At 45.1% G+C, this 288358-nt stretch overlaps 2 protein-coding genes across 3 annotated transcripts in view; one reads left to right on the forward strand and one right to left on the reverse strand.

Moving 5' to 3' along the window:
• The first annotated feature begins 6843 nt into the window (after positions 1 to 6843).
• Positions 6844 to 231095, forward strand: LOC144505017 (glutamate receptor 1-like). The gene is made up of 17 exons (XM_078230666.1): positions 6844 to 6925; positions 7135 to 7278; positions 100850 to 101089; positions 105879 to 106063; positions 108451 to 108504; positions 112806 to 112967; positions 114202 to 114369; positions 115427 to 115531; positions 116074 to 116184; positions 123568 to 123774; positions 127374 to 127744; positions 213709 to 213907; positions 215892 to 216139; positions 220946 to 221060; positions 227652 to 227823; positions 229220 to 229239; positions 231063 to 231095. Exons 1-17 carry the CDS (start codon positions 6844 to 6846, stop codon positions 231093 to 231095), a joined length of 2616 nt encoding a protein of 871 aa, XP_078086792.1.
• A 46468-nt stretch (positions 231096 to 277563) lies between these two features.
• Positions 277564 to 288358, reverse strand: part of LOC144505018 (LON peptidase N-terminal domain and RING finger protein 1-like) — a 19928-nt gene continuing 9133 nt past the window's right edge. For both annotated transcript variants that reach the window (XM_078230668.1, XM_078230667.1), the window contains 3 exons: positions 285811 to 285973; positions 283705 to 283854; positions 277564 to 282077 (listed from right to left, as the gene is read on the reverse strand). In XM_078230668.1, coding sequence (XP_078086794.1) covers positions 281931 to 282077; positions 283705 to 283854; positions 285811 to 285973 — 460 coding nt within the window. In that variant the 3' untranslated portion in view covers positions 277564 to 281930. The remainder of the gene's footprint in view (positions 282078 to 283704; positions 283855 to 285810; positions 285974 to 288358) is intronic.

The raw sequence follows: 288358 nt of genomic DNA on the forward strand, positions 1-288358 counted from the left end.
GGGCGAGAGGCAGACAATGGGAAGGTCCATTCATAGAATCATAGAATTCCTGCAGCGCAGAAGGAGGCCATTCGAATCTGCACCGACCACAATCCCACCCACCCCCTATCCCTGTAGCCCCACATATTTACCTTGCTAGGCCCCCTGACACGAAGAGGCAATTTACTATGGTCCATCAATCTAACCCGCACATCGTTAGACTGTGGGAGGAAATCGGAGCACCCGGAAGAAACCCACACAGACACAGGGAGAATGTGCAAACTCCACATAGACAGTGACCCAAGCCAGGAATTGAACCCTGGTGTCTGGCGCTGTGAGGCAGCAGTGCCAACCACTGTGCCATTGTGCCACCCTTTGACCTCGCGGCAGAATTTTACGGTTTTGGGATGAGCGAGACCAGAAAATCCCACCGTGGGGTTAGAGGGATAGACTGGAGGAATGGGCGGGGCTCCACAGGGAACTGACACAGATTCAAAGGACCGATGGACTCCCTCTCTGCCATGAATGATTCTCTATTAAATCGAATATATTTGCACCCTCCCGGTTTCCACCATTCCTCCTCATTGAAAACAGCTTTCTGCCTTTAGTGTCAGCACTTTGAGTTGCATAATTGTTCCTTACTGCATTCAACTGTCTCAGTGAGGGAGTGCTGCTCGGGCTGCAGTGGAGAGTGACAGTTGCTGTCTCAGTGAGGGAGTGCTGCTCGGGCTGCAGTAGAGTGTGACAGTTGGTGTCTCACTGTGGGAGTGCTGCTCGGGCTGCAGTAGAGTGTGACAGTTGGTGTCTCACTGTGGGAGTGCTGCTCGGGCTGCAGTAGAGTAATTAATTTATTTAATTATTTTTCAGTTCAATTAGTGAAAAAAATCGGAGGTTTTTTTTTCTAAACAGGAAATAGGCCCAGCAGCAGCCTGGGAAGATTTTGGAGGGTTTAAAAGTAGGCCGCACCTTTGAGCGGGCAGCGTCGTTAGCGGGCAGTGGAGTGAGCAGGGGACAGAGTGAGAGCTAAAAGGGCTTTGACTCACAGGGCTTCGGCGAGGAAGGTTGTTTGTTTGTTTTTCTTCGGTTACACCCCCTTTTTGTTTTATCCCCAAAACTAAAAAGGACATGGCTGGTATGAGTGGGAGGCCAGTATACTGCATTCGGTGTGGGATGTGGGAGTTCCTGGAGACAACTTGCCTCCCGGAAGTCCATATCTGTGCCAGATGTGTGGAACTGCATCTCCTGAAGGATCGTGTAAGGGAGCTGGAGCTGAGGCTCGATGAACTCAGTTTAGTTAGGGAAAATGAGAGAGTCATAGATAAAAGTTATAGTCAGGTAGTGACACCAGGGTCTCGGAAGGAAGACACGTGGGTCACGGTTAGGAGGGGTAATAGTCAGAAGGGTGATGTGCCAGAAAGCACCCCAGTGGCAGTCTCCCATAAGAGAAAGGGATGGGCAACAGATGGGAGAAGGGAAGGGAGTGAGCAGTCTGTGGAGGGATCCCCTGTGGTTGTCCCCCTCCACAATAGGTATATTGTTTTGGATTCTGTGGAGGGGGATGACCCTCCAGGGGTAAGCCACGAGGACCAGATCGCCTCCACGGGGACAGGCTCAGGGGTCCGGAAGGGAAAGAAGGGGTTTAGGAGAGCGATAGTTGTGGGGGACGCAATAGTTAGAGGCACGGACAGGCGCTTCTGTGGGACTGAACGAGAATCCAGGATGGTAGCCTGCCTCCCTGGTGCCGGGGTACTGGATGTCTCCGAGAGGGTAGGAAGCATATTTAAAAAGGAAGGTAGTCAAACGGATGTGATTGTACACATTGGGGGAAATGATGTAGGTAGGAAGAGCAGGGGGGTCATACGAGAGAAATTCAGGGAGTTGGGTGCTAGGCTAAAAAGTAAGACCTCCAGTGTAGCAATCTCTGGACTGCTCCCGGTGCCTTGTGCAAGTGAGGCTCGGAACAGGGAGATTCTACAGTTGAACGCGTGGCTAAAGGACTGGTGCAAGAGGGAGGGTTTTAAATTCATAGATAACTGGGAAATCTTCAAGTCAGGATGGCAACTGTACAGAAAGGATGGGTTACACCTTAACTGGAAGGGAGCAAATATCCTGGCTGGGAGTTTTGCTCGAGTGTTTCGGCAGGATTTAAACTAGTGTGGCAGGGGGGTGGGGAACAAAACAGGAGGTCAGTAAATACTGAGGCTGGGGTCGAGCTGGGGGCCAGGGCAAGGCTAGCTAAGAAGAGGAGCACTCTGGAGGAGGAGGACCTGACTGGGCCTGGAGGTCTGGAGTGCATCTGCTTCAATGCGAGGAGTGTAACGGGTAAAACAGACGAACTTAGGGCCTTAATGCTTGTGCGGAATTTGGATGTGGTTGCGGTGACCGAAACTTGGTTAAAAGAAGGACAGGACTGGCAGCTGAATATTCCGGGGTATCAGTGTTTTAGGCGAGACAGAGGAGGGGCTAAAAAAGGTGGGGGAGTAGCGATATTAGTTAAGGAGCATATTACCGCGGTGCAGAGGGTAGACAACTTAGAGGGGTCATGTACTGAGTCGCTGTGGGTGGAACTCAGAAACAGGAAGGGTGCAGTCACTATGCTGGGGGTGTACTACAGACCACCCAATAGCCCACGGGAAGTGGAGGAAAGGATATGTCAGGAGATTCTGGATAGGTGCAGAAAACATAGGGTTGTTGTAGTGGGGGACTTTAATTTCCCTGGCACAGACTGGAAAGTGCTTAGAGCTGGGGGACCGGACGGGGAGGAATTTGTAAAATGCGTACTGGAAGGTTCTTTGGAACAGTATGTAGATAGCCCGACTAGAGAGGGGGCTATACTGGACCTAGTTCTGGGAAATGAGCCCGGTCAGGTCGTCAAAGTTTCGGTAGGGGAACATGTGGCAAATAGTGACCACAACTCTGTTAACTTTAGGATAGTAATGGACAAGGATGAGTGCTGTCCTACGGGCAGGGTGCTAAATTGGGGGAAGGCTGACTATAGCCGGATTAGGCAGGAATTGGTGGATGTTGATTGGGAGAGGATGTTCGAGGGTAAGTCCGCGTCTGGCATGTGGGAGTCTTTTAAGGAACTATTGATAAGGCTGCAGGATAGGCATGTGCCTGTAAAAAGGAAAGATAGGAAAGGTAGGATTCGAGAGCCGTGGATAACCAGGGAAATTGAGGATCTGATTAAAATGAAAAGGGAGGCGTACGTTAAGTCCAGGCAACTGAAAACAGATGGAGCTCTGGAGGAATACAGAGAGAGTAGGAAAGATCTCAAACGGGGAGTTAGAAGGGCAAAAAGAGGGCACGAGATGTTCTTGGCAGGCAGGATTAAGGAGAATCCTAAGGCATTCTATTCATACGTTAGGAACAAAAGAGTTGTCAGGGAGAAAATCGGACCTCTCAGGGACAAAGGAGGGGAATTATGCTTAGAACCCAAGGGAATAGGGGAGATCCTAAATGAATACTTTGCATCGGTATTCACGAAGGAGAGGGGCGTGTTAACCGGGAGTGTCTCGGAGGGAGGTGTTGACCCGTTAGAGAAAATCTCCATTACGAGAGAGGAAGTGTTAGGTTTTTTAGGGAACATTAAAACTGACAAAGCCCCAGGGCCTGATGGCATCTATCCTCGACTGCTCAGGGAGACGAGAGAGGAAATTGCTGGGCCTCTGACGGAAATCTTTGTCGCTTCTTTGGACACGGGTGAGGTCCCTGAGGATTGGAGGATAGCGAATGTGGTCCCGTTGTTTAAGAAGGGTAGCAGGGATAACCCAGGAAATTATAGGCCGGTGAGCTTGACGTCCGTGGTAGGGAAGTTGTTGGAGAGGATTCTTAGAGACAGGATGTATGTGCATTTAGAACGGAACAATCTCATTAGTGACAGACAGCATGGTTTTGTAAGAGGGAGGTCGTGCCTTACAAATTTGGTGGAGTTTTTTGAGGAAGTGACAAAAACGGTTGATGAAGGAAGGGCCGTGGATGTCGTCTATATGGATTTCAGTAAGGCATTTGACAAAGTCCCACATGGCAGGTTGGTTAAGAAGGTTAAGGCTCATGGGATACAAGGAGAAGTGGCTCGATGGGTGGAGAACTGGCTTGGCCATAGGAGACAGAGGGTAGTGGTCGAAGGGTCTTTTTCCGGCTGGAGGTCTGTGACCAGTGGTGTTCCGCAGGGCTCTGTACTGGGACCTCTGCTATTTGTGATATATATAAATGATTTGGAAGAAGGTGTAACTGGTGTAATCAGCAAGTTTGCAGATGACACAAAGATGGCTGGAATTGCGGATAGCGAAGAGCATTGTCGGGCAATACAGCAGGATATAGATAGGCTGGAAAATTGGGCGGAGAGGTGGCAGATGGAATTTAATCCGGATAAATGCGAAGTGATGCATTTTGGAAGAAATAATGTAGGGAGGAGTTATGCAATAAATGGCAGAGTCATCAGGAGTATAGAAACACAGAGGGACCTAGGTGTGCAAGTCCACAAATCCTTGAAGGTGGCAACACAGGTGGAGAAGGTGGTGAAGAAGGCATATGGTATGCTTGCCTTTATAGGACGGGGTATAGAGTATAAAAGCTGGAGTCTGATGATGCAGCTGTATAGAACGCTGGTTAGGCCGCATTTGGAGTACTGCGTCCAGTTCTGGTCGCCGCACTACCAGAAGGACGTGGAGGCATTGGAGAGAGTGCAGAGAAGGTTTACCAGGATGTTGCCTGGTATGGAGGGTCTTAGCTATGAGGAGAGATTGGGTAGACTGGGGTTGTTCTCCTTGGAAAGACGGAGAATGAGGGGAGATCTAATAGAGGTATACAAGATTATGAAGGGTATAGATAGGGTGAACAGTGGGAAGCTTTTTCCCAGGTCGGAGGTGACGATCACGAGGGGTCACGGGCTCAAGCTGAGAGGGGCGAAGTATAACTCAGACGTCAGAGGGACGTTTTTTACACAGAGGGTGGTGGGGGCCTGGAATGCGCTGCCAAGTAGGGTGGTGGAGGCAGGCACGCTGACATCGTTTAAGACTTACCTGGATGGTCACATGAGCAGCCTGGGAATGGAGGGATACAAACGATTGGTCTAGTTGGACCAAGGAGCGGCACAGGCTTGGAGGGCCGAAGGCCTGTTTCCTGTGCTGTACTGTTCTTTGTTCATTCCACAAATGAATGAGGCAATCATAGAATCCCTTCAGTGCAGAAGAGGGCCATTCGGCCCATCAAATCTGCACCGACCACAATCCCACCCAGGCCCTATTCCCATAATCCCACATATTTACCATGCTAATCCCCCTGACACTAGGGTCAATTTACCATGGCCAATCAAACTGAGGTGTGGCTTTTGCCACCAAATAAACCTGTTGGGCTTTAACCTGGTGTTGTTAAACTTCTTACAATCAAACTAACCCACACATCTTTGGACTGTGGGAGGAAATCGGAGCACCCGGAGGAAACTCAAGCAGACACAGGGAGAATGTGAAAACTCCACACAATGACCCGAGGCCGGAATCAAACCCAGGTCCCTGGCGCTGTGAGGCAGCAGTGCTAACTACTATGCCACCATGCCACCCACGGTGAACACAGATTACTCAGTGGGGTTTAGAGGTTGTGAAAGCAGATCTGGATGTCAACTGAGGTGAGCCAGAATGAGGGAATCCCATGTACTGATGACCAATGCCCACTATATCCTCTGTGTGAGCATGAAGAGTGGATTGATGTCTCTTTCATTGTGTGAATCTTTCTGTCCCCATCATGGCCCCCACTCCTCTCTCTCTCTCCCTGCTGAATTGACTGATGGAATGTGTAACATTTGAACGCACTGGGCTTTTCCACTCATTCACTAGTCAGCTCTCTACATAAAGGGGAGGGGGGTTCTAAATTGTTACCACGGTTACATTAACCTGTCTTCAAAACCCTGCCACCCAGTTACATCATTCAGTTCTGTTGTGAGAAGATTCACTGTTTTACAGGCACCAGCACTGGAGTCTGCACTGATTAAACAATGCTCAGCTCGCCACACACACTCTCCCGTGGCAAATACCTGCACAGAGATTGTTTGTTTTCATATATGTAGAAATAAAACAGCTCTATTTAATCCCCGGGTCCCCCCTTCTCCCCCCAGTCGCTGGGGGAACGCTCCTTCTCGGAGTAAATTGATAATCTAGTCATGTTGCACATGTCTCTGAGCCTGATCGCGATTTGCCTGTCCAAAGCTGCAACAGTAAACAGGACCGCTCCGAGCTGGGGCCGCTCCGAGCTGGGGCCACTCCGCCAGAAGGCTCACTCAGCTCCGCCTGTGATTGCTGCTGCTTGCCTGGTTGCTCCACCTTCTGGAGCGATCAATGTGTTATCCTCTCCGCGCTGGGGACGTGTTTGTGAGGCAGCTCCGCGCTGGGGACGGTTGTGCCTCTGTGCTTGTGAGTGAGCAGCAGCTCCGCGCTGGGGCCACACTCTCCCTCTCTCTCTCTCTCCCTCTGGCTCCGCGCTGGGGACGTTGTGCTTGTGTGAGTGAGCGGCAGCTCCGCGCTGAGGCCACTCTCTCTCTCTCTCTGGCTCCGCGCTGGGGACGTTGTGTCTGTGTTTGTATGTGAGTGAGCAGCAGCTCCGCGCTGGCGGCCACACGCTGGCTCAGCGCTGGGGACGTTGTGCCTGTGTGCGGCGCGGTGTGTGTGCAGCCAGCGAGCGGCAGCTCCGCGCTGTGGACACTCTCTCCCCCAGCTCCGCGCTGGGGACACTCTCTCCTCAGCTCCGCGCTGGGGACGCACTGGCTAAGCGAAGCTCCATCCTCCTGTGATCCAAAGCGGCGCTGAGCAGAGTAAGTGCAGAGTCGGCGGGCACAAGGAGACAAGCCAGGCTCCCGATGCAAAAGGCAAAATGCAGCCATCCATCCTCACCATTCTGTGCTCGGGATTGTTGGGATGTGTTTTGGGAGCTTTCCCCAGCAGCTTGCAAATCGGTAAGGAGTTGCAGACACTGTCTGCATTCTTGCACACTCTCATTCATTCATCACATCCACATCTTGCTGTTTTAACCAGCTCGATATGCTCTCAATGTGCAATGTGTATTCTGGCTTCGCTGGAACTGGGGCTTTTCTTTTTTTAAATGAAATTACAATTCTCTCTGCTGAGTTTAATTCCCAATCAATCTCCTCTCCCTCTCTCCAAGGTGCTCTCTTTCCCAAGCAGCAGTCCCAGGAATATTCCGCCTTCCGATTCGGATTATCGTTCTACAACACGGACACTATGTACAAACTCATCACCCAGACCGAGAACGTGGACATTAGTAACAGTTTCGCCGTCACCAACGCCTGTGAGTGGGGAGGGAGGGAGAGTGGAGGGAGGGAGGGAGAGTGGAGTGAGAGAGGAAGAGTGGAGTGAGGGAAGGAGGGAGAGGGAGTGGGGAGGGAGAGTGGAGGGAGGGAGGGAGAGTGGAGGGAGAGTGGAGGGAGGGAGGGAGAGTGGAGGGAGGGAGGGAGAGTGGAGTGAGGAGGGAGAGGGAGTGGGGAGGGAGAGTAGAGGGAGGGAGGGAGAGTGGAGTGAGGGAGGGAGAGTGGGGTGAGGAGGGAGGGAGAGTGGAGTGAGGAGGGAGAGTTTGGAGGGAGAGTGGGAATGGAGGGAGGGAGAGGAATGGAGAGTGGGGAGGGAGGGAGGGAGGGTGGGGAGGGAGGGAGAGTGGGGAGGAAGGGAGAGGGAGGGAGAGTGGAGGGAGGGAGGGAGAGTGGAGGGAGGGAGGGAGAGTGGAGTGAGGAGGGAGAGTTTGGAGGGAGAGTGGGAATGGAGAGAGGGAGAGGGAGGGAGAGTGGGGAGGGAGGGAGAGTGGGGCGGAAGGGAGAGGGAGGGAGAGTGGAGGGAGGGAGGGAGGGAGAGTGGAGTGAGGAGGGTGGGTGGAGTGAGGAGGGAAGGAGGGAGTGGGGAGGGAGAGTGGAGTGAGGAGGGAGGGAGAGTGGGGAAGGAGGGATAGTGGAGTGAGAGAGTGGGGAGTGAGGAGGGAGGGTGGGTGAAGTGAGATGGGAGAGTGGGAAGGGAGGGAGGGGGGGGAATCGATCCCGGGACTGGGTGCTGAGGGATCTTAAAGGGACAGAGGGAGGGGACGGAAAGCCTCTTGGGGAGGTGGGGGGGGGGGGGAGAATTGCTGTTTCCCCCCTTGGCATTGGAGTGCTCAGGGCCTCCGAGAGACTGGTGCTGAGGGTGAGAGAGATACAGACACATCCTCCGCTCGGTATTTTAGATTTGATTGGATTTATTGTCACATGTATGAACATAGTGAAAAGTATTGTTCCTTGAGCGGTATACAGACAAAACATACCGTTCATAGATTACATATGGGAGAAGGAAAGGAGAGGGTGCACAATGTGATGTTACAGTCACAGCCAGTGTGTAGAGAATCTCAGCAGTACCGGACTGCCTCTATTCTGAAGAGGCAAAACCCTTTGTTTAAAACAAGCATCCTGCCTGGAATTTGGGCTGTATCATTAGCAGACTGATTTACCAGACTGGGATGTTTGAATTTGTTTGAAGTAAATGCATTGATGCTTGTTATTTGTTGAAGTTAAGATGTTGGGAGTTTTCCCCACTCTCTCATTGCTCTGGGTGACAATCCCCTTGTCATTCCGGGCATTGGAAGGAGCTTTTCCCTTTCAGGGTGTCTCATGGAGATGGAGTCAGTATGATCATTCTCAAACGGGGCGGCGTGACACCCTGGGGTGTGTTTGACACACGGGCAAGTGTGTGCCACTCGAGGGTGGTTTGAACACCCTCTGTTGTCGAGAATCCTCCGGAGGATCCCAGTTAAACAAGCAACAGTAATATCTCACAGTTGCAGCAACTCTCCCTCTTCCGCCTTCAATAGGGGGTTTTGACTTAAGCTGACTTCTGTAACAAAAAAATAAAGTAAATGCTGGTGACTGGCAAGTCGGGGAGGGACGGGCAAGGTTTTGAAGGTGTGAGTTGTGTTTGAGCTATTGAGGGCAGTTTGGAGACAGCAGCAAGTAGCAATGACTGGAAGACAGCGCTGAGCCCACACCTTGTTGTCATTATCACTGTTAAAGCAATGTTAGATGCTCAGGGTTAATGTGAGTGGCGCACCGTGTTGTGAGTAGAGATGGTGTGGGATTAGAGTTTGGGATTAGGACATAGCGGTGAGATTTTTCTGTGCTTGACTCTTACCCCGAGCTCCACTCTGTGTGTGGTGGAAATTAGAATCGGAGTTTCTAAACTAAGATTTTCGATCAAAGCTCCCCCCCCCCCCTCTCTCGCTAGCTCTCAAACACCTCATAGCATTTAATCATCCGTCTTCCAATTTACTCTCATTCTGTTGCTTCTTTTAAAATTAGTTGCTGTGTTGAAACATTTATTTTTAATTTTGTTCCCTGCGAAATATTTCTCCCTGTAACTCCTGCCCGCCCCCCCCCCCCCCCCCCGCCCCCCGCCCCAACACACTTTTTTGTGTTCCTGCCTGCCCTGAATCAGACATGTAGTGAATCTGGGAGCGATCCATCCCTCTCCCCACATTCCCCGGGCACAGTCTGCACCATCTCACTCTGCTTTGGGAGCTGTGAGCAGAGCGCTGCGGCTTCCCCTCATTGTACATTAATACTGTCTAACAGATCCAAACATACACACACCACATACACATGCACACTCAGCACACTCGTTAGTACACACACGAGCATTCACACGGATGCACCAAGTACACGCTGTCAGCCTTTCCCAGCTCTACACATTCTCACACTCACTGACAGAAGATTCAATTACGTCATTCTCAGGGAATGACGGCTTCATTGTCATCCCTGGGTCGCCAATTTAGCTTCGCGGACTGACAAGGAAATTTGAGAAATGTTACTGACTTCGAGGCTGATGGAAAATGAAATTGTGAATCAGTTGTGGTTTGTTAATTTAGCAGCGTGTCCAAGTGGCTCCATCAGTTTTCCCTGTTGGAGTTAGACAGTGCTCAGTACTGGACAGGATAATCAAACAGTATGATATCCCCAAACACAGCACATTGCCCTGCTCAGTGTTCCCAGAAAGTGACAGAGCCTCTCTCTGTGTGGCTCCTGGTGATAAATCGTCATTTCCCCAACTGGTGATTAATCTGACCACAAAATGTGCTGTGAATATCTGACATCGAGCACACACTGATTATTCATTGGATCCTGGGGATATCTGCAGTTAGTTTAAATGTCCTGGGACATTATTTCGAGCCTACACAATAACACTGCAGCTCCCAGTGCTTTCATTTTTTATTCTGATGCTACTCAGAATATCTACCTCATGAGTCGGCACCAGCTGTGGAGATAACAGTTTCTGCACAATTGACTCCAATCGAGGTCCAATAGTTCTTTTTACCAGCGAACAGATTGTGGAGAATATTGTTATTACACATCCTTCCGAACGATCAGACGTTTTCTAGTTGCGACGAGTTGAGATCTTCCTTAATTGAAATTGTGTATCTGATAGTGGACAATATTCTCACTGGGTTACTGACATTGTACTCACAGGGTTATTGGACACTGTACACACTGGGTTATTGGACAGTGTACACACTGGGTTATTGGACATTGTATTCACTGGGTTATTGGACATTGTACTCACTGGGTTGTTGGACACTGTACACACTGGGTTATTGGACATTGTATTCACTGGGTTATTGGACATTGTACTCACTGGGTTATTAGACATTGTACTCACTGGGTTATTGGACACTGTACACACTGGGTTATTGGACGTTGTATTCACTGAATTATCGGACATTTCACTCACTGGGTTATTGGACATTGTAATCACTGGGTTATTGGACATTGTACTCACTGGGTTATCGGACATTGTACTCACTGGGTTATTGGAAATTATACTCACTGGGTTACTGGACATTGTACTCACTGGGTTATTGGACGTTGTATTCACTGAATTATCGGACATTTCACTCACTGGGTTATTGGACATTGTAATCACTGGGTTATTGGGCATTGTATTCACTGGGTTATTGGACATTGTAATCACTGGGTTATTGGGCATTGTATTCACTGGGTTATTGGACATTGTATTCACTGGGTTATCGGACATTGTATTCACTGGGTTATTGGACAGTGTACTCACTGGGTTATTGGACATTGTACACACTGGGTTATTGGACACTGTACACACTGGGTTATTGGACAGTGTACTCACTGGGTTATTGGACATTGTACACACTGGGTTATTGGACATTGTATTCACTGGGTTATTGGACATTGTACTCACTGGGTTATTGGACACTGTACACACTGGGTTATTGGACATTGTACTCACTGGGTTACTGGACATTGTACTCACTGGGTTACTGGACATTGTACTCACTGGGTTACTGGACGTTGTATTCACTGGTTTATTGGACATTGTCCCCACTGTGTTATTGGAAATTATACTCACCAGGTTATTGGACGTTGTATTCACTGAATTATCGGACATTTCACTCACTGGGCTATTGGACATTGTAATCACTGGGTTATTGGACATTGTATTCACTGGGTTATCGGACATTGTATTCACTGGGTTATCGGACATTGTACTCACTGGGTTATTGGACACTGTACTCACTGGGTTACTGACACTGCACACACTGGGTTATTGGACATTGTATTTATTGGTTGATTGGACATTTTCCTCACTGGGTTATTGGACATTGTACACACTGGGTTATTGGACAGTGTACACACTGGGTTATTGGACAGTGTACACACTGGGTTATTGGACACTGTACACACTGGGTTATTGGACAGTGTACTCACTGGGTTATTGGACACTGTACACACTGGGTTATTGGACAGTGTACTCACTGGGTTATTGGACAGTGTACTCACTGGGTTATTGGACACTGTACACACTGGGTTATTGGACAGTGTATTCACTGGGTTATTGGACACTGTACTCACTGGGTTATTGGACATTGTATTCACTGGGTTATTGGACATTGTACTCACTGGGTTATTGGACACTGTACACACTGGGTTATTGGACATTGTACTCACTGGGTTACTGGACATTGTACTCACTGGGTTATTGGACGTTGTATTCACTGAATTATCGGACATTTCACTCACTGGGTTATTGGACATTGTAATCACTGGGTTATTGGACATTGTATTCACTGGGTTATCGGACATTGTACTCACTGGGTTATTGGACACTGTACTCACTGGGCTACTGACACTGCACACACTGGGTTATTGGACATTGTATTTATTGGTTGATTGGACATTTTCCTCACTGGGTTATTGGACATTGTACACACTGGGTTATTGGACACTGTACACACTGGGTTATTGGACAGTGTACTCACTGGGTTATTGGACATTGTACTCACTGGGTTATTGGACACTGTACACACTGGGTTATTGGACAGTGTATTCACTGGGTTATTGGACATTGTACTCACTGGGTTATTGGACACTGTACTCACTGGGTTATTGGACATTGTACTCACTGGGTTATTGGACGTTGTATTCACTGGGTTATAGAAACATAGAAAAACTACAGCACAAACAGGCCCTTCGGCCCCACAAGTTGTGCTAAACACATCCCTACCTTCTAGACCTACCTATAACCCTCCATCCTATTAAGTCCCATGTACTCATCCAGGAGTCTCTTAAAAGACCCTATTGCGTTCGCCTCCACCACCACTGACGGCAGCCAATTCCACTTGCCCACCACCCTCTTTGTGAAAAACATACCCCTAACATCTCCCCTGTACCTACCCCCCAGCACCTTAAACCTGTGTCCTCTCGTAGCAGACATTTCCACCCTGGGAAAAAGCCTCTGAGAGTCCACCCGATCTATGCCTCTCAACATCTTATACACCTCTATTAGGTCTCCTCTCATCCTTCGTCTCTCCAAGGAGAAAAGACCGAGCTCCCTCAGCCTATCCTCATAAGGCATGCCACTCAATCCAGGCAACATCCTTGTAAATCTCCTCTGCACCCTTTCAATCTTTTCCACATCCTTCCTATAGTGAGGCGACCAGAACTGAGCACAGTACTCCAAGTGGGGTCTGACGAGGGTCTTGTATAGCTGCATCATTATCCCCGGACTCCTAAACTCAATCCCTCGATTGACAAAGGCCAGCACACCATACGCCTTCTTAAACACCTCCTCCATCTGCGGGGCCGATTTTAGAGTCCTATGGACCCGGACCCCAAGGTCCTTCTGATCCTCTACAGTACTAAGAGTCTTTCCCTTTATATTGTACTCCTTCATCCCATTTGACCTACCAAAATGGACCACGACGCATTTATCTGGGTTGAAGTCCATTTGCCACTTGTCCGCCCAGTCTTGCATCCTATCTATGTCCCTCTGTAACTTCTGACACCCCTCCAGACTATCCACAACCCCACCAACCTTCGTGTCGTCGGCAAACTTACCAACCCATCCCTCCGCTTCCTCATCCAGGTCATTTATGAAAATGACAAACAGCAAGGGTCCCAGAACAGATCCCTGGGGCACACCACTGGTGACCGACCTCCATTTAGAAAAAGACCCATCTATACCCACTCTCTGCCTCCTTTGGGCAAGCCAGTTCTGGATCCACCGGGCAGCAGCCCCTTGGATCCCATGCCCTCTCACTTTTTCTAGAAGCCTTGCATGGGGGACCTTATCGAACGTCTTGCTAAAATCCATATAAACCACATCTACCGCCTTCCCTTCGTCAATGTGTTTAGTCACATTTTCGAAGAACTCCACCAGGCTCGTAAGGCACGATCTGCCCTTGACAAAGCCATGCTGAGTATTCTTGAGCATACTAAACCTCTCTAAATGCTCGTAAATCTTGTCCCTCAGGATCTTCTCCATCAGCTTACCAACCACTGAGGTTAGACTCACCGGTCGGTAATTACCTGGGCTATCCCTATTCCCCTTCTTGAAAATAGGAACCACATCCGCAATCCTCCAATCCTCCGGCACCTCTCCCGTCTCCATCGACGACGCAAAGATCATCGCCAGAGGCTCTGCAATCTCTTCCCTCGCCTCCCACAGAAACCTGGGGTACATCCCATCCGGACCAGGCGACTTATCTATCTTACTGCCATTTAAAGATTCCAGCACAACCTCTTTCTTAAAGTCCACATACTCAATCCTTTCAGTCCTTATTGGACAGTGTACTCACTGGGTTACTGGACATTGTATTCACTGGGTTATTGGACATTCTATTCACTGGGTTACTGGACATTGTACACACTGGGTTATTGGACATTGTACTCACTGGGTTACTGGACATTGTACACACTGGGTTATTGGACATTGTACTCACTGGGTTATTGGACATTGTATTCACTGGGTTATTGGATATTGTACACACTGGGTTATTGGACATTGTACTCACTGGGTTATTGGACATTGTACACACTGGGTTATTGGACATTGTATTCACTGGGTTATTGGACATTGTACACACTGGGTTATTGGACATTGTATTCACTAGGTTATTGGACATTGTACTCACTGGGTTATTGGACATTGTATTCACTGGGTTACTGGACATTGTGTTCACTGGGTTACTGACACTGTACACACTGGGTTATATGACATTGTACTCACTGGGTTACTGGAGATGGCAATCACTGGGATACTGGACATTGTACACACTGGGTTATTGGACATTGTATTCACTGGGTTATTGGACATTGTACACACTGGGTTATTGGACATTGTATTCACTGGGTTATTGGATATTGTACACACTGGGTTATTGGACATTGTACTCACTGGGTTATTGGACATTGTACACACTGGGTTATTGGACATTGTACACACTGGGTTATTGGACATTGTACACACTGGGTTATTGGACATTGTACTCACTGGGTTATTGGACATTGTACACACTGGGTTATTGGACATTGTACTCACTGGGTTATTGGACACTGTACACACTGGGTTATTGGACATTGTACACACTGGGTTATTGGACATTGTATTCACTAGGTTATTGGACATTGTACTCACTGGGTTATTGGACATTGTATTCACTGGGTTATTGGACATTGTATTCACTGGGTTACTGGACATTGTGTTCACTGGGTTACTGACACTGTACACACTGGGTTATATGACATTGTACTCACTGGGTTACTGGAGATGGCAATCACTGGGATACTGGACATTGTACACACTGGGTTATTGGACATTGTATTCACTGGGTTATTGGATATTGTACACACTGGGTTATTGGACATTGTACTCACTGGGTTATTGGACATTGTACACACTGGGTTATTGGACATTGTATTCACTGGGTTATTGGACATTGTACACACTGGGTTATTGGACATTGTATTCACTAGGTTATTGGACATTGTACTCACTGGGTTATTGGACATTGTATTCACTGGGTTATTGGACACTGTACTCACTGGGTTATTGGACATTGTATTCACTGGGTTATTGGACATTGTATTCACTGGGTTACTGGACATTGTGTTCACTGGGTTACTGACACTGTACACACTGGGTTATATGACATTGTACTCACTGGGTTACTGGAGATGGCAATCACTGGGATACTGGACATTGTACTCACTGGGTTAGTGGACATTGTATCCACTGGGTTACTGGAGATGGCACTCACTGGGTTACTGGACATTGTATCCACTGGGTTACTGACATTGTATTCACTGGGTTATTGGACATTGTGTTCACTGGGTTACTGACACTGTACACACTGGGTTATTGGACATTTGTACTCACTGGGTTACTGGACATTGTATTCACTGGGTTATTGGGCATTGCACTCACTGGGTTATTGGGCATTGCACTCACTGGGTTATTGGACATTGTATTCACTGGGTTATTGGACATTGTACTCACTGGGTTATTGGACATTGTACTCACTGGGTTATTGGACATTGTACTCACTGGGTTATTGGACATTGTATTCACTGGGTTATTGGATATTGTACACACTGGGTTATTGGACATTGTACTCACTGGGTTATTGGACATTGTACACACTGGGTTATTGGACATTGTATTCACTGGGTTATTGGACATTGTACACACTGGGTTATTGGACATTGTATTCACTAGGTTATTGGACATTGTACTCACTGGGTTATTGGACATTGTATTCACTGGGTTACTGGACATTGTGTTCACTGGGTTACTGACACTGTACACACTGGGTTATATGACATTGTACTCACTGGGTTACTGGAGATGGCAATCACTGGGATACTGGACATTGTACACACTGGGTTATTGGACATTGTATTCACTGGGTTATTGGACATTGTACACACTGGGTTATTGGACATTGTATTCACTGGGTTATTGGATATTGTACACACTGGGTTATTGGACATTGTACTCACTGGGTTATTGGACATTGTACACACTGGGTTATTGGACATTGTACACACTGGGTTATTGGACATTGTACACACTGGGTTATTGGACATTGTACTCACTGGGTTATTGGACATTGTACACACTGGGTTATTGGACATTGTACTCACTGGGTTATTGGACACTGTACACACTGGGTTATTGGACATTGTACACACTGGGTTATTGGACATTGTATTCACTAGGTTATTGGACATTGTACTCACTGGGTTATTGGACATTGTATTCACTGGGTTATTGGACATTGTATTCACTGGGTTACTGGACATTGTGTTCACTGGGTTACTGACACTGTACACACTGGGTTATATGACATTGTACTCACTGGGTTACTGGAGATGGCAATCACTGGGATACTGGACATTGTACACACTGGGTTATTGGACATTGTATTCACTGGGTTATTGGATATTGTACACACTGGGTTATTGGACATTGTACTCACTGGGTTATTGGACATTGTACACACTGGGTTATTGGACATTGTATTCACTGGGTTATTGGACATTGTACACACTGGGTTATTGGACATTGTATTCACTAGGTTATTGGACATTGTACTCACTGGGTTATTGGACATTGTATTCACTGGGTTATTGGACACTGTACTCACTGGGTTATTGGACATTGTATTCACTGGGTTATTGGACATTGTATTCACTGGGTTACTGGACATTGTGTTCACTGGGTTACTGACACTGTACACACTGGGTTATATGACATTGTACTCACTGGGTTACTGGAGATGGCAATCACTGGGATACTGGACATTGTACTCACTGGGTTAGTGGACATTGTATCCACTGGGTTACTGGAGATGGCACTCACTGGGTTACTGGACATTGTATCCACTGGGTTACTGACATTGTATTCACTGGGTTATTGGACATTGTGTTCACTGGGTTACTGACACTGTACACACTGGGTTATTGGACATTTGTACTCACTGGGTTACTGGACATTGTATTCACTGGGTTATTGGGCATTGCACTCACTGGGTTATTGGGCATTGCACTCACTGGGTTATTGGACATTGTATTCACTGGGTTATTGGACATTGTACTCACTGGGTTATTGGACATTGTACTCACTGGGTTATTGGACATTGTACTCACTGGGTTATTGGATATTGTATTCACTGGGTTATTGGGCATTGTATTCACTGGGTTATTGGACATTGCACTCACTGGATGATTGGACGTTTTATCCACTGGGTTATTGCACATTGTGCTCACTGGGTTATTAGACATTGTACTCACTGGGTTACTGGAGATGGCACTCACTGGGTTACTGGACATTGCACTCACTGGGTTAGTGGACATTGTATCCACTGGGTTATTGAACATTGTACTCACTGGGTTACTGGAGATGGCACTCACTGGGTTACTGGACATTGTAGTCACTGGGTTAGTGGACATTGTATCCACTGGGTTCCTGACATTGTATTCACTGGGTTATTGGACACTGTACTCACTGGTTTATTGGACATTGTATTCACTGGGATTATGTACTCACAGGGACTTGGACATTGTACTCCCTGGGTTACAAGACATAGCGCATCATGTGCCATTGGAAATGTTACTCACGGAGTTATGGTACATTGTAGTCATGTGTCTATAGGGCACTGTACTCATTGGTTATTGGCGATAGTTTTATTAAGTTCTTTCTTTTACAAAACTGGTCTGTTCGGTAATTTCCACTAGTTGCTGCACTGCTGCTTCTGAATTTTGGGCAATTTTGTTTTTTCAGTTTTATTTGACAACCCACCAGAAAAAAACACAAAGCTGGCTGATGGTGAGCAGCAATAGCGCAGCTACTGTGTGTGTCCTTGCTTATAAATTGGATGTTACATTTCTGTTTAGAGACAATTGGATGTGGCAGTGGTGTGGGAAGAATGACGGTCAGGGTTGTCTGTCTGCTCTAGGCTGCATTGTCTGTGGGGCAGCATTGAGGGAGTGCTGCACTGTCAGAGAGGCAGTACTGAGGGAGTGCTGCACTGTCAGAAGATCAGTACTGAGAGAGAGTGTGCACTGTCTGACGGGCAGGACTGAGGGAGTGCTGCACTGTCAGAGGGTCAGTACTGAGGGAGTGCTGCACTGTCAGAGGGTCAGTACTGAGGGAGTGCTGCACTGTCAGAGGGTCAGTACTGAGGGAGTGCTGCACTGTCAGAGGGGCAATACTGAGGTAGTGCTGCACTGTCAGAGGGTCAGTACTGAGGGAGTGCTGCACTGTCAGAGGGGCAGTACTGAGGGAGTGCTGCACTGTCAGCGGGGCAGTACTGAGGTCGTGCTGCACTGTCAGAGGGTCAGTACTGAGGGAGTGCTGTACTGTCAGAGGGGCAGTACTGAGGTAGTGCTGCACTGTCAGAGGGGCAGGACTGAGGGAGTGCTGCACTGTCAGAGGATCAGTACTGAGGGAATGCTGCACTTTCTGATGGGCAGGACTGAGGGAACAATGCACTGTTGAAGGGGCAGTATTGTGGGAGTGCTGCAATGTTGAAGGGCAGACTGGGTGTGTGAGGAGGATTCATGATTCAGTTAGAGTGTAAGAGTTCTTGGGGTAGGTTGGAGAATGTTGGAGGGGTGGAGGCAGGGTGAAGCATTAGAGGGATCGGGGTTGGATGTGGGAAGGGTTGGAGATCAGGGGGCTGTTGAAGTGTTGGGAGATCAAGGACTGTTGGAGTGGTGGTGGGTAGTTTGGGGGTTGTTGGAGGTGGGGGATGGGTTAGGAGGTCTTGGGTGGGTGGGGGTAGTTTCAGTGGTCTTGAAAGTTGGAGTAGTTTGGCATTGTTGGGGGTGGATAGGGGGCTCCTGGAAAGGTGGGCAACAGCTTGGGTTTGTTGTTGTTAAAGGGCTGAGGGGATGTAGGTTGACTGCTCCAAAGGGGTGATTGGTAGGTTGGGGCATTGTAGGGGGTGGCAGTAATTTGTGTACTCTTGGAGGGTGAGGGTAACTTGAAGGTGTTGATGAGGTAGAGGAGATTGGGTTGGAGGGGTGGGGCTTGTTTGGGGATTTTTGAGAAGTGGGGGATGATTGGGGGCTATTGAAGGGGTGTGGGTGGCAGGGGTGGGGTGTGGGCGGCACTATTTTGTCGCTGTTTGAATTTCTTATTTATTAATTACATTTTTCCATTTTAAGCTGTAAATTCAAAATGTACAACACAATTCATTTGACAGTTCCGGGGGAAAGAGCTCTTGGATTAAGGTCGGACTCAATTTATGTACAGTGTACCATTCTTTCCGAAAACTTCAGATCAGCATTTCAATCCACTGTACGTTTTTCCTAAGTTGCTGGTCGATGTCTGATTGGCAACTCCTGGGGATAATGTCATTTGCACTAAAGGACTATTTGCCATTTATGATATGTAGTTGTTCAGTGCCAGAGAAGTCAGAATGGTGAGGTTGTATTAGCTACAGAGTTGAATAGTTCTGTAAATGTAGCGATTGCGTTGTAGCCACTTTCCTAACATCAGTTGATTGCTCTGTGATTAATTATCATTGGGGAGTCAACAATGGAGATCCATTTTATTCATTGCTGCAGTCACTCTGCCTAGTGCATGCAGATGTAGTGAAAGAGAGTCAGCAGCTACATTTATGCAGCACCTTTCATGATGTCTCAATCACTTTACAGTCAATTAAATAGGTTTGGGTTCTAGGCTGGACTTCTCTGGCTATTCCTTCCGGCAGCGCACCTCCGCCCGTGAGTTTCCCGCCAGTATGGAGCGACATCAATGGGAATTCCCATTGATAGCGGCGATACCAGAGAATCCTGCTGCCTTCAAACAACCCACCACCTCCTGCCGGTGGGAAACACATGGCTGGCACTGGTATAATGCAAGCAATGTTATCAAATGTTGGAACAGGCTCGCGGGGTGGAATGGATTTCTCCTGCTACTAATTTGGATGTTTGTTATCATTCTGGATGAGTGAGATGAGCTGGGCTGAATGGATTTTGTCAGCCACAATTATCTTGTGAACAGAGGATGGAATCATTGCTGGTGTTCAGTTTCTTTTCCTGCTCATGGAAGTTTACTGGCTTTATGGGGTGAAATTGCCAGGACAGAGTGCATAATTAACGTATTGTGAACCAGTATCCTGTTTTATCTTGCACATGATTCTCAAGAGCCTTTTCCATTGACTTCAGTCTTGTCCCTTTGTCTAGGTACCCATTATCGCACTCTGCCTTTATGCTTTTAATAAGTTTTACTGAGGTATTGAAATATTGTGATGACACTGTGTTATATGGTAGATAGTGAAAATATATTGTATTGAGAACCAGAATTCAGCAAAACTTTTAGACTGGCCAATCAAGAAAACACAGATACCATTCAGTATTTACCTCTTAAAAGTCGTGTCACACAGAGACACCTGAAAACTCCAATGCTTCTCACTGATGGAAAAGATCTAAGTTATTCAATCACTCCATTTTGTTGCTCAGGAGTCACTTGATCTTTCTGTGAGATTGTTGGTAAAATAGAATCCAATTACACCCATTCTATGAAAATAATTATATTGAATAATATCATGCACCCAAGCAGGAGAAGGTCTGCTAATTCTTCAAAAGAATGGAAAAAACCTTGTACAAATGTTCTGTGTTGCAAGTATGGAATCTTTCCCACAAATATAAATTTACTGTCATGGAGGTCATATGGTGGAGTGTGTAGTACATGTAACTCAGGGTTGAGGTAATTATCAAAATCAGTGTTATTGTCTGCACAGTGTTATGAATAACTAACAGGATATTGTTCTGTCAAAGTAGCAATATTGCATGACACTGATAAAGTAAAGTAATACTCTTTGGTTTGTTTAATAGGCACAGTGGGACAGAGAGTGCAGACAAACTAACGCTGCTCTTAGGTATATTATGAAGTCAGACTAGACCGCAACGATTTTCCATTTTGGCATTAGTGTGAGGATAAGATTATTTTGCAAGTAACATTCTGTGATTGGTAAATCTTGAAAAAGGGAAAGGTTTCATGCCTGATTGAAGTGAAGCAATCGTGGACAATGTACTCAGTGGGTAACTGGACATTGTCCTCACTGGGTTATTGGACGTTGTAATTACTGGGTTATTGGACATTGTACGCACTGGGTTATTGGACATTGTACGCACTGGGTTATTGGACATTGTATTCACTGGGTTATTGGACATTGTCCTCACTGGGTTATTGGACGTTGTAATTACTGGGTTATTGGACATTGTACGCACTGGGTTATTGGACATTGTACGCACTGGGTTATTGGACATTGTATTCACTGGGTTATTGGACATTGTAATCACTGGGTTATTGGACATTGAACTCACTGGGTTATTGGATATTGTATTCACTGGGTTATTGGACATTGTATTCACTGGGTCATTGGACATTGTATTCACTGGGTTATTGAAGATTGTAATCACTGGGTTATTGGCAGTAACAGGCAGATTGGAAATTGTCCTCACAAGGTTCTTTGAGGTTTTTCCACTAGTTTACTGGACCGTGTGCTCAGGCGTTTTGTGAGCCATTTTTTTCAGAAGAATATTGAATGCCCTATTGAAAAAAATACTGGGTTTGGAGCTTAACGGGGTATGGGCATTGTATTCAAAAATTCATCAGAGATTGAACTCACTGGAATATTGAAACTTTTGCTTACATTATGTACTGATCTCACATGCTTATTGGTCATTGTCTCAGGGTCATGTTGTCCTAGGTTAATGAACATTGTACTCACATGATTATTATAAACCGTCCTCACAGGGTCATTAGGAATTACACGCTGATATCAGTCATCATAATCGTGGATTGTTAAATATTGTATCACTGTATTCTAGTACCTTGTATTCTGAGTTCAGTGCACACTGATCACACACAATTTATCGACAAGAGGCTTACAGAACATTGCTCTTACAGGATTACTCATCTTTTACTCACCGGCCATTGTTCACGATGCTGTGAGTTCATTATCCTCACAGGTTTGTAGAACATTGCACTGAAAGGATTACTGGACAGTTTTTCAGAAGTTTATTGAGCATTGCACTGTTTTTAAAAATATTTTATCAATGTTATTAGACAGTGGCCGAGCAATCCAGATGCCCAGGCCAATGCCAGGGGACATGGATTCAAATTCCACCATAGCAGGTGGTGGAATTTATATGCAATTAATTGGTAAATTCAATTAACTAAATATTTGGAAGTGAAAGCTAGTTTCAGTCATGATGCCACCTAACTATCATCAATTGTCACATAAACCCATCTGGTTCACTAATGTTTGGTAGCAATAATAGGAAGATAGATTATTATTTGAATGGGTGTAAATTGAGAGAGGTGGATACTCAACGAGACCTTGGAATCCTCATGCATCAGTCACTGAAAGTAAGCATTCAGGTACAGCAGGTAGTAAAGAAGGCAAATGGTGTGTTGGCCTTCGTTGTGAGAGGATTTCAGTATAGGGATAAGGATATATTTCTGCAAATGTATAGGGTGTTGGTGAGGCCACACCTGGAGTATTGTGTACAGTTTTGGTGTCCTTATCTGAGGAAGGATAGAGGGAGTACAGCAAATGTTTACCAGGCTGATTCCTGGGATGGCAGGTCTGCCACATGAGGAGAGACTAAGTCAGTTAGGATTATTTTCGCTGGAGTTTAGAAGAGTGCGAGGGGATCTCATAGAAATTTATAAAATTCTAACAGGGTTCGACAGGGTAGATTCAGAAAGAATGTTCCCGATCGTGGGGGAGTCCAGAACTAGGGGTCATAGTTTGAGGATAAGGTGTAAACCTTTTAGAACTGAGGTGAGGAGCAATTTCTTCACCAAGAGAATGGTGAACGTGTAGAATTCACGACCACAGAAAGTAGTTGAGGCCAAAACGTTGTGTGATTCCAAGAAGAAATTAGATGTAGCTTTTGGGGCTAAAGGGATCAAGGATATGGGCGGAAGGGGGGATCAGGGCATTGAATTCGATGAGCAGCCATGATCAAAATGAATGGTGGAGCAGGCTTGAAGGGCCGAATAGCCTACTCCTACTTCATAGAATCATAGAATCATAGAAACCCTACAGTGCAGAAGGAGGCCATTCGGCCCATTGAGTCTGCACCGACCACAATCTCACCCAGGCCCTACCCCCACATATTTACCCGCTAATCCCTCTAACCTACACATCCCAGGACTCTAAGGGGCAATTTTTAACCTGGCCAATCAACCTAACCCGTACATCTTTATAGTTTCTATCTTTCTGTCTCCTTGAGGGAAGGAGATCTGCTGTCCTTACCTGGTCTGGCCTACATGTGACTCCAGATCCACAGCATTTTGATTGGCCTCTGAAATGATTTAGCAAGCCACTCAGATTTACCAAACCACCATAGAATAGTCAAAAAAGAAATAAAACTGAATGGATCACCTGGCACTGACTTGAATGACAGTCCTGTCAACCCTGCAACGTCCTCCTTCCTAATATCAGGGGGCTTGCGCCTAAATTGTCTCACGGACTTGTCAAGCAACAGCCTGAAAGGGTCATACTGACGGAATCATACCTGACGGTCAGTACCCAGGCACCACTCCTGGGTATGTCCTTGTCCTACTGGCAGGACTGGACCAGCACAGGTGGCAGCACAGTGGTTTACAGTTGAGAGAGTGCCACCCTGGCAGTCCTCAACATTGGCATCAGACCCCACAAAGTCTCATGGCATCAGGTCAAACATGGGCAAGGATACCTCCAGCTGACTACCACCAGCTGCTCGTCCTCACCTGATAAATCAGTGCTCTTCTATGTTTACACCACTTGGAGGAATCTCTGAAGGTGGCAAAGCACAGAATGTTCTCTGGCTGGGGGAATTTCAGTACCCCCTCATGAAGACTTTCACAGTAACTCGGGATTTTCACAGTAACTTCATTGCAGTGTGACTGTTAGCCTACTTGTGACGCTAATAAATAAACTTTAAAGAGTATCTAGCTAGCACCAATACAGACCAAGCTGGCTGAGTCCCCAGTCTGTCAGACTGGGGCTGTGGCAGATGATGAGGGGGTGGCTTCACAGTGCCAGGGACCCGGGTTCAATTCCCGGCTTGGGTCACTGTCTGTGCGGAGTCTGCACATTCTCCCCGTGTCTGCGTGGGTTTCCTCCGGGTGCTCCAGTTTCCTCCCACAGTCCAAAGATGTGCGGGTTATGTGGATTGGCCGTGTTAAATTGCCCCTTAGTGTCAGGGGTTTGGCGAGGATAAATGCATGGGGTTATGGGGATAGAGTCTGGGTGAGATTGTGGTCAGTGCAGACTCATTGGGCCGAATAGCCTCCTTCTGCACTGTAGAATTCTATGATTCTATGATTCGATGACCAACAGGAGGAATAAACCTACGAGACATTATTGTCACCAATATACCTGTCACAGATGCATCTTTTAATGACATTGTAGGTCAAAGTGACCATCGCACAGGCCTGGTGCAGACAAAATCCCGTCATTCCATTGTGGATACCCTTCAGTGTGTTGTTTCACACTATCACTGTGCTAAATATGATAAATTTCAAGCAGATCTATATACAAACATACAAATTAGGAACAGAAGTAGGCCACTTAGCCCCTTGAGCCTACTCTATCATTCAGTAAGGTCATAACTGATCTGATTTTAACCTCAATTCCACACCCCCATCTATCCTCGATAACCTTTCACTCCCTTGCTTATCAAGAATCTATTTACCTCTGCCTTAAAAATATTCAAAGACTCTACTCGTGCTGCCTTTTGAGGAAGAGAGTCCAAAGATTCACAACTCTCTGAAAGAAGAAAAAATCTTGTCTTAAATGGGTGAAACCCCTTATTTTTAAACATCTAGATTCTCCCACATGAGGGACCACACCGACCCTGTCAAGATCCCTCAGGATCTTAGATATTTCAATCAAGTTGTCTCTTACTCTTCTAAACTCCAATGGATACAAGCCTAGGCTGTCCAACCTTTCCCCATAAGCCAACTCACTCATTCCTGGTATTAGTCTAATACGGTGCTCCCCAACCAGTGTGCTGCGCCACACTGGTGTGTCGTGAAGACCCCCCCCGCCAAGAAAAAAGATTTATAATTATGTAAAATTCATGTAATTAAACTAAAACCAACCTTTGTCTTCAGCTCTGTTGTCGACATCTCCGATCTTTGGCCTCCTGCGCGTGCGCCGGCTGGAAAAGAACCACATGTGTGCGGTTTAGATTTTTTTACATTGGTGAGGCCTATGTGCATGACAAACAGGACTTTGAACTGAAGATAAAGGTGCCATGGACCAGCACAAAAAGTGAAAATTCAGAAACCCCGGGAGACAGGGAGAGGTTAAACAAATACGGGAGAGAGGACAGGGTGATGTTAAAAACTAAGTTCCCTGTAAGGGAGGAAGACAGAGAAAATAGGAGGAGTGCCTCAAAAATAAATTTATAGCTTAGAAGTGTGCCATGACGTATAAAAGGTTGGGAACCTGTGGCCTCGTAAACCTTCTCTGAATTGCTTCTAAAGCTTTTATTTTTCCTTAAATAAGGACACCAAAACTCTACTCACCTTTTGCAATTTATGCACTAGCACACCCAGATCCCTCTGCACCTGAGCTCTACAATCTCTCACCATTTAGATAAGATTCTTCCAGCCAACATGGACAATTTCACATTTTCCCACATTATCTCCATTTACCAGATCTTTGTACACCCACTTAAATATCCATATCATTTTATGGCTCCTTACATCATCTTCACAACTTACTTTCCTATCTATCTTTGTGTCATCAGCAAATTTAGCGACCATCCCTTCTGTCTCTTCATCCAAGTCATTTATATAAATGGTAAAATGTAGAAGCCCCAGTACTGACCTCTGTGGCACACCAATCATTACATCTTACCAACCCATTTATTCCTGCACTCTGTTTCCTGTTAACCACCCAATCTTCACAGAATCACATAATTGTTACAGCGAAGAGGAGGCCATTTGGCCCATCGTGTCTGCACCAGCTTTCAAAGGAGCATTCTGACATTGTTCCATTCTCTTGCCTTTTCCCCGTACCCCTGCATATTGTTTCTATTCAAATAATCATCTAAAGCCCTCTTAAATCTGCCTCCACTATACTTGCAGGCAGTGTATTCCAGACTTAAACCATTCAATGTGCAAAATGTTTTTTTCTCACATTGTATTTGCTTCTTTTACACAGCACTTTAGATCTGTGCCCTCTTGCTCTTGATCCTTAATGAGCAGGAACAGTTTCTCTTTATCTACTCTGTCCAGCCCCATCATGATTTTGAGCATCTCTGTTAAATCTCCTTTTAGCCTTCTCCTCTCCAAGGAGAACCTCTCCAATCTATCCTCACAACTGAAGTTTCTCATCCCTGGAACCATTCTTGTAAACCTCTTCTGTGCTCTCTCCAATGCGTTCACATCCTCCCTATAATGTGACTCCCAGAACTGTACGCATTATTCCAGCTGTGGTTTAACTAGTGTCTTGTACAAGTTCAGCATAACCTCCATGCTCTTGTACTCTATGCCCTATTAATAAAGCCCGAATACTTTATGCTTTATTAACTGCTCTCTCCACCTCTCCTGCTACCTCCAATGATCTATGCACATATATACCCAGGTCCCTTTGCTCCTGCACCCCTTTTAGAACCTTTACCCCTTATTTTATGTTGTCCCTCCATATTCCTCCTATCAAAATGCATCACCTCACTCCTCTCCACATTGAACTTCATTTTCAAACATTGAAATTGTCCCCTGCACGCCAAGATCTAGATCATTAATAGATCAGGAAAAGCAAGGGTCCCAACACTGACCCTGGGAAACACCATTATCCATTGACCATTACTCTCTACTTCTTATTATTTCGCCAATTTTGTATCCATGTTGCTACTGTCCCTTTGATTCCATGAGCAATAACTTTTCTCACAAGTTTGTTGTGTGGCACTATATCAGATGCCTCCTGAAAGCCCAAGTACACCACTTCAACAGCATTACCCTCATCAACCCTTTTTGTTACCTCCTCAAAAAACCCCAGTGAGTTGGTTAAACGTGATTTCTCTTTTAGAAGTCCATGCTGGCTCTTCGTAATCAACCTACACTGCTTCATGTGACTCCTAATTCTATCCCAAATAATTATTTCCAGAAGCTTGCCCACCCCTGATGTTAAACTGACTGGCCTGTAATTATTGGGCTTTCCTTACAACCTTTATTGAACAAGGATGTAACATTTGGAATACCGCCATTCAGTGACTGATCTGATACAATAATCCTTAACTCCACTTTCCCCCATATCCCCATAACCCCTGATTCCCTTACTGCTTAAAAATATGTCTATCTCAGCTTTGGACACACTTAATGACCCAACCTCATCAGCCCTCTGTGATTAAGAATTCCACAGATTCACCACCCTCTGAGAGAAGAAATTCCTCCTCATCTCTGTTTTAAATGGGCGACCTGTTACTCTGAGATTATGCCCTCTGGCCCTAGACTCCCCCACAAGTGGAAACAACCTCTCAACAATAACTGTATCAAACCCCTGAGAATCCTACATGTCTCAATAAGGTTGCCTCTCATTTCTCTAAACCCCAATGAATACAGGCCCAGACTATACAACCTTTCCTCATAAGAAAATTCCTCCCTACCCAGGATCAACCCAGTGAACCTTCTCTGGATGCTTCCAATGTCAGTATATCTTTTCTTAGATAAGGGGATCAAAATTGGGACTAGCTTAGTGGTAAACAAAAAGGATGGCATGGACAAGTTGGGCCAAAGGGCCTGTTTCCATGCTGTAAACCTCTATGACTCTAAAACTGTTCACAGTATTCCAGTCGTGAACCTGACAATATTCTGGCAATAGTACTAAAGACCTGTGCTCCAGAACTTGCCAGGCCTGAGCCAAGCTGTTCCAGTGCAGCTACAACACTGACATCTACCTGGCAATGTGGAAAATTGCCCAGCTATGTCCTGTCCACAAAAAGCAGGACAAAATTAATTAAACCAATTATCACTCCATCAGTCCATTTTTGAACATGGCAAAGTGATGGGGGGTGTTGTTGACAATGCTATCAAATAGCATGTAGCAATAACCTTCGCACTGATGCTCAGTTTGGGTTCTGCCAGGGCTACGCATCTCCAAACTCTTTACAGCCTTGGTCCAAACATGGACAAAAAGGCTGGACTGAAGTTGTGAGGTGCGAATAATTGCTCCTAAATCAAGACCGCATTTGATCAAGTGTGGCCTCAAAGAGCCCTGGCAAACTGGAGTCAATGGGAATCAGGAGGAAAACTTTCCACCAGTTGGGGTCATACTTCACACTAAGGAAGGTGGTTGTGGTGTTTGAAGGTCAATCATCTCAGCTTCAGGACATCACTGCAGGAGTTCCTCAGGGTAATATTCTGGGCCCAACCATCTTCAGCTGCTTCATCAATGGCCTTCCCTCCATCATAAGGTCAGAAGTGGGGAGGTTCACTGATGGCTGCATAATTTTGGTACCATCCACAACTCCTCCAGATTCTGAAGCAGGTCATGTCCATATGATAAGCAAGACCTGACCCGCATTGGGCAGATCAGTGGAAAGTAACATTCACAACACACAAGAGCCAGGCAATGACCATCTCTAAGAGAAGAGAATCTAATCATCACTCATAGTCATTCAATGGCATTACCATCGCTGAATCCCCCACTATCAACAACCTAGGGTTACCATTGACCAGAAACTGAACTGGACTAGCCAAATAAGTACTGTTGTTACCAGAGCAAGTCAGAGGCTAGGAATCCTCTGGCAAGTAACTCACCTCCTGACTTCTGAAATCACAAGGCACCAGGCAGGAGTGTGATTGAATACTTCCATTTTCCCGGATGAGTGCAGCTCCAACAACATTCAAGAAGCTCAGCACCTTCCAGGACAAAGCAGTCCATTTTGTCGACATGCTATCCACCAATTTAAATATTCACTCCTTCCCTCACCAATGCACATTGGCAGCAGTGTGTGCTATATTTAAGATGCTCTGCAGCAATTCACCAAGGCTCCTTCAGCAGTTCCTTCCAAACCAATGACCTCTGTCACCTGGAAGGATGAGGGCAGCAGACACAAAGGAACATAACAACCTTCATCAATAACCTCCCTTCTACCATAAGGTCAGAAGTGGAGAAGTTCCAAGCCAGGCTCCATACTAACTTGGAAATATATCACTGTTCCTTCACTGTCACTGAATCAAACTCCTGGAATTCCCTCCCTAACAGCACTGAGTGTGTACATGCACCAGATGGACCACAGCAGTTCAAGAAGGCAATTCATCAGCACATTCTCAAGGTAGTTAATGATGGGCAACAAATGATGGCCTCTGAAGCGATGCCCAAATCCCATGAAAGAATAGAAAAAACCTCAGTGCTACTGTTCATTTTCAATCATAAGAGATTGATTTAATCACTGGGTTATTGGAAATTCTACTCAGAGTGTTATCAGATATTTTACTTACGGGATTAATGGAGTATGTGCTGATAGGGAAATTTCTATTCACAGATTGATTGGGCATTGTACTCAAAGATTATTGGATATTGTACATCTCGAATGATTGGAACATGCAGTTTCGAGGTTGTTGGACATTTAACTCAAATTGGTCCTTAACTCAAAGGACATTTATTCCCAGTCTTACTGGACATTCTTTCACAAGTTTGTTTGACTTTGTACTAAGAAAGTTGTGGGAAATTGTATTGGAAGAGTTAATGCAGCCTCAGTGCTTTGGAACACTGAACTCAGAGCATTCTTCCACATTTAACTCAACACTATTGGATATTCTACATATCAGGTTATTGGAAATTTTGTTTACCATGATATTTGACATCGTACCCATAAGGTTATTGGATATTGTCCTCAGTTGTATTGTGCCAACCTAAGTTAGAACAAACAGAAGGGCAATTTTTTTTTCAGACAGTAATTTGCTCCATTTGGAACCAACTCTGTGAACGTTGTTATTTTATTAGTTCTGTCAAATTAATAAACAACACCATCTCTTACAAAGAGTATCCAATTAAAAAAGTGGATTGAAAGGATGTTTCTGTACATTGCTGATTTATATCAGTTGTTAATAGACCAAACAATTATCCAGGCAGAGCTGGGGAATGTTACTGATGTTATTGACAGCTGCAGTCAATGCTTAATCTCCGCATGTTGGAAAAACTTCAACACCCCTGACTATCCGGTGGTGGTTCGTCTCCCCCTCCCCTCCATCCTTCTTCCTCACTTCCATTTTCCCACTTCTCCATTCCCAATCCCCATCTACAACTCCTCCCCCCCCCCCCTGCCCCGCCCCCCCTACTTTCAGGGCAACCGCCTGAACCATCTGTACCTCTGTTCTGCTATTCACACATTCTGATCACTTAATGGACACTTTTAGCACCTTTCTCAGCCTTCTTAAGACCATAAGACATAGGAGCAGAATTAGGCCACTCGGCCCATTGAGTCTGCTCCACCATTCAATCATGGCTGATATTTTTCTCATCCCCATTCTCCTGCCTTTTCCCCATAACCCCCGATCTCCTTATTAATCAAGAACCTATCTATCTCTGTCTTAAAGACACTCAATGACCTGGCCTCCACAGCCTTCTGCGGCAAAGAGTTCCACAGATTCACCACTCTCTGGCTGAAAGTTTCAAAGGATAGTCCCTTTAGTCTAAACTCCAATGAGTACAGACCCAGAGTCCTCAACCGTTCCTCATACGACAAGCTCTTCATACCAGGGATCATTCTTGTGAACATCCTCTGGATGAACATCCTCATAGATAGGATGTAAAGCTGGGCTGAAAAATGGCAAATGGAGTTTAACCCTGATAAATGTGAGGTGATTCATTTTGGTAGGACTAATTTAAATGTGGATTACAGGGTCAAAGGTAGGGTTCTGAAGACTGTGGAGGAACAGAGAGATCTTGGGGTCTATATCCACAGATCTCTAAAGGTTGCGACTCAAGTGGATAGAGCTGTGAAGAAGGCCTATAGTGTGTTAGCTTTTATTAACAGGGGGTTGGAGTTTAAGAGCCGTGGGGTTATGCTGCAACTGTACAGGACCTTGGTGAGATCACATTTGGAATATTGTGTGCAGTTCTTGTCACCTCACTATAAGAAGGATGTGGAAGTGCTGGAAAGAGTGCAGAGGTTATTTACCAGGATACTGCCTGGTTTGGAGGGTAGGTCTTATGAGGAAAGGTTGAGAGAGCTAGGGCTGTTCTCTCTGGAGCGGAGGAGGCTGAGGGGAGACTTAATAGAGGTTTATAAAATGATGAAGGGGATAGATAGAGTGAACGTTCAAAGACTATTACCTCGGGTGGATGGAGCTATTACAAGGGGGCATAACTATAGGGTTCATGGTGGGAGATATAGGAAGGATATCAGAGGTAGGTTCTTTACGCAGAGAGTGGTTGGGGTGTGGAATGGACTGCCTGCAGTGATAGTGGAGTCAGACACTTTAGGAACATTTAAGCGGTTATTGGATAGGCACATGGAGCACACCAGGACGATAGGGAGTGGGATAGCTTGATCTTGGTTTCAGATAAAGCTCGGCACAACATCATGAGCCGAAGGGCCTGTTCTGTGCTGTACTGTTCTATGTTCTATGTTCTATGGATCCTTTCCAAGGCTAGCACACCCTTCCTTAGATATGGGGCCCAAAACTGCCCACCATACTCCAGATGGGGTCTGACCAGAGCCTTATACAGCCTCAGAAGTACATCCCTGCTCTTGTATTCTAGCCCTCTTGATGTGAATGCTAACATTGCCTTCCTAACTGCCAACTGAACCGGCACGTTAACCCTAAGAGAATCCTGAACAATGACTCCCAAGTCCCTTTGTGTTTCTGATTCCCTAAGCATTTTCCCATTTAGAAAATACTCTATGCCTCCATTCCTCCTTCCAATGTGCATAACCTCACACTTTTCCACATTGTATTCCATCTGCCACTTTTTACATTCCCTTTGTCTAATTACAGCACCAACGCCGCCCCCCTCCCCACCCCAGTATGAATCTCTCCTCATTTTCTTCGCTCTTAGCTCTGAGCTAGAAGAGCCATCCAGACTCGAAACGTTGGCTCTATTCTCTCTCCACAGATGCTGTCAGACCTGCTGAAATTTTCCAGCATTTTCTGTTTTTGTTTCAGATTCCAGCACCTGCAGTATTTTGCTTTTATCCAGTGGTGGGTGTACTTCCAATTTCCCTGACCAGTCTAAATCCCTCAATCGAAATCATGAACAGTTAGATTATATGCTCGGTATCACACTGGTATCTGTGATGGTTTGTTGTGCTTCGATGCGCAGCCAGGGTTCCTACAATGCAGTGATGATTACACATCTAAACTTCTTCATTGGCTGGAGAGCCTATTCCATTCTGCTGAGGATGATCAAGGTGCTCTGTAAATGCATCTTATATTTGTTCCCCCTTTCCTTCCTATTTCGTCATTGCGTCCTTGAATACATTGTCTGAAGGGGTGGGTGGAAGCAGATTCAACCGTAACATTCTAACAGGAATCCGATAAATATTTGAAGGGAGAAATTTCAACAGCTGTGGGGAAAATACAGAAGGGAGTGCAGCTAAATAGATCGCTGTCTATCAGCTTATGATCCCTTGTTTCTCTTCCCCTCTCTCCATCTCCATATCTTGCTTTCTGTTCCTTCTTTATTTAGGTGGTATTAACACTGGAACTATTCCTTATCAGTCTTAATAACAAAGCAGATTTCTAATTTTTAAAAATGTACACATAACGTATTCTGAAAAGAATTGTTGAGTGGCTCAAATTCATAGCTGCTCACCAGACAGTAACAAGCAATTTCCTTTAACTGCAAAGCGCCTTTCATTGCTGCTGGTTGAGTTGTTTTTATGCGGCATTGCTGAGGGTCCTTTTTGTAACTATATTTATCACATTCAAGGTTTTAATTTTCAATAATTGTCCCTCAGTTGCTGCTAAAATGATACAGCAATCTCCAGTTCCTCCATCCCCTTCGGCATTCCATTGATACTCATGTTTTTCCCTTCAGGAATTCTCAGTATGCTGAAATCCAGACTCCCCTCACCATCTCCGACTCAAAGTCCATCTTTCCCGGGAATCAAAGATAATGATGGGCAGCCTAGGCTAGTGAGTGACCCCCCCCCCCCTTCATCTCAATGGGCCACAAGACCATAAGACCATAAGACATAGGAGCAGAATTAGGCCACTCGGCCCATCGAGTCTGCTCCGCCATTCAATCATGGCTGATATTTTTCTCATCCCCATTTTCCTGCCTTTTCCCCATAACCCCTGATCCCTTTATTAATCAAGAACCTATCTATCTCTGTCTTAAAGACACTCAATGACCTGGCCTCCACAGCCTTCTGCAGCAAAGAGTTCCACAGATTCACCACTCTCTGGCTGAAGAAATTCCTTTGCATCTCTGTTTTAAAGGATCGTCCCTTTAGCCAGATGTTGTGCCCGCTGGTTCTAGTTTTTCCTACTAGTGAAAACATCCTCTCCACGTCCACTCTATCCAGGTCTCGCAGTATCCTGTAAGTTTCAATAAGATCCCCCCTAATCCTTCTAAACACCAACGAGTACAGGCCCAGAGTCCTCAACCGTTTCTGATATGACAAGCTCTTCATTCCAGGGATCATTCTTGTGAATCTTCTCTGGACTCTTTCCGAGGCCAGGACATCCTTCCTTAGATATGGGGCCCAAAACTGCTCACAATACTCCAAATGGGGTCTGACCAGCGCCTTATACAGTCTCAAGATTGAAATCGGGCTTGCTCACTAACCGTGACCCCATGAATAAGATTAAAAACATTTAATCCAGGCTGAATATTTCATTGCGCGTTATAGAAAATGTTTAATCATTCATATATGAACAGAACTGCCATCAGATTCAATGGCAAAAACAAAAGAAATATTTACACTTTGGACACAGAGGGAGCGCACGGCTCTCACAGATAGTCAGCACACACCTCACTTCACTTTCCCCGGCTTTGTGTGCTAATCACATCAGTCCCATCAGTAGAAAACTGATGTGGTTGGAAATTAGCGGAATGTGGCAACCTACTCATGGGCAGTGGGCAGCAAAATGTCTTGTGGGCCGCACTCGGAACCCAGAAAGGCTGCATGTGCACCCCCCCCCCCCCCCCCCCAAGTCCCGACCCCCAGGGCCTACCAGGATCTGCGGACAACTCCTCCTCCCTCACTCTTCTCTTCTTCCGACAGTTTGACTCACTCCCACCTGATACGTTTTCATTTAATTTGTTTTCTGTCCTGCTCCTTCCAATCACAGCAACGTCTCCTCAATTTTAAAGTCATGAAATGTGGAGCTTCCGAGACGGTAATTATATTTTGAAGTATGTGCAGATGTGTCCGTGTATTGCAGCTGGTGCTCTGTTGGAATCAAGTCTTTGAGTAATCAGTTTGTCAGAATATGGCACACAGGAACAGTGTGAAGCTTTCTGAAGCAGTTTTCCAAGTCTTACTGCTCAACTTCAGAAATGTGTAAATTGTACTTAGAACCACAAAACAAAGAGAGGGCGAAAGAGGTAGAGAGGCAGGTGGATAGACAGACTGTCTATCTCAGTATCTACCCATCTACTTATCTATCTCTCTGCCTGTCTATCTGCCTAGCCCCTCTCTCTATGTCAGACCATCCGCCGAACAGTCCAACTATTTCTCTGTCCATCGAGCTTGCTGTCTGCTTGTCTTCATGTGGATAATGTTCGGACTATTTGGAATGCCAAAAACAAAGAGTAAGAAGCTCGTATTCACATCATATCTTTGGCTGTGGCACACTTTGGGGTTTGCCAATGAAATGCATTCAACGGGCTGTGACGTCAGCAAATATGGCTGCCTATTCATGCACAGCAAGATCCCAATAACAGAAATGAGCTAAATGACCAGAAGACATGTTTTAAGCAGCAGTGTGTGAGGAATAATTGTTGGCCAAGACATGAGGGTATCCCTTGCTCTTCGTCAAATAGTGAGAAAGGATTCTTACATCCATCCCATCAGGGTGATGTTATTCATATCCGATGCACCTACAGCAGTGGTAGCACAGTAGTTAGCATTGCCGCCTCACAGTGCCGGGGACCCGGGTTCGATTCTGGCCTTTGGTGACTGTGTGTGACTGTCTGTGACAGTCCTACCAGTTTAGCTGGAAGTAAATATCCCATGGCAGAATCCAGGGAGAGGCAGGGACATGCTCCCATGTATCCCAGCTCAATAGGTTGCAGTCTTGCCTCTGAGCCTGAAGGTTCTGGGCTCAAGTTCCACTCTAGATATTTGAGCTGGAGGTCACAGTATAATTCTGTGAGGGTATTGCTCTGTTGGAGAGGAAATAGAATACTGAGGGAGTGCTGCACTGTCAGAGGGTCAGTACTGAGGGAGTGCTGCACTGTCAGAGGGTCAACACTGAGTGAGTGCTGCACTGTCAGAGGGTCAGTACTGAGGGAGTGCTGTACTGTCAGAGGGTCAGTACTGAGGGAGTGCCGCACTGTCAGAGGGTCAGTACTGAGGGAGTGCCGCACTGTCAGAGGGTCAGTACTGAGGGAGTGCCGCACTATCAGAGGGACAGTACTGAGGGAGTGCTGCACTGTCAGAGGGTCAGTGCTGAGAGAGTGCTGCACTGTCAGAGGGACAGTACTGAGGGAGTGCTGCATTGACAGAGGGTCAGTACTGAGGGAGTGCCGCGCTGTCAGAGGGACAGTACTGAGGGAGTGCTGCACTACCAGAGGGACAGTATTGAGGGAGCGCTGCATTGACAGAGGGTCAGTACTGAGGGAGTGCTGCACTGTCAGAGGGTCAGTACTGAGGGAGTGCTGCACTGTCAGAGGGGCAATACTGAGGGAGTGCTGCACTGTCAGAGGGTCAGTACTGAGGGAGTGCTGCACTGTCACAGGATCATTACTGAGGGAGTGTTGCACTGTCAGAGGGTCAGTACTGAGGGAGTGCTGCACTGTCAGAGGGTCAGCAATGAGTGAACAACGCACTGTTGAAGGGACAGTATTGTGGGAGTGCTCCAATGTTGAAGATGCTGTCTTTTGACAAGACCTTTTAACCTGAGGCTCCCCTCTTGTGGATGTAAAAGATTCCATGTCATTAGTTTGAAGAAGGCCAGGGAAACCCCCCAATGTCCTCAACTAGCATCGCTGAAGTACTGGATCTTTATCACACTGCTGTTTGTGTGATGTTGATGTGTTCTAATTGGCTGCTCTGGTCTCGAAATTACAGTGGAGACCAAGCTTCAGAATCATTCATTAGCATTTGTGATTTGTGTACAATCTCTTTCTCCCTTTGTGTTCAGATGTTATCAATTCCTGTAACGAGTTCATTGTAAATGGCAACAGAGTTTATGGAAAACAAATTAAATTTCATATTAAAAAATAAGTGGATCCATATTTTGGGATTAAAGCTGCAACGTGAAGTCCTCAGTCACTGATTTTTTATGAACTAAGTGTATTTGGGGCTGTGGGAAATGACAGATGAATAATGTTGAGCTATGATTGATTTAATGTTGGATTCGGCTCCAGGTGAAGAATGACCTCAACCTGTTTCTGAGTCTGTAAAAAAGAGTTGGAAAGTGTAATCATCTTACTGAGGCCAGGCTTCTGTCACCATTACCCTTCATTTACAAAGTGCCGCTCAGCGGCTGCAGTGTACAGATCAGTCCCAAAGTCTTTGGACTGCCCTCCTGAGTGGAGGCAGCTGGTTTTAAACCCCCCCCTGCTCCTTCCCTATTGCGCGGGCCTCCACTCACCTAATAGGGGATCTCGTATTTTACAAGGCCCACAGGGAGATCTATTGATGGTCACCCCCATAGCCATCGTAACATCCTCCCCCCTCAAGTCCGTTTCTTCCCCGCCACAGGAGGGCCTTTTCTGCCACTTCGCAATCGTCCTGGGGTCGATTGGAGGCAGGACCTGATAAGGGGGTGCGAAGCAGATCGGAAACCTTCGCTTCCAAAGGGAGCATTGTAAAGCCACTGATGCCAGTTCTTTCTGAGGTCTTGCTTCAGTTAGGGCGCTAGTCTGTTTGGCTTCCAATTCAGACTCTGTCTTTCCATCTCCCGGAGAGGCAGGTGTGGGGTTGACTTAATTTGAGGCTTGACCCTGGCAGTGGTCGTTCCCCATGGCTGGGAGTGAGGTCCTCACTGGCTGGGGCTTTCTAATTCTGCGGTGGTCCAGGTGTTTCCTGACAACTTTGCCCTGCATTTGAACCTTATAAAACTCAGGCACTGATTTTTCCTTTATGTTTTTGGGGTCCCAACTGAGACTCTCCCCGAATTTCCTCACATGGACGGATTCGCTGGTTTTGAACGTTCTTTCTGTCATTGCAGAATCATCCAGTTCTTCTTCTGGTTTCTCTTGTTAGGCTCCAGCCTAAAATGTTTGATTCCACTGGAAAATACAAAAGTCTGAAACTCAGTGCTTGCAAAAGCAGCGTCATTGTCAGAGACCAGACCTCAAGTACCCTGTGTGCAGAACCTTTATCGTAGTTTCTCAATCGTAGCATGGGAAGTGGTGGAGCCCATGCAATGTATAACTACCCATTTGGAATGCATGTTGACAATAATTAAGAGTATGGAGCCCAAAAAAGGCCCAGTGAAGTCTACATGCGCTCGCACCCAGGGCCCACCAGGCCATTCCCACGGATGTACGGAGGCTGAAAGGGAGGGGGTGCTGGGGATAGGGGATTTTTTGATTCTCTTTGCACACTCAAACTGTCTGACCAAGTCGATGATGTCTACATCAAGCCAGGCCACCATATTTCACTCCTGGCTCGCATTTTCATCTTCAAAACGCCAGGGTGCCACAGTGTAATTCCATAAATATCGGACATCGCCCTGGCGGGGGACAACTACGCGGGAACTCCAGAGGATGATGCCATCCTCAACACTGAGCTCATTTTTCCTTGTCAAGTAGTGTTTCATCTCATCTGAGGGCTGCCCTCTGAATGCCCTGTGTGATATTTTTAAAAATTTAGATAAGGCTGGGTCCTTCTGCATCCAGGTCTTGATTTGATTGCAAACACTGACAAGATGTCCAGACAATTGTGAGTCATCACCTCTGCCACAGTTGGTAACAAAACTGGGCTTGTGGGCAATGGCAGATGACTCAGTGCATCGGCGTTAGCTATACAGATACGGGGTGGTGCTCTAGAAAGTATTTATAGAAACATAGAAACTAGAAGCAGGAGGAGGCCATTCGGCCCTTCGCATCTGTTCCGCCATTCATGTTGATCATGGTTGATCATCGAATTCAATATCCTGATCCCCCCTTCCTCCCACATCCCTTGATCTCTTTAGCCCCAAGAGCTATATCTAAATTCTTCTTGAAGTCAGACAATGTTTTTGTCTCAACCACATTCTATTGTAGTGAATTTCACACATTCACCCCCCTCTGGGTGAAGAAATTTCTCCTCACCTCGGTTCTAAAAGGTTTATCCCTTATCCTCAAATTATGACCCCCTAGTTCTGGACTCCTCCACCATTGGGAACATTCTTTCTGAATCTACCCTGCCTAACCCTGTTAGAATTTTATAAGTTTCTGTGAGACCCCCCTCACTCTTCTAAACTCCAGTGAATATAATCCTAACCAACTTAGTCTCTCCTCATATGACAGACCTGCCATCCCAGGAATCAGCCTGGTAAACCTTCGCTGTACTCCCTCTATAGCAAGCACATCCTTCCTCAGATAAGGACACCAAAACTGCACACAATACTCCAAGTGTGGCCTCACCAACACCCTGTACAATTGCAGCAAAACATCCCTATCCCTATAGTCAAATCCTCTCGCGATGAAGGCCAACATACCATTTGCCTTCTTTACTACCTGTTGTACCTGCACGCTTACTTTCAGTGACTGATGCACGAGGAGTCCAAGATCTTGTTGAGTATCCAGCTCTCTCAATTCACACCCATTCAAGTAATAATCTTTCAGATAATAATTCATAAGGTACCAGTAACAAAGCCCAATGCTGACTCAAGGGGGGTATTGCCTTGCCTTCTTTAAAAAGACCCAGCAATGGTTTATGATCAGCCACTATGATGAAGCGTCAACCGTAGATGCATTGATGGAATTTTTTAACACTGAAGACAGCTGCGAACCCCTCTTTCTTGATCTGGGAATCCCTCCACTCAGCCTTCAAGACGGTCCTCGATGCATACACAGAAGATATGCGATTACCGCCCCAACTCTGTAAGGGGAGGCATCACATTTCAAGATAAGGCCCTTATTGGGTTCAACATGAGACAGTAAATTAGAGGACAAAAGTTTATCTTTAACGCTGTTGAAAGCTTCCAGCTGTGCCCCCTCTCCCAGCCCCCACCAAGACCACCTTTAATGTTTCCATAGTAGGGTATACAAGGGGGCCAGTATAGAAACTAAATTCAGAATAAATGTCCCGTAATAATTCACTAACCCCAGGAAGGATTTCAATTCCATGGGGTTCTTTGGAGTTGGCGCTTCCTTAATGGCCCTCACCTTGTCCTCCACCGGAAGAAGGCCCTTGCCATCGACCCTATAACCCAAGTAGGTCACGGCATTTGCTTGAAAGACATATTTTACCCATTTCAGGTGTACCCTGACCTCCGGGAATCGCTGTAAGACCTCTTCCGGATTTGCTAGATGTTCGCATTCCGAAGTTCCAAACATCGTTCAGGTACATTGTTCCCTGAGGTAACTCTTGGAGTATGTTCCATGACCTGTTAAAAAATGGCACCTGCAGACAAGACCCCAAAAGATAGGCAAGCATGCTTGTGTAGACCTTTGTGAGTATTCATTGTCAGATACTTTCTGGAAGACTTGTCTAATTCAAGTTAGAGATGCGTATGGTTCATGTCAAACTTGGAGAAAGCTTGGCCACCAGTTAACCTGGCGTACAGGTTTCAATCCTGGGCATGGGGTATCTGTCAAGTTTAGAAACCCTATTGACAGTGAGCTTATAGTCAGTCTCCTTAAAGTCAGACCACCTTTTCCAGTTTAAGGTGCAGCCCACTCCATGAATTATTTGGTTCTTATTATGCCCAGCTTTTCCAGACGTTCCAGTTCTGACTCTACTTTTTCCGATAGGGAGTATGGAACTGGTCTCACTCGAAGATACTGAGGCGTAGAAACCCTACAGTGCAGAAGGAGGCCATTCAGCCCATCGAGTCTGCACCAACCACAATCCCATCCAGGACCCACTCCCATAACGCCCCACATCTACCCTGCTAATCCCCCTGACACTAGGGTTAATTTAGCACAGCCAATCAACCTAACCCGCACATCTTTGGACTTTGGACTGTGGGAGGAAATTGGAGCACCCGGAGGAAACCCACACCGACACGGGGAGAACGTGCAGACTCTGCACAGAGAGTGACCGAAGTTGGAATTGAATCAAGCCCCTGGCACTGTGAGGCAGCAGTGCTAACCACTGTGCCACTGTAGCATCAGAGTCAATATAGATCTTAGCTTTGGCACCCGTCATTTTTCCAAGCGCTTCCTGGAAAACCTCGGGATACTTAGTAATGACTTTGTACCGTTTCCACCATGTCCAGCCTGAAGATCTCCAGCAGTTCAGTCTGATCTCTCCCCATAAGGCTGGGCCCTTGTCCCTGTACAATGATGAGTGGAAGTTGATCTGATTGCTGCCTATAGATCACTAGGGTCACCATCGTGCTCGTTATCTCTGATGGTTACCCCGTGTAGGTGGCCAGCCTGGATTTTGTGTTTCTTAAGTTCAGGGGCAGAATACCAGGCCAGAAGTGATCATAAATCTGCTCCCCGACAACAGAGACCGCAACCCCCATATCCATTTCCATTTATAATAGGTGACCATTTACTAACAACTCCACCATTATGGGGACAACCTCTGTCATGGAGATGCTGTTTAATTGCATTGTCTCTGTTCTTGGTTGTGGGCCTTTCTGCGTGGTACGTTCCATTCTGGCCTTGGCCTTTTTTCAAAATAGCACGTGTTTTGACTGTCCCTATATTTTTGTCTCGTTTGTGTTCTTCTGCAGCACTTGCAATAGTCCAGTGCCTGGTATCTATGATCTTCTGGAACATGCCCCCTCGGAGTCTGAAAGCTGTCCCTGCCCTTTCTTGGCTGCCTGGTGATGTGACATGGGTTCCACCATTGTAAGAAAATCTGTGATATTTTGCTGATATTATCGGTCTCGGTTGAGGAATAAACGTTACATGAGGTCCCTCCCCTCAATCAGAGGACACTGCTGTCTGACAGCCCCTGTCATTCCCAAGCTCCTTTCTCTGCATTCTCCAATGATAGAGCTATCTCAATGGCCTTCTTTAGATCCACATTGGGTTCTGCCAAAAAATTATTTTGGACTATCACACTGTTACTTCCACAGACCAGTCTATCCCGCAGCATGTCATTCAGGGGTGACCCAAATTCATTGTGCTCTGTCAATTTTCACAACCTGGTCAGAAAGGTAGTGACAGATTCGCCAGGTTTGCCCTGTCATGTAAATGCAATATCACTCGATTATTGTGGAGAATAGTCTTTAACCAAGTCCACCAATTCATGAAAGGTTTTGGATTCAGGGGCATTTGGGTAGGTCAGGCTTTTTATTACACTGAAGGTCAGGACCCCGCATACCGTCAACAGGATCATTTTCTGCTTCTCGCCCTCTTCAATATTGTTGACCCCAAAAAAGTAACGCATGCGCTCTGCGCATTGGGCTCAGTCTTCTATGCTTGCATCGTAGGCTTCAAGTTTACCAAAATGGGGCATTTCTTACCAGAGGATCACTTGTCTCGACAGTAAAGATGCTCTAGAGGGAAGGAAAAAAAACATTTAGCACCCCCCGTGGCCACCAGAACAGAATGAATGAGTAGAATCACATTGAATGTGGCCACATAGAGTTGGGCGGTCGTTGCACGGGCAAGTTGTTTTGAGAAACCAAGTAGAAGAGTGAAATCCAGACAGGAAAAGAGGGTTGAGGGGAACTGAATGAAGTACACTTTGAATGACATCCCCTCTCTTAGGCAAGTCCCTCGGGATTAAGAATGATTTGCTTCCACTCAGGTTTGCTGGGTTCTGAGTTGGCTGACGAGACCAATGTGTAATCTTCAGACTCTGCCATACATGGAGCAGGTGCTTGAATCGTCGTGTGAATGGGTTGTTTGGAGGTTTGTGCACTTTCTCTGGTGCCTTGACTTCACCTGACGGCGCTGAAGGTGAATGAGACTTGGGGGAGAATTTTCCCGTTCCGCCCGCCACTGAAATCGTAGCGAGGGCGGCGGTGGGGGCGGGGGGTGCGGTGGGGGGGGGGGGGGGGGGGGCGGGGGGTGGGATGTGGAGGAGGTGGACCATAAAAAGGTCTGTTGACCTGGGGTGGGAATTTCCAGTTTTGGGGTAAGCGCGGCTCAAAAGTCCTACCCTTGATGTGAGGTAAGGCGTGGGGAGCAGAGTTTTGGATGACCTGGGGTTACAGAGAATAGAATGTCAGAGGACAGCCAGGTGTTCATTGGAAAGTCCAGAGGTGAGAAAGGCATGGACCAGGCTTCAGTCGCTTCAGGCTTCAGTTTGCGCAGAGCTGAGGCATGTGTGCAGTCGGGCAATGTTACACAAGCTGAAGCATGCCTGTTGGTCATGGCATGGATACGTGGGTCAAGTACAACACTAGTTCACCATCAGACAGGTGCCAGGCAAATGGCTGGAGCATCAGGGAACGGGACTTATGTTGAAGACTGAAGCCATTAACTTTGGCTTTATTTTGCATTATTTAGAGGACGTTTCTGCTCATCCAGTACTGGATGTTTCAGTGCTCCTGCTAACTAGTGCTGCATACAAATCCATATGACCTATCTGTACATGAGGTGACTGTTCTCAGAGCCTTTCTGAACATAGGAACAGGAAGAGCCCATTTCGCCCCTCAAGCCTGTTTATCATTCAGTGCAAACACCATTTTTTGTTTAGTCATTCATGGGATATGGGCGTCACTGGCTGGCCAGCAGTTATTTCCCATCCCTAGTTGCCCTTGGAAGGCAATTGAGAGTCAGCCACATTGCTGTGGCTCTGGATCACATGTAGGCCAGATCAGGTAAGGACGGCAGATTTCCTTCCCTCAAGGTTTTTCCAACAATTGACATGGGTCAAACACATCGGTCACACTCGTCCACAACTCACACTCACACACTCACTCACACTCCACACACACACACTCACAAACACTCACTCTCACACACACACACACTCATACACACTCACTCACACTCCACACACACACACACACACACTTCCACACACACACTCACATTCACATTCACATGCACTCACACACACACACACACAAGGGCACACACACACAGACACACACACACACACAAGGTCTCACACACGCACACACAAGGGCCCACACTCACACGTGCACACACAAATTCACACACTCACACATGGGTCACACACTCATCACAAACACACGGGTCATCGGTAGATTCTTAATTCCAGATATTTTTTATCAAATTCAAATTCCATCATCTGCCGTGGTGGGATTTGAACCCGGGGTCCCCAGAACATTAGCTGAGTTCTTGAATTAATAATCTAGCGATAATGCCACCAGGCCATCGCCTTCCCCCACTGATCTGCAATCAAACTTCATATGCCTGTCTTTACCTCATATTGCAACCGACAGTAACAAAAATCTCTCAGTCTCAGAATTAGCATCAATAATTGATCTGGTTTCTGTTTGTGAAACACGGTTTCACATTATTTCACCTTTTTCAGGTTGAAGTGTTTCCTAATTGCCCTCCTGAAAGTCTCTTTTGATTAGGACCTTTTGATTATATCTCCAAGTACCTTGGCTTCCCAACCAGTAGAAATCTTTATCTACCCTATCCCTTAACATTTTGATATCTTAATTCAGATCAACCCTTAACTTTCTGAAAATCAGGGAATTTGATCCAATTTGTGGAACTTCATTGTGTAATTTTACATTGAGAATCCCAGTATCATTCTGGTAAATTTATACCACTCTCCCTTCAAGGACAATCTATCCTTTGGAAGGTGTGGTGAACTGCTCACAGTACTCCAGGTGTGGTCCAACCTGAGCTTTGTGAAGCTGCAACATGACCTCTATCCCTCTTTGTATTCCAATTCAGCCGGTATAAAGGCCAGCATTTTGGGTTATTCTCAGTGCCTATTGTTACTGGCTCCCCTCTATTCAAACTCCTCGGTTGGCCGCAACAAAAGGTTTTAAGTTTCTTTTTCATGAGGATATGCCTTTTCCAAATTTAATATCATGTTTAACTATTAAAGCTCTGAGCATTAAGGAACCAATCAAACCAGGTTTTCTTCAGTTAAAGAAAAAGTGAATTTATTAACACTAAACCTGAGAAAATAATAGCACACAGCACAGCCCACAGCACACACTTACACTCACACACACACACACACTCACACACACACTTACACTCACACACACTCACACACACTTACACTCACACACACTCACACACACACACACTCACACACACACACACACTTACACCCACACACACTCACACACACACACACTCACACACACTCACACACATTCATACACACACACCCTCACACACACACTCACACACACTCACACACACACACTCATACACACACACTCACAAACACTCACACACACTCATACACACACTCATACACACACTCACAAACACTCACACTCACACACACTCATACACACACACTCACAATAACTCACACACACTCATACACACACTCATACACACACTCACAAACACTCACACTCACACACACTCATACACACACACTCACAATAACTCACACACACTCATACACACACTCACAATAACTCACACACACTCATACACACACTCACAAACACTCACACTCACTCATACACACACACTCACAAACACTCACACACACACACTCACGCTCACACACTCATACACACACACACTCACACACACACTCGCACACACACTCACACTCACTCATACACACACTCACACTCGTCCACAACTCACACTCACACACTCCACACACACACACTCACAAACACTCACTCTCACACACTCACTCACACTCCACACACACACACACTTCCACACACACACTCACACACACACACTCACATTCACATGCACACACACACACAAGGGCACACACACAGACACACACAAGGTCTCACACACACACGGGCACACACACTCACACGTGCACACACAAATTCACACACTCACACATGGGCACACACACACTCACACACACACTCATACACTCACTCACACTCCACACACACACACACACACACACACACACACACTCACATTCACATGCACAAGGTCTCACACACGCACACACAAGGGCACACACACAAACACTCACACAAATTCACACACCCACACATGGGCACACACACACTCACACACACACACACATTCACACACACACACTCACACTCACACACACACACACATTCACACACACACATTCACACACACAAATTCACACACACACACACATAGGCACACACACATAATCATATCAGATTTAAGGAGATTTAAAGTCAAATAAAAGAAGATATGGTGAAATGTCCCTTGACACATATTGGTAGAGTTGCTGATAGTGCTGAGGATTGTCAGAGGATACAACAGGATATAGATAGATTGGAGACTTGGGCACAGAAATGGCAAATGGAGTTTAATCCGGACAAATGTGAGGTGATGCATTTTGGAGGATCAAATTTAGGTGTGAATTAAACTGTAAATGGCAGAACCCTTACGAACATTAACATACAGAGGGATCTGGGGGTGCGGGTCCATAGGTCCCTAAAAGTGACAACACAGATGGCCAAGGTGATTAAGAAACACGGCATGCTTGCCTTCATCATCCGGGGAATTGAGTACAAAAGTTGGGTAATCAGATTGCAGCTATATAAAACCTTGGTTAGGCCACATTTGGAGTATTGTGTGTAGTTCTGGTCACCACACTACCAGAAGGATGTGGAAGTTTTGGAGAGAGTACAAAGAAGATTCACCAGGATGTTGCCTGGTCTCGAGGGTGTTGGCTATGAGGAGAGGTTGAATAAACTAGGATCGTTGTCACCGGAAAGACAGAGGCTGAGGGGAGACTTGATAGAGGTCTACAAAATTATGAGGCAGAGCCAGGGTGGATAGTGTCAATTACAAGGGGGCACAGGTTCAAGGTGCGAGGGTGAAAGTTCAAGTGGGATGTGCGGGGGAAGTTTTTCATGCAGAGAGTGGTGGGTGCCTGGAACACGCTACCAGGATGTGGTGGAAGCAGGCACATTAGCAACATTTAAGAGGCATCTGGATGGGTACATGAACAGGGAGGGAATAGGGGGATACGGACCGAGTAAGTACAGAAGGTTTTTTTTGTAGTTTAGTTAGGGCATCATGATTGGTGCAGGCTTGGAGGGTCGAAGGGCCTGTTCCTGTGCTGTACCTTTCTTTGTTCTTTGCAGTGTAAATTTTAAATGTTGCAGCCGATTTAGTTTAGCTTGTTATTGGATGCAGTCAGACACAGAAGGTGCTGCAATTATTATGAGACTTTGGTCTACTGATAGATTTCTGACAGTTGTAATCTTGAACTGGGTGACACACAGTTTTTCCAAAAGAGAATGAAGGAAAGGGATCAGCTTTAGCCTGTTACCTCTGCTGAAAGCTTTCTTGACACTATCTGTGCCACTTGCAATCTTCCTGCAGCGGCTGCAAACTCATTTTGAAGTACTTCACCCATTGTGTAGTTCCAAGGATTTGGGTAGGTTTGTCTTCTGTCTCCATAGAATCTCTACAATGCAGAATGAGGCCATTTGGCCCATCAAGTCTGTCCCAACCACAATCCTACCCAGGCCCTATTCCCGTAACCCCACATATTCCTAATCCCTCTGACACTAAAGTCAATTTAGCATGGCCAATCAATCTCACCTGCACATCTTTGGACTGTGGGAGGAAACCGGAGCACCCGGAGGAAACCCACACAGACACGGGGAGAATGTGCAGACTCCACACAGACAGCGACCCAAGGCCGGAATCGAACCCGGCTTCCTGGCGCTGTGAGGCAGCAGTGCTAACCGCTGTGCCACTGTCTTTGGAAGCCATTGTGTCAATATCCAACAGTTTGCTTTTTAATGTTTTATCATAGAAACCTTCGAGAAATAATAGTGTAAAAGTCACCAGGAGGTGGGGTTTCTCACGCTCCCCAGGAGGTTTGAGATTCCGCTTCTTTTCCTCCCACTTGGGTGGAATGCTGGCTGGCAGTCATTCCATTGGATATAGTTTCTTAAACCCCAGTCAGAAAGTTAAAGGTATTGGATATTGTATCTTTTCTTGCTTTTAATAAAGTTCTTTTTAAATATTTACACGTATAGAATCATACAGTACAGAAGAGGCCATACGGCCCATCAAATCTGCTCCAACTCTCTCAGATTATTCTACCTAGGCCCTCTCCCCCGCCCAATCCCTGTAACCCCACACATTTACCGTGGTTAATCCATCTAACTTACACATCTTGGGACACTAAGGGGCAATTAAGCATGACCAGTCCATGTAACCTGCACATCTGTGGAACAACCTGCAAACTGTGGAACTCATTACCACAGGAAGTAGTTGATGCCGAAACATTGAATGTATTCAAGAGGTGGCTAGATATAGCACTTGGGATGAATGGGAACAAAAGTTATGGGGAAAAAAGCAGGATTAGGCTATTGGGGCGGCAAGGTGGTACAGTGGTTAGCATTGCTGCCTCACAGTGCCAGGGACCCAGGTTCTATTCCCGGCTTGGGCCACTGTGGAGTTTTCACATTCTCCCCGTATCTGCGTGGGTGTGCTCCGGTTTCCTCCCATAGTCCAAAGATGTGCTGTTAGGGTGCATTGGCCATGCTAAATTCCCCCTCAGTGTACCCGAACAGGCACCGGAGTGTAGCAACTAGGGGACTTTCACAGTAACTTCATTACAGTGAGCCTACTTGTGACTAATGAATAAACTTTACTTTGAGTTGACGATCAGCCATGATCGTAATGAATGGCAGAACAGGCTGGAAGGGCCAAATGGCCACCTCCTGCTCCTATCTTCTGTTTCTATCTTTGGACAGATGTGGAGTGAAATCAGATTGATATCACTCACGTACAAGTTACATTATTGTGATACCTCCCTGTTGCAAGGATTGAAATGCAAGTTGCAATGAGCATTTCATTGCAGGTGTCCAAATATTAAGAGAATTAAAGAAAATACATGCACGCCCATTCACACTCTCAATCGAATTGGATCCATTCTGCCCCATTGTGGCTCTGATATCCGGATGGCCCCAAACTGTGTTAAACCCTGGATAACATGTTCTTACAATAGGTTTTCCTTTTCAGGTGGTTGCTAACAAACAAAACCTCTCTTCATTTGAAAAGATTGGACTGGCATCTGGGTTCCGACGTTGTTTTATATTTTTTGGTGATAAGCATGACAGGTAGTGTTGTCAGTATCCTTGTACCTGCTCCTGGCTGTAACTCCGGATTAAGTATCATCGAAGGGATTTGGTTGGTTTACCTGGCTGTTTGCTCCCAGGTTACTGGTAGCAGCCAGGCTGCTCCCTGTAGGGATGTTCTGTGCTTCTCACTGGCCCTCTGTTTATGCTGTTTAGCACAAAGGCTTTTAACACGCAATCTTTTCAGATTGTTAGCCTGGTCTGCTCAGATTAGATTTGATTCCTCACTGTCCACCTGCAGATTTAGTAGCTCAAATCCAGACACTTTTACAAATCTGATAAAAGCAAATTACTGCGGATGCTGGAATCTGAAAACAAAAGAGAAAAATGATGGAAAATCTCAGCAGGTCTGGCAGCATCTGTAAGGAGAGAAAAGAGCCGACGTTTCGAGTCCAGATGACCCTTTGTCAGAGCGAGGGGCAGCACTGCGGGGGTCCCGGGCTGGCCAGCAAACCGCAGTCTGACAGTTCAGGGCCACTGCGTCAGCGTAGAGTTATGGAACTGTCAGACTCTGGTGTGAATAACCCCGTTCCCACCCTGAGCTTTTAATGATATTCACGATTGTGACCTCTGCATTGCACAGAGTGTGGGAGATTCGAGTCTGAACTCCCACTGAAAAAAACAATCATGAGTTACACCATTTTCCCCGCCAATTCAGCACTTAGAATTTTTTGGGGCGAATTGGGCCCTGATTTCTAGGTCAGTGATAGGCTGCATTGATTTTTCCCTTTTGTGGGATTTCTGGGTTTTTTTGTGTCTGTCACTTCATATCTTGGGGACTTTCCACCTGGTTGATGTTTATGCTGTTTAGCCTTGGTGTGTTTTGTCTTGCTTATCAGCGGTTAACATGCATTAACCACTGTTGCCCTTATGATCTCCACAAGCATTACTGCTTTGGGGTAGGTTATTTTCTCTTCCTCTCATGTTTAGTGATGGGACATTCCCCTGACCTGTCCCATGTCCCCTGGGACATCCCCGAATGGATGTTAAGCTTCTGCTGTCTTCCCTTTGGCTCTGAAACTAAGAGGGACATCCACCCTCACTCTTTCCTGATCTATTTGGGAACTCCCCTGACCCCCATTTAAAGCTGCCATGTGTTATAACACAGAGGTTAATCCCCTTTACCTCATGTCGTAATCTGCATAATTATTTGGGAAGGTGTTATCTGTTCTTAATTAATGTTAGAAAGTCATTAATATTAAGGCCCGGCACTCGCTTTAAGTAAATAAGTAACAAGGTATTTTATTTAAATAACCAGGAACTTTAATTAAACAAGTAATGTATTAACTAAGGTACGTTTCGACTGAAATGCTGTTTGAATAATACAAGGAACATTCATTACAAGGCTGAGAAGTCAGGGTTTCAATTCTCTAACCACTTTTGTGTCAAACCAAAACAGTAATCACAGAATTTTTGAGTCACTCTCAAAATATATATATACCCAGGTCTGATAGTGTTCGGAAGTTTTGGAGTTCTTTGGTAGTTGTCCACTGTCTGTAAGGTCTTTCTGACTCGGTATCCTTCTGTTAGATAGCTGGATAATTCTCTTAAGAGATATTTAAACTGGCAGGGGTGGAGAGCTGCTCGAGGGATGAATGCTGGCCTTTTGACTGGCTGCTTTGGCCTCTGGAGATGTTCTTCCAAAGATGTTCTCCTGTGAAGTGGTTGTTGCTTTGGCCTTTATACCTGCTATGACCTTGCAATTTTCTTACACCATGATTGGTTTGATGCTGTCACCACGACCAAATTCAAATCTGATAGGCTTTTAATAGTTGAGTGTTTTCTTTAAACTCGTACGCTGTTAGCTGAATGTCTTCTTTAAAATCATAGGCTAACAAAAATGCAAAAAACCTGCAGAGCTGGTTACCAAGGCAACCCTGATGCTTTTGATTCTTTTGCAACCTGGAGTCTGTGTACTCTGCACTTTAGCACAGAACTCAAAACCAGCTTTTAAAGGGACCACTGTTTTCTTTCCCTCGAGCATTTTTTACAATTCTTCCATATCTTTATAAACATTCTTTATATCTTTACAAACTCAACTTCACAACACATGGAGGCGGCTACTAAAGGGATGTTTATAGGATTGGTTTGATTGGGACATTTCCTATATATTGTTATACTATAACATGTTTTTTTTAATTTTGTTCGTAATTGGTAAAAGTTTCTTCCTGTTTAATCTTTCCAGGTCTTTCATGGACTTATTTTACTTCTGTTGGCCTGACGTTGACCCCTTTTTAAAAATTCGAGTGGCTGTTGGTTAGCTACTCGAACTTACACAGATTCTACCCTGACTCGTTTGGCTTCCACTGGCTTAGCTTCAGCCTTCTTAAGTCTAAGTGGTTCTTCCTTAGCCATTTGAATACTCACAGGTTCTATCACCCAGCCCAACACCTCACCTTGCAGGATGTCCAAACCTCTCTCAGTTCCCTGTACTCCTATTCCTGTTGATTCTCTCCAGCCTTCTCAGCCTTTCTGAGCTATCCCTGACCTATCGGCAATGCTATTCTCCATCCTGCATCAGCTGCCTCAATATTCCCAGAAAAGGTGTTATAGTGCAGGTCAGAAACTCCAAAGTGTTTTATGAAGTCCACCTGGATCAAAGTTTTACAATTTGAATTTGGCGAGGGTGAGCATGAGGTATTTCACTTCAGGGATGATTCAAATGACCCACTAGGGAGCTTTTAGTAAACAAAGTTTATTTAAGAATACAGTTAACATGTATAGAAAGCAAATTAACAATAACTTTTACCAATTACGAACAAAATTTAAAAAAACATGTTATAGTATAACAATATATAGGAAATGTCCCAATCAAACCAATCCCATAAACATCCCTTTTCACAGGTGTGACACAGCAAAGACTAGTGTTCACGTGATACTGGAATTTAGTCCTTTGATTGAATGCTTCAATTCTCTTGAGGCGCACACAGACAAGCTTGGAGTCAGAACAGCTTCAGTCGTTTGGTTAGAGAATTGAAACCCTGACTTCTCAGCCTTGTAACTTCTAGCCAGGTCCTTGCCAAGGAGCAGGCCGAGCCTGCCCCCAGGCAAACTGGAGGAGACTCCCACAGTCACCAGTCCTGACACATCGCACTCCAGGTGGATCCGGTACAAAGGTAATATGGCCATAGTCACAGATGACCAGAAGCTGCTCTCCCTTTGAGGGGGAGAGCTGACTGGTGGTGATTTAACCTGAGGATCACCACACCTCAGGTAAGGGGCAGGTTGAGAAAGCAGGGCTTTCATGAATAACCTCAGCCGGTACGGGAATTGAACCCATGCTGTTGACATCGCTCTGCATCACTAACCAGCCGTCCAGCCAACTGAGCTAACCAACTCCCTTTATATATTATGTCCCAATATCCTTTACCAAATCTTTAGTGCTTACTTCACTGTCTGGTTGGAAACTCATGCTTTTTCCCAGCAGTAGAGTTTGGGTGGCCCCTCTATCCCTTAGTATCACAGTAAAGTTACTCGCCTCACTCTGGGGAAATGTGCCCATTCTTCCTTCTGATACAAAATTCTTGAAACTCTCAGAGAGATTTTTAAACTCCATCGCACTCACAGCAGTGCACCCACAGGGATATGCCATCGCAGTTGAAGCTTTAGCCTGGTCTGCTATGCTCACTGTCTGATTGCTATTTTCTGTGTGGGGTTTGTGTTCTCCAACTTCCCGTAACCTCCAGCAATCAGCGCCGAGGTGTCGTATCTTGCAGCAGTTAAATCACACAAGCTTCCTGTCCTCAATCCTCTTCTCAGCACCTTCCCTTCGCCCGCCTTCCATCTTTCTCTGTTGGTTGGGGGTAACGAGGGAAGGGTTTCCTTTGGGATGAGGGACTGTGGATAAGCTCACAATCGTCGATCTGGGTTTCTGTCTGCCCGGCCTCTGTTACTCGTGGTTCCTCTATGTGAGCAGTTATCAGGAAGGGTATGGAGTTTTGAACTCCTCGAGGAGAATCATTGCATAATGGTTTTCATTGGTGGCCTTAATTTTAAGCAGCCCGACCCATCGGTCAAAAGTGAGCAGCTGAAGCCATTCAAATTGCAGCTACGTCTGGCTTGGGCATTTCCTGATGATGTGGAATTACTGAATGAGCACCTTCGGCACTAAGTGTTACACTGTTAAAATAGCCCCTTTTCCTGCCTCATAGCTCAATAAATAACTGAGCCTTGTGAACTTTTCCTGTCAGCTTACTCTGAAACAGCAAGGTCTAATGTTGGCCTGGCCATTTTAACTGCTGTGCTAAACTTTCAAAAGAAGTAAAGGAAGACCTCCATCTCTTCATCAAATGTGCGGATTAAATGGACAAACCTGAGTACCTCAGCCCCTTAGTCTGAGCTTTTCTTTTATTCATTCATGGGACACGGACGTCACTGGCTGGCCAGCATTTATTGCCCATTCCTAATTGCCCAAGGGCAGTTGCTGTGGTTCTGGCGTCACATGGAGGCCAGGCCAGGTGAGGGTGGCAGATTTCCTTCCCTAAAGGACATCAGTGAACCAGATGGGTTTTCCCGACAATCGACAATGGTTTCATGGTCATCAGTAAGTTCTGAATTCCAGATATTTTTTATTGAATTCAAATTCCACCATCTGCCGTGGCAGGATTCGAACCCAGGAATCCAGAATATTAGCTGAGCTTCTGGATTAATTGTCTAGCGATAATACCACTAGAGGTGGTTCCCTTACCAGGGGGTGTTCATAGAATCATAGAATCCCTGCAGTGCAGAAGGCCATTCGGCCCATCAAGCCTGCACTAACAAAAATCCCACCCAGCCTCTATCCCCGTAATCCCTGCTAATCCCCCTGACACTAAAAGGAAATTTGGCATGGCCAATCTAGTAACGCGCACATCTTTGGACAGTGGGAGGGAAGTGGAGCACCTGGAGGAAACCCACGCAGACACGGGGAGAATGTGCAAACTCCACACACAGAGTGATCCGAGGCCGGGATTGAACCTGGGACCCTGGTGCTATGAGACAGCAGTGCTAACCACTGTGCCACCATGCCACCCCAACCATTGTGCCACCGTGCCATGGTGGGTCCAGCAGGACCCTTCCTTCTTAGCTTAAGCTGTTGCAATTTAAATTACCTTTCCTTTCATTTTCCCCAGAATTCTCCCTCCTTCCATTCTGCCTCTCTCTTTTTCTCTCTTTTCCCTCTCCTCTGTCTTTTTCTTTTATTCCTCAGATTCCAATTTCCACCCTCCAATCTTAATTGTTCTGCTGCTAAGTTATCTGTTTCAATGCCCTCAATTTTCACCTCTCGATCTTTCTCCACCAATGTTTAAATCTCAGTTTGCGAGGCCTTCAGAAAGAATGCCACCTCTAAGTGCCGAGCTGCACCGTTTAATTTTTCCGAGCACAATGTCCTTCGCTTCTTGCCAGTTTCCTCACCAAAGCATTAAGAGCGGATATGGACATTTTAGCACTTCATTATTCCAGAGCCAAGTGAACCTTTTGCAGTTTTTAAATTGCTTTTGAAGGAAGAATTAACTTTACCCACTCCAGTTTATTCATCATTCTGTGGAAACAAATTGCAGACACGAGCTCCTTATTTCGTTCTGACCAGGTGAGAAAGGATGAACTGGCTCCTCTGTGCTCAACCACCCTACTTGGTCACAACAAAGGTTTTAAGTTTCCTTTTAAAAAGACCTTTTCCGAGTCAGAATGTATTTAACTATTTGAGCTGTGAGTGATGGGAGCCAATCAAACCAGGTTTTCTTGAGTTAAAGAAAGGGCAAAATTTTAACCACTAAACAAAGACAAAAATAAAAAAGAAACAATATCAACACACACACATACACACACATATGTGCATGCATGCACGCACGCACACGCGTGCACACACATACACGCACACATGCACACACATACACACGCAAGCACACACGCACACACTCAATCACTCACACACACACGCACACATATGCACGCATGCATGAACGCAAGCACGCACATGCACACATACGCACGCACGCACACACTCACACACATGCAATCACTCACACACACACACACACACACACGCATGTGCACGCACACACACGTGCACGTGCACGCACACAAACATATATGTGCACACACACATGCATGCAAGCACGCGCACACACACACACACACACAGAGCAGAGATAAGGGGAGTGAGGGTCCAGGTACATGACAAGGTAAAACATTACACAGTTAAGTTTCCTTTGATTGCCCTTGAGGCATAGTTTTTAAGTGTTGTAACTGACTTGGGTGAGCTGGTGGGATGTAGAAGATATTGCAATTATTACAAGATCTTGGTTCACTGCTGGGTTTCTGATGATTGACTTCTCAAACTGGTGACCCACACCTTTTTCTCCAAAAGGAAGATCAACCTGTTATCTCTGATAACTTTCCTGACATCACCCGTGCCAATTGCAATCTCCCCGCAGTGGCTGCCGCAGGGCCTCGCTATACTTCGCCCATTGTGTATTCCCAAGGAGTTTTGGGTGAGTCTGCCTGTGGCAGCCATTGTTTCAGTACCCAGTGCTTTGTAGTTTAATGTCTCCTCAGTAACTTTTGAAAAACAATAGTGTAAAAGCTAACAGGAGATGGAGTCTTTCACAATCCCCAGGAGGTTTGAGAGTCCGTTCCTTTTCCTTCCCCTTGGGTGGGATGCAAGTTGTTTTTTCTGCTGGCTGACAACCTTAATGGGATTACAGTTTCTTACAATCCAGCCAGAAAGATAAAGGCATTAGAAATTGTATCTTTTCTTGATTTGAATAAAGTCCTTTCTGAACAGTTCAGTGTGGATTTAGTTCACTGGTGCAGTTACAGATTGATATCACTGATCCACAATCACATCACAATGACACTGTTTAATTTCACATGTACACGGAAACCCAAGTCCCTCTTGACTGTTTCTTCCCTTTTCATGGGGTAGATGAGTCTTGCACAGTTAACAAGGAGCCTCACTCGACACAATTATGGGATTGGGATGGGTTGCACCATGAGGCAGTTCCATCCGAGTTACCCTCACTATCCTGAGTCATTCCCAGGTCAGGCTGAGTAAGGATAGCAGATTCACTGTCCTGAAGGTGACGATGTGGCAGCTTTCCGGATTGCTCACAAGGCTCCAGCTCACAAACTGGCATTGAATTCTATATTGTAACTTGTCAGCTGGGGCTTGCATTCACTGAGCGTGAAATTCCGCTCTGTAACGGTGTTGGTGTTACACAAGGTTGAAACTTCAAAAACACTAGTTGGGTCGCTTTGGGTCACTGAGAACATAAGAAACGGGAGCAGGGGTGTCGCTGATTTTGGACCTCAGCTCCACTTGCCCACCTACAGAATCACAGAATTGTTACAGCTCAGAAGGAGGCCATTTGGCCCATCATGTCTGCACCAGCTCTTCAAATGAGCATTATGATTTAGTGCCATTGCCCTGCCTTTTTCCTGGTACCTCTGCACATTGTTTCTATTGCAATAATCAAAGAAGTAGGTGGGAGTGGGGAAATTTCTCGGATCCCTTTGCTTTAGACCGGTTGTCTGTGATCAGTTATTCAGACTCCTACTCTCCTAAAAGCTCATAAGTTCATAAGTTCATAAGATACAGAAGCAGAATTAGGCCATTCAGCCCATCGAGTCTGCTCTGCCATTCGATCATGGCTGATATGCTCCTCATCCCCATTTTCCTGCCTTCCCCCCATAGCCCTTCAACCCATTACCCATTAAAAATCTGTCTAACTCCTCCTTAAATTTACTCACTGTTCCAGCATCCAGCGCACTTTGGGGTAGCGAATTCCACAGATTCACAACTATTTGGGAGAATTAGTTTCTCCTCAACTCTGCGACCCCTTATCCTAAGACTATGACCTCTCGTCCTAGAATGCCCCACAAGAGGAAGCATCTGCTCCACGTCTACTTTATCCCGACCTTTTGTCATCTTGTATACCTCAATTTGATCTCCCCTCATTCTTCTAAATTCCAGAGAGTATGGGCCTAAACTGTTCGATCTCTCTTCATATGACAAACCCCTCATCTCTGGAATCAATCCAGTGAACCTCCTCTGAACTGCCTTCAATGCCACTACATCTTTCCTCAAATAAGGGGACCAAAACTATGCACAATACTCCAGGTGCAGCCTCACCAATGCCTTGCATAGTTGCAACGATACTTCCTTACCTTCATATTCTATTTCTTTACTATAAATGGCAACATCCCATTTGCTTTCTTTATTATCTGCTGTACCTGCATGCTAGTTTTCTGTGATTCATGAATGAGGACACCCTCGTGTGATGTGGGCTCATACACACATTAAAGTTCCCCACCTTTCTAGCTCTCTACTGCAGGCCGTCACTTCACTTTCTTGACCTTTTGAAATGAAAGGCACCAAAAAAAAAATTCTAAGCAACTTTGGCCAACAATTTGCACTAATCCAGACAAAATTGATCTATTCACTTGTTCATTGCCTGTATTGGGGGTTGCTTTGCCTGTGCAGTGCTGACCCAGTGGCTGCAGCAAGGTAGGGGGAATGCTGCTACATTTTCCCACTCGGAGACTGCAGATGGCCTTGCAGGGTGTCCTTGGGTATCTTAGACTGCACCACCTGGACATGGGCGACAGCCATCTGGGCTGGCAGGCAGACAGGCAGCAGGACGGGCACTGGCAGAGGCAGAGTGGTGGGAACATGATTGCTTTCCTATTCCTCAGCGAGAACAGCAGGTTCATGCTTCACGGAGTCACTGTCATTCTCCCAGAGCGGCGTTTGAGCGAGCACAGATTGTTGCACTGCTCTGCGAGCGTGCAAACCATTCTGAGCACTGAGAGCAGGGCTACGATTGCAAACCTTCCGGTCGGAGCTTCAACCACAACATCCTGGTGAATTCTGCCTGCGTTACTGGGGCAACATAGCCACCAGCTGGTGCATCTTACCTGGATCCAAAAGTGCTGTCATGGAGTTAGTCACACCTCCATTCTGGAGAGGTTGTAAAATCTGCAAAACCTCCTGTGGAAACTGGACCTGGTTTCCTCCATAATCCTCATCCATGACAACCCGCTCAATGGCAAGTCTGCTAAAGCACCAAGCCTCCCGGGAGCACGGACCACAACTGGCTTCTGTACCTTGTACTATTGAAGTCCTCAGCTGGGAGCTCTGCAGGGGTATATATCTCTGACCTCACTCTCCTGGCAGGATGGCAGATTTGCTACTGTTTTTGCCCTGTCTTGACTACAACCCGTTCATGCCCAATAATTTACCACGCACTTATCCTGTATCTATACCACTCACTAACATATCTGCAGTGCCAGTATCTGAGCTGGTGAATGACATAGAATCATAGGATCTACAGGGTACAAGGAGGCCATTTGGCCCATCGAGCCTGCACCGACAACAATTCCCATCTCCCATCCCCGTAACCACACATATTTACCCTCCTAATTCCCCTGACACTAAGGGACAATTTGTCATGGTCAACCAACCTAACCCGCACATCTTTGGAGTGTGGGAGGAAGAAACCGGAGCAACGAGGGGACACCCATACAGACACGGGGAGAATGTGCAAACTCTACACAGACAGTGACCCGAGGCCAGAATCGAGCCCGGGTCCCTGGCGCTGTGAGGCCGCAGTGCTCACCACTGTGCCACCGTCCACTGCTACATGTCAGACCAAGTGACACTACTGCTTCACCAGACGTCTGCAGTTGCCTATCCCTTCAGATCAGGCTGCAATTATTGTTCCGGCAGCAAATCTTGGATAGCTGAAATCAAAAGTACAGAATGGGAGGCGGGAGGGAGAGGGTGGGAAGCACAAGGTCAATGGCTGCACCATTTGCCGCTTGCAGTTCCTGGCAGAGAATAGGATTTGGGCAAAGTCTGATTTGAGAAAGTGCACATGACGGGAACATACTGGGCTGCATTTTCCAGGCTCGACATGGGCGGAAATTGTCACAGGTGGGATGGGAAAATTCAGGGAGCCGTTAAAAGTCAACAGCTTTCTAAATTTTCCTGTCCCGCCCGCGACTCTGCCGCTTGGTGTTGGGGCTGGAAAATGACATCCTCTGTTATTGTGATTATTCTCCGCGATACCAGATGTAGCAGCCTCAGTCACTGCCAGCCCGATAAGGGACAACACTGCCTCCTCCACAGGACTCAGGGGATCCAGGTATGCCTATACTCCAGTAGTTCTCTTGCTGTAGCTATGTGTGACCTTGTCCTGTGAGAGAGAGAGAGAGAGAGAGAGAGAGGGAAGCATGTCAGTGAGTGTGTTGCAATGTGTCTGCCATGGCTAAATGACTGGAATTGCGCAGAAGGTGCGAGAAGTGGGTGTAAAACATTGGTAAAAGTGAGAGGTGGAGTATCTGAATGTCAGGTATGTGTCCTCATTTCGGACCGGTGTATCTGGGTTTGTGGTGCATTGAGTAGGTATGAAAGACTGGTGGTGTGATGGGTTGAAGATGCCATTTGAAGATGTGCTCACTGACCTTGACCCCTGTGTGAGTTCATTGCACTTTTTCATAGAGTTCCTACAGTGCAGAAGGAGGCCATTCGGCCCATCGAGCCTGCATTCCCAACAATCCCACCCAGGCTTTATCCCTGTAACGCCATTTACCCTGCTAGTTCTCCTGACACTAAGGGACAGCTTAGCATGGCCAATCCACCTAACGTGCACATCTTTGGATTGTGGGAAGAAACCAGAGCACCCGGAGGAAACCCACGCAGACACTGGGAGAATGTGCAAACTCCGCACAGACAGTGACCCGAGGCCAGAATTGAACCCAATTGAACCCAACCTATTCTTTCTACATTAGTAGCACAGTTCCATAGCCATTCAGTTAAAGTTTAAGTTTATTTATTAGTTGCAAGTAGGCTTACATTAACACTGCAATGAAGTTACTGCGGAAATTTCCAAGTCGCCACACTCCGGCACCTGTTCGGGTACACCGAGGGAGAATTTAGCATGGCCAATGCACCTAACCAGCATGTCTTTCGGATTGTGGGAGGAAACCGGAGCACTCGGAGGAAACCCACACAGATACTGGGAGAAAGTGCAGACTCCGCACCGACAGCAACCCAAGCCGGGAATCGAACCCGTTGTGAGGCAGCAGTGCTAGCCACTGTGCCACCGTGCCACCCCTGGTGCTGTGCTGACCACTGTTCCCCTGTACTGCCCACTGTAGGTCCTTGGGACCAGACTCGGAGAATCGACCTCTGTGGCCACCTGCTCCCTCCTTTAGAAGGTCTGCCTTGAACAATAACAGAAGATGCTGAAAAATCTCAGCAGGTCTGACATAATCTGTGGAGAGAGAATAGAGCCAACGTTTCGAAACTTTGGCTCTGTTCTCTCTCCACAGATACTGTTAGATCTGCTGAGATTTTCCAGTATTTTCTGTTTTTGTTTCAGATTCCAGCATCTTCAGTATTTTGCCTTTGTGCCTTGAAGAATTCCAGGCACCAAGTGGAAATACCATCTCTTCCCTCCTTGTCACATCCAACGCCAATACCTCCTGTGCCACATCCAAGAACATAGGAGCCCATTACCAGTCCTACTGACACTGTCTCACCAACCACTGTAGCCTGATTGCACCTCCTCATTACGAAGGGTAGTTTGCCTTGAAGAAGTGTAGGCTAGTTGTACATCAGACTAACAACACACACTGCTGGGCCTCTTGCTGAGCGCAAAGCCAGCCAGCTGCACGCTTGATGCTGGTCTGAATGCTTCGATCATATTGATGAGTGCACAACCTAAACTTTGCACTGCCTGCCTCAATGGAAACTAGTGAGGGGTAACTGTGCACCATAATCCCTGCAGCTGAAAATGGGCCTTAATACATTTTTAACCTATTATCTCTACATTAGTAGCCCAGTTCCATAGCCATCCAGTTAAAGTTTAAGTTTATTAGTCACAAGTAGGCTTACTTTAACACTGCAATGAAGCTACTATGAAAATCCCCTCGTCGCCATAGTCCGGCGCCTGTTTGGGTACATTGAGGGAGAATTTAGCATGGCCAATACACCTAACCAGCATGTCTTTTGGACTGTGGGAGGAAACCAGAGCACCCGGAGGAAACCCACGCAGACACGGGGAGAATGTGCAGACTCCACACCGGGAGTGACCCAAGCCGGGAATCGAACCTAGGCCCCTGGCACTGGGAGGGAACAGTGCTAAGCACTGGGAGGGAACAGTGCTAACCGCTGTGCCACCGTGCCGCCCCTGTATAGAGCAGGGCATTTCTGGCTTATGCTTGCATCCTTTCACTTTCTGGGCTTCTAGTGGGGGCCTCCCAGATCCTGCTGCAATACCCAAAGCAATGGTCAACTAATTCAGCAAAGAGACTTGCCTTGCTAACAAAAATGACATGGAAGCTTGATGAGTGAATCCACGATTGGAATTCTATGACCAGCTGTAGCCAGTGCTTTGCAAAGAAACAACACAAAAACTATCACTAAAAATCCCATTGTGAATCTATTCTTTTAATGACAGCGTACTTAGGTTACAGTCTGTATCCAGGGCAAGCTCACAACTTAGCCGAGTCAATGAACTCACTTTCACGTTAGTTGTGGCAGGATTGGATTACAAGATCAGAATCAGAAGATAGTAGGCTACAGTCGGAGGAGGTACCTTTCTGCATACCGACTGTGTAACCTTCACATCCGAGCTTTGAAACCCGCACTTCTGGACCAAGCGACCGTTATCGGACAGAGACCGCACCTGGTCCTTGAGGACCTTGCCACCTTCACATCTGATCTATGAAACTCTGATGTAACTGGAAAATGAGATCACATCTGGACTGCAAGAGCCTCACATCTGGATTGTAATTTTCATAACTGCATGGTAACCCTTCACACCTGGACCCCACAACCTGCACATCTGAACTGAAGGATTGTCAAAATTGGGATGTCTTCACATCTGGACCATGAATTTCTTTCCATTTGAACCTAATGCAATTGGCTGAGTAGCAGGATGAGCCTGGCTCTATGGTAAATAGCAAACAATGAGATGTGACTGGGGAATGATATAAAGGAGCCATGCCTGAAGGAGCTGGATCTGCAGAAGAGCTGGAACTAACGCTAGGACTGGGACTTAGCATGAACAAGTAGGAAATGGAAGACTGTCACCACTACATCTCAAGTTCTGTCACCTATAATGAAGTAGACACAGATGTGATTAGTAATCACCACTGTGTTAGTAGACACAAAACCAGTTTGTTATTAACAAGTCACTGATGACAGTTAAAACTAAGGTCGTTATTGGCAACTGCTAGACCAGTTGCCCCAGATTCTGTGACTCCCTACTTTATTTTAGTCTTTCACAGGATGTTGGCATTGCTGGCTAGGTCAGCATTTGTTGCCCATCTCCAATTGTCCTTGAGAAGATGATGGTGAGCTGCCTTCTTGAGCTTCTGCAGTCCCTAAGGTGTAGGTACACCCATATTGCTGTTAGGAAGGAAGTTCCAAGATTTTGATCCAGTGATAGTGAAGGAACAGCGATTTATTTCCAAGTCAGGATGGTGTGTGGTTTGGAGGAAAACTTACAGGTGGTGGTGTGCCTTTGCATCTGCTGCCCTTGTCTTTCTAGAACCAGTGGTAGATGTTGTGTGTTTGGAACTGCTTTTAGAGACGCCATGGGGAGTTGCTGCAGTGCATCTTGTAGATGGTACACACTTCTGCCACTGTGCGTCGGTGGTGGAGAGAGTGAATGTTGTGGATTCGGTGCAAATCAAGCAGGTTGCCTTGTCCTGGATGGTGTCAAGCTTCTTGAGCATTGTTGGAGCTTTTTTATTCATTTGTGGGGCATAGGTGTTGCTGGCTGGCCAGCATTTATTGCCCATCCCCAGTTACCCAAGGACAGTTGAGTGTCAACCACATTGCTTGGCTCTGGAGTCACATGTAGGCCAGACCAGGTAAGGACGGCAGATTTCCTTCCCTTAAGGACATTAGTGAACCAGATGGGTTTTTCTGACAATCAACAATGGTTTCATGGTCATCAGGAGATTCTTAATTCCAGATTTTTTTTATTGAATTCAAATTCCACTTTCTGCCGTGGCAGGATTTGAACCCAGGTCCCCAGAACATTGGTTGAGTTTCTGGATTAATAGTCTCGCGATAATACCACTAGGCGATCACCTTCCCCTACGCTGTACTCAATCAGGCAAATGCAGAGTATTCCGTCGCAATCCTGACTTGTGCCTTGTGGACAGTCTTTGGGGAGTCAGGAGGCTTCTGAATTCCTAGTCTCTGACCTGTTCTTGTAGCCACAGTATTTATTTGGCTGGTTCAGTTCAGTCCCTGATCAATGGGAACTCTCAGGATGTTGATTGTTACTGATGCCAAATTCACCAAATTTCAATATTGGCAACCAATTCACTGGCTATGACAGGGGCAAAAGGTTGACCAGTTCCCACACTGTTTCTCTGACTCTGGTTCGGTAGTGGATTGTTTGACATGGATATCACCTTGGGCACTTCTGTTCAATAATTGGATTCAACAGTTTTACAACAGAAAAAAAGCACAGATAATACAGAAAGAATTTTAATGCAAATTTTATGAGCTGAGTATGACATCTGGAATCTGATAGATTAAAAGCTTTGCAGTGCTCCAGTTTCCTTCAATTAAATTGCTAAGTGATTTGAGCTGTCACTCAGTGCTGGGCTCAAGTTCAGCTGACCCCATAGTGCACACCTCACAAAATAAAGTCTTGGATAAAACTTTGAGAATTATTGCATTGGTCCAGGGTCAGGACAAGAGTTTCACTCCCACAGACTGTAGTTAAGGCCAAAAGGTTGTGTGATTTCAAGAAGAAATTAGATATAGCTCTTGGGGCTAAAGGGATCAAGGGATATGGGGGCGGAGGGGGGATCAGGATATTGAATTTGATGATCAACCATGATCAAAATGAATGGTGGAGCAGGCTTGAAGGGCCAAATGGGCTACTCCTGCTTCTAGTTTCTATGTTTCTATTCCAGTGATACTGTTACATTCAGACACCACTGGGAGTAATGAGAAGATGGACTCCATACACACACAAGCCAACATGGCCTCTCTGTATCCATCACTACCTCCTCATTCCTGCCACTCACCCTCAAATCAACATCACCCTCTCTGTATCACCCCACCCCCCCGAACCCCCATGTTACTCAATCCCAAACTAACATTGACCTCACTGCAATCATCCTTCCTGAACCCATCCACCCCAAATTATAGACCATAGAACCCCTGCACTGCAGAATGAAGCCATTTGGCCCATCGAGGTTGCACCGACTCTTAACCAGGATTACCCCATAACCCCACGTTTTTAAAGTTAAAGTTTATTTCTTAGTCACAAGTAAGGCTTACACTAATACTGCAATGAAGTTACTGTGAAATTCCCGTAGTCGCCACACTCCGGCACCTGTTCGGGTCAATGCACCTAACTAGCACATCTTTCAGATTGTGGGAGGAAACCGGAGCACCCGGAGGAAACCCACACAGACACAGGGAGAATGTGCAAACTCCACACAGACAGTGACACAAACTGGGAATCGAACCCGGGTACCTGGCGCTGTGAGGCAGCAGTGCTAACCACTGTGCCACCGTGCCGTGCGAATCCCCTACATATCTTTGGACACTAAGGGGCAATTTAGCATGGCCAATCCACCTAACTTGCACAGCTTTGGACTATGGGAGGAAACCGGAGCACCCGGAGGAAACCCACGTAGACACGGGGAGAACGTGCAAGCCACACAGTGACCCAAGCTGGGAATTGAACCTGGGTCCGTGGTGCTGTGAGGCAGCAGTGCCGCCCTCTTTACAATCCAGACTCACCTTCAAACCAACATGAGGAAGCATTGATTCTTCTCTGCTGCTCACTCACATCGGTACTTCACTGACTGTGAAGTGCTTTGTGCTATTCTGAGGTCATACAAGATATATGGAAAGGCAAGTTCTTTCTTTCTTCCAGGCTTTGAGCTTTGATGTGATTAAAATGGTTTCCATGACTCACTCACTGTTACGTTAGCGGAAGAATGAAGGATGGACCTGAGGAATTGAATCGCAGTGAGAGTGAAGACAGGAGTGTGGTTGAGTGCCTCCGGCATTGAACCCCAGTGAGCATCAGGACAAGGGAGGTAACTCTTAAGTTATGAAGAGAGGTTGGGTAGGCTTGGGTTGTTTTCATTGGAGCAGAGAAGACTGAGGGGCGACCTGATCGAGGTGTACAAGATTATGAGGGGCATGAACAGAGTGGATAAGAATAAGGTTAAGATTCCTCTCAGTGGAAGAGTCAGTCTTGTGGTGATATAGGTTCAAGCTGAGAGGTAAGAGGTTTAGGGGGGATATGGGGAAAAACGTTTTTACCCAGACGATGGTGACAGTCTGGAATGTGCTGCCTGGGAGGGTGGTAGAAGCAGGTTGCCTCACATCCTTTAGAAAGTATCCGGATGAGCACTTGGCACATCATAACATTTAGATTTATGGGCCAAGTGCTGGCAGATGGGATTAGGTGGGAGTTCAGATGTTTCTAATCTGTTGGTGTGGACTCGATGGCCTGAAGGGCCTCTTCTGCGCTGTATAATTCTATGATTCTATGAGAGTCAGTACCTGTGGAACTGAACAAGCAAGAGGCCAATGGATCTATAAGAGACAATGCCTTCAAAAGGGAAAAAGGAAAATGCAATGATACAGAAATGCAAATTGCAAATGAAAAAAAAATCATTGTGTTTAAGAACATCATTTTCCCCATAAATAATACATGATGGTGTGATTTTATTTTCTTCCAAGTGTTTGAAGCAAACCAGTTCTATCATTGCCAATTTTTACAGCCTCATTATTTTGATGAAATATACAAACTGCAAATAATGAGATTGTGTAGTTTGAAGATTAACAAAGCGGAGGCCAATTTATGGTGGGTTTTGTTATCCGGGAAGGTTTGATTGGCGGCTGCAGGGAGTTCATTGATAAGGTGATTTGATTGACAGCTTACCCTGTTGCAATGCAGAAATCAATGAGGACCATTATGATCGCATCACTGGGAAATGTTTGGGTTAGAACCCTACAGAAATTAACTCTATCTGCAGAGGCAAAGCTGATTTTAAAACGTGTCTGTGGTTATTGGGAGTTCAATGGTGCTCAGAGTCAGTCCTAACCTTCAGGAAATGCGACAGATTCCAGCTGTGGGTGCGATTGCCAACTCTGCTTGGAAATATTACCGGAGGTTCTCTCATGTAACATGCCACTTTCAACTGCCCTGCCTCCGCAGTCCTACCATTGGTCACTCGAGGGGAGGTGATGGCCTAGTGGTATTATCACTAGAGTATTAATCCAGAAACTCAGCCAATGTTCTGGGGACCCGGGTTCGAGTCCCACCACGGCAGATGGTGAAATTTGAAATCAATAAAAAATATCTGGAATTAAGAATCTACTGATGATCGTGAAACCATTGTCGATTGTCGGAAAAACCCATCTGGTTCACTAATGTCCTTCAGGGAGGGAAATCTGCTGTCCTTACCCAGTCTAGCCTGTATGTGACTCCAGAGCCACAGCAATGTGGTTGACTTTCAACTGCCCTCCAAAGGTAACTGGGGATGGGCAATAAATGCTGGCCAGCCAGCGACGCCCATGTCCCATGAATGAATAAAAAAAAACATCCAACCACATAATGCCCCGCCCCACACCCCTGCCATTGGAGGCCACCTTCTGACATTGGCCACCTGAAACTTCCATCCCCATGGCATCTCCCCACCCCCACTCTTGCCATTGGTTGTCTGACTTGCCAATCCTCACAGTGCCCTCCATCTCCACTCTCACTACAAAATTGGTCAATTGGAAAGCGAGCGGAATCCTTGCTACCTGTTCAGATGCTGACGCAGAATAGTATTTTCCCTATCGGCAATGTATAATGAAATATTCCAAGCCAATTAAAACAAAACACTTCCTCCGCTGCTCACATTATTCTCTTGAGTTTTGCTTTCCAGCGGCGTCTTTGAAATTAGCTTTTAATTCCTGGAGAATCATCTGCAATTCTTAGTCCTACTGGGAGTCAAACCTTTAGACTCAGAGGTTGCTATGGGAGGTTGGCAAGGGATGACCTTCAAGCGAGCGTTGAAGCTGATCGCACATTTCATCACTTGTGAAATGAGTCAAATATGAGCAGATTCTTTAGACGCCTCCTCCTCCGGGCGGCACGGTGGCACAGTGGTTAGCACTGCTGCCTTACAGCACCAGGGACCCAGGTTCGATTCCCAAATTGGGTCACTGTCTGTGCTGAGTCTGCATGTTCTCCCCGTGTCTGTGTGTCTTTCCTCCAGGTGCACTGGTTTCCTCCCGCAATCCGAAAGATAGAACATAGAACAGTACAGCACAGAACAGGCCCTTCGGCCCACGATGTTGTGCCGAGCTTTATCTGAAACCAAGATCAAGCTATCCCACTCCCTATCATCCTGGTGTGCTCCATGTGCCTATCCAATAACCGCTTAAATGTTCCTAAAGTGTCTGGCTCCACTATCATTGCAGGCAGTCCATTCCACACCCCAACCACTCTCTGCGTAAAGAACCTACCTCTGATATCCTTCCTGTATCTCCCACCACGAACCCTATAGTTATGCCCCCTTGTAATAGCTCCATCCACCCGAGGAAATAGTCTTTGAACGTTCACTCTATCTATCCCCTTCATCATTTTATAAACCTCTATTAAGTCTCCCCTCAGCCTCCTCCGCTCCAGAGAGAACAGCCCTAGCTCCCTCAACCTTTCCTCATAAGACCTACCCTCCAAACCAGGCAGCATCCTGGTAAATCTCCTCTGCACTCTTTCCAGCGCTTCCACATCCTTCTTATAGTGTTGTGACCAGAACTGCACACAATATTCCAAATGTGGTCTCACCAAGGTCCTTTACAGTTGCAGCATAACTCCACGGCTCTTAAACTCCAACTCCCTGTTAATAAAAGCCAACACACTATAGGCCTTCTTCACAGCTCTATCCACTTGAGTCGCAACTTTTAGAGATCTGTGGATATGAACCCCAAGATCTCTCTGTTCCTCCACAGTCTTCAGAACCCTACCTTTGACCCTGTAATCCACATTTAAACTAGTCCTACCAAAATGAATCGCCTCACATTTATGATGTGCTGGTTAGGTGTACTGGCCACGCTAAATTCTCCCTCGGTGTACCCGGACAGGCACCAGAGTGTGGTAACTAGGGGATTTTCACAGAAACTTCACTGCAGTGTTAATATAAGCCTACTTGTGATACTAAGAAATAAACTTTAAATTAAAAAACTCCAATCATTCAATTTTCTCAATTGCCCACCAGATAATGCAGTGCACTGGGGCAAGGGATTGATGAATGGGGGAGGGGAGGGGGGGTGGGATAATGTCACTGGAGTCGCCATCCCAAGGCCCAGGTTAATGTTCTAGGGATAAAAACAGAAACATACTGGAAAAACTCAGCAGGTCTGGCAACATCTGTGGAGAGCGAAAACGGAGCTAACATTTCGAGTCCGAATGACTCTTCTCCAAAGTCATAAGGAAGAATCATATTGAACGCGAAACGTTCTGTTTCTCTACAGATGCTGACAGGCCTGTTGTGCATTTTCTGTTTTCATTTTAGATTTCCAGCATCTGCAATATTTTCATAGAATCCTACATTGCTAGTCCCCCTGCTACTAAGGGGCAATTTAGCACGGCCAATCCATCTAACCCGCACATTTTTGGAGTGTGGGAGGAAACCGGAGCACCCGGAGGAAACCCACGCAGACACAAGGGGAACGTGCAAACTCCACACAGACAATGACCCAAGCCGGGAATTGAACCTGGATCCCTGACGATATGAGGCAGTAGTGCTAACCACTGTGTCACCTCTTTGCTTTTTGTTTTAATGTTCTGGGGACATGGGTTCAAATTCCAGTCAATCAAACAAAATTAATAGATCTAGGATGTAAAACTAGGCAGAAATGGTGCCTGGAACAAATAGCATTGATTGTTGTAACAACCTATCTGGTTCACTAATGACTTTTAGGGAAGGAAATCTGCCATCCTTCCGCGGTCTGGCCTACATATGGCTCCACAACATTGTGATTATAGCCTAGCCGCTCCATTCAAGGGTAATTAGGAATGGACAACAAATGCCGGCCTTGCTTTCTATCAAAAAATAAGCCCCTCAAGCCTGTGCTGCCATTCATTGAGATCTTGATTGTCATGTACCTCAACTCTATCTATTCACTTCAAATCTCTTAACCAACAAAAAATCTCAAAATAGAAATCTCCAATGAGCTCCTATCAGACACAGGGATTCAGGCTCTTTTTGCATTAATTCATGGAAGTTTGGCTAAGGCAGGATTCATTGCCCATCCCTAATTGCCCTTGTTCAGAGGTACTAAAGAGTCAACCACATTTCTGTGGATCTCGAATCACATGTAAGCGCCACTTGTGAACCAGATGGGTTTTGCGACAATCAAAAATAGATTCATGGTCATCATTGGACTTTTAGTCCCCGATTTCTATTCAATTTCCAGCATCTGCTGTGGTGGGATTTGAACCCAAATTCCTTGACCAATACCATGGGTCTCAGCATTACCAGTCCATTGGAAATAAGAGACTACAAGAGGAGCAGAATTAGCCATTCAGCCCATCGAGTCTGCTCCACCATTCAATCATGGCTGATATGATTCTCACCCCCATTCTCCTGCCTTCTCCCCATAACCTCTGATCCCGTTATCACCACACTACCACCTCACCTTCCTCTATGGTTGAAGGAGTGCTTCCTGATTTCACTCCGAGAATCATAGAATACCTGCAGTGCAGCAGGAGGTCCTTTGGCCCATTGAGCCGGCACCGACGACAATCCCATCCAGGCCCTATTCCCGTAACCTCATGTATTTAGCCTGCTAATCTTCCTGACACTAACTGGCAATTTAGCATGGCCAATCAACCTAACCTTTGGAGTGTGGGAGAAAATTGGAGCACCTGGAGGAAACCCACGCAGACACAGGGAGGATGTGCAAACTCCGCACAGACAGTGACCTGAGGCCGGAATTGAACCCGGCTCCCTGGCGCTGTGAGACGCTGTCAGTCGCTGAACTGTCTAACTCCAATTTTAAGATTGTGGCCTTGTTCTGAACCCCCCGATTGGGGTAACAGTTTCTTTCTACCGACGGTATCAAGTATTTTTATCATTTTAAACACTGCCCACAACTGAATGCAGTTATTCCAGCTTTGTGTCTGCGCAAGGCGGAGCATCACTTCCTCCTATTTCCCATCTATTTATTATTGCCCCTCAGTGACATAATGCAAAGACGCAGGTTCCACACATATGCTGGTGACACCCAGCTCCTCCTCACCATAACCTCTCATGACCCTTCACTGTCTCCAAACTATCAGACTGCTTGTCTGACATCCAAAACTGGAAGGTGAGGAAATTTCCCCCAATTAAATACGCAGAAGACCGACGCCATTGTCTTCAGTCACTGCCACAAACTCCACGGCCGGAAGTTTACCGTCCAATCCACCACGGGAATCGGAATGGGCGTGAGGCGGACAATGGAAAGGTCTGTTGACCTCAGGTGGGATTTTACGGTTTCGGGATGAGTGAGGCTCTAAGGTTGAAGTAGACTGTTATATTTGACCCTGAGAAGAACTTCGAACACCACTTGTGGGATTTTACGATCCTGTTGTACCTTCACTATTGCTCAACATTGAAATGATTTCAGTTTATTCTGTCTGCTCCAAAATAGGTGCTCTTCAACCAAGCTACCCTCCCAACCCAACTACCCTCCCAACCCAACTACCCTCCCAACCCAACTACCCTCCCAACCCAACTACCCTCCCAACCCAACTACTCTCCCAACCCAACTACCCGCCCAACCCAACCACCCTCCCAACCCAACTACCCTCCCAACACAACTACCCTCCCAACCCAACTACTCTCCCAACCCAACTACCCTCCCAACCCAACTACCCTCCCAACCCAACTACCCTCTCAACCCAACTACCCTCCCAATCCAACTACCCTCCCAACCCAATACTTGCCCAACTTGACCTCCCCTCCCCACCAGAACAAATCTGAATGCCCACCTATCACTGAGTTAGACCAGGGATTAACCTGGATAACATTCCCTGGATAAACTATCCAGGTTAATCCTGGCCCCATTCTCTGACAGCAAGCTCACAGTTGAAGACATTTGCGCGGAATCAAGGGCAGCGCAAATCAACCTGAGGAAATTTGAAGTTTCCTGCACAATTTCAGCGCAGTGTGTATCAGAACTTACACAGCATCCTCATACAGGACAGCAACTTACACCCAGGCTATGCTGCTCTGAACAGCAGATTCCTTAGGCCAATCTCTTGTGTGAACCTGTGTTAAATCCTTTCTGGAAGTCTATATAGATAACATTCAGGGATATTCCCCACCTTAGAGTCTCAGAAAATGCTGCTCTGCTGACCCTGAGAATTGATATGTCCAGCCCCTCCTGGGTAGGAACCCACAAAGAGGAAGCCATCTTCACAAGTAGACCCTGGCTCGAAGTATTAGTGTCACTATCACAGTCTGTATGGTATAACTGAACATGGCTGAGTGGATAAGCTGTGAAAATATCAATGTTTAGTGATCAATGAGCTTCTGGGATTTTGATGCTATCTGAAGGCATAGCATGTACAGCGTGAATCATGATCTGACACTGAGAGGATTGGGCCTAAGAAGTATAATTCCCAATCTTATTTGTGGGTAAGATGTTAATATTCCATTCCTTTGCCTGCTACTTAACAGAGATATTTGGACATTTTGCTGTTAACTACTAATAGCAAACACCAAAATCCATCTGCTTGTGTCCTATACCTGGCTGAATGTCGAGAGGGCTAGAATACAAGAGCAGGGATGTATTTCTGAGTCTGTATAAGGCTCTGGTCAGACCCCATTTGGAGTACTTTGAGCAGTTTTGGGTCCCATATCTAAAGAAGGATGTGCTGGCTTCGGAAAGAGTCCAGAGGAGGTTCACAAGAATGATCCCTGGAATGAAGAACTTGTCATATGAGGAATGGTTGAGGACTCTGGGTCTGTACTCGTTGAAGTTTAGAAGGATTGAAACTTACAGGACACTGCAAGGCCTGGATTGAGTGGATGTGGAGAGGATGTTTCCACTAGGAGGAAAAACTAGAACCAGAGGGCACAACCTCGGGCTGAAGGGACGATCCTTTAAAACAGAGATGAGGAGGAATTTCTTCAGCCAGAGAGTGATGAATCTGTGGACTCTTTGCCGCAGAAGGCTGTGGAAGCCAGGTCATTGAGTGTCTTTAAGACAGAGATAGATAGGTTCCTGATTAATAAGGGGATCAGGGGTTATGGGGAAAAGGCAGGAGAATGGGGATGAGAAAAATATCAGCCATGATTGAATGACGGAGCAGACTCGATGGGCCGAGTGGCCTATTTCTGCTCCTATGTCTTATGGTCTTGTGGAATACCACAGGGAGATGTGAATTATGCCGAGGAATAATCTTACATCACAGAAGGAGGCCATTTGGCCCATTTTTGTCTGTGCTGGCTCTTTGGTGGAGCTGTCTAACTTGTCAGCTCTTTCCCCAAAGGGTTGAAATTCTCTCCTTTCAAGAACTTGTCTGATTCCCTTTTGAAAGCTGCTCATCACTCTGCCTCCATCACCCTTTCCGTCAATACATCTCAGATCATAGCTTGCTGCATTTTTTAAAATTCTCCTCATTTCACCTCTGGCCCTTTTGTCAATTACCTTAAATCTGTGTCCCCCTGGTTACTGACCGTCCTGTCAGTGGAATCAGTTTCTCCTTATTTACTCTATCAAAACCCAATCACTTTCTGTCTGGGTGAGCAGTCAGGGAAATTGCTGGATGTCATTCTGAAGTATAGAGCTATAATTCAATATCTCCACCACATTCCCTCATCTGAATAAACAAGTCAACACCTCCAGTGAAAGAACAGGTAAGGAATTTGCCATGATTTATGTTCCGTTCTCATGTATTTTTCTTTCAGTAATAGACAAAGGCACCCACACGTGTGTGTGCACACATACACTCAGACACGTGTGTGTACACACATGCACACAGCAGTCACACATACATTAATGCATACACATGTTCAAGCACACAGACACATACAGATTTGCATGTTGTGATGTTAGTGTACCTTTAATGGCTATGGGTAAAGGGTTATGATGAACGGGTGGGTAAGTGGAGCTGAGTCCAAGAAAAGATCAGCCATGATCTTATTGAATGGTGGAGCAGGTTCAATGGGCCAGATGGCCTATTCCTGCTCCTAATTCTTATGCTCTTATTAAGAGTTTTTTAAAAATCATGTTGTCTGTAGCTCAGAGCCTTAGCTGATGTCACTGACACCAGGTTGTCTACTAGGAGTCCTTTTATTGTTCCTGAAGAGTTTAAATTGAGGTTGTTTATTTTTACTTTGGGGATTAGTTTTATGACCCTGCATTGTCAGGAGGAAGAATGTTTACAGGTCAGGTGACCAGGAGCTCTTTCATTTTCAGTTCTGAGTTGCGGGTTTTAGTTTCAGAAGGGACATCAAGCTGGAAAGAAGTCTCTCTCTCTCTCTCTCTCTCTCCCTGGTTTTGGGAAATTCTGCTGGTTAGCTGAAAGTCCTTCCTGCAGTAGAAAATCTGCTGTTGGTGGCTTGAGCAGAGTCTCTCCCTGATGTTCTGGGAAGCTGTTCTGACTTCAAACTGTTCTGAGCGTATTAATAGAACAGCGGCACTCATCCAAAGGACTCAGTTCCAATATCACATGAGCATTAGTCTTTGCTGAGTCAAACCTGTGGAAGAGTTTTTTTTTACAGGATTGGTTTAATTGGAACATTTTAGAGATATTTGTTAAGTGTTATACATTATTGTAGTTGTTTTGTTTGTAATTGATAACAGTGATTGCTAATATTCTTTCTATTATGTTAACTATATTCGTAAATAAACTTTGTTGGATAAAAGCTCCCTAGTGGGTCATTTGAATCATACCTGAGGTGAAACATATCGTGCTTACATTAGCCAAATTCTAGACGCAAAACTTATGATCCAGACGGGTTCCATAAACCACGTTGGAGTTTCTGACCTGAACCATAACAACATGCACACAGCCACATACAAAAATGCACAAACACACATGCATGAACACAAATACATGCACATACAGATACACGCAGAAGCAGGCATATACACATGCTGTCTCACACTCTCTCATATTGTCCCTCATCTTGCATTCCATTCTCCTTCACACTTTCTTACACTGCCTCGCACTCTCACACTGTCTTGCTAACACTGTCTATCATATTGTTTCACACTGTTTTGCTCACACTCTCTCTCTGTCACATCTGTCTCTCACACTCTCTTTCACACACTGTTTTGTCACACTGCCTCGCACTGTCTCTTGCACTGTCTTGCTCACACTGTCTATCACACTGTCTCATTCACCCACTTTCTCACGCACTATTTTGCTCACTCTCTCACACACCTGTCTCTTACACTCTCTTTCACACTGCCTCACACTCTCTCTCATGGCCGCGCTCACCCCAAAGCCAGAAAATCTCACCCGTGGGACCTTCGCATGGTCCGTGTCATACCCGCCACAATTCCCATGGCGGGCAGGATGGTAAAATTCCACCCACAGTCTCACTCATACCTGTTTCTCACATTCCCTCTCACACCATTGCTTATGATGACTCATATTTTTCTCAGACTCTCAGTCTCATTCTCTCTCACACTCAGTCTCACCTACTCACTCACAATGCCTCATCTGATATCACACTGTCTCTCTGTCTCTCAGAGCCTCTTTCTCTGTCTCAATCTTGCAGTGTGTATGATCCCTTTCATGAATATTCCGCAGAGTGAGGGAGAGCGGATGTGGGTTAAATTCTGCATTGTGAAAGACTTTTGTTGCTTTAACAGCACCACCGTGTGGTGTGATCATTCAGTCACTGTTTATGATTATAATATTCCCATTCGAAACATAACATAATCGAGTCACAGAATCCCTGCAGTGCAGAATGAGGCCATTCGGCCCATCGAACCTGCACCGACCACAATCCCACCCAGGCCCTACCCCCATAACCCCACTTATTTACTCTGCTAACCCCTTGACAATAAGCAGCAATTAAGCATGGTCAATCAACCTGACCCACACATCTCTGGAGTGTGGGAGGAAACCGGAGCACCCGGAGGAAACACACGCAGACACGGGGAGAATGGGCAGACTCCACACAGACAGTGACCCAAGGCCAGAATTGAACCCGGGACCTTGGCACTGTGAGGCAGCTGTGCTAACCACTGTGCCACCCACTATTACCCCAGTGTTATTTTTTTAATCATTCCTGTCATCTACCATTTGATCCTTGTAAAATGATTGGTTTTAATCAGAAAGCAGTTTGGTTTCGCAAAGTAAGCTCTGTGATTGGACAACGATGTAGCTCCTGCCTCGGGATTTACTTTCTGTCTTAATCCCAGGTGACCTGCAGGGTATCTGTTCCCTGGATCAGTCAGTATTGATCTTGACTTAGTTACAGAGAGGTCAACAAAGATTCTCTCCTGCAGAGGACTGCTCTGCATCTACCTGGGATAATGTCAGCTGGGTCAGTGCTCCTAGTAGTGCAGGCTGGGCAGGAGCCTCCAGTGCAGGCCATGCCAGGTCAGAGCCTTTAGTACAGGCCAGACCAGAGCCTCCAGTGCAGGCCAGGCCAGGTCAGAGCCTTCAGTGCAGGCCAGACTGGGTCGGAGCCTTCAGTGCAGGCCAGGCCGGGCCAGAGCCTCCAGTGCAGGCCAGGCCAAGTCAGAGCGTTCAGTGCAGGTGAGCCAGAGCCTCCAGTTCAGGCCAGGCCGGGCCAGAGCCTCCAGTGCAGGCCAGGCCTGAACCTCCAGTGCAGACCAAGCCGGGTCAGAATGTCAGCCTGTGTTAAGTGGCCTTTGGTGATCAATATCCAGTGCAGATATCCACTCCATCTGACGAAGGGGCAGCGCTCTGAAAGCTAATGGCATTTGCTACCAAATAAACCTGTTGGACTTTAACCTGGTGTTGTTAAAACTCTTACTGTGTTCACCCCAGTCCAACGCCGGCATCTCCACATCCTGTTGTAAATGCAGAGGATGCTGGAAATACTCAGCAGGTCAGGCAGCATCAGTGGAGAGGGAAGCAGAGTTAACGTTTCAGCTCTATATCATGGTGCAGGGGGTGGGGGGATTCTCCCATCCCGCTGCATTGATTATTTAGCCCAGTGGACTGGGAGATTTAGGCGGTGTCGGATTAGCGTGATCTGTGCTGGGTGTCTGGCCCCGAGCGCGTCTCCCAGCGCCGGATTTCCAGCGCCGTCAGCTCCGTGCTGGAAGGAGGGGCAGAGCTGCATTATATACAGAGCCCATCATTTACATCTCATTTGAATGTAATTAGCTGGCTCTGGACTGAAATCTCCGGGCCCACTAGCCTCTCCCCCTCCGGTCAGGAGTATTTCACTCCAGCGAGGGTTACTATAGTTCTCCACTTGCAGGGAGCTAGCAGCCCGATCCCGCTGGAGTGAAGGAGGGGCAATCGGGGTTCCCCCAGAGGATCGGGCCCCTCGCACTGCCCAAGGGACAGAGTGCCAATGCCCAGGGCACCGAGGCACTGCCCACCAGGCACTGGGGATCGTGGGGCCGACCAGAGATTGAGCTGGCCAGCAATCAGGAGGCCGGCAGACAGGGGCCACTGCGCATGTGCTGATCTCGGCACTGACAGATCGGTGCAGGCGCAGTGGACCGCTCAGCGCTGTGCTGCCGGCCTCTCCAGCGAGGATAGGCCCTGCCCCCTGACTTTTAGCGGGAAGTGCACAGAGTGTGGGAGATTCTCTTCTGAACTCCCAGTGAAAATCCAGCACTGGAATTCGACACTTTGAATTGTTTTGGGAGAATCGCCCCCTATCTCTCTCCACAGATGCTGCCTGACCTGCTGGATATTTCCAGTATTTCCTGGTTTTATTTCAGTTTCTGCAGATATTTATTCTTGTTTTTGTTCATGGAGTTTGCCAGATTTGTGATCATCTAGGATTGAGACTGCCTAGATTGTAACAAGTTAGCTTGTGCAGTTTGCCTGGTGTCTCTGAGCCGGTTTTAATCTTGATACCTTAAGCCCTGAACTTGGTTTGGTGTGAAATTTGATGTCGGGGCATTCCCTATCAAGGTCAAGTGTTGGTCTTGTTGTAAAGCTCGGGTTCCTGTGTCCTGAAGCTGTTGCAGGTGTCAGAAATCAAGTAACTAAGTGGTGCCACCGACTCTAATTCTGCAGCGGCCTTTACAGTGCTACTTTACAGAAATGTGACATGATGAATAAGGTGAAAATTGCACCAATTCCAATCCACTCACATCGCAAACCCACAGAAAGTAGAAGGCAAGGATAAACAGGGAGTCCTCACGAGGTGGGATGTAGAAAGTGACCACAGTTTCACCCAATTGTTAAAGTGAATTGGATAATTACTTGACAGGGGAAAATCTGCCGGGCTTTGGGGAAGGAGCAGTAGGGAGTGGGTCTAAATTGGTGAGTCTGATGATGAGGCCCTTTCTCTGTGCTGGAGAATTCTATGACTGGGGACTGCTCTCAGCACCTCCTGGAATTTGACCCACAGCAGAACTTGAGTTAGGTAGTGATTCTGATAAACCTGGAACCACAGTCTTAGACCTGAACAGAACAATCTATGCAGGTACGAGGGCAAACTGACTATGGTCGATTGGAAATCGAGATTAAAAGATATGTCGGTTGATAAACAATGACGGGCATTAAATAATTCCTTAGTAAAACACAGGGATTATGGCATTCTCCTAAAGAATAGAAACCACATGGGAAAAATGGTGCAAATGGCTAAGGGAAGGTTACAGATAGTGTAAGATTAAAGGGAGAGGTTTATAAGCAGGAGTCGTAACCCCGAGGAGGCAAAGGATTTCAGAATTCACTAGAGGAAATAATGACCAAGGGAGAGAACATAGAATATGAGAGGGAACTATATAGAGCAAGAGACATAAAAAGAGGTTAGAAAAGCTTCTACAGTGTGTGAAAAGGAATCGATTGGCCAAAGTAAACGCTGGCAGAGAAAGGAGGAATTATAAAGGGACACAAGGATTATAGTAGACATATCGAACAAAGTCTTTGGGTGGAATTTTCTGGAAGCGCTCGCCCCAAGTCCGGGAAATCCCACTCAAGGTCAACGAACCTTTGCATGGCCCGTGTCTCGCCCGCCACAATTCCCACACCACGATGGGCAAGTTCTGCCATTTACCTATAATTATGGTAGAAAACACACAAAACATTGCAAAAATGGTGGGAATTCAAAGGCCTAATGAGAATGATGAACTTAAAGAAATGGAACTGGAGCCAACAAATCCCCTGGACCTGATGACCTGCATCCTAAGATCTTACAGGTGGCTGCGGAGATGGTGAATGCATTGGCTCTGATATTCCAGAATTCCCCAGATTCCAGAATGTTCCCCATGGAAGCCAGTAGATATAACCCTACTGTTAGAAAAGAGGAATCGGGAAAGCAAAGAACCACAGGCGAGTTAGCCTGACATTGATAGTAGTGGAATCTGCCAGGAACAATTAGAGAGATGTGGCAACAGGACACTGAGAAAATCGTAAGGATTTATCAAAGGGAACTTGTCTTAAAGCTTTTTGAGGTTATAACTAGTAAGCTGGCGCAAGTCAGGAGTGCAATGAAATACTTGCCTGGATGAGTGCAGCTCCAACAACACTCAAGAAGCTCGACACCATCCAGGACAAAACAGCCCCGCTTGATTGCCAACCCTTCCACAAACATGAATTCACCCACCATTGGCAAACAGTGGCAGCGGTCTGTGCCATCTACAAGATGCACTGCAGGAACTCACAAAGGCTCCTTAGGCAACACTTTCCAAACCCACAACCGCTACCATCTGAAAGGACAAGGGCAGCAGACACATAGGAGCACCACCACCTGGAGGTTCCCCTCCAAGTCACTCACCATCCTGACTTGGAAATATGTCAGCCATTCCTTCCCCGTCACTGAGTGAAACTGCTGGAATTTCCTCCCCAACAGCGCCGTGGGTGTACCTACACACAATGCGGTTCAAGAAAGCAGCTCACCACCACCTTGTCAAGGGCAAGTAGGGATTGGCAATAAATGCAGGTCTAGCCAGTGAGGCCCACATCCTGTCTATGAATATTATCAGGGAAACAGTAGAAGTGGTATATTTGGATTTTCTAAAAGCTTACCACACGAGAGGTCATGACACTAGTTTAGGGATTGTGGGATTAGGGAACTCGTGAGAAACAGTTAGATCTCATGGAATAAAGGGGCCTGTAACAGCTTTGATACAAAATTAGCTGAGTGACAAGAAACAGAATCCGCACAGACATGGGGAGAATGTGCAACCTCTACACAGACAGATTGGTGCCAATAGCGTGGGGTTTGATTCCCGTTCTGGCTGGGGTGGATTCGGAACTTGCCTAGCCATGGTGGAGCTCGTGGCACTGTGGGTTGGACCTGCCTTTAGATAGAGAGCTGGAGAAGATACTGGGCATCTTTTCATCTCTGCGTTAGTAAGCTTTCTGTCCATGATAAAGACACAGGTGTGTATCCAGTCCAACCCATGCTGTTTATTCGCTGGATGATTGATTTGGGGCCTGAGGGCAGCCCGCGGCACAGTGGTTAGCACTGCTGCCTCACAGCACCAGGGACCCGGGTTCAATTCTGGCCTCGGGTCACTGTCAGTGCAGAGTCCGCACATTCTCCTATGTCTGTGCAGGTTTCCTCCAGGTGCTCCGGTTTCCTCCCACAGTCCAAAGGTGTTCAGATTAGGTGGATTGGCCATGCCAAATTGCCTATTAGTGTCCAAAGAGGTTAGAGGTATTAGCAAAGGTGGATGCGCGGGATTACAGGGATAGGACGGAGGGAAGGGCCTGGGTGGGGTGCTCTGTAGGAGAGTCAGTGCACTGTCGAATGGCCTCCTTCTGCATTGTAGAGATTCTATGAGATTCTACGGGATTGTTTTTCAGACTGGAAGAAGGTTTATATGGAGCTCCCCAGGGGTCAGTGTTAGGATCCCACTTTTCCCAATATATATTAATGACCAAGACCCCGGTGTACAGGGCACAGTTTCAAAATTTTCAAATGATATGAAAGTTGGCATTATTCATGTGGTAGCATGGCCCCTTTAATGAGTGGTCCTTCACAGGCCACGTGACCGGGCCAGAACCAATAGAGCATGAACGCATGAACATGGGCCAGTCGGAAGCGAGGGCTGGATGGTTCAGTTGGAATCAGGGCGTTGTTGAGAGTAGACCTGTGTGGTTGTGCTGTTAAACTCCTCATTGTCCATAGTTCTCCCCAGTCAATAAATCTCTTAGTTTGTAACTAGCCACATCGAGTCGCCTTGAGTTACTACAATTATAATGTGTAGAATTTCAAAAGGACATAGACAGGTTGGAATGGGCAGACAGGTAGCAGATGAAATTTAATGTGGTAAAATAGGAAGTGAATCATTTTGATATGAAGAACACAGAGAGACAATATCAAATAAAGGGTACATTTCTAAAGAGGGGTGCAGGATCAGAGGGGCGCAGGATCAGAGGGGCCCGGGTGTATATGTGCATAAGGCATTGAAGATGGCAGCACAGGCTGAAGGAGAATGTGAATAAAGCACATGGTATGCTGGGCTTTATCAACAGGGGCAAAAGCAAGGAAGTCATATTCAACCTGTAAACACTGGTTCAGCCTCAACTGGAGTATTGTGTCCACACTTTAGGATATGGAGGCATTAGAGAGGCTGCAGAAAAGGTTCATGAGGATGATTCCAGGGAAGAGGAATTTCGGTTAGGTAAAAAGAGTGGAAAAATTGGGACCGTTCTCCTTAGAGAAGAGAAGATTAAAAGGAGATTTGATAGAGGTGTTCAAAATGGTGAGGGCCGAAACAGAATAAGAAGAAACTGTACCCACTGGGGGCAGGATTGAGAGCCAGAGGGCACAGATTTAAAGTATTTGACAGAAGAAGCAATGGCGACAGGAGGAAAAACGTCTCCAGGCAGCGAGTGGTTAGGATTTGGAATGCGCTGTCTGGGAATGCGGTGGAGGCTGGTTCAACTGAGACATTCAGCAGGTAAATGGATCATTACCTGAAAAGGGAAAAAAATTGCAGGGCTACGGGGAAAAGGCAGGGGAGTGGCACTGGCTGGATTTGTCTTTCAGAGAGCCAGCACAGACTTGACTGGCCCAATGGCCTCCCGTGCTGTAACTATTCCAGAGTACTGTGGTATATTACCATGTATCGGGGATTGCTTAATGGATTGAAAACAAAGAGTAGGAATGAACAATTATTTTTCTTGCTGGCAGGCTGCAACTAGCACATTTCTGTGAACTTCAGTGCTCGTTCCTCACTTTGCAACCTGTGTTAGTGATTTAGATGGAGGGGATGGTAGGCGATTGGCGGGGGGGGGGGGGGGCGGTGGGGGGGGTAAAGTGGAGTTGGGGGGGAGCAGAATCAATTTGCTGATGGTACAAAGTTAGGTATGGAAAATTAGCTGTGAGGAAGATATAAAGAGGTTGCAAAAAGATCTCGACAATCTAAGTGATTGGGCTAGAGTGTGGCAAAGGGAGTAAGTGTGAAGTTATCCGCTCTGTCAGGAAAAATAGAGGAACAGAATTTTTTTAAATGAAAGATTGGGAAATGTTATTGTTCAAAGCAAACCAGATTTCCTTGGGAAACTTGGGAGAGAGGAAAAAGTAGGATACTATAGGCTAGTTCGCTTGACCTCTGTGATGGGGAAGTTGCTGGAATCAATCATTAAGGAAGAGATGAATGAGCATTTGGAAAGACAAAGCTCATTCCACCATTGTCAGCATGCCTTTATGAAGGGAAAGTCATGCTTGACAAACTTGCTTGAGTTCTTTGAGGACGTAACCAGCAAGGTGGATAGTGGGGAGCCGATGGATGTGGCTTATCGAGACTTCCAGAAGGCACTTGACAAGGTGCCGCATAAAAGACTGAACCAGAAGTTGAGATCGCAGGGGATTGGAGGCAGAGTACTAGATTGGATTGAGGATTGGCTGACTAACAGAAAGCAGGGGGTCGGGATAAATGGGTCCTTCTCTGGCTGGTAAAATGTAACCAGTGGGGTGCCACAGGGGTCAGTCCTCGGACCTGAACTGTTTACAATCTATACAAATGATCTGCAAGCAGGGAAAGAGTGTAACATAACAAAATTTGTGGATGATACTAAAATAGGTCAGAAAGCAGGCAGAGGATATAAAGATTCTAACGATAGATAAAAGATAGGCCAGGAGAATGGGCCAAAATTTGGCAGATGGAGTTTAATGTGGATAAGTGTGAGGTTGTCCATTTTGGCAGAAATGATGGAAAGGCAAATTATTACTTAAATGGAAAGCAGATTCAAAATGCGACCGGGAGGGGGATCTGGGTGTCTATGTTCATGAATCGCAGAAAGTCAGTCTGCAGGTGCAGCACACAATAAAAAAGGCAAATGTAAATTTGCATTTATTGCAAAAGGACTAGTGTATAAAATAGAGAAGTGTTGTTGCAGTTGTATAGGATGTTGGTGAGACCACATCTGGAGTACTGTGTCCAGTTTGGTCTTGTTATTTGAGGAAGGATGTGGTGATGTTGGAGGCAGTTCAAAGGAGGTTCACTAGATTGATTCCGGGGATGAAATGGTTGACGTATGAGGAGAGATTAAACAATTTGGGTTTGTATTTTCTAGAGTTTAGAAGGATGAGAGGGGATCTGATCGAGGTATATAAAATTGTAAAAGGGATTGATAAAGTAAATGTAGACCAAATGTTTCCTCTTATGGGGCAATCTCGAACAAGAGGTCACAGGTATAGTGTTGTGAGGCGGTGGATTTAAAACTGGGATGAGGAGGAACTACTTCACGCAGAGGGTGGTGAATTTGTGGAACTCGCTGCCCCATAGCGCGGTGGAGTCTGAATCGTTGAATAGTTTCAAGAGGGAGACAGATATATTTTGAATGAAAAAAGGGAAAGAGGGATCTGGGAACCAGGTGGGGAAGTGGATTTGAGACCAGGGAGAGATCAGCCATGATCTGATTGAACGGGCTCAAAGGGCTGAATTTGCCTACTTCATAGAATCATAGAATCTACGGCATGAAGACAGGTCCTTTGGCCCAAACTGGTCCATGCCGACCATAAAGCCCATCTAAGCTAACCCCATTTGCCTTTATTTGGCCCGTATCCCTCTAAACCTTTCCTATCCATGTATCTGTCCAAATGCCTTTTAAATGTTGTCAATGTCACTGCCTCAACCACTTCCTCCAGCATATTCCACATATGTATTCCACATACGTACCACCCTCTGTGTAAAAATGTTGCTCCTCGGGTTTCCATGAATTCTTTCCCCTCTTAACTTAAACCTATGCCCTCTAGTTCTCAATTCCCCAACTCTGGGTAAAAGACTGAGTGCATTCACCCTATCCATGCCTCTCATGATCTTATATAAGATCTATAAGGTCACCCCTCAGACTCGTACGCTCCAAAGAAAAAAGCCTTAGCATGTCCGATCTCTCCCGATAACTCAGCCCCTTGAGTCCTGGCAACATCCTTGTAAATCTCTTCTGCACTGCCTCCAGTTTAATAACATCTTTCCTGCTCCTGCTTCTGCTCCTAATTCCTATGTTCCTATGTATAAGGCCTTGGTGAGACCACAGCTGATGTATGATGTACAGTTTTGGTTTCCTTATCTAAGACAGGATATACTTGCCTTATGAGGGAGTGCCACAAAGGTTTATTAGACTGATTATTGGGTTGAGAGGATTGTCCCTTGAGGAGAGATTGAGTAGACTAGGCCTGTATTCTCTGGAGTTTTAACTGAGAATAGAAGATTAAGGATGGATGTTTCCCCTGGCTGGAGAGTCTAGAATCATGAATCATCGTGATGAGGAAACATTTCTTCACTCAGAAGGATGTGAATCTTTGAAATTCTTTATCTCAGAGGGTTGTAGATGATTGGTCGTTGAGATTATTCAAAGCAGGACTGGTAGATTTTTGAGTACTGAGGGAATAATGGAGTATGGGGATAATTTAGGAGGCTGGAGTTAAAGTCAAAGCTCAGTCATGATCTTGTTGAATGGCGGAGCAAGCTTGAGCAGCTGAGTAACCCTCTTCTGCTCCTGTTATTTATGTTCTGATGTGCCAGGTGAAGGGTTGAGAGCAGTTCAGCTTTGAAACTGAATCAGAGGCAGTTATCACTTGTTCTCTCCTACCTCTGAAATGTGACTCACCCAATGCCACCTCCTGAAGTTCATTCCCCCCCTCCCAGGTGTGAGTACCTGCGCTGGCGGGTGGCAGATCTAAGGCAGGTTCCCATGTGTTACTGGTGTGATCGTGACATGAGCTGTGCCAACAGTCTGTTTCTCAGGGATATTAAAAGACAGGAACCAATGTTCAGTTATGTGGAGAGATGTGAGAAGTTGGTTGTGTTCTCCTTCAGACAGACAGCTGAGAGGAGATACAGTTACAAGCGCTGCAGTGTGTGAGAATGGGTTTGCCCTGGTAACTGGAGCACATCTGAAAAATGGAATTCACTCTGACAAGAATTCATACTGATTACTGCATTTTGCTCTGTTAACTGGGAAAGTAGCATATCTGCATTTCCAAATGGATTAAGCTAGTGGGGAACAAGACGGCAAATGAATCATAGAATCCTACAGTGCAGAAGGAGACCATTCGGCCCATCGAGCCTGCACTGACCACAATCCCACCCAGCCCCTATCCCCGTAGCTCCACTTATTGACCCTGCTAATCTCCCTAACACTGAGGGACAATTTAGCATCACCAATCAACCTAACCTGCACATCTTGGGACTGAAGGAAGAAACTGGAGCACCCACGCAGACACAGGGAGAACGTGCAGACTCTGCACAGACAGTGACCCAAGCTGGGAATCGAACCCAGGTCTCTGGCGCTGTGAGGCAGCAGTGCGGCACGGTAGCACAGTGGTTAGCACTGCTGCTTCACAGCTCCAGGGTCCCGGGTTCGATTCCCGACTCGGATCACTGTCTGTGTGGAGTTTGCACATTCTCCTCGTGTCTGCGTGGGTTTCCTCCGGGTGCTCCGGTTTCCTCCCACGGTCCAAAGATGTGCGGGTTAGGTTGATTGGCCAGGTTAAAAATTGCCCCTTAGAGTCCTGAGATTCGTAGATTAGAGGGATTAGCAGGTAAATATGTGGGGGTAGGGCCTGGGTGGGATTGTGGTCGGTGCAGACTCGATGGGCCGAATGGCCTCCTTCTGCACTGTAGGGATTCTATGATTCTATGATTCTATGCCAACCACTGTGCCACCGTGCCACCCCTCAGTGTAATGTGGGGAAATGCGACGATATTCACTTTGGCCGTAATGAAACCATGGGTGGAATTTTCCCATCCCATCTGTCACGGGAATCGTAGTAGGTGGGACAGAAAACTCAGTGGGCTATGTAAAGGTCCGTTGACCTCGGGCGGGAATTTCTGGTCTTGGAATGCACAGGCCGGGAAATCCCACTCTTTATCTTGAATAACTTGTTTAGTTTTGGTCTCTATAATTAAGGAAGGGTAGACTTGACTGGTGTTGGTGAATGTTCACTAGATTGGTTTCCAGGATGAGACAATTGTCCTATGATGGGAGGCTGAGTAAATTGGGCCTAGTCCCTGGAATTTAGAAGAATAAGAGATGAAATTATTGAAGATTCTGAAAGGAGATGACAGGATAGACACTGAGAGATTGTTTTCCCGGGCTAGGGAATCTAGAACACGGGGGCACAGTCTCTGGATAAGAGGCTGATTGTTTACAACTTAGCTGAAGGACATTTCTTCACTCAAAAGAGTTTTGAAACTTTGGAATTGTCTGTCCCAGAGTGTTGTAGATGCTGCATTGTTGAATGCATTCAAGGCTGGGGTAGACACTTGTTTGGTCTCTCAGGGAATCATGGGATATGGGAGCTGGGGAGAAAGTGGAGTTGAATTGAAAGATCAGCCATGATTGTATTGAATAGTGGAGCAGGCTTGACCAGCTGTATGGTCAACTCCTGTTTCAATCTCAAACAAAAACAGAAAGTGCAGGAAAATCTTAGCCGGTCTGACAGCATCTGTGGAGAGAGAATAGAGCCAACGTTTTGAGTCTGGATGACCCTCATCAGAGCTGAAGACAAAAGAAATTAGAAAGAGATTGGCTTCTATCTGGCTTCTATCTCTTGGGTTCCTGTGACACGTCCTGGTCACTGGGATTTGATTTGATTTGATTTATTATTTTCACATGTATTAGTATACAGTGAAAAGTATTGTTTCTTGCACGCTATTCAGACAAGGCATACCATTCAGAGAGAAGGAAAGGAGTGAGTGCAGAATATAGTGTCACAGTCATAGCTAGGGTGTAGAGAAAGATCAACTCAGTGCGAGGTCGGTCCATTCAAAGGTCTGATGGCAGCCAGGAAGAAGCTGTTCTTGAGACGGTTGGTACCTGACCTCAGACTTTTGTATCTTTTTCCTAATGGAAGAAGTGAAAGAGAGAATGTCCGGGGTGCGTGGGGTTTACTCTAATAATTGGGTTCGACCACACGACAGAGGTGCATTCTGATAACTGGGATTCACTCTGCAAATGAGGTTCACGTTGGTGTACATTCTGATAATTGGGGGTTTACTCAAGTTGCCACAATTTACATGAAGTTGTTCTCTGGAGAATGTTTCATTCAGTTTCCAGCTATTATGTTATTCCAGCACCGCGCAATCTTGTGTCATTTGTTTTGTTTTCTCTTTGCTAATGTTAAACAGGTATTAAAGGTTTTATTTGCAGCCCTGAAGAACTCACTCCCAGTGTGATTTCACAAATGATGCATTCAGTGCAAGAAATGCTAGAAAATTGGCCTTTGTTTAAGTAACTGGGAGTAAAACTGATTCAAGACTTTGGTTAATAATGAATATGATGTATGTCAGGAATCCAAGCATGTTCTATGAGGAGACCTAGGCCATTAGCCCAGCAGCAGTTCTGATTGAAGTCATGGTGAGAGATGGATCATGATAGTGGGGTTGAAAAGGAACAAGGCTTTGCCAGAGATTTCCAGAGGGTGAGAGGTTTGATGGCGGAGCAGGGGTATGGGTTCTACAGTAAATCAGTAAAGGCTGAAAGGTAGGGCTGGAAGGGAGAGTTCCAGAGGCTGTGAAGAGACTGGAGAATTAACATCGGTTCTTGAATCAGTTTGTAAGCGGCATGTGGAAAAGAGGAAAGTACTTGCATTTAGATAGCACCTTTCACAACCACTAGACGTCCTAAAGTTCTTGACAGCTTTGGAGGCGCAGTCAGTATTGTATTGCAGGAAAAGGAATAATCTGTGCACAGCAAGATTCCAAAAGCAGCAGTGAGCATGCAGAGCATCTATTTGTACTGATGTTGTTTGTGGAATAAATATTGGGCAGCCATCATAAAATAGTACAACAAGGAGGAGGCCATTCTGCTCATCAAATCTGAACTGGCCCTTTAAGAGCAATCTAGTTAGTCTCACTTCTCTGATCTTTCCCAATATTCAAGAGCCCCTCATGATTCACCTCCCCCCTTCATCGGGTTCGTGAAAAAGCAATAAATAGCTCATGTGGGCAATTAGTGTCCTCTTAAAGGCCTCATATTGCCATCGTTGGTATTCACCCTGTGGTGGGCAGGGGCCTAGATTGCAGGGACCACAGAAAGCAAACCCCGGCCAGGTTTGCTGACAGGCTACAGGGAGAATCCATTGTTCAAAGGTGCTTAACGTCTGAGCGAGAGACGTGACATTGAGAAAATGGGGGTGGCTGGGCAGGTGGGGTTATGCAACGAAGAGCCATCCTCCTGTTCTTGCTGTAGAACCACCCCCTCCCCTCTTCTGTGACCCTCTCCTCACCACCCCATCTCTGCCACTCCACGCTCACCCTCGCTGATCCTGCTCCTCTCCAAAATAGCGGCTGTGAGTTATTTTACACCAAAGGACAGATGTAGATAGTTTAACCGTGTAGCATTTCTGCAGAACAGCAGTGGAAGTGTCCGCCTACATTATTAGTCCACACCTCTGGTGTGAATCTCAATCACACAACCCTTTGATTCAATGGTCAAATTTACTTGTTGGATTCGAAAATCTAAAAAAAGTGTATTTTTGTTTTCTTTGCTTTTTCCTGGGACGTGGGTGTCACTGGCAAGGCCAGCGTTTGTTGCCCATCCGGAATTGCTCTTGACCTGTGTGAGTTTCTCAGCCATTTCAGAGAGCAGTCAAGAGTCAACCACATTTGTTGTGCGTCTGGAGTCACATGTAGGCCAGACCAGGTAAGGACAGCAGATTTCCTTCCCTAAAGGACATTAATGAACTAGATGGGTTCAGGGCTAAGTGGTGCTCAGTGTTCTTGCTGGGTTGGATCAGGCCTATATTCACCCTTACTATTGATGGTAGTTGTCATGCTCACCATTACTGACTTTATATTTCAGACTTTATAGATTGAAGTTAAACTCCATCAGCTGCCATGATGGGATTTGAACCCATGACCTCAGAGCCTGGACCACAGGATCACCAGTCCAGTGACATTACCATTGCACCACCATCGCTGCCAGTAATATTGCAGTTAATGAAGGGTACATTAAGGTGTGAGTGCTACCCACAGGGCTGTGGCTGAGAATTACAGAATTGTTATGGTGCACAAGGAGACCATTCAGCCCATCGTGTCTGAACCAGCTCTCCAAATGAGCAATTCTGAGAGATGGAGTGAAGATGAGTTCAAGGTGAGGGGCAGGAAATTTAGGGGGGAAATGTGAGCGAACGTTTTTACCCAGAGGGTGGTGACGGTCTGGAATGCGCTGCCTGGGAGGGTGGTGGAGGCGGGTTGCCTCACAAGCTTTAAAAAGTATCTGGATGAGCACTTGGCACATCATAACATTCAGGGCTATGGGCCAAGTGCTGGCAGATGGGATTAGGTGGGAGTTCAGGTGTTAGTGCAGACTCAATGGGCTGAAGGGCCTCTTCTGCGCTGTATGATTCTATGATTCTAAGATGGAGAAAATTTCATGAAGGATCAAAACTGAGTCAAGTGGGAGACCAACACTGATAACAGAATCATATCGAAAGGCAGAAATAATGGAAGAAACATTCAGGAAATGTGCGGTAGAAAGTAACAGGATTTTGAGGAGATTAGACTGGGAATTCAGTGCCGTTATCTCAGTCTGATGTTCACGATAACTCAGCAGTCCATCAAACATGATCACCACTTGTTTTATTTATGTGAGCTCTACCACCTCACCCCCCAGCCTCCCCCTCCCTCCGTGTTGTTTTCCTTTCTGCCACTGTTAGATTTATTTAATAATTTATACATAGCATTTCATCTAATTGAAGTACTCCCTTATATTGACAGCAGCTTCACAGAACCTGACCCTCATTAGTGCTGTCAGCGGGGATTCCCGGCTGCTGATATCTCCCATTGTGCGAAATACTGAGCCGCACACAGTGGGGTTTCTCTCTCGCTCATACCCAGAGTGCACATGCGGAATGTGGAAATTGCTGCCTCTGTGTCTAACGATGGATGTCATGTGAATATTGGATTGGGATTTGTTGCAAATTGGCCTCTGAGGATCCAATCACCTGGGGAGCTGAAGCAAATCCTTCCAGTCTTTGCTGGCTTGCATATCCTGATTCTCTTTCTGCACCAAACAGAATAATGTATCTTTTTATTTTCCTCATGCCTTTGGTAAATTTGATTTTTCTCCCTATCAAACCAGCCTGGCTGATGGAGAAGCCATTGGACGAGCCGTTGCCTCACGTGTTGGTGAACACTATCCAGCTGTGCCAGTTGCATTGCACAAAGCTCAAAATTAAATTTATCTCAAAAGTGATCTTTAACATCACTCCCCGCCTGGGTAAAAGTGGAGACAGTCAACGAGTTCAAAAGTAAACTGGATGAGGAATTCAGAGAAATAAACTGGCAGGGTTACAGGGACAGAACGGTGAATGGAACTGATTAGATTGCTCTGCAGAGAGCTGACACAGACTCGATGGGCCGAATGGCCTCATTCTCTGCTGTAATGACTATCGGCGGGATTCCTCCCCCCCCCAACCACCTCCTTCCCTCTCCCACAGCGTGTTTTGCGGTGACGGAGGCGTTCCATCATTGGCAGGCAGTGGGATCTTTTGGTCCTCCTTCGGTTAACATTGTTCACACCCTCCACCACGCGGCAACCATGGTGGGGGGGGGGGGGGGGGGGGGGGGGTTGCCATCAGTGAGACTAGAAGGTCCCGCTAGCAGAAACAGCTGGAAAATCTCACCCAGTGAGTATGGACTCTCAATGCTGAGAGGACTCAGGGCTAAGTGGTGCTTAGCTTTCCTGTTGGGTGGGGCTTCCTGTCAGCATTGTCCTTCCACCAGATAGCCAGGCTGATATTCAAGCATACTATTCTAGACCACTTTAAATCCTCTTACTCATGTAAATCCATCGACCATCGTCTCCGTTAGGAGGACAGGCCAGGTATAACTCCTGTGAAATTGGTCTCTGCTGCCTTTTGTTTAGCAAAGCTCAGTTAGGGTCAAAGTGTTCAGTGGGAAATCTGTATAAAATCATTCATATCCTTCTGCCCCCTCAGGTAACAAATAACACAATACCAAGAATATAATCCCACAGCAGCACGGTGGCACAGTGGTTAGCACTGCTGCCTCACAGCGCCAGGAACCCGGGTTTGCTTCCCAGCTTGGGCCACTGTCTGTGCGGAGTTCTCCCCGTGTCTGCGTGAGTTTCCTCCGGGTGCTCCGGTTGCTTCCCACAGTCCGAAAGATGTGCTGGTTAGGTGCATTGGCCGTGCTAAGTTCTCCCTCAGTGTACCCGAACAGACACTGGAGTGTGACGACTAGGGGATTTTCACAGTAACTTCATTGCAGTGTTAATGTAAGCCTACCTGTGACCAATAAATAAAATTTTAAAACTTTAATGCACTCCCACCTCAAAAAAATAAACCCAGTAATATAATCCCATCCCAAAAACACAATCCTATCACAGTAAGATAAACTCATCATGTAAATACTATCCGGTTCTAAAAGCACAATCCCATCCCAACATTGTATGACTCAATCAATATCATATCATCCCAAAAATATAATCCTCTCCCAAAAAAACACAAAGCCACATTAAAAATATAATTCCATCTCAATAAAATGTTCCAGAAAGCCATTTGGTACAGTTTAGAACTGCAGCCAATCGTTACATATTTTTATATTGATTTATAGAGTTACACATTACAAACATACATCTCCGAACCCAACTTATGTTTGTATCTATTTGTAAGGATGCAAGTGTATCACCAATTAATGTCCAATAACTGCACACAGTTAAACACAATGAATATACATTTAACATAATCTAATCCCATTCCAATAATGCAATCCCTTTCCGATAACAATCCAATCCCAGAAACGCCAGGGTAACAAGAAAGTGTTCACATTGATACAGCACTTTTCACAACAGCCAATCACCTGCTTTTGGAATGTAGTCACTGTTGTAACGTAGCAACCACAACAGCCAATTACCACACAGTAAGATCCTGTAAATTGCAGTGTGGTAATGGCCAGATTATTTGCTTTTCCGTGAGGTTTGTTGAGGGATAAATATTGTCCAGGACACCAGAAAGAACTCTTCTTTATGTAGCGTCATCAGGTCTTTGAGGGCAGAAGGGACCTTGGTTTCAACTGAAAGGTGGCATCTCCAACAGTGCAGCATTCCCTCAGTGCGGCATTGGGAATGTCAGACTAGATTCTCTGCACAAGTCTCTGGAGTGAACTTGACCTCGGCCCTTCAATCTCCTTCCGCGGTCCATGTACATCCCACCCAATCACGCACCTGAATCTGATGAAGGAAAGTCCTGTGTAAAACGTTCTTGAACTCAGAAGCAAAGCCTCAGAATATTCATCCACTCTCAAATCTCCAACACCTCACCTTGACTACATAGAAGACTCATTCAGCCTCTGAAGAGGCGAGCCACAACCTGGTTAAAACCCTGGTATCTTTGTAATGCACCTGCAACACAGGTTGTTAGCTAAGGTTGCCACTGATTCTGCGACTGATTTGATTACATTGTTGAGGAACCAGACACCAGCGACAGAATCCAAACCCAAAAGAAGTTTTAACCCAACTTCGGTAACTTTTGATCCCTCTCTGTGTTTCATAGAATAGGATCTCCACAGTGCAGAGGAGGCCTGGATAGAGTGGTCATGGGGAAGATGTTTCCATTAGTCAGAGAGACTGGGATCTGAGGGCACAGCCTCAGAGTAAAGGACAACACTTTAGAACCGAGATGAGGTGGAATTTCTTCAGCTAGAAGGTGGTAAATCTGTGGAACTCATTGCCACAGAAAGCTGGGGAGGCCAGGTCATTGAGTATATTTAATGCAGAGATAGATAGATTCCTGATTGGTAAGAGGATCAAAGCTTACGGGGAAAAGGCAGGAAAATGGGGCTGAGAAATTATCAGCCATGATTGAATGGCGGAGCAGACTTGACAGGCCAAATAGCCTAATTCTGCACCGATATCTTACGGTGTCATTTGGCCCATTGAGTCTGCACCGACTCTCTGACAGAGCATCTTACTCAGGCCCGATCCCCATAACCCCACGTATTTACCCTACTAATTTCCCCTAACCTACACATCTCTGGATGCCAAGGGACAACTTAGCATGGCCAATCCACCTAAGCCGTATATCTTTGGGCTGTGGGAGGAAACCGGAGCACCCGGAGGAAACCCACGCAGACACGGGGAGAACGCTCAAACTCCACACAGACACCCAAGGCTAGAAGTGGCCAACTGGTGAAGTGGTTGGTGATTGTTGAAGCTATGCAGTGACTGACGGGCTGTTGCATGCTGCATACTAAAGAGCAGAGAGTGAAATGTAAGATCACATTCCCAGCTGTCAGGGACCCTGGACACAGGAACAAAGCTTCAAATGATGCATCAGAAATGCAAGCGAGAGAAGAATGACAAACAAGAGTTGTTCACTGGAGCCAAGTCGCAGCAATTCAGGCAGTAATTCATGCAAAGCTAAGTGGTCAGAGACAGGACACAGGACTCAATCTGGTGAGGATGCTCAATCAGAATGCGACAAAACATTCTGTTGCAGAGAATTTTTATCTCTGCTTCTACTTGCTTTATCGGAACACTGCCTCACTTGATGTCGACAGAATGGCTTAATGGGTAAAGTGCTTTATCTCTGAGTCAGAGGGTGATGGACTCCAGACCCCACACTCCACATACAAACCTATAACTTAGGCTGAAACTGCCAGTGTGTTACTGAGGGTGTGCTGCACTGTCAGAGGGGCAATACTGAAGGAGTGCTACACTGTCAGAGGGTCAATGCTGAGGGAGTGCTGCACTGTCAGAGGGTCAATGCTGAGGGAGTGCTGCACTGTCAGAGGGGCAATACTGAAGGAGTGCTACACTGTCAGAGGGTCAATACTGAGGGAGTGCTGCACTGTCAGAGAGTCAATACTGAGGGAGTGCTGCACTGTCAGAGGGTCAGTACTGAGGGAGTGCTGCACTGTCAGAGGGGCAGTACTGAGGGAGTGTTGCACTGTCAGAGGGTCAGTGCTGGGGGAGTGCTGCCCTGTCAGACGGTCAGTACTGAGGGAGTGCCACACTATCAGAAGGACAGTACTGGGGAAGTGCTGCACTGTCAGAGGGTCAGTACTGAGAGAGTGCTGCACTTTCAGAGGGGCAGCACTGAGGGAAGGGCAGGCCTGTGGGAATGCTATACTGTTGAAACACATATCAAGAAAATCCTCTATCATCAGAGGGACAGTACTGGTGGAGTGCTGGACTGACTGAGGGACATACATACTGTCTTTTAAATGAGATATTAAACCAATGTTATCGCTAGCCTAAATGACCCCACTCGCCTGACGAAGAACAGGATCTTTCCCCAGAAGAACAGACTATGTGGCTATTACTGCATTGCTGTGTGACCCCATTGTGCACAACTTGTTTGCCAAGTTTTTTCCCATTGGAACAGTGATTATACTTCATTAATGATTTGATTGGCTGGAATGTACTTTGGGTAATTTTGTCTTTGTGATTGGCACTATCAGTGGACAAGTTTAAGAGGAGCTGAAATGATCAAATTGAACCCAAACTCCTGACCGTGAACCTTTCTCCAGTCCTTGAGCAACAGAATTTTATCCAAAATGAACACCGGAAATACGATAAATACTCAGCAGTCAGGCAGTGTCTGTGGAGATCGAAACTGTTAATGGCCTGGAATGTTCTCACGGAGGTGGTGACCCTGTGTCCTTACTGCCGCCTTGTTAAGTGTCGAAGGTCGTGGTTTCCACCCCTGTCAGGGAGGATGTTCTCGTCCCCAGAGCTGCCAGCCAATCAGAGAGCCAGCAGGTCATCTGCCTCAGCAGCACCACTCTGGACAGTGGCCACTGCCGGTACTGCAGCTAGACCCCCATGTGGAGCAGCATGGAAGCCAACTGCAAGGTAGATGGGGCAGTTAGTCAGGCAGGTGGGAACAAGCAGGGAAAAGGGGTCACCATGGCGGGATACCTCTTTTGGGTCGAAGATACTCAAATAGGAGGGATCCTTCATGAGTCCACAGCCAGACCGACCACAAATTAACTGGTGGCCTAGCCACATCACTCCCTGCCACTGGTAAAATACTAGGGTGGTGGGAGGGGGTCCACTCAGTTCCCCCACTTAAGGGCCTTGGCCTAAGGTTGGGAAGGCCACCCAGTTCCTTCCCTTCCGCTGGTGGAGGCTGGTAGCAATGGGCACAGACCCTTTCCATACCACCTGATTTTATGCCCTGCCTGCCACCCAGATCACTCCCCGGAGGTAAGGGACATAAACATTCTGGCCAGTGTTTTAGGCAGATGAAATTTCATCAGAACTGGAAAATATTAGCGCTGTGCTTGGCTTTTCCACAAACCCAGAGGGCGAGGAGAGGGAAGAAGACGGGGAAAGTCTGTGATCGGTTGGGAGGCAGGAGAGGTTAAATGAAGGATAGAACGATTGGCAATCTCTGTCACCTGAAGAGAATTAATCTGAAGTGATTGAACTTGATGTTGATTGGAGAAGGCGAAATGGCCGGTTGACACATGAAACACAGTTCCTCAAACTCCTGTTGAGCTGTTTAGGAGGATCAACCCTGTTGGACTTTAACCTGGTGTTGTTAAACTTCTTACTTGGAGGATCAGAGCAGAGAGCTCCGAGTGGGAATGGGATTGGGAGTTAGTATTAAAGAACAGAGCTCTGGGTGGGAATGGGATTGGGAGTTAGATTAAAGAACAGAGAGCTCCGAGTCGGAATGGGATTGGGAGTTAGTATTAAAGAACAGAAAACTCTGAATGGGAATGGGATTGGGAGTTAGTGTTAAAAAACAGGGAGCTCCGAGTGGGAATGGGAATTAGTGTTAAAGAACAGAGAGCTCTGAGTGGGAATGAGAATGGAAGTTAGTATTAAAGCTCAGAGTTCCGAGTGGGAATGGGAATGGGAGTTAATATTAAAGAACAGAGTGCTCCAAGTGGGAATGGGATTGGAAGTTAGAATTAAAGAACACGTTCATGCTTGCAAACTGAATGGAGTTGTTCAGCCAAGCAATCAATTAATCCGTGCTTGGGAAATGCCTCAGGTTAAGTTTGCGACACAGTGAAAAGGTTGACATTTTAAGGGAAATTTGATGTGAATGGACTCACTCAATTGAGCTTGTTAAACATTGGTAAAATGGTTAATGTGCCTTTGACCTGAACCTCTGTCAAATCCTTGCCCCAGTCCCAATCATCACAAAGGCATGAGGAGATTAGTTGGAACCTGTGCCTGCTCACAGTAGAGGCAGTATTACAGTATCCACCCTTCCACGGTTAAAGTTGAGGGATCCAACATTAACTCCCAGCCTGTTTGAGAACAGTTCGCAGGAGGTTATGCCCAAAGCTCAGAGTGAAGTACTGGTTGAAAACTATTTAGCACTCGATGGGAACAGAGTTGAAGTCGAGAATCACATAGACTCGAATGATTAACATGGCTTTTATCTTTCATCTTACACATGAATAAACTCAGAGTAGTTTTTAGGACACTTACAAGCTTGTGATAATATAGCAGCTGGTTTCAATTTGATTGGGCATGCTTCAGTCTCAGCTGGACCTGGGTTCAACTGCAGAGTAAAGAAGTTCATAGAATCATAAACTTGCTCCATACTGTGGTCAGGCCACAACTGGAGTGCTGCCTGTAATCCTACTTCCCAAAAAATAAACTGAGGTGCTGGAAAGGCTGCCAAAAATACTTACAAAGGATGATACCAGAAATTTTTCAGGAGAGAATGAATAGCCTCGGCCTTTTCTCTTGAAGGACTGAGGGGGGTGACCAAATAGAGGACTTTAAAATTATGGAAGGTTTTGACAGCAGAGACCTTTGATAGAGAATGTTTCCTACTGTGGAGAAGAACAAAACTACAAGACATCAATATCAGATCGTCAGCAAGAATTGAAATGGAAAATTCAGTAGAAACATCTTGGCCTAGACTGGTGAGAATGTGGAACTAACACAGGAAGTGGATGAAATTAATAGCTTAATGCAATTTTTCAGAAATGTATTCATTTACGGGATGTGGGTGTCACTGGAAGCCAGCATTTATGACCCATCCCTAATTGGCCTTGAGAAGGATCTAGTGGGGGAGACAACTTAAGCTTATGAGGGGGGATGGGAATAGAGGGTTACGATGATGGAGTCAGATGAAGAAAGATGGGAGGAAATTCCAGTGAAGTATAAACAGCAGTATGGACTGTTTCTGTTCTGTTACTTAGATTCTAGGAATCAGTTTACGATGATTTTAGTTCATCACTCAATTGTTAGGTGTGTACTGGATAAAAAATACTCCAGTTAAGAGGATTGGGTCAGATGATATGTGTGAAAATGTCTGGTATTAACGCAAAGGTTCAGAGTGTTTACATGGGACGAAATCTCAGTGTCAGCTTGAAACTGGACTACATCATTTTCATAGAATCAGTACAGAAGGAGGCCATTCAGTCCATCAAGTCTGTACCAACTCTCTGACAGAGTACCTTACCCAGGTCCACTCCTCTGACCTATTCCTGTAACCCCACAGATTTCCTATGGCTAATCCATCTAACTGAAACCTTTTGCGATGAAGGGACAATTTAGCGTGGCCAATCCACCTCACCTGCACATCTTTGGAATGTGGCAGGGAACTGCAGCACCCGGAGGAAACCCACGCATACGCTGGGAGAACTTGCAAACTCCACATAGACAGTGACCAGAGGCCGGAATTAAACCCGTGTCCCTGGCGCTGTGAGGCAGTAGTGCTAACCACTGTGCCACCATGCCGTTTTAATCCATCCCTGTTTAATCTTGAGGGTTAGAGTACAAAGAGGCATTAAGGTTCTGGTTAGATTGCATCTGAAGTCGATATGCTCAGCTCGAGGCAGTGATTCTCCGGAAGGATACATCGGCCCCACAGCAAAGATCCACCAGGATGAGGCACAGGCTAAAAGGGTTAAACTATCAGGACAGGTAACATAGACTAAGTTTGTACTCCCTCAAGTTTAGAAGATTGAGGGGAAATCGAACGAGGTGTTTAAGGTGATTGAAGGAGTTGATGGGGTAGATAGAGGGAAATCATTTCCTCTGGTTGGGGGAGTCCAGGACCCTGGGGCGTTCTGTTCCAGAGTGTGTGGCGGGGTGGTTGGGGGGGCAGGTTGGGGAGAAGAGTCCTCATGAAATAAAAAGAATGAAGTTGCATTTATTTGACCCTTTTCACAATTCGCAGCCAATGAAGTACTTTAGTCACGATTATAATGTGGGAATCAGGGAAAACCAGGTTTCCCATGGGGAGATTCCACTCACAACAAAATAAATGACAAGCCATCTAATTCCGTGATATTGACTGTGGGATAAATGACCAGAAGGTCATTAGAAGGAAGGCAATGGCCTAGTGGTATTATCACTAAACTATCAATTCAGAAACTCAGCTAATATCCTGAGGACCCGGGTTCGAAACCTGCCATGGCAGATGGTGGAATTTGAATTCAATAAAAAAATATCTGGAATTAATAATTTACCGATGACCATGAAACCATTGTCGATTGTTGTAAAAACCCATCTGGTTCACTAATGTCCTTTAGGGAAGGAAATCTGCCGTCCTTACCTGATCTGGCCTACATGTGACTCCAGAGCCACAGCAATGTGGTTGACTCTCAACTGCCCTCCAAGGGCAACTAGGGATGGGCAATAAATGCTGGCCAGCCAGCAATGCCCATGTCCCACGAGTGAGTAAAAAAAACTGGCACCAAGGCACTGGGGAGATTGTGGGATTAAAATTGGCAGCTAATATCTTTTTTCTCTTTTTTGGCTAGTGCAGAGCGATGGGCTGAATGGCCTCTTTCTGCACTCTAACCTCTCTGTGGTTCTATAGGAGAACTCCATCGCTCCATTTCGAAATAATGCCATGGAATTTTTTGAGAGGGCCTCAGTAAAACATCCCTTCTTGAAGATCCATAAGCAGAGTCCAGAAATACTGGACATGTCAGGAGGGTGCAAGAGAATTTAGTGAATCACAGTTTGAGCTACTATGTACAGATCTGGCCACCAAGGAAATGTATACTTCCGGAAATGGGGTGCAACAAGAGTTCACTGGGTTGATTCTGGGAATGAGAGGATTGGTTTCTGAGGAAATTTGAGTAGAATGGGAGTTTGGAAGAATGAGAGGTCATCCCATTGTGAAAGAATGGGAGATTCATTTGAAGAAGCACTATTCAGCCTTATCTTCATTCCGAAGGGGCAGGGAGCACTGAGGGGTCACTATCTGCCCAATGACACTGGGCGCAATCTTCCCGTCCTGCCCACTACGATTCCTGTGGCGGGCGGGACAGAAAATTCGGTGAACCATGCTAAACCTACCTCGCACTAAGTTGATCTTTCTCTACACCCTAGCTATGACTGTAACACTACATTCTGCACTCTCTCCTTTCCTTCTCTATGAACGGTATGCTTTGTCTATATAGTGTGCAAGGAACAATACTTTTCATTGCATACTAATACACGTGACAATAACAACTCAAATCAAATCAAATCAAAGGTGGGAATTTCCAGTCTTGGGGTGAGCGCAGCCAGAAACTCCCGTCCACTGTGTCCCTCTTTGCTATCATGAAAGAACATTGTGCAAACCAAGCGAGTAGTGAACCGCATTATTGTCTGCCCCCAAGGAATCGATGTCAAAAGTGAACAAATTTCACCCTGTAAGGTTCAGAGTAGACTTGGCAGGATAGATGCTGAGGCCAGTTAGGACTTAGCTAAGGAGACATTGCCTTGCAAACCAGGTTGTGAATCTTTGGAATTCTCTAAACCAGAGAGCAGAGAATGGTTAGTTGTTGAGTGTATTCAGGGCCATGATCATATTGAAGGGCTCGAGGGGCTGAATGGCCTACTCCTGCTCCTAGTTCTCATGTTCTTATCAGGTGAGCATATACATCGTGGGAGGTTATGGGCTGGAGAGGGTTACAGAAAGAGGGTGAGCTGAGGCTATGAAGGCATTTAAAAGCAAGGATGATGATTCTAAAATCGAAATGTTGCTTAAGAGGCTACCAATGTAGGTCAGCAAACACAGGGGTCATGTGGGAACAGCACTGGGAGCAAGTAAAGAAAGGGGGCAGCAAGGTTTTGGGTTCGAGTTTTTTTATTCTTTCATGGGATGCAGGTGTCACCGGAAAAGTCAGCATTTGTTTCCCATCCCTAATTGCCCTTGAAGTGTGTGGCTTGCTCAGCCATTACAGAGGGCAGTTAAGAATCAGCTGTGGCTCTGGAATTGCATGTAGGCCAGACCAGGTAAGGACGGCAGATTTCCTTCCCTAAAGGACATTAGTGAACCAGATGGGGTTTTTTTACAACATTCGGTGATCGTTTCATGGTCACCATTACTGAGACTAGCTTTATATTCCTGATTTGTTAATTGATGTTCCACCAGCTGCCATTGGCACCCAGGTTCCCTGACCATTAGCTTAGGCCTCTGGATTACTGGCACAGTAACATTGCCACCATGCCCCCAACTCTCCACAGATTTACTGAGGGAAGAATGTAAGCGAGGCTCACGAGGAATAACCAATTCTAAAGATAACAAAGACATAGATGAGGGTTTGAGCAGCAAATGTGCAGGGTCGGAGTACGGAGATATTATGGAGGAGATGATTGGTGGTCTTAGTCATGGCACAGTTATGTGGTGAGAAACTCATCTTGGAATCAAGTATCATGTCAAGATTGTGAACAGTCTGATTCAGCGACAGGTATTTGCCAGAAAAGAGGAATGGAATGGGTTGGTAGGGAGACAATGGGGGGGATTTTCCAGCCACGGTCACCCCGAAACCAAACTATCCCGCCCGAGGTCAACGGACCTTCCCATGGTCCGCCCCTTGCCCGCTACAATTCCCGTGGCGGGCGGAATGGAAAGATTCGTCCCAGTGGCTTCAATCGTCCCAATATTTAATTGGAGGAACTTCCTGCCAGTGTCCAACTGGAGAGCAGAGAAGCAGGCCGATCACCGTGGGTGGCACAGTGGTTAGCACTGCTGCCTCACAGCGCCAGGGACCCGGGTTCAATTCCTGGCTCGGGTCACTGTCTGTGCGGAGTCTGCATTTCCTCCCCGTGTCTGCGTGGGTTTCCTCCGGATGCTCCGGTTTCCTCCCACAGTCTGAAAGATGTGCTGGTTAGGTGCATTGGCCGTGCTAAATCCTCCCTCGGTGTACCCGAACAGGCACTGGAGTGTGGCGACCAGGGGATTTTCACAGTAACGTTATTGTGGTGTTAACGTAAGCCGACTTGTGATACTAATAAATAAACTTTAACTTAACTTTATTTAATTTGAGGAACTTCCTGTCCCATGTTGTATTGGAGAGCAGACAAGCAATCTGATCATTTAGCAGCAGCAGGGAGTTGCAGTTCAAAGTTTGACTCATTGCTTACTCATTAGGTTTTGATTGTCGGACCCAGATTGCTGTGACAAGGATCCCAGCGGAAATGTTTATCCCTCAGATGCTGACTGACTCCACATTCCCGCTGCTGATGTTTAACACCTTCTTATTTCCAAATAGATTTGTACTTTCCCAGACCAAGCCTCTGATTTGCTGTGAGCGGCAGAATGTCATTTGGCGTTTTCTCTTTCAGTCTGCTCGCTGTTTGCTCGCGGGGTCTACGCGATCTTTGGATTCTACGACAGGAAGACGGTAAACACACTCACCTCGTTTTGCGGAGCTCTGCACCTCTCGTTCATCACTCCCAGCTTCCCCGTCGATACCTCCAACCAGTTTGTCATTCAGATGAGACCTGACCTTCAGAATGCCCTGCTCAGCCTCATCGAACATTACAAATGGCAGAAGTTTGTGTATATTTACGATGCTGATCGCGGTAAATAAACTTTCATCCCATCCTACATAGAAGCATTATACAACCCTCGCGGTAGCCATTACTCTAATCACAGTAAGCATTACAACATCTCTGTGAATATTACCGATCACTCATGAATACCTCGGGGCTTTCCCGATTCAGGAATCGCGAGTGAGAATCACTTTTTTTTTAAGATGAGAAGGGAGAAACTAGGAAAATACAGGCCCTTCTGTTTTTAATGTTGGTTCTGAGGAAATGATGAGAGTCCATCCTCTTACACTGAGTGACTGAGAACCTGAATACATATTAGCTATGTGGGCACAGAGGCATAATGGTTAGCACTGCTGCCTCACAGCGCCAGGGACCCGGGTTCAATTCCAGCTCGGGTCACTGTCTGTGTGGAGTTTGCATGTTCTCCCTGTGTCTGCGTGGGTTTCCTCCGGGTGCTCCGGTTTCCTCCCACAGTCCAAAGATGTGCGGGTTAGGTGGATTGGCCATGCTAAATTGCTCCTAGTGTCAAGGGGATTAGTCGGGTAAATATGTGGGTTAACGGGAAGAGAGCCTAAGTGGGATTGTGGTCGGTGCAGACTCGATGGGCTGAATGGCCTCCTTCTGCACTGTAGGATTCTATGATTCTATAGTCTGCCAATCAAAGAGAGTCAGTGTGGATTTGTTAAAGGTGCGTCATGTCTGACTAAAAAGGAGATATTTGCAGGGCTACGGGGAGTGGGAGTAATTGGATAGCTCTCTCAGAGAGAGATGTGACAGGCACATTGTCCTCCTGTCATGCTGTATGGTCCTATGATTGAATGATTTTATGACTAACAGAGCAGAATTTTATTTAACAGTCTTCCCAACTCGCAATGAGACCTTCAAAGACTGGTGTACATACAGCCCCAAGTCTCTCTGTTCCAGCATCTCCTTTGAAATTGTTCTGTTTAAATTTATACCTCCTCTCATTCTTCCTAACAAAATCTATCACTTCACACTTCCCTGTGTTAAATGTTTTCTGCCTCGTGTCTGTCCATTGCACCAGTCTGTCTATGTCTCCCCGCTGAAGTCTGTTACTATCCTCCTCTGTGTTTACTACACTGAGTTTCATTTCATCTGCAAACTTGTTATTCTTCCCTGTGCACCCAGTCTGTCATTGTACATATCAAAAAGAGCAGCAATCCCAATACTGATCCCTGGGGAACACCACTGCATCTTTCCCTCCAGTCAGAGGGACAACTGTTCACTGCTGCTCTCTGTTTTCCGTCTCTTAGCCAATTTTGTATCCCAGTTTTATCTGTGTCTTTAATACCAAGGGTTTTTTTATTTTAAAAAGTCTATTATATGGCAATTTATCAAACTTTCTTTAAAGTCCATATGCCAATATCAAAGACGTGTGCTAAATTGCCCCTTAGTGTCCAAAGGTGTGTAGGTGAGATGGATTGACTATGTTAAATTTCCCCTTTTGTCCAAAGATGTGCAGGTTAGATGGATTGGCCATGCTAAATTGCCCCTTGGTGTCCAAAGATGTGCAAGTTACATGGATTGGCCATGCTAAATTGCCCCTTAGTATCCAAAGATGTGTATGCTGTGTGGATTGGCCATAGTAAATTGCCCCTTAGTGTCCAAAGATGTGCAGGTTAGGTAGGGGATTGGCCATGCTGAATTGCTTCTTAGTGTCCAAAGATGTGTAGATTAGATGGACTGGCCATGCTAAGTTGCCCCTTAGTGGCTATCATAGGATCTCTATAGTACAGAAGGAGGCCATTCTGTCCATCAAGTCTGCACCGACATTTCCCCAGGCTTACCCCATAACCCCAAGTATTTCTCCCACGAATCTCCTGAACCTATATATCTTGGGACATGATTTAGCATGACCAATCCACCTAACCTGCACATCTTTGGAGTGTGGGAGGAAACTGGAGCACCCAGAGGAAACCCACGCAGATACAAGGAGAACATGTAAATGCCACACAGTCACCCAAGGCTAGAATCAAACCTGGGTCTCTGGCACCCTGAAATAGCAGTGCTAACCACTGTGCCACCGTACTGCCCAAAGAAGTGCAGATTAGATTGATTGGCCATGCTAAATTGCCCCTGAATGTCCCAAGCTGTGTAGGTTTGATGGATTAGCCATGGGATATGTATGGGCTTACAGGGATAGACACAGTAAGAAGTCTCACAACACCAGGTTAACACCAACACCAGACTTACAGGGATAGTGCAGGGGTGAGGGCCTAGATAAAATATTCTGTCAAGAGTCAGTGCAGATTCAGTGGGCTGAATGGCCTCTTCTGCACTGCAGGGACTCTATGATCCTATGAACTGCACTTCCCTCATCAACTCCATTACTTCATCCAAGAACCGAATCAAGTTCCTCAAACACAATTTGCTTTTAACATCTTGTTCCAACCAGCCCCAGGTGAGGTTTCCCAAAGGTTGCTGATCCGGGCAACACTCCTCTTTTTTTACCGTCTGCCTGGGATAACCCCAAAATTATTCCAGACCTGGGTGTGGAGGGGTACAAAGAACAAAGAACAAACAAAGAACAAAGAACAGTACAGCACAGGAAACAGGCCCTTCGGCCCTCCAAGCCTGTGCCGCTCCATGGTCCAACTAGACCAATCGTTTGTATCCCTCCATTCCCAGGCTGCTCATGTGACTATCCAGGTAAGTCTTAAACGATGTCAGCGTGCCTGCCTCCACCACCCTACTTGGCAGCGCATTCCAGGCCCCCACCACCCTCTGTGTAAAAAACGTCCCTCTGATGTCTGAGTTATACTTCGCCCCTCTCAGCTTGAGCCCGTGACCCCTCGTGATCGTCACCTCCGACCTGGGAAAAAGCTTCCCACTGTTCACCCTATCTATACCCTTCATAATCTTGTATACCTCTATTAGATCTCCCCTCATTCTCTGTCTTTCCAAGGAGAACAACCCCAGTCTACCCAATCCCTCCTCATAGCTAAGACCCTCCATACCAGGCAACATCCTGGTAAACCTTCTCTGCACTCTCTCCAATGCCTCCACGTCCTTCTGGTAGTGCGACGACCAGAACTGGACGCAGTACTCCAAATGTGGCCTAACCAGCGTTCTATACAGCTGCATCATCAGACTCCAGCTTTTATACTCTATACCCCGTCCTATAAAGGCAAGCATACCATATGCCTTCTTCACCACCTTCTCCACCTGTGTTGCCACCTTCAAGGATTTGTGGACTTGCACACCTAGGTCCCTCTGTGTTTCTATACTCCTGATGACTCTGCCATTTATTGTATAACTCCTCCCTACATTATTTCTTCCAAAATGCATCACTTCGCATTTATCCGGATTAAATTCCATCTGCCACCTCTCCGCCCAATTTTCCAGCCTATCTATATCCTGCTGTATTGCCCGACAATGCTCTTCGCTATCCGCAATTCCAGCCATCTTCGTGTCATCCGCAAACTTGCTGATTACACCAGTTACACCTTCTTCCAAATCATTTATATATATCACCTTCTTCCAAATCATTTATATGTATCACAATTGGCTCCTTGTCTTTGTTCAACACATCCTCTGCTGGAGGCAACAAGATTTAATCTAACAAGGTTCCCTTTCTCTTGGATAGCTGTTCCAGACCCAATGGTTACATATAAAAAGCTGCCAATTTACCCAGGCTGAGTTAAGATGAAGTAAGCTTATTAACTATTAAAAAGGGAAGGAGAAATGGTAAAACACATGCATTTACGTTCATACAGATTTAGAAGTAAGAACTGTGTTCGATAGTAAGTAAATATAAATAAAGGTTATCTGGAAAGTACTGAAGTTGCGAGGAGTAGATGATGAAGCGTTGCGGTCATTACAAATTGATTCCAGAACAGTTGACTTCTGCAGTCAAATAGTTGATTCTTTGGTTCAGGTGTTCTGTGGTTTGGTAGAGAAATCTCAGTTCTTTTTTTCCAACTGTAATCCTTTTGCTGGCTGGTTAGTTTCACAGTCAGAGAGAGAGTTTTAGATATTCCTGGTTATTTTTGTAGAGTCCTGCTTCAGGTCACTGTATCACACACCCTTTAGTGTGGGAAATTTGCAGCTGCTTATCCTCACAGCACACACACATATGCACGCACGTGTACACACACACATACATGCGCGCACACACACACATTTGCTTGTGCGCACACACGCACACACATATGCACGCGGTGCACACACACACACATATGCACGCACGCGTGCACACACACACGTGCGCACAGACACATGCACACACACACACATGCGCACACACGCACACACACACAGAGCAGATTTTTAAACCCCCTCCTTTGTATATTCCAAGAGGAAACTAGAATACGCTAGTCAGTCTAGGCAATTACGCTCAGGGTGTTCAAGGTGGAATGACAATTAGTCTTTGGATGCTTTTGGAAATACCTTGTCTGGATACACAGGGAGAAGTTCCATTGTCCCTTAGAGAAACACCATACAGCCATTGCTGCCAGTGATTAACTGCACGTTCATGACCCACCCTCGGGGTTTGTGCCCATTTTAAAATATAAAACTCAGGTCTTTATAAAGTTCAGTATTTCTGTGTGTAATTCCATGGTTTTTTCTGCATCTTTGTAACAATCTTTATTATTCCATGTATTTCCCAGTGCCAATGTTATCTCTGTCTCAATTTTTCTCATCTGTACTCAGAGAGAACACAGCGAATTGAAAATGGGAAGATTTTGAAGTTTAACAAAATAATTCTCAGTGATCAGTATTAAAAGACCAGTTGAATGTTCCTTGGGCTTGATGGCAAATTCCCTGTTGAAGGTTGACGTTTTTTATTCCTGTTCAGGATTGTCCGTCCTCCAGAAAGTGCTAGACACGGCGGCGGAGAAAAACTGGCAGGTGACAGCAGTCAGTGTCGAGACCACCACTGAAGAAGGTTATCGGATGCTCTTCAAAGACCTGGACAAGAGAAAGGATCGGCACGTCATCATCGACTGCGAGGCGGATAAACTCAGCACCATCATGAATCAGGTGACACTGGGACAGACACTGGGCAACTGAGGGGGGGGGGGCAATCGGAAAAGAGGGTAATCAGAGGAGGAGTGGCTAAGTGGAGGGGGGGTGATTGATGAAGGGGGTGGGTCAATCTGGAGATGAGGTGGAGGTGGCGATGGGAGAGCTGTTGAGTTAGGGATCGGCCTGGAGGGCCAACTATATTGAAAAGTCCTACCAGTTGTGAACCACTCACTTTAAGAAGTTCTCCTCCTGTCGACAGTGGGAGATGGTGATGTACTGGTAATGCCACTGGGTGAGTAATCCAGGGGCCCAGATTAATGCTCTGGATACATAGGTTCAAATCCCACCATGGCAGCTGGTGGAATTTAAATTCAATTATTAAAATGTGGAATTGAAAGCTGGTCTAAGTAATGGTGACCAGCAAATTGGCATCAATTATTGTAAAAACCCATCTGTTTCACTAATGCCCTGCAGAGAAGGAAATCTGCCATCCTTACTTGGTCTGGCCTACATGTGACTCCAGACCCACAGCAATGTGGTTCACTTTAAAAATAAATCAATTCGTTTCAAGGTAAATTAGGGAGAGAATGAGCTAGGGTGTGTTTTTGATTTGATTTGATTTATTATTGTCACATGTATTAGTATACAGTGAAAAGTATTGTTTCTTGCATGCTATACAGACAAAGCATACTGTTCCTAGAGAAGGAAAGGAGACGGTGCAGAATCTAGTGTTACAGTTATAGCTAGGGTGTAGAGAAAGATCAACTTAGTGCGAGGAAGGTCCATTCAAAAGTCTGATGGCAGCAGGGAAGAAGCTGTTCTTGAGTCGGTTGGAAATTGACCTCAGACTTTTGTATCTTTCTCCCGATGGAAGTAGGTGGAAGAGAGAATGTCCGGGGTGCGTGGGGTACTTAATTATGCTGGCTGCTTTTCTGAGGCAGTGGGAAGTGTAGACAGAGTCAATGTTGGGAGGCTGGTTTGCGTGATGGATTGGGCTACATTCACGACCTTTTTAGTTTCTTGCGGTCTTGGTCAGAGCAGGAGCCATACCAAGCTGTGATACAACCCAGAAAGAATGCTTTCTATGGTGCATCTGTAAAGGTTGGTGAGAATCGTAGCTGACATGCCGAATTTCCTTTCACACAAATGTGTGTGTGTGTGAGTGAGTCTGCATGTGCCTCTGTGTGAGTGCGTGTGTGTGCATGAGTGTGTGAGTATGTGTTTGTGTGAGTCTGTATATGTGAGTCGGTCTGTGTGTGTGAAAGAGTGTGTGTGCGTGTGAGTGTGTGTGAGTAAGTGTGTGTGTGAGTGTGTGTGTGTGAGAGAGTGTGTGTGTGAGTGTGTGTGTGAGTGTGTGTGTGAGTGTGTGTGTGAGAGAGAGTGTGTGTGTGAGTGTGTGTGTGAGAGAGTGTGTGTGTGAGTGAGTGAGTGAGTGAGTGTGTGTGTGAGTGTATGTGTGACAGAGTGTTTGTGTGAGTGTGTGTGTGTGTGTGATTGAGTGAGTGTGTGTGAGAGAGAGAGTGTGTGTATGACAGAGTGTTTGTGTGAGTGTGTGTGTGTGAGTGTGTGTGTGAGTGTGTGTATGTGAGTGTGAGTGAGTGTGTGAGTGAGTGTGTGTGAGTGAGTGTGAGTGAGTGTGTGTGAGTGAGTGTGTGTGTGTGTGTGAGTGAGTGTGTGTGAGTGAGTGTGTGTGTGAGAGAGAGTGTGTGTGTGACAGAGTGTGTGTGTGAGTGAGTGTGTGTGTGTGAGTGAGTGTGTGAGTGAGTGTGGGGTGTGTGTGAGTGAGTGTGTGTGAGTGTGTATCTGTGAGTCTGTGTGTGTGAGTGAGTCGGTGTGCGAGTAATTCTGTGTGCAAGAATGTGTGTCCATGGAATTAGTGTTTTTGTGCCCTTTCCCATGCTTCATGAGGGTAAATGTTTATTGATAGCGGGATCAGTGAATAGCCTGTCCTTGCTGATGTGAACTGATGGAAGGGGAGATCTCTGATGGGAAATGAGCCAATTTCTCTGTCTGCAAAAAGCCCAAGGTTTAAGTTGTTCTTTGCTCAATCATTTTGTGGTCTTACATTTCTCACACCTCAGGCAGTGCTGTCTATTTGTTCTGCTGTGGCAGGTGATGCCGTGGGCTTCAGAGTTATCTCAGCAGTTATTTCACCTCATTTCACCCGGCTCCCATTTAACCCTCCTTGAAGCTGATGTCTAATTCTGTGCAACATTTCCTCAGAGTCACTCCATCTTTTCCCAGTTCTCGGAGATGGAGCAGAGTTCTGGGACCAGGAGGCTGGGTTTAAGAAGCTTGCTGTCCGTGTAGATGGTTAATATTTTCACACCCATCACATGGGACAAACCTTGAGCTGGCTTTGACGCAAGTAACAGAATGTGTTGTATTTTCTGCATTTTCAGATCATCAACATTGGAAAGCACATCCGAGGATATCAGTACATCTTCGCCAGCCTGGTAGGTTTACGTCACAACTTTACCACAGGGATATTAATGCATTGTTGTTCCTATAAGGAGAAAGGGATGATCCAAACAATCGCACAGCAGCCAGTCGAGCCACAGTGGTGGGCAAATTGTTGAAAAGATGGCACGGTAGCACTGTGGTTAGCACTGCTGCCTCACAGCGCCAGGACCTGGGTTCGATTCCCAGCTTGGGTCCCTGACTGTGTGGATTTGCACGTTCTCCCCGTGTCTGCATGAGTTTCCTCTGGGTGCTCCGGTTTCCTCCCACAGTCCAAAGATGTGCGGGTTAGGTGGATTGGCCATGCTAAATTGCCCCTTAGTGTCAGGGGCACGAGCTAGGGTAAATGCATGGGGTTATGGGGATAGGGCCTTTGTGGGATTGTGGTCAGTGCAGACATGATGGGCCGAAAGACCTCCCTCTGCACTGTAGGATTCTATGATTTCTGAAGGAAAGTATAAATCGTCATTTATAAGGCACAAATTAAACAGCGTGGATTTGTACGAGACGGTTGAGGTCTGACTACTTTGATTGAATTTTTTGAGGAGGGAATGAAGGTAGTACATTTGATGGCATCCACAGGGGTTTTAGTGAGGCTTTTGACAAGGTCCCCCCAGCAGCCAGGTCATTAAAAAAACAAAAACTCCACAGAATTCAAGGACAAGTGACAAGTTGGATCCAGAATTGGTTCAGTGGTAGGAAGCAAAGAGGTAATAGTCAACAAGTGTTTTTTTTCTGACTGGGGTACAGCGTAAAAGTTCCGGCATGCACATTCTCTCCGTGTCTGTGTGGGTTTCCTCTGGGTGCTCTGGTTTCCTCCCACAGTCCAAAGATGTGCAGGTTAGGTGGATTGGCCATGCTAAATTGCCCCTTACTGTTCCAAGGTGTGGAGGTTAGAGAAATTGACCAAGCTAAATTGCCCCTTCATGTCGCAAGATGTGTAGGTTTGGGGGATTAGCCACAGTAAATGTGTGGAGTTACGGGGATAGGGTGGGGGAGAGAGCCTGGGTAAGGTACTCCGTCAGAGAGTCGGTGGGCCAAATGGCCTCCTTCTGCACTGTAGGGATTCTATGATTCAGACTGAAATGTTGGGGGAGAGGATTAAGAAGTTTACAGATGACACAAACATTGGCTGTGTGGTTGACAATGAGGATTGCTGTAGACTGCAGGAAGGTATCAGTGGACAGGTCAGGTGAGTACCAAAAGGCAAACGGAATTCAATCTAGAGACGCATTAGGGGAGGTCAAACAAGATAAGGGAATACTCAATAAATGGCAAGATACTGAGAACTGTGGATGAACAGAGTGACCTGGGATTGCATACCCATCGATCCCTGGAGGCAGCTGGACAGGTAGCAAAGGTGGCTGACAAGGCAAACGGGATATTTTATTACTTAAAACAGAGCACTTTCCCCAGGTGATGGGAGGATAATATAAAACACTGACTAGACCACAGCTGGAGTACTGCAAACATTTCTGCTCACGGCATTCCGCTAAGGATGTGATTGCGCTCGAGAGGGAAAAGAGGAAATTTAAACAGATGTTGTTGGGAATACAGTTTTACAACAGGGGAAAGATTGTAAAGGCTGAGGTTATCTTCTTTGGAGCAGAAGATTCTGAGGGGAGATTTTACTGAAGTGTATAAAATTATGGAAAACTAGATAGAGTAGATAATAAGAACCAATTGCTTTTCAGAGAAACATGAAAAACCAAAGGGCAGAGATTTAAAGTAATTGACAGAAGGATAAGGGGCAGTTTAAATGATCCGAGCTCAGTGAGAGAGAGACCAGCCCCGAATCCCAGCTCAGTGAGTGACGAGCCCTGAATCCCAGCTCAGGAGAGTGACCAGCCCTGAATCCCAGCTCAGTGAGAGACCAGCCCCGAATCCCAGCTCAGTGAGAGACCAGCCCTGAATCCCAGCTCAGTGAGAGACCAGCCCGGATTCCCAGCTCAGAGAGAGAGAGACCAGCCCTGAATCCCAGCTCAGTGAGAGACCAGCCCCGAATCCCAGCTCAGTGAGAGACCAGCCCCGAATCCCATCTCAGTGAGTGACCAGCTCTCAATCTCAGCTCAGAGAGTGACCAGCCCTGAATCCCAGCTCAGTGAGAGAGAGACCAGCCCCGAATCCCAGCTCAGTGAGAGAGAGACCAGCCCCGAATCCCAGCTCAGTGAGAGACCAGCCCCGAATTCCAGCTCAGTGAGAGAGAGACCAGCCCAGAATCCCAGCTCAGTGAGAGAGAGACCAGCCCCGAATCTCAGCTCAGTGAGAGACCAGCCCCAAATCCCAACTCAGTGAGAGACCAGCCCTGAAACCCAGTTCAGAGAGACCAGCCCCGAATCCCAGCTCAGTGAGAGACCAGCCCCGAATCCCAGCTCAGTGAGAGACCAGCCCCGAATCCCAGCTCAGTGAGTGACCAGCCCCGAATCCCAGCTCAGTGAGTGACCAGCCCCAAATCCCATCTCAGTGAGAGAGAGACCAGCCCCGAATCTCAGCTCAGTGAGAGACCAGCCCCAAATCCCAACTCAGTGAGAGACCAGCCCTGAAACCCAGTTCAGAGAGACCAGCCCCGAATCCCAGCTCAGTGAGAGACCAGCCCCGAATCCCAGCTCAGTGAGTGACCAGCCCCGAATCCCAGCTCAGTGAGAGACCAGCCCCGAATCCCAGCTCAGTGAGAGACCAGCCCCGAATCCCAGCTCAGTGAGAGACCAGCCCCGAATCCCAGCTCAGTGAGTGACCAGCCCCGAATCCCAGCTCAGTGAGTGACCAGCCCCAAATCCCATCTCAGTGAATGACCAGCCCGGAATCCCAGCTCAGTGAGTGACCAGCCCCGAATCCCAGCTCAGTGAGAGACCAGCCCCGAATCCCAGCTCAGTCAGAGACCAGCCCCGAATCCCAGCTCAGTGAGAGACCAGCCCTGAATCCCAGCTCAGTGAGAGACAAGCCCCGAATCCCAACTCAGTGAGTGACCAGCCCCGAATCCCAGTTCAGTGAGAGACAAGCCCCGAATCCAAGCTCAGTGAGTGACCAGCCCTCTATCTCAGCTCAGTGAATGACCAGCCCCGAATCCCAGCTCAGTGAGAGAGAGACCAGCCCCGAATCCCAGCTCAGTGAGAGACCAGCCCCGAATCCCAGCTCAGTGAGAGAGAGACCAGCCCCGAATCCCAGCTCAGTGAGTGACCAGCCCTGAATCCCAGCTCAGTGAGAGACCAGCCCCGAATCCCAGCTCAGTGAGAGACCAGCCCCGAATCCCAGCTCAGTGAGTGACCCGCCCCGAATCCCAGCTCAGTGAGTGACCAGCCCCGAATCCCAGCTCAGTGAGAGACCAGCCCCGAATCCCAGCTCAGTGAGTGACCAGCCCCGAATCCCAGCTCAGTGAGTGACCAGCCCTGAATCCCAGCTCAGTGAGTGAGAGAGACCAGCCCCAAATCCCAGCTCAGTGAGTGACCAGCCCTGAATCCCAGCTCAGTGAGTGAGAGAGACCAGCCCCAAATCCCAGCTCAGTGAGTGACCAGCCCCGAATCCTAGCTCAGAGAGAGACCAGCCCAGAATCCCAGCTCAGTGAGAGACCAGCCCCAAATCCCAGCTCAGTGAGAGTGAGACCAGCCCCGAATCCCAGCTCAGTGAGACAGAGACCAGCCCCGAATCCCAGCTCAGTGAGAGACAAGCCCCGAATCCCAGCTCAGTGAGAGACCAGCCCCGAATCCGAGCTCAGTGAAAGCGTAGCCCTGAATCCCAGCTCAGTGAGAGTGAGACCAGCCCCGAATCCCAGCTCAGTGAGAGAGAGACCAGCCCCGAATCCCAGCTCAGTGAGAGACCAGCCCCGAATCCCAGCTCAGTGAGAGACCAGCCTTGACTCATAGAATCATAGAATCCCTACAGTGCAGAAGGAGGCCATTTGGCCCATCGAGTCTGCACTGACAACAACCTCAACGAAGCCCTATCCCCGTAACCCCACATATTTACCCCGCTAATCCCTTTAACCTACGCATCCTGGGACACTAAGGGGCAATTTAGCATGGCCAATGCCCCTAACCTGCACATCTTTGGACTGTGGGAGGAATCCGGAGCACCGGGAGGAAACCCACACAGACACGGGGAGAATGTGCAAACTCTACACAGACAGTGACCCAAACCGGGAATCTAACCCCGGCCCCTGGAGTTGTGAGGCAGCAATGCTAACCACTGTGCCTCCGCGCTGCCCCAGCTCCCAGCTCAGTTGCCTTTAACTATTGAACAGTCCTAGGCCGCTGTGGCACCCGCAGGTAACCTGCTTCTCTTTGTTTGGTTTGTGTGGAAGGGTTTCTTGGACATGGATCTGGATAAGTTCCAATACGCAGGGGCGAATGTGACTGGCTTTCAGATCGTGCGGCCTGACAGTGCTCAAGTCTCAAAATTCCTGCAACGTTGGAAGAAACTGGATGGCAAAGAGTATCAGGGAATTGAGGGGCATAAACTGAAGGTAAGAGGTTTCAGTACAATGGACAGCTCACTCCCCCATTCAATATTCAATCTTTCCTCATGAAGTCAGTAAGTCACCCCTGCTCAGCGAAAATAATGTGGTCGAGGCTCAGAGCAACTGTTAATAAGGACAGAAGAAATAGGAATAGGTGAAGGCCATTCGGTCCCTCCAGTCTGCTACATGCTTCACTCAGGGGAAGGCTGCAGAACACGTAGATAAGGTGGTTAACAAGCCATAAGGGATATTTTACCTTATAAACAAAGACAGATAATCTAAGAGCAAGCAGGTTATGGCTGGTACAGTATGAAATGTATATTAACTGGAGTGCAGCACACAGTTCTGATCACTGCATTACGGGAATAATGTGATCGCACTCAAGAGAGAGCAGAGGAAATTTAATAAATACTTCCTTCAAATCAAAGATACTGTCAATGAGTTGGGGTTGAAAAGTGATGGAATTGGAAAAGTAAATGCATGTGCACAGTACTCGCAAAGCAACTGTACCCCTGAACCACCCAAACTTCCACTTGCTGCCCTACCTCCCCCCACAACCCTGTGATTCCCTGATTGTACAGCACAAAGATCGATCCATCTCAGTCCTGAACATGCTCAATAACTGAGCGTTGACAGGCTCTGGGCAAGAGAATACCAGTGTGACCTTGCCTCAATATTTATAGTCGCATTCTCAGTACAAGGTGTGCCAGGCTCCACAATCTACCGTCAGCGTTATGGGAAATGGGGTGGGGAGAACACTGTCTATTGAAGAAAGGGAGGAGGAGGGTCTGGGAGTCAGGGATGAGGTTGAAATGCAGAACTGGATATAGAGTGTGATCTCCCTCTTGGGGCTGATTCTAATTGCTGGCTTGTAACTTTAGATGGGTTGTTAATGGGATGGGGATGGGTGGAGGGTGCATCTTAAATGAACTCCTTCTGGGTCCTGCTGTGATTGTTAATTGTGTGCAGGTTCAGAGCTCAGTGTATCCTGTCCACTGACGTGGCTGCCCAGGACTAAAATGTGCAGAGAGGCACTAACAGCCCAGATAACACTGTCAGAATAAACCCCTATTGATCGAGTGAGTCTTTCAGGCACTTGAGGATTTCAGCAGCTTACTGTTCACACCCTGCCAGCTTCTCACTTGTCTGAGACATTTCACCAAGGCAATCTCCGGATTCTCGCGTCCCAGTTCTCAGACACGTGCTCACTCACACTCCATATCCATTTCCATTCCGACAGTACACATCAGCCATGACCTTTGATGGAGTACTCGTGCTATCGGAAGCCTTCAAGTATCTGCGCAAGACACGGATCGACATCTCGCGGAGAGGCAACGCGGGAGATTGTTTGGCAAACCCGGCCGTGCCTTGGGGTCAAGGGATAGACATTCAACGAGCTTTACAGCAGGTATTACACCGTCACAGGGCAGCTTCTGGGGATCCCTCAATACTGTCTGATCAAACAATCCCAGGGCAGAAAGAGCATGGAGTTAGATAGAACCAAAGGATCCCTACAGTGCAGAAGAAAGCAATTTGGCCCAGCGAGGTTATACAGACGACCAAAAGGGCATCTTATCCAGGCTCACGCCCCCTGCCCTAACCCACAAGCCAACACATCTACCATGGCCAATCCACCTAACCTACACATCTTTGTAAAAAACCAGCATGCCTTTCGCACTGTGGGAGGAAACCGGAGCACCCGGAGGAAATCCATGCAGACACGGGGAGAACGTGCAGACCCCACACACACTGGAGGGAATTTTCCCACCCTGCCACGGTAATCATAGCAGGCAGGGGGACAGACCATTCAAAGGTCCGTTGACCTTAGGTGAGAATTTCCAGTTGAGGGATGAGCGAGGCCGGAAAATCCCACCCACAGTCACTCAAGGCTGGAATGAACCCGGGTCCCTGGTGCAGCACGGGGTTAGATACAGAGTATAGCTCCCTCCACATTGTCCCCCATCAAACACTCCCAGTTAGCTACAGTATGGGGTTAGAGTAAAGCTCCCTCGACACTCTCCCCATCAAACACTCCCAGGACAGGTACAGCACGGGGTTAGATACAGAGTAAAGCTCCCTCCACACTCTCCCCATCAAACACTCCCAGGACAGGTACAGCACGGGGTTAGATATAGAGTAAAGCTCCCTCTACACTGTCCCCCATCAAACACTCCCAGGACAGGTACAGCACGGGGTTAGATATAGAGTAAAGCTCCCTCTACACTGTCCCCATCAAACACTCCCAGGACAGGTACAGCACGGGGTTAGATATAGAGTAAAGCTCCCTCTACACTGTCCCCATCAAACACTCCCAGGACAGGTACAGCACGGGGTTAGATACAGAGTAAAGCTCCCTCCACACTCTCCCCATCAAACACTCCCAGGACAGGTACAGCACGGGGTTAGATACAGAGTAAAGCTCCCTGTTCATGATAACATTTGTTTTATTTTTGATTGCCCTCCAGGTTCGCAGTGACGGGCTGACTGGGAACATTCAATTTAATGAATACGGACATCGGACCAACTACACCGTCAATGTGCTGGAGCTGAAAAGCGATGGAATTAGAAAGGTAAATGTCTATTACACAGTACCTCCAAACTATCCATACCCTCACCCCATCCATACCCTCACCCCATCCATACCCTCACCCCATCCATACCCTCACCCCATCCATACCCTCACCCCATCCATACCCTCACCCCATCCATACCCCACATCACTTGTTCCCCATTGTACCTCAAACTACTCATCCGTTGAATCCACCCATCCTCTCAAATCACTAGTACTTCCAAAGATATTGTTCAAAAGGATGCAGATGGGTTTGGAAGATGCAGAGAAGGTGGGTGTGTAGTTTGGAGGGGTATGGCGAGGTGGGTAGATGGGGTTGAGGGATATTAAGTGAAGGTGAGGAGGTGGGTTTGAGGGATAAGATGAGATGGACAGGTGGTCTGATGGCTATTCTGAGAAGATGGGTATGAAGTGATAGGTTTATTGAGTGTCCCGATTCTGGTATATTTGCAGTGGCACTTTAGCATTATTTGTCACAGACGACGAGCAAATCAAATCACCTCCTTGTCACGTTGCCCTTGCTATTAACACTGCATTTTACAGATTGGTTATTGGAACGAAGATGACAAGTTTGTCGCGACTACAGGGGATCATCACATTGGCAACGACACCAGCGGCATCCAGAATCGAACGTATTTTGTAACGACAATCTTAGTAAGTGTTACAGCTCTGAGTATTATTAATGATTGGGTTTCTGAGTGACCTGAGCACTGGAACAACAAACTTCTCACATTTCCTAATGTGCAGCCAAGGCAGATGGATAGCAATAAGGCAGACACCCATCATGATCTCATTGAATAACAGAACAGGCTCCAGGGACTGAACCTTCTCCTGTTGTTAAGGTATTCTCCTGAAATAGTTACACAATGTATGCTGCATGGGACACGAAGTTCTGAAAGGCTTCAAGGATCATATTAACAGGAGGAGATCATTCAGTCTATTGTGTCTGTTCTGCCATTTATCGAGTCAATGGCTGATAGGCATCCTAACTCCATTTACCTGCTGTGGTTCTGTAAGCTTCAATGTCCTCCCATAAAATGCTACCATAACTAAAGCGAAATACTGCAGGTGCTGGAAATCTGAAGATAAAACTGAAAATGCTGAAAATACTCAGCTGGTCAGGCAGCATCAGTGGAGAGAGAAACAGAGTTAACGTTTCAGGTCAATGGACGATTCAGAAACCTCATTAACCCAAAGTGTTACCTCTCGTTCTCTATAGACCCTGCCAACCGTGCTGAGCATTTCCAGCCTTTTCGGTCTTCGTTTAAAACGTCTATCAGTTTCCGATGTAACTTTTAGAATTTAATCCCACAGATTCAGCAGCTTTGTGGGGAGGGAACTTCAGTTTTCCTCTAAGTGTGAAGAAGTGTTTCCTGCCGTCAGTACTGGATAGACTGGCTCTAATGATAAGTTTCTACCCATTTTCTCCTGAAGTTTCTCCACCAGCGGAAATAGGGTTAATCCAGAGAAACTATCATTTAAAAGTGTTAGACTCTGACATCTTTCAGTAACTGAAACATCAGTGATGTCGACATAAAGTTTTAGCACAGGACTGAAGAGATTTGGCTGACTACGGCAATGTGACAGCTGCAAGGAGTGACAGAGGCTCAGGCTGTGTTCTTGAGACAGATCTCAGATGGAAGTGTCATCCCATGAGGTTATCTCCCTCCCAGCTGACACACTTTGCAACCTTCAGCTCATCCTAAACAATTTCCAGTATCCTAACCACACCAAGACCCATTTCCCCATCAACTCCTTTCTGCACCTGGGTTATTAACAGTACATGAAAGATAGGTTACAAAGTAGTTACGCGTCTCATGAGTACAGTCTGTTCCATTCTCTCTACCCAGTGTCCCGCATATGACAGCTCATGTCACTGTTATATCATGATCTACATCACTCATTACCATGACTATTTCATTAAGTACACAAATAGGGATGTTTTACTGCTATTAATCCCTGGTATTAATCTAATGAACCTTCTCTGAACTGCTTCCAATGCATTTACATCCTTTCTTACATAAGGAGACCAATACTGTGCAAAGCACTTTAGATGTGGTCTCACCAATGTCCTGCATAACTGAAGCATAACCTCCCTAACCTTACATTCAATTCCCCTTCTTGTACCCCACACATACTAGCCTTTTATGATTTGTGCACTAGGACACCCAGATCCCTCTACACCACAAAGCTCGTCAATTTCTCGTGTGTCACGTGGAGGTAGTATGCTTCTTTTTTATTCTTTACTTTTCTACCTATCATGGTGAAAGGGTTAATCACACAAGTTTAAAAATCACAGAAGCTGCACATGGAAAAATATGTGAAACCACAGGTCTTGATTAAAACAGACCCAGATAAGAGTCAAGGACCATTTAATTGAACAATGTGCAGCTGCAGCTCATGTTTACCCATTAGAACAAGGAACAATGGAAAGGGAGGTTGATTTACCATTGTTCAGAGATATAGCTATCATTGCTTGATGATATAACATGCACAAGTTATAATTGGACATTATATCCTTATGTATGCATGGTGTAACCTTAATCAATAACTGTGATTGAATAGAGATAACTCCTATACTTTTATTGGTATATACTTATTACTTGTAATTGAAGTTGAAACTATAATTGCTTGTGTATTTCGGAATTCTGCACTCTGACTGGTCTGAATGACTTAGTAGGAGTCTTGTAGTGCTGCAGTTTCTCAATAAATCATCTTGAAACCACTTTGCGACTTTGTCTAGCTACTTGAGGGGAACAATAGTTTTAAATACAAGAAAAATATTGTGACGGCCCTGTAACACTTTATGTCACCAGAAAATTTAGCAACTGTACCTTCGGTCACTTCATCCAAGTCATTTATATAAATTGTAAAAAGTTAAGGCTCTCGTACTATTCCACGTGACACGTTACTTGTTACATCTTGCAAACCAGAAAATGAACCATTTATGCCTACTCTCTGTTTCCTGTTAGTTAGCTAATCTTCTAACCATGCCAAAATATTATCCACTACACTATGATATATTTTCCGCAATAACCTTTGATCTGTGACCATATCAAATGCCTTCTGGAAATCTAAGTGCAGTACATCCACCAGTTCCCATTCATCCACAGCACAATGTGACTCCTTCAAAAAACTTCAATAAATTGGTTCAACATGATTATCCTCTCATGACTCTGCCTGATTACAATGAATTTATCTCATTCATCTTTAATAATAGCTTCTAACATTTTCTCTATGACAGATATTAAACTAACTGGTCCATAGTTTCCTGCTTTTTGTCTCCCTCCCTTTGTGAATAAAGGAGTTACTTTCACTATTTTCCAATCTAATGGAGCCTTCCCAAATCTAGTGAATTTTGGAAAAGTAAACCAATGTATAAACTATCTCACTAGCCACTTATTTTAAGACCTAGGATGAAGTCCATTGGGACCCGTGACTTGTCAATCCCTGTTCCAACAATTTTCTCACTTCCACTTCCCTGGTGATTGTAATTTTCTTCAGTTCCTCCCTCCCTTCCATTTAGTCATGGAGGCATAGAGTCATAGAGGTTTACAGCATGGAAACAGACCCCTCGGCCCAACTTGTCCATGCCGCCCTTTTTTTTAAACCCCTAAGCTCGTCCCAATTGCCCGCATTTGTCCATATCCCTCGATACCCATCTTACCCATGTAACAGTCTAAATGCTTTATAAAAGACAAAATTGTACCCGTCTCTACTACTACCTCTAGCAGCTTGTTCCAGACACTCACCACCCTCCGTGTGAAAAAATTGCCCCTCTGGACCCTTTTGTATCTCCTCCCCTCTCACCTTAAACCCATGCCCTCTAGTTTTAGATTCCCCTACCTTTGGGAAAAGATGTTGACTATCTAGCTGATCTATGCCCCTCATTATTTTATAGACCTCTATAAGATCACCCCAAGCCTCCTTCCCTCCAGGGAAAAAAGTCCCAGTCTATCCAGCCTCTCCGTATAACTCAAACCATCAAGTCCCAGTGGCATCCCAGTAAATCTTTTCTGCATTCTGTCTAGTTTAATAATATTGTTTCTATAATAGGGTGACCAGAACTATACACAATATTCCAAGTGTGGCCTTACCAATGTCTTGTACAATTTCAACAAGACATTCCAACTCCTGTATTCAATGTTCTGACCGATGAAATCAAGCATGCCGAATGCCTTCTTCACCACCCTGTCCACCTGTGACTCCACTTTTAAGGAGCTATGAACCTCCTTATTTTGCATTAATAATTCCCAACACCCACTTAGTTACATCTTTTCTTTTTAAAATATCTGTAGAGTCTCTTTTCTAGCTAACTGTCTCTTGTATTCTAACTTTCCTTCCTTGTTAATCTTTTCATCATTCTTTGCTGTTTTTTATATTCTGTCCAATCTTCTGACCTGCCACCCATCTTTGAGCAAGTAAATGCTTTTTCTTTGATACTATATTTTAATTTTTTTACTTAACCTTGGATGGTGGGTCCTCCCCTTAGAATTTTTATTTCTTGTTGGAATGTAATTGTGCTAATACCATCTTTGATGAAAAGAGCTACCCGTGCACCTTTATCTAGTTTGCTGCCCTCCCTAAATGTCACTTATCTTTCAGTATTCAGGTCTCAATCTATGCCATCCTGCAACCATGTCCTTGCAATGATTATCACATCGTACTTGTTTATCTCAATCAGCTCATCCGTTTTGTTTTGAATGCTACATGCATTCAGATCCCCGAGCTGTGTTGTTATAGTTGAGATGCACGTCTGATGCTGGATAACTGAAGCCCAATGTGAAATCCATTTGAAAAGATCACATCAGCAAACATTCAGGAAATCTCCAGCTTCAAATCATGTCTGTCATGTTTGGGTAGAACAAACAATCCTTTCAAAATGTGAGCGCAGGTTTAAGAAGCTGGTAGTCAAGCTCTTTATTTCCATGAGAGACTAATGCTATCTCTGGGTGCTTTGGTGGCACAGTGGTTAGTACTGCTGCCTTGCAGCTCCAGAGGCCTGAGTTCGATTCCCGGCTTGGGTCACTGACTGTGTGGAGATTGCATGTCCTCCCCGTGTCTGCATGGGTTTCCTCCGGGTACTCAGGTTTCCTCCTACAGTCCAAAGGTGTGCGGGTTAGGTGCATTGGCCATGCTAAATTGCCCCTTAGTGTACCAGGATGTGTAGGTTAGCAGTATTAGTGGATAAATGTGGGGTTACGGGGATAGGGCCTAGGTGGGATTGTTGTTGGTGCAAACTCGATGAGCTGATTGGCCTCCTTCTGCACTATAGGGTTTCTTAGTACTAACAAAATACAATTAAGCACCTGGCAGTATAGCTCAGATCTTCTGGCCTTACACAATTCGGAGACCAACACAAATAGTTTACACAGCGGGAATTGAGGTGTTCTGTCTCAAGTCCTGAGGGACACGACCTCACTCCCAGTCTGACCTGCTCTGGGAGTGAGGGTAGCGCAGCCTGGTCACTCCCCGTTTGTTTGTAGCCAGTGATGTGAGTGAAACCACTCGGGATTTGTGCCCTGTAGAATGAGTTCCATCGACAGGAAACATTAATGAAAGAAAGACATTGAGCTGTGGAAAGTAAAAACTCTCGGGAAATTGTGGATGAATAGGTTCAAGGTTTCACTTTCAGGAACTGGGTGTTGGCGTAGACTGGAGAACATGAGAGCAAATAATTCAATCATGTGAACAAAAGAATGAGATCACGAGTCGGCCAGATGGCCCTTTCGGCCTGCTCCAACATTCAATAAGATCTGGGCTGAACATTTTCTTTCCCACGTTATTCCCATTTCCTTCATTTCCTTGATGTACAAAATTCTATCCCTCTAAGTTTTGCATATATAACAACTGAGTATCCACCATCATCTATATAGAGAATTCTCACCTCAGTCCTAAAGCTCAGTGACTGGCAAAGCAGATGCAATAGGCTGAATGGCCTACTTCTGCTCCACCATCTTATGGTCTTAAGTGGCCGACTTCTTATCGTAAGGCTATAAGCCGTGCTCAAGGCTCTTCAGGTAAAACAATTCCTCCAATATATCTACATCCTCCAATATTTTGTCTGCTGTAATAATATCCCCTGTCATTCTTCTAAACCTCAGAGAGGATAAGCCCATTTCTATTCAATCTCTCCTCCAAAGACAGTCCCCCTCACCCCAGGAACCAATCAAATAAACTTTTCTGCTAGCTGCTCTCAGGTGAGTATATCATTCCTTAGGTAAGGGGACCAAAACTGTACACAGGAAGGTAAAGTCGCCATCACCCCAGATGGCCATAGGCTGCTGGTGATTTAACCTGAAGATCACAGCACCTCGGGTGAGGGACAATGTTGAGAAGGTCAGCTGGTACAGGAATTGAATCTGCACTGTTGGCGTCATTCTGCATCATGAACCAGCTGTCCAGCTAACTGAGCTAAAGTGACCCCTGTACACAGCACCTGTGGTGTAATCTAACCAAAGGCCTCTATAAGACCATAAGACATAGGAGCAGAATTAGGCCACTCGGCCCATCGAGTCTGCTCCGCCGTTCAATCATGGCTGATACTTTTCTCATCCCCATTCTCCTGCCTTTTCCCCATAACCCCTGGTCCCCTTATTAATCAAGAACCTGGCTATCTCTGTCTTAAAGACACTCAATGACCTGGCCTCCACAGCCTTCTGCGGCAAAGAGTTCCACAAATTCACCAGTCTCTGGCTGAAGAAATTCCTCCTCATCCCTGTTGTAAAGGATTGTGCCTTTAGTCTGAGGTTGTGCCCTCTGGTTCTAGTTTTTCCTACTAGTGGAACCATCCTCTCCACATCCACTCTGTCCAGGCCTCGCAGTATCCTGTAAGTTTCAATAACATTACAGAAATGCTACCTTATACTTAAGGCCCAACTTTCTACCTATTAAGGCCATCATATCATTTGCCCTCCTGATGTTTTATTGTACTTCTATATTAACTTTCTGTAATTTATATGCAAGGACTCCCAATTCTTCCTAAAATGTCAATATTTTCCAGTCACTCACCATTTTTAATAAATGTTCTTTTATATTCTTCCTGCCAAAGTGGATAATTTCAAACTTCCTCACATTGTACTCCGTCTGCCACCTCCTTCGTCAATGACTTAACTTGGCTTTCTCTCTGAACAATCTCTTGATATCCTCCTGCCAGCTTACCTTCCTGTTGATCTTAAAATAATTGATTGGTTTGAGGCAGTCACTGGTTGGGTGAATGTACATGCTCAGTCCGCACAGAGCAAGTTTGATCCCGGATTTCATTATTCTGAGTTGGGACACTCCAGGATTCCACTCGGATCCTGTGTGTGATGGAATGGAGCGTAGCAGCAAAGCCGCCTGTGATTGTTCACAGTCTAGGCTCCAGATTATATATATTGGAAATATATCGCCATTCCCTCACTGTCACTTAGTCAAAATCCTGGAACTCCTTCCCTAACAGCACTGTGGGTGTACCTACACCACAGGGACTGCAGTGATGCAAGAAGGCAGCTTACCCCCCCACCTTCTCAAGGGCAACAAGGGATGGGCGATCAATGCTGGCCGAGTCAGCAACCTTTGCATGAAGGGTGGCACAGTGGTTAGCACTGCTGCCTCACAACTCCAGGGACCTCGGTTCGATTCCCGGCTTGGGTCACTGTCTGTGTGGAGTCTGCACGTTCTCCTCGTGTCTGCGTGGGTTTCCTCCGGGTGCTCTGTTTTTCTCCCACAGTCCAAAGATGTGCGGGTTGGGTGCATTGGCCGTGCTAAATTGCCTCTTAGTGTCCCAGGATGCATAGGTTAGAGGGATGAGCGGGGTAAATATGTTGGGTTACAGGGATAATGCCTGGGTGTATTGTTGTCAGTGCAGGCTTGAATGACCTCCTTCTGCACAGTAGGGATTCTATGCTATGAATAAAAATAAAAGATGCCGATAGCAGCCATTTGGATGAGCACCTCCATGTGGAAGAGGGCACCCTGGGAGGTTGGGTGGGTGTTGGATGAACAGGAAATGATGTAAAGGTGTGACCCTGTTGACTTTCTACTTGGTGTCTGCAGGAACCGCCTTACGTGATGTTGAAGAAAAACCATGACCAGCTGGAGGGCAATGATAAATACGAGGGCTACTGCGTAGAGTTGGCAGCGGAGATCGCCAAACACGTGGGCTTCAAGTACAAACTCGCAATCGTGGCAGACGGAAAATACGGAGCGAGGGATCCAGATTCCAAAGTGTGGAATGGGATGGTCGGAGAGCTCGTCTATTCTGTGAGTTTGATGCTGGTGTGGCCTGTGTTATGTGCCACCATCCTTGGACTATTCGTCTTGCGTCCTGTGTGGTAGGCAGTTGGCTTTGAGCAAACATTAAATGGCCCCCAAAAAACAAAGACAGTCGACAGAAACACCTCTACACTGAGCACTGTCCCTGAGCAATCTCTGCGGTGCGGACTGAACCATTCATAGAACCTACAGTGTAGAAGAGGCCTTTCGGCCCATCGAGTCTGCGCCGACTCTTTGACAGTATCTTACCCAGGCTCTCTCCCCACACGATCCCTGTAACCCTGCACATTTTCCATGGCAATCCATCTAACCTGCACATCTTTGGACTATTGGAGTAAACCGGAGCACCCGGAAGAAACCCATGCAGACACAGGGAGAATGTGCAAACTCCACACAGTCATCCAAGACTGGAATTGAACCTGGGTTCCTGGTGCTGTGAGGCAGCAGTGCTAACCACTGTGCCACCGTGTCACCCCTTTCAGTCTTAAGATGACTGGTATCGCTGACAGAGAAGGCAGCATTCTTCTGGTCCAGACAACAGAAGAGAAAATAGTCAAGATAGGAAGAAATAAGTTCAGTGAGGCAGGCACAGGCTGACACAATGGATCTACCAGGACATTCCTGTTTGTGGTAGAAGTGGGCTCTGGGGCATTGGGGAACTATGAGGGAAGATCTCTAGAGGAGATGAGGTGAGTGACAGCCGGTGGTGTTCAATGGTGGGATCAAGGCCCAGGGAGAGATTGGAAGAAGTGTCTGAGAGTTTGCACTCAGCCTCTGTGAGATAGAGGTCAGTATGCCAGACAACAACGGCACCACCCTTGTCAGCGGGTTTGATCACAAAGTCAGAGTTGGACCTAAGAGCACGGAGCACAGCAAGTTCAGAAGGTGACAGAAGCTCTGAAGAAGAGTTGTACAGACTCGCAATGTTAACTCCCTCAGCAGATGCTGCAAGACTGCTGAACTTTCCCAGCATTCCCTGCTGCTATTTCCTCTAGTCTGTGTTTGTTTTGTTTCAGCTGTAGAAATCCATGAATTGAGGAGCCCAGTGGCAGGATTGGGACTCAATGTATGTACACACCATAGAGTGTACTGAAAGAGAGCCCAGCATACAGAGGGAGCCCAGCGTACAGTAGGAGCCCAATGTACAGTAAGAGCCCAGTTTACAGAGGAAGCCCAGTATAGTGGAAGCCCAGTGTGTACAGCGTATATAGCGCTTTTCACAATAACCAGATGCCTCATCATGCTTTACAGCCAATGAAGTATTTATTAAGTGTAGTCACTGTGGTAAGTGGAAAATGTGGCACCCAATTTGCACACAGCAAACTCCCATAAACAGCAAATGATAATGAACAGACAATCTGTCGTAATGCCTTTGAGATAATTATTGGCCAGGACATGAGGAGCACCACCTGTACTCTTCTTCAAAGCACGACCATGGGTTCCTTTACATTGACTGATATTTGTGCAAACTGCCCTGCATTGGGACTTGAACCATTGATTCAGAGATGAGTACCAACTTAGCCACAGCTGACATCCCGGGTGCAGGGAGCGTCCAGCCCTGTATACAGAGGGAGCCCACTACACAGTGTAGAGCAGTGATTTCTGGATAAATTAGACAGGCTGAGCAGACAGCTACTTAACGTACCTCACACTAAATGTAACTTCAAGCAAAAAAGACCCAGTCACAATGTTGTGACATTATTTATTCTGTTACTAATAAGCGTAACAACCTTTGACAACCAAGTTTCTCTCCATCTGTCTCGAGTAGTAAGAACTACTTTCCAAGCACAGTTTGAAACAAGTGCTGCAGTAGTTGGCTCTCAGTGGCTGGGGGCATCATTCAGTTATACCAGGGATGTACCAGCCAATCCAGGGCTGCCATCCTCTGAGAAATGTATGAAATTTAGCCCCTTGTCTAAGACAGGTCTGTGCACACATGGAGCTAGCTGGCACCTGAGACCCTAAACATTACCTGAAAATTACAGGTCATCTGAGAATGATGGGTTTATGGACTTTTGACATTTACATATTAATTAACAAGATGAAAAAATAACTAGGTGAGACAATGGATAAAATAGCAAACCCTGCAGATGAAGAGAATTGTGCTTTACACAGTGAGTGGTTGTGATCTGCAATGTGGAGCCTCAGTGGGAGTGTTTCCAATCGTTCCAGTTGTGAACTGGGAAATGAGGTCAGCTGGCCCTGGTCGAGCTTCTACTCAGTTGGGTTGGCTGCAGTAAAGCCAGTCAAACAGACCAAATTACTGAGGGAGTACTGCGTTGTCAAGAGGACAGAACTGAGGGAGCACTGCACTATCAAAAGGACATAAGGGAGTACTGTGTAAAACAACAGAATTGAGGGGCTGTTGTGAAGACTAGAGGGAGTGATGCACTATCAGGTGGCAGGACTGAGAGAGTGCTGCACTGTCAGGGGCAGGACTGAGAGAATGCTGCACTGTCAGGGGCAGGACTGAGAGAGTGCTACACTGTCAGGGGCAGGACTGAGAGAATGCTGCACTGTCAGGGGCAGGACTGAGAGAGTGCTACACTGTCAGGGGCAGGACTGAGAGAATGCTGCACTGTCAGGGGCAGGACTGACAGAGTGCTGCACTGTCAGAAATGTTGGGCAGGATTTTCCGGCCACACTCGTCTCAAAACCAGAGAATTCTGCCCGAGGTCAATGAACCTTTGCATGGTCCGCTCCCTGCCCGTTACAATTCTTGTGGCGAGCGGGACGGGAGAATTCCGGCTGTTATCTTTCATTTTAAATCAAAGTCTTCTCAGGGAGATGTGAAGGATCCCAAGACACTATTGGAAAAAGTGTGGAGGAGTACTCCCTGGAGTCTTCCCCTCTGCCTGCAGAAAAGGTCTTATTAAGTAGGAAGGAGAACTTACATTTCCATAGCACCTTTCACAGCCTCATATCCAACCAAACTGCACCACAACTAATTAAGTACATTTCATTATTGTGAACACAGCAACCGATGTGTGCACATCAAATTCCAACAAAAAGCAATGAGATAATCAGCCAGTAGTTTGGCTGACTTGACCTTGTTTATTGGGGAACAGATGTTGGCCAGAATGATTTCACATGGTGTCAGTGTAGGAGTTGGAGTGAGCCGTTAGCAGGTGAAAGGTGTGGGTCTGCTTGATCAGCATAAGTACATATCGAGACCCACTTCTGGGTACGGTTTGTGGTTAGGGAGGATAAAGGTGTTTACTGAACATTGTGTGTTAAAATGTCAAGGACTCTGTACATCTGCATGTATAGCGATAAATCTGCAAACTAAGGATCGAAAAGATGCTGATTTGTATTGGTTGAAAGTGCACACCAAACACTAATGCAATTGGTGTTTTAACTGGTGTGTATTGGCTGTAGAACGCTGTAATTGAAACTGTTTTACGGAACCTGGTCAGAACATCATAGTGAGAGCCACTGTTTTGTCCTCCTTGTGCACAAGCAATGACGGCGTAGTTTTTGAATATTCACCGTGCATTGTCTGGTTAATTTTGAACATCAGAAGGTAGAAGTGAATGAGTATCTGGGCAGTGAAATGACTGCTAATTCTGACACTCTTTGTCTTTCAGAAAGCAGATATCGCAGTCGCCCCATTGACCATCACTTTGGTGCGGGAGGAGGTCATTGACTTTTCCAAACCTTTCATGAGTTTGGGGATCTCCATCATGATTAAAAAACCGCAGAAGTCCAAGCCGGGGGTTTTCTCCTTCCTGGACCCCTTGGCGTATGAGATCTGGATGTGCATTGTGTTTGCGTACATTGGCGTGAGTGTGGTGCTGTTCCTGGTGAGCAGATTCAGCCCCTATGAGTGGCAAACGGAGGAGTACGAAGACGGAGCCGATGCCCAAAGTCTCGACCAGACCAACGAATTTGGAATATTTAACAGTCTCTGGTTCTCTCTGGGCGCCTTTATGCAGCAAGGATGCGATATTTCGCCAAGGTTGGTCTTTTAAACCTTCACCTTTGTGCATTTTCGGTCCCAGTCTGATGCCATGGTGCATATATCACTATTCGCTTTTTTTTAATAGACCCTTTTTATTCTCTTTTTATTCCAAAAAAAATCTCTGGTCCAAAAGGGGATAAAGGATTTCAATTAAAAAAAGACCCTGTTTTTCTATCAGGGGGGTGGAAATGGAAGAGCGATGTGCTCGTACGATCGCTGATCTATTTCCAGAAAACATTATATACACCATTCCGAGACCGTAAAATGCATAGAGTTAGTGTAGGGCACACAGTCCGCTTGGAGGGCTACCGTGTTTTTGCTGCATATACCCATTTTACGGTCCACGGTTAACGTGTATATAAATAACTAAGCACTTCAAAACATAACAATTATTGGCAGTCTTTGAGTGAAAGTTAGAGCGGTTTGCTATGGTATTGCATGGCATGTGAGTGGCTCAGATGGTAAAGCAATCATCTTGTGCACAGCCTACAATGATTGGTGGCTGACCTCGTATTGCTTTGTGTGTTTGTGCGTGTGTGTGCGTGCATGTGTGTGCATGTGTGTATGTGTGTGCATGTGTGCATACATGCATGTGTGTGCGCGCATGTGTCTGTGCGCATGTGTCTGTGCGCGTGTGTGTGTGCATGCACACATGCGTTTGTGTTTGGAAGAGGATGGGGTGGATGGTAGGGAGTGGAGGGGACACGAGGTGGTAATTTGAACCAGTGCGGAACTCAGGGAATTGGACCAAGCATCTAATCTGACTTTCCGTATCCCCAAGCAAACTGTGAACTGGCCTGAGGGATAGCAGTCTCCGGCCGGGCTAGGTTGGGGTTTATTCAGCCCCTGAGTTATGAGGGTGAAACTAATCTCAAGAGGTAGTGTGGAAAGGGCAAGAGAAAGAACGTACTGTCAGTTTTACGCTGTGCCCAGTTTCCTGCCATTGATTTCAGTGGATCTAAGAAGGCTGCTGCTTCCTTCACTAGTCTGGGAGAAGCATTACTGATGTGTAAAAAGGCTATAAATGGTTCTAAACTGTCTATTGTATGTTTTTTGACTGGTTGGCACCAGCACTTTCTAATATCACTGTGCCTAGTGTTGCCTATGAACTCTGTAGTATCATACAAGCATTGGATAATACAACCTGAATCACAGAGCACAGAAGGAGACCTTTTGATCCTTGGTGCCTGTGTTGACTCTTTGAAAGGGGTATCTGACGCGAACCACTCCCCATCTCTTTCCCTGTACCTGCAAATGTTTCTTGTTCAAGAGTTTATTCAATTTCCTTTTGAAAGTTATTGCTGAATCTACTTCCAGCAGCTTTGCAGGCAGTGAAATCCGGATCACAATAACTTGCTGTGTCAACACATTTCTCCTTATTTTGCCTCCGGCCCTCCAGCCAATTTCTATCCTTGGTAACAAAGCTTTTGTCCAGGCAAATGGTTTCTTCTTAGTTACTCTACCAAAACCATTCGTGATTTTGAAGAAGTCTCTTAAATCTGCCCTTAGTCTTCTTTGCTCAGGAAGACAAGGGCAGTTTCTCCAGTCTTTACACATACTGAGCTTCTGCATTCATGTTATCATTCTAGCAAATCTCTTCTCCAACACTGTGACATCAATATTAGAATTAAACATAATGGGCGGGATTCTCCAGTCACGCTCACTTCAGAACCGGAGAATCCCGCCCGAGGTCAATGGACCTTTGTGTGGTCCGCCGCCCCCCCCCCCCCCCGCCCCCCCGCCCCCCCTGCCCGCTACAATTCCCATGGCGGGCGGGACGGGAGAATTCCAGCCAATATTCCAGCTCAGGTCTAACCAGTGTTCAGTATGTCTTCCGTGTTTTTGTACTCACTTGCTCTAATAGTTAATACCCCCAACTTGTTTTGCCACCTGCAGAGGTTAGTGAACACACTCCCCAGTTCTAATCCCAGCCCCTATGTGGACATCAGTCACACTACCCTCATCAACCCGCCCCGTCACTTTACTAAAAAAACTCAATAAAATGAGTCAAACATTATTCGTCTTTAAAAAAAACCATGCTGCGTTTCTATAAACATTAAGTATGTCCCGGATTTGTGTCTCCAAAAGTGTCTCCACCACTGACGTTAAGCTCGCTGGCCTGGAGTTGCTAGGCTTAACTTTCTCTCCCTTTCTGAACAGGGATGTAAAAATTGCCATTCTCCAGTCCTCTGCTGTCACCTCCATATCTAAGGAGGATTGGAAAAGCCTCCACTATTTCCACCCTTACTTGCCACAGTAAGTTAGGATGCACCCTAATAAGACTTGGTAACTTGAATGTTCCTCTATCTATTTTCATCCTGTAATGCTTTTGCTTCTACCTCCCTCTTTACTGCTACTTGGGCAGTGTCCTCTTCTTTAGTGAAGACTGATGTGAAGTAATTCATTCAGCCCCTCAATCACACCACAAGAAACCCTCCAGCTTGGCTGCTAATCAAACCCACCCTTTCTTTGACCATGCCCTTACGATTTACATGTTTATTAAAGACTTTTGGATTCACTTTAGTGTTAGATACTAATCTATTCTCATATTCAAACTTTTTTTGGGTCCTTTGTAGGATGTTAGGTTTTGCCGACAAAGTCAGCATTTATTGCTCACCGCAAATTTCCCTTGAGAAGGTGGTGGTGAGCTGCCTTCTTGAACAGCTGCAGTCCATGTCATGTAGACAGTGCTGTCGGGGAGGGAGTTCCAGGACTTTGACCCAGTGACAATGAAGGAAGAGCGATATATTTCCCAGTCAGGATGCTGAGTGACTTGGAGGGGAACTTGCAGGTGTTCCCATGTTTCTGCTGGTCTTTGATTTGATTTGATTTATTACTGTCACATGTATTAGTACACAGTGAAAAGTATTGTTTCTTGCACACTATACAGACGAAGCATACCGTTCATAGAGAAGGAAAGGGAAGGGTGCAGAATGTAGTGTTACAGTCATAGCTAGGGTGTAGAGAAAGATCAACTTAATGCGAGGTAGGTCCATTCAAAAGTCTGATGGCAGCAGGGAAGAAGTTGTTTTTGAGTTGGTTGGTAGGTGATTTCAGACTTTTGTATCTTTTTTCCAATGGAAGAAGATGGAAGAGAGTATGTCCAGGGTGTATGGGATTTTTGATTATGCTGGCTGCTTTTCCTAGGCAGTGGGAAGTGTAGACAGTGTCAATGGATGGGAGGCTGGTTTAAGTGATCGACTTGGCTTCACTCACGAACCTTTGTAGCTTCTTGTGGTCTTGGACAGAGCAGGAGCCATACCAAGCTGTGATACAACCAGAAAGAATGCTTGTCCTTCTAGATGGTAGGGAACGCAGGTTTAGAAGGTGCTGTCGAAGGATCCTTGATGTAGGGCATCATATAGATGCTACACACTGCTACCACTGTGCCTCAGTGTTGGAGAGAGTATAAGGTGGTAAATATGGCACCAATCAAGGGATTGCTTTGTCCTGGATAATGTTGAGCTTCTTGAATTTTGTTGGACCTGCACTCATCCAGGCAATTGGAGAGTATTCCATTGACATGCCTTGTAGATGGTGGACAGGCTTTAGGGAGTCAGGAGATGAGTCACTCATGGCAGAATCGGCCACAGTATTTACTGTCTGGTCTCATTGTTTTTTCTCTCATTCATTTTTCTTTTCGATCTGCTGTGTACTTTTTATCCTCAGCTTGGTTCCCGACTGGATGATGAACTTTATATTTTTGCATTGTTCTGTTTTTTTTTCTAACCTCTATATTTCCAGTCATCCAGGGAGCTCTGGCTATGGATACTCTTTTCCCCAAAGAGGAATGTGTCCACTGTGTAAATAAACTGTCTCCCTAGGCTTCCAATGCTTTACAAAATGTATCGATGAGCAGGATCATAGCATTGGGAAGTCCCTGAGCTGGGATGGGAGCTAGGGACCCTCCATCACATTAGAAAGGCTTCTCCACAGTTGACACATCTCAGAGAAAATAACAGGTTGCGGAGGAGGAGAATGTGAATGATAGTCAGAAGGCTGACGGTTGACTGAATAAGGAGGCCCTGCAAGCACTGGTTCAGGCCAACATGCACAACATACTTAACTAGTGCTGAAAAGAGAGACATGCCACCAAAGTTTTTCCTCTATCCACTCTATCAAGGACAAGTAATTCCCTCTTGTCCTTATGATGAGTGAAAGGTGAAAAGCATCAACAATACATCTCTCTTTTCAGCAATGGCCATGTTCTGTGCCATTCAGCGACTGTTCACAATGTACTTGCTACCTGAGAAGATAAGGAGGAAAATTGTGTAGAGGACAGCCAGAATGCTGACTGAAGAATTTTGGGCCCCGTATCTAAGGAAGGATATGTTGGCCTTGGAGAGGGTCTGGGGAGGTTCATGGGAATAATCCTGGGAATGAAAGGCTTAATGTATAAGGATCGTTTGAGGACTCGGGGTCTGTACTCGATGGAGTTTAGAAGGATAAGGGGGGATCTCTTTGAAACTTACAGAATACTGAGAGGCTGGATAGAGTGGGCATGGGGAAGATGTTTCCATTAGTCAAAGAGACTGGGATCTGAGGGCACAGCCTCAGAATAAAGGGATGACACTTTAGAACCGAGATGAGGAGGAATTTCTTCAGTCAGAGGGTGGTAAATCTGTGGAATTCATTGTCACAGAAAGCTGTGAGGGCCAAGTCATTGAATGTATTTAAGACAGAGATAGATAGGTTCTTGATTGATAAGGGGATCAAAGTTACGGGGAAAAGGTGGGAGAATGAAGGTTGAGAAACATATCAGCCATGATTGAATGGCGGAGCACACTCAATGGGCCGAATGGCCTAATTCTGCTCCTATCTCTTATGGTCTTATGATCTAAGAACCATTTATGCTGTTCAAAAGAAAGAGCAAAATTGAAAGCCTTGACTCATAAGGAAATCAGTATTTAAGGGGATAGATAGCGTTCTGAACTGCCACAATAATGAGCCGACCTGATGCCGGGATAAAGGATATCATTGGAGCAACTGGAGAGGAATTTTGTTAGGGAAAGAAGTTGAAAGAAGTTAGGGCTTAGAAGCTGTTGTAGACCATGTCAGGAATAGGTATAGGGATGAACAAGGAAAGAAGCTCTTTCCTGGGAGTATCAGTAGCTGGGAATTACATTAAAAAGCAGGGCCACAAGAGCTGTAGCCAAGGGATTATTAGCTGCGCCATGGGCTAATGACTATTGGAAGAGGGAGATGAAGGAAATGCAATTTTGGCTGTAAGTCTGGTGTGGGAAGGAGGAGGTTCCATTTTATGAGACAGTGGCTTGAATACTGCCCTGTGGGATAGGCTCCAACTGAGCTGCAGTGGGACCAGTGTCCCAGTGGAAAGGACAGATAGTAATCGAGTAAAAATGGGAGGAAATAGACTGAGTAGAAATCGGGAATTACTAGTTAGTTAATAAGGCCAAAATAGAGGCATTTGGTAATAGTGAAAGAAAGATTCACCACGGTAACAACAGGCTGAGCATCAGGAACGGCAACTCTGGAACAAATGAGAAAATATGACTTGAGGGATCAAGGGGGAGTGGTGTGGATAAGATAGTGAAATATTGAGGTTTTTATTTACCCATTGTGGGATGTGGCTCTGCCTGCATTTTTATTACCCGTACCTAATTGCCCTTCAGAAGGTGGTGGTGAGCGGCCTTCTTTAATTCCTGCGTCCCTGAGGTGTAGGTACACGTACAGTGCTGTTAGGGAGGGAGTTCCAGGATTTTGACCCAGCGACAGTGAAGGAACGGCGATATATTTCCAAGTCAGGATACTGTGTGACTTGGAGGAAAGCTTACAGGTGGTGGTGTTCCCATGTATCTGCTGTCCCTGTCCTCGATGGTAAAGTTCACGGGTTTAGAAGTTGCTGTTGAACGAACTCTGGGTTAGAGTTTTGGGTTGTGAAGTCAGGCTTTGTAGCATCCATTATTTTGCTGCTATGGGTGTTATTCAGGAACCAAAATAGGATTCAATGTTTGTACACACACTTCTGCTGCAGCCATCTTGGTAAGGGTCCAAGGGTCCATCTTGGTGAGGGAGTTAGTTCATATGCAGCTAACCTCTGCCGGAAAGCAAAGCAAACAGATGTACCAATCAGCGCGCAACACCGATTAGAGGCAGCAGGTCATAATTTGGAACTTGTGCCCTTCAAAAAAAAGTTTATTTATTACTCATATGTAGGCTTGCATTCACACTGTAATGAAGTTACTGTGAAAATCCCCTAGTTGCCACCCTCCAGCACCTGTTCGGGTACACTGAGGGAAAATTTAGCATAGCCATTGCACCTAACCTGCACAAGTTTGGAGTGTGGGAGGAAACCGGAGCACCCGGAGGAAACCCATGCAGACACAAGGAGAACATGCAAACTCCACACAGACAGTGACCCGAGCCAGGAATCGAACCTGGGTCCCTGCCGCTGTGAGGCAGCAGTGCTAACCACCGCTTTCTTAACCTCATACAGCTGAACACAAGGGGTGGCAATTGGTTAGCACAGCTGCTTCACAGAACCAGGGACCCGGGTCCGATTCCGGCCTTGGGTCACTGTCTGTGTGGAATTTGCACAGTCTCCCTGTGTCTGCGTGGGTTTCCTCCAGGTGCTCCGGTTTCCTCCCACAGTCCAAAGATGTGCAGGTTAAATTGATTGGCCATGCTAAATTCTCCCTTACTGTCCCAAGATGTGTAGGTTAGGTAAATTGATGAGGTAATACATGAAGTTGCGGGGATAGGGCGGGGCTGAGCCTAGGTAAGATGTTCTGTCGGAGAGTCGGTGCAGACTAGATTGGCCTAATGACCTCCTGCACTCTGTGATTCTAAGTAACAGAATGGACTCCCCCACCACAGGGAACATCAGTTCCTTACAGAGAAGTTACCGGCTTATTAATTTTGTGTTGATTCAGTCACACTATGTGGTATCACTGACATGGGCAGCATTTATCTCTCATCCCAGTTTCCCTTAAATGAGTGTCTCACTGGGCCATTTCAGAGGGACGTTCAGAGTCAAAGATGTTGCTATTAGGCCAGACCAGGTAAATACAGCAGATTTCCTTCCCTAAATGACAGACTTTTCTGACAATTTTATACTCACGTGGTCATCATTACTGATATCGACCTTTTTATTTCAGATTTAATTATTAGCTACATTTATATTCCTCAGCTATCATGGTGGGATGTGAAACCATGAGCACCCACAGGCAGGATAGCTGGTGAGTGGCATCCCTGTCGCTGTGCCTACCTACCCCAACACAGTCTAATGGGTGGTATAAGATAGGAGCATTCAACAAGCAGCCCCATGGGTTTTGACCCTGCAGAAGGCTAGCTAGATAAAACAGGAGATGGGTCGGGGGCAGGGGGATTGATGCCTCTTGTTGGACTCCCTGTGTAAATCAGAGTCCCTCCCCACCATATTCCCTCCCTCCCCCCCGCCCTCCCCCCCTACCACCCCCGCTCCCCCACATCCCTTTGCTCTCCTGCCCTGACCAACATGCCTCAGCTCGCTGAGGTCTGCATACCTGGCCCCAGTGAGATCTCAGAGTTACCAGAATGTCTGGCTCCATCACTGAACGCCACCTTCCTAACCTACCTGCAGTACCGGCAGTGGCCACCACTCCTGCTGGCACTGCCGCTGGGCAGAGCTGCCAGCCTTTGATTGGCCAGCTGGGCTTCCTCCTGCGGATGGATGAAAGTCCCGCCTCATATTAATTAAAGGGCCATCGCCTGAACATTGAAGCCAGATGAGCCGGCTAAGCAGCAATGGGCTCATCCCCGACATTTACGCTAGAGTGCAGGGAGCATCTAAATCACCCTCCTGTCTCTTAACTAGTGGCTCCCAACCTTGTCAGTAACATGGCACACTTCAATGAGACTTGCAATTCCATGACATGCCGGTTTTATTCCTATGAATCGATTGCTCACAGACCTCACATTTTCTTGCATTTACCATGGTTACAGTCTTACTCGAGCAGTGGTTCTCAACCAGTGTGCCGCAGCCTGCTGTGGGAATGTTTCAGTGTGTGCAGTACTTAATGTCAGCGTTGGTCAGTCAGTTTATAGCTGCTGATACATAGAAACTAGAAGCAGGAGTAGGCTATTCGGCCCTTTGAGCCTACTCCACCATTCATTTAGATCATCGAATTCAATTTCCTAATCCCCCTTCCCCCCCCATATCCTTTTATCCCTTTAGCTCCAAGAACTATATCTAATTTCTTCCTGAACTCTTAGTGTTTTGGCCTCAACTACATTCTGCGGTAGTGAATTCCACACATTCACCACCCTCGGAGTGAAGAAATTTGTCCTCACCTCAGTCCTAAAAGGTTTACCCCTTATCCTCAAACTATGACCCCTCGTTCTGGATTCCCCCACCATCAGGAAATTCCTTTCTGAATCTACCCTTTCTAACCCTGTTAGAATTTTATAAGTTTCTATGAGATCCCCTCTCACTCTTCTGAACTCCAGTGAATATAATCCTACTTGGTCTCTCCTCATATGAAAGTCCTGCCATCACACCATGGTTATACTTTATACTGACCTCAAGTAGACACTTCATTCTCCAGAAACCATTTCAAAATTATCCCCTGACCCTGATAGTTTTCTTTCCCAATTGGGTAACTTCGAATCCCAGAATCAACTTTCACTGTGAGGGTAATACCAATGATTTCTTCCCTCTAGCCCAAGCTAGGCGAATCTTCTTGCTTCTCTTAGATCCTCAGAAACTTGGTCTCTTTAATCTGAGCAGAGCTTCCACCTGCTATATGCACAATGTCCAATAGATTCAACATTTTCTTCATTTGAGATGCAAGAATGGCTGCATCTTTCTCTGCCCTCTGTCTCTCAGATAGCTTTCAACTGACTTGTGTCTGAGTATGGGGGGGTTCTGAGAAACACTATAACCCAATACCACAATGGCTTACTATGGACTGTTCCCTTTCTAATGGCCATCTCCAAGATGACATGAATCACATGGGCCTTGTATCCAGGAAAAAGTGCTAATTATCTATCCTCTAGATCCCCAACTCCCACCTATCTTGGAACTAAATAGGAAGTTTAGAGTATAGGCCTTTACAAAAGCTGACATTCATAGAGTCATAGAGGTTTACAGCATGGAAACAGGCCCTTCGGCCCAACTTGTCCATGCCGCCCTTTTTTTTTAAACCCCTAAATTAATCCCAATTGCCTGCATTTGGCTCATATCCCTCTATACCCATCGTACCCATGTAACTATCTAAATGCTTTTTAAAAGATAAAATTGTACCTGCCTCTACTACAACCTCTGGCAGCTTGTTCCAGACACTCACCACCCTCTGAGTGAAAAAATTGCTCCTCTGGACACTTTTGTATCTCTCCCCTCTCACCTTAAACCTATGTCCTCTAGTTTTAGACTCCCCTATCTTTGGAAAAAGATACTGACGATCTACCTTGCCTATGCCGCTCATTATTTTATAGACCTCTATAAGGTCACCCCTCAGCCTCCTACACTCCAGAGAAAAAAGTCCCAGTCTTAGAAACATAGAAACCCTACAGTGCAGAAGGAGGCCATTCGGCCCATCGAGTCTGCACCGACCACAATCCCACCCAGGCCCTACCCCCACACATTTTACCCGCTAATCCCTCTAACCTACGCATCCCAGGACTCTAAGGGACAATTTTTAACCTGGCCAATCAACCTAACCCACACATCTTTGGACTGTGGGAGGAAACCGGAGCAAACCCACGCAGACACGAGGAGAATGTGCAAACTCCACACAGACAGTGACCCGAGCCGGGAATCGAACCCGGGACCCTGGAGCTGTGAAGCAGCAGTGCTAACCACTGTGCTACCGTGCCGCCCCGTCTATTCAGCCTCTCCTTATAACTCAATCCATCAAGTCCCGGTAGCATCCTAGTAAATCTTTTCTGCACTCTTTCTAGTTTAATAATATCCTTCCTAGCACCTACTAGTGAGACTTGGAGACTAACAGCCTGCCCACAGTCAGCACAACTGCTCTTGCTGTTGTCTACAGGTATGAACATCTTGCACCTTCCCAATGAGTCAACCTCTTTAACCTTTAACAAGCAAGCTAGTACAGGCTTTATGTCGAGCAGAATTTAGAGCATGACCCTCTTCACCACTCCATTTTACCTGAGGTTAGATAGACAGTCCCAAACGTCACAATCTGATAAACATCATATTCATCTCACAATGATTGTAAAAGTATTTGGCATCTTCCATCTTTCTTCTGAGTTGGAAAAGTGTGCAAGAATTAGTGCAGAAAATGCTACTTCCAGATAAAGGTGAAGTAGTCAACTAGAAATTCAGCATGATTGGGTGAATCAAAGGTTATGGAGCAAGCTTCCCGCTGTTGTAGGGTGTAAATGATAACAACCTGTATTCGTAAAGGGCTTTTCGTCTGGTAAAACATCCCAAGAAGCATCATCACACAAATTGTGTCACTGAACCACATTAAGAAATATTAGGGCTGATGATAAGATTTTGAGGGGCATTTTAAAGTAGGAGAGAGGTAGAGGGGCATAATGGTTTATGGAGAGAATTCCTGAGCTGGGAGTCTTCACAGACTTGGCTACTACCTTGGTGGAGTGATTGAAATGAGGGATGCTCAAAAGGCTACAATTAGGGTTGTAGGATTAGAGGAGGGATAGGGAGAGGGAGAGTCAACTGTGCACATATTGCTTTATTGGGTCCATATGTCAATTCTGCTATATAGCCAGGAATCTTCAATGCCTAGATGGTGTTGACCATAAATAGTAAATCATATAAATCAATGCATGGTGTCCTGACTGCAGTAATGATGCCTTTCCTACGTGGCAGTCTGTTGCATTTAAACCACCTTGACAAACTAAAGGGTAGTTACTGGATGACAACATGGCTCTTGTGCAAGCTACACATATAAAGAAAGCCATGCTGTCACATGATAAAGTTTAACTTTTATTTGTTGGTGTCACAAGTGGGCTTACATTAACACTGCAATGAAGTTACTGTGAAAATCCCCTTGTGAAAATCCAAGAGAGAGCAGATAATTTGCATGCTGAAACAGCACTGCTGAATGGACTGTTCCGGAAGGAGCCCTTTGCTGCTCACCTGAGGGGGTGTCAAGACTCACGATGGTCTGCTGGACGCGGCATAACCTCAACAGCATGACCAGGTAAACGTTGCCACCAGTTATATGGTGAGTAGCTGAGGGGCAGGAAGGGAGGTGGAAACCGAGACAGCACTTTCTGCTCGAGCAAGCCTTGAAGACCTAATTCAAAGATGATACAAGTGCACCAGTTCCCCTTTCAATGACAGTCCCATGCCTTTCCTTTCCTGTGGTGCGGACCATTGCAATGTCTGCTTGACCACAACGCAAAAATAAAAGTCACCACAAAATAAACAATCCAAATGAATCTCATCAAGTCATGCCATGTTGCATACAAACATGAACTTCCAGCCTTATGTTTTCCCCCCGTGCCTGTCCTGCAGGTGTCTTTGCCTGGGCTAGTGCTCCTACGCAGTGCTACCCAGTTACGGCAGCATGTTTGGTGCACAATTGCTGTTTACTGGCGAGACTTAATCTGACCTTGGAGGATAACTTCAAGCAGCTCTGGGACTAGATGGCTCACGGCTGATTGCATCCTCTCCAGCAGCAGCCTGGGCTCACTGCCTGACAGGCAACAGCAGAGTGCCAGCTGTGACTCAGTAGATTGGGCAGCACGGTGGCACAGTCGTTAGCACAGCTAACGTTCAATTCCGGCCTCGGAACTCTGTGTGGAGTCTGCATGTTCTCCCTGTGTCTGCGTGGGTTCCCTTCGGGTGTTCCTGTTTCCTCCCACAGTCCAAAGATGTGCAGGTTAAGGTTAAGTTCATTTATTAATGTCACAAGTAGGCTTACATTAACACTACAATGAAGTTACTGTGAAAATCCCCTAGTCGCCACACTCCAGCGCCTGTTTGGGTACACTGAGGGAGAATTTAGCATGGCCAATACACCTCACCAGCGCGTCTTTCGGACTGTGAGAGGAAAAGTGAGTACCCAGAGGAAACACACACAGGCATAGGCAGAACATGCAGACTCCAGACAGACAGTGACCCAAGCCAGGAATCGAACCTGGGTCCCTGGCATTGGTAAGTGTGTGGGGTTACAGGAATAGTGCATGGTGGTGGGCCTGGATAAGATGCTCTTTCGGAGAGTTGGTGCTGATTCGATGTACCAAATGGCCTCCTTCTGCACTGTAGGGATTCTATAGATTGCACTCACACCTGCAGATCAGAAGGTGTGGGTTCAACTCCCACTCCAGAGACCTGAGCATATTTTTCCAGATTGACACTCCAGTGTATTACTGAGGGTGTGCTACACTGTTGGGGGTGTCTTTTTTGGGTGAGGTGTTAAATGAAGCCCTGTATGCTCTTTAAGGTGGTAAAGGATGACAATATTTTGGAGAAGAGCAGTGTCCTGGCCAGTATTTATCTCTGAATCAATATCACTCAAACAGATAATCTGAGCACTATCGTTAAACTGCTTGGTCTAATTATTTTTGTAACTTTAAACACCAGAGTACACATACATCAATTGCAACAACTGCAGATTCAAGTCTTTAACAAAAAATCATGCTGCACAGTTTAGTATGCACTTGAAGTACATCACAATCCACCATTCCAATATATGTACTTGAGTCTTTAGTGACCTCATGTACACAATCTAACATGAATATCCAGTATATCATGCTGCATAATCAAACTTGAGTACAACATATAAGGGCTCACACAACTCTTGTACTAACTCTGCTTCTGATGTCTTCATTCTATGCATTCTACCACTAAATCGCAGTGAATGAATGATACCTAAAACTGACATCAAAATTACAAAATGGGGATGGAAAGATGAATTTAAGTCCTCCCAATCTCTCCCAATCATTCTGTTACTATGGTTATGTGGCCCACTTTATTTCATTACTCTAAACACCAGTCATCAAACCAATATCAGCAATGACATGGATGAGTGACATTCCAATATTCCATAATTCTTTAATCTTAACAAGAACCCCTTGCCTCACACAATACATCACATGTTCACCAAAAGCTGTTTTAACTCATTTTGAGCTAATCCCACAGACATCCCAGGATGTTACGGTATATTGGTATTGAGAACCCTCTTTCCACTCTCCCCCACTTTTGCTCTCTGTCCTTTCCAACAGGAGTTACCTGGGTAACATTTGTACAGTCACTTTAGTCCATTGAAAAGCATCATCCTGTTGCAGTCCCTGTTTTTGAATACGTCATCCCCATATTAAATCAAAATTACCTGACAATTAACCGAAGCAGCACCAGCGTAAGTACTGGGAGTGTCACAGTGTTCATTGGATTCTGTTCAAACAAAAATTCTCATTAGCTCATATGTGATGTTCTCAATTCCAACCTTGTGATGGTTATGATGCGCCACAATCATTTGAATCAAATATCAAAGCTGCTGAAACTGTGTTCTTAATTTCCGCATCTCCCCTCTGAATGGCAACATGATTAAGCTTGACACAGGGTTGCTGCAATCGTGAATTCTCAGGATACCATTTTAAAGTCCATTGTTGTATGATCATTTTATGTGAATAGAATTGCAAATTAGCACCCTCCACAATTAGAATCGTTTGATAAAAAAGAATATGATCCAACTTCCAGATGCATATGCAGTTGTATCTGATAACAACAAAACAGTTGGGAGGATGCAAATTATGTATACACCATCTCCCAAATCCGGTACCCATAATTACAGCTTCATCTCATCCTTATACCTCAACATTACATCAGCAAGATCATTCCGTCCAAATTGCTAAATTACCATTACCCTGATTGGATATTCTTGCATACTTTTCATCAAACTTCTGACAGAACATAGGAGTTAGGAGCAGGAGTAGGCGGCACAGTGGTACAGTGGTTAGCACTGCTGCCTCACAGCTCCAAGGACCTGGGTCCGATTCCCAGCTCGGGTCACTATCTATGTGGAGTTTGCACATTCTCCCTGTATCTGCATGGGTTTTCTCCGGGTACTCCGGTTTCCTCCCACAGTCCAAATATGTGCAGGTTAGGTTGGTTGGCCATGCTAAGTTGACTCTTAGTGTCCAGGGATGCTTAGGTTAGAGGGAGTAAGAACAAAGAACAATACAGCACAGGAACAGGCCCTTCGGCCCTCCTAACCCGTGCCGCTCCCTGGTCCAAACTAGACCATTCTTTTGTATCCCTCCATTCCCACTCTGTTCATATGGCTATCTAGATAAGTCTTAAATGTTCCCAGTGTGTCCACCTCCACCACCTTGCCTGGCAGTGCATTCCAGGCCCCCACCACCCTCTGTGTAAAATATGTCCTTCTGATATCTGTGTTAAACCTCCCCCCCTTCACTTTGAACCTATGACCCCTCGTGAACGTCACCACCGACCTGGGGAAAAGCTTCCCACCGTTCACCCTACCTATGCCTTTCATAATTTTATACACCTCTATTAAGTCTCCTCTCGTCCTCCGTCTTTCCAGGGAGAACAACCCCAGTTTACCCAATCTCTCCTCATAACCAAGCCCCTCCATACCAGGCAACATCCTGGTAAACCTCCTCTGTACTCTCTCCAAAGCCTCCACGTCCTTCTGGTAGTGTGGCGACCAGAACTGGACGCAGTATTCCAAATGCGGCCAAACCAACGTTCTATACATCTGCAACATCAGACCCCAACTTTTATACTCTATGCCCCGTCCTCTAAAGGCAAGGATAGCAGGATAAATATGTGGGGTTACGGGGATAGGGCCTGGGTGGGATTGTTGTCGGTGCAGACATGATCGGCCGAATGGCCTCTTTCTGCACTGTAGGCATTCTATTCTAATTCAGTCCTCCCAGCCTGCTCCGCCATTTAACATCACCACGGCTGATCATATCCTGGTCTCATCTCCACTTTCCTTCCTTTCCCTTTACCCGAACCGGCGCCAGACTGTGGCGACAAGAGGAATTTCACAGTAACTTCATTGTAAGCCTTACTTGTGACTAATAAATAAACTTTAACTTTACTTTTATCCCGCTTTTCCTTGGATTAATTTCTGTTGCATTCAGTTATCCCATGTCGACACTCAATGAACCTTCAGATAAATTGTCAATACAAAAGTCGTGGCTTGGGCCAATTAAAAAGCATTAACCTGATAACCAGGAAGCATGTAGAACTGCACTAGCTGCTTGTGGAACATTGCATTTCCAAATATGACAACCCCAGACATCATCAATCAGTGTCAGCTTGCGTCGCCCAGCTTATCTCAACCTTTGAGTGAACGTATAAACTTTAAGCACACAATCTGGTGAGACAAATCTAATTGCAAGATATCTTCAGATTGCCCCACTTGCTTCTCCTTTCCTGCTTACACGTCCCATTCCAAGGTGAGAACATAATCAGAACCAACTCAATTTACAGACTCCGAGCAAGTGTTCAGAAATTCAAAAATGTCAATTATTTATCTCTTGTCTGGAACCAGAGGCATTCACTAAATTTTCAACAAGCGGGAATTTAATGTGGCTGCAATGAATATTTCAGATTTTCACACTTAATAGGGCAATCAATCTCAGTACTTCCAAATTAATTCAGAACATCTTGAAGAAGAATGCACGACACAGTCAGTAACACGGTAACAGTTGCACACACTTACAAGGAACAATAAATTACATCACCTATTTTCTTTGTTCCATCGAGTGGCTTTCCAGATTATTGGTTAAAAAACAAACAACAAAACTGAAAATGTGGTTGACTCTGATTTGATTCGATTTGATTTATTATTGTCACATGTATTACTATACAGTGAAAAGTATTGTTTCTTGCGCACTATACAGGCAAAAGTATACCATTCATAGAGAAGGAAAGGAGAGAGTGCAGAATGTAGTGTTACAGTCATAGCTAGGGTGTGGAGAAAAATTAACTTAATGCGAGGTAGGTCCATTCAAAAGTCTGATGGCTGCAGGGAAAAAGCTGTTCTTGAGTCGGTTGATATGTGCCCTCAGAGTTTTGTATGTTTTTCCCGACAGAAGAAGGTGGAAGAGAGAATGTCCGGGGTGCATGAGGTCCTTGATTATGCTGGTTGCTTTTCCGAGGCAGCGGGAAATGTAGACAGTGTTAATGGATGGGAGGCTGGTTTGAGTGATGGACTGGGCTTCATTCACACCCTTTGTGATTTCTTGCGGTTTTGGACAGAGCAAGAGCCATACCAAGCTGTGCTCTGTTCATGACTGTTTGTAGAGATGGGCAATAAATGCTGGCCAGGCAGCGATGCCCATGTCCCATGAATGAATTAAAAACAAGCTTGTTTTCACAGTGAAATAAAAGTTTTGTCATTCACATCCTGTGGTGACTGAAAAATTCCACATCAACTTCCTTAATTTAAAATGTAACCCAACATTTGTGCACAATCTTAAATTGAAACAATTACATTTAACATTCACATTTTCATGCGTCCATGCATCTGAGAAAATATTAAGCTTTGTAATGAGTTAAATTGCCAAAGTTAATGTGATTATACCCAGATCTCAAGGCCAATACAGTTTCAACCAATTCCAAACCAAAAACATGGCTCACGTTCCTCAGAAATGATGCACTAGACAGACATTACAATGGCACAAGATGGCCAGCTACAATGGGGGAAGCAGGACAATGGGAGATACCAATACAAATAACTTGGTTAAACAGACTTTCGTTCCCAGGTCAGGAAGCATCCACACACTCTCACATACAGAAATTGAAAACCATAGACAGCAGTCTTTTCCCCTCTGAAATAAAAATAGAACATGTTGCCTACATGATGCTCAAAGTAATTTTAACTTTGTGGGCTTTTAAAAACTTTTTACTACCTAACCCTTTTCCCTAACACAGGGATTTTTATGGAACACTTGCAACGGCGGCATGGTGGCACAGTGGTTAGCACTGCTGCCTCACAGCACCAGGGACCGATTCTTGCCTTGGGTGACTGTCTGTGTGGAATTTGTGCGTTCTCCCCATGTCTGCGTGGGTTTCCTTTAAGGTGCTCTGGTTTCCGTCCAGAGTCCAAACTTGTGCGGGTTAGGTGCATTGGCCATGGGAAATTGCCTCTTAGTATCAGGGGGATTAGTAGGGTAAATACATGGGGCTACAAGGATGGGGCCTGGGTTTTCAGTGCGTGTTTGATGGGCCGAATTGCCTCCTTCTGCCCTGTAGGGATTCTATGATTCTATGACTTGTGCGCTGTGATTCATTTTATATAGGACGGTATGGTGACAGTGGTTAGCACTGCTGCCTCACAATGCCAGAGATCTCGGTTCGATTCCAGCCTTGGGTGACTGTCTGTGTGGAGTGTGTACGTTCTCCCCATGCCTGCGTGTGGGGCCTGCGTAAGATGCTCTTTCAGAGAGTCAGTGAAGACTCGATGGGTCAAATGGCCTCCTTCTGCATTGTAGGGATTCTATTCTATAAATCCTCCTGCAAAAATCCTCCAGGTTGCATTCTTCAATTTCGATATTCCTTTTATCTAAATCATGCGTCCTGTTAATTTGCAAGGTGTTAATTCAGAAAGCTAGCTGCTGCATGCTCCTGGATTTATTCACACCATTCCTGGTTGTCACCAACTGCTCTGTAAGTTTTGCAACTTTTTTATCTTGTGCCTCAGCCTTTCTCCTAACTCTGAATCCCCAGCACTGGACATTTTAACACAAGTATCTTTTCTCCACTACAGACTGAGTCTCTCTCTATCCCCCTGGCATTGTCCCGTCTCATTGTGCCTTTTTGATTCTTTCACTCATTGCACATCTCATCCAGAACGTTCTCTAATCCTCCCGGAATAAACTAGAGATTCCTTTCAGTCACCAATACTCACACCTCAAACTGCTGCATGAGGAAACACTTCCACAAACAAACACCCACTTGAGAAAATCCAGGAGTTATTTAGGTTGCCTCTATCAAATTCTGGGAAACCGCAGTTTCAACTTAAAGAATTTTGAAATATCACGTGTAGAATCAAGATGTCGGGACTGCTTTATTTTAATTGTAATTCATTTTATTACTTTGGACACATCAGTTATGGCAGACACAGAATCAAATATTTAATGAGGCATTATGCGACACTATTAAATAACTACACTATCCAGTATCTGCACTATCCAATACCTACACTATCCAGTGTCTACACTATCCAGTGTCTACACTATCCAGTATCTATACTATCCACTATCTACACTATTCAAAAACTACAGTATCCAGTATCTACACTATCCAATACCTACACTATCCAATACCTACAATATCCAGTACCTACACTATCCAATAGCTACACTATCCAGTATCTATACTATCCAATACCTACACTAACCAGTATCTACACTATCCATTTTCTACACTAGTCAGTATCTGCACTATCCAGTATCTGCACTATCCAGTATCTGCACTATCCAGTATCTGCACTATCCAGTATCTGTACTATCCAGTATCTACAGTATCCAGTATCTGGACTATCCAGTATCTACACGATCCAGTATCTACACTATCCAGTATCTACACTATCTAGTGTCTACACTATCCAGTGTCTACACTATCCAGTGTCTACACTATCCAGCATCTACACTATCCAGCATCTACACTATCCAGTATCTGCACTAGCCAGTATCTGCACTATCCAGTATCTACAGTATCCAGTATCTACAGTATCCAGTACCTACAGTATCCAGTATCTACACTATCCAGCGTCTACACTATCCAGCGTCTACACTATCCAGCCTCGACACTATCCAGCGCCTACACTGTCCAGTGCCTACACTATCCAGCGTCTATACTATCCAGCGTCTGCACTATCCAGCGTCTGCACTATCCAGCGTCTACACTATCCAGCGCCTACACTATCCAGCCTCGACACTATCCAGTGTCTACACTATCCAGCATCTACACTATCCAGTATCAACACTATCCAGCATCTACACTATCCAGTGTCTACACTATCCAGCATCTACACTATCCAGTATCAACACTATCCAGCGTCTACACTATCCAGCGTCTACACTATCCAGTATCTACAGTATCCAGTGTCTACACTACCCAGTTTCTACACTATCCAGCGTCTACACTATCCAGTGCCTACACTATCCAGTATCTACAGTATCCAGTGTCTACACTACCCAGTTTCTACACTATCCAGTGTCTACACTATCCAGTTTCTACACTATCCAGTGCCTACACTATCCAGTGCCTACACTATCCAGCGTCTACACTATCTAGTATCTACACTATCCAGCATTTACACTATCCAGTATCAACACTATCCAGTATCAACACTATCCCGTGTCTACACTATCCAGTTTCTACACTATCCAGTGCCTACACTATCCAGCGCCTACACTATCCAGTGTCTACACTATCCAGCATCTACACTATCCAGTATCAACACTATCCAGCATCTACACTATCCAGTGTCTACACTATCCAGCATCTACACTATCCAGTATCAACACTATCCAGCGTCTACACTATCCAGCGTCTACACTATCCAGTATCTACAGTATCCAGTGTCTACACTACCCAGTTTCTACACTATCCAGCGTCTACACTATCCAGTGCCTACACTATCCAGTATCTACAGTATCCAGTGTCTACACTACCCAGTTTCTACACTATCCAGTGTCTACACTATCCAGTTTCTACACTATCCAGTGCCTACACTATCCAGTGCCTACACTATCCAGCGTCTACACTATCTAGTATCTACACTATCCAGCATTTACACTATCCAGTATCAACACTATCCAGTATCAACACTATCCCGTGTCTACACTATCCAGTTTCTACACTATCCAGTGCCTACACTATCCAGCGCCTACACTATCCAGCGTCTGCACTATCCAGCGTCTGCACTATCCAGCGTCTGCACTATCCAGCGTCTACACTATCCAGTGTCTACACTATCCAGCCTCGACACTATCCTGCGTCTACACTATCCAGTGTCTACACTATCCAGCGTCTACACTATCCAGCGTCTACACTATCCAGCGCCTACACTATCCAGCGTCTGCACTATCCAGCGTCTGCACTATCCAGCGTCTACACTATCCAGCGTCTACACTATCCAGTGTCTACACTATCCAGTATCTACAGTATCCAGTGTCTACACTACCCAGTTTCTACACTATCCAGCGTCTACACTATCCAGTGTCTACACTATCCAGCGTCTACACTATCCAGCGTCTACACTATCCAGTATCTACAGTATCCAGTGTCTACACTATCCAGTATCTACAGTATCCAGTGTCTACACTATCCAGTGTCTACACTATCCAGCCTCGACACTATCCTGCGTCTACACTATGCAGTGTCTACACTATCCAGCGTCTGCACTATCCAGTGCCTACACTATCCAGCCTCGACACTATCCTGCGTCTACACTATCCAGTATCAACACTATCCAGCGTCTACACTATCCAGTGTCTACACTATCCAGCGTCTACACTATCCAGCGTCTACACTATCCTGCGTCTACACTATCCAGTATCAACACTATCCAGCGTCTACACTATCCTGCGTCTACACTATCCAGTGTCTACACTATCCAGCGTCTACACTATCCTGCGTCTACACTATCCAGTATCAACACTATCCAGCGTCTACACTATCCAGTATCAACACTATCCAGCGTCTACACTATCCAGTATCAACACTATCCAGCGTCTACACTATCCAGTGCCTACACTATCCAGCCTCGACACTATCCTGCGTCTACACTATCCAGTATCAACACTATCCAGCGTCTACACTATCCAGCGTCTACACTATCCAGTGTCTACACTATCCAGCGTCTACACTATCCAGCGTCTACACTATCCAGTATCAACACTATCCAGCGTCTACACTATCCAGCGTCTACACTATCCAGCGTCTACACTATCCTGCGTCTACACTATCCAGTGTCTACACTATCCAGCATCTACACTATCCAGCGTCTACACTATCCAGCGTCTACACTATCCAGCGTCTACACTATCCAGTATCAACACTATCCAGCGTCTACACTATCCAGCATCTACACTATCCAGTGTCTACACTATCCAGTGTCTACACTATCCAGCATCTACACTATCCAGTGTCTACACTATCCAGTATCTACACTATCCAGCGTCTACACTATCCAGCGTCTACACTATCCAGTGTCTACACTATCCAGTATCTACCCTATCCAGCGTCTACACTATCCAGCATCTACACTATCCAGTGTCTACACTATCCAGTATCTACACTATCCAGCGTCTACACTATCCAGCGTCTACACTATCCAGTGTCTACACTATCCAGTATCTACCCTATCCAGCGTCTACACTATCCAGCATCTACACTATCCAGTGTCTACACTATCCAGTATCTACACTATCCAGCGTCTACACTATCCAGCATCTACACTATCCAGTGTCTACACTATCCAGTGTCTACACTATCCAGCATCTACACTATCCAGTGTCTACACTATCCAGTATCTACCCTATCCAGCGTCTACACTATCCAGCGTCTACACTATCCAGCATCTACACTATCCAGTGTCTACACTATCCAGTATCAACACTATCCAGCGTCTACACTATCCAGCGTCTACACTATCCAGCATCTACACTATCCAGTGTCTACACTATCCAGCGTCTACACTATCCAGCGTCTACACTATCCAGCGTCTACACTATCCAGCGTCTACACTATCCAGTGTCTACACTATCCAGCGTCTACACTATCCAGCGTCTGCACTATCCAGCGTCTACACTATCCAGTGTCTACACTATCCAGCGTCTACACTATCCAGTATCAACACTATCCAGCGTCTACACTATCCAGTGTCTACACTATCCAGCGTCTACACTATCCAGCGTCTGCACTATCCAGTATCTACAGTATCCAGCGTCTACACTATCCAGCGTCTACACTATCCAGCGTCTACACTACCCAGCGTCTACACTACCCAGTCTCAACACTATCCAGCGTCTACACTATCCAGCGTCTACACTATCCAGTGTCTACACTATCCAGTGTCTACACTATCCAGTGCCTACACTATCCAGCATCTACACTATCCAGCGTCTACACTACCCAGTCTCAACACTATCCAGCGTCTACACTATCCAGTGTCTACACTATCCAGTGTCTACACTATCCAGTGTCTACACTATCCAGCGTCTACACTATCCTGCGTCTACACTATCCAGTATCAACACTATCCAGCGTCTACACTATCCTGCGTCTACACTATCCAGTGCCTACACTATCCAGCCTCGACACTATCCTGCGTCTAGACTATCCAGTATCAACACTATCCAGCGTCTACACTATCCAGCGTCTACACTATCCAGTGTCTACACTATCCAGCGTCTACACTATCCAGCGTCTACACTATCCTGCGTCTACACTATCCAGTGTCTACACTATCCAGTGTCTACACTATCCAGCGTCTACACTATCCAGCGTCTACACTATCCAGCGTCTACACTATCCAGTGTCTACACTATCCAGCGTCTACACTATCCAGCGTCTACACTATCCAGCGTCTACACTATCCAGTATCAACACTATCCAGCGTCTACACTATCCAGCATCTACACTATCCAGTGTCTACACTATCCAGTGTCTACACTATCCAGCATCTACACTATCCAGTGTCTACACTATCCAGTATCTACACTATCCAGCGTCTACACTATCCAGCGTCTACACTATCCAGTGTCTACACTATCCAGTATCTACCCTATCCAGCGTCTACACTATCCAGCATCTACACTATCCAGTGTCTACACTATCCAGTATCTACACTATCCAGCGTCTACACTATCCAGCGTCTACACTATCCAGTGTCTACACTATCCAGTATCTACCCTATCCAGCGTCTACACTATCCAGCGTCTACACTATCCAGCATCTACACTATCCAGTGTCTACACTATCCAGTGTCTACACTATCCAGCATCTACACTATCCAGTGTCTACACTATCCAGTATCTACCCTATCCAGCTTCTACACTATCCAGCGTCTACACTATCCAGCATCTACACTATCCAGTGTCTACACTATCCAGTATCAACACTATCCAGCGTCTACACTATCCAGCGTCTACACTATCCAGCATCTACACTATCCAGTGTCTACACTATCCAGCGTCTACACTATCCAGCGTCTACACTATCCAGCGTCTACACTATCCAGTGTCTACACTATCCAGCGTCTACACTATCCAGCATCTACACTATCCAGTGTCTACACTATCCAGCATCTACACTATCCAGCATCTACACTATCCAGCGTCTACACTATCCAGCATCTACACTATCCAGTGTCTACACTATCCAGCGTCTACACTATCCAGCGTCTACACTATCCAGCGTCTACACTATCCAGTATCAACACTATCCAGCGTCTACACTATCCAGCGTTTACACTATCCAGTGTCTACACTATCCAGCGTCTACACTATCCAGCGTCTGCACTATCCAGCGTCTACACTATCCAGTGTCTACACTATCCAGCGTCTACACTATCCAGCGTCTACACTATCCAGCGTCTACACTATCCAGCGTCTACACCATCCAGTGTCTACACTATCCAGCGTCTACACTATCCAGCGTCTACACTATCCAGCGTCTACACTACCCAGCGTCTACACTACCCAGCGTCTACACTACCCAGTCTCAACACTATCCAGCGTCTACACTATCCAGTATCTACAGTATCCAGCGTCTACTCTATCCAGCGTCTACACTATCCAGCGTCTACACTACCCAGCGTCTACACTACCCAGTCTCAACACTATCCAGCGTCTACACTATCCAGCGTCTACACTATCCAGTGTCTACACTATCCAGTGTCTACACTATCCAGTGCCTACACTATCCAGCGTCTACACTATCCAGCGTCTACACTACCCAGTCTCAACACTATCCAGCGTCTACACTATCCAGCGTCTACACTATCCAGTGTCTACACTATCCAGTGTCTACACTATCCAGTGTCTACACTATCCAGCGTCTACACTATCCAGCGTCTACACTATCCAGCCTCGACACTATCCTGCGTCTACACTATCCAGTGTCTACACTATCCAGTGTCTACACTATCCAGTGTCTACACTATCCAGCGTCTACACCATCCAGCGTCTACACTACCCAGTCTCAACACTATCCAGCGTCTACACTATCCAGCGTCTACACTATCCAGTGTCTACACTATCCAGCCTCGACACTATCCTGCGTCTACACTATCCAGTGTCTACACTATCCAGTGTCTACACTATCCAGTGTCTACACTATCCAGCTTCTACACTATCCTGCGTCTACACTATCCAGTGTCTACACTATCCAGCGTCTACACTATCCAGTGTCTACACTATCCAGCCTCGACACTATCCTGCGTCTACACTATCCAGTGTCTACACTATCCAGCGTCTACACTATCCAGCGTCTACACTATCCAGCGTCTGCACTATCCAGTATCAGCACTATCCAGCGTCTACACTATCCAGCGTCTACACTATCCAGCGTCTACACTATCCAGTATCAGCACTATCCAGTGTCTACACTATCCAGCGTCTACACTATCCAGCGTCTACACTATCCAGCGTCTACACTACCCAGTCTCAACACTATCCAGCGTCTACACTATCCAGCGTCTACCCTATCCAGCATCTACACTATCCAGCGTCTACACTATCCAGCGTCTACACTACCCAGCGTCTACACTACCCAGTCTCAACACTATCCAGCGTCTACACTATCCAGCGTCTACACTATCCAGTGTCTACACTATCCAGTGTCTACACTATCCAGTGCCTACACTATCCAGCGTCTACACTATCCAGCGTCTACACTACCCAGTCTCAACACTATCCAGCGTCTACACTATCCAGCGTCTACACTACCCAGCGTCTACACTATCCAGTGTCTACACTATCCAGAATCTACACTATCCTGAGTCTACACTATCCAGAATCTACACTATCCAGCATCTACACTATCCAGTGTCTACACTATCCAGTATCTACACTATCCAGTTTCTACACTATCCAGCATTTACACTATCCAGTGTCTACACTATCCAGAATCTACACTATCCAGCGCCTACACTATCCAGCGTCTACACTATCCAGTTTCTACACTATCCAGCGTCTACACTATCCAGCGTCTACACTATCCAGCGTCTACACTATCCAGCGTCTACACTATCCAGTATCTACACTATCCAGTTTCTACACTATCCAGCATTTACACTATCCAGTGCCTACACTATCCAGCATCTACACTATCCAGCGTCTACACTATCCAGTATCTACACTATCCAACACCTACACTATTCTGTGCCTACACTATTCTGTGCCTACACTATTCAGTGTTTACTCTATTCAGTGTTTACACTATCCAGTGCCTACACTATCCAGCATCTACACTATCCAGCGTCTACACTATCCAGTATCTACACTATCCAACACCTACACTATTCTGTGCCTACACTATTCTGTGTTTACTCTATTCAGTGTTTACACTATTCTGTGCCTACACTATTCTGTGCCTACACTATTCAGTGTTTACTCTATTCAGTGTTTACACTATTCAGTGTCTACACTATCCAGTGTCTACACTATCCAGTGCCTGCACTATCCAGTGCCTGCACTATCCAGTGTCTACACTTTCACATTACTCGATTGAAGAGTTGGACTTCAGTTGTGGGAAATTACTCCCAGAATCACCCTAGTGAATGTAGCAGTAGCATTTGTAACAATCGGCAGGATACATTGATAAGTTGATTTAGAAACCATGTGGAATACATCTTTTTAAAATTCTTTCATGGGACATGAATGTCACTCGCTGGGTCAGCATTTATTGCCCATCCCTAATTGCCCTTGAACTGAATAGCTTGCTCAGTCATTAGTCAGCCGCACCGCTCTGGATTTGGACTCACATGTTGACCAGACCAGGGAAAGACAGCAGATTTCCTTCCCTGAAGAGTTTTTAGTGAACCAGATGAGTTTTTAACAACAATTGATAGTTTCGTGATCACCATTACCGAGACTAGCTTTACTTTGCAGATTTATCAATTGAGTTTAAATTCCTAAGCCCACTGATATTGCCATTACACCACCATCTCCCATCTACTTGTAAATAGGGGCATTGATGCAAATCAGGGAACTTATACTCAATCTTTACAAATAACCAGTTCGGCCTCAGCTAGATTATGGCCACTGCACTTAAGCAAGGATTTCAACACACTGGCAAGCGTACAGAAGAGATTTACTGGAATAGTACCTGAGACGTGGGACTTCAGTCATGTGAAGAGACCGGAGAAGTTGAGCTTGCTGTCCTTGGAGTAGGTGAAGATAGGACCTAGGACAGATATTCAAAGTTATAGTGGTTTTGGTCCGGTAAGTGGAGAGAAACTGATTTCTCAGGCAGTGGGTGGGTAACCAGGGTCATAGATTTTAAATAATTTACAAATATTTTTATATCTACCCTTCAATAATTTTGAAGACTGCTATTGGTTAATCTCTAAACCTCTTTGCAAGCAATCTGATCACACGGATGATTATTAAGGTGTGGAATTCATTATCTGAAAGGTTGATGGAATCATACAATCCCTAAAATACAAAGAGTCCATTCAGTCCATTGATTCTGCACTGACCCTCAGAAAAAACACCCTACCTAGGCCCAATCCCATACCCTATCCCCGTAAACCCTTGCATTGATCATGGCCAATGCACCTAATCTTCACATCTTGGACACTAAGGGGCAATTTAGCATGGCCAATGCACACCTTTGAACTGGAATCAAATCTCATAGGACCTCTGAACAGACAATTGGACTTGTGCATGAAGAGATTAAGTTAGAGGATTAGCAAGGGTTGTGGGAGTAACTTGAACATTTCTTTCAGAGAGCTAGCACAGGACAAAATGAGTTTCCATAATTCTGTGATCAGATCAGAAAACCTGAACAGACTCGGGTTCTTTTCTCGAGAAAAGAGAAAGCTGAAAGGGTGACTTAATTGAGATCTTTCAAATTATGAGAAGGTTCACTGGGGAGGAATGTTTACACAAGTGGACTCGTCCAAAACTGGAGGTCAGAAAAATAAAATAGTCACAAATAAATCCAATATGTAATCCAGGAGAAATGTCTTTACCCAGAAAGTGGTGAGACTGTGGAAATCTCGGTAAGGAAGAGTTGCGAATAGCATGCTTACACTTAAAGGAAGGTTAGATAAATGCATGAGGGAGAAAGGCAGAGAAAGAAATGTTGATAGGATTAGAAAAAAGGTGAAGGATATGTGGAGAATAAATTGCAGTGGAGACCAGATGGGTCAAATGGCTTGTGTGCTTGAGGTAAAAGTCGATATAACTCGCTGCCAGGGGAGGTAGTGGAAGCAGATATGATTGTGACTTTTAAGGGGCGTCAGGACAAATACATGAATAGGATGGGAATAGAGGGATATGGGGTCCCTGGAAGGGTAGGGGGTTTTAGTTCAGTTGGGCAGCATGGTCGGTGCAGACTTGGAGGGCTGAAGGGCCTGTGCTGTAATTTTCTTTGGTCTTTGTTCTAATTGCTTTACCTATTTGCGGCCAGTTTTGATTTCAACCCAGCTGGACAAGACCCTTCACAACAAATAAGTTGAGAATCGTCACTGGTGTGTTTGTTGCGATGTTACTTTGCCTGCTGGTTCAATGGAGGGGTTAATCTGTTTATAATGCAAGATAACTCTTCATCTGAATAACGCAGAGTCATATCAATCCACTGAGTTTCTGGATACTAATTGACATTGCTGAGTGAAAATCATTGGCAGAAACAATGCCACTTTCATGGAGAATTATCGAATGTTATGCTACAAAATGAGCATTAGCAGACACTTAAAAAGATATATCTCAAAACAAAGATATATTCCATTGGGAAACAAAGACTCTATGAGAAGGGTGCATCATCTGTGGCTAGCTAAGGAAGTTAAGGCTAGGATCAAATTGAAAGGAAAGATGTATAACGATGCAAAGGTTAGTGGTTGGCCAGAAGATTGGAACATTTTAGAAACTGGCAAAGGTTGACTAAACCAATTGAAGAGGGAGCAATTAAAATATGAGAATAAATGAACAAGAAATATAAAAATAGACGATGAAGACGGCTGTATGTATGTAGAAAGGAAAGGAGTAGCTAAAGTTAAGCATAGAATCCCTACAGTGCAGAAGGCCATTCAGCCCATCAAGTCTGTGCCGACAACATTCCCACCTAGGCCCTATCCCTGAAACCCTACATATTTACCCTGCTAATCCCTCTAACATAAACATCCTGGAACACGAAGGGGCAATTTAGCATGGCCAATCCACCTAACCTGTACATCTTTGGACTGTGGGAGGAAACCTGAGCACCCGGAGGAAACCCACGCAGACACGGGGAGAACATGCAAACTCCACATAGACAATGATCCAAGCAGGAAATTAAACCCAGGACCCCACAGCTGTGAGGCAGCAGTGCTAACCACTGTGCCACCGTGCTGTCCTCAATGTTGCCCCTTAGAGAACTCTTTTTAGTGTGTGCAATAATCACCAAGCCAGGCAATAGCACAAGAAAATGGCTGAGAATTTGAACAAGTATTTTATATCTGTCTTCACAGTAAAAAGCATCCCAAGAATAGTAGAACATCAAGGGGTGAAAAGGGAGGGAGAAATTTAAAACAACCACGATTGAGAAAATGTGGTTGGTGAACTAAGATGACTAAAGGCTGACAATTCCTGGACTAGGTGGCCTGCATCCGAAGATCATCAAGGAAATGGCTGCAGCGATAAAGGATGGATTGGTTGCAATCTTACAAAATTATCTAGATTCTGGAAAGATCCCAGTGGATTGGAAAATCACAAATGTAACAGCTCTACACAAGAAGACAGGGAGAGAGAAAGCTAGAAACCATAGGCCAGTTAGCCTAACATTTGCTGAAATCCATTATTAAGGAAATAGTACAGCAGGACATATAGAAAATCATAATACAGTCAGGCAGAGTCAACATGGTTTTGTGAAAAAGAAATTGTGTTTGACAAATTTAATCGAGCTCCTTCAGGGTGTGACAAGCAGGATTGGTAAAGGGAAACATGCAGATGTAATGCATTTAGATTTCCAAAAGACATTCAGTAAAGTTTAAAGTTTATTTATTAGTGTCACAAGTAGGCTTACTTACACTGCAATGAAGTTACTGCGAAAATCCCGTAGCCACCACTCTCCGGCACCTGTTCAGGTACACTGAGAGAGAATTTAGCGTGGCCAATTCACCTAACTGGCACATCGTTCGGACACCACAAAAGGTTACTGCACAAGGACCTCATGGTGTTGGGTGTAACATATTGACAAGGATAGAGGATTGGCTAACTAGCAGGAAATGGAGAATTAGGTTAAATGAGACATTTTAAATTGGCAAACTGTAACTAGTGGAATTCTAAAGGGATTAGTGCTGTGGCCTCAACTATTTTCAATTTGATGAAGATGCAGAGTGTGTTGTAGCCAGATTTGCTGACAATACATAATAGATAGGGAAGCAAGTTGTATGGAGGCTACAAAGGGCCAGATTTTGTGACTGAGGCGAGTAGTTCAAGTCAGGAAATTCTCCAAGTTAACAGAGCGGCCTCGGTTTAAAGGACCCAGTTAAACTCAAATCTCACTTGGTGGATGGGTGTCAGAAGGGCAGGATTGAGTTGGGTATGGCAACCACAGAAGCAGATCCAATGCAGTCACAGGGCAGGCTGGTTCGAAGGCCCAACTTGGTTCTCTAGTACTTTGTTCCAGTTGTTCCTGATGCTGCTATGGCCTCTAGCCCACATCCCTAACACCCCTCATCCACCACCAACCCTCCATATCTCTCCAATACCCACAATTCCATCTCCATGCCAACTCATGCCCCCACCCGCAAACCACCTCATTTCCCTATGATTGTTCATACCCTCATATCACGTTGTTAGCCACTCACCGAGTGTCTACTATTGAGCTCAGGAGCAATGCTGAGATTATAAAAAACCTAACAATTGCATGCATGCACATTTCATAGTGAAAAAACTCCCATCAAGAAATCCATTGTTTTTAAATTTCCTCAAATGGTTAATCCCTTATCAAACAAATTTATATTCAGATTTCACATCAAAGACAACTAATCATTTAGTATCCTCTTTAAACAGTCAATCAAGCCATGAGCTCACAAGCTCCTGCTGAGATAATTGTAGCTTTTGAAACTCAACCAAGCATTCATAATGACATAATAACATTTGGGGAAATGTCAACAAATACGTCTATTGAAACTGAATGAACAGATGCTATTTATTTTCTAACCTACACCAGATGACCTGTCAATCAAAGTAGTCCAGCTGAGGGTTTTTTAGACTCTCATTAACAACTTGAGCCTGGCTGTTTTCATGTTTAAAGAGCATGGCATTTAAAAAGCTTAAGATAATGACACTTAAACGGGCCTTACCAGCTTTACAGAACATTTGCACCTATACCATCTGCAGGTTAAGTTCCTTGCAACAGCTAAGATGAACTCTGCACTGAGTTCAGTTGGATCTGCTGAGTTTGGGTTTTCCCTCCTTTGTGAATCCTACTCCCCCCCTCGGCCTGACAGCAAAGGTAGGATCAATCGGAAATGGGAGCTGGACTTCCGCATCCAGAGTCTGCAAAGGAATATAGATAGGTGAAGTGAGTGGGTAACAAAATGGTGCCATGGGGTATATTGTGGGAAAGCAGGAGGTTGTCCATTTTGGTGAGAAGAACAGAAAAGCAGAATATTATTTAATTGGAGAGAGAGACTGCAGAATGTTGTGGATAGAGGGATCTGGATGTGCTTGTACATGAATCACAAAAAGTTAGAATACACCTCTTTCTTGTTTGTCCTTTAAGGTGAGGATGGCCATGTTCACCATCTGGGGTGCTGGCTGGGTTCTGCTGGTAGGTGACTGCCACAGCCTATACGCAGTACAGCAAGTAATTCGGAAGGCAAATAGAAGGTTGGAATTCAGAGCAAGGGAGGTGGAGTATAAAAGTAGTCAAGTCTTGTGACAACTGTGGAGTATTTTGCTGAGACGACACCTAGACTACCGTGTACAGTTTTAGTTTCCTTCTTTTAAGGAGGGGAGCTATTGTGGTGCAGTGATAGCATCCCTGCCTCTGAGTCAGATATTCTGGGTTCAACCCTCACTCCTGGTCAAGCAAGGTGTGTTCATAGAGCAGCCAAACAGGTTGGGTTTCAACTTGTAATTCCTTCCAATGTGTGCAGTATTGTATGTATGTATGTATTTGATAAAAGTGTTTAAAATCGTGAGGGATTCGCTGGAGTAAATAAGGAGATACGACTTCCAATGACAGAAGAATTGATGAGCAAAGGATACAGGTCTAAGGTGACAGGCAAAAGAACCAGAGGCAACCTGAGGAAACATTGTGGCAAAAACATTTTTCACTAGGTGTATTCAAAACAATATTGAAGGGAACGAGTACAGGGCTATGGGGAAGGAGCAGGGGAGTGAGAATGGCTGCACTAAACAGTCCACACAGACTGGATGGATCGAGTGGTCTACATTAGAGAATAAGAACATAAGAAATAAGAGGAGGAATGGACTATTTGACTCGGGTCTGACACACAGCGCCTTAACTTCCACCACTGAATACACATCAGCTGAAATGGGAATCGAAACTGATTCACATTGGCCGTCTAGTCAGTAAAAATGGGAGCGATTCCTGGTCAGCCGTGTGATACAGTAAGAAATCTCACAAAACCAGGTTAAAGTCCAACAGGTTTATTTGGAATCATGGGCTTTCACAGCGCTGCTCCTTCATCATTAACCTGATGAAGGAGCAGTGCTCCAAAAGCTTGTGATTCCAAATAAATCTGTTGGACTTTAACCTATTGTTGTGAGACTTCTTACTGTGCCCAGTCCAACACCGGCATCTCCACCTCATGGCAACCCTGTGATAGAAAGAAAATTGGAGCCTCAACCATAACTTTCATAGCTCTGGACTACATGTAACAGTGCATGTTGCCACAGCAAGTCAGACTTCTTTCAGGAGATGGCTGTTGACTAGACGGCCAATGTGAGTCAGTTTTGATTCCCATTTCAGCTGATGTGTATTCAGTGGTGGAAGTTAAGGTGCTGTGTGTCAGACCCGAGTCAAATACTCCATTCCTCCTCTTATTTTTTATGTTCTTACTCTCTAATGTAGACCACTCGATCCATCCAGTCCGTGCTGGCTGTTTAGTGCAGCCATTCTCACTCCCCTGCTCCTTCCCCATAGCCCTGTACTCGTTCCCTTCAATATTGTTTTGAGTACACCGAGTGAAAAATGTTTCTGCCACAATGTTTCCTCAGGTTGCCTCTGGCTCTTTTGCCTGTCACCTTAGACCTACATCCTTTAGTCATCAATTCTTCTGTCATTGGAAATCGTATCTCCTTATTTACTCCAGCGAATCCCTCATGATTTTAAACACTTTTATCAAATATATACATACAAGCATGCAAACTAGTAGCAGGAATAGGCCACTCAGCCTGTCGAGCCTGCTCTGCCATTTAATAAGATCATAGCTGATCTGATTGTAACCTCAACTCCACATTCCTACTTACCCCCAATAACCTTTCACCCCCTTTGTTAATCAAGAATTTATCTAGCTCTGCCTCAACAATATTCAAAGATCCTGCTTCCACCTCTCTTAAGGAAGAGGATCTCAAAGGCTCAAGAGCCTCTGAGAGAAAATAAATTCCCTCCTCTCCGTCATAATTGAGCAATCCCTTTTTAAGCTGTGACCCTTACTTCTAGGTAGTGGCTCAGTTTAGCTCAGTTAGTTGGACAAGCTTGTTAGTGATGCAGAGCGATGCCAACAGCATGGATTCAATTCCCGTAGCCAACTGAGGTCTTTCATGAAGGCCCCACCTTCTCAATCTTGTCCATTGCCTGAGGTGTGGTGATGCTCAGGTTAAATCACCAGCAGTCAGCTCTCCCCTTCAATGGCAAGATCAGCCTATGGTCATCTGGGACTACAGAGACTTTTACTTTTAGTTCTAGATTCTCCCATAAGAGGAAACATCCTCTCCACATCTACTTTGTCAATACCCCTCAGGATCTTAAAAGTTTCAATTCAAGTTGCCTCTTGTCCTTCTAAACTCTAGTAGATACAAACCTAGCCTCTCCAACCTTTCCTCATAAGACAACCTGCTCATTCCTGGTATTAGTCAAGTAAACCTTCTCTGAATTGCCTCTAACCCATTTACATCCTTCCTTAGAAAAGGAAACCATTACATTACACTGTACTCCAGATGTGCCCTCACCAGTGCACTGGACAACTGGAGCATAACCTCGATACTTTTGTTTTCAGTTCCCCTCACAATAAATGAAAACTTTATATTAGCTTTCCTAATTGCTTGCTGTACCTACACACTAACCTTTTGTGATTCATGAACTTGAACACCCAGATCCCTCTGAATCTCAGAGTCCAGCAATCTCTCACCATTTTGATAATAAGCTGCGTTTTTATTCTTCCTGCCAAAATGGAAAATTTTGCATTTGCCCACGTTATACTCCATTTGTTAGATCTTTGCACACTCACTTAACCTAACTATGTCACTTTGTAGCCCTTTACATACTCTCCACACTTTACTTTCCTATCTTAGCAACCATACCATCTGTCCTCCATCCAAGACATTTATATCCTCCCTTAACCTTCTCTACTCACAGGAGAACAGCCCCAGCTTCTCTGATCTCTCACTATATATCAGAAGATTCTCATACTGGGATTGTTCTGGTAAATCTCATCTGCATTCTCTCCAAGGCTGAGATGTCCTTGCTAATTGGACTGAAAGCTCCAGCTTAGACCTAACTAATGTTTTATAAAGATTTAGCAAACCTTCCTTGTTTTGTACTCTACTCCTTCTCCTATCTTCTATGATGTGGAGTTGCCGGCATTGGACTGGGGTGGGCACAGTAAGTAGTCTCACAACACCAGGTTAAAGTCCAACAGGTTCATTTGGTAGCACGAGCTTTCAGAGTGCTGCTTCTTCATCAGGTGACTGCACTCATCTGATGAAGGAGCAGCACTCTGAAAGCTCGTGCTACCAAATGAACCTGTTGGACTTTAACCTGGTGTTGTGAGACTACTTACTGTGCCTATTTTCTATGTTTCTGTTTGGAAAGCTAAGAATTCTGGATTTTTTTAACAGCCTTCGCAGCTTGTTCTGCCTCATTTAAAAATTTGTGTATGTACGACCCATGTCTTTCTCTGTTCCTGCACTCCTATAAAAAATGTTTATTGTCTCTCCTCATTCCTTCCAAAATCCATCACTTCACAATTTTCTCTGCATTAAATATCATCTGCCCATTTCACTGTTCTATAACTAATATTTGCATTGGAATAGCACCTTTCACAACCTCAAGAGGTCCTACAGCATTATGTCATCAATTAAATACTTTTGAAGTGTTCAAATATATCAAACATGGCAGCCAATTTGCACATAGACAGCTCCCACAAAGAGCAATGTGACCAGATAATCTATCCTTGTGATGTTGATTGAGGGGTACCTTCTCTGCACTGCTGCTGAATGGTACCATGGGACCTTTCAACTGATGGAGTAGGCATGTCTCAAGTTGACATCTCATCCAAAGAACAGCACTTCCAATCATGCAGCGCTCCAGGATCAGTTTGCAGTGCTCAAGCCCTGGGATGGGACTTGAACCATGACCTTCAGATTCAGGAGTGAGAGTGCTTCTAACTGAGCCACAGTTGACATTTGTAACTGCTCAAAGTCTGTTACAATCCTCCTGATTATATTTCTGAGCTTTGTATCATCTGCAAATTTTGACACAATGCCCTGTATAACCAAGCCCAGGTAATTAATCTATATCAAAAGGAGCAGTGATCCTAATAATGACCCTGGAAGTGCGACTGTTAACCTTTTTTAAAATTCATTGATTGGATGTAGGCATCACTGGTGAGGCCAGCATTTATCGCTCCTTTGAAGAGGGTGATGGCGAGCCATCTTCTTGAACCGCTGCTGTTCGTGTGCTACAAGCACACCCTGAGAACTCTTAGAAAGGGTGATCGAGAGGTTTGGTCCAAAGACACTGAAGGAATAGTGATATAAGTTCCAAGCTGAAATAGTGTGTGGCTTGGAGGGGAGCATGCAAAGTAATGGTGTTCCCATGCATCTGCTGCTGTTGACTTAGTAGGTGGTGGAAGTTGCGGTTTTGGAAGGTGCTGTTGAAGAAACTTGATGTTGCTGCAGTACATTCTATAGATGGTGCGCACTGCAGCCATGGTGTGCCAGTGGTAGGGGGAATGAATGTCTAAGGTGGTGAATGGGGAAACAATCAAGGGTATGGCTTTGTTCTCAATGATGTTGAACTTTTAGAGCGTTGTTGGAGCGGCATTCACTGAGATAAGTAGAGATTATTCCACCCCATTCCTGATTTATGGCTGCAGATGACAAACAAGCTGTCAGGAGATAAGTTACTCTACGCAGATTAACCATTCTCTCACCAGCTCTTTATATGGCTGAATTTCCTTCAGATTTCCAACAGCATTTTGCTTATATGTTATTTGGCTGACTGAGCAATGTGATCAGATAATCTATTCTTGTGATGTTGATTGAGAGGTATCTTCTCTGTACCACTGCGGAATGGTACCATGGGATCTTTCAACTTGACCTTTCATCTGATGGAGTAGGTATGTCTCAAGTTGAATTTGGGAATATGTTCAAACCTAAGTTTCACTGTTCTATGTATCTTGGTGTATACTGAAAGCCATCCTACATGTAGTAATGAGTATACTAAAGCCTTTTATTCACTGTTAAATATACCAAGGAGTATACTAGAGTCTATTATTCATTGTGTACTATACTGAGAGGTATACAACAACATTTTCCAACACTTGAGGAGTATAACAAAACGTACTATTTTTATGTTCCAGTTTTAAATTCCGTTGTATATATTGAGGCCAATCATTCACTGTTTAACATACTAAGGAATATATACTCAAATCTGTCATTCACTATCTGTGTGCCTTAGAGTATACTATATCATACCACTGAGTGCTTAATATTCCATGGAGTATTGAAACATGACGCTCCATTTTTCAGGTACAAATAAATAGCCTAAAGTTTATCTTCAAAGTGCATTGAGGTGATGCTAAACCGTATTATTCACTGCTTAATGTTCTGAGAGTATACTCAAGTGTTTTACTCACAGTTTTCTGGAGTGAGAGATACAGAAAAGCTTCTCACCATTTCAGGTAGCAAAGAGTAAATGAATAACTATTCTTTTTTACCATATTCCATGCTAAGAAATATATTAAAGATTTTAATTCAATATTTTATGAATTCAGGAGCAGATTAAAATCTATCTTCCACTGCTTCATGTACCTTGACATATTGTGAAGACCATACTGCTTGCTGTGCATAACAAGGAGTATACTAAATCCTGTTATTCCCTGTGTACTGTATTTCAGAGTATACCAATGCTTCTTGCTTACTGCTTAACTTACAGAGTGGTATACTAAAGCCTTTCAATTAATGTTTGATGCACTGGGGGCATACTGAAGCCTACTATTCACTGCATAATGTACCAAAGCATATACGATAATATTCTATGATCTGCTATGCACCAAGGACATTAACCAAGTTTATGATTCTTACTTTCAAGTTCCGTTGAGTATATTGAAATCTATCATTCACTATCTGCAAAGGAGTATACTCAGGTCTGTTGGTTAATGTTATATGTATGGGGGAATATACTGAGTGAAGTATTCATATTTGAAGTATTGAAGTGTATATTGAAGCTAATTATGAACTGCTCAATGTTTCCTTGAGTATATTGAAGCCTATCTTGCGCTGCTTAAAGTACCTTGGTATACCAAACCCCTATTATATACTGTTTAATATACCATGAGGTATACTAAAGACAATTATTCATAGTTTTATGTAACAAGGGGTATAATAGAGCCTTTAGTTCAAATATTAAGGCACATTTTAATGTCTGTCCTTTATTATATAAGGTACCAACGAACATATAAAGATTTTAGTTCAATGGTTTATTCATTGAGGAATATATTGAAATCTATCGTTCACTGCTGTATACAGAAGGTTATTCTGCATGTTTAATGTAGCAATGAGTATACTAAACTTATATATACTGAGAATATACTATTATTCACTGTTTAATGTTCTGAAAAATCTACTGAAGCACTTTATTCACTGTTTGGGCATTGGGGAATATAACAAAGCTTAGCATTCTAAGTTTCACATTCTATTGAGTATACTGAAGCCTATCGTTTACTGTCTAAGTACATTAGCATATACTAAATTGTATCATTAACTGTATAATGAAGCATGAGTTAATGGAAACATATCATGCGGAGATTCAGCTACCAGTAGATATACTAAAGCTTATCTTCAATAATGTATTTATCAAGGGTGATACTAAAATATATTATTCACTGCATAATGTAATGAGAATATAATAAAGCCTATTACTCACAGCTTTATGGAGTGATGGGTATACCATAATGTACCATCGTTTCAGGGAGCAACAAGTACACTCATGCCTATCTTTTACTGTCTAAGATACTAAAGAATATTTTAAAGATTTTAGTTCAATGTTTAATGATTCAGGAACGTACGTTTTACAGACCTTGTTGCATATTGAAGGTCATTCCACATGTTGTAGCATACTAAAGCCTTTTATTCACTTTGATGTGTATATCTTGGAGTGTATCAGAGCTTATTATTCATTGCATAATGTACAGAGAGGTATACTAAATCATTTTACACTGCTTATGCAATGAGGAGTATATCAACACTTACTGTTCTCAGTCTTAACTTACATTGAGCATATTGAAGCTATAATTTAGCATAACAAATAATATGCTCAAGCTTGTCATTCACTGCCTCTGAACATGTGAGTGTACAAAATCATTACTGGTTTTACATACCATAGAGTATACTGAAGCAATGTTTCAGGTACCAATAAAAATGGGTGTATTTGTGATGCCACAGCTGCAGAGGGCACACTTCCCACCCATGCGCAGTTGCAGTGCCTGTATTAATAATATAATTCACATTCTTTAATATTAAACATACTATGTGCTATTCATTATGATGTTTCATGCTAGGGAATATATTAAAGATTTTAATTCAATATTTTATGACTTCAGGAGCATATTAAAATCCATCTTTAACTGTTTTATGTACCTCGGTATATCCCGCAGGCCATTCTTCATGTTTTATCTGCCAATGAGTGTACAAAAGAGCTACTTATTCACTGCTTAGCGTACTGAGGGGGCATATTAACACTTGTTGTTCCCTGTTTAATCTGCTGAACGGTACACAAAGCCTTTCATTCAATGCTTAAGTATTGGTGGGTATGTTTGTGGTGGACCTCAGTTGTGCCTTTGTCCTATATGGACCACCGTTGTGTGTGTTTGTCATACCTGGATACATCCCCTTCCAGTTTGGTTCCTCCCCTCAGCACCTAGTATAAAGGTGGCTGTCTCCTCCCCCTTGTTCAGTCCAGGTCGGTTACTTGTTGGGATCTGCTCCTGATTCTGTTGTGAATAAAAGCCTACACTTATATTGGCATATCGGTAGTCTTTCGCCTTATTGATAGCGCATCAATGTTGTTATTCACTGTTTAATGAGCCAAGGAGTATACTCATGCCTAGTATTCATTGCTTAATGTACCAAGGATTACACTAATGTCTATTATTTACTGCTAAAAAGACCGACAAGTATACTAACTTTATTATTTACTACTTAATACACTGAGGAGCAAACTATAGCCTACTATTCACTGTTTCCTTTAACAAGGGGTGCACTTGTATGTTTGCCCCGTTACGTGCTAAAGGATATATTGTTATTCAACATTTTATGAATTTAGGAGTGTATTAAAATCTATCTTTCACTGTTTTTAGTATCTTGTTATATACCAAAGGCAATTCAGCAATTTGTAGGTACAATGTGTATATCAAAGCTTCGTACTTACTGCTTAATGTACCAAGGAGTATACTAAAACCATTAATTGACTCCTTAGTGTATCAAGGTGTATACTAAAACCTATTATTGATTTCTTAATGTACCAGGGTATATACTAACGTTTATTGTTGACCTTTACTGTCCCAAAGAGTATTCTAAAGCCTATTATTGACTCTTTAATGTACCAGGGTGTATACTAAAACTTATTATTGACTTTTACTATATCAAGGAGTATTCTAAAGCCTATTATTGACTCTTCAAGTACCAAGGAATACACTAAAGCCTATTACTGAGTGTGTAATGTACTGAGGGGCTTATTAGTACTTCTTGCATATTGTTTAACTACTGAGTGTTTTACTAAAGCGTTGCATTCTGTGCTTAATGTAGCGGGGGGTATACTGAAGCCTTTTATTCAGGGGTTAGTTACCAAGCAGCAGGTTAAAGCTGAGCATTAATGGTTTTATGTATCAATGGATATGCTGAAGATGATCATTGACTGTTTCATGCATCAGTAACTTTGCTAACATTTATCATCCATTGTTTTGATCTCAGAGTCCACATATGCCCATCTTTCAATGTTATACACGCTGCGGGATAGAATCTTAATTCACAGTTTCATGGATTCAGAAATATATTAAAGTGACTGCTTCACTGTTTCATGTCTTGAGGAATATTCTGAAGCCTTTATTCAATTACGTATATCAATAGGTATGCTCGAGTCTATGTATCACCGTATTAAATATGATGGATTATATTAAAGAACATATTTAAATGTTTTATGCATCAAGGTGTAAAATGAAGTTGATGATTCATTGTTTAATATCTAGCGAGATCTCAAAATGCCTATCATTGACAGCATTAGAGCTAGCAAATGTACTGAAGTCAGTTAGTGACTTTTTGAACATAGTTTGAAGCATACTAAAGTTTATTATTCACTGCTTCATGTGTCAAGGAGTACACAAAAGCTTATTTGATGTACCAAGAAGTATACTAATATCTATTAATCATTATTTAATGTACCAAACAGTATACTAAAAGTAATTAATCATTGTTTAATATACTGAGGAGTGCACAAAAGCCTATTACTTGCTGTTTGCATTTCTCAGTTTTATGTACCATGGTTTACACATCATGCTTTTCGCAACAAGGAGTATACTAAAATGTATTATTCATTTCTTGATGTATGGAGGTACTTACTGAAGCTATTGTTCGCTGTTTAATGTAATGTGGAGTACACTACAAAGTATTGTGTACAAGAAGTATAGTAAAGGCCATTATTCACTGCTTCATGTGCTGGGAGTATACCATATCCTTTATTCACTGCTTGATGTCCCAAGCGTTAACCTTGGATTTGTGTTGCAACGGAAAACATGCTTTAAATTGGTAATTAAGCCTGGTCGTACTCAGTTGAGGAATATTAGGGAGTAATTGTAAGAATATATAAGCCAGTTCACTCTGAGTTTCTAGGAGAGTCTGCTTTGCTGTCTTGGAACTAAGTCTGCTTTAAAGTACAGACTTCCTTCAGACTCATTCTTCCTCAACATTCATTTGTTTGAATTAACACCAAGGAGTGTACTAAAACCTGCTAAGTACTGCTTAATGTACTGAGGAGTATACTAAGGTACATTTTGAACATTTATATGACGAGGATAAGAACCTCTTTTTCACTGTTTCATGTACCAATGAGTACTCTAATGGCTATCTTTCATTGTGTTGTATACTAAGGGATAGAATCTTAATTCAGTTTTATGGACTTTAGGAGTCTACTTGAATTAAATTTTCACTGTTTCACACCTTAAGGAATGTTTGAAAGCCTTTTATTCGTTACCTGCATCAATGAATATACTAAGGTCTATTTATATTGTATTAGTTATGAAGCAATGTCTCAAAGACTTCAATTAAAGTATTTATTGTCAAGGTGTAAAATCAAACTGACACTGTTAATTGTACAGAGAAATATGGTAAAGCTTAGTGTTCACTGTTTTCATTACTGGGGACTATACTAAAGTATTATTCACTGCTTCATGTACCACAGAGTATCCTTAAGCATGTTTACACTGCTTAAAATTCCAAAGAGTATACTAAAGGCTTCAGTGCTTCATGTACCATGGAGTATACTAAAGCCAATTATGCACTGTCATGTACAGAGGAGTAAACACCAATTACTGATTATTCACTGCGATATACCAAGAAGTACAAATGAGTACACTAAACAGTATTTGCAATACTTAATGTTCAAAAGAGAAAACTAAAGCCTATTATTCACTGCTTCATGTACCAAGGAGTATACTTAATGTACCAATGAACACACTAAACCTATTGTTTATTACCATGTACATCAAGGAGCATACAATTGATTAACCACTGTTATATACGAATGCGTATACTAGAGCCTATTTTATATAGCGCATGTACCAAAGAGTGTATTAAAGCCTATTATTCATAGTTTTATGTATTGAGGTGTCCATTATTCACTGTTTAACATACCAGGGAGCATAATAAAACTTAACTTTCAACTTCCATGTTCTGAAGAATACAGTAGTATCTATATTTTTCTGTATTGAGTATCAAAAACAAAATCAATGTATTATGAATTTGGGAATGTATTATCTATCCTTCATGGTTTCAGCTATCTTGTGTATACTCTGGCGTTGCTTGTGAATGCAGCCCAAGGCAGCGGTAAACTCTATCTAATGCTCAATAATTAGACAATTAATCAATAAGAACTGGAAGGGAAAGTTGTAAAAAGTTTGGAGAGAGAGAAAGACGGTATTAAACTATTAAGATGTAAATAGTGAAGAGTTGTTGGTGGGTGGAAGAGGGCTTTTGGGCTGTACTTTCTGCCCAGCTGATTCAACTCGGTTATTTAATATATACCAATATTTTATGTTCATAAGCCAATTATGTTATATACCAAAGAGTATACTGAAGCTTTGTTACATGCTGAGGAATATACTGAAGTTTATAATTTGGTGCTTAATGTGCTGAGTATACTAAATCCCATCATTCACTGTTTCATATACTAAGGACTGGACAAATGTCCATCTTCAATGTTTTACCTAACAATAATATAATTTTTAAATCCAATGTTTCACAGAAATATATTCTCTTTTATGTGTCTTGGTATATGCTGAATGATATTCGGCATGCTCATTTACCAGTGAGTACACTAAAACTGATTATTCTCTATTGCTGATATTGAAGAGTGTACAAAAGTTTATTTTTTACTGCTTAAATGTACGAGGAAGTATACATTCTTACATAGTGTACAGCCAACTATACACTATTATATGCTCCAAGGAGTATACAACATATTCACTGTTATATACTGGGGAGAAAAATTGAAGCCTAATTCATTGCTTAATACTTTGAGGAGCAGACTAAAATCTAGTATTCACCATCATATACATCGAGGTGCATACAACAACTATGAGTGTACCAACAAGTACAATGAAACCTGTCATTCACTGCTTAATGTACCAGAGAATATTTAAAGTCAAATTTTCATTGTCATGTTCACTCAAGGAGTATACCAAGTAGAAAGCTAAAGCCTATTATTCACTGTTTAATATACCGAACAGTATCTGAAAGCATGTCTGTAGTTTTATGTACTGCAGAGTATATGAATGCTTATTTTTCACTGAAGTAATGGTGAGCCATATACTAAAGCTTATTCACTGCTTCCATTACTGAGGAGTATACGACACATATTATTCATTGTTTAGTGTATGAGAAGTATATTAAAACTATTATTTGCTGCTTAATTTAACATGGGCTATACTAAAATTATTGCTTACAACATAACGTACCAAGGAATATTGTAAAGATTATTAGTCATTGTTTCATGTGCGAAGGTATTTACTAAAGCCTATTATCCACTGCTTCATTTACTAAGTGTTAATTGTATATTATATGTGTTTAATTGTATGTAGGTGAAGGACATTAACTGGGTATTCACTTGTGCCCCTATCAATAGACACAGGCTGAAGCTGTGGTTTTGGTGAGGAAGTGTATGCTTGTCATGTTTAATCCTATAAATAAATCTAAAACTATGGAAATCTTGGCTCCGGTCTTATCCGTCACCAACTGGACCCGAATGCCAAGAAGTATTTTAAAACTTATTATTCTTTGCTTCTAACTTACTGCAGAGCATACTAAAGTCTAGTATTCACATTTTAACACACTGAGGAGTATACAAAAGCCAATGATTTTCTGATTAATATCAAAAGGAGTATACAAAAGCCTTTTATTTATAACATAGTATACTGAGGAGTGTAATAAAGCATATTATTCGTCGGTTTATGTACTGAGGAATATACTAAAGCTTTTGATTCATTACTTAATGTACCAAGGAGTATACTAAAGCCTGTTATTCATTGCTTAATTTACCAAGGTGTATACTAAAGCCTACTAGTCACTGCTTAATGTACCAAGGTGTATACTAAAGTGTATTATTCATTGTTTGATGTACCAAGGAGTATTCCAAAACCAATTACTTACTGCATAATGAATCTGGGAGTATTTCAAAGCTTATAACTCACTGCTTAATATACAAAGAAGTATACTAAACTCCATTATTCGCTGTTCCATCTCATGAGGAGTATACTAAAGCCTAATATTTGTAGGTTTATCAACTGAGGAGTGTACTGAAGCCTATATTCTATCTTTTGTGAGCAGTGAACACACTGATGCCTACCTAGGACGACTCTAATGTCTAGCTTTTTACAAATTATGTGCCGTGGAATATATTGCAGATTTTAATTCAATGTGTTATGAAGTCAGGAACATTTTATTGAGTCTATCTTTCATTGTTTCATGTTATCTTGGTGTATGCTTATGGACATTTGTGAATACAACCCAAAGTTGTTATGAAACTTCATCGAATTAAATCTAGTTAAACACTGAGACCAACAGTCAATGAGAGCTGTAAGAGAAAATTGCAAACACTTTGAAGAGAGAGTTCAAGAGGGCATGAAACCATTAAGGTGAAAATGGTGAAGGTGTGGGAGGGGTTTGGGGGTGTATGGCGCCATGCTGTCTGCCCAGAAGATTCAATGTGGTGGTTATGTACACCTATTTTTCATGTTTATGAGCCAACAATTTTTTGTACCAAGGAGTATGTTAAAACATGTTAGACTGAGGTGTATTCTAAAATCTGTGTTCACTGTTCAATGCAACAGGAGCATATTAAACCCATCTATTCACTGCTTAACGTACCGAGTGGCAGCAGTCGTAGCTGAAGTATACTAAAGTCTAGCTATGCACAATTTAGTATACCAAGTTGTATATATAAGCCTATTATTATTCACTGCCTCATGTTGCGAGGAGTATATTAAAGTCTGTTTTTTTCAGTTTTATATACCGAGCTGTATACTCAAATCTGCTTTTCAGAATTTATGTAATGAGGAATAAACTAAATTCTTATTTCATGAGTTCACATCCTGCGGAGTATACTAATGCCTATCTTTTACTGTATTGCGTACAAAGGAACATGTTAAAGATATTAATTCAATGTTTCATGAACTTCAGAATATACTCAAGCCTGTCTGAGCGTTTACTGCTGGGTACTTGTAAATCCAACCCAAAGAGGGTGGTAAACTACATCCAGCACTAACTACTGGCATGAGACTAATTGCAAGAACTGTCAGGGAAAGTTTTAAAAACTGAAGAGAGGGCATGAAACTGCTAAGGTGCAAACAGATTGAAGACTTGTAATCTGCTGATGCATTCATCTGGGCTTTCTTTCTATGTCAATGAATGACAATTATTTACTGACTATTTTAGGAACCTGTACCAATGAATATACTAAAGCTGATTATTGACCATTATTAATTGAGAAGTATAATTCAATCAATTATTATTGCTATATACTGAGATGGGGACTGAGCCAATTATTCACCAAGGCTTATTTCAAAGCATGTTATTTACTCTTTTATGTACCAAGGAGTGCATTGATCCTGTTATTCACTGCTTTGTGTACTAATTAGTACACCTTGGCCTATTACATGTCTAGCAATGAGTATACTAAAGCATATCGTTCTCTATTTGATTTACCAAAAGGGATACTGAAGCCTTTTATTCATGGTTTTGTTTACCATGACATATACTAAAGCTTATCAATCAATATTACACACACCAAGGAGTATACTAAAGCCTATCTTTCAACATATCGTGTACTAAGGGATAGAATCTTAATTTGCTGTTTTATGAATTCAGGGAATTAATAACACCAATCTTTTATGTGCTGAGGAGTGATGTAAAGCCCTTTATTCCATTATGTGTATCAGTAAGTATCTGGAAGTCTATTCTTCACTGCATTAAATACAAAGGAATATATCAAAAATTTTAATCGAAAGTTAAATGTGTCAAGGTGTAAAATGGAGCTGATAACTCACTGTTCTTTGCATAAAGAAATGTACCAAAGCCTATGAATTGTTTTATATACCAGGGAATATATAAAGGGCAATTATTCACTATTTTCATTACCAGAGAATATACCAAATCCTGTCAATGATTTTTTGAAATGTATTGAAGTGTGCACTGCAAACTTTTAATCATTCCTTAGTGTACCAAGGAGTATACTAAAGATTGCTAAATATATACATTGCTTAATGTATACAAAAGCTAGGTATTCAAAAAATAAATGTACAAAGGAGTGTATTATCCTTTATGTTTCACTATTTATTTAGCAAGCGATATATTGAAGCTGATCTTTCACCCTTTCATGTAACAAGGAGTACAACATCTATCTTTTACTATATTACATCCTAAAGAATATGTTATATATTTTAATTAATTCAGGAATATTTGTCTCGCACTGTTTCATGTACCTTGGTGTAAACTGCTGGCTCTCTTGCGAATGTGACCCAAAAGTGGGTGGTAAACAGACCGAGACCAATAGTCAATAAGAACTGTAAGGGAAAGTTGACGAAGCTTTGAAGAGAGTTCAAGAGGTCATGAGACCACTGAAAGGTAAATGGGTGGGATCCATGCTATCTGATTGGAGGATTCAACTCAGCTGCTTCATTTATATATATCAATGTTTTATGATTATGTATCAACAATTTTATATATCAGTATACCCAAGCTGAATTTTCACTATTATACGCTGAGGAATATACTGAAGCAGATTATTAACTGCTATGTACTGAAGAGTATACCTAATGCCATTGGTTCACTGCTTTAAGTATCACGAAGCATTCTGAGTCTATCATGTGATCTTTAATGTACCAATTAGTATATTAATAACATACCAATTAGTACATTATTCTTAATTTAGAAGAATAAATCATATTCTTCTCTGTGTAGCAATGAATATACTAAAGCCTATCATTCACATCTTGATTTTCCAAAGAAAATAACAAAGTCTATTATTTGTGTACCAGTAAATATACAAAGACCTACCCTTCACTACCAAGGAATATACTAAAGTCTGTGTTTTACTATAGTATGTACTAAACAAAATATTGAAAATTTTAATTCAATCCTTTACAAATTCAGGAATACATCTTTCACTCTTTAATGTACATTTGTGTACATGGAAAGCTAGTCTGCATACTTCGTGCAGCAATGAATATACTAAAGCCGATTATTAACCAAATAATACATTAAATCCTATTATTACTCAACGTACTAAAGAGTGTACTATAGCCTATTAATTACTGTTTCATGCATCAAGCAGAATACTACAGCATCTTACTCATTGTTTGTGTACCAGTGTGTTTTAAAAGTCTACTATTTACTGTTTTATGTAGTACAGAATACAAGAATGTCTATTATTCATTACTTTATGTACTATGAAATATACTTAAGTTTATTATTATGCACTGCAAAATGTACTAAGATCTGTAATTCACTTTTATGTATAATAGAGCATACTAAACATTATTACTTGATATTTTATTTGTCACAGAATATGCTAAAATCTATCATTTACTGTTTAATTTAAAATTAAATATACTAAAGTCACTGTTTTGTGTGCCCTGGAATCGACAAAAAGCTATTATTTACAATGTTATGTACCACTGTATATGCTAAAGTCCATTATTCACTGTTTTATATCCACTCAAATAAACCAAGTTCTATTACTTTTATATGTGCCTCAGAATATACCAAACCCTATTATTAATTGTTTTATGTACCACAGAATATACCAAAATCCATTATCTCCTGTTTTATACACCATGAAATATTTCATTTTTTAATGTATGTGGAATATACCATGATCTATTATTTACTATTTTATGTGCTGTATAATACGTTAAAGTCTATTATTCACTGTTTTATGTACACTGGAATATACCAAGGTCTGTTTTATGTACCATACAGTGTACCAAAACTGTTTATTTACCACAGAATTATTAAAGTCTGTTATTTGCTCTTTACTGTACTGTGGAATATACCACATCTATTATTTACTATTTTATGTACCACAATGTACTAAAGTCTATTATTCACTGTTTTATGTTGCAATAAATATAGTCAATATTTAATTCCTTGTTTTCTACTGAGGAATATATTAAAACTATCATTCAGGTTTTATCTATTGACAATATACTAAAAACAACAACTTGCATTTATATAGTGCCTTTAACATATTAATATGCACGAGGTACTTCACAGGAGCGTTATCATACAAACATTGATACATACGGGGATGGGTGAATGAAGTTTGGTAAAAGAATTAGATCTGAAGGTGCATCTTAAAAGAGAAGGGAGAGAGCTAGAGAGGCAAAAAGGTTTAGGGAGGCTTCGGAGTTGAGCTCTCACAACTGAAGGTATGGCCACCAAGAGTGATGGATATCAGTGGATGGGCGAGAGGCCAGAGCTTGAGTAATGCAGAGATCTCAGAACAGTTGTAGGGCTGAAGGAGGTAAGAGAGATAGAAATGATGCCATGAAACAGTTATAAAACAAAAATGACAGTTTTAAAATTGAGGCGTGGTCAGGCCAGAAACCAATGTAGGTCAGCAGCACAAAGCCCATTTAGTCACAGTTTTACATATTGAAGGATAAACTAGTGTGCAACATTCACTATGGTGAGTACAAAGGAATATACTGAATCCGTTTCTTATGTAGTGAGATGCCTAGTATTTATTCTCTGTTTTGTGTTACAAAGAGCTATCATTCACTGTATTATGTACCAAGTGTTAGAAGACTCGTTGTGGTTGAGATGACAACAAAGAGTTGCTAACCCTGCGACAATAGAATCTCTCATGTTCCAGGCCCAAGTTGTTTACAATATGAAATGTTAATGTACAGGGATGAGTATCAATATGATTCTTATACAAAATTCTAAGGCACTTTCTGGCTGGCCTCCCAACATACTACCCTCCATAGACTTGAAATCATCAAAAACACTGCCGTACATGTCCTAACTTGCACCAAATCCAGTTCATCCTTCACCCCTGTGCTCCCGGACCTACACTGGCTTCTGACTAGCCAATGCCTCAATTACAAAATTCTGATATTGTTTTCAAATCCCCCCCAAAGCCTGACACCCCTCTATCTTGGTGATCTTCTCCAGCTCCCTACTTTCCAAGATATCGTGTGATCCTCTTATTTTGACCTCAAGACTCTCCAGTTTTTAATCATTTCCCCATCTCTTTCATTCGCTGACACTAAGCTCTGAAATTGCCTCCCTAAACCTCTCCATCCCCCTACCTCTCTTTCTGTCTTTAAGACCATAGAATCCCTACAGTGCAGAAAGAGGCCATTCGACCCATCGAGCTTGCATGAACTCGTCAAAAGAGCATCCCACTCAGGCCCTCTGCCCTATCCCTGTAACCTCACACATTTATTGTGGCTAAACCATCTAACCTATACATCTTTGGACATTAAGGGGTAATTTAGCATGGCCAATCCACATAAGCTGCACATCTTGGACCGTGGGAGGAAACCGGAGCACCCGGAGGAAGCCCACGCAGACACGGGGAGAAAGTGCAGACTCCCCACAGACAGTGACCCAAAGCTGGATTGGTACCCAGGTCCCTGCAGTGGTGCTAACCACTGTGCCGCCGTGCCACCCCTTAAAACTTTAAAACCCACCTCTTTTGGCCAAGCTTTTAGTCATTTGCCGTAATAATTCCTTATATCGCTCAGTCATATTTTGTTTTGTACTGCCCTTGGGAAGAGCCTTGGGGTGTTTTATCACCTTAAAGTAGCTGTATAAATCTAAGTTGTTGTAGTATTACATTAAATTTGCAAGCTTATCAAACATGCATCTTCATGGTGTGCCATTAAACTGTATGGAGGGGCTATCTACTGCCCCCATGTTATTTGACCACATTATTTTGCATGTATGGATAGCAAGCGGCCACCACTCTGAATGTACTTGCACAAAGTACTTTTTTTGACTGACCTTCACAGTTTATTGCATGATAATTCAGCGTCTATGCAAATCTTTGTCAAGCTTCAATTTTTAAAAAAATTTTTCCAAGACGCGCTGGAGCGAGACGACTTCTTGCATACCTTCTAATTCTATCTTTTACTCATAGTTCTGACCACTTTGACAGTATCTCAATCAGTTACTGTGGGATGTTGTTATTAGAGCAACTGTAAACCTTATCTCAATGCCTGATTTTATACAAAACATCCCTTGGATAAGAACCTGGAGCAAAGCAAGATGAGAAACTTGACCATGTAAACCCATTTAATATAATCTAACAGCGAGGAATCTACTAAAGTCATTGGCTGGTTGTTAACTAAGGGATATATTGCAAATTATTCCTCACCGTTTTACAGATCAAGGCACATACTCAATCCTATTCACTGTTATATGCACTGAGGGATATTCACACCACCCAGATACCAGGCAATGACCATCTCCAACAAATGAGAATCCAATCACCTCCTCTTGACTTTCAAAGACATTACAATGGCTGAATTTCACCCCATGCCTCACCCTCTCCCAGCCCCCCCAAACCCCCATCAACATTTTGTGGGCTACCTTTGACCAGAAACTTCACTGGACCAGTCATATAACTTCAGTGCTTACAACAACAGGTCATTAGCTTGGAATTCTGCAATTGTAACTCACTGCTAATTCCCTCAAACCTTCCTCTATCTACACAGCACATGTCAGGTGTGTAAAGCAATACTTTACTCTTGCCTGTTCCAACAACACTGAAGAACTCAACACCATCCAGAACAAAGTCTACTTGATTGGCACCAAGCCCACCATCTTAAACATTCATCCCCTCCTCCTCCTACACCACCGAACAATGGCAACAGTGCGTACCATTTACAAGATGCACCGCAACAACTTGTCAAGACTACTTTGACAACAGCTTCCAAACCCACAACCTCCACCACCGAGAAGGACAACAGCAGAAGGCTCATGGGAACACCTCCACGTCCAAGTTCCCCTCCAAGCCATATACCACCCTGACTTGGGAACATATCGGTCTTCAATGTCGCTGGGTCAAAATCCTGGAACTCCCTCTCTGTGGTAGTACCTACGCCACATGGACTCCAGCAGTTCCAGAAGGCAGCTCACCACCACCTTCTGAAGGGCAATTAGGAATGGGTAATAAATGCTGATCTTGTCAGCGATGCCCACATCCCATGAATCAATCTGAAAAAGTATAATAAGCCTATAATTCATTGTTTTATGTTTTAAGGAATATACTAATGTTTATTAATCACTATTTTATCTATTGAGTAGTATTTTAAATTCTATCATTTACTATTGAACGGTAATGGACTAAGAAATATCTGACATCTATCATTCATTACTTTATATAACAAGATGTATCTTAAAGATTAGCAGTGGCTCTTTTACTTAACAATGAATTTACTCAAATGTATGTCACTATTTCCTGTATTAAAGAATATACTGAAGCCAAATTAAACTTAATGTTTTCCAAGCAGATGAAAATCCTAAAGTGCATCATTCACTCTTACACTGATCAAGAAATATATTAAACTTTTATCAGCCACTATCTTTGGCATTGAGGAGGATGCTAAAGCCTGCAATTAATGTTTTATATACTGAGGAGTATTCTGAATCTATCATTCTGCAATCTAACGAGGGATATACAAGTTTGTAACATTCATTGTTTTATGAACTGAAGATTATTCTAAAGCCTATCAATGAATTATTAATTAAAGAATATAATGATGACCACAATTTATTGTTGCATGTACTAAAGACTATCATTCCTTGTTTTATTAATTTACTGAAGTGTACCTTCCACAATTTTATGTACTGAAGAGTATACTAAAGCCGATCATTAACATTTTTATGTACCGAGATGTGTACTAAAGTCAATCATTCGCTGTATTATAAATTGAGTGGTATTTTGTAGCCAATCATTCCCATGGGACAACATTGATTACACTTCAAAATAACATCATTGGTTGAAAAACACTTTGGAACTTGCTGAGGTCGTGAAAGGCACTATATAAATGCAAGTCTTTCTTTTTATCATTAACCGCTTTAAGTACCGAAGCATTTATGAAATTCTGTCGCCCACTGTTTTATCTACTGACGGATATACCAAAGCCTGTCATTCACTGTTTTATATACTTTGCTCAAATTTAGCTTCCCAATTCCTGGACATCTCCACCATTAGGATCGTATCCCGAAAGGCCTGCACTGGAATCCATCGGACTTCTCTGAAAAACATTGGATCACAATGGGATTCACTGGACTACGCAGGACTGCCCTGGAGTTCACTGGATGACAGTGTAAGACTCAGCTACTGTGCCTTTGATTGGTTGTTCAGTTGATTAGGGTTTTAAGATAACATGCAGCTAACGTGCAACTCATGCCTCTCCAGCACTGTTACCTGTTGCCACTCTGAGCCCGAGCCACTTTTTTTTGTCTTTTCTCTATACCACTTAGAGACCCTCTGTTACCTTGAGCATTTCACCTTGTTCTACTCCTCTCGCATATCCATTGTGTTCCACTGGCCACTCGGGTATCATTCCAAATTCCTCCGTGAAATATCTTTACTCCTTTCCTCTCTCAGCCTCTGCACGAAGAGACCTGAATGATTGTGACCTCCATCTCACTCCTGAGTTCACTGCTGCTCTAGCCTCTTAGTCTCTCCTTCCATGTAAGCTCCTCTACCCATTTATATGAGTACTCCCTCCATATTTGTACTTCACATGGCCTTGTTTCTCCAGTTGTTGCTCCTATTGTATCAATCGCAGATGAGGTCATCTCTGATCAATCCCTTGTATCACTTTATATCCCTCTTCCAAGGCAGTCATATCTCCTTCTGTAACCGCCTCTGGAAAAACCCTACTCCAATTCATATCATAAAGCTCAGAAGAGGCTCTTCGACCCACCGAGTCCACACCAACACATTAGAGTACCTGAACTCCCGCCTAATCCCATCTGCCAACCACTTGGCCCATAGCCTTGAATTTATGACGTGTCAAGTGCTCATCCAGGTACTTTTTAAAGGATGTGAGGCAACCCGCTTCCACCACCCTCCCAGGCAGTGCATTCCAGACCATAACCATCCTCTGGGTAAAAACATTTTTCTTCACATCCCCCCTAAACCTCCTGCCTCTCATCCTGAGCTTATGTCCCCTTATGACTAACATTTGAACTAAAGGGAACAGCTACTCACTGCTGCCTCACAGCACCAGGGACCCAGGTTCGATTCCCGGCTTGGATCACTGTCTGTGTGGAGTCTGCACGTTCTCCCCGTGTCTGCATGGATTTTCTCCAGGTGCTCTGGTTCCCTTCCACAGTCCAAAAGACGTGCTGGTTAGATGCATTGGCCATGCTAAATAGTCCCTCAGTACGCCACTGGAGACTGGCTTCCAGTCACTAAAGCAGCCTTCTGTCTTCACCTTCTGTCTCCTACAACTGAGCCAATTTTGAATCCACTTTATCAAATTACCCTGTATCCCATGTGAATTTACGTTCTTTACAAGTCTCCTATGTGGGACCTTGTCAAAGGCTTTGCTGAAATTAATATAGACTACATCGACTGCACTACCCTCATCTACACACCAGTCACCACCTCAAAAAATTCAGTCAAATTTGTTAGGCATGACTTCCCTCTGACGAAGCCATGCTGACTATCCCTGATCAAGTTTTGCCTCTCCAAGTGGAAATAGATGTACTCCTTCAGAGGTTTCTCTAATAGCTTTCCTACCGCTGACGTGAGACTCACTGATCTGTGGTTCCCTACCTTATCTCTATAACCTTTCTTAAATAGCAGAACCACATTAGCTGTTCTCCAGTCACCTGGCACCTCCCCCATGGCTAGAGAGGAATTGAAAATTTGGGTCAGTGCCCCTGCAATCTCCTCCCTTCCCTCCCACAGCAGCCGAGTGCAGAATTCATCTGGACCTGGAGATTTATCCAATTTAAGGCTGTCAATACCTCCAATACCTTGTCCTTCCCTATGTCAATTTGCTCAAGAATTTCACAGTCTCTCTGCCTGAATTCCATACCATTGTCCTCATTCTCTTGGGTGAAGACGGATGTGTGAAGTATTCATTCAACACTACCAATTTCCTCTGACTCCACCCACAGATTGCCCTCTTGGTCCCTAATAGGCCCTACTCTTTCCCATTGATATACTTATAGAATACCTTGGAATTTTTACTAGCGAGAGCTGTTTCATATCCTCTCTTTGCTTTCCCAATTGCTTTCTTAAGCTCCACCCTGCATTTTCAATACCTCACTAATGCCTCCACTGATTTGCTCCCCTTGTGCTTTTTAAAAACCTTTCTTTTCCTTCTCGTTGTATCCTGAATATCTCTGGTCATCCATGGTACTCTGGGCTTGTTATTCCTACCTGTCACCCTAGAGGGAACATGCTGGGCTTGCACCCTTCCCCATTTCATTTTTGAATGCCCCCCACTGCTCTTCTGTAGATTTTCCCGTTAATAGCTGTTTCCAGTCGACCTTGGCCAGATCCTGCCTTATTTTACTAAAATCCACTCTCCCCCAATCCAAAACTTTTTTTTTACAGCTGCATTGATGGAAGTTGTTGTCTTATGTACCAAGGAATATACTAAGAACTGTCATTCAATGTCATACGTACGGAGTATATCCAAACAATTCATTCAATGTTTTCTATTCTAAGGGGTATGCTGAAGCTTATTGTTCACTGATTGTTGTACAGAGAAGTATCCTAAACTCCATCAGATTTCCCGTCTCACCCGCCGGGAGAATTGTCGCGGGCAAGCCAGAACCATGTAAAAGTCTGTTGAGCTTAAACAGGAATTTCTAGTCTTGAGGCCTGCTCGGCCAGAAAATCCCACCCAATGGGATGGGATTTTCTGGCCGCACTCACCCGAAACCGGAAAATCCCACCTGAGGTCAATAGACCTTTCCGTGGTCCGCCCCTCACTTGCTCTAATTCCCGAGCGGGTGCAACAGGAAATGTGGATTTATGTGGATATGGAGGGGTATAGTAAACTCCATCTCATTGTTTTATGTACTGAGGCATTTACTAATGTCTATGGTGGAATTTTCCAGCCCTTCCCTTCAGCGGGATCTTCCAGTCCTGCTGAACGTGACCCATCATGGCAGGTTGCCCGGAAAGTGGGATAGGTGAGCCATGCAAAACGCCGTAAACATCGGCAGGACTGGAAGATCCCACCAGCAGCCAATGGCAAGATGCCTCCACTGCTGGAAAACATGCTGCGGGGAGAGGGGGCGGGGTGGGCGAAGTCCTGTCCTATGGTTCAATGTTTTGTGCTTGGCAGAAGATATTAAAGCCAATGTTTTATAAATTGGATGGTATACTAAAGCTTATCATTCCTGCATTACAGTAAGACTGCAGTTCAAAAGGACTTCCTCAGCTGTAAAGAACATTTGGACTCCCTGAGGTCATGAAAGGCGCCATGTAAATGCAAGTCTTTCCTTTAATCATTCAATATTTCATTAGAACGAGGAGTTATATTAGAGGCAAAAATGCCAGAAATGCTCATCTGGTCCGGGCAGCATCTGTGGAGAGAAGAACAAAGTTAATGTTCCTGCTCGGTGCCTTTTCATGAGATCTGGGGACAGTTAGAGTTAACAGTTATTTGACAAGTACAGAGAGAGAGGGCCAAGCAATCGGAAAGGGTGGAAGGCAGGAAGGATTAAATGACATGGAATAATGATCAAATCAAAGGAATATGGTAGTGCACAAATGAAGAGACAGAAAGATGGGTTGAGAAGAGCAGCAGCAGAACCAGCATCTAAAATTATAATTTCGATGTTGAGTGCTGGATGGTGTAAAGTCCCTAATAGAATGATGAGATGCTGTTTTTTGGGCTTCACTGAAATGGACTAGGAGGCTGAAGACAGAGAGACCAGACTGGGAGGGCAATGAGGAATCGAAATGATAAGTAACTTGAAGTTGCAACACCATGCCTGAAGACTGAACAAAGATGTTCAGCAAACCAACCAGCCAACCTGTGTTCAGTCTCCCCAGCACAGAGGAGGCCACACCAAAAGCAGCTAATACAGAATGCTAAAGTGAAATGAATACAAATAAATCACAGGCCCTGGATAATGTGAAGGGAGGAGGTGTAAGGGCATTGGAACGTGCCATTGGAATCAAGGTGTCACCAATGGAATAGGGTGGAAGGTAAGGGCTGAGGGTGAGGAAGCCCAATCGTGTTTCCGGGAGGGAGGGGAAAGGGTGGGAAATGGGGTGGCACTGTGGAGCCCTGTCCAACCACACTGGGAGGGAATGCAGCAGTTAATGAAAAAGGCAGAATTACTGGGATGAACAGTGGTATTGTCAGAGCAGATGTGACACTGATGAAGCAACTTGAAGAATGGAATAAACTCCTTCTAGAAAGCAGTGTCAAAGGAAGTGCGTTCAAGCTAGTTGTGGACATATGGTGAGAAAAGAAAATGCCTGAAATACTTAACAGGTCTGTCAGCAATGGTGGAGAAAGAAACAGATATAAAGGCTGATGCCCTTTCATCAATGGGTTCAGCATAGCATCATAGGTGCTAGGAGGGGGCCATTCGACCATCAGCTATGTGCTGGCCCTTTGGTCGAATGGGCCAGTTCCTGTGTTTCGTCATAGCCCTGTATAATTTTTCCCTTGAAGTGTTTATCTAATTCTCTTTTGCAATTGACTTTTGAATCTGTTTCCACCATCCTCTCAAGCAGCATATTCCATATCACAGCAAATAGAATCATCGAATCCCTACAATGCAGAAGAGGCCATTTGGCCCATTGAGTCTGCACCGACTCTCAGACAGAGCATCTTGCTCAAGCCCTATCCCTGTAACCCCACAAGTTTACCCCAATAATCCATCTCACCTACACACCTTGGACAATTTTAGCATGGCAAATCCACCTACCCTGTGTGGATTTATGTGGATATGGAGCGGTATAGTAAACCTCTTTACATCTTTGGACTGTGGAAGGAAACCGGAGCACCCGGAGGGAACCCACGCAGACACGGGGAGAACAGGCAAACTCCACACAGGGTGGACTCTAAACACACTGCGTAAAACATGTTTCTATGTGAAATCTCCCCTTTGTTTTGTCAATTGTCAGGGGCGGCATGGTAGCACAGTGGTTAGCACTGTTGCTTCACAGCTCCAGGGACCTGGGTTCGATTCCTGGCTTGGGTCACTGTCTGTGTGGAGTTTGCACATTCTCCTCGTGTCTGCGTGGGTTTCCTCCAGGTGCTCCGGTTTCCTCCCACAGTCCAAAGATGTGCGGGTTAGGTTGATTGGCCAGGTTAAAAATTGCCCCTTAGAGTCCTGAGATGCGTAGGTTAGAGGGATTAGCGGGTAAATATGTGGGGGTAGGGCCTGGGTGGGATTGTGGTCGGTGCAGACTCGATGGGCCGAATGGCCTCCTCCTGCACTGTAGGATTTCTATGAATTGCCTTAAATCTGTATCCTTTGGTTATCAGCTCCACTGCCCTTGACAACACTTAATCTTATTTACTCTATCAAAGCCATTTATGATCAATCAGATCTCCCCTTAACCTCTTCTGCTCTCAGGAGGACAACCCGAGACACTCCATTCTTGCCACATAACTGAGATCCTTCCTCTTGGACACCATTCCAATCACTACAATTTAGGGCCCACAGTGGTGTGGTGGTAATGTCACTAACCTCGAGACCCAGGTTGCTGTCCTCAGCATATGGGTTCAAATATCGCCATGGTAGGTGGTGGGATTTAAATTCAATTAATAAAATCTAGAATCATAAGCTAATCTCAGTAATGGTGACTGTGAAACCATCATCAAAACCATATGGTCCACTAATACCCTTTGGGACAGGAAATCTGCCATCCTTACCTAGTCTGGCATGTGACTCTCCACAACAATCCACAGTCCAAAGATGTGCGGGTTGGGTTGATTGGCCATGCTAAATAGACCCCTAGCGTCAAGGGGATTAGCAGGGTAAATACATGGGGTTGCGGGGATCGAACCTGGGTGCGATTTTTGATGGGCCAAATGGCCTCCTTCTGCACTATAGAGATTCTATGAACAATGTGACCCTCTGAAATGGCAAGCCATTCAGTTCAAGGGCAGTTATGGATGGGCAGCAAATGCTGCCCTTGCCATTGATGCCCAGATCTTATGAAAGAAGAAATAATTTCTTCTTGGTTATTCAGAACTTGAGCATAGTTTAAAATGGAGACAGGCTGCCACAGCTTTTTGACTTGCCAAACCAAACAGCACACTTTTCTCCTGGAGTGTAAATCGTTGTGATTGTTTGAAATTTGCCATTCTTGCATTTGTCCTAATCAGCGCAAGGTGAAAAGCTTGATCAACATGTCTCTCTTTTCAGCAAGACTCAATTACCCTGGTCTACCTTTCTGCTGCTCTTCGAAGAATTCGACAAGATCAGCTAAATAGACACAACCTTCCCCTTTGAAACATGTGGTTCTTCAGTTTCTAGATGTTTTCTATTTGGATTCCATTCTCACAATGTTAAATTAACTGGCCTACAGTTCTCTGGAACAAAAAGGAAAATGCTGAAATTACTCAGCATCTCAGAAGTTTACAGCAGAAAAAAAGGCCCTTCGGCCCATCATATCTGAACCAGCCATCAAGTACCTATCCATCAATCAAAAGATGCGCAGATCAGGTGGATTGGCCATAATAAATTGCCCTTCAGTGTCACCGGATTTGTGAGTTAGGGGATTGGCGGGATAAATACGTGGGGTTACGGGATTAGGGCCTCGGTAGGTTGCTCTGTCAAAGAGTCAGTGCAGACTCGATGGGCCGAATTGCCTCCTTCTGCGTTGTAGGGATTCTATGATTCTATTCTAATCCCATTTTCCAGAACTTGGTCCATTGCCTTGTATGCTATGATGTTTCAAATGCTCATCTAAATGATTCTTAAATGTTGTGAGGGTTCCCGCCTCTACCACCCTTTCAGGCAGTGAGTTCCAGATTCCCACCACCCTCTGGGTGAAAAACTTCTCCTCAAATCCCCTCTAAATCTCCTGCCGTTATCTTAAATCCAAAACCCCTGGTTTTTGACCCCTCTACAAGGGGGGAAATTTCCTTCCTATCCACCCTATCGATGTCCCTCATAGCTTTGTACACCCTCAATCAAGGCCCCCCTCTGCTCTAAGGAAAGCACTCCAGTCTAAGCAGCCTCTCTTCATAGCTGAGGAGAATGAAGCACAGTTAATGTGACAGAACACTGAACTTTCATGATTCTGTTCTGGTCTAAGAGTTCTGACAACTGAACACCAAACACTCCAACGTACCCCTCCAAGATTGGGATCCACCTACGCCCATTTGGAACCCCAACCACAATATTGCCACTTGGAACACAATCAGGGCATCCCCACAACATTTGGGGGAATTCTCTGGCCTTCCAGCCATGTGTTTCTCGATGGTGGGAGGCAGCATGCCATTTGCCGGCAGCGGGATTCTTCAGTCCTGCTGCTGTCAATGGGATTTCCCATTGCCGTCACCCCACGCCTTTGCGAAACCCGTAAGAAGGGGTGTGCTGCCAGTGGGACTGGAGAATCCCACCGGCGTGAATGGCAGGAGAATTCCCCACAATATCTCTCTCTCAAAACACCCACATGCTCTTGCAGGCTTTGACTTTGTAAAGCCTGTCTGTTAGATAAATAGAATTAAACCTCAGAGAAAGCGGTTGGGGAGTCTCAGACCACGGGGTCATAGTCTAAAACTTGATTGGCTTCAATGGAATATGACATCAGCCATCAGATGCGACATCATTGGCTAGATCCACAAGTGCTCTCATGGACTTGGCCACCATTTCCATTCTGGAAAGGGTGGGCTCGATGCTCTGTGCAAAGCCCTGAGCTAAGTAGGTGCCAGACCCCTCCATGCACCTTGATAGTGAAAGCAGGCTCCAGTATAAGCCTTCCAAAGCGCGAAGCATTTGAGCGTACATGTCCGTCAGTCCTTTCTTGGGTCCCATCTGGGTGCTCTGCAGCAAGACCTGAGATTTCACCCTCTGGAGAGTTGGAACGTGGTTATCTTTTCTACTTGGCCTGCGTTCAGCCTACATGTGTGATCACTTAGATATGTGGTTCTCTGCCCGTTATCTAAGTTGTTCATAAATGTTGTGAACATTTGAGGCTCCAAGACAGATCCTTTTGGGAGTCCACTAGTCACATCCTGCCAGTTAGAATACATGTCCATTATCACTATTCCCTCTCTCCTGTCAATGATTGCATCGACATTCTGACTTTGACAATGCAGTCAAGTGTGAAGGGATACATTTTGTAGGAAGAACAAGGAGAGCAAATATAAAATAAAAGGTACAATTCCAAAGGGGATGCAGGAACAAAAAGACCAGGGGCTGTGGCCAGGATTTCACCACCTCGCTCGGGTGAGGCTCGTAAAATCCCACCCGATGCCAATGGAGAATTCCGTTCTGCGAGCCTCGCCCGCCCTAATTTTGGGGCAGGCACGCCAGTAAAATTCTGGCCTATATGTAAATCATCAAAGGTGACAGGTCAGGTTGAGAATGTGTATAAAAAGATGGATGGGACCCTGGACTTTATAAATAAAGACATGGGGTGGGATTCCCCAACTACCACCACCCCCCCCCCCCCCCCCCCCACCCCACCCCACCAAGATCTTGACAGTGGAATGGCCAGAAAATCCCGCCCATGGAGTACAAAGGCAAGGAACCTTTACGAGAAACTGATTTGACCTCAACTGGTGTCTTAGGTTCAATTCTGGGCCCCACACTGCAGGAGGGATGTGAGTGTGCGGGCAAAGATTTCTCTGAGTGGTTCCAGGAATGAGGGATTTCAGTGATGTGGAGAGGTTGAAGAAACTGGGCTTGTTCTCCTTAGAGAAGAAAAGATTAAGAGGAGATGCGATTAAAGTGGTCAAAATCTTGAAAGGTCTGGCCCACATATACAGTGAGGAACTGTTGCCAGTGTGGGGGGTTGTGAACCAGGGGACATGATCTAAGGTAAATGACAAAAGAAGCGATGGTAATAGTGAAAAAGAACATTTCAATGCAGCCAATGATTAGGATGCAGAATGCACTGCCTGAGAGTGTGGTGGAAGCAGATTCAACTGTGACTTTCAAAAGGAAATTGGATGTCCTCTGAAGGGAATAAAGATGTAGGGCCAAGGGGTAAGTTCAGAGGAGTGGAACTACCTAGATTGTTCATACAGGGAGCCTGCACTGACTCAAGTGGCCAACTAGCCTCTTTCTCGCGAGATGTAACCATTAATGATTCACCCTCACTGGGATTCAGCACAGAAAACTGGTTTGACACTGAGGTTTCCTTCACTGTCTGCTTCTATTACTGTCCCCACCTAATCCTTGTGTCACAATAGCTGCTGGAGCCCACCAGCTGGAATGTGGAATCCAGGACATTTTCAACCTTCCGATAGTGACCCCACACACACACCAGGTTCAGGAAGCCTGAGCTTGAGTTTGAACCACTGGAGACACATGCTGCACAGATCAAATGAACTGGAGTTTACACACGATACAAGAGTAGTAAGCAAAGAAGCTGAGCTCTCAGCATTTTGCTTATTAGAAAAATCCCTTGAAATCTAATTCATTACTCTGAGTATTTACATCGACCCTTAGTTTAGAATGTTTAGCACCACCTTCCCCCTATGCACTAAATTCCCAATCTCAGCAAATTCCCACTGTTACTATGTTCAGCAAGAAGTCTCACAACACCAGGTTAGAGTCCAAGAAGTTTATTTGGAATCACAAGCTTGCGGAGCGCCGTCCCACTCACCTGATGAAAGAGCAACGCTCCGAAAGCTTGTGATTCCAAATAAACCTATTGGACTCTAACCTGGTGTTGTGAGACTTCTTACTGTGCTCACCCCAGTCCAATGCCGGCATCTCCACATTATGGTTACTACGTTCAACATTTTCTCCCATCTCTGCATGTATCAGATACCCCTCTTCCATCATTCACTACTTGTTTTATCAATAAGGCGTGATTCAATACAATATGTGCCAGAGGGTATACTAAAGCCTATTGTTCACTGCGTTATTTACTGAGGAGCATACCAAAGCCAATCAGTCAACTTTTCCTATCTGGAGTAGTGTACTAGATCATCAATCAGTGTTCGATATGCCAAAGTGCATTCTTCTACAGCTTATCATTTCAATGTGCTGAGGATTATACTAATATACTACACCCTATTTTAGTACTCAGTTGTACACTGGAGCCCATCGTTAGGGTCTGATATGCTGAGGTATATGCTATAGCCTTTAATTCAAATTTGTTAGTACCAATGAATATCTTGAAGCCTGTTTCAAATTCCATGCACCAAGGAAGACAGTAAAAAATGACATTCAATGTTTTGCTGAAATGTGAACTAAAATCTTTCAGTTAATATTTGATGTACTAATGGTTATACTAAAGCCTATGGTTCAATGCTTGATGTATGGAGAAATATTTTAAAGCGTATAATGCAATGTTTTATTTACCAGGGAACACTAATCTCAGTATTCAATATTTTATGTAATAAGTGGCACACTAATGTCTACCATTTACCATTTACTGTTGTACGCACTGAGAAATACTCTACTGCCAATTGCAATGTTTTATTTACTGAAACATATACTAAAGCCAACTTTGCACTTTTTTAGATACCAGGAGGTACACCATAGCCTATCATTAATTGTTTTATGGGGAATATTAAAGCATTATATCATTCATTATTTTATATTGTAAGAAGTACACAAAATCCAAACATGTGCTGTTTTATATAAAGCTTATGTGTTGCTGTTTTATAAGCCAAATGCTAAGTGACTGTAAAGTGCATGTGGACAATCTAAAAGGCACAATATAGGTGCAAGTCTTTCTATTCCTTATTCACTGTTTTATACACAGAGTGGTATACTAAACACATGGCGATGAACACAGGAACAGGCTATCCATCCTGTTCAATCATTCCATTAGGTGATGACTGCTCTGTATCTTAACTCCATCTATCCAGCTTGGTTTTCTAACCCATATATATATACTTTGACAAAAAATAATCTATCAATCTCAATTTTGAAATCTTCATTTGAAATCCAGCCTCAATAACGCATTGGATGGAAATAATTCCAGTTTCCACTGCCTACTTTCAGCTACTCGATATCATCCCTGGATGGCCTCTCTCTCTCTCTCTCATTTTAAGGTTATTCCCCCTTATTCTGGGCTCCCAATGTAATCTTTGTACCAACTTTATTTACTGCCTCAACCACCTTCAACATCTCAATCTAATCATCCCTTAATCTTGCATAATCAAGGAAATACAAGCAGACTCCATGGAACCTGTCCTTATAAGTGCCAAACAAGTGTGTTACCTTCTGATAAAACTATGTGCTGCTCTTATGTCAAATATTAATTTGAGATGTTTGTGAATATTTGAAGTGAGCTAACCAACGGTGCCGTTCAAATCACTCAAGCTTGTTCTTTTAATCTTTATTGCACTTTGTCTGTGGGTTAGCCTAATTTTTCTTTTATAAATGGACCACACGCCCTACGTTCAATATTTTATTTGGGGTCTTGTGGAATTACTGGGCAATGGTGAACTTTCAGTTCAAGTAAAATGTGTAATCAATTTTTCTCAAATCTATTTTTATTTTATCTTTTGATTTCAGATATCAATGGATAAGTCAGGGGGGCAGAAAATTGGCAAATGGAATTCAATCCAGAGAAGTGTGAAGTATAGGCAATAAATAAATAATAAATAAATCAAGGTATGATACCGGCATTTAAGGGGCAACTAGACAAATACATGAATAGGATGAGAATGGAAGGATACGGACTCCGTAAGTGCATACGGTTTTAGTTTAAGCAGGTATCATGATCGGCGCAGGCTTGGAGGGCTGAAGGGCCTGTTCCTGTGCTGTACTATTCTTTGTTCTTTGTTCTAAATGGTAGGATACTGCGACATATAGAGGAACAGAAGGACCTTGGCATGCATGGTCCAGGTCAGATTGATAAGGTGGTAGAGCTTTAAGGCATACAGGATATTTCCAATAATTAGAATATAGCAGGGATGTTATTCTAGAACTATCAAAACACTGGTGAGGCCACAGCATTCAGTTCTGGTCACTGGAAGGATGTTATCACGCTATAAGTTGTGTGGCGCACTGCAGTCCACTCAGTGAGTCAGAGCTGCTGTGAAAACATGCACTTTCACCTGCACGTTTTAGTCTGAAGCTATGGATGGGGTGGCAATATTATCGCTGGACTATTAATCCAGAACCTCAGCTAATGTTCTGGGGACCCAGGTTCGAATCCCACCACGGCAGATGGTGGAATTTGAATTCAATAAAAAATATCTGGAAATAATAATCTACTGATGACCATGAAACCACTGTTGATTGTCAGAAAAACACATCTGGTTCATTAATGTCCTTTAGGGAGGGAAATCTGCCGTCCTTACCTGGTCTGGCCTACATGTGACTCCAGAGCCACAACTGACTCTCAACTGCCCTCTAAGGGTAACTAGGAATGGGCAAGACATGCTGGCCAGCCAGCGATGCCCGTGTGAATGAATAAAGAATAAGTTCAAGCTGCAATTTCCTTCCATCACATGACTGACCCTCCCATTCTTCCCACCTACCATTGGCATTGGTGATAAGGATTTATAGGTTGGTACTCCACCTGTTCGACCATGTTATGAATGATTGGGACTCGAACCAAGTGCTTCTAGCTCAGAGGCGGGGCATTACCCATTACCCCACAGGACTTCCCTCCCCCGCATGAGTACAGAGCAGATTCACAAGGATATTTCCAGAAATGGGGATTTTGAGCTATGAGGAAAGATTGGAGAGGCCTGGAGTTCCTCAGAGGAACCACAGGAGAGGTTTACCAGGATGGTGCCATGATTGAGGGAATTTAGTTATATGGAGAGATTGGTGAAACTAGGCTATTCTCCTTAGAACGGAGAAGGTTATGGGAAGGCCTAACAGAGGCATTCAAAATTAGAGTGAGCAGAGAGAAACTTTTCCTCTGTCAAATGGGTTGATTACCACTTAATAGATTTGAAATAATTGGAAAAGAACTGGAGGGAATTTTTTTCACATGCGGGATTATTGTGCCCTGGAACACATTAGCTAAAAGGATGGTGGAAACAGATTGCACAAGAACCTTTAAAGGATAATTGCACATGTATCTGCAATTCACAAGGCTGTGTTGAAAGAACAGGAGTGGGACTAATTGGAAAATTCTTTCTGAGAGCTAACACAAGTGTGACAGGCCAAATGGTCTCCTTCCCATCTGTAAAAATCTATGTTTCTCACGTGAAGTGTTTGCATTGCCTTGAAAACTATTTATTATCCGGATTTTGCACGCATCCTTTTTTCATATCTATAGCCTTTTTCACTTTTATTTCTGCCTCAGTGAAATCCTTATTGGTTTCACATCCTTTCTACAGCCATATTTATCTCAGTGGGCTTGGTACAGGTGAGTCCATCCTAATGATCCAGTCCCTTCTTGCCTCAATAATGATGCCCATGTCCCATCAACTGGATCCCCTCCATCCCACACCATTCCTCCAGCGACATGTTCACTTTATCAATCTGGCTCTCCCTCTGCCATTTAGCCAACAGCCCTGGTAATAATCCTGAGCTTATTATCCTTGAGAACCTGCTTTTCAATTATGCTCCTAGCTTCCCTGTTTTTCCAAATGTCACTGCTCCAAACATGGACCATGACAACTGGATGTTTCCCCATTCCTTTCCAATTTCCTCTCCAGTCGCTCTGCAATATCCTGGCACCAAGTAGGCAATGAACCCTTCGAGGCTCTCGATTGTGGCTGCAGAGGGCTATCCCACCAATTATTGAATACCCTATCATTACAATCTTTCAATTCTGTTCCTTTCTCTGGTCGCCTCCTTCACTCTGTTGCTTCAGTCAACATCCTGACTGTCCTTCCATCAATCTTCCTCCTCATCCTCACAGGTATGAATTACATTGTGAACTGGACTAGTGACTGAAGTTTCTTCCCTCAGCCCACCCTTGTTACCTGTTGACAATCAAGCTCTCCCCTTCCTGCGCCTGTGTTTTCCTCCGAGTGTGGCTGGACTCTGAAGAAAACAACCTGGCAGATCCTGTCCCTCTTTCTTGTCAGAGTGTCTCTAACTTGCAATCCAGCTCCATAATTCAGAGACAAAGTGACTCAAGGCAGAGATAATCTCTGCAGACATGGCTATCTAGAATTGTCTCACATTTGAAATACTCCCACATACTGTTGGCCTAAAACACTATCTATGCTGCCATTTCTAATTTACATTTATTTATTAGCTGTCAGTGGTTTATTTCTAGATGCCATAGAGTTTGGATTATATTCAATCAACTTGGAGGACACTGAAAATAGAGCAAAAGAATGGGCTGACTGGATTTCTCTGCATGGACTCAGTGAATCAAATGACCTCCTTCTGTGACATAATGACACGATGATTCTAGGATTCTATGAATAGATGAATCTTTGAGCCATCCATTACAACATATCATTCAATGTTTCCTGTCCTAAACTGACTGGTATTTTGTAGCATATTATTTGGATTGATCTATAAACAGAGTGGTACACAAATTACATCATGTGCTTACATCACCTCACATGGTGTACACCAAAGCCTTTGTGTGCCAAAGATATACAATAGTCTGTTATTCACTGTATTAATGAGGGATGTACAGCCTGCCAGCTGTTCTATTTACCAAGGAGTATACTGAAACCTACATTCATTGTTTTGTATACTGAGGGGTATACTGGAGCCTGATATTATCTATTTTACATACCAAGGAATATACTGGAAACTACATTACTTGTTTTGTGTACCGATGGGTATACTAGAGCCTAACATTATTTATTTTACGTACCAAGGAATATACTGAAGCCTATCATTCATATTTTTTGTATACTGGGGGATATACCGAAACGCAACAATATCTGCTTTATGTACCAAAGAGTGAACAGAAGCCGTTTATTCATTGTTTTATGTATGAGGGATATAGTAAAGATAATCATTCACTGTTTATGGAGAGGTTGGTACACTGAGGCCTATCATTCACCCCCTTATATACCGAGGGGTACATTGACGCCTGTCATTCACTGTTTGAAGCTGAATGGTACACTGCAGCCTGTGATTCATTGTTTCATATACAGAGGAATATACTAAACTCTAACATTAACTAATTTTTAAACCAAAGAATATATCAAAGGCTATAATTAATTGTTCATATCCAAGAGGGATATACTAAAGCCTAGTGTTCACTGTTTTATGTGAAAGACAGCATAATAATGCCTATTATTCACAGTGTTATGTGCCAAGGCATATACTAGAATAATCATTCAAAATTATTTCAACTGAATGGGATACTAAAGATTACCGATCATTGCTGTATATATTGTGGATCATAGAAAAAGACTGATAGACACTGTGCTATGTACGTTGGTTATATTAAAGCTTATCATTCACTGCTTCATATAATGAGGAGTATACTAAAAGAATATGGGTGCAGGATCGAGTTATGTAACCCCGTTTGTCTCATGCACCAGAAGGGTGTGAATCAGTGATATCTTCATGTCAATTGGCCATACCAATTAATGCAAAGCCAGGATCCAAATTTTGTCAATGCTTGTACAGGCAACATCTTCACTCATTGCCCCAGAAATAACTTCTGAAAGGAGATAGGCCTCGTGCTGGGGCTGATGAAGAGAGCACTCAGCAAGTTGTGGCTGAGGTGCTTACTTTTGCAAAGGTAGGGTTTGTGGTAGCATTGTGTTGCTTCGCTGGAGCTAATTTGAGGTATTTTCTGTGTACAGTAAGGGAGAATGCATTTCACAGGAAAAGGGACAGTTGGCGTGAGGGAAAGGAGCTGAAGGGAAAGCTGGAGTTCTACAGCCACACCATATTTCTTACCGAGCTTCAACCACCCCCACCACCTGCCTCATTCCCTCCTGAGGCTGTGCCTCCGTCTCCATCCAGTGAACCTCCACTGTCACCAGGGCGTCCTGGGTGGCGACTGAATCAGGGAACCCTCTCTCTAAGGCTTGACGACATCTCCCTTTCAGCTTGAACCTTTCCACTCATTATGCAGCAGACTCCTCCCCATTAGTGCAGCTTCCCTTTGATAAGGACAGTGATTGGGAAATCTTTCTGGAGGATGTGTTTTGCTATTGGGCCCCCTGCTGTGAGCAGCAGCCACCAGCAGCACTATGGAGATGAGTGCAGCCTGGGATCCACTCTGCTGCACTACAATCATGGAAATGAGATGGGAGCATCAAAATTTCCTGCTCACAAGCTGGCACGGTGGCACAGTGGTTAGCACTGCTGCTTCACAGCGCCAGAGGCCTAGGTTCAATTCCCAGCTTGGGTGACTATCTGTGTGGAGTTTGCACATTCTCCCCATGTCTGCGTCGGTTTTCTCCAGGTGCTCCGGTTTCCTCCCACAGTCCAAAAGACGTGCTGGTTGGGTGCATTGGCCAATGTTCAATTCTCCCTCAGTGTACCCGAACAGGCGCCAGAGTGTGGCAACTCGGGGATTTTCACAGTAACTTCATTGCAGTGTTAATGTAAGCCTACTTGTGACTAATAAGTAAACTTTATGCAAATTAGGAGCAGGAGTAGGCCATTCTGCCCCTTGAGCCTGCTCCGCCATTCAATAAGATCATGGCTGATCTCCTCTTAAATGAGCGATTCCTTATTTTTAAACAGTGACCTTCCATCAGAATCACAGTGGGCATGTCACAAATTGCAGACCCCTCACCCAGAACGGACAAACTTTCGAATTAGGAGCAGGAGTAGGCCATTCGGCCCCTCAAGCCTGCTCCACCATCAAATAAGATCATGGCTGCTCTGAATGTAACCTCAACTACAAACAGAGGTAAACCAATCACTGAGTGTATAATTTACTTGGCGGTATATTAATGCTGTTTATTCACTTTTTGTGTACACAGATGTATATAGCAGCATATTATTCACTGATTTACATGATGAGGATATATGAAAGCCTTCATTAATGGTTTTACGTACCAAGGCCTGGCTTAATGCCATCATTTAATGTGTTGTCAGCTGAATATTATACTAACATACATCATTCACAGTAATATGGACCATGGAGGATAATAGAACCTGGCAGTTGCTGAATTATGTGCTGGGGATGATACTAAACATTGAGGTTCAATGTGTTAGCATAGGATTGGTACGCTAAAACTACTCATTCACTATTTTACGTACCGAGGAGTATACCAAAACCTATGATTCACTGCTTCATCTACCAGGAATATGCTGCAACCTAATTGTGTAATGTACTGAGGAGGTTACTGATGCATATTATTCACTATTCTATGTACCAAAGGGTACACTGCTGCTGTCATTAACTCTGGTATAAACTGGCTGGTATACTATAGCTAGTCATTTGTTCTCTTCATATACTCAAAATGTACTGAAGCCTACAAATTAACAGTTTATATGGAGAGGAGTATACTAAAATTGAGCGTTCGCTGTTTTATACAAAAAACAATGCAGTAAAGTATATCATTCATAGTATTACGTACCGAGGTATATACAAAAGTAACCATTCAAAATTTTACAAACCGAGTGGGAAACTTTTCAATCAATGTTATGTATACCGGAGATTCTGGAAAAAGACCAATATTCACAGTATGATGTACACAGACGTATATTAAGGCTTATCATTCATTATTTTATGAGTATACTAAAGATCATGGGTACACATTAGGATTATGCATCATGACTGATGCAAAGTCATGATCCCAGATTTGGTCAACATATGTATGTGCAAGCAGGGTGGTGACATGGTGGCACAGTGGTTAGCACTGCTGCCTCACAGCGCCAGGGACCCGGGTTCGATTCCCAGCTTGCGTCACTGTCTGTGTGGAGTCTGCACGTTCTCCCTGTGTCTGCGTGGGTTTCCTCCGGGTGCTCGGGTTTCCTCCCACAGTCTGAAAGATGTGCTGGTTAGGTGCATTGGCCATGCTAAATTCTCCCTCAGTGTACCCGAACAGGCGCCGGAGTGTGGCAACTAGGGGATTTTCACAGTAATTTCATTGCAGTGTGAATGTAAGCCTACTTGTGACTAATAAATAAACTTTAAAAAACCCTTAAACATCTTCATTAATCACGAAACAACCAGCATTCTGAAAGAAGATGGGCTTTGTGCAGGGGTTATTGAAGGGGGCACTCAGCAAGTTACAGCTGAGGTGCTTATGACTTCATTTTGCACAGATAAGGTTTGTGGAAGCACTGTGTTGCTTTGCTGGAGCTAATCTGAGAAGTGTTTCTGCACACAGTAAAGAAGGAAAGACCAGTACCCTACACAGGTATGGCGGCAGTTGTTGCAATAATTCCTGATCAGTAACATGATCTTTAAAGAGAGAAGAGGGGACAGAAAGCGGAAGCTCTGTACAGAGGGAGGGGAAGGTGAACTCTACCTGCAAATGGTGTTCCCCGGGAGCACCACTGCCACTTATCAATGAGACAGGAGCAGTGCCAGGGGAGGCTACACCACAACAAGGAGGTCATCAGAGAATTTTGCCACCAAACTGGAGCCTCAAAGCAGGGTGAGGATTCTCCTCCCAGTGTTCGTGACAGTCGCTGTTGCCCTGACATTTTACACAACAGTGGATCCTTCCAGACACGAAACAGGCGCCATATCAGTAACATCTTACACCTCACCATTCATTGATGCCTCAGGGTGATCGCAGAGACACTACACAGGAGGAAATCCTCCACTCACTTTCCCATGAGAAGGGAAGAGCAAACCGTAAGAGCCAATAGTATCAGCAGGATAATGGGTTTCCGTCGACTGTAACACGTGGGCCATCCATGTCCATGGGAGTGAAACAAGAGCCACAAGTGCTACGTCTCTGTGATTTTCAGATAGTGTGTGATCACATCATGAAGTTCATCTTGTGAATGGCTTCCCCAAACCCATGATGTATTGCTCCTGTGCTAGTCCACACTAACCGCCACCTTCAGGCCTCAAAGATGCACTGGAAACTGGGTGCTGAAGAACAAAGACTTCCCCTTAAACATGTGGCTACTGACCCCCTCCATCATCCCACCAGGCAAGGTGAGAGGACTTGCCCTGGGAGCCTTTGGCCTCGAGGGTCTCAAGGGTCTGGCTCTGGACTGCCCCACCTCAGCATTGGTGACAGCACTGTGGGCTGTCTGACTGACAGGCACTGGCGGGAAGGGTCAGTGGTGGGAGACCATCCTGTGAGGGGACAGCAGGTTTGTGCCCCACAAAGCCAAGGCCATTTCCCTGGGGTGGGAGCTCCGCAATCCCAATAATCTGCTGGATCACAGATCCCTGGACTGCACGATCCCCTTGTCCTCTCCCCCCCGAAGCAACTGAGGTCTGAAATCACAACGGCAGCCACCACAGGCCTCCTGACCTCTGTCTGAGCTTTCACTCGGGCAGTGAGATGGTGGGATCCTCTGTCTGTGTTGTAAAAAAAGCTGAGACAGCAGCCAGCAAATGCTCCCTAATGGGTCAGTCTGGGCGTGTTTGCCATGGATTTGCCAATCACCTCAATGGTGCAAAGAATGGGCACCAAACTCTGCACGATGCCCGGTACCAGATTGGAGCCAGATTCCCTTCATGCTCTGTGTAACCAGTTGAGAATGTCTAGCAGAATTGCCAGTATAACAAACATCTCCCTACGCTCCAGCATTAGCATTTTCCTGCAGTTTGACATTTATCCACTGTTCCATGAATGCAGGTGTGGATAACACCATATTATTCAGTTTCACATGATGAGGATACACTGAAGCCTTTCATTCATTATTTATAGCAAACAATAGGATAATTCCACCAGTCAATGTGTTGTCAGTTGGGTGCTATGCTAATGTATATCAGCACCAGTTTTCTGAGCCATGCAGAATAGTAGAACATGTCATTCAGTGAATGATGTGCCCACGACTATATTAAACCCTGATATTCAATGTCTTATTAATTTAGTACAATAAAATCGATTATTCACTGCCTTATGTACTGAGTACAGCAAAACCTATCATTCACTGCTTTATGTACATGGAGTATACTGTCTATAATTCAGTGTTATACGTACTGAGAAGTGTACTAATGTCTATTATTGACTATTTTGTATACCGAATGAAAAACTGATTTCATTGTTTTATAAACTGAGGAGTATACTCGAGCCTATTGGCTATTGTTTCATGTATGGAGGTATACTACAACCTAATCTTTACTAATTTTTGCACCAAGAAATATACTAAAATCTATATCAACAGTTTATGTACACAGAGGTACACTAAAGCTTCTCATTCCATTTTGTGTATTGAGGAATACATTGGATGAAATATACTAGAAACAATTGTTCACTGTTTAGTATTCTGATAAATATACTAAGGTTCATCTCTAAAAGAAAACCAGGTTATCGGGTCATGATGTCTCTGCGGTTTGTGGGTGTTTGCTGTTTGCAAGTTGACTGCTGTGTTTCCGACATTACCACAGTGATTACACTTCAAATCTATCTCGTTGGCTACAAAGCTCTTTGGGATGCCCCAAGGTCATAAAAGACACTATAGAAATGTAAGTCTTTCTTTTCTCTTTCAGTGTGAGTACAGCAGGCTCCCATCATACACTGAGGAATATTATCAAAATAAATTCAGTGTTTGATGTGGCAAGAGGAACATAGAAACTATGATTGATCTCAAACCTGTGTTCCTCAGGGTTGATCTCGCCTTTGCCAAAGGCTCCTAGGAGAATGCTCACTAAATATTTTTGGTACCAGTGCAGCTACTAATTGCTTCATTAGAAATGTAACTGTTCTGTCAATACAAATTTGCAGTGGAGTTTCGCTGAACTGTGCAGTGTTGATTTCAAGTCCGCTTGCCGTGGGTGAGCCTGCTTGGTATAACAGATAAAAACCAGCACTTTGGGTTTCACAAACAACGAAATAAACTTGTCTTAGTGTAACAGATCACTTTACAAATGCCGGCTTTTTATATTTCCACAAGGGTTGGTGAAATAAATCAGCAGAGGCCGGTACCCCTTCACCAGATTCCCTTTTATTTACAGGCTCTATTATAATTCATAGAGTGCTACAGGATTTGTGTCAGCATCCAGAGTACTCGGAGACCTGACACTGCCAGTTATATATCACAGGCTCCCTGATTGGACAAGCGATAAAGAGTTCAATCAGGGAGTTCATATTCTAAGAAGCCAACCTCAATGGCTACGTCGAAGTTATTACAGTTGGTTGTGAAGCACTTTATGATTGTTGACCAGTTTTGTAGAGGTCAATATTTTACTGTTCTTGCCCTGCACTTTTCCTATGGTGAGGAACACATACACTATTCTCTCTTTTGTAGCACTCTTGTCTGTTTTCCTCGTGTGTTAAACCTTTACGTAATGTTAAGGGGAATGTTTATTCATCTTATTGGTCAAATGGAAATCTAGCCATTGTATTATGTTTAAAACAGTTTTATGTCTGCTTATTTTTCCCTCTGATTAGAAGAATGTGTTTTAAAACGTGAAGGGATGCAACATGCAACAAAGGAACAATCTCAAGTTGAAAATATTACGGTATACTTTAACCAGAGGCTTTAACTGCAGTGAAATCATACTTTTACTGCTGACTGTTCCTTACTTTTGAATTTCCTGATTAAGCCTATACTTGGCAGTGAAAAGTCGGGTTTTGTGTTTGAAATAGAATTATAGAATGTACAGTGCAGAAGGAGGCCATTTGACCCATCGAGCCTGCACCGACAACCTTAATCTCACCCAGTCCCTATCCCCGTAACCCCACATCTTTACCTTCCTAATCCCCCTGATACAAAGGGGAATTTATCATGGCCAATCAACCTAACCCGCACATCTTTTGGAATATCACTTAATGAAGTGACACTCCAAATGAATCAAAGTGACCAGTAATGGAAAGGATACAAAAGCATCCAGCACTAAATTGAGGCATATGTTACGAGGGTTGGAAATCGAAATAGCGAAAGGATGGATAACTGACCAAGACACACAGGGGAGAAAGGATGGGCAAGCAAAGCTACCACTCCCTGGATGACAAAGTTCAAAATGAAACAAAAAACGGATGCTTCAGATAAATGTTGAGTTTATCATTTTGTAGAGAGTTGGATACCAAAAATGTGGAGGAGAACAGAAAAGAGAATAATGAGAGGCAAAGGGAGAGAATGAGAATACCTAGCAGCTAATGTAAAAGGGATTCCAAAAGTCTTTTCTAAACATACCCCTCTCCAATCCCTCTTTGTCCTTTTTTTTAATATGGCATCCAGGACTGCATGAGAAACACAATCTAGAGTAAGCCATTCCGTCCCTTGAACCTGCTCTTCTACTGTCTTCTAACCAAAGTTCACCACAGGTTTAGCATTACTGCCTAATTAGTCAGCTGACTAATGTATCGAAGAGTTTACTAAAGACTGTTTGTGCAATGTGGGTTCTCTTTTAATATTGGACCTGGTTTGGTTTGGATATAAATCTTGTTCATTGAAATGGATTCATGTGGCAGAATACGATAAGTTCCAAAAAAGATGTAGATCATAGATCATTTAGATCAGAAGTGCCGTGTAGTACATTAATGGGAGTGGTTGGTAAGGTTGGTTGGCAATAAAAGTATCCAGTGGAAAAGCCAAATAAATATCAGTTTCCAAATAGGAAATCTCAGGATTTTGGTTAGGGTAGCATACGAGTTTGGAAGAATTAAGTGGAGCATACTAATTAAACCATTGCAAGTTTCATCATAAATTCACACTCTCAAATTAAATAGCTAACTAATCTGTTTATGTTTATTGGAGGCAATTTACAATCATAAAATCTTACAGCAAAGTTGGAGGCCATGCCAACTCTCTGTAGAGCCAGCCAGTCAGTTAGACTCCTCCATTCTGTCACCGTAACCCCGCAAGATTATTTCTCTGAAGCACCCATCCAGTTTATTCTACATCAACGTCAATCCTTTAATGTCTCCACTTCCACCACCCTCCTATACAGAAAGTAGCTTATTGCCACTCAGTGCATAAACAAGTTCTTCCTCACATCCCCACTGCAACACTTGTCCAAAACCTTTGTCTACCTTATCTAAACAGTCATAACATTGTTACTGCCCCAAAAATCTTCACTCAACTTCCTTTGCCCCAGAGGGGAGGGCATTTAAGAGAGCATTGCTGTGGGTCTGGAGTCACATGTAGGCCAGACCTGGTAAGGATGGTAGATTTCCTTCCCTAAAGGACATGAAGCAGATCGGTTTTAAACTATCAACAATGATTTTGTGGTCAACATTAGACTTTTATTTCCAGATTTTTTCATTGATTGAATTTGAATTCTACCATCTGCCATGGTGGGATTTGAATCCCAGGGCATTACCCTGGGTCTTTGGATTACTAGTCCAGGGAAAATACCAGTATGCCATTGCCAAGCACAATCTGCCTTTTACAAATTTGTGCTGGCGGTCCTTAATTAACTCAAACCTCTCCAAGTGCCTGTTGATGTTTTCCCTGATAATTCTTTCTAAAATCTTACCCAACACTAATGTTAGCCTGAACAGCCTGCAGCTGCTATCCTTCCATGAACAACATTTGCCATTCCCCAATGCTCTGGCACTTCCCTCACGTCTCAGGGAGATTGAAAGATTTGACAAGCCCTTTTGCTATCTCGACTCCCACTTTCTTTAGCAACTTGGGATGCAAGCCATCTAGACCAGGTGACTTATCCACTGTAAACATAGCCAGCCTTCCCTGTACTTCCTGCCTCTCAATTTTCATTGCCCTATCCATCACCTCTACCATCTCCAATTTTGCCAGAAAACCCGCCACGGGAATGACTCGAATTCCCGGACTGGTCTCAATACTGGTGACCGTGAAACCATTGTTGATTGTCGTGAAAACTCGTCTGGTTCACTAATGTCCCTTTCGGGAAGGAAATCTGCCATCCTTACCTGGGCTGGTCTACGTGTGACTCCAGAGCCACAGCAATGTGGTTAACTTTTAATTACCGTCTGAAATGGCTGAGTTGAGCCACTCCGTTCAAGGGCAATCGGGGATAGACAGTAAATGCTGGCCCAGCCAGCGACGTCCACATCCCAGGAAAGTACAAAGGAAAACAAATCTGACTCATTACATCGCACAGATTCTGTCTTCTTGCATTCTGACGCTGCTGTTGAGTTGTATCTGTTTTTTACAAGTCAGATTTTTTTTAATGTATGAATCTCTTTATCAATGTTTAAAAAAAGAATCATTGTAGTTTGGTTAACAATTAGAAAGTTCCGACTGAATTATTAATTGTCTGCAGGTTTGGAAAGGAATGAGAGATCAGTGGAGAGACAAAGAGAGAGAGACAGATTTTCTTTAAAGATAAAACAGGAGCTGACTAATTGCCTGTCAGCTCGACCTTCTCAAGAATTCCTTTTGCTATCCATTCCTATTCAAGGAATGCATCGTAAAAGCTGACTCTGCAGCCATGTTCCAAAGAGCTAAGTGAATCAGAGAATCAATGGGCTGGATTTAGGAGCAGGCTTTGGGACCCCAGCCTCAGGTCCAGATTGGGGTCATGAGCCTGCATTTGCTGGCAATCTGACCTGAAGCACAGTCTTTGGGGAGGCTGCCTCCTAATTAGACGTATACAATCTCAGCATCACATTAGGGATGCTGCCGGTACAATGAGAGGGCTGGCAGCTCTGAGGCCTTGACAAAATTTCCCTCTGGAAATGGTGAGTGCTGCGGAGGCATGTCAAGACCAAATGTGTGCTCAAAGATGGGATACCTTTCAAACGTTTTAAAGGCCTAAGGCAGTAGGCCCCTTTGGTTGGAGGTAAATCCCTCCCATCGAAATCATTTAGGTCATCGGTGGGGCCATTCCATTGGGTACATCCCGTCTTTGGGGCATTGAGTCTCTGCCCCAGGGAGGCTGCCTCCATTGAGTTTGTGGCCTCTGCAAGTGGCAGGAGGCTACATCACCAGTGGCAAAATACTGACTGGACCACAAAATCGTCCCAAATCAGGGCCTTAACCATTCTAATTGGCTGCCTGCCTTGGTGGAGTGTGCAGCCAATCCTATTCCCAGGGAAAGGTTCCATAGCTACAGGAATACTTTGGCGAGCTATTCAGACGTGGCTCCCCCACTACCCCCCCAGGCCGAGTAAAATCTCACCCCAAATACTCATAGAATGATGCAGCACAGAAGGAGTCCAATCAACCCATCATGTTCGTGCTGGCTCTTTGTAAAAGCTATCCAATGAATTTTGCTTTCCTGGTTATTGTTTGCCCTTTTGAAAATTATGTTTGGACCTGTTTGAACCACACTTGCAGACAGTGCGTTCCAATTCACAACAATTTGCTGTGCAAACATTCAATCCATCTCCCCTCACCTTAAATCTGTGTCCTCTGCCTTCTGACCCTCCCGCCACTGCAAACTGTGTTTCTTTACTTAACCCACAAGCTCCCTTTATCATTTTGAACACTTCCATTAAATTTCCCCTCAACCTTTATTGCTCTGAGGAGGTGAATCCCAGCTTCTCCGTTCTCCACATAATTGAGGTCTCTCTTCCAGTAAATCTCCTGGACACCTCCTCCTTGATGTCCTTCCTAAAATATGCTGCCCAGAACTGACCACGATAAACCAGCTGATGTCTAACCAGTTTTTTCTAACTGATTACTTATACTCTCTTTATGAATAAAGCCAAGGATCGCTTATGCTAATTTAATACCAACATTCTTAACTTGTCCTGACACCTTCAATGATTCGCGTACATGCATTCCCATGACCTTCTGTTCATGCACTCCCTTTAAAATTGTACAATTTAATTTATATTGCCACTTATCATTCTTCTAACCAAAATGTACCCCCTCACATTTCTCTGCATTGAATTTCCTCTGCCATGCCCAGCTTGCCAGTCTGACCTCCTAAAGTCTGTTATGGGTGGCACAGTGGTTAGCACTGCTGCTTCACAGCACCAAGGGCCTGGGTTTGAGTCCTGGCCTTGATCGCTGTCTGTGCGGAGTCTGCATGTTCTCCCCGTGACTGTGTGGGTTTCCTCCGGATGCCCAGGTTTCCTCCCACAGTCTGAAAGACGTGCTGGTTAGGTGCATTGGCCATGCTAAATTCTCCCTCAGTGTACCCGAACAGGCGCCGGAGTGTGGCGACTAGGGGATTTTCACAGTAACTTCATTGCAGTGTTAATATAAGCCTAACTGTGATAATAAATAAACTTTTGCATGGTCTGATGTTACGCCATGCATTCCCAAGGTCATTAACATATCTCAAAAATTAAGCTAGTTCTCCCCAGGAAACTCCATTGTGTATTTTTCTCAGTCTGAAAAACAACTGCTGCCATTGCTGTCTGCTTTCTGTCTCCATACAGCCATCCCTTCTTTAAGAGGAGGAAGTAGTGCAGTGGTATTGTTGCTGGATTAGTAATTCTGAGAACCAGAGCAATGCTCTGGGGACCTGGATTCAAATCCCACTGTGGTGAAATTTGAATTCAATTTTTTTTAAAATCTAGAATGAAAAGTCTAATGATGACCATGAAACCATTGTCGATTGTTGTAAAAATCCATCTGGTTCATTAATGTCCTTTAGGGAAGGAAATCTGCAGCCTTAATTGGTCTGGCCTACATGTGACTCCCGACCCACAGCAATGTAGTTGACTTTTAATGGGCAATAAATGCTGGCCCAGCCAGCGAGGGCCACATCCCATGAACAAATAAAAAATATCTCATGGTCTTCAGTTTTGCTAATAAGTCTACAAGCAATTTATCAAATGCCTTTTGAACAAAGAGCAAAAGGACAAAAAAAAGTTACAGCACAGGAATAGACCCTTCAGCCCTCCAAGCCTGCACCGACCATGCTGCCCGACTGAACTAAAACCCCTTATCCTTCCGGGGACCATATCACGCTATTCCCATCCTATTCATGTATTTATCAAGACGCTCCTTAAAAGTCACAGGAACACATCAACCAGACCCTCCTCAGCAAAACCAGCTGTTATTTCATTGAACAGAATCTTAACTGGACCTGCCTTACGTGGCAGAAGCTGGAAATTTTGCACCCAGCAACTCAAATCCTGACTCCCCAAAGCATGTCTACCATCAAAAGGCACAAATCAGGAGTATCATGGAATACTCTTCACTTGCCTGGATGAGTGCAGCAACAAACTCAAGAAGCTCAACAACATTCTGGGCAAAGGAGCCCACTTGATTGGCACCCCATCCATCACCTTCAACAGTCACTATAGACACACAGTGGCAGCAGCGTGTGCCATCAACAAGATGCACTGCAGGAACTCACCAGGACTCCTTCGACAGCACCTTCCAATTCTCTGATCTCTATCACCTGGAATGACAAGGGCAGCAGATGCATGGGAACACACCACCTACCTGCAAGTTCCCCTCCAAATCGTATACGATCTTCAGTTGGAACTATATCACAATTCTCCGTCGCTGGGGGAAAATCCTGAGATCTCCTCCTAACAGTTCTGTGGGTACCAGACATACTGCAAGCATTCAAGAAAGTAGCTCACCACCATCTACTCAAGGGCAATTAGCGATGAGCAACAAATGCTGGCCTTGCCACATTCCAAGATTAAATAATAAAAACTGCTGTATAAACCAGGTGTCACTCGTGTGTTTGCACTGTGTATATGGGCTTTTTCTGTATTTATGTTCTACGTACTGGCTTTTACTGTGTCCTGATACTGTAACTACTATCTCTGTGCATTAATACTCTATACACCGGATACCTTTTACTGTTTATACTGAGCATAGTAAGGAGTCTAACAACACCAGGTTAAAGTCCAACAGGTTTATTTGGTAGCAAACGCCACTAGCTTTTGGAGCGCTGCTCGGAAAGACTTTATATGCCCTGTTTGTGAACAGAACTCCCACTCACCTTACGAAGGAGCAGCACTCCAAAAGCTAGTGGCGTTTGCTACCAAATAAACCTGTTGGACTTTAACCTGGTGTTGTTAGACTCCTTACTGTGTTTACCCCAGTCCAACACCGACATTTCCACATCATATACTGAGCATATCGGCTATCCCTTCCTGTGTGTTTATATTGTATATGCTGGTTATAAATATGTTCAGTTCTGAATAATCTTGAGGGTGATCATGAGAGTGACCAATACTCTTGAGAGTTAGCACCAGGGACCCGGGTTCAACTCCAGCCTTGGGTGACTGTGTGGAATTTGCATGTTCTCCCCATGTCTGCGTGGGTTTCCTCCAGGTGCCCCGGTTTCCTCCCGCACTCCAAAGATGTGCAGGTTAGATGGATTGGCCATGCTAAATTGCCCTTTAGTATCCCAAAATGTGTAGGTTAGGGGGATTAGTGAGGTAGATGCATGGGGCTCTGGGAATAGGGCCTGACTAAGGCGCTCTTTCAGAGAGTTGGTACAGATTCTATGGGCCGAATGGCCTCCTTCTGCACTGTAGGGATTCTATCACTCCTTTGGGGAGTGCAGCCAAAGGTCAGACCATGGAATCACAGTGGTTGATCTGTGCAGGAGATAGTGGGGAGTAGGATCAGGATAGTGATGTGAAACTGATTATGTTTGTGTACAGACTGGTGTTTCTGTGTCTGCTGAATTAATCCCAGGATGGTATATTGCCTCTCTGGTGCTAGGGTGCAAGATGTCACAGAACATCTGTAGACAATTCTGAGGGGCGGAGGGTAGACTTCCAGAGGTCTGGGGCCATATTGGTACTAGTGATATAGGTAGGAAGAAGGAGGAAGTGATGCAGGTAGATTTAGGGAGTTAGAAAAGAGATTAATGAACAGGACCTCAATGGCAGTAATCTCCAGATTGGTATGCATGCTAGTTGTTACAGGAATAGGAGAATAGAACAGATAAATGCATGATTGGAGAGATGATGCAGGAAATTCCTGGAAGATTGGGGCCTATGCTTGGAGAAGCGGGACCTCTAATGGCCAGATGGATTGCACAACAATAGTGCCAGGATCAATGTTAGCAGGATGATTAGCCAGTGCTGTTGGAGAGAGTTTAAACTAATCTGGCAAAGGCATGGGAACTAAGATGTAGCATTCAAAAGAAGAGACTAGATCCATAAAGGATTGGAAGAGACGGAGAGTACCAGACTCGGAAATAGTGGGATCAAAATAAGAGGGAAAACAATAGGTCTAAATTAGGTATACAGTATGTAAATACACAAAGTGTGTTATATAAGGTTGGTGAGTCACAGATGCAAATAACTACATGGGAATATGGTGTTGCGGTGAATTAGAGACCAGGCTTAAAATAAGACCAAGACTGGGTACTAAACATTTCAGGATACAAGGTGATCAGGAAAGATAGGGAAGGAAAGAAAGGAGGAGAGGTAGTGATATTGATTAAGGAGAAGGCGGCATGGTGGTACAGTTGTTAGCACTGCTACCTCTCAGCGCAAAGGACAGAGTTACAAGGATAGGGCGGGGGGGGAGGGCCTGGGGGGATGCTCTTTTGGAGAGTCAGTGCAGACTCGATGGGTCAGATGGCCTCTTTCTGCACTGTAGGGATTCTATGGTTCTATTGCAGTACTGGGTAGAGAGAGGGTGTCTCAAAGAAGTCCAGGGCAGTAATTACTTGGTTATGTTTAAATTGCGATACTGTTACCCTTTGGGATGTGTTCTGTAGATCACCAACTAGGGGAAAAGACAGAGAGGAATAAATTTGCAGAGAAATTGCAGAGATTTGCAAGGACTATAGACCAGTAATAATGGGAGACTTTAATTATTCTAATGTAGACTGATTTGATTTGTTATTGTCACATGTATTGGGATACAGTGAAAAGTATTGTTTCTTGCGCGCTTTATAGACAAAGCATACCGTTCATAGAGAAGGAAAAAGAAAGTGCAGAATGTAGTATTACAGTCATAGTTAGAGTGTAGAGAAAGATCAACTTAATGCAAGGTAGGTCCATTCAAAAGTCTGATGGCAGCAGGGAAGAAGCTATTCTTGAGTAGTTTGGTACGTGACCTCAAACTTTAGCGTCTTTTTCCCGACGGAAGAAGGTGGAAGAGAGAATGTCCGGGGTGCATGGGGTCCTTAATTATGCTGGCTACTTTGTCAAGGCAGCGGGAAGTGTAGACAGTGTCAATGGATGGGAAGTTGGTTTGCATGATGGATTGGGCTACATTCGCAACCTTTTGTAGTTTCTTGCGGTCTTGGGCAGAGCAGGAGCCAGCCATACCAAGCTGTGATATAACCAGTAAGAATGTTTTCTGGGATAGTATTAGTATAGAGGGCAGAGAAGGGTGAGAGTTTCAGAAGTGCGCTCAGTAAAATTTTCTTGAACAATTCACTTCTGGTTCAGAAGGAAGAAGGTAGTGCAGAATCTGGTTCTGGGGAATCAGCTGTGACAAGTGAACCAAGTGCCTGGAAGGAAACATTTAAGTAATAGTGATCATAGTATCCTATGTGTTAATTATTCATTAACTGTGTTAATTGTACACAGCTGGTGGGTATGAACTGGGGAATTAGCTGAGTTGTTATAAATAGACACAGACTATAATTGTGAATTTGATGGTGGACATCATAATGTACAACTCTAAATAAATACAAAAGTATGTAAAGATTGGCTCCAGGTCTATCCTTCTCCAGCTAGCTTTCTGGAAAAGAACAACAAAATGTGGATTAGCTACAGAAAAGGACAAAGGGCAATCTGGAGTTTAAAAAAATACTTGATTGGAGGAGGAACAATTTCACTGGGTTGAGAACAGATCTATCCTGAGTTAGCTGGGACCAAAGATTGGCAAGCAAAACTATAATCCAACAATGGGCTGTCTTTAAAGAGAAGAGGGTTCAGGTACAGTTGAGGTACGTTTCCATGAGAAGGAAAGGTCAGGTAACACAAACCAGAGCTCCCTGGCCAGTGAGAGAGAGAGATAAAGAGAAAGCAGAGAAAAAAGGAATGGGATGGCAAACATCAGGTCGATAATACAAGTGAGAACCAGGCTGAATGTAAAAAGCTCAGAGAGCAATTGTAAAAGGAAATAAGGGTTACAAAAAGAGAGCATGAGAAGTAACATCAAAGGGAATCCCAAAGTCTCCTATAGGTATGTAAATAGTGAAAGGTTAGTAAAAAAAAGGAGTGGGGCCAATTTGACATGTAAATGGAGACCTAAGCATGGAAGCTGAGGGCATGGCTGAGGTCCTTAATGATTGTGTTGCATCTGTCTTGATTAGGTAAGAAGATGCTGCCAAATTTAAAGTGAAAGGGAAGAAAACTGAGATACCAGATGGGCTGAAAGTTGATAAAGAGGAGCTGGGGTTGTTCTCCTTGGAGAAGGGAAGATTGAGAGGAGATTTGATCGAGGTGTTTAAAATCATGAGGCATCTAGACAGATTAGGTAGCTAGAATTGGTGGAAGGATTGAGAACAAGGTGACACATAAAGTGAATGCAGAAGAAACAAAGGTGACAAGAGGAAATAAATATTTACACAGCAAATGGTTCAGATCTGAAATGCACTGCCTGAGAATGTGGTGGAGGCAAATTCAATCATGTTTTTCAAAAGAGAAAACATTTGCAAAACTAGGAGGAAAAGGTTACGGAGTGGGACAAGTACATTTCACTTGCAGAGAGCTGGCATTGGCTCGATGGGTTGAATGGTCTCCTTTTGTGCTGTAACCATTCTATGATTCAAACCATTCTATTGGATGTCCCTGTTTATGTTATATATACTGGATGTGTGTCTCTTTGTGTTCATACCGCACCTACTGGGTGTCTCTCGCTCTCTCACGGCCAAACATGTTGTGCATCAACTTGTAAATCTTTCCAACATATCCCTATGGCAGGCAGCGAGAGAGATTCCTGTGAGCCATATTGATGGAAAGAAATTTTAACTCCACCACCACTGTACATAGCTCCAGAACACAAGATGTATGACAGAGTGTATGTTGCCACAGCAACTCAGACTCATTGAGGTACTGGCTGACTCAGTTATTTGGATGGCTGGCATGGATCAGATTGGTGCCAATAGCGTGGGGTTTGATTCCTGTTCTGGCTGGAGTGGATTCGGAACCTGCCTCCTTGTCCTAGCCGTGGTGGGGCATGTGGCACTGTGGGTTGGACCTGCAGAGAGCTGGAGAAGATACTGGGCGTCTCTTTATTTCTGTGTTAGTAAGGTTTCTGTCCATTATAAAAACATAGGTGTGTATGCAGTCCAATCCATGCTGTTTATTGGCTGGATGACTGATTTGAGGCCTGAGGATGGCACAGTGATTAGCACTACAGCCTCACAGCACCAGGGAATCGGGCTCAATTCCCGGCTTGGGTAACTGTCTGTGCAGAGTCTGCACGTTCTCTCCGTGTCTGCGTGGATTTCCTCCGGGTGCTCCAGTTTCCTCCCATAGTCCGAAAGACGTGCTGGTTAGGTGCATTGGCCTTGCTAAATTCTCCCACAGTGTACCCGAATAGGTGCCGGAGTGTGGCGACTAGAGGATTTTCACAGGAACTTCATTGCGGCGTTAATGTAAGCCTACTTGTGACAATAATAAATAAACTTTTTTAAAAAGATATTGTCTTCCTGATGCCAATTCAAGCAGCCACTATGTTAAATGGGATTTCATTCTGGCTACAGACAACAGGGAAACACATGACTAGAGAAACACTGGGAGCAAGTAGCGAGCAGGCACCCAGTGTCTCCAATATAGCCTTGGATGATCTGCTCAAGACAATGGATGAACAGTGAGATGCCTGTTTCCTGCCTCAGGGGCAGAAATCCCTCAAGGCAACGTTTCCACCTCCAGAGGGACGTGGTTGCTGAGGCAAGCAATGCAGCAGTGTAATTCACTGGATTTGGGAGCGAAAGAAAGTCAATGACGCAAGCAGCGACCCTTCACATAGAAACCTAATTCTTGTCCCGATCTTTCATTTCAGCTTCTGAAAGTATGGACATTCCTCAGTCAATGGAGGTAAAGGAGGTTAGCCTCCCTGAAGATATTCACTCAGCTTCACCCTCACAAACACCAACTCAGAGAATGACATTGCACATATCTTTGATGCTGACCTAGGGGGCGTGGGGGCGCAGGTGTGCAGGAGCCAGGGCAGAGTGAGAGGATGCCACAAGGTGTGAGGTTACATACTGCCTCTGCTTTTGGGGAATTCAGCTGTTGACTCCAAGGATCCAGGAATTGTCAGGAGGCCAGTGGGCCTCTACGAGGAATTGCTGGAGTGACCTGGCCTTTTGTGCCAGCGAGCTTCTACACAATGATTCAGAGAATGGAGGAGCCCAACTACAATTGGGCTCCACACTAAGCATGGAGATTATTCTGCCCATGCTCCGGCTCCATGAAGGTGCTGTTTCTTTCTAGCACAGTTTGGGAGTATCACTGACACTATGCAAGAATTGTTAAGAGGCCATGCAGTCCCTGGTCGGCCAGTCAGTATTATTTATGATAATAGATCTGCACCTCAACTCTATTCACTCAACTGTGCTCCATTATCCCTTGATAAACTTATTCAATAAAAATCTCCAACGACATCTACAGCTGTTTAAGGGAGAGAGTTCCAGAGATGTAAATCCAATGTGAATGAGAGTCTGGGCTCTGAATCCATAATGTGTCAGTTCTGGTCATTGAATAAATATATACCGTGGTTGGGATGGTGACTGAACCCACTGAGGGCTGTGAGTTGTTTGGTTGATACAATGGGCTGCTAAGATTATCTGTTTCTTTATTGATCAGGAACCCATCTTAAGGTTCACGAGGTTTATGAGGGGTTCCAGCTTCATGCTGTTAGCTGAGGAGCAGTTCAGTTATTTGGACCGCACCGTTTGATCTTGCCGATCGACTGAGATGCGTTTTGTGATCCATGGCCTCCCTGCAGCACCGGGTAAAAGAAGCTTTGTGCTAAAATGGAGTGTATCAATTGAGTGAGGGATTACTAGCACTGCAGTGCCCTCCCTGCAGTGAAAGGTTGGAGGCACTTTGGGTGCGTTGCTTCTCTGAGCCAGCAGAGACCGGAGTGAGATTTTAACTCATTCAAAACCCGTCCAGTTGCACAAAGTTTACATCAGGCCCTGGATGCCACAGGAAGGAGATTGGAAACCGTGTCCTGTACCTCCAGCACACCACTGGCAAAGGCAGAAAATTGGGCAGATTCCAATCATTCTCACAGTGTGTTTCGGAGGTGAGGTGAGGCATGGCAATGCGTACCATCGAACTATAGGACTGGGAAGTGCTACATTTATTTCTGGTGTTTGATATGTGAGAGTCACTGGCAAAGCCAGAATTCATTCCTAATTTCTCTTGCGAAGGTGGTGACGAGCCTCATCTTCCTCGTACGATTAGCTTCCAACTGACCGGCTCATATTTAAAGTAAATTGTTGGGTGTCATTGTCATATTTGTGCTAATGGTCAACATGGAACATTTGAAATCACGGTGATCTGCCACACTCAGCTCTTCCAGCCTGTCCCTGGGGGCAGCGGGGTGTCAGGAGCAGGATATGCTTTTATATAAGCCATTGTGTTTGCACAGTTAAACCACACACACATGGACATAATCTACTGTCTTTTTTTAATGCATTTCATTTCATGTGATTCCTCCAACCCCGCACCCCCCCCCTCCTCCTCCCCCACCCCCCCCCCCCCCCCCACCCCCCCCCACCCCCCCCCCCCCCACACCAGGTCTCTGTCTGGTCGAATTGTTGGTGGAGTTTGGTGGTTCTTCACCTTGATCATCATCTCATCCTACACTGCCAACCTCGCTGCCTTCCTGACGGTTGAACGAATGGTTTCACCCATTGAGAGCGCAGAGGACCTGGCAAAGCAGACAGAGATTGCCTATGGAACACTCGACGCTGGATCGACAAAAGAGTTCTTCAGGGTGAGTACAGCACCTTTCTGCTTATTGCCCTAACTGTGAGACAGTGGTTTTAAAGAACGGGCAAACATCGGCACTGCAATACTGTGGTGATTTGGAGTGAATGTCCCTTTAAGGGCAACACAGCAGAAGAGGGCCACCTGGCTTGAGGGACCAATTGGGACTGAGAGTGGGTAATCACCCCAGGGGATGGAATCCTCTCTGAGGCAGAAGACATTGAGAAGCATGTAGGGACTGGGGCAGACAGGACCGCTGTCAGCCTCTGTGCAGTTTTTCCTTATTAATAAATACCCTTTGGGTACCTGCTGAGGCCTGTGAGTGCGCTCATTACAAATCCCCTGCTGATTATTTAAAAAAAGAAAGACTGATTTCTAATGCATCGTTAAACACCTCAGAACCTCCCAAAACACTTTATGTTGAATGAAGGATATTCGACATGGAGTCACCTGTTGTAACTTTGCATAGAGCAAGATCCCTCAGCCATCAAGCAGCACTCACCCCAGCCAGGAGGCACAAGGCCGTCCTGAGATTAACCCATGTTTCTTAGCAAAACATGTTGCTAAGCCCAGGGGGAACCCACCCATTTGAAGGCCAATGGATCTCAAAGTTGCCACTTCAGTTGCCAGTTCAGACGTGAGTGCCGGGAGCTGGAAGATATTTATGGGGGAGGGGTGATCATAACAACTATGTCAGGTGGGGAGCAGAATGCCTCCTGCCTCCATAGGAAGGTTCAAGGAAATATTTGTACTAAAGAACGAGCCTTTCATTCGTGGCTATTGTTTAATCCTCTACACCCACCAAAGAATCCTGGGAATTTTGTTAATGCTGATCTGGCCAAGCCACTCCCCACCCAATCCAGCTGTTCCCCCTGGGTTCAGAATGAGCCCCCATTTCTGACACGACAGTATACAGTGCATAGTCTCAGGAAAACGGGCCAATCATTTCGGAGTGAGGTGAAGAGGGAAAGCTCTTCACTCGGAGGGTTGTAAATCTTTGGAATTCTCTGCCCCAAAGGGTTGTGGATGTTCCAATGTTAGATACATTTAAGGCTGGGTTAGACAGATTTTTGGTCTCTCAGGGAATCAAGGGATATGGAGAGCAGCCGGAAAGGTGGAGTTGAAGCCCAAGGTCAGCCATGATCGTATTGAATGGCAGAGCAGACTTGACAGGCCATCTGGTCTACTCCTGCTCCTATCTCTTGTCTTCCTTTTAGATCTGAATCTATCCCAGATTGAAGAGGCAATCACCTCACTTGCTATAAAGATGCTATTGCTTGGACTCAATGAGGGGACTGAGATTACAGTATTGAAGGGCTAATAATTAGACATGATAACAATATTCCTAGACTCTCAGGACAGTTGGAATGGGAACTGAAAATACAACACAGAAAAAGGAGTTCCCCCGTGATCGAGGCACTGAGCATTGTTGGTGACTTAGGGGTCTCCTGAGATTGGGGTAAATACAAACACTGGAAAGGTGATTTATATTCACCTTGTAGAGGTCGAGATATTTACACTGAGAGCTGCTGAAGTCAATTATTTCCTGATTGGAGGCCATGAGTGTTGTTAAGTGTGGTAACAGTGATTGACTGTTGAATACTCAGCAGTAGCTGACAGCTCCCTGTTCCAGGAATGAAGATCTGCTCTCGGTGCTGAGGTAGACTTTTCCCATTTACTTTCTCCTCATTGGGGCGGAACAGTGGCACAGTGGTTAGCACTGCTGCCTCACAGCGCTAGGGACCCAGATTCGATTCCCAGCTTTGGGCCACTGTCTGTGTGGAGTTTGCACATTCTCCCCGTGTCTGCGTGGGTTTCCTCCGAGTGCTCCGGTTTCCTCCCACAGTCTGAAAGATGTGCTGATTAAATGCATTGACCTGAACAGATGCCAGAGTGTGGCGACAAGGAAAATTTCACAGTAACTTCATTGCAATGTTAATGTAAACCTTACTTGTGACTAATAAATAAACTTTTTTAAAAATCTTGTGCAGAGATCAAAGATTGCCGTCTTTGAGAAGATGTGGGCCTATATGAAGTCTGCTGAACCTTCAGTCTTTGTTAAAACCACTGAGGAAGGTGTAACCCGAGTGAGAAAGTCCAAAGGGAAGTATGCCTATCTCCTGGAGTCAACCATGAATGAATACATTGAGCAGAGGAAACCCTGTGATACCATGAAGGTTGGAGGTAACCTCGATTCCAAAGGATATGGAGTGGCCACACCCAAAGGATCTCCCTTAAGGTGAGTGGCCTAGTGTAACACTGGGAATGCGCAGACTAATAGTGTAATAACTGTAACTAATATTCTGATAGTGTAATAATTGTAACTAACATTCTGATAGTGTAATAATTGTAACACCCTGATAGTGTACTAACTAACTCTCTGATAGTGTAATAATTGTAACTAACACTTTGATAGTGTAATAATTGTAACTAACACTTTGATAGTGTAATAACTGTAACACTCTGATGGTGTACTAACTGTAACTAACACTTCAATAGCATTAACTAGAAAAGTAATTGACAGCATTGCAATGCAATAATATTATTGTTAACTGACCCAGTTATAGATTGGTTCTAACAACTACCAATATAATCCTGCTAACTAATGCCTGTAATATTCTGCTGACTGTTTTGTTAACGAGATTGGATTGCTTCCTTCTGAACATTTTCAGAGTCAATGAGTTTTATTGATCTTTGTGCTTAACCTCTCTCGGCTTTCTGTCTGAGTAAATCCCCGGTGAATCTCGTAACCAGGACAATCTCCTCGTTTGGAAGAAGTTAATTTGTTTCGAAATGTTGGGCAACAATGCAATTTGTTTCTGAGATTTGTTTCAGTTGTTCTGAATGTAAACACAGGCATGGCCATCCAAATACCACTGCCCTGGCCCTGTCCTCCAGACCCGCCTTGCCCCATCCTCCCAGCTCTGCCCTATCTGCCAGCCTTGCTCTATCTGCCAGCCCTGTTCTGCCCAGTCCTGTCCCATTGTGCCCTGCTCTGGTCCATCCTGCCAGTCCTACCTTGCTCTGCCCTACCCTGCCAGCCATGTTCTGTCCTGCCCTATTTTGCCAGCCCTGCTATCTCAGCTCTGCCCTGCCCTGATTTGAGCTCTTATTCTGAAATCCATTCCGTTAGACCAAAACCAATAAATTCCAGCAGATTTGTTCTGTGACAAGTTCCTGAACCATTGCATTGATGTGTTTGGTTGGGGGGGGGGGGGGTTCGCTGTCCATTTACAGCATGAATCACCTTCAATCAACACTCGGTACCCCCTTATCCACTGAGCTCATTTCAACCGACACTGTGCAAACTCCAAACTCCCAACATACTCTGAAGGGGACCATTCAGCCCATTGCACCTGTCCCTACACAGGCCCCTCCTTTCGCCCCACATTTCTTTGTGCTGTTGGAACAAGCACACTTGCCGCTCCCACATTGAACCTCAGCTGAGTTGGGACAGGTCCTGGATGTCTGGGGTGGAGTCAAGCACTCAATGGCTTCACCTCATCAGGTTCTGCTGCTCCATCTGCTACTTAAGGCTGACCGCGGACCTACACAGGAGGAGGTTTCAATTCGCAGAAGAGCAGCGAATATCAAACCTTTCAGACAAGCGAAATACTGCAGGAATACTAGAAATCTGAAATAGAAGCAGAAAATTGCTGGAAGCACTCAGCAGGTCAGGCTGGAGAGAAACAGGGTTAACGTACCGGATTTAATCTCTTTCAGTTCTGACAAAAGAGTCATCGCCCCAAAACACTTCCCTCTCCACAGATGCTGCCATCTTTCCCAGCATTTCCTGGTGTTATTTAAGTCTTATTTTATTTCCATTGTTAATGACAAAGGAATTGTCCCTCTCAGATCCAGTGTTGGGATCTCACTGAGCTTTGTCTGTTCACCTCACAGTGGTGAAAGTTTATCATGGAAACATAGAAGATAGGAGGAGGCCATTTGGCCCTTCGAGCCTGTTTCGCCATTCATCAACTAAATAGTCTAATCCTGCTTTCTCCCCATAACCTTTGTTCCCATTCGTCCCAAGTGCTATATCCAGCCGCCTCTTGAATACATTCAATGTTTTAACATCAACTACTTCCTGTGGTAATGAATTCCACAGGCTCACCACTCTTTGGGTGAAGAAATGTCTCCTCATCTCCATTCTAAATTGTCTACCCTGAATCCTCAGACTGTGACCCCTGGTTCAGGACCTGTAATCCCAGAGTAGAGCATTTCAGGACTGAATGTTGCACCAAGAACTGCACTGATTCCGGGGAGCTGCCCCGTTCCCAATCCCCATGCACTCCCCTGCCCCATCCCAGCATTTCCTCTCCATTCCAACCCTGTCTGCAAATCCCCCTCAGGGTCCGGCAACCTGGTCCCTCCTACCGCATGCTCTCTGGCAAACCGCCTCCCCCCGCCCCACCCCCCACTCACGGCAAATCCCTTCCTCCCCTGCCCCATCCCCGCTCCGGCCCAAATTACTAATGGAGATTTTTCTTTTAGCCACAAGAGCGCGGACTCCTGGAGCTAGATTCGTCCGCGGTTCGGTTTCCAGCTTCTTGTCAGTGTTATTTTGCTTGAAGTTGTGAGCAGGGGAGAGAATTCCAACTGGAGATTGAAGTCCATTCTGACAGGGCTGGAAGGCTGGGATATGTTGTCACTGATTAAACACTGAGATCTGAGCTGTCTGGGGAAGCGACCTCTTGAAGGCTCATTAAGCAGACCAAGGCTTCCCTCAGCTGTGGCTCAGTAGCTAGCATGCTGGCCTCTGACCCAGAAGGTCATGGGTTCAAGTCCTAATCCTAAGGTTGCCAGCTGTGACCCAATGTATTCCTGGAGGTGTCATCACATGACTTGCCATTAGTCAGCCAACACACCCACACTTGTGACCCACTGACTTGCTACACCAATTGGAAAGCACAAAGAGTCATTACAAAATGATGCTTGACTGTCAGCCAAACAGCCTTTTCTCCCCCTCCCGCACCCACTCCCCCCTCCCCACCCAACCCCACCCCCACAACTTTCAAAAATTTTGTATCACATTAAGATAAATGTTCAAAATTACGAAAATAAAATCTATTTTTAACATCCCAATGACTTTTCCCCAGGGTTGGTGTGTCCTGGAGAGTGAGTGACAATTCCTGGGGACTCCAGGCCAAGCCTGGAGAGTTGGCAATCCTACCCACTCCAAAAACTTGAGTGCGCAAATTAAAACTGGCACTCCTGTCTGCTCAGGGCACTTGGAGATGGGCAATAATTCCTGGCCTTGCCAGTGATGCTTATGAATAAATGAAATCAAATCCTGAGGGTGTGCTTCACTGTCGGAGGCCATCTTTCAGATGAGATGCTAAACCAAAGCCCCATCTGCTCACTCTTGCCTGATGTGAAAATCCCCTGTCTGAAAGAACGGAGTTCTCCCTCCATCCTGGTCAAGATTTATTCCTCAACCAACATCACTGAAAACTGATGATCCAGCCAAAAGCACGTGGCTGTTTTTTGGGAGCTTGCTGTGCACAAATGGCCTACTGTCCTGAATCACCACGGTGAACACATTTCAATAAAAATGTACCTCATTGGCTGGAAATCATTTTTGGGATGTCCTAAGGTCATGAAAGGTGCTATAAAAATGCAAATCTTTCTTTTGTTATGGCTTTTTCAACACCTATTCCCTTCCCTTCATAAAGGTCCTGACCTTTAACCATGTGACACACATGCCCTGTTCACCTTTTGGACCACTATGGTCCTGAACACAGGCCCCTACTGTCGAGTTGGCATCTCTGTTCCCTCCTTCGAAGCTGAGGCCTTCCTTTTTCAGGACTGCTCCGACCGATTGCTTGTCTCTTTGTCAAGGCCAATTAGGATCTGCAAGTTGACAAGAGGATATTATTTTTTTGTCTTTTTCACATCCCAAGTTAGGTTCCAACCCCACTACCCACATCCCCCCCATCTCTTGCCACCTCCATCTTCCATCCGAAACACTTCCCGCTTCCACCCCCTTGCCAGTCTCTCTGGCTTCCTCCATTTTGACATGCAGAGCAAATGTCAGGGTGGGTGAAGATGGTTGTTGGAGCCATGTTCAGCTACTGTAGGGGAGAGCCCAGGAGGTCACTGAACAGGTGGAGAAGGTTGCACAGTGTACAGGATGCAGTGTAAAAGGTGTAACCTGTACAGGCCATGGCTGGAATTCCCCACAACCGCTGCCAGTGAGAACGGAGAATTTGGTGCTTGGCCAGATCTCTCTCTGTTCACTGCTGCGGAACCGGAGAATATCAGTTGCGGGCGAGTCGGAAACTTATAGCCCCTTGTGGCCTGGGAGACTGGAGCCCACATTTTAGCAGTAACACATTACAGGGGTGTGGGGGTAGGGGGGTCCACTGGGTTGTACACATGAATCATCATAGAATCATATAATCCCTACAGTGCAGAAGGTGGCCATTCGGCCCATCGGGTCTGCACCAACTCCCCAGCAGAGGATCTTGCCCAGGCCCTTTTCCATAGCCCCATGTATTTACCCCACTAATCCCCCTAATCTATACAGTCTTGGGACACGAGGGGACATTTTAGCATGCCAGCTAACCTGCACATCTTTGGACTGTGGGAAGAAACTGGAGCACCTGGAGGAAACCCACGCAGACACAGGGAGAACGTGCAAACTCCACACAGACAGTCAACCAAGGTCGGAATCGAACCTGGGCCCTGGCGCTGTGAGGCAGCAATGCTAACACGTGCCACCATGCCACAGAAGGTAAAAAAAAGAGGAGCATTAACACTGGATAAAGTCTGCGCTTCCCTGTAGTAAGGGGGCATGATCTGGGCCGGGGAGTTTACCAGCCTTGCCTTGCTAAAAGGTGCCCTCAGCCTGTGTTTTTGACATTGTGCCTCCCTGGGTTACACACTTAACTTCACCCCAGCATCCTGGATCACTCCTCCTTGTCTTCCTGTGAATGTTTTGACCTTTTAACTCACTTTAGCTCTGTGCGAATGAATGACTCCAATTCTGACTGCTGGTTTTTTTTTATGCTCACAACTGATGAGTATGTTTTATCATTTCAAGAAATCCCGTAAACCTGGCAGTTCTTAAACTGAACGAGCAGGGGCTGTTGGACAAATTGAAAAACAAATGGTGGTACGACAAGGGGGAGTGCGGCAGTGGAGGCAGTGACTCCAAGGTCAGATTCAGTGTGGAAAACTAGTGGGTAAAGAATGAACATAACTGCGTAACCAGCAAATCCAACCAATCACTTCGGCCTCAGCAGTGGGAAGGAAATTAACCCCGTCACAGTCACCTCATGCTCATTATTAGATGTGCCGCTATTGACACAATGGCACTGATATTCTCAACAATCATTCCATATGTCTGTCCAGGTGTTTTACTGTGTGTCTCCATCTCAGTGACCACTGCGGCTCCAATCCTGCGTCAAGATGTGGATCACAACCTCCCTTTTGCTTCAGCTTTTCATGGGGTGAACAGGAGGAGGTGCTGGAGAACTTCAGTTTCGGTCAGGAACGGGGAGAGAGTGCAGTCCACATACCGGATGTAAGAAGGGGTACACACAGTATCTGGGATGGGGAAGGGGGTACAGTCAGTAGGGATGAGGAAGGGAGTACAGTTAGTATCCGGGATGGGGAAGAGGGTACAATCAGTATCCGGGATGGGGAAGAGAATACTGTCAGTATCCGGGATGGGGAAGGGGGTACAGTCAGTATCTGGGATGGGGAAGAGGGTACAGTTAGTATCCGGGGTGGGGAAGGGGAAACAGTCAGTATCCGGGATGGGGAAGAGGGTACAGTCTGTATCCGGGATGGGGAAGGGGGTACAATCAGTATCCGGGATGGGGAAGAGGGTACAATCAGTATCCAGGATGGGGAAGAGGGTGCAGTCAGTATCTGGGATGGGGAAGAGGGTACAGTTAGTATCTGGAGTGGGGAAGAGGATACAGTCAGTATCCGGGATGGGGAAGGGAGTACAGTCAGTATCCAGGATGGGGAAGAGGGTACAGTCAGTATCTGGGATGGGGAAGAGGGTACAGTTAGTATCCGGAGTGGGGAAGAGGATACAGTCAGTGTCCGGGATGGGGAAGGGAGTACGGTCAGTATCCGGGATGGGGAAGAGTGTAGAGTCTATATCAGGGACAGGCTGAAAAGAAATCGAAGCCTCTCCCAATTTGATGATTGGAGTTTTTTGGTTCCTCTCAATCCCAACATTTGGACCAAGAATTCTGTAAAGATAGAGACTGTCCAACCGGGCTTGACCCTGATGTTTAATAAAATGACTTACCAGGAAGTTTAAATTGATACTCGGGTGGATTTGAACCCAACTGTCCAGTGGTAAGAAGCTGGTGAACAGCCAAAAATCCTCAAGTGTCTCGGGGAACCGACCTCGAACTGACCTGAACCTGGTCTGGAGCTGGCCAGGAACTGACCAGGAACTAACCAGGACCTGAACAGAAACTGACTAGGAAATGACCAGGAACTGACTGGGACCTAACAGGATCTCCCTGTTAACTGACTGGTGACTGACCAAGAGGTGACCAGCACCTGACCATGAGCTGACCGAGAACAGTTGGAACTAACTGAGAGTTGACCAGGATTGGATCAGGAAGTGACCCGACTGGAAACTGACTGGAAACTAACCATGATCCTACTGTGAATTTGCCAGGAAATGACAGGGAGCTGACCAAGTGGCACAGGTAGTAATCCCTAGTCTTAGGGGGAGTCTGCAAGCTGTGTGATGTTCCTATGTTTTTCGTACAGAATTGGTGGTGAGTCTGGCAGATGGGATTTAATTGCAGCCGAGGATTTAATATATTTCGACAATCCTTCCCAGCGGCTGGGATTCTCCGACCTCACCCGCTGCTGGGATTCTCCAGTCCCACTGCAGCAAATGGAGTTTGGCTGAGCACCAAATTCTCCAGTTCCCGTTGGCAACAGTGGCGGGGCAAAAGTGACCGGGGGCCTCCGGCCAGGATGTGAATTTCTCATTGACAACCTCAGCTCCCAAAAACCTGCCGGGAATAAACCTGGGGGCACGCGGTCAGAATCGCTCATGGAGCCAGGGCTACAGTTTTCAAACAAGCTTGTGACTTGACTGGTGACACAGCCTGACCCCATCTGCACTTAACAGGGACTGCACTGGAGAGGACTTAGAACCGTAGAAAAGTTACAGCACAGAAAGAGGCCATTCAGCCCATCTTGGCCATGCCAGCCTGAGGACATCCAGATGCCCTTTCTAATCCCACCTTCCTGCACCCAGCCCTGAACCCTGTATCTGACAGCACTGAAGTGCCGAACCAGGTACTTTTTAAAAGAGTTTAGGGTCTCTGCCTCCACCACCAACTCGGGCAGCGAACTCCAGACACCCACCAGCCTCTGCATAAAAATGTTCTTCCTCATGTCCCCTCTACACCTTCTGCCACTCATCCAGACAGAGGTGACGGGAGGCACTCAATCATCAGGTGCTGCACTAACCGATCACACGGCTGCTCTTAGTTTGTTCCCAGGTCTCTGAACCCTTCATTCTGTCTCAATCTTCATCATGTCAAAGAAGCTAATTGGCAGCCTCGAAACCTTTCTGAGCCACACGGAGCGTAAGTGCCTTTTGCCCAGACGTTGACAGTTCCTCGTGTTGTTTTTCAATGTCTGTTATATTCATGTGGCCTGATGTGTCCCAGCTGAGGGTATATTATCTGCTTTGATCTCCCAGGCTTCACCAAGTGGTGGCTGCAGGTTGCTGGTTACGCACAGTGATAGAGTGTTTGCACATCCGGCTGGGCACAGTGGGTCAGGTTGGAGGAACTCGACTACCCAGCCAGATGGAGCACTGAGTGCCTATCACTTGGAATTGTGAATCAGTAATGTATTTTGTAATGGATAACATAAAATAACATTGATAATGTTATTTATGTTATGTTTCACGTGAAGAAATCGAGTAAACCTTGCAGTATTGAAACTCAGTGAGCAAGGCATCTTAGACAAGCTGAAAAACAAATGGTGGTACGATAAAGGTGAATGTGGAAGCAAGGACTCCAGCAGTAAGGTTAGTCGCCGCACCGTGACGCACGTAACGCATGCTAACCGGAGGGCAACCCGCTCATAAAGCACAGGAGCCACACTCACAAGGCTCCGAATCAGTCAGTGAAGGAGCCAACTGGGAGGATATCTTAGTAACCCAGAAACGCACAGAGCTGGCACCACACCATTCAGTAGGGAACAATCGCCAGGGGTTCGACATAGAACTGCACAGAATCTGCAGCACAAAAAAAGGCCGCTCAGCCCGTCTTTACACTCCTCGCCAGCCTCCTCCAACTCCTTTCATCTAACCCCATCAACACAAACATCTCCAAAAGCAAAATGCTGGAAATCTGGAAAAAGCAGCTGAAACACTCAGTAGATCAGGCAGCAGCTGCGGAGAGAGAAACAGGATGAATATTTCAGATCAATGGCCCTTATCCGAACACTGATTGAAGCTCCATTGATCTGAAATGAAGTCTGTTTCTCTCCACGATGCTACGCAAATTTCCAGTATTTTTGTTTTTACAATACATCTTCCTTCCTTTTCCCTTGGATGCATGCACACTATTCCACATCCTCACCACTCTCTAGATAGCGATCTCTCCTCAATGCCACTTTGGATTCATTAGTCTCTATCTTATATTTATGGTCCTGAGCTTTGGTCTCCTTCAAAAGTGGAAACAATTTCTCTCCACCGACCCTTTTAATCCCTCTCAAAGTCTTTAAGACCAGGTCAGCCTTCACTGTTCTGGACAAAAGAGCTCCAGCCTGTCTAACCTTTCCTGATAGTTACATTCGGTAACATGTTTTCCTATTTATAGTGGCCCTGGCGTAGGTGCGCTCCCTGTAATGGGTTTATTATCTCAGGTATCGCACATTCATCAATTCCTGCCATTCACAAGTGAATTCGGTGTTGACTCCACAAACATCTCATTCAGCTCCTGCTCACTTCCTCATTCCTGGCTTGTCTCGATCTAATATTCAAAGTCGTTAGTGTAAATTAGCCAGGTTCAACAGTAATCGTGCAGCCATTTCTTGCACAATCTCTGGCCAGGAATATCTGTACCCAGATGTCTCTCACACATCTTCACAGTTTAGACTGTGATAAAAGGGTAGGGTGTTTGGATAGTTGCTAACATGGACCATTAGTGGTGATGAATGACAGGCAGATGTTTGTTAATCCTTCATCTGCCATTGTGCTTTTACCCATAGCTCTGAGTCCCCATAAATACAGTAAGAACTCTAACAACACCAGGTTAACATCCAACAGGTTTATTTGGTAGCAAAAGCCACTAGCTTTCGGAACAGGCTGTTCCTTCGTCAGGTGGGTGGGAGTTCTGATCACAAACAGGGCACAAAGACACAAACTCAATTTACATGAATAATGATTGGAATGTGAGTCTTTACAGCTAATCAAGTCTTAAAGGCACAGACAATGTGAGTGGAGGGAGCATTAAGCACAGGTTAAAGAGATGTGTATTGTCTCCAGACAGGACAGCTAGTGAGATTTTGCATATCCAGGCAAGTTGTGGTGACTGTGGGGAAGACTGGGTGTAGTGACTGTGTGAGGGAACTGTGTGTGGGAGGCTAAAGTGACTGAGTGCAGGGACTGTTCAGTTTGTAAAACCTGATTGACAAATTAATTCCATGGAGTAAAGAATCAGTGAAGACAAACAGACATGCTTCACTTACTGAAAGTGATGAGGAGGCTCCCTTAAATTGCACCAAGCACTGACTGGCACCCTCTCGAGGGTAAAACATGTCAGACTAACATCTCAGCCCCTCACGTACGGGATGGCACGGTGGCACAGGGTTAACAGTTCACGACACATGACAGCGCAGAGTCGCTGAGCAGAGACTGATAGCCAGGTTCCGCACACATGAGGACGGCCTCAACCGGGATATTGGGTTCATGGCACACTATCTGTAACCCCCACAACTTGCCTGGATGTGCAAAATCTCACTAGCTGTCCTGTCTGGAAACAATAGACATCGCTTTAACCTGTGCTTAATGCTCCCTCCACTCACATTGTCTGTACCTTTAAGACTTGATTAGCTGTAAAGACTCACATTCCAATCATTATTCTGTAAATTGAGTTTGCGTCTTTGTGCCCTGTTTGTGATCAGAACTCCCGCCCACCTGACGAAGGAACAGCCTGTTCCGAAGGCTAGTGGCTTTTGCTACCAAATAAACCTGTTGGACTTTAACCTGGTGTTGTTAGACTTCTTACTGTGTTTACCCCAGTCCAATGCCAGCATCTCCACATCATGATTCCCATAAATGACAGTGAGGAGTCGACACAATGTCAGAAAGCAGCGAGCTGGTCACTTTGTGCTTTCTTTTTAATTTTAAATAATTTGAATGGGAACCGGAGTGTCTCAGGATGGCTCCAGTTGAGGTTTAATGTGTCTCCAGTGGTTTGGTCGCCAATTTGGGCTGATCTTTAAAGCTAACTTGGACATCTCCACCCACAGGCGGGCAGGCATCAGATCAACAGCTCACTCATTAACTTGTGTGAATAATTCAAACAAAGTTATATTTTGCAAACCAATAGCTCGGGGCCACAGAAGTATCATAGAATCATAGAAATCCTACAGTGCACAAGGAGGCCATTCGGCCCATCAAGTCTGCACCAACAACAATCCCACCCAGGCCCTATCCCCGTAACCCCACATATTTACCCCATTAATCCCTCTAACCTACCAATCCTGGGAAACTAAGGGGCAATTTAACCTGGCCAAAGCACCTAACCCGCTCATCTATGGACTGTGGGAGGAAACCAGAGCACCCAGAGGAAACCCACGCAGACACGAGGAGAACATGCAAACTCCACACAGATAGTGACCCAAGATGGGAATCGAACCCAGGTCCCTAGAGCTGTGAAGCAGCAGTGCTAACCATTGTGCCACCGTGCCACCCCGTACGTGAGGGGCTGAGATGTTAGTCTGACATGTTTCACCCTCGAGAGGGTACCAGTCAGTGCTTGGTGAAATTTAAGGGAGCCTCCTCATCACTTTCAGTAAGTGAAGCATGTCTGTTTGTCTTCACTGATTCTTTACTCCATAGAATTAATTTGTCAATCAGGTTTTACAAACTGAACAGTCCCTGCACTCAGTGTCCCGCACAGTCCCCCACACTCAGTCTCTTTAGCCTCCCACACACAGCTCCCTCACACAGTCACTACACCCAGTCTTCCCCACAGTCACCACACTCCGTCTCCCCCACACTATCCCCGCACACTATCCCCCACACTCAGTCTCGCCAACACCGTCACTCGCAAACAGTCCCACATTCAATTCCCTGCAGTGCCCAAGAGACCTCCCCCATTTAGTGCCCGACAATGTTCCTGCGCACAGTCCCAGAATGATGTTTCATGGGAATACATGTGTCACTTTTAAATCCCCCCCAAAATGTCAGACTGTGCCAATAGTAAAAGCAGTGTGTCCTCTGGCTTCAGAAAGCAAGTTAGTGATTCAGATTAAGTGTATGGTATTTGTGAACTTGCCAGTGTGGGCTCGAGCTTGGCTTTCTGCATCCGAGTAAAATGGGTCAACCTATTGGCGTTCTTCCCTCATTTTCTTTCAATTTCTTCCCCCCCACCCACTCATTCCGTACAGTGAAGCTGCTGTCTCCTGGTTCCCATCATGGTTCAAAGCCAAGCTCAACCCAGAACTCAAGTTTTTCTTCTGTGTTTGTCTTGCTAAGAATCTATTCTGAGCAAACTTATCCTCTCCTTCACCTCATTCAGGACAAGACGAGTGCGCTGAGTCTGAGTAATGTAGCAGGGGTTTTCTACATTCTGATTGGTGGCCTCGGACTAGCGATGCTGGTGGCCTTGGTGGAGTTTTGTTACAAGTCGAGGACTGAAGCCACGCGAATGAAGGTGACAAATCATTCAGCAGCTTCTCACACAACCTCCTGACACAATTCAGGGGCTGGTGCAAGCCTACCAAAGTTGCAAAGTGTTTGGGACGGAAAGCGAATGGGATGAATGGGCTAACTTCTTTGGGGGTGTGAGATGGGTGTGAGACATCGCGAAGAGACCTGGGGGTGCGACAGGGAGCAGGTGATGAGGGGGTGAGATGGCTGGGTGGCGGGGGGAGGGAGGGAGGATGCTGAGACAGATGGAGGGATAGGTTGAGTTGGGGCAGCAGGGGTTTGGGAGGGGAAACTGCAATGAAGCACAAATGTTTATTTATTTGTCACAAGTAGGCTTACATTAACACTGCAATGGAGTTAGTGAAAATCCCCCTAGTCGCCACACTACGGCGCCTGTTCAGGTACATAGAACATAGAACATAGAAAGCCACAGCACAAACAGGCCCTTCGGCCCACAAGTTGCGCCGATCACATCCCCACCTCTAGGCCTATCTATAGCCCTCAATCCCATTAAATCCCATGTACTCATCCAGAAGTCTCTTAAAAGACCCCAACGAGTTTGCCTCCACCACCACCGACGTCAGCCGATTCCACTCACCCACCACCCTCTGAGTGAAAAACTTACCCCTGACATCCCCCCTGTACCTACCCCCCAGCACCTTAAACCTGTGTCCTCTCGTAGCAACCATTTCAGCCCTTGGAAATAGCCTCTGAGAGTCCACCCTATCCAGACCCCTCAACATCTTGTAAACCTCTATCAGGTCACCTCTCATCCTTCGTCTCTCCAGGGAGAAGAGACCAAGCTCCCTCAACCTATCCTCATAAGGCATGCCCCCCAATCCAGGCAACATCCTTGTAAATCTCCTCTGCACCCTTTCAATGGCTTCAACATCTTTCCTGTAATGAGGTGACCAGAACTGCGCGCAGTACTCCAAGTGGGGTCTAACCAGGGTCCTATAAAGCTGCAGCATTATCTCCCGACTCCTAAACTCAATCCCTCGATTAATGAAGGCTAGTACGCCATACGCCTTCTTGACCGCATCCTCCACCTGCGAGGCCGATTTAAGAGTCCTATGGACCCGGACCCCAAGGTCCTTCTGATCCTCTACACTGCGAAGAATGGTACCCTTCATTTTATACTGCTGCTCCATCCCATTGGATCTGCCAAAATGGATCACTACACACTTATCCGGGTTGAAGTCCATCTGCCACTTCTCCGCCCAGTCTTGCATTCTATCTATGTCTCGCTGCAACTTCTGACATCCCTCCAAACTATCCACAACACCACCTACCTTGGTGTCGTCAGCAAACTTACCAACCCATCCCTCCACTTCCTCATCCAGGTCATTTATGAAAATGACAAACAGCAAGGGTCCCAGAACAGATCCCTGGGGCACTCCACTGGTCACTGACCTCCATGCAGAGAAAGACCCCTCCACAGCCACTCTCTGCCTTCTGCAGGCAAGCCAGTTCTGGATCCACAAGGCAACAGCCCCTTGGATCCCATGCCCTCTCACTTTCTCAAGAAGTCTTGCATGGGGGACCTTATCGAACGCTTTGCTGAAGTCCATATAGACCACATCCACCGCTCTTCCTTCGTCAATGTGCTTGGTCACATTTTCAAAGAACTCAACCAGGCTCGTAAGGCACGACCTGCCCCTGACAAAGCCGTGCTGACTACTTTTGATCATACTAAACTTCTCTAGATGATCATAAATCCTGTCTCTCAGGATCCTCTCCATCAACTTACCAACCACTGAGGTTAGACTCACCGGTCGGTAATTTCCCGGGCTGTCCCTGTTCCCTTTCTTGAATATAGGGACCACATCCGCAATCCTCCAATCCTCCGGAACCTCTCCCGTCTCCATCGACGATGCAAAGATCATCGCCAAAGGCTCCGCAATCTCCTCCCTCGCCTCCCACAGTAACCTGGGGTACATCCCATCCGGTCCCGGCGACTTACCAACCTTGATGCCATTCAATAGTTCCAACACATCCTCTTTCTTTATGTCCACATGCTCGATCCTTTCTGTCCTCCGCAATCCAGCAGTACAACCACCCAGATCCCTTTCCACCGTGAATACCGAGGTAAAGTATTCATTAAGCACCTCCGCCATTTCTAACGGTTCCGCACAAACTTTTCCCCCTTCACCTTTTAAGGGTCCTATGCCTTCACATCTCATCCTTTTACTCTTGACATATTTGTAGAAAGCCTTGGGATTCTCCTTAATCTTACCCGCCAAGGTCTTCTCATGACCCCTTCTCGCTCTCCTAATTTCCTTCTTAAGCTCCTTCCTACATCGCGTATACTCCTCTAAATCCTTAACGCCTCCTAGCTCTCTGAACCTTCTGTACGCCTCTCTTTTCTTATTCACCAGGTTCATCACAACCTTCGTGCACCACGGTTCCCGTACCCTACCAACACCCCCCTGTCTCATCGGAACGTTGTCATGCAGAGCTCCAGACAAACATTCCTTGAAAATCCTCCACTTTCCTTCGGTACTTTTCCCCAAGAATGCCTCCTTCCAATTTACCCGTCTAATTTCCTCCCTGATGACACTGTATTTCCCTTTACTCCAGAGAAACACTTTCCTAGCCTGCCTGACCCTATCTCTTTCCAATGCTATCGTGAAGGAGATAGAATTATGATCGCTATCCCCAAGATGCTCACCCACCGAGAGATCCTCCACCTGTCCAGGTTCATTAGCCAGCACCAGATCAAGAACAGCCTCTCCTCTAGTAGGCTTATCCACATACTGTGTCAGGAAACTCTCCTGGACACACCTAACAAACTCCTCTCCATCCAAACCCCTAGCCCTAGGGATATTCCAATCTATGTTTGGGAAATTAAAATCTCCCATCACGACAACTCTGTTATTCCTACATCTCTCCAGGATCTGTTTCCCCATCTGCTCCTCAACATCTCTGTTACTATTGGGCGGCCTATAGAAAACACCCAGCAAAGTTACCGACCCCTTCCTGTTCCTAACCTCCACCCACAGAGATTCCGTAGTCAGTCCCTCCACGGCGTCCACCTTCTCTACAGCCGTGACACTATCCCTGATCAACAGTGCCACTCCCCCCCCTCTCTTGCCTCCCTCCCTGTCCTTCCTGAAACATCTAAAACCCGGCACCTGAAGCACCCAGTCCTGTCCCTGAGACATCCAAGTCTCCGTAATGGCCACCACATCACAATTCGAAGCAGCAATACACGCTCCAAGCTCATCCACTTTATTCACTACACTCCTGGCATTAAAATAGACACATCTCAGACCTTCAGCCTGAGCACTTCCCTTCTCCCTCACTCGTCTAACCTCCCTCTTACCCTGTCTACATTCCTTATCTATTTGCGAGCTAACCTCCTCGCTCTCAGTCCCCTCATTTCGATTCCCTCCCCCCAACCTTTCTAGTTTAAAGTCTCACCAGTAGCCTTAGCCAACCATCCCGCCAGGATATTGGTCCCCCTGGGATTCAAGTGCCACCCGTCTTTTTTAAACAGGTCACACCTGCCCCTAAAGAGGTCCCAATGATCCAAGTACCCAAATCCTTGTCCCTTGCTCCAGTCCCTCAGCCACGCATTAATTCTCCACCGATTCCTGTTCTCACTCTCCCGCGGCACAGGCAGCAATCCCGAGATTACTACCTTTGCATTCCTCTTTCTCAGCTGTCTACCCAACTCCCTATATTCTCTTTTCACTGAGGGAGAATTTAGCACGGCCAATCCACCTAACCAGCACATCTTTCGGACTGTGGGAAGACACCGGAGCACCCGGAGGAAACACAGACACAGGGAGAACATGCAGACTCCACACAGACAATGACCCAAGCCGGGAATCGAACCTGGGTCCCTGGTGCTGTGAGGCAGCAGTGCTAACCACTGTGCCACCGTGCCGCCCGAAATGGATGTGACCGGGTGGGGTTGGTTGGGGGGGGGTTATAGAGTGGGGAATGGAGCATGATATACGGATGAATCAATGGGAGGATGGGACAGGGGATGTGGGCACAGAAATGGGACAGAGGAGCTTGGGATGAGGGGGCGGTGGGGGGTGGAAGGGATTGGAAGGAGGGTGTGGGAAGATAGAACAAACCGAGTTTAATTCCGGCCTTGGGCTACTGTGTGTGCAGTCCATACATTCTCCCTGTGTCTGCGCAGGTTTCCTCTGGGTGCTCCGGTTTCCTCCCATACTCCAAAGATGTGGTGGTTGGATGTATTGGCCGATCTAAATTGCTCCTTAGTTTCCTAAAATGTATAGGTTAGGGGGATTAGCAGGGTAAATGTGCTGGATTACAGGAAAGGGGCCTGGGCCGGATGCTCTGTTGGAGAGTTAGTGCAGATACGATGGGCTGAAGGACCTCCTTTTGCACCGTGGGGATATGATGATACTATTTACAATAACAGTACATCACAGGAACAGGCCCTTCGGCCCACCAAGTCTGTGCCGACATGGATGCCTCTCCAATCTAATATTTTCTTGCCTCTACTTGGTCAATATCCCTCTATTCGCTCCCTGTTCATGTATCCCTCCAGATGCCTCTTGAACATTGTTGTAGAATCTGCTTCCACCACCTCCTCTGGCTGGCAGCACGTTCCAGGCATTCGCCACTCTGTGTGAAAAACTTGCCCCTCACATATCTTTTAAACCTTCCCCCTCTCACTCACAACCTATGCCCCAAGTACAAAGAACAAAGAAAATTACAACACAGGAACAGGCCTATCGGCCCTCCAAGCCTGTACTGACCATGCTGCCCGACTGAACTAAAACCCCCTACCCTTCCAGGGACACATCCCTCTCTTCCCATCCTACTCATGTATTTGTCAAGACACCCCTTAAAAGTCACTATCGTATCTGCTTCCACTACTTCCCCAGCAGCGAGTTCCAGGCACCCACCACCTTCTGTGTAAAAAAAAAAAACTTGCCTCGTGCATCTCCTTTAAACCTTGCCTCTCGCACCTTAAACCTATGCCCACTAGTAATTGACTCTTCCACCCTGGGAAAAAGCCTCTGACTATCCACTCTGTCCATGCCCCTCATAATCTTGTAGACCTCTATGAGGTCGCCCCTCAACCTCTGTCATTCCAGTGAGAATAAACCAAGTTTCTCCAACCTCTCCTCATAGCTAATGCCCTCCATACCAGGCAACATCCTGGTCAATCTTTTCTGTAGCCTCTCCAAAGCCGCCACCCCCTTCTGGTAGTGTGGCGACTAGAATTGAACACTATATTCCAAGTGCGGCCTAACTAAAGTTCTATAAAGCTGCAACATGACAAATGAGTAATTGACCCTTCAACCCTGGGAAAAAGACGCTGACTATCCACTCTATCCAAGCCTGTCATAATCTTGTAAATCTCTATCCGGTTCCCCCCTCAGCCTCCGACGCTCCAATGAAAACAATCCAAGTTAGTTCAACCTTTCTTCATCGCCCATATCCTCCAAACCAGGGAACAAAGGGTATGAGATGGATCAAATTGGGATAGAGGGGTTTACAAGATGAGGAGGCTGTGACATACTAGTAATGTCACTGGACTAAAAATTAGCCCAGGCTAATGCCCCACTGACACAGGTTCAAATCCCACCATCCAAATGAATCAAAAAAATCTACAATGAAAGGTAGCCTCAGTAATGGTGGCCATGAAATTATCATTGATTGTCATAAAAACCCATCTGGCTTACTAATGTCCTTCAGGAAAGGAAATCTGCGTCCTTACCTGGCCTGGCCTACATGGGACTCCAGACTAAAAGAAACTTGGTTGATTCCTAACTGCACTCAAAGGGCAATTAGGAATGGGCAAAAAATGCTGACAATGCCAGCGGCATCCACATCTCATGAAAGAATGAATTAAACGAAAAATGACGAGGGGTAATCCTGAGGGATTTTCGCAGTAACTCCATTGCGGTGTTAATGTAAGCCTACTTGTGACACTAATAAATAAACTTTAAAAACTTAAAACTGATTTACTCTCACACGGCTCCTGCCAGCTTCGTAAGGTTAACATCTGGGCATAAAACGGTCTCCTCATTGCTAACATCTCTTTTACTCTGTAGTTCTGGGATTCTGGGTGGAATTCTCCGGCCCTGCTGGTCTAAAAGCCAGAAATTCCCGCCCGACTATCAATGGGGTTTCACATTCTCCACAACCCGCTCACTAAAATTCCAGTGACAGGCAGGTTGTGGAGAATTCCAGCCTCTGTGCCTGGCACCAGCATTCCATTACCCTCCCTCCCCCCGACCCAATGAAGTAAAAAAACATCAACCCAGCGATAACCGGGTGCAAGGCCTAGTCACTGCTGCAATTAACAAGTTGTAATTTATCAATGAATCAGAGGCCAGAAGGTTCACTGATGTGGGACTAGAACCAGCACATGGGTTCAAAGCTTGCTATTAAAAGGCATGTCTTTGGCTGTACAGATGGATCTCAGCTCCTGAATCAGTCTTTGCTTTGGATACAATGCAGTGTGTAAGAGGCAGAGAATAATAGACCCAGGCACACAGCTGAGATGCACAGGTGATTCCCCTCCCTCAGAAAAACGCTCCGTTCACTTTGCATTTAAATATAATCGTTGTGAAAAGCTTATGTGAAGAACAAATTGCAGCAAAATCTGCTCCAGGGAGCTCAATAACAATTAGTAAAGCTCATTCATATCACGTGGAGTGCTACACACAGCAGCCCCCAGAGTTCATGTGGTTCCGATTCTCCACCTCTCATTTATAATTGATCCTCGTTTACCAGACAGCTGTCTCCTTCTGTCACAGAAAATGCCTAATCTTCTCCCCGGGTACTCATTCCAATTACCTCTAATTATATTTCCCTGCGATTTCATTAAATCAGATTTTAATCTGCCTGATGCATGGGTGAATTGGAGCCATTCTCTCGCACAGAGGCATTCCAGATACTGTGGTGAAAAATCACCATTTATGACTTGGATTTTACTATTGCAAGAACTCCATAAATCCTTCCAGGAGATCCTCATGGCCTCTCTGGATTGGGAGTCACTGTCGCTCCCCAGGTATCCCAACTCCACATTTACTGGAACCCAGTTTGCCCATCCTCCAGCCCCCACTCACAGGAACCCAACAAACTCTTCACGGTAAAGAATCCAACCGGCCAATCTCCAGGGAACTCAGATCACCTTCTTCCCACCCGGACATTGCTCGCTCGCTCCCCCAACCTGATATTCCCTCTGTATTCCTGACAGTTTATTTTCCATTCCCAACTTTTATTCCAAGTCCTGAGATCCAGGAGGTTTCCTGCTGAGGGAATTAACTTTGGGATCCAAGCACTCCAGACTTTGGGATGCCATAGTAGGGCGGCATGGTGGCGCAGTGGTTAGCACTGCTGCCTCACAGCGCCAGGGACCTAGGTTCAATTCCCGGCTTGGGTCACTGTCTGTGCGGAGTCTGCATCTTCTCTCCGTGTCTGCGTGGGTTTCCTCCGGGTGCGCCAGTTTCCTTCCACTGTCCGAAAGACGTGCTGATTAGGAGCATTGGCCATGCTAAATTCTTCCTCCATGTACCCAAACAGGCACCAGAGTATGGATTTCACAGTAACTTGATTGCAGTGTTAATGTAAGCCTACTTGCGACACAATAAAACTAAAAAAAACAAAGAGTCTGTGGTTACGTCAGTTGTGTTATGCATAAGTTGGTGGGTTCAATCCAGCCAGTAATCCTTAACTCTTGGTTACTGATTCCGTTATCTTATCTGGTACTTGCTCTCTTTCTCTCAGCAGCTTTCAATAAGTGAAGCGATGAGGACTGCGGAGAGAGTCCCAGCACAAGGGGGCACCGGAGAGAACGGGCGCCTCGTAACCCACGACTACAGCAAGTCCATGCAGACCTTACCCCGCATGAGCCATACAAGTGGAATGAGCCTCGGCGCGACTGGGATCTCATAACGCCACCAAGCGACGCCGCAAAAACAACCCAGGAATGGCTCAGTGAACTGAACAAACAAAGTTATGGGGACTTTTTAAAAATAACAATCTTCAATTAAGGAAATCTTTAAAATTGTTGCAAAATATTGTAAAGCTGCAATAATTGGGAGGAGGACTCTTGAGAGTAAGATCTATATCAAACTATTCCGCGTGGGAGCAGAACTGTGTCTGTTTATCTTCGGTGGCCCATTTCTTTCTAGTTGGTGTTTAGTATTTCTGACAGGAATCACGGTCTGGCATTAACTGCTGTGTCTGACGGAGTTAGTCACAGAGCATCTCATTCCCACTGATCGCTAATCCGCTCGCGGTACACTTTCCAACTCTCGGACAATTCATAAATATTCTAACTGCATTCGCTCCTGTTTTACTATATTCAGCAGCGAGATATAAAGGGCAAGGAGCTCATTAATAGATAAAGAACAAACCAGAATATATTGCTGGGGGGAGGACGGGGGGCGGGGGGATGCTGTTAAGAATAGGAAAATGAAGGGAAGAATGAAGTAAACTAAAGGAATGCAATGATGCTGAGAGGGAGGGATGCCAGTGATCTTGTGCTGATTTGAAGTTTTGCTTTTATCAAAGCTTTCAGATAATTACAAAATGTCAAGAAAATGAAGGTCCTGACTTTAAATATTAAACACAGCTTCTTAAGGTCATTGTTTACTTCAAGTGACTTTGCTGAATATTATTTCAGATCACCCTTAAAGAGACAAAACGTGTTAAGTTTTCAACAACATTGCCTAATGAAGCAGTATTTCTGTCTCTGTGTAGGATTCTCTCTTGTTAGGTAGTTGCTATTTGCTGTTACATGCTGTGAATTGTGCATCAGCTTTTACAGCTCGTCATTGGTGGAAATGTTTGTTTCTGTGTTTCTAGAGACTCATTTAACAGTTAACCATCTGTTAGCAGGCACAGGGCCGAGAGATGGACAACAGGCTAACAACAGATGTCATTCCAAACACTCCATGGTCTCAGCTGCACTTTGGAGTGGTTTAAAACAGTTTTATATAATTGTTTGTACAAGGACATTAAACTAAATATACATTATAACTGCCTCTTTTGATGTCTGGAAATTGGAACAAATGCTTCGTCTAATCGGATGGAGAAATAGTAAGGCAGTAATGTGTGCAAGCATATCATTAATGTCTATCACACACATTTATAATGTCTTATATTATTCATCTTAAAATATAGCTTATATTTTAAGGTGTGTGTGTACATATGTATATGAAATTATCTTAAGATAATATATCTTATATTATCTATGAATCAATTCATAGAAACATTGCATTGTATAATAAGCACAGAAGAAGGACATTTCAGCCATCATGTCTGCGCTAGAATTTTACTAAAGCTATACAATTCTTTCCCCTCCCCCTTCTCTTTCCCCATTACCCCTTGTTCAGGACCAAATCACGATGGCACAGTGGTTAGCACTGCTGCCTCACAGCGCCAGAGACTTGGATTTGATTCTCGGCTTGGGTCACTGTCTGAGCAGAGTCTGCACGTTCTCCCCGTGTCTGCATGGGTTTCCTCTGGGTGCTCCAATTTCCTCCCACATTCCAAAAGACATGCTGGTTAGGTGCATTGGCCATGTTAAATTTTCCCTCAGTGTACCCGAACAGGCGCCGGAGTGTGGCAACTGGGAGATTTTCACAGTAACTTCATTGCAGTGTTAATGTAAGCCTACTTGTGACTCATAAATAAACTTTAACTTTACAAATCAGAAACTCCAAGGTATGTTATGGAATTAACTTAGCCCCAACCTTTTACATTTTTGGCTTAAGGGTGGGCATAAGGCGTTTCACTCCAGGTATGATTCAATTGATCCACTAGGAAGTTTTTATTAAAACAAACTTTATTTTTAACAACAAAGTTAAAATGTAACAAAAGGAATTAGCATAACGTTTACCAATTGGAAATACTTCAACAGGACAAAGTATAATTCTTAACAGCTAGGTAGCTCCAAAGTTCCAATGTAAGCAGTATCCTCATAGGCGTATTTTGCAATTTGCACAAAAACAGATATGCTCACATTGGTGCAACATTTCCAGCCCTTTAACCCCTCTGGGCAGATACAGAAAGACACTTATATTCTGACTCTCATGCAGCAACCTCCAAAGAAAGATCCACTCCCAAACAGCAGAATCTCAGAATAAGAGACTTATTTTCTGGCAGATTCCAGTCTCCAAATCCAGGGAGAAAGAAAGGCACTGCTCTCTAACAATTCCAAGCAACATCTCAGCTTGGTTTCTCTATGTAAGTCTAGCGTCACCCCGTCACCTGATTTTTCTGTCAATCAACCTAATCAAATCCTACTCTGCAAAACCCCAGGGGAAAACACTAAAATAACAGAATAACATTAGCCCAGATTAAAGCAAAGTTCTAGCAATTAGGACCAATTATGCTGCTGCAGTAACAGCAGAGGCTGCCGGTTACAGACCACTGTTAGAAAGGCTGTTAAAAAAAGTCTTGCACAGAAACATGACAAGTACATTCCTTAAAGACACAGTATTGTCACACCTGCAAATGTTTCCTCCACAGGAATTTAGTGACTATGGAATCTTTTACCATAACCCTGCCCCCATCTCCCTCCCCTCCCCATTCCAGATCGTAGCAATTAGTTGCTTCACAATTGCTTCACAATTATTCATCTCCCCTGTTTCTTTTTGCCAATAGCCTGAATTCTGTGTCCTCTGATTACCCACTAGAAATGGTTTCTCTACATGTGATTTCTCAAAACCCTTCATCATTTGAAATACCTTTATTTAATCTCCCCTTAATATCCTGGCTCTAAGGAGAATAACCCCAGTTTCTCCAGTCACTCCACATATCAGAACTTTCTCAGCCCTCGTGGTATTCCAGTAATCCTCACCACCTGCAGCTTCTCCAAATCTTTGACATCCTTCCAAAAGACTGCTACCCAGATTTGGCCGCAAACTCCAGCTGATGCCTAACCAATGATTTATAAAGGTTTAAATTGATATGATTCTTTTGCTTTTGCACTGCGTGCCTCTATTTATAAATCTCCTGTCAGACTGTAAAGGGAAGTTTTTGCCATTATAACTTCCTTTTTCTCATAATAATGGAGCTAGTCTATGTAAACATGTCATATGGCAATTATCTCCTCCCCCCAGTGGTGGCACTGCAGTGCCTTAGCATTGTATCTCTCCAAACAATTAGCACCTCTTGCCAAACTGACATATTTTTGTTGTTAATCTACAGATATTAATAAATAACATCAGAGTATTATTAAAAAAGAATACATGACTCTAAAATGAAGACTGAATAACTTCCGCACTTCATATCAACGACTTCAGCTAAACACCCCATTTAGCTTCTCTCCCTGTGAACGACATCACAGGAAATAGATTAATAGCTGAATTAAGACTCTTTAATCTTAATGTTACATGACTCTGAATATTGCGGCTGTCCTTAGTCAGTTCCCTATCTTATTAAACCACAAGTGCAAATCACTGACTCGAATGAATGTTAAATTCTTGAACATTTGAAACTAACATCCAATAAATGATTTAATTTTAATCATTGTTACTTGGAGGGGGTGAGGTGGACACATTCGTCCTGCAGAATCATTACACTGATTATTTAAATGGAGAAAAACTGCAGAAAGCTGTAACACAAGGGAACTTGAAGGCACGAAACACAGAAAGCTAGCACATGGGTGCAGCAGGTAATCAGGAAGGCTAACGGAATGTTAGCCCCTATTTCAAGGGGGTTGGAGTATAAGAGTAGGGAAGTCTTGCCGCAACTGTATAAGGTACTGGTGAGACCACATCTGGGGCTCTGTAAGGAGTTTGGGTCCCCTTATTTAAGGAAAGGTATTATTACCTTGGTGACTGTTCAGAGAAGATTTCTAATGATGATCCCCGCTATGGAGGGATTGTCTTACGTGGAAAGATTAAACAGGTTCGGACTCTACTCATTGGAATTTAGAAGAATGAGAGGTGATCTTGTTGAGACATATAGGATTCTTCAGGGGCTTGACACGGTAAATGCTGAGAGGATGTTTCCCCTCATGGAATCATAGAATCATGGAAGCCCTACAGTGCAGAAAGAGGCCATTTGGCCCATCGAGTCTGCACCGATCACAATCCCATCCGGGCCCTACCCCCATATCCCTACATATTTTACCCGCTAATCCCTCTAACCTACACACCTCAGGACACTAAGGGGCAATTTTAGCATGGCCAATCAACCTAACCCGCACATTTTTGGACTGTGGGAGGAAATTGGAGCACCCGGAGGAAACCCACGCAGACACGAGGAGAATGTGCAAACTCCACACAGACTCTCCCTGATGGGAGAGCCTAGGGCCAGAGGGCATTGTCTCAGAATAAAGGGGTGCCAATTTAAGACTGAGGTGAGGAGGAATTTCTTCTCAGAGAGTTGTGAGTCTTTGGAACTCCTTGCCACAGAGAGCTGTGGGGACAGATTCTTTGTGTATATTTAAGGCTGAGAAAGATTTTTGATCAGTAAGGGAATCAAGGGTTATGGGGAAAGGGCAGGAAAGTGGACATGAAGAATGTGTGATCAGCCATGATCCTATTGAATGGTGGAGTGGGCTTGAGGGGCTGAATGGCCTACCCCTATTCCTATTTCTTCTGGTTTTATAATTGTCAATTTACTCAGGCACACAAGTGAATCTCCATACTATGTGAGACTGTAATTGTCCCCTCCTTCACGCCTCTCTCCCCACCCCCTCCACCTCCGACCTTTCCCCTCCCTTAGTTTATTTTCCCTCAGTCTCTCCTCCCTGGCCTTGCCTCTCTCAATCTTCCCTCAATCTCCACTCCCTCAGTCTCCCTTCTCCATTCCTCCATCAGCCTAGCCTCCCCTCCATTGAACCCACCCATGAGATCCCCTCCCTTCCAGAGATTGTTGAATTCCCAGACTTGATTACTGTGGAGTATGCTTTCACTTTCACTGCTCATAGGACTGAATCACAGAATAGTGGTGCCTGACATCATGCGGAAAAGCCAGTCATCATTTCAATGCCTCGTCAGTGACGTTTTAACATAGCCAGATCCTTATCATTTTGCTTTTGGCCATCCAATCAACAGCAGAGTGTGTGTTGACTCTCATAACTGGATCTCAGTACTGGTAAAAGTCAATCCGAAAATGGGTTGCAAACAAGAGAAGGTAGGATATGATAATTGATTGAGAAAGCCTCTCTTCAGAGACGCCTTCTTTGACAGGCTGCTTGAGTCAATGAGGAGCAGGAGGCAGATACTCTTGCTCAACAATAGGAGGAAAGAACCTGACGATACAACCAAGATGGCTTGGCTGGAGGTTACCAAGGAGATTAGTATCACGTTTGCTGCAGAAAGTGCTTTAATGACCTGACCAGGTCAGGGAAGGTGTGTATAGCTGCACATTCACCTGCATCCTGCTATGCACATCCCCAGTCTACCTTGCCATCCTCAGATCCACTTACCTTGCAAGCACACTCACCTTTCTCTGTCTGTGCACTTCCTCATATCTCCAGCTGTCCACTCACCTTCATCCTTGTACAGTTTGCTACCTTCCCCCAAGAGGCACCCTCTTCAAAGGGCTGAACACACGCCGCCATACTCTCTTTGGGTAAAACATGTGAATAACTTATCAAAGTAATCTGTCCCCACAGCTCTCTAGCGGCAAGGAGTTCCAAAGACTCACAACTCTCTGAGAGAAGAAATTCCTCCTCATCTCAGTCTTAAAGGGACACTGCAATAAGAATGAACTCTTAAAGGAAACTTAAAAAGTTAAATTAAGATATAGTTCTGGGGGTTAATGATGGAACCCCAGACCCTGCCCACCAAATTGGCTGAATCTAACCTGAATTATCCAGGATCTGTACTGATCACAGTTTCTCAGTTTAATGTGATTGAGCGTACACAATGTCAGAGATTTCATTACACTCATTAAACACAACTACACGATTCAGACTAAAATAGCAATATTTATGCAAAATGAACACAATCTCGTTCTCACCTGCAGTCACATTGTTCCCAGCATTGCAACAGGAAGGGGAAGCCTAAGAAAACAATTTATAAATTAATAATGTCAATAAAACCAAATTTATCCTGCAAATCATGTCGCTGGGAGTTCCCCATCTCCCCATCACCAGTAGCCAGGATTGTCAAAGCACCAATCACCTCCAATGCCTTCTCCTCTTATCCAGTGGAGTAAGAAATCTGAAGAGGGCCAACTCTGGCTCTCTCACATTCTCACTCGTATTTTTCTGGTTATAATCCTGAGATCACTACCTTTGAGGTCCGACTTCTCAATTTGCTTCCTAGCTCCCTATATCCTGATTTTAGGATCTCATCCACAGGCTTCCATGGAAGGTGGAGACTGTGTGCTCCCTCTCCAATGATACCCAGCCGCGAGGAGGTCAAAGAATGCGTGTGAGAATGGGAGAGAGCCAGAGCTGGTCCTCTACAGATTCCTCACTCCACTGGGTAAGAGGAGAAGGAACTGGAGGTGATCGGTGCTTTAACAATCCTGGCCATTAATCATGGGGAGACAGGGAACTCTCAGCGACATGATTACAGGGTAATTTTGCTTTTATTGACATTATTACTTTATAAATTGCTTGCTTAGGCTTTCCCTTCCTGTCACCGTGCAGGGAGCAATGTGACTGCAGGTGAGAATGAGATTGTGTCCATTTTGCATAAATATTGCTATTTTAGTCTGAATCGAGTAGTTATGTTTCATGAGTGTAATGAAACCTCTGACATCCGTGCGCTCTCAATCAGTACAGATCCTGAATAATTCAGGTTAGTTTCAGACAATTAATCTGCAGTGAATGCTGACACAAGCACAGGTCACTGTTGTGACAGAAACTCATTTCCCTTCAGTTTAATAGAAGGTAAGGGTGGCACAGTGGCACAGTGGTTGGCACTGCTGCCTCACAGTGCCAGGGATCCGGGTTTGATTCCCGGCTTCGGTCACTGTCTGTGTGGAGTTTGCACATTCTCCCCATGTCTGTATGGGTTTCCTCCGGGTCTTCTAGTTTCCTCCCACAGTCCAAAGGATGTGTGGGTTAGGTGGATTGGCCAAGCTAAATTGCCACTAATTATCAAGGGAACTAGCTAGAGTAAATGCATAGGGATAGGGCCTGGGTGGGATTGTGGTCGGTGCAGGTGTGATGGGCCGAATGGCCTCCTTCTGCATTCTATAAATTATTTCTGACAACCTCATTGGTTCTTATTTAGCCCAGTGTAAAATAAGAAAGCTCCCTTTTCTTCATTATTATGGGTATCAAACTCTAGGACTTTCCCCTCTCCCTCTCTGCCTCTCACTCTTACGCATCTCACTTTTCCTCTTCCACTTGCTCTTGCTCTTTTCTCTCCGATCTATAATCTCTCCTTGTTTCACTCAGTCTCACTTCCTTCCTTGTGCTGGGATCAAGGATGTCTCAGAGCAGTTGCAGGACATCCTGAAGTGGAGGTGGGTGGGGGGAGAGGGGAGAAAGGGTGAACAGCCAGTGGTCGTGTTACACATTGGTACAAATGACATAGGTAAAAAACGGATGAGATCCTAAAAGCAGAATATAGCGAGCTAGGAAGCAAATTGAGAAGTCGGACCTCAAAGGTAGTTATCTCAGGATAACTACCAGTGCCATGTGCTAGTCAGAATAGAAACAGCAGGATATAGAGGATGGATACATTACTGAAAAGATGGTGTGAGGGGCAGGGTTTCAAATTCTTGGAGCATTGGGACCGGTTCTGGGAGAATCTTCCCAATATCTAATTGGAGGAAATTTCTGTTCATCCTGTACTTCAATTTGACTTTGATTTGATTTATTATTGTCACATGTATTGGGATACAGTGAAAAGTATTGTTTCTTGCGCACTGTGCAGACAAGGCATACCATTCATAGAGTACATAGGGAAGAAGGAAAGGAGAGGGTACAGAATATAACGTCATAGTCACAGCTAGGGTGTAGACAAAGATCAACTTAATATAAGGTAGGTCCATTCAAAAGTCTGACGGCAGCAGAGAAGAAGCTGTTCTTGAGTTGGTTGGTACATGACCTCAGACTTCTGTATCTTTTTCCCAATGGAAGAAGGTGGAAGAGAGTGTGACCAGGGTGCGTGGTGTCCTTAATTATGCTGGGGGTATTTCTTTACTATTTTTCTGAAACCAGTGCTGGAGTTTACCACGCAAGTGGAATAAACCCGTAAGCGCTGGTGATAGGATAAACACGAGGGCATGGGAGGATTGGCCAATCAAACACAACCATCAGACTTGTGCAATGCCATAGAGATGTCACATGGCTAAAAAGCATTAATTCATTAATCAGGTCTTGGCTTTTTTATATTCTGATACAGATGATTATGTCACAGCGCTGACATTCTAGAAGTAACATTAGCACAAAAGGAAATTAAAAATGCCACGATTCAGTGAAGGGAAAGGCAGTCACTTTGATTTGTTAATCCATCAATCCACCACTTTTCAAGTTTCACATCAGCCATCTAGTTTTAATTAATGCACCATCAATTTATCAGCAGTTTCATGAATTGCTGCTACTAATCTCATTGTTTCTCAACGATATAATCTGTTGCATTGATGACTGTTATGGCTGACTGAGATAATTAGCTAAAGTCACAACATTTTAAATAGATTCGCTAATAAGCCTGGGGTGATAGTGGTGTACTGGTAATGTCAAAACCCTTGATAATTCCTGGGACAATTCAAATCCCACCATGACAACTGTTAAAAAGCCAAAAGTGTATTTATTAGTCACATGTAGGCTTACATTAACACTGCAATGAAATTACTGTGAAAATCCCGTATTCGCCACATTCCGGCACCTGTTCGGTTACACTGAGGGAGAATTTAGCATGGCCAATGCACCTAACCAGCACGTCCTTCAAACTGTGGGAAGAAACCGGAGCACCCGGAGGAAACCCACGCAGACACGGGGAGAATGTGTAGACTCCGCACAGACAGTGACCCGAGGCTGGAATTGAACCCGGGTCCCTGGCACTGTGAGACAGCAGTGCTAACCACTGTGCCTCCGTGCCGCCGTGGTGGAATTTCAATTTGATTAACTAATAAATCTGGAATTGAAAGCTACTTTAGTAATAGTGACCATTGACGCAATCACTGATTGTAGTTAAAAAAACCATCATGTTCACTCGGAAAGAAATCTGAGGTCTTACCCAGTCTGGTCACATGTGATTCCAGGTGGCAAAGTGGTTGATTCTGAAATTGCCAAGCAAACTACTCAGCTCAAAGGCAATTAGGGATGGGTAACTAAATACTGCCCTTGCCAGTGACACCTGCATCTCATAAGAAAGAAGGTTAGATTTGTGGAGGTCCTGTGGCACAGTCAGTAGTGTCTCTGCCTCTGAGCCAGAAGCTGAGTCCCATCCCAGGATTTGCCAGCCAGAAAAGGTGTGCTCATAAAGTGGCCCAGCGACCTGCAAATCCTTCCAACACATGCTGATAAGAAAAGGGGTCAGAGTGGGAGAGATTCCTGATCAGGCATGTGATGGAAAGAACATTGGAGTCTACCTTTACTGTCAAAGTGCGTGTTGTCACAGCAACCCTGACTCCCTAAATGAACTGTAACTTGCCACCTACATCTGACCAATGTAGAAATGCTTGAAAGGGTAAAGGGATCATCCAAAAGTTCTTCTAGGGAAGGACATCTGCTGTCCTTTCCTGGTCCGGCCTATATGTGATTCCAAAAATCTGGAATTAAGAATCTACTGATGACCATGAAATCACTGTCGATTGTCAGAAATTGTCAGATTGTCAGGACACTAATGTCCTTTAGGGAATTAAATCTCCAATCCTTACCCGGTCTGGCTTACATGTGACTCCAGAGTCGCAGCAATGTGGTTGACTCTCAACTGCCCTCTGAGCAAGGGCAACTAGGGATGGGCAATAAATGCTGGCCAACCAGCGACGCCTATGTCCCACGAATGAATTTTAAAAATAGCAAGGCAGTTGATATTACTCAGCTCAAGGGGTATTAGGGAAGAGCAGCAAATGCTAGCCTTGGATCTCATAAGAAAAAAAAGTTAGATTTTAACAGATCTCACTGTTTCTTATCTCAGTGATTTCATCATGAGGTAACAGTAGATTCCAATTTGGGATTGTTTGCCAACCTGGAAGTGAATTGCATTAAAAAGCAGGAGAAGCCGGAGTTTAGAGTCTGACGGCAGCTTTACACGGATGGCCATATGTTAATTGATTGACAGCTACAGACAGAACAGGCTATTTTTAGTGAATGGTTTGCTATCGGCCTGACCTGCCCCTGCAGGGAGGGAAGATGCTAGTGTTTACATTTCTGTGACGGTGGCCAGGTTTAGTGACATCTGTGGCTAGGCTTCACAGTCAGATCCTCACTTCCCTGTTTCCTCCCTTCTGCTGAAGTTTCTTCCTGGATTGAAGGATCGTACAATCAACACAAACAGAAGGAACTTGTTTAAGGAGATAAAGACCTAAGAATGGGGTAAACATAGAAACTAGAAGCAGAAGTAAGCCATTCAGCCTTTCAAGCCTGCTCCGCCATTTATTTTGATCATGGCTGATCATCGAATTCAGTATCCTGTTTCCCCCCCTTCCCCCCAATATCCCTTGATCCCTTTAGCCCCAAGAGCTATATCTAATCTCCTCTTGAAATCAGACAACGTTTTGGCCTCAACTACTTTCTTTGGGAGTGAATTCCATACATTCACCACTCAGTGGGTGAAGAAATTTCTCCTCACCTCAGTTCTAAAAGGATTACTCCTTATCCTCAAACTATGACCCCTCGTTCTGGACTCCCCCACCATTGGGAACATTCTTTCTGAATCTACCCTGTCTAACCTTGTTAGAATTTTATACGTTTCTATAAAATTCCCCCTCACTCTTCTAAACTCCAATGAATATAATCCTAACTGACTTAGTCTCGCCTCATACGCTCTTTCAGAGAGTCGGTGCAGACTCGATGGGCTGAATGGGCTCCTTCTGCACTGTAGGGATTCTATGATTCTCTGGTGACCGGCAGTCTGCAGGCACACATTCTGTGCCAGAAGTGAACCAACCACCACCTGAGTCTTAGCGTCAAAAGAGAGCTCACAGATCAGAGTTGGGCCCTTTAAATATGCAAATGAGATGCTAATGCCTGTTTGAAGTTATCTTCCAGAATTTGCTTTGCATCGTGAGCAGCCAGCACAAGCTGACCTCGAGGTCAGAGCCTTCCATCTTCCTCAATCAAACCAATCTTTAATGTATAAAATAATGCAGCCACCTGCTTGCAGATCAGAGGCAGCATCAGGCATTCACCATGGGATTTGAATCAACACTGAGTAGCCCTGGTTTCAGCATCCAGTCCTCCCATCACAACAGCATGATTATAAGCAACCAGGAATCTTACAAAATCAGAAAACAGCTAACTCCATATAAACCAATTTGTTTTTAAATGATGAAAGTGTGAATCCAGTAGGATTTTTTTGCTGCTATGAAATTGTGAGGCAGCCTGTTCTGTGTCGGGCCTCCAGGGCTGATGTGGTCCAATTTCCGCCTACTCCACCACCACAGATCAGGACAAATCTTCCTGCATTAGTAACAGCGCCATTAACAATGAGAAAAATGGGGCAGCAAATCAAAGGCAATAAGAGATTGACCATAAGTTGTAAGTCATCGAGGGGCAATCTTACCATGAACGATTCTAAGTGCCAAATGAGTGTGAAAATGGGAGAGAATTGTGCTGATTTTTTGGGTGCGTTAAAAACCCAACCTGACCGCACTCTGAGCAAAAAAATGAAGCAAAATCTGTTTCTCGCCAGCAGGAGGAAGGGGAGGGGCCTAAGCTCAAGGAAAGTCAGCAGCTCACAGCAGAGGACGCAATTGCGCATGCACAGATCTCTCTGCTCTCTGCCATTGTACAGAACAGAGCGATATGTCACTGCCTGCCCCCACTGCCACCACGCCTCCCTCCCCCCGAGTATTGCTGGCCTCCACGGCTGTTCACAACTGCCCCCCCCCCTCAATCGCTTGCCTCTGCGGCCGATCGGACTACCCCTCCCACGCGGACCAGCTGATTGCCCCCTCCCGCCCCATCCCAGCCCGGTCGACCGCCCCTCCCCCTCATTCCCTGTCGATCACCAGTTGCAGAGTGCGCAGAGTGGGGATCCTGAGCCACACCAGAGTTGACCATCACAGCACAAACCATCACGTTATGAGATGGAGATCTGCTACCAGTTTGTATGCATTGCTGCCCATAGAGGGGAAGACAGCAAACTAGACAAACTAATTCTCGAGTGTTGCTAAAACATCGGTCCTCAAATCGGTGTCTTCAATACCGAGGTTATGGTTCATCCAAACTCGAGCAGACCATTGTCCTTAACACCCTGTTGCAATGTGCAGAAAGCTGAGCCACACACTTCGGAAAGCTTCCATCAAATGCACCTGAGCTCCATCATGAGAGTTTAATGGTAAAACAAAATCCCAAAACAACAAAGTTGTTGCAGGTCTCAACACATGGAGATCACACTCCAGAAAATCCAACTTCCATGAGAAGATCATGCAGATCCCCAAGCAGATCCTGTGTGGTTAGCACTGCTGCCTCATAGCGCCGGGGATCCGGGTTCCATTCTCATTCCGGCTTGGGGCACTGTCTGTGTGGAACCTGCACGTTCGCCCTGTGTCTGCGTGGTTTTCCTCTGGGTGCTCTGGTTCCCTCCCACAGTCCGAAAGACGTGCTGGTTAGGTGCATTTTCCCTCAGTGTAACTGAACAGGCACTGGAGTGTGGCAACTAGGGGATTTTTGCAGTAACTTCATTGCAGTGTTGATGTAAGCCTACTTGTGACACTAATATATAAAGTTTAACTTATGGGGAACTGTCTCAGGGCAAGGAACATTGAGTTGGTCAGTACAAACGATCCATGGACACCCTAAAAAAGAGCCTTACAAACTTTTGCATGGCATTGTAAACCACCTCTCTTGGGAAGACATGTGGCCAACAGGCCCATGTGGAGGCAAGCACTGAAATTTGGTTCAGCATGTCTCAAGGATCATTTAACCCAAACTCGCAACATCCAATGTACCCAAACGAGTGACAAAGGTACCACAGTTATAGGAGCTCCCGCCAAGCGCCAACAACAATGTCCGTGTCAACCCACATCGAACTCTTCAGTTATGACATAACATAACAAAGTCGCTTATAACTTGGATATACTCAAATAAAGAGGTGTCCACCACCAAAGACGTCTGCTGCCATGTCCCAGTGCTGGAGGGAAGTGAATGCTGAAGGTCAACCACAAGGATGTGCTGGCCTTGGAGGGGGTCCAGAGGAGGTTCACAAGAATGATCCCAGGAATGAAGGTTTTGTCATATGAGGAGTGGTTGAGGAGTCTGCGTCGATACTTGATGGAGTTTAGAAAGATCTAATTGTAACTTACAGAATACTGAGAGGCCCAGATAGAGTGGATGTGGAGAGGATGTTTCCACTAGTGGGGGAGACTAGAACTCAAGGGCACAACCTCAAAGTGAAGGGATGCTCCTTTAAAACTGAGATGAGGAGGAATTTCTTCAGCCTGAGGGCGGTGAATCTGTAGAACTCATTGCCACAGAGGGCTGTGGAGGCCAGGTCATTGAGTGTCTTTAAGACAGAGATAGATAGGTTCTTGATCAATAAGGGGATCAAGGGTTACGGGGAGAAGGCAGGAGAATGGAGATGAGAATCCTATCAGCCATGATTGAATGACGGAGCAGACATAATGGGCCGAATGGCCTAATTCTGCTCCTATATTTTATGGCCTTATGGCTGCTTTGCCTCGGAGTTGCTCTTGCTGAAAGCTGGCATGGGTACAATGGGCCAAATGGCCACCTTCTCTGCTGTAACCATTCCATGATTCTTTGATTCTTTTCATTTCTGAGCTCACAATGTTCATTAAACTCTGCAGTATTTACCAGCTGCAGGTCACAGTGATTATTTAAAGATTAAGCTGAGTGTAAAGAATTGAAGTGGGTGAACTGAAAGAGAGTGAGTCACCAGATAATTAGGAAAAGGTGTTACCAGAACCAAAGGTTTAATTACACTGCAAATTAAGGGCTGGAAAGACTGGGTGAGGAGAAGATTCTGCACTGACCTTCTGCAATTTGTCATTTTGTTTAAAGTTATGAGGAACATTTTTGAAAATGTTGTTAATTATTACTGTTATCTGATGTCAGCAATGCTTCCAAGAATTGGAGTGTTAACTTAATGCAGGGACCTAGCACAGGTAAATTGGAAAAGGTGATTGTAAAGGTAACACAGTAACAGAACAATGGAGGGCACTCAAGAAAGACTTAGAAGAATCATAAAATTATAGAATCCCTACAATGCAGGAGGAAGCCATTCGGCCCACCGAATCTGCATCAACAACAATCCCACCCAGGCCCTATCATTGTCACCCCACATATTTACCCTGCTAATCCCCTAACACTAAGGGACAATTTAGCATGGCCAATCAACCTAACCCACACATCTTTGGAGTCATGATGTGGAGATGCCAGCGTTGGACTGGGGTAGGCACAGTAAGAAGTCTCTCTACACCAGGTTAAAGTCCAACAGGTTTATTTGGTAGCACAAGCTTTTGGAGCGCTGCTCCTTCATCAGGTGAGTGGAGCACTGCTCCTTCATCACCTGATAAAGGAGCAGTGCTCCGAAAGCTCGTGCTATTGGACTTTAACCTGGTGTTGTGAGACTTCTTATTGCATCTTTGGCATGTGGAAGGAAACTGGAGCCCCGGAGGAAACCCACACAGACACAGCAAGAACGTGCAAACTCCACACAGTCACCCAAGGCCGGAATTGAACCCAGGTCACTGGCGCTGTGAGACAGCAGTGCTGACCACTGTACCACCGTGCCACCAATGTTGGTACACACTAATCTCACACTTTTGAAGGGGAAAGGCAGAGTATCCAAAGCTAATGCATCCTGGATGACAAAAGAAATAAAACATTTAAAATAAATCATAGAAAGCAGGCTTGTACCAAATGCCAGGGGCAAGACTGAGTTAGTAACCAACAAGATTATGGAAAGCATAGAATAGATTTGATATGATTTGCAAAAGAAACAAATGTGATCTGAGAAAAATCTTTTTCACAGCGAGTGGTTCAGATCGGGAATGTTCTGCCTGGAAGTGTGGTGGAGGCAGGTTCAAAGGAGGCATTCAAGAGGGCGTAAGATAATTATTAGAATAGAAACAGCTGGCAAGGGAATGGCACGAAGTCATGATGCTCATTTGGAGAGCCAGTGTAGACACGATGGGCCCAATGGCCTCCTCCTACACTGTAACAATTCTGTGATATAAGAAATAAATGGTGTGTTCAGAGAAATTTGGGCCTATTGAAGACCCAGGGGAAAATCTTCACATAAAGGCAATGAACCGAGCTAAAGTATTAAATAAATATTTTCCATCCGTCTATGCCAAGGAAGCTAATGACGTGACAGCTACACTAATTGAAACGAGGTTGGACAGGGCAGAATTACTAAACATTACCGAAAGTTGGCTGGTCACCTGTTTCAGACAGAAAGCACCCTTTTTAAGAAATTCTTTCATGGTTTGTGGGTGTCGCTGGCATGGCCCGCACTTATTACCAATCCCTAATTACCCTTGTGGCAACTGCTGCAGTCCCTGAAATGGAAGGTGCATCCACAGTGCATCCGAGGTCACTCAAAGGAGTGAAGAAATAGGAACATAAATAGAAGCAGAAATAGATAACGCCCCATTGTGCCAGTTCCTTATTTACCCAAGAAAAAATAAAGTCGCTAACACAAACACACAAAAGATTAGTTAAATATGAAGATAACACAATACTTATGAACATAAATGAAGATTTGTCCAAATTAGGTGTAGGCCTGATATGTTTTGAAGTCCAGTGGTTGTGTTGTCTGAAGTTAAGGTCCTCAAGTTGTAGAGTTGTCACTGCAGCTGCAATGGCTTTCATTGTCGAATTGCCAGAAGCTGCTTTGACAGACGAGGTTAGTAGGTGAAACTAGGGTTCACAGGGAGGAGAGAAGGTCCCTTACTTTGGTTTTGTACAAGTGGCACTTTGAGCTGCCTAGTTACTTTACAACAGACCAGTCATTGTTTTTCAATGTTTTTCTCTCTCCCTCCCTGGGTTGAAGCCTTTTTTCTGTCCTGTTGTTTGCTGGTGAAGCAAGCTGGCCACTGTTATCAAATATCTTGTACAACAACGACAAGTCACTTTCCACATGAGGCCAGTGGCAATTCCATTACAGTTATTCATAGAATTATAGAAAGTATTCAAGAGGCGGCTGGATATAGCACTTGGGGCAAATGGGATCAAAGGTTATGGGGAGAAAGCAGGATTAGGCTATTGAGTTGGACGATCAACCATGATCGTAATGAATGGTGGAGCAGGCTCGAAGGGCCAAATGGCCTCCTCCTGCTCCTATTTTCTATGTTTCTATGTATAGAACCCCATAGTGCAGAAGGAGTTCATTCGGCCTATTGAGGCTATGCCGACCCTCTGACAGAATATCTTACTCAAGCCCTCTATCCCCACCCTATCTCTGTAACCCCTCACATTAAAGGAGCAGCGCTCTGAAAGCTAATGGTATTTGCTACCAAATAAACCTGTTGGACTTTAACCTGGTGTTGTTAAAACTCTTACTGTGTTCATCCCTCACATTTACCATGGCTAATCCATCTAACTTAATCTTGGGACACTAAGGGGCAATTTAGCATGGCCAATCCACATAACCCGCACATCTTTGGACTGTGGGAGGAAACCGGAACACCCGGAGGAAACCAACACAGACATGGGGGGAGCGTGCTAACCACTGTGCCAACGTGTTGCCATTCGAAGCCTCCTTAACTTCATGTTGTGATCAAAATGATCAAGTTCGTCCACACCTTGACGTGGTTTATCCATTGTGGAGAAAAAGCCATCAAATCAATGAGCTTCTGTTTACGCTTTCGGAACTCTCGTTAAGCTTTTCATCTACGTGTCAGAGGAATGCATCCTGGTCTCCTCAGGAAGTAAGAGAAAGATGATTGAAATCCAGGAGAACAGTCTTTAAACACAGTCCAAGTTTACAAGCGTGACTTTCAGAAAGGTTTTTCTAAAAATGTACACCTGTGCACCATAACACTCCATTCAGTAAGATCATTGCAGACCTTTGGTCTCAGCTCCACTTTCCTGTCTACTCTCTTTACCTCTTGATTCCATAACAGACCAAAAATCTGTTTATTTCAGCTGGGAATATATATACATGTCTGTGGAAAATCCACAGCCCTCTGGGATAGAGAATTCCAAAAATGCTTTGGAAGCACCTTTGCAGGGACAGTAGTCCAAGTCTTTCAATCCGTACCTAGTGTTAGAGTTTGGGGCCATTGCTAATGTTATATCACTATTCAATATTGAAGTAAAACAGGTAAAGTCGCCATAGGCCCAGATGACCATAGGCTGACTATTGGTGATCAAACCTGATGATCACCAAACCTCAGGTTGAGAAGGTTGGCCTTCAACATTGCCAGCCCTCTGATTGGCTATCTTGTCTCTGATTGCAGCAATGCCACTTCATCCGAGCCAGGATCGGGGGGGGGTGGGGGGGGGGGGGGTGGGGGTGGGGGGGGGGTGGTGGGGGGGTGGAGTGGGGTGAAGGAAGTGTTGTGACTGGGTGGCAGGAGGGAAGGCACACCCAGGAGTACAAGCCTTGGGAGACAGCCCCTTCACTGTTGAGGCCTGAGGAGGCTAGCCTACTGGGCAAACCCACTGTCCCTGCTCTCCCTCCATCCACTCCCCCCCTCCCCCCCATTGCCTATCTCCTACCACCAGCCAAAACATGGTGGCAGTTTGTTTCACCACCATTAAAAAAAAAACAGCTGTCATACCATTATCCAAAAAACTGTCACAAAAAGCAAAAGGGAAGCAAACTGCAGGCCAGGCAACCTAACATTCCAGATGGGGAAATTACAGGAAAACATGACCAGGAACACAATAAACTCTCATTTGGAAAGACATGGAGAGAGAACATCGACTTGCTGAAGGTAAAATGGTGTCTGACTAACTGGATTGAATTATCCGCCGGTAGCACAGTGGTTAGCACTGCTGCTTCACAGCTCCAGGGACCTGGGTTCGATTCCCGGCTCGGGTCACTGTCTGTGTGGAGTTTGCACATTCTCTTCGTGTCTGTGTGGGTTTCCTCCGGGTGCTCCGGTTTCCTCCCACAGTCCAAAGATGTGCGGGTTAGGTTGATTGGCCATGCTAAAATTGCCCCTTAGTGTCCTGAGATGTGTAGGTTAGAGGGATTAGTGGATAAAAATATGTAGGGATATGGGGGTAGGGCCTGGGTGGGATTGTGGTCGGTGCAGACTCGATGGGCCGAATGGCCTCTTCCTGCACTGTAGGGTTTCTATGATTTCTATGATAACAGTGAAGGTTGATCAAGATGGTGTAGTAGATGTGATATATCCGGGCTTTCCAAGAAGACAAATTGTCACATAGGAGCCTTATTAAGCAGATGGAAGCCTAAAGAATTTCAGGAAAAGTGATGGTAAGGAAAGATAATTGACTGGGTGACAGGAACCAGAGGGAGAGAGTTAATGAGTATTTTTCAGGCTGGAGGTGGTCTACTATGATTTCCCCAGGGGGTCTTCTTTGGGTCTGTATTCAATTTTTGTAAACAATCTCTACGCAGGTGTAAGGAGTAGCATTATAAAGAGTGCGTGGGTTCATAAATAGAAGAATAGAATATAAAAAGAAAGATCAGAACTTTATAAATCACTGTTTAGGCCGAGCTGGTGTATGATAGACGATTCGGGGCACCATCCTTCAGCAAAGATGTCAAGGCCTGAGAAAGGATACAGAGGGCATTTGCTGGGACGTTACCAGAGATGAGGAATTTCAGTCATGAGGAGAGGGTTAGGCTTCTCCCCCTTGTATGGGTGAAGGCTAAGAGATGACCTAAGTAGTAACTTCGAGGTGATCAGAGGTTTTGATGAAGGAAAACTCTTCCCTCTGACATGTGGGTTAATAAGCAAAGATCAGAGATTTAAAACTAATGGCAGGAGACCCTGGAGAAAGATGAAGAGAATTTTGTTTCAGCCAAAGAGCTGTGAGGATTCGGCACACTCGACCTTCAAAGGTGGTGAAGGCTGATTGCATAAATAATTTTAAAAGGGATACCTCAGCTGGTTTGGCAGCATCTGTGGAGGGAAAAACAGGATAAAAACTGGGTTCCAGGTGGGAGACAGTGTGGGAGGGAAGGCAGCGGACAGTTCACACACTTTATGAGCCCCTCACCATCTTCAAATATATCAGCAGTAACCCGTAAAAATCCAACTCCATATCATCCCTGCAATGTCACAAACAGGGAGAAGTTTATTCCATTTGTAACGTAGGTATTTTACAATCTTACCTGCAGCAGGATTTCACTCCACTGCGGAGGAGGAAGGTCAGTAACCAATGGGCCCAGATTAAACATTATTACAAAAGAATCAGAGAGAGGGATTCAGGGAATGTTTAAGCAGCGAGTTGTTGTGCTAAACAATGTGGAAGCAGATTCCATAAAGGAGATTGGATAAATGCTTGAGATGGAAAAAGATTCTGGGACTATAGGAAGGGGCAAGGAGAGTGGGATTATTTGGAGAGCTCCTACAAAGAGTTGACATAGCCATGGTGGGCCAAGTGGCCTCCTACTTTGCTGCAAGATCCTATGGGTTTTCTGGTCCATTGAGCCCAGTCTCAGAAGGTGGAAGTACAAAGTTTGAACCTGACATTTGCAAATGCTTTGATTTCAGAAAGTTGGTAGAGAAAACTTTAAAAATTGGAACAGACAACACCAAGGCAGCTAACCTGGACATTGGGACGTGAGGCATTATTGTGTTTAAGAATACCATTTCAAGTGGGGTATTGTTGCATGCTCATTATTTTATATCCATACGCAACTATAATTTGTACGGATTTAACTTATGGACATTGATCTGGACAATTTACCATAATCATGGACTGAAACAGTTTAAAATTTGAACCAAGTGTTTGCCTCATTCTGTGTGAACTTGGTCTGCAGTTGGAATGATTCAGTGTGGATCATGTTACTTTGCATATTCTTGTATCCCATCGCTGTCCACACAGGGTGGCATTAAATGAAGGTGATGAGGGTTGGCACTTCACCAGCTGGGGTGCCAACAAGAGCCCGGAATTGTCTCTTTCTGGGAGGTCCTGCCAAATTAATGTCAATCAGGCAGACCCTCCCCAGAGTCATGGGGGCAGAAACCCACTGACCAAGAGCTGCCAACCAATCAGAGGCTGGTAGCTCATTGTGGCTCAGCCGTGCCATCAAGGAGACGAGTCTGTTACCAGCATCACCCGAGGCCCAGGATTGCTGAGGAACCCAGGCACAGGAGATGGAGGAGGGGTCAAGAGGGAGGGGGGATCGTCAGCAAGGTCAGTGGGTGGTGGCTCTCAGCTGGCCCCTCTCATTTCTGATGCCACGTCCCTTGATCCAGCACCTAGTGTCTTTTTGATTTGATTTGATTTATTATTGCCACATGTATTAACATACAGCGAAAAATATTGTTTCTTGCGCGCTATACAGACAAAACATACCGTTCATAGAGAAGGAAACGAGAAAGTGCAGAATGTAGTGTTACAGTCATAGCTAGGGTGTAGAGAAAGATCAACTTAATGCAAGGTAAGTCCATTCAAAAGTCTGACAGCAGCAGGGAAGAAGCTATTCTTGAGTCGGTTGGTACGTGATCTCAGACTTTTGTATCGTTTTCCTGAAGGAAGAAGGTGGAAGAGAGAATGTCTGGGGTGCGTGGGGTCCTTAATTATGCTGGCTGCTTTGCCGAGGCAGTGAGAAGTGTAGACAGAATCAATGGATGGGAGGCTGGTTTGCGTGATGGATTGGGCTACATTCACGGCCTTTTGTAGTTTCTTGCGATCTTGGGCAGAGCAGGAGCCATACCAAACTGTGATACAACCAGAAAGAATGCTTTCTATGGTGCATCTGTAAAAGTTGGTGAGAGTCGTAGCGGACATGCCAAATTTCCTTGGTCTTCTGAGAAAGTAGAGGCGTTGGTGGGGCTTTCTTAACTCTAGTGTCGGCATAGGGGGACCAGGACAGGTTGTTGGTGATCTCGACACTTTCTACTTCGTCCCCATTGATGTAGACAGGGGCATGTTCTCCTTTACGCTTCCTGAAGTTGATGACAATCTCCTCCATTTTGTTGACATTGAGGGAAAAATTATTGTTGCCACACCATTATGGTGGGACCCTCACTAGAAGCTGACGGGGTCTCCTTTTCTGGACTTGGTATGTTTCCCGATGGAAGCCAGCATTGATGGGATTAAGCCTGTATGTGGGTAATGGCTGCTTGCTTAAGAGCCTCAATTACAGTGAGGTTGAAAGGCAGCGAGCTCCCTCGGCACCACCCTCATGGCTGTTAAATAATGTAGGCAGGGGCATTAAACTGTGCCCATCGATGTGAGGCAATGTAAATCCTCCCCATTAAAATTAAACTTTGCTGGAGTGGCTGACATCATTAAAAACCCAAGAGGATCCCAGGCAAAAAGTGCAGCTCAATGTCTTTGTGTTAGTCAGACTGGGTAATGAAATCAGACAGAACTAAGTGCAGGTAGCTTTGGAAATAGGAACCGGGACAACTGAGGATAGACGGGAGGACTGCCAGGAGAGTAACATTCAACCTGTAAATGCGAACTCACATCCTCAAACCCTGAATCCGCTCCCATTTCACTCTCTCATTGGCTCATTAGGCATTTCCTGTTTCTATTTCCACATTCTTTGAGTTGTGAATGTTAATTGTAAAGGTGCTAATGAGGAACCAGGCGGAGGGGGGGAGGGGGGAAGGGAGGGCGGGGGGGGGGAGGGTAATGCTGGTGCCTTAATGAGTTTGTTCGACTGAAATGAAAAATGTGCCAGCATGTAACTGCTCGCTGGACATGTTTATCACATGGTGAAACAAGACAGCCTGGTGAGGAAATAATAGGCTAATATAGCAATAAATATAGGATATAGAAAACTAGGAGCAGTAGGAGGCCATTCGACCCTTCAAGCCTGTTCCTCCATTCATTATGTTCATGGCTGATCATCCAACTCAATAGCCTGGCCCCGTCTTCGCCCCCCCCCTCCCCCCCCCCCCCCCCCCCATATCCTTTAATGCCGTTCGCCCCAAGTGCTATATCTAATTGCTTCTTGAAAAAATACAGTGTTTTGGCCTCAACTACTTTCTGTGTGATGCGCTTCTCAAACACGAGGCCAGATGCTCGGGAAATAAAAGGCTTTTATTTACTGTAATGAAGCAGCCAATAATTATATACACTATCCCAGACTGAAGGGGTCCCGGCCAGAGCAGGGACTTTTATACCTCTCCCAGGAGGCGGAGCCCGACTGGGATGTACCACAACACTACAATACAAAGGTGTAACAACCCCACCCTAACCCCAACAGCAACAATAGCACAACCCAACAGTAACATATGTACATCCTTGTCGTACTGGCCAGACCCTGGCTCAGTACTATCCAGTGGGAACCAACGATGGTTCACCACACTGTGGTAGTGAATTGCACAGGCTCATCACTCTCTGGGTCAAGAAATTTCTCCTCACCTTTGTCGTAAACAGCCTACTCGGTATCCTCAGACTGGTTCTGGACATCCTTCTTGCATCTATTCTCTCCAGTCCTGTTAGAATTTTATAGGTTTTTATGAGATTCCACCCCCCTCAACACCCCTCCAACCCCCCCCCCTCCCCCACCAGCCCCCGCCCCCCCCCCCCCCCCCCCCCCCCTCATTCATCTGAACTCCAGTGGATACAATCCAAACCAACTCAGTCTCTCCTTGTATGTCAGTCCCACCTTCCCGGGGAATATGATTAACTATGCACTTAACATGAAATGAGCTGAGCATCTAGAGTTCTGTGGAGATCTATCCCAGTTCTGGGAGTCTTTGGGGAAGTCCTTGGTGGCAGGGTGGCACAGTGGTTAGCATTGCTGCCTCACAGCTCCAGGGGACCTGAGTTCAATTCCCGGCTCGGGTCACTGTCTACGCGGAGTCTGTACGTCATAGAATATATAGAATATAGAACAGTACAGCACAGTACAGGCCCTTCAGCCCACGATGTTGTGCCGAGCTTTGTCTGAAACCAAGATCAGCTATCCCACTCCCTATCATTCTAGTGTGTTCTATGTGCCTATCCAATAACCGCTTGAAAGTTCCTAAAGTGTCCGACTCCACTATCACAGCAGGCAGTCCATTCCACACCCCAACCACTCTCTGAGTAAAGAATCTACCTCGGACATCCCTCCTATATCTCCCACCATGAACCTTATAGTTATGCCCCCTAGTAACAGCTACATCCACCCGAGGAAATAGTCTCTGAACGTCCACTCTATCCCCCTCATCATCTTATAAACCTCTATTAAGTCGCTTCTCAACCTCCTCCGCTCTAAAGAGAAAAGCCCTAGCTCCCTCAACCTTTCCTCATAAGACCTCCCCTCCAAACCAGGCAGCATCCTGGTAAATCTCCTCTGCACTCTTTCCAGTGCTTCCACATCCTTCTTATAGTGAGGTGACCAGAACTGCAGACAATATTCCAAATGTGGTCTCACCAAGGTCCTGTACAGTTGCAGCATAACCCCACGGCTCTTAAACTCAAACCCCTGTTAATAAACACTAACACACTATAGGCCTTCTCCATGGCTCTATCCACTTGAGTGGCAACCTTCAGAGACCTGTGGATATGAACCCAAAGATCTCTCTGTTCCTCCACATTCCTCAGAACCCTACCTTTGACCCTGTAATCCGCATTCAAATTTGTCCTACCAAAATGAATCACCTCGCACTTATCAGGGTTAAATTCCATCTGCCATTTTTCGGCCCAGCTCTGCATCATATCAATGTCTCTTTGCAGCTTACAACAGCCCTCCACCTCATCCACTATTCCAGCAATCTGTCATCAGCAAATTTACTGATCCACCCTTCAGCCCCCTCCTCCAAGTCATTTATAAAAATCATGTTCTCCCCGTGTCTGCATGGGTTTCCTCCGGGTGCTCCAGTTTCCTCCCACAGTTCAAAAATATGCGGGTTAGGTTGATTGGCCATGCTAAATTGCCCCTTAGTGTCCCAGGATGCATAGGTTAGGGGGATTAGTGGGATAATTATGTGGGGTGACGGGGATAGGGCCTGGGTGGGATTGTTGTCAGTGTTGACTTGATGGGCCGAATGTCCTCCTTCTGCACAGGAGAGATTCTATGGTTTCTATGGTAGGTTTGGAGGTGGGGAAGCCGGAAAAAGGAAGATTCAGGCAGGCTCCCTGAAGTCTGCAAGAGTTCCCAGCTGCCTACAGTGCAACCTCACCTTACGTGCTGAAAACAGAAAGGTAGTGATCATCCCCAGGCACCGGGTTGCTGTTCTAGCCTGCTACCACCCAGAGTGATCGGAGCCAAGCCTCGTGATCCTTCAGCTCATCTCTCTTCCTTGCATTGCTCTCTCTTGTGTCTCAGGCAGCGAGCTGCACTTCCACTGTGACGCAGTGTAGGCTGCCTGGCTCTCCCTCACATCTCGGGTCCTGATTGGCCTTCCAACCACCTCTGGCCAGCCCACCATCTCTAATTGGATGGCAATCACAGAGGCAGATCCTTAATTCACCAAGTCCCATCAAATAGCACCTGCACTCCCGCTGCTGAAGCAAATGAGAGTGAGACGTGAAAATGGTGCCAAAAAGCCCAAGAATCTTCAGAGTCCTGAAGATTCAGCCCTTAGCGTCTGCTATCCCACAGTAATAAATCAATCAGGATTATCATGAAGGATCTATGGCTGGGAGTTTCCGGCCATGCTCACCCCGATTCCGGAAAGTCTCGCCCGAGGTCCACGAATCTTTCCATGGTCCGTCCCTCTCCCGCTACGATTCCCATGATGGGCGGAATGGGAATTCACCCCTAAAACTGACAAAAAAGGGATACTGTGCATTACAAGTGGCAGACTGACTGGAGGGAAAAGGAGGAGGATTGTGTTAAGAATGCAAGGTTTTATCATATGGTTATGTTTTAAACTGTCCCATTTAATTCAAGGTTTAAAGGGAGCATGCGATCTCCTACTAGTTCTTCGAAGTGATGTGACCTGCGATTACCATGGGTACAGGGGGCCCGGATCAAGTCTGGATGAAGATCCACGTACCAAGATTAACACTTGAAAACAAAAGAGCAGCTGACTTGGTCCCTGGGTAGACTTACAGAATCTTGGGTAGTCTGATTTTAAAAGCCGAGATACAGAGAAAGGGAGAAGAAGAGGGCAAAGAAGAGAGAAAGACACACACAGCCGTTATGGAGTTACGTGTAGGCCAGACCAGGTAAGGATGACAGATTTTATAACAATGGTTCCATGGTAATCATTAGACTTTTAATTCTAGATTTGTATTGGATTCAAATTTCACCATCTGACATGGTGAGATTCAAATCCAGGTCCCCCAAGCATTACCCTGGCTCTCTGGATTAATATTCCAGTGATAATCCCACTACACCACCATCTCCCCATGTCCATTCTTGGCAAGTCAGCCAATGGCGGAATGTCTTGTCATTAGGACAGTCGGTGAGTATACCTCCCCCTGGGGAATGGAGAAGGAGGTAACTCTTCGGGAGTGTGGGACATGTGAGAAGAATGGTCGGTTGGACAGCTGGCATGGGGAAGGTGGGAGCAGCATTCAAAGGAAAATTAGAGATGGCGTCCCTGACTAAACTGGTAGGAGGTTTCTGCAGCTCTGGTCTGCTGGGCCTGGGTAACAGAAATCACAGCCCACTCACAGCTGCTGACTTCTTAATACTGATTATTTATTCATCATTATCACCCACATATTTACCAGATGATCGACTGTTCCCTTATTTTCTACTCGGGTGCTCTTGTCAGCTGTTAGATATTCTGCAAAACCTCAGCTGTGCTCAATGTTTACTTTCATCGGTAACTTGAAATGGATGGGACAATAAGATGTTACCCTTGCCAACGTAGCAGCCTACTCCACACAGTGCAGCAGAGGAACAGGAGGAGGCCATTCAGCCCCTCAGAAGCAGTGTGTCATTCAATTAGATCATGGCTGATCTGTCTTTTAACCAGGAAGGGAGGAGGGCGGGGGGGGGGGGGGGGGGGGGAGAGAAGTTTACCACTACCCTCTCTGTGAAGGAGTGCTTTCTGACATCACCCCTGAATAGTTTCACTCTAATTTAAAGGTTATGCCCTCCTTCGAACCATAGAATCCCTACAGACTGGTAAAGGGATGAAGGGTTACAGGGAAAAAGTGGGAGAATGGGTTTGAGAAACTTATCAGCCCTGATTAAATTCTGCGCCTCTCTCTTATGGTTTTATAGTACAGAAGGAGGCCATTCAGCCCATTGAATCTTCACCTTATCCAGATCCACTCCCCTGCCCTATCCCCATACCACACCTAATTCACACATCTTTGGACACTAAGGGGCAATTACGCATGGCTAATCCACCTAATCTGCACATTTTTGGACACTAAGGGGCAATTTAGCAAGGCCAATCCACCTAATCCAGCATATCTTTGGACTGTGGGAGGAAACCGGAGCACCTGGAGGGAACCCACACAGACATGGAGAGAATGTGCAAACTCCACACAGACAGTGACCCAAGACCGGAATTGAACCCTGGCACTGTGAGGCAGCAGTGCTAACCACTGTGCCACAATGCCACCCCCTTCCTCCTGTTCCAGACTGTCCTACTACAGGAGGTAGTTTGTCTCTATCATGTAATGATAGGATGGTTACAGTACAGCTGGAGGCCTTTGAGCCCAAAATGCTTGTGTCGACTCTCTGAGGTAAACCTCTTCCCCGTAATCCTGCAATTTCTTTCTCTTTGGATAATTATCCAATTCCTTTTGAAAGCCATGATTGAGTCTGCCTCCAGCACATCTTCCGGTTGCACATTCCAGAACCGAACCACTCGCTCAGTAAAGAAGATTTTCCTCATTTCACCTTTGCTTCTTCACCCATTCATCTCAAATTGGTTTCCCCTGGTTCCTGACTCAACAACTCTCTCGAATCCTTCACTCATCTCAAACAGCGCAGTTAAATATCTCAAGCACCTTTAATCATCTGTACTCAAGGGGATTCAAGCACCGTCTGTGCGAACAACCCTCAAAATGTAACCCTGTTAGCCTCGGTACCATTCTGGTAAATTTTGTGTTGCACCTTTCTCTAAGGCCAATGCTTCCTTCCTGAGGTGCAGTGCCTAGAACTGAAGGTAGTTCAGCTGGGGTCTGACCAGAAACTTAAGACACCGGAAGCATCATTTCGCCCTGTGTGACTATAACACCATAAGACATAAGAGCAGAAGTAGGCCATCCGGCCCTTTGAGTGTATATTCCAGCCCCTTGAAAAAAAGGCCAACTATCCACTGAAGCTTTTGTCTCCTTGTTGTGCCTGTCCACCGAATTGCTTATCTGTATCCTCACATCTCTTTGTTCCTCCACAGTTTTTGGTCTCTCGCCATTTAGGAAACATTCTGATCTATCATACATGGGTCCTAACGTGGACAAGCTCACATCTCCCTCCCCCCAACATTGAACTCCAAATGCCGCACACAATTTTGATCACTCGGACAACAGGAAGAATTGTCCAATCAGGAAACAGACTGTTTACTTCCCAATTGGCATGGAGATGGGGCACCAGAGAGCAGATTTATTGGATGACCAATGGCCAGATGATGGGGGTGGGGGGGAATCGGACTGTCGGAGGTGGAAGGTGATATGATCAAACCTCTTGGAATATTCCAGCCAAAGTGTTTTTTTTATATTCGACCGAATCGAAACCAAAATTGCTCCCTTAGAATATCAAATATTCTGCTATTAACATATCTTCAAATTCCATGCTTTCTGGCAATTAGCTAATTCTCTTAGAGTCATAGAGGTTTAGAGCTTGGAAACAGTCCCTTCGGCCCAACTTCTCCATGCCGCCTTTTTTTTTAAACCCCTAAGCTAATCCCAATTGCCCGCATTTAGCCCATATCCCTCTATACCCATCTTATCCAAATAACTATCTAAATGCTTTTTAAAAGACAAAATTGTACCCGCCTCTACTATTACCTCTGGCAGCTTGTTCCAGACACTCACCACCCTCTGTGTGAAAAAATTGCCCCTCCAGACGCTTTTGTATCTCTCCCCTCTCACCTTAAACCTATGCCCTCTAGTTTTAGACTCCCCTATCTTTGGGAAAAGATATTGACTATCTACCTCATCTATGCCCCTCATTATTTTATAGACCTCTATAAGGTCACCCCTCAGCCCCCTACGTTCCAGAGAAAAAAGTCCTAGTCTATCCAGCCTCTCCTTATAACTCAATCTATCAAGTCCCAGTAGCATCCTAGTAAATCTTTTCTGCACTCTTTCCAGTTTAATAATATCCTTTCCATAATAGGGTGACCAGAACTGCACACAGTATTCCAAGTGTGGCCTTACCAATGTCTTGTACAACTTCAACAAGACGTCCCAACTCCTGAACTCCTGAGTTCTGACCGATGAAACCAAGCATGCCGAATGCCCTCTTCACCACTCTGTCCAGCTGTGACTCCACATTCAAGGAGCTATGAACATGTACCCCTAGATCTCTTTGTTCTGTAACTCTCCCCAACGACCTACCATTAACTGAATAAGTCCTGCCCTGGTTCAACAAAATTTCTTTGTTGTGAATATTTGGATTCTCCCTCAAGAACAGTTTATGGTAGATTGTAAACAAAAGGTTTTCAATCTCTGATTCGTTATGTTGTTATTTTTATTCATTTACCAGGCTGATTCCTGGGATGGCAGGTCTGTCACATGAAGAGAGACTAAGTCGGTTAGGATTATATTCACTGGAGTTTAGAAGAGTGAGAGGGGATCTCATAGAAACTTATAAAATTCTAATAGGGTTAGATAGGTTAGATTCAGAAAGAATGTTCCCAATGTTGGGGGAGTCCAGAACTAGGGGGGTCATAGTTTGAGGATAAGGGGTAAACCTTTTAGAAGTGAGGTGAGGAGAAATTTCTCCACCCAGAGGACAGTGAATGTGTGGAATTCACGACCACAGAATGTAGTTGAGGAAAATACGTTGTCTGATTTCAAGAAGAAATTGGATATAACTCTTGGGGCTAAAGGGATCAAGGGATATGGGGGAAGGGGGGGATCAGGATATTGAGTTCGATGATCAGCCATGATCACAATGAATGGCAGACTCGAAGGGCCGATTGGCCAACTCCTGCTTCTTGTTTCTATGTTTCTACGTTCTTGTTTCTACATCACCAGGGTATGGAGTGAGTTCCTGCTGCTGCTTGTAGGGTGACATGGTGGCACAATGTTTCGTACTACTGCCTCACAGTGCCAGCAACCCGGGTTCAACTCTGGCCTTGGGTTACTGTCTGTGTGGAGTCTACACGTTCTCCCTGTGACTGCGTGGGTTTCCTCTGGGTACTCCGGTTTCCTCCCACACTCCAAAGGATGTGCAAGTTAGGTGGATTGGCCATGCTAAATTGCCCCTTAGCGTCAGAGGGATTAGCAGGGTAAATACGTGGGGTTACGTGGATAGGGCCTGGCTGGGATTGTTGTTGGTGCAGGCTCGATGGGCCGAATGGCCTCCTTCTGTACTGTAGGGATTCTATGATTCTATGATTCTAATCCTACCGGGAGATCTGCTGACACAGTAGGTCACACTCATCTGTCTGACACATCCACTGTAGCTCGTTTCCAATCACTCTGTGACATCCACCATCCAACTATGCCTAAGTTCATCCCTCTGTCTGCTACCTCCACTTTAACCTCTAGAAGAGATGCCTGGAGCCTTTTAGCTCTGATCAAATGGCCAAAAAACTGTCAATTTTTTTTCTGAAGGTCAATATTAGTTCTTTCTGCTCTTACAAATTCAAGAACTTCTTAATCTGTCTTCTGGTCTGTGTATAGAAGTTTAAGCATACGTCTTTGCATCCACATTTCATACGCATCGATTTCCTTCCACAGATCCTTATTTATTGTCCATGTTTCTGAAGCATAAAAAGCGGATGGAATGTAGCATTTAATGAATTTTTCTTTCCTTGTTACCAGCCTGAAGACGTATTCGATGTTGAAAAAGTTATCAAACTCAGATCAACGTTTACGTAGAGAACAAGTTTACCCATCACTCTGGGGGGTACATGCTGTACTTGTTAATTTACCATCAGTAATTACATTCACAATTTCAAACACAATGATAAACCTGCAAAGAACTCTGATGGTCACACATCTGAGTTTAACACTTCATGACAGAACATTAGGATCTTACCATCACTGAAAAGATGCACTGGGGAAATTGCAGGAAGCAACGTTTCTCACTGCACCCTAATTGCTCAATCATCCCAGACAAATTTAATCAAAGAATTAAATATTTATAAAGCACATGTTTGAATGTTGTCAGCTGTGACTTTATTTCCACACTCCAACAGTTTTGTAGTGGGATTGCGTGACCCAGTGACTATTTATCCATTAGGTCACTGTGCGCTGGAATATATCATTCAATTTCCCATTGACACTTATTTCACACTTCATTACACAAAGAATCTCGGAGATCAATTGGCATGAAATGAGTCTCTGAGTGAATGGAGAGTTCACTGACAGTGCAGTAGCAAACAGACCCATCTGAGGTCCAGTTTCGATTGATGACCATAACAGAGATGTGTAGCCTGGATTTGGCTGGAGCCATGACGCCTGAAAGGCCTGAGAGGAGCATTCATTGTTCAGATCGACGGCACGGTGGCACAGTGGTTAGCACTGCTGCCTCACAGCGCCAGGGACCCGTGTTCAATTCCCGGCTTGGGTCACTGTCTGTGTGGAATCTGAACGTTCTCCCCATGTCTGCGTGGGTTTCCTCCGGGTGCTCCGGTTTCCTCCCACAGTCCGAAAGACATGCTGGTTAGGTACATTGACCTGGACTGACACTGGAATGTAGCGGCTCGGGGAATTTCACAGTAACTTCATTGCAGTGTTAATCTAAGCCTTACTTGTGACTAATAAATAAATAAATAAAATAGTAAAACAGATTTGGAAAGTGCTGTCTTGGAGCCTTGGTGAGTTTGGTGAATTGCAGTTTGGAGATGACACATGCTGCTGCCGCGGTGGATGGAGTGAATGTTTAAGGTGATGGATGAGATGGCAACTGAGTGTCGCATGTGGTGTGATGTGTTGAATTTTGTATATCAACTATTCTGTCAAAGAGGACACACTAGGCATCTTAGCCCATCTCACAAGCTGAACGATGCAGTTTTATTTCGATTTCTGAGCCCGCCATTGTTCCAAAACCTGTTACATTCAACTGCGACTGACTCACCGACAAACTCCACCAATCAGCTAGAGGCTGGTCGGAAAGTGGCAGGGAAGCAAGGGGCCAAATTGGTATTAATAACTGGAAATGGGGCACCAATTGGCTGGCGGCTACCCCGTTGAACAGGCTGGAGACTGTTCAGTCCATTGGACACCACTCCTCCAACCCCATCTCCACTGTGAAAATCAGGCCTCAGTGAGGACTGTGCCTGAATTCACACACCAGGATGGGGAATTCTGGCTCATGATCCCACCTTTTCTTTTCCAGACTACAACCTTCCCGTATTAACGGTCGGAACTGGCTGCGCTCAAAGAGCTGTTAGGGGAGGATGATGGGGTTCAGGGGGAGGAGGATTGGATTAACTAGATCTTTCCCATTGCTGCATCTGATATCCGCCATCTCCTCCTCCTTCCAATGTTTCCCCTCCTCCTCCAATCACCTTCCATCCTCTGCCCTCCTGTCTGTCCCTGCTCCCCCTCACTTCCTCTGATCCAAGCCCAGATGTTACTAATGCGTACTCTTCTACTCTTACAGGAGAATAGCAACGGGGGGAGAGTCATTGACAGCTTGAAGCTGCTACACAGGTAAAAGACCAGGCCATTCAACCTCCTCAAGCCTGTGCAGCCAGTAAATTAGATCAGGGATGATCCATTTCTTTGCTCCATTCACTTGCCTTGCTTCTGTAACCCTTAATACCAACACACGTCCATCATCACAGTAAATAAGTTAAGTGACAAGGGAGTGTGGAAACTCACTGTCTGTCAGACAAGCAGGATAATATTCCCAGAGTGAAAATCAGGGAGTGTTAACATCTTGTAGCCTTCCACAAAGTCATTTTCATTTTCATATGACACAGACTCAAGTAATTGTCGGATTTAATTCCAACGCTGAGTATCGAGTCCAAAGCAAGAGGGAGTGCAACAGAGAGTGAAGATTCTATCAGCTCTTTGAGTGCAGCCAGTTCCGACCGTCAATGCGGGAAGGTTGCAGTCTGGAAAAGACAGGGTGGGATCACGGGCCAGAATTCTCCAATCTCGCTCGTGGCTGGGATTCTCCAGTCCCTCTGCTGTGAACGGAGATTTGCCTGAGCGCCACATTCCCCACTCTCACTAGCAGCAGCAGCGAGACTGGAGAATTCCGCCTCATGTCATTCACTCCCGTCTATTTTGTAAAATGAAAAAAATCTCCAATTGGCTGATTAATGTAAAATTACTGAGTGGACTTCTGGTTTCCAGATTATGAAACGGATGTACAGGTTCTGGAGAAGGTGCAAAAAAGAAGATTTACAAGGAAGATATCAGAACTAAGACATTATTGTTAATGTTTTGTTAATTATACTGTTAAGGATTAACAGGTGGAGGGCATTGAGTATCTTGAGTATGTATAAAAAGGGACTGCTGGGACACTGATGTTAGTAAGTAGGAGACAGAGATATGTAATGGTGCATTCTGTGAATAAGCCTACAATGAAATAAAAAGGATGTGTGTCTATTTTTATACTTGGACCCATTTAACAGTTATAACTATCAAAAAATATTGACCAGGCTAAAGCTCTTTTCCTTACAAACCAGAAAGCTGAGGCCAGATGGAGGTCTCCAAGATTATGCAGGGGTTTGATAGGGTTGATGTAGAGGAAAAGTTTCCATTTGTATTGGAGACCAGACATGGATATAGGAAGTCCAAAAGGGAATTCATCAGAAACAACTTTATCAAAGAGAGTTGTGAGCATGTGGAATTAGATGGAGTGTTTTTGTTTATTCATTCGTGGCTGGCCAGCATTTATTGCCCATCCCTAGTTGCATTGGAAGAGCAATTGAGAGTCAACCACATTGCTGTAGCTCTTGAATCACATGTAGGCCAGACTGGATAAGGATGGCAGATTTCCTTCCCTAAAGGACATTAGTGAACCAGATGGGTTTTTCCAATAATCAACAATGGTTTCATGGTCATCAGTAGATTCTTAATTCCAGATACATTTTATTTGAATTCAAATTCCTCCATCTGCCATGGCGGGATTCGAACCCAGGTCCCCAGAACATGAGCTGAGTTTCTGGATTAATAGTCTAGCGATAATACCACTAGGCCATCTCCTTCCCTCCCCTATTGTTGTGATATAATAGAGTACAGAAGTAGTTAAGGGAAAGCTAGACAATCATATGAGGGGGGGGAGAGAATATCAGGAAATGCTGATGAATGAAGTTAAGGATCAGCCCTAATTGAGTGGAATGGAGGAACGTGCGGGAGAAGGTGAGATGAAGGAGTGGTGTGAGAAATCTCGGGAGCTGCAAACACAAGCATGGACACCAGAATGGTGCAGTTCTGTGCTGCAAATAACAGGCACTGATGACTGATTCAGCCCCAGCAGACACACTCCATCCCTCAGATGGTTTGTTCTGTTGTGAAGTTTCTTCCTCTCTATCCAGCTGAATTCAGCACCGATGTTAAGATGCCTCACAGCAATTGTTTCACAGCTGTTCCCTGATAATTATCTAATCAGATGGCTGCAAATGACAAATGATTGAGGAATAAATTACAGCGAGTGGTTTTAAAATAGCCTCTTGTCGGCCACTCCTGAGACCTTCCTCCAACGAACCTGCAACCCAGCGAGGAGTATTTGCAGAGTGAAGGTTCCAGCCGACCTCAATCCCAGTTATTAACCCAGGAAGAATGTTTAATGAGTCGGACCCAACTCTCTGGGGAGAAAGATTTCCAGAGGGTTCTTGACTCTCCACTAACCTCTAGTTCTAACTCTGTCTCTACCCAGTCTCCCAGTGGCACTCCTAAAGTGATGTTCTGTCACAGACTCCCCAACAGTGGAAGCCACTTTCCCCCATTTCATACAACCAACATTATTCATAATTTTAAAATTTCAATAAAGTCCCCTCATGGCCAATTCCCCGCTCCAATGGAATTAGTTCTACTAGCTGCTGTGTCTCTTCAGAACTGCAGTTTCTCATCCCAGGAATCATCATTGAATTCAAAGACAAGAACAAAGAAAAGTACAGCACAGGAACAGGCCCTTCGACCCTCCAAGCCTGCACCAACCATGATGCCTGCCTAAATTGAAACCATATGAACTTACGGAGTCTGTATCCTTCCATTCCCATCCTATTCATGTACTCATCTAGTTGCCCCTTAAATGCCGCTTCTCCCACCACCTCCCCGGGCAGCGCGTTCCAGACATTCACCTCTGTGTAAAAAACTTGCCTCACACATCTCCTCTAAACTTTTCCCCACGCACCTTAAACCTATGTCCCCTAGTACTTGATTTTCTGCCCTAGGAAAGAGCATCTGACTGTCCACTCTGTTCACTCATGTCACTCATAATCTTGTAAACCTGTATCAGGTCACCCCTCAACCTCTGTTGTTCCAGTGAGAACAAACCAGGTTTCTCCAATCTCTCCTCATAGTGAATACCCTCCAGACCAGGCAACATCCTGGTAAACCTCTTCTGTACCCTCTCCAAAGCATCCACATCCTTCTGGTAATGTGGCGACCAGAATTGTAAACAATATTCTAAATGAGGCCTAACTAAGGTTCTGTACAGCTGCAGCATGACCTGCCAATTTTTATACTCAATGCCACGCACTGAACACTGGCCATGGATTTAATGCCCTTTCTATGGGCAATAAATGAATTGCTCCTTCAGAGGGCTAACAGAGGCCAAATGGCCTCCTTCTGTAGTGAACTCATTCTATAACGAGGGAGCAAATACTGAGCTCAGTCTCTTAACTGTGAGGTAACTGACGCTTTGGACAAATTTGCCTTCTAGCATTTTGGTTTAATTGAGATGGAGATGTTGCTACAACATTAGGTTCCATACGCAAGGGGTTAAATCCACACAACATGGCACGGTGGCACAGGGGTTAGCACTGCTGCCTCACAGCGCCAGGGACCCGGGTTCAATTCCGGCCTCGGGTCACTGTCTATCTGGAGTTCGCGCATTCTCCCCGTGTCTGCGTGGGTTTCCTCCGGGTGCTCCGGTTTCTCCCCACAGTCCAAAGATTTGCGATTTAGGTTGATAGGCCATGTCAAATTGCCCCTAGTGTCAGAGGGAATAACAGAGTAAATATGTGGGGTTACGGGGATAGGGCCTGAGTGGGATCATTGTCGGTGCAGACTCGATGGGGCAAATGGCCTCCTTCTGCAGTGTAGGGATTCTATTCTATGAATGAACAAACAAACTGTCTGAGAACCCAGCAGGTGGAAGCAGATGGTGGCTGGAACAAGCATCATGTTTCTCACAAACCCTATCAGTTTGAGATAATGTGGTTTGTTAATACATCCAGTCATTCACCTCATGTTCTCAAAGGCTGATGCCTGAAAAGATTGACTTGTTTTCAGCCCAGCTGAAGGCACACTGGCAATCTGTTTTATATCTTATAGACAGAAGCATCCCAGCAGCACAGCTACTAGGGCCTGACTGAGAAACATGGAGGAAGCCATTCAGCCCATTGTGCTTCTAGCAGCTGGAAAAGGGCAATCCAACCTAACCCTACATTCCTGCCCTTATTTCATAGCCCTTTGGTTTATGGCAATTCCAAATGCATACCCAAATATGTTTTTAATAGAATGAGGGCTTCTGCCATTAGTATCCTTTCAGGCAGCTTGTTCCCAACTCTCCTCCCCCCACCCATCACTCTCTTGGAGAAAAGACTTTCTTCCCACTTATCCATCTACTTTAGATTTATATCTCCTGATTATTGACTAAGGGAACTGGATCCTGCCCACCCTCATAATGGTATGCATCCCGATGAAATCTCCTCTCAGCCTCCTCTGTTCCGAAGAAAACAAGGGCGGCATGGTGGCACAGCGGTTAGCATTGCTGCCTCACAGTGCCAGGGACCCGGGTTCGATTCCCGGCTTGGGTCACTGTCTGTGTGGGAGTTTGCACGTTCTCCCCGTGTCTTCGTGTCTGAATTGGAGCGGAATCAGAAAAATAATAGCTGGAATTTTGCCACACGCCCGCCCCAATTCCGGGGCGGGTAAGGGTTGCAGAACGGAATTCTCCGTTGGCCTCAAGCGGGCTTCAGGGAGACAAAGAGTAGGCAGCAAAGGCCAACCTTGCCAACGACGCCCACACCCCGAGACATCCATTTTTCTTTCATGCTGAATGAACCCGGCTGATCTCTCTTGCTCCCAGAACCCAACTATTATACATTGGTGTGATAAAGATTCCCTTGCAACAACGGTGGCACAGTGGTTAGCACTGCAGCCTCACAGCGCCAGGGTCCCGGGTTCAATTCCAGCCTCGGGTCACTGTCTGTGTGGAGTTTGCACATTCTCCCTGTGTCTGCATGGGTTTCCTCCGGGTGCTCCGGTTTCCTCCCACAGTCCAAAGATGTGCGGGTTAGGTTGATTGGCCATGCTAAATTGATTCTAGTGTCAGGGGGATTAGCAGGGTAAATGCGTGGGGTTATGGGAATAGTGGTCAGTATAGTGGGTGGGATCGTGGTCGGTATAGACTCAATGGACCGAATGGCCTCCATCTGCATTGCAGAATTCTATGATTCTATGAACTCAACAAACAGCCACAAAGCAGCCAGACCAGAAAGCCAAAGTTGCGATTGATTTGAGGGCCAAATCTGCCATCTTGAGGGCTACACTGGTATTGCATGGTGAACAAGGTAAAAAATGTCAGTTTATTTCAGATCTGTTGCCTATGAGTTGTATCTCCCTAATGTATTCCGATTTTCTATTCAGCTTCTTCCTGTTGTGAGGCCATTGAGCCCATCGAGTCTGCACAAACTCTCCAACAGGACATCCCACCCAGGCCCATCCAATCCCTGTAACCCCATGCATTTATCCCCCTAACCTACACATTTTGAAACACTAAGGGGCAATTTAGCATGGCCAATCCACCTAGCCTGCACATCTTTGGACTGTGAGAGAAAATCGGAGCACCCGGAGGAAACCCACACAGACACAGGGAGAACATGCAAACTCCACAGAGTCACCCAGGGCCAGAATCGAACCCGGGTCCCTGGTGCTCTGAGGCAGCAGTGTTAACCACCGTGCCGCCCTTGTTTAAGCATGATTTCCCTTTCACAAAACGATGTCGATTCTGCCTGATGACCCTGAATGTTTCCAAGTGCCTTGTCATTTACGTCTTTAATAATAACTTTGAACATTTTCCCTGTGGCAGCTGTTAAGCTAAATGGCCTTTGGTTTCCTGCTTCTATCTCACTCCCGTTTTCATTAAACGAGTCACATTTCCTATTTTCTCATTTTAATGGAAGCTTCCCCCAATCTAGAGAATCATAGAAAATCCAAACCAACTCATTGCTCAGATCACATTGTCTCCAACCCCCTCCCCCACACCCCGCCCCCATTAACCCTGGATCCATCAGGCTGTGTAACCTGAAATAAAAGCAGAAAATGCTGGAAAAACTCAGCAGGTCTGGTAGCGTCTCTGGAGAGAGAAACAGAGGGCTGGATCCTCCGACCTCGCTCGCAGTTGGGATTTTCCTGTCCCACTGCAATGGATGGAGGTTTGACTGAGTGCCAAATTTTCCATCCTCACTGATTTGATTTGATTTGATTTATTATTGTCACATGTATTAACAAACAGTGAAAAGTATTGTTTCTTGTGTGCTATACAGACAAAGCATACCGTTCATAGAGAAGGAAAGGAGAGAGTGCAGAATGTTGTTTTTTTTATTCATTCATCGGACATGGGCATCGCTGGCTGGGCCAGCATTTATTGCCCATCCCTAGTTGCCCGAGGGCAGTTGAGAGTCAACCACATTGCTGTGGCTCTGGAGTCACATGTAGGCCAGACCAGGTAAGGACGGCAGATTTCCTTCCCTAAAGGACATTAGTGAACCATGTGGGTTTTTCTGATAATCAACAATGGCTTCATGGTCATCAGTAGATTCTTAATTCCAGATATTTTTTATTGAATTCAAATTCCACCAGTTGCCATGGCAAGTTTCGAACCCAGGTCCCCAGAACATTAGTTGAGTTTCTGCATTAATAGTCTAGCGATAATATCACTAGGCCATCGCCTCCCCCTGAGTGTTATAGTCATAGCTAGGATGTAGAGAAAGATCAACTTAGTGCAAGGTAGGTGCATTCAAAAGTCTGATGGCAGCAGGGAAGAAGCTGTTCTTGAGTTGGTTGGTATATGTCCTCAGACTTTTGTATCCTTTTCCCGACAGAAGAAAGTGGAAGGGAGAATGTCCAGGGTGCGTGGGGTCCTTGATTATGCTGGCTGCTTTTCCGGGGCAGCGGGAAGTGTAGACAGAGTCAATGGATGGGAGGCTGGTTTGCGTGATGGATTGGGCTACATTCAGGACCTTTTGTAGTTCCTTGTGGTCTTGGGCAGAGCAGGAGCCATACCAAGCTGTGATACAACCAGAGAGAACGCTTTCTATGGTGCATCTGTAAGCAGGCAGCGGGCAAGAACCACTGGAGAATTCCGCCCTCTGAGTTAACATTCTGAGTCCGTATGACTCATCCTCAGCCTCGAAACGTTAACTCTGTGAGTCTCTCCACAGACGCTGCCAGAATTGCAGTTTTGTGCTTTTATTTCAGGCTCTGTAGCGTGTTGCTCTCAGTCCAGGCCTCAATAGGACTCACCACCAGCACACCTCCCTCTTACCCTCCCCCTTACCTTCCCCTTTACCCTCCCCTTTCCTCCTCCTCAGCAACTGAGGGCCACTCAGACACCCGAGTCCTTTCTACTATCATCACACGTGACGTATCCGCCTCACTTGCAGTTGGCTCTCGAAAGGGAATTGTCTAAAAAGGGAAAGGTCATAAGATTTGTGGGGGAAAAGGTGGGGGGTGGAGTGCAATCAGCTGAGTGCCCTTGCAGAGGACTACCATGAATACAGCAGGCTGAATGGCCTCCTTCTCAGCTTTAAGCATTCTATGATTTGATTCAATAATAACCTCACCCCTTGCCAGCTGAATGCTTGGCAGGGGCGGGGGAGGGGGGGCAAAGGGGAAAGGACTCTGAACACACTACCACCCGGATCAACCTCAGTACATTACTCTGTGAATCATTACCTCGATTTCCTCAGCCAACGCACATCTATTGATTTTAAAACCAGTCCGTCATATCGGTGGATTCTCACTGAGGCCAATAATTTTGTGTAGAACTGTACCGAATAACTTTTGGAAGTCCTACCAACCTCATTAGCGGCATGCTCAAAAATGTAATGGCATAGACGGGATTTAAGACCAGCACACTGGCCCTTTACTCAGCTCACGTTTTCTAATGTTCAGCCACTCTGTGTTTAGATGGATTCTACCAACTTCCCAGGACTAATGTTCACAGGTAGGATCCCCACAGTACAGAAGGAGGCCATTCAGCCCATCAAGTCTATATTGACCACAATCCCACCCAGGCCCTATTCCCATAATCCTACATATTTACCCTGCTAATCCCCCTGACACCTAGGGTCAATTTAGCATGGCCAATCAACATAACTCACACATCTTTCGATTGGGAGCAAACCGGAGCACCCGGAGGAAACCCACACAGACACGGGGAGAATGTGCAAACTCCACACAGACTGTGACCCAAAGCTGGAATTGAACCCGGGTCCCTAGCGCTGCGAGGCAGCAGAGCTCACTATCAAAATCAATTCTGTGCTGATTATTTGATGAAGGGGCATTGTTGATACTGTACTGTGTGACAGAGAAAGGGAAGGAGAGAGAGGGGAAGGGAAGGAGAGAGAGGGGGATGGAGGGAGAGAGAAAGTGAAAACCCAGGGGATGAAAGGGGCAGTGGCAACATGGATGCAACATGAGCTATGGGAGAGAGAGCAGAGAGCAGTGTGCGTGGTTGTTGTTGCAGGGATATATGCAGTGCCATTCCCCAGGGCTCTGGCTGAACTTCTCATCCACTCTGTCATGTCACACAGGCGGCTGCACACTCACTGCTAAATGGAGCTTGAAGAGTTGCATCTCCCTGGGGTTAAATCTCAGTGAGATCGGTTTTAGGCTCGAGCTCCCAGTGACATCTCATTCCTGAAGAACAAGAGATGGGAGTATGGAATAACCACTCCTTATCATCCCACCTGCTCACTGCTCATCCTCAACCCCCTCATTCCCCCCTGTAAGATGGTTTCAATGACTCGTAGAATCATAGAATCCTTACAGTGTAGAGGGAGGCCATTCAGCCCATTGAGTCTGCACCCATTCTCCCTCAGAGCATCTTACCCAGGCCCATCACCTGCCCTATCCCCCTATCTCCATGCATTTACCCCGCTAATCCCCCTAATCTACATCTTTTGACATGAAGGGCAATTTAGCATGGCCAATCAACCTAACCCACACATCTTTGGACTGTGGGAGGAAACCAGAGCACCCAGAGGCATCTCACACAGACATAGGGAGAATGTGCAGACTCTACACAGACAGTTACCCAAGGCCGGAATCAAACCCAGGTCCCTGGCGCAGTGAGACAGAAGTGCCAACCACTGTGCTACCCATTGCTCCTCAATGCTTTCGCCATGGCAATACCTGGGCCAATGAGAATGAACCGATCAGCACCATTCCTCCCTGCGGTATAAATTGTTGTCCAAATTTGGTATTCTTGTGTTTGTCCTGATGTGTGGAAGGCCAAAAAGCTCATCTCCCTATTCAACAATCATTATAATCCATTGGGATTGAATTCCCAGATAGACATCGACTCTATTTCACTTTATTAATCGCAAGAAGCTGCTTGTGCCTTCTGTCTGATCAATCAATTCAAACTGGACGTCAGCAGAAGCAGATTAAAGATATAAAAAGATAAAAACTTTGATAAGGCTTGAGTAAGTGAGAGGGGATCATGCTGCACAATTATCCCAGTGCCAATCGCAGTGATACAGGCAGCACACACACTTCATGTTGCCTGTTCCATAGATTCTGATGGAATCCCTATGGTGCAGAAGGAAGCCATTCAGCCCATCAATGCTGCACTGACTCTCTGACAGAGCACCTTACTAAGGCCCACCCTAACCCTGCACATTTGCCATGGCTAATTCACCTGACCTACACATCTTTGGAGACTAAGGGACAATTTAGTATGTCAATCCACCCAACCTACACATCTTTGGAATGTGGAAGGAAACCGGAGCACCCGGAGGAAACCCATGCAGACACGGGGAGAATGTGCAAACTCCACACAGACAGTTACCCAAGGCTGGAATGGAATCCAGGTCCCTGGCGCCATGAAGCAGCATTGCTAACCACTGTGCCACCCCCCTTCATCATTATTGCTGAATGTAGGTCATCGATAAAGATACTGGCGATTGAAAACATGCTGAGCGCAAGGCCAAGTTCATGTTAGGCTCCCACCAATTAAAGCTAGTTTGCCCTTCCTAAAGCGAAGGTGCATTCTGGCTGCAGCAGAGGCTGGAGGTGACAGCAATAGACTCTCTGCATAGGAGGGAATCAGTGGAGAAGAAGGCTTCCTGGGTTCAGGGACTGGAACCCCTTTTGCAGTTCCAGGCCTTCTCCGAAGAACAATCTCTGAACTTGTGGACAATGCCACCTTATTCATATTGAGGAGGACCACAAAGAAACCAAAACATTTTATAAACTTGCAGAAATCGAGCATTTAATTCACAAATGAATTTAAGCTATTGTGAGGAGGTACACTGTGGAAAGATGGATTGGGACCACATATTGTTTGAATAACGAGCGTCTAAACAGGGTAACAGAACAAGGTACCTGGAGATTCATATACAAATCATTCAAAATAACGATGCAGATTAAAAGGGTCATAATAAAAGCAAATGAAGTACTTTCAGTTCTCAAGAAATTGAACTGAAAAACAGACGTTAAACTTGTATTAGAGCCTTGGTTGTAGAGAAAATGTTTCCACTCGTGTGGGAGAGAGTAGATTCACAAGGTTTCAAACATCCTGTATCCTCTGCAAAGCAGCAATCATTATAGGAGAACTGCCTCGCTCAAACTTTTCCAGATCAAGAGACTGTTCCGCATTTCTTTCTGGGCCTTCTGAACCCGGCTTCTCCAGGGATGCAGAGCACAGTGTCCACTGGAGAACTCTTTCATAGTTTTGTAGCATCAGGGTATTTTGGGGGCGTTTGAACCCTTTTACACGAGCTGTCTTACGGGGAGTGTAAATGTTCAATGTGAATGTGAGTGAATGGGAAGGGTAGGTAGGTGGGTGAGTAGGGCGGCAGTCAGGTGGGATATCAGGCTGGGTTTGATTGCAGGTGGGGGTGGGGGTTCATTTACAGTGCAGAAAACCATACATCCCATCGAGCCAATGCTTGACCCTTGCAGAGTTAACCCGCTCCCCTCGTTAACTCTGCAACTTTGCTTCCCACAAATTGCCCGTCCAATTTCCTTTTGATGTCAATAATTGTTTCTGCTTCCAGCACCCTTGTGGGCAGCGAGTTTAATGGGCATAGGGAGCCAAAGCAGAGGGGCAGCAGACAAGTTGCCTGCTGTTTCAAGCCACAATTGACACAGGTCTGGCTTTAGGGAGGTCAATGGAACTAGAAATGTTCAAAAATAAAATCAAATCCAAGACGTTCTTCTCTCTTTATCGGAGGGTGCTCGGAAGTCATTTCTTCTCTCAGCCTGAGTACGCGCGTTCTGGATCACCAGCTCTCCTTTCTTTCACTTTCTGTCCGTTTCCCCACTCCAGCTCACCACATAGAATCCTACAGTGCAGAAGGAGGCCGTTTGGCCCATTGAATCTGCACCGACCACAATCCCTCCCAGACCCTATTCCCGCAACCCCACATATTTACTCTACTAATCCCCCTGACACTAGGGTCAACTTAGCATGGCCAATCAACCTAACCCACACATCTTTGGACTGTGGGGGGAAACCGGAGCACCCAGAGGAAACCCACGCAGACACAGGGAGAACGTGCAAACTCCACGTAGACTATGATCCTAGGCCGGAATTGAACCCGGGTCCCTAGCACTGCTGCCTCAGTGCCAACCACTGTGCCACGGTGCTGCCCACACCCTGTTGGTGCAGCTTTGCTTTGAACAGTGCCCACCAGTTTCATTTCAATGGTGTGAGCAGACGCAAAAGAAATGGCCACCCTTCTTGCTCCCACTCAATAACTAATGATCGTATGATGTGTCTTTGTTCTAGTGAGGCACACTGCGTCTGTCAGCTCATTTCAGATTAGGACGCTGTAACTAGCGGAGCGCCATAGCGACCACTGCTCGGGCCTCAACTATTTACAATCTGCACCAATGATTTGAGTGAAGAGACCGAATATATGGGAGTTACATTTACCATTGATGGGTAGGAAAGTAAGTTGTCAAGAAGAGCTAGGGAGTCTGCAAGGGGATGCAGACAGGTTAAGTGAATGGACAAATATTTGGTGGAATATAATGTGGGAAATGTGAACTAGTCCACTTTAGGAAGAATAGAAATGCAGCGTATTGTTTAAATGGAGAGAGATTGTAGAACTGTGGACCCGGAATAAAAACAGAAAATGCTGGAAAACTCAGCAGGTCTGGCAGTGTCTGTGGAGAGAGAAACAGAGTTAACGTTTCCAGTCTGTCTGACTCTTCTTCAGCTCTGAGGTTTTTCCAGCATTTTCTGTTTTTAGGTTCGGGTTTCCAGCATCCGCAGTATATAGTTTCTAATATAGTGGATACCCTGGTACACAAATCAAAAAATGCTGCTGCGGTGCTAATGGAATGTTGATGTTTATTGCCAGGAAAATGGAAGGTAAAAGTCTGGGAAGTTTTACTGCAGCTACACAGTACATTTCATCTCCTTATTTGAAAAAAAATGTAGTTGCTTTAGAAGCAATGCAGAGAAGGTTCACTGGACTTTCATTTCTGGGATGGGAGGGGTAAATAAGGAAGCAAAGGTTGACAGATTGGACAGATACTCATTGGAGTTTAGATGAGAGGTAATCATGTTGAAAGATATAATACCCTGAGGGGATTTGATTGGGTAGACACCAGAATGCTTCCACCTGTGGGGGAGACTCGAATCAGGAGACAAAGTTTAAGGTTAAAGTAAAGTTTATTTATTAGTCACAAGTAGGCTTACATTAACACTGTAATGAAGTTACTGTGAAAATTCCCTAATCACTCCAGCGCCTGTTCGGTTACACTGAGGGAAAATTTAGCATGGCCAATGCACCTAACCAGCACGTCTTTTGGACTGTGGAGGGAAACCGGAGCACCCGGAGGAAACCCATGCAGACACGGGGAGAATGTGCAGGCTTCACACAGACAGTGACCCAAGCCGGCAAGTCATATCCAGGTCCCTGGCACTGTGAGGCAGCACTGTGCCACCCCTAAAATCTATCGTTACTATGTGGAATTCTCTTCCCAACAGTGCGGGGAGGTTGGGTCATTGAAGTTATTCGTAGCAGAGTTAGACAAGGGAGTCAAGGGTTGGGGCTGGCGGGGGGTGGCCAGATGGAAAAGGGGGGTTGAGACCACAACCACATCTGCCACGGTCTTAGTGAATCGCAAAGCAAGTGTGATGGGTTGAATGGCCTGTTGCTGCTTCTAAGTCCCTGGGTCATCACTTTGTAGACCAGTCATTTGTTCACAGGATTCGGAGAGTGGTGGACATTTAATATATTCTCAACAACTTTAATATTCAAAAATATTGACAAATTGGACAATTGTCAAATTCTAATTGCTGAAGCCAAATCTCAGCGCAGCAATGCATACCAGCCCAGCTGCTTTACTGATCCTTACTGCACGTCCCATGATCTATGGCCTCCTTCTGCACTGTAAAAATTGCGTGAAATAAGGATGGTGATAATTCGCCGAGGAAATGGGTGAAGTGTGAAAAATTCCCACTGCTTGGCACCAGCATCAAGTCATTCTGAGAAATAAAAGTAAAGTCGCCATAGTCCCAGGTGACCATAGACTCCCCTTTGAGGGGGAGAGCTGACTGGTGGTGATTTAAACCGAGGATCACCACACCCCAGGTGAGGAGTAAGGTTGACATGAACAACCTCAGCCGGTACGGGAATTGAACCCATGCTGTTGGCATCGCTCTGCATCACAAACCAGCCATCCAACCAACTGAGCTAAATGGATTCTCCATCTGAGAAATACAAGTGCTTGCATCATGTTGTTAAAAAGTTTGTCAACTCCACCCACGGTGTTTGGCAGAGGTCAGGATTTCGATGGTGCCTACATCCTGTGGCCATTGCTGACTGGAGATCTGGAGTTTTCAGAACTTAGTCTGTTGTCCAATGACAGATGCCATAGAATCTGGATAGAATCATAGAATCCCTACAGCGCAGGAGGCGGCCATTTGGCCCATCCAGCCTGCACCGACCACAATCCCACCCAGGCTCCACTCCCGCAACCCCACACACTTACCCTGCTAACCCCCTGACACTAGGGTCAATTTAGCATGGTCAATCAACCAACCTTTACATATTTAGACTGTGGGAGGAAACCGGAGCACCCGGGAGGAAACCCACGCAGACATGGAGAATGTGCAAACTCCACACAGACAGTGACCCGAGGCTGGAATTGAGCCCAGGTCCCTGGAGCTGTGAGGCAGCAGTGCTAACCACTGTGCCATCGTGCTGCATGTCAGGGTGGCCTTTGGCTCACTGATGCAATGGGAACTATAGGGAATCTCTGCATCGTACCTCCTGTTGGGATCAAATCACACCCTGTCAGACTCCATCAGATCATTTCAGAACCGTCCTACTTCGTTGCCTCAACCTAGTGCCTGAAGAACTTTAGCACCTAATTCTGCTGTTACACTCCAACGTGACTCATTCCTCTTTCCAAGTCAGAGGGCTTCAGCAATTCACAGGTCCCCAATTTTCAACTTCCTGCAGCCTCCAGTTCAGAAGATAGGTGTCCTCCACTTGCCCCTTCCGACTTCCCCTCCAGGGGTTTTGAGCTGGGATGGGAAGATTATAGAGAGAGATGCTGCCACCCCGACCCGCGCAACGTCCCTCAGTGAAAGCTGAGAGTCAGCTACCCTGCTAAATAATCCAGCATCCTCTGGAGGTGAATCAGTCTGTCGTGCAATGACACAGAAGAAAACACCATCATCTGAAGAGCCGGGTCCATCGGCAGAACAGCCAGGAGCCACCAGCACCAACGAGGACCATCCGGCAAGGCCTGAAACCCAACAAACACAGCAACACATCAGCTTCGCTGGCACACATTATCCACCAGACCCTGCCTGTTATAAAACCACAGTGCACAGGACAGGCGCTATAATCTGTTGTCTTGGTATCTCTTTGACTCTACATTACTACGTTATTGATGGTGAAGCTCAATGGCGCATGGCGGAAGAAAATATGGAAGTGACACAAATCCTAGTTTGCTTTGCTTGTTACCTGGAACAAAGAGAACAATTGTATACCGCATTGGTGAGGCCACACCTGGAGTATTGTGTGCAGTTTTGGTGTCCTTATCCGAGGAAGGATGTCCTTGCTATAGACGGAGTACGGTGAAGGTTTACCAGGCTGATTCCTGGGATGGCAGGTCTGTCATATGAGGAGAGACTAAGTCGGTTAGGATTCTATTCACTGGAGTTTAGAAGAGTGAGAGGGGATCTCATAGAAACTTATAAAATTCTAACAGGGTTAAACAGGATGGATTCAGAAAGAATGTTCCGAATTGTTTGTTTATTCATTAGTGTCACAAGTAGGCTTATATTAATACTACAATGAAGTTACTGTGAAAATCCCCTAGTTGCCATATTCCAGCACCTGTTCAGGTACACTGAGGGAGAATTTAGCATGGCCAATGCACTTACCCAGCACGTCTTTCAGACTGTGGGAGGAAACATGTGCATACTCCACACAGACAGCGACCCAAGCCGGGAATCGAATCCAGATCTCTGGCACTGTGAGGCAGCAGTGCTAACCACTGTACCACCGCCATCCCGCCAATGGTGGGAGAGTCCAGAACTAGGGGTCATAGTTTGAGGATAAGGGGTAAACATTTTAGAACTGAGGGGAGGAGAAATTTCTTCACCCAGAGGGTGGTGAATGCGTGGAATTCACTACCACAGAATGTAGTTGAGGCCAAAATGTTGTCCGACTTCAAGAAGAATTTAGATACATTTTGGGACTAAAAGAATCAAGGGATATGGGAGGAAGGGGTGGGGGGAAATCAGGATATTGAATTCGATGATCAGCCATGATCAAAATGAATGGTGGAGCAGGCTCAAAAGGACCAAATGGCCTACTCCTGTTTCTACTTTCTATGTTTATCCCAACTTCCGTGCGCGGTTAACGGTTTTTTCACTGCCCCACTCCCTCGCACACCATTCACTAACCACCCAGTCTAAACCCACTTTCCCCCAGCCCAACACCCAGAACAGAAGCAGATTTGTTATTGAATAGAACCGTGTAGCATGAGCATTTCTCCACAGCTCACTGTCCTATCCATGATCTGGGTACACCCGAAATGGGAAGTATTTTTCAAGCGCCCGCGTCCCCCATCCTGAGGAATAAACCTCTACAGGGTGAACGAATATTTCCACTGCTATTTTAAAATTGGGAAGCAAATCAAAATGGTGTCATGAGCCACACCATGACTGGTTCAGTTGACTCTCTCTTTCAGTAATAGTCTCATGCAGCAACAAGAATAGAAAATGCAAGAAAAACTCAGCAGGTCTGACAGCATCAATGGAGAGCGAAACAGAGTTAACATTTCGAGTCCGCATGGTTGGACTTCAGAACCAGGCCAGATTAAGTGGCAGACAGAAACTGGAGAGCGCCGGCTCTCTCCTCACCTGCACGTCCTCTTCCTGCTCAGGAACTGGTCCGTACTGGATGCGGATCTGTCCCTGCAGTGCGCTCGACAGATGGTCAAACCAGTTCTGGGCCTTTTCATTCACACGGCTGTGAAAATGGCGGAGTTCAGACAACTGTTCCCCTACTACCTGTAGGAAGGAAGGACAGAACTGAGTAACGGCCAGATTGTCAGCATTCAGCCAATACTGAAAACAACCCAATCACTGCCTCAATAAAGCAGAGGGGCATCAAGCTCTCCCCATCCATTCATGTTGAATTATATATAAATACTAACATTTCTTAACTTCACACATTGACTTTATGGACAGTTTGTTTCATCTGTATAGGGCACAACAAACAATACTTTTCAATACAATATCCCAATACATATGACAATAATAAATCAAATTTTTTTTAAAAGTGCAAAAACAAGGAAGTTATGTTAATCCTGTAAAAAATACATTATTTGGCTTCAACTGGAGTATTGCATCTAGTTCTGACACCACACTTCAGGAAGGATGTGAAGGATTTAGACAGGGTGCAGAAAAGATTCACGAAAATGGTTCCAGGGATCAGCTGCCTCAGTTAAAGATGGATTGCAGAATGTAGGGCTGTTTTTCCCGGGGAAGGTTGAGAAGAGATTGGACAGAGGTATTCGATATCATGAGGAGTCCGGACAGAGCGGATAAGGTAATTCTCATTGCTGGGCAGATAGAGATGCAGAGGACGCCGATTTAAGGTATAGGTCTCGCGGTATCTGTCTTGTTGCTGTATTGACAAAGGTAGGATTTTATCTCAATTCTGTACAATGTACGAGGCTTATTTTAGGAAGAGGAAAATGGAGGTCACTTATTCCTTGGATAATGAAAAAAATACATGGGATGAAGGTGCAAAGGGATTGAGGAATACCAAAACATGAATTACAAAAAGCAGCAACATGAGCTAATAATACCATTTTAAAAACTCCAAAGTATTCTGGAGGAATAGGGGAGGTGATGGCCTCGTGGTATTATCGCTGGACTATTAATCCAGAGACTCAGCTAATGTTCTGGGGAAACGGGTTCGAATCCCGCCACAGCAGATGGTGGAATTTGAATTCAAATAAAAAAAATCTGGAATTACAAATCTACTGATGACCACAAAACCATTGTTGATTGTCAGAAAAACCCATCTGGTTCACTAATGCCCTTTAGGGAAAGAAATCTGCCGTCCTTACCTGGTCTGGCCTACATGTGACTCCAGGGCCACAGCAATGTGGTTGGCTCTCAACTGCTCTCATGCAACTAGGGATGGGCAATAAATGGCCAGCCAACGACGCCCACTTCCCATGAATGAATTTTTAAAAAATATATATATAAAAAATTGGTGCAGAAGGGTAATATTGAATTTCTATAATAAGTTTGACGGCATTCAGAACAGTTCTGGTATCCATTTTGTAAAAATAATACAAAGACACTGGAGAACTTGTTAAGAAAATGTTTACAAGGTTATTACCAGAATCGAGTGTCTGCAACTATTAGGGAAGTTTGAACAGATGGAATACCTTTCTTGGTGACAAAAGGAGGTCTGCAGGAGGCTGGATTCAGGCTATTCTAAATGATGAAGGGGTTTGACAGGATGGATCTGGAGAAACTGTTTCCCCTTGCAGGGGGAGTCCAGAACAAGAGGACAACACCACCAAATAAAGACAGAAAGTGCTGGAAATACTCAGCAGGTCAGATGCTGCCAGAATTTCTCAGCATTTCCCTGCACTTTAATTTATTTCAGATTTCCAGCACCAAGGTAATTTATTTTTATTTAAGGATATAAACAAGATCATTAACATGTAACAAAGAAAAGGAATTTAGATAACAGAGCATTGGTACTGTGGTACGTGTTACCACAAGGAATGCTTGAAGCTGAAAGCATCAATATATTTGAGAAGAGGGTTGATGTACTGGTTAGTTTGATTTCCTTCATTTGGTGATGTTTCGCATTAGCAGCTCCAAGAGCTAAAGTCCCTGTGCTATTTTGCCTCGATACCTATGCAGCCTTTCGTAGAGAGGGCTGACGCTTCTGCTGGCCGGGACATGCTGACCCTCATGGTGAGCCCTGGGCACACTTACATGTTTGTCCTGCAAATATTCGACATCGGCTGTGTTGTAGCCATCTCTCCGACTCCTTCTTAACACCTTAAAGCGACGTCCTCCAACTGTGCTGACCAGACACCGGCCATCTGGGAGGTTCTCACTTCCTTCAATCTTCAGCATACAGCCATAATCTGCAAAACTGAGGGCCCAAAAATCAGCCTAATTTCTGTACTCAACACTGGAGCAAAGGATTAGGTTGACTCAATTCATTCCAGCAGGGTCAAAGGGCAGACACACAATATTTGTTCAAAGTCCCTGCCGTCTCCTGGTTCTCCATGATAGTTCCTCCTGCCTCTGCTTGTGAGGGACCAACATTTACTTTAGTTACTCTCTTCCTTTTAATATGCTTGTAACAGTTCTTATCTTCCAGGCTATATTCTTGCATTCTATGTTTTCCCTTTGCAAACAAAGTTTTGGTCATCTTCTGCCAGTTTCTAAAGCACTCCCATTCCTCAGACTTGCTGCTATTTTTTAACCCCCTAATAAGGCCTCTTCTTTTAATTAAATACTATTCTTAACTTCCTGAGCAAGCCACAGATGGATCTTTCTTTTGGTGCTTTTGTTTTTCAATGGAATGTTTGTTTGTTGAGTATTTTCAATTGTTTGTTTAAATGTGTCACATTGTGTGGTTAGTTCGCCACACCTTTCCATTTAGATCCCACCCCCTCCCTCCTATGGAATTGTCTTTTAACATTCTTGATTGCGATTGAAATATGTCACTTTTTTTTCACCTTTATTCTCTCAAATTCTTTTAAAGGATTTGGGCGTCACTGGCAAAGCCACCATTTGTTGCCCATCCCTAATTTCCCTTCAACCGAGTGACTTGCTCGGCTATTTCAGAGGACAGTTAAGAGTCAACCACATTGCTGTGGGTCTGGAGTCACATGTAGGCCAGACCAGGTAAGGATGGCAGATTTCCTTCCCCAACCCGGATGGATTGTTACAAAAATCAACAATGGTTACATGGTCATCGTTACTGAGACTAGCTTTTTAATTCCAGATGGGCGTCTGGACCACTAGTCCAATGACATTACCAGTACGCCACCATCTTTCCTTGTAAATTTAGCATGGAATACAATTGTATTCATAGAACAGTATCATAGAATTTATAGTGCAGAAGGAGGCCATTTGGCCCATCAAGCCTGCACCGACAACAATCTTATCTAGGTCCTGTCCTAGCCCGGTAACCCCACATATTTACCCTCCTAATCCCCCTGACATTAAAGGGACAATTTATCCTGGCCAATTAACCTAACCCGCACATATTTGGACATTCAAGTATAATGATCACTATCTCCAGCAAATCTTTTACCTGCGGGATTACTAATTAATCCTGCCCCATTACACATTCTGAGATTGAAAATAGCTTTATCCCGAGTTGGTTCCACACCTATTACTCCAAAAACTGAAAACATTTTACAAACTGACCTTCTAGACCATGCTCGTCAATTTGATTGGTCCAGTCCATAAGATGATTACATTCCCCCACAATTACTACATGTGGCAAGAATTTGTCCAATACCCTGTTCGATTGGGTAAATAAAAAGGGGGACTATAAAAGTAAAGTTTATTTATTCGTGTCACAAGTAGGCTTACATTAACACTGCAATGAAGTTACTGTGAAAATCCCCTAGTTGCCACACTCCAGCACCTGTTCGGGTACACTGAGGGAGAATTTAGCATGGCCAATGCACCTAACCAGCACGTCTTTCAGACTGTGGGAGGAAACCCACGCAGACACTGGAAGAATGTGCAAACTCCACACAGACAGTGGCCCAAGCCGGGAATTGAGAGTGGGTCCCTGACGCTGCGAAGCAGCAGTACTAACCACTGTGTCACCGTGTACGCGCAGAGTTTTGCAACTCTTGCAATTCCTGATCTCCGCCCAAACTGATTCTACCTCATGATCTTGAGTCGAGATCCTCCCTCACTAATGCCATCCTTTACCAAACCTTCCCCTTTGCCATTCAGTGCATCACCGCCCCCACCCCCCCCCCCCCCCCCCCCACCCCCACCCCGCGCGTGCGCACACACACACTTGTGCGCCCTGGAAGATTTATTTCCCAACCGTGGTCACCATGTCTCTGTAATAGTGATTAGATCTACACTGCTTGTCCCCATTTGTGCGATTAATACAGTTAAGTAGTGAACCTGGAGAAATTAAGGTCACTCTCCTTCGAGCAGAGAAACATAGAAACATAGAAGATAGGAATAGGTGGTGGCATTTGGCCCTTCGAGCCTTCTCCACCACCATTCATTATCATGGCTGATCATCCAACTCAATAGAAGGCAAACACGAGTTTTGATATGGATGGTTAAAGATCATGAGGTTCTGAGCAAGGTAGGTTATAGAACATTACAGCGTGAAGGAAAGCCATCTGGCCCATTCGATACTGCACCAGTTCCTTTGAAGAACAAATAAACGGTTTCAGATGGCTGAAATATCAATAATCAGACGGTACGGGTGGCACGGTAGCATAGTGGTTAGCACTGCTGCTTCACAGCTCCAGGGACCTGGGTTCGA

Source organism: Mustelus asterias, chromosome 16 (genome assembly GCF_964213995.1).
Source record: "Mustelus asterias chromosome 16, sMusAst1.hap1.1, whole genome shotgun sequence".
NCBI classification, from domain to species: domain Eukaryota; kingdom Metazoa; phylum Chordata; class Chondrichthyes; order Carcharhiniformes; family Triakidae; genus Mustelus; species Mustelus asterias.

Bases quoted from the DNA above. Each gene is read 5' to 3' on its own strand.
- LOC144505017 (XM_078230666.1), top strand. From the start codon at position 6,844: ATGCAGCCATCCATCCTCACCATTCTGTGCTCGGGATTGTTGGGATGT. The intron at 6,926-7,134 runs GTAAGGAGTTGC...CCTCTCTCCAAG, and splicing joins CCCCAGCAGCTTGCAAATCG to GTGCTCTCTTTCCCAAGCAG. The intron at 213,908-215,891 runs GTGAGTACAGCA...AATCTTGTGCAG, and splicing joins CGACAAAAGAGTTCTTCAGG to AGATCAAAGATTGCCGTCTT.